General features: G+C 35.8%; 45 protein-coding genes, 2 long non-coding RNA genes, 1 other non-coding gene and 4 pseudogenes across 71 annotated transcripts; 34 read left to right on the forward strand and 18 right to left on the reverse strand.

The window, feature by feature from the left end:
- Positions 1–2,881: 2,881 nt before the first annotated feature.
- Positions 2,882–8,669, forward strand: LOC142538358 (uncharacterized). Its single transcript, XM_075643695.1, has 7 exons — positions 2,882–3,286; positions 5,283–5,904; positions 7,192–7,320; positions 7,567–7,690; positions 7,798–7,912; positions 8,199–8,315; positions 8,389–8,669. The coding sequence occupies exons 1-7, from the start codon at positions 3,047–3,049 to the stop codon at positions 8,536–8,538; spliced, it is 1,497 nt and encodes a 498-aa protein (XP_075499810.1). The 5' UTR covers positions 2,882–3,046; the 3' UTR covers positions 8,539–8,669.
- An 87-nt stretch (positions 8,670–8,756) lies between these two features.
- On the forward strand, positions 8,757–10,168 carry LOC142539852 (RING-H2 finger protein ATL65-like). The gene has a single exon (XM_075645591.1). The coding sequence runs from the start codon at positions 8,935–8,937 to the stop codon at positions 10,141–10,143; it is 1,209 nt and encodes a 402-aa protein (XP_075501706.1). The 5' UTR covers positions 8,757–8,934; the 3' UTR covers positions 10,144–10,168.
- Positions 10,169–11,449: 1,281 nt separating this feature from the next.
- LOC142539853 (allene oxide synthase 3-like) lies at positions 11,450–12,632 on the forward strand. Its single transcript, XM_075645592.1, has one exon. It carries the CDS (start codon positions 11,549–11,551, stop codon positions 12,161–12,163), a length of 615 nt encoding a protein of 204 aa, XP_075501707.1. The 5' UTR covers positions 11,450–11,548; the 3' UTR covers positions 12,164–12,632.
- A 3,695-nt stretch (positions 12,633–16,327) lies between these two features.
- LOC142539854 (diphthamide biosynthesis protein 3) lies at positions 16,328–18,343 on the forward strand. The gene is made up of 2 exons (XM_075645594.1): positions 16,328–16,622; positions 17,803–18,343. The coding sequence occupies exon 2, from the start codon at positions 17,841–17,843 to the stop codon at positions 18,081–18,083; it is 243 nt and encodes an 80-aa protein (XP_075501709.1). The 5' UTR covers positions 16,328–16,622; positions 17,803–17,840; the 3' UTR covers positions 18,084–18,343.
- Positions 18,344–19,398: 1,055 nt separating this feature from the next.
- On the forward strand, positions 19,399–21,595 carry LOC142539855 (uncharacterized). Its single transcript, XM_075645595.1, has one exon. The coding sequence runs from the start codon at positions 19,570–19,572 to the stop codon at positions 21,316–21,318; it is 1,749 nt and encodes a 582-aa protein (XP_075501710.1). The 5' UTR covers positions 19,399–19,569; the 3' UTR covers positions 21,319–21,595.
- A 1,544-nt stretch (positions 21,596–23,139) lies between these two features.
- On the forward strand, positions 23,140–24,604 carry LOC142539856 (CCG-binding protein 1-like). Of its 2 annotated transcripts, XR_012818981.1 has the most exons (4): positions 23,140–23,436; positions 23,748–23,821; positions 23,979–24,379; positions 24,590–24,604. XR_012818981.1 is itself a non-coding variant. In XM_075645596.1 (3 exons), the coding sequence occupies exons 1-3, from the start codon at positions 23,220–23,222 to the stop codon at positions 24,294–24,296; spliced, it is 609 nt and encodes a 202-aa protein (XP_075501711.1). In that variant the 5' UTR covers positions 23,140–23,219; the 3' UTR covers positions 24,297–24,517. The 2 variants fall into 2 exon arrangements, 1 of the variants encoding a protein (XP_075501711.1); XM_075645596.1 differs by lacking the exon at positions 24,590–24,604 and having other exon boundaries at positions 23,979–24,517.
- A 319-nt stretch (positions 24,605–24,923) lies between these two features.
- On the reverse strand, positions 24,924–27,379 carry LOC142538923 (uncharacterized). Its single transcript, XR_012818764.1, has 2 exons — positions 27,244–27,379; positions 24,924–25,110 (listed from the first exon to the last, which is right to left on the reverse strand). It is a non-coding gene; the product is annotated as an uncharacterized LOC142538923 (long non-coding RNA).
- A 1,799-nt stretch (positions 27,380–29,178) lies between these two features.
- Positions 29,179–31,323, forward strand: LOC142539857 (protein LATERAL BRANCHING OXIDOREDUCTASE 1-like). Its single transcript, XM_075645597.1, has 3 exons — positions 29,179–29,704; positions 30,373–30,700; positions 30,882–31,323. Exons 1-3 carry the CDS (start codon positions 29,241–29,243, stop codon positions 31,134–31,136), a joined length of 1,047 nt encoding a protein of 348 aa, XP_075501712.1. The 5' UTR covers positions 29,179–29,240; the 3' UTR covers positions 31,137–31,323.
- A 658-nt stretch (positions 31,324–31,981) lies between these two features.
- LOC142539858 (protein LATERAL BRANCHING OXIDOREDUCTASE 1-like) lies at positions 31,982–33,591 on the forward strand. Its single transcript, XM_075645598.1, has 3 exons — positions 31,982–32,543; positions 32,732–33,059; positions 33,135–33,591. The coding sequence occupies exons 1-3, from the start codon at positions 32,077–32,079 to the stop codon at positions 33,387–33,389; spliced, it is 1,050 nt and encodes a 349-aa protein (XP_075501713.1). The 5' UTR covers positions 31,982–32,076; the 3' UTR covers positions 33,390–33,591.
- Positions 33,592–34,389: 798 nt separating this feature from the next.
- Positions 34,390–37,899, forward strand: LOC142539859 (uncharacterized). Of its 3 annotated transcripts, none has more exons than XM_075645600.1 (4): positions 34,390–34,581; positions 35,671–36,096; positions 36,925–37,178; positions 37,547–37,899. In XM_075645600.1, the coding sequence occupies exons 1-3, from the start codon at positions 34,537–34,539 to the stop codon at positions 37,162–37,164; spliced, it is 711 nt and encodes a 236-aa protein (XP_075501715.1). In that variant the 5' UTR covers positions 34,390–34,536; the 3' UTR covers positions 37,165–37,178; positions 37,547–37,899. The 3 variants fall into 3 exon arrangements, with proteins under 3 accessions (XP_075501715.1, XP_075501714.1, XP_075501716.1); XM_075645599.1 differs by having other exon boundaries at positions 34,391–34,581; positions 37,520–37,899; XM_075645601.1 differs by having other exon boundaries at positions 34,404–34,581; positions 35,642–36,096; positions 37,520–37,899.
- A 387-nt stretch (positions 37,900–38,286) lies between these two features.
- LOC142539861 (pentatricopeptide repeat-containing protein At2g15820, chloroplastic) lies at positions 38,287–41,400 on the forward strand. The gene is made up of 2 exons (XM_075645602.1): positions 38,287–38,949; positions 39,462–41,400. Exons 1-2 carry the CDS (start codon positions 38,422–38,424, stop codon positions 41,373–41,375), a joined length of 2,442 nt encoding a protein of 813 aa, XP_075501717.1. The 5' UTR covers positions 38,287–38,421; the 3' UTR covers positions 41,376–41,400.
- Positions 41,401–45,622: 4,222 nt separating this feature from the next.
- Positions 45,623–48,237, forward strand: LOC142539862 (transcription factor HHO2-like). The gene is made up of 5 exons (XM_075645603.1): positions 45,623–46,027; positions 46,345–46,604; positions 46,706–47,090; positions 47,620–47,696; positions 47,794–48,237. Exons 1-5 carry the CDS (start codon positions 45,814–45,816, stop codon positions 48,049–48,051), a joined length of 1,194 nt encoding a protein of 397 aa, XP_075501718.1. The 5' UTR covers positions 45,623–45,813; the 3' UTR covers positions 48,052–48,237.
- Positions 48,238–50,723: 2,486 nt separating this feature from the next.
- LOC142539864 (la-related protein 6C-like) lies at positions 50,724–53,963 on the forward strand. Its single transcript, XM_075645605.1, has 11 exons — positions 50,724–51,416; positions 51,661–51,742; positions 51,835–51,929; positions 52,011–52,082; positions 52,197–52,276; positions 52,376–52,457; positions 52,647–52,694; positions 52,786–52,854; positions 52,965–53,090; positions 53,557–53,697; positions 53,732–53,963. The coding sequence occupies exons 1-11, from the start codon at positions 51,027–51,029 to the stop codon at positions 53,813–53,815; spliced, it is 1,269 nt and encodes a 422-aa protein (XP_075501720.1). The 5' UTR covers positions 50,724–51,026; the 3' UTR covers positions 53,816–53,963.
- Positions 53,964–54,439: 476 nt separating this feature from the next.
- LOC142539863 (peptidyl-prolyl cis-trans isomerase CYP40-like) lies at positions 54,440–60,018 on the forward strand. Of its 3 annotated transcripts, XR_012818984.1 has the most exons (11): positions 54,440–54,750; positions 55,298–55,798; positions 55,922–56,009; positions 56,119–56,171; positions 57,168–57,272; positions 58,238–58,313; positions 59,123–59,160; positions 59,259–59,319; positions 59,399–59,456; positions 59,552–59,577; positions 59,768–60,018. XR_012818984.1 is itself a non-coding variant. In XM_075645604.1 (9 exons), exons 1-8 carry the CDS (start codon positions 54,577–54,579, stop codon positions 59,310–59,312), a joined length of 1,089 nt encoding a protein of 362 aa, XP_075501719.1. In that variant the 5' UTR covers positions 54,441–54,576; the 3' UTR covers positions 59,313–59,319; positions 59,399–59,731. The 3 variants fall into 3 exon arrangements, 1 of the variants encoding a protein (XP_075501719.1); XR_012818983.1 differs by having other exon boundaries at positions 54,441–54,750; positions 59,399–59,577; XM_075645604.1 differs by lacking the exon at positions 59,768–60,018 and having other exon boundaries at positions 54,441–54,750; positions 59,399–59,731.
- An 891-nt stretch (positions 60,019–60,909) lies between these two features.
- On the forward strand, positions 60,910–64,359 carry LOC142539865 (zinc finger protein ZOP1-like). 2 transcript variants are annotated; one of them, XM_075645606.1, is made up of 4 exons: positions 60,910–61,248; positions 62,199–62,399; positions 62,934–63,523; positions 63,615–64,359. In XM_075645606.1, exons 3-4 carry the CDS (start codon positions 63,422–63,424, stop codon positions 63,975–63,977), a joined length of 465 nt encoding a protein of 154 aa, XP_075501721.1. In that variant the 5' UTR covers positions 60,910–61,248; positions 62,199–62,399; positions 62,934–63,421; the 3' UTR covers positions 63,978–64,359. The 2 variants fall into 2 exon arrangements, with proteins under 2 accessions (XP_075501721.1, XP_075501722.1); XM_075645607.1 differs by lacking the exon at positions 63,615–64,359 and having other exon boundaries at positions 60,915–61,248; positions 62,934–63,521.
- A 6,389-nt stretch (positions 64,360–70,748) lies between these two features.
- Positions 70,749–72,164, reverse strand: LOC142539867 (uncharacterized). The gene has a single exon (XM_075645608.1). It carries the CDS (start codon positions 72,031–72,033, stop codon positions 70,906–70,908), a length of 1,128 nt encoding a protein of 375 aa, XP_075501723.1. The 5' UTR covers positions 72,034–72,164; the 3' UTR covers positions 70,749–70,905.
- Positions 72,165–73,949: 1,785 nt separating this feature from the next.
- Positions 73,950–80,245, forward strand: LOC142539868 (pumilio homolog 23). Its single transcript, XM_075645609.1, has 10 exons — positions 73,950–74,325; positions 74,431–74,794; positions 75,032–75,331; positions 75,682–75,843; positions 76,725–76,868; positions 77,252–77,371; positions 77,632–77,817; positions 78,124–78,272; positions 78,839–79,021; positions 79,610–80,245. Exons 1-10 carry the CDS (start codon positions 74,201–74,203, stop codon positions 79,953–79,955), a joined length of 2,079 nt encoding a protein of 692 aa, XP_075501724.1. The 5' UTR covers positions 73,950–74,200; the 3' UTR covers positions 79,956–80,245.
- A 984-nt stretch (positions 80,246–81,229) lies between these two features.
- On the forward strand, positions 81,230–82,529 carry LOC142539869 (putative carboxylesterase 1). Its single transcript, XM_075645611.1, has one exon. The coding sequence runs from the start codon at positions 81,336–81,338 to the stop codon at positions 82,362–82,364; it is 1,029 nt and encodes a 342-aa protein (XP_075501726.1). The 5' UTR covers positions 81,230–81,335; the 3' UTR covers positions 82,365–82,529.
- A 607-nt stretch (positions 82,530–83,136) lies between these two features.
- On the forward strand, positions 83,137–85,366 carry LOC142539870 (pentatricopeptide repeat-containing protein At2g15690, mitochondrial-like). Its single transcript, XM_075645612.1, has one exon. The coding sequence runs from the start codon at positions 83,268–83,270 to the stop codon at positions 85,125–85,127; it is 1,860 nt and encodes a 619-aa protein (XP_075501727.1). The 5' UTR covers positions 83,137–83,267; the 3' UTR covers positions 85,128–85,366.
- A 308-nt stretch (positions 85,367–85,674) lies between these two features.
- On the reverse strand, positions 85,675–87,705 carry LOC142539871 (protein disulfide-isomerase SCO2). The gene is made up of 3 exons (XM_075645613.1): positions 87,156–87,705; positions 86,584–86,710; positions 85,675–85,841 (listed from the first exon to the last, which is right to left on the reverse strand). The coding sequence occupies exons 1-3, from the start codon at positions 87,558–87,560 to the stop codon at positions 85,768–85,770; spliced, it is 606 nt and encodes a 201-aa protein (XP_075501728.1). The 5' UTR covers positions 87,561–87,705; the 3' UTR covers positions 85,675–85,767.
- Positions 87,706–88,512: 807 nt separating this feature from the next.
- On the forward strand, positions 88,513–91,032 carry LOC142538924 (uncharacterized). Of its 4 annotated transcripts, XM_075644216.1 has the most exons (8): positions 88,519–88,682; positions 89,084–89,271; positions 89,378–89,438; positions 90,078–90,144; positions 90,246–90,356; positions 90,440–90,523; positions 90,612–90,698; positions 90,810–91,032. In XM_075644216.1, the coding sequence occupies exons 2-8, from the start codon at positions 89,220–89,222 to the stop codon at positions 90,990–90,992; spliced, it is 645 nt and encodes a 214-aa protein (XP_075500331.1). In that variant the 5' UTR covers positions 88,519–88,682; positions 89,084–89,219; the 3' UTR covers positions 90,993–91,032. The 4 variants fall into 4 exon arrangements, with proteins under 4 accessions (XP_075500333.1, XP_075500332.1, XP_075500331.1 ...); XM_075644217.1 differs by lacking the exon at positions 89,084–89,271 and having other exon boundaries at positions 88,518–88,682; XM_075644219.1 differs by lacking the exon at positions 89,084–89,271 and having other exon boundaries at positions 89,378–89,506; positions 90,076–90,144.
- Positions 91,033–91,385: 353 nt separating this feature from the next.
- On the reverse strand, positions 91,386–94,298 carry LOC142539872 (protein CYPRO4-like). Its single transcript, XM_075645614.1, is given in 4 exon segments — positions 91,386–91,777; positions 91,779–91,805; positions 91,807–91,902; positions 92,423–94,298. Coding segments are annotated over 4 exon segments (1,926 nt in total). The 5' UTR covers positions 94,067–94,298; the 3' UTR covers positions 91,386–91,618.
- A 2,378-nt stretch (positions 94,299–96,676) lies between these two features.
- LOC142539873 (ethylene-responsive transcription factor ERF109-like) lies at positions 96,677–97,557 on the reverse strand. Its single transcript, XM_075645615.1, has one exon. It carries the CDS (start codon positions 97,349–97,351, stop codon positions 96,740–96,742), a length of 612 nt encoding a protein of 203 aa, XP_075501730.1. The 5' UTR covers positions 97,352–97,557; the 3' UTR covers positions 96,677–96,739.
- A 622-nt stretch (positions 97,558–98,179) lies between these two features.
- On the reverse strand, positions 98,180–101,697 carry LOC142539874 (ceramide synthase LOH2-like; annotated as a pseudogene).
- Positions 101,698–104,745: 3,048 nt separating this feature from the next.
- On the forward strand, positions 104,746–106,605 carry LOC142539875 (U-box domain-containing protein 26-like; annotated as a pseudogene).
- Positions 106,606–108,771: 2,166 nt separating this feature from the next.
- LOC142539877 (E3 ubiquitin-protein ligase MBR2-like) lies at positions 108,772–114,334 on the reverse strand. 5 transcript variants are annotated; one of them, XM_075645618.1, is made up of 6 exons: positions 114,020–114,334; positions 111,111–112,908; positions 110,479–110,532; positions 109,586–109,681; positions 109,349–109,486; positions 108,772–109,238 (listed from the first exon to the last, which is right to left on the reverse strand). In XM_075645618.1, the coding sequence occupies exons 2-6, from the start codon at positions 112,833–112,835 to the stop codon at positions 109,107–109,109; spliced, it is 2,145 nt and encodes a 714-aa protein (XP_075501733.1). In that variant the 5' UTR covers positions 112,836–112,908; positions 114,020–114,334; the 3' UTR covers positions 108,772–109,106. The 5 variants fall into 5 exon arrangements, with proteins under 5 accessions (XP_075501733.1, XP_075501731.1, XP_075501734.1 ...); XM_075645616.1 differs by having other exon boundaries at positions 111,111–112,941; XM_075645619.1 differs by having other exon boundaries at positions 113,990–114,334.
- Positions 114,335–117,762: 3,428 nt separating this feature from the next.
- On the forward strand, positions 117,763–119,737 carry LOC142539878 (caffeoyl-CoA O-methyltransferase). Its single transcript, XM_075645622.1, has 5 exons — positions 117,763–117,920; positions 118,082–118,161; positions 118,269–118,413; positions 118,522–118,653; positions 119,382–119,737. Exons 1-5 carry the CDS (start codon positions 117,828–117,830, stop codon positions 119,673–119,675), a joined length of 744 nt encoding a protein of 247 aa, XP_075501737.1. The 5' UTR covers positions 117,763–117,827; the 3' UTR covers positions 119,676–119,737.
- A 1,087-nt stretch (positions 119,738–120,824) lies between these two features.
- Positions 120,825–125,575, reverse strand: LOC142539879 (polyadenylate-binding protein 2-like). The gene is made up of 9 exons (XM_075645623.1): positions 124,972–125,575; positions 123,755–123,873; positions 122,993–123,649; positions 122,831–122,908; positions 122,660–122,749; positions 122,216–122,353; positions 121,709–121,882; positions 121,441–121,644; positions 120,825–121,234 (listed from the first exon to the last, which is right to left on the reverse strand). Exons 1-9 carry the CDS (start codon positions 125,207–125,209, stop codon positions 121,004–121,006), a joined length of 1,929 nt encoding a protein of 642 aa, XP_075501738.1. The 5' UTR covers positions 125,210–125,575; the 3' UTR covers positions 120,825–121,003.
- Positions 125,576–127,145: 1,570 nt separating this feature from the next.
- On the forward strand, positions 127,146–128,854 carry LOC142539880 (scopoletin glucosyltransferase-like). Its single transcript, XM_075645624.1, has one exon. It carries the CDS (start codon positions 127,319–127,321, stop codon positions 128,753–128,755), a length of 1,437 nt encoding a protein of 478 aa, XP_075501739.1. The 5' UTR covers positions 127,146–127,318; the 3' UTR covers positions 128,756–128,854.
- Positions 128,855–132,634: 3,780 nt separating this feature from the next.
- Positions 132,635–134,222, forward strand: LOC142539881 (scopoletin glucosyltransferase-like). The gene has a single exon (XM_075645625.1). The coding sequence runs from the start codon at positions 132,732–132,734 to the stop codon at positions 134,160–134,162; it is 1,431 nt and encodes a 476-aa protein (XP_075501740.1). The 5' UTR covers positions 132,635–132,731; the 3' UTR covers positions 134,163–134,222.
- Positions 134,223–136,551: 2,329 nt separating this feature from the next.
- LOC142539882 (cysteine proteinase mucunain-like) lies at positions 136,552–139,690 on the forward strand. The gene is made up of 5 exons (XM_075645626.1): positions 136,552–137,209; positions 138,237–138,472; positions 138,567–138,707; positions 138,818–139,270; positions 139,385–139,690. Exons 1-5 carry the CDS (start codon positions 136,735–136,737, stop codon positions 139,481–139,483), a joined length of 1,404 nt encoding a protein of 467 aa, XP_075501741.1. The 5' UTR covers positions 136,552–136,734; the 3' UTR covers positions 139,484–139,690.
- An 859-nt stretch (positions 139,691–140,549) lies between these two features.
- LOC142538925 (elicitor-responsive protein 3-like) lies at positions 140,550–142,316 on the forward strand. Its single transcript, XM_075644220.1, has 7 exons — positions 140,550–140,716; positions 140,803–140,907; positions 140,998–141,124; positions 141,194–141,265; positions 141,594–141,639; positions 141,769–142,036; positions 142,138–142,316. The coding sequence occupies exons 1-7, from the start codon at positions 140,674–140,676 to the stop codon at positions 142,179–142,181; spliced, it is 705 nt and encodes a 234-aa protein (XP_075500335.1). The 5' UTR covers positions 140,550–140,673; the 3' UTR covers positions 142,182–142,316.
- A 3,610-nt stretch (positions 142,317–145,926) lies between these two features.
- Positions 145,927–148,940, reverse strand: LOC142539899 (cyclase-like protein 2). Its single transcript, XM_075645648.1, has 6 exons — positions 148,431–148,940; positions 148,230–148,274; positions 147,664–147,736; positions 146,689–146,786; positions 146,461–146,531; positions 145,927–146,276 (listed from the first exon to the last, which is right to left on the reverse strand). Exons 1-6 carry the CDS (start codon positions 148,828–148,830, stop codon positions 146,151–146,153), a joined length of 813 nt encoding a protein of 270 aa, XP_075501763.1. The 5' UTR covers positions 148,831–148,940; the 3' UTR covers positions 145,927–146,150.
- A 3,152-nt stretch (positions 148,941–152,092) lies between these two features.
- On the reverse strand, positions 152,093–156,750 carry LOC142539897 (QWRF motif-containing protein 2-like). Of its 2 annotated transcripts, XM_075645646.1 has the most exons (7): positions 156,547–156,750; positions 154,931–156,470; positions 153,900–154,019; positions 153,008–153,124; positions 152,831–152,920; positions 152,614–152,721; positions 152,093–152,528 (listed from the first exon to the last, which is right to left on the reverse strand). In XM_075645646.1, the coding sequence occupies exons 2-7, from the start codon at positions 156,368–156,370 to the stop codon at positions 152,466–152,468; spliced, it is 1,938 nt and encodes a 645-aa protein (XP_075501761.1). In that variant the 5' UTR covers positions 156,371–156,470; positions 156,547–156,750; the 3' UTR covers positions 152,093–152,465. The 2 variants fall into 2 exon arrangements, with proteins under 2 accessions (XP_075501761.1, XP_075501759.1); XM_075645644.1 differs by having other exon boundaries at positions 154,931–156,750.
- A 4,292-nt stretch (positions 156,751–161,042) lies between these two features.
- On the reverse strand, positions 161,043–162,772 carry LOC142539883 (small ribosomal subunit protein uS14z/uS14y/uS14x-like; annotated as a pseudogene).
- On the forward strand, positions 161,403–162,374 carry LOC142539884 (uncharacterized). The gene is made up of 2 exons (XR_012818985.1): positions 161,403–161,940; positions 162,267–162,374. It is a non-coding gene; the product is annotated as an uncharacterized LOC142539884 (long non-coding RNA).
- A 2,136-nt stretch (positions 162,773–164,908) lies between the features above and the next one.
- Positions 164,909–167,173, forward strand: LOC142539885 (uncharacterized). Its single transcript, XM_075645628.1, has 2 exons — positions 164,909–165,149; positions 165,758–167,173. The coding sequence occupies exon 2, from the start codon at positions 165,769–165,771 to the stop codon at positions 166,786–166,788; it is 1,020 nt and encodes a 339-aa protein (XP_075501743.1). The 5' UTR covers positions 164,909–165,149; positions 165,758–165,768; the 3' UTR covers positions 166,789–167,173.
- Positions 167,174–168,440: 1,267 nt separating this feature from the next.
- On the forward strand, positions 168,441–172,784 carry LOC142539887 (putative E3 ubiquitin-protein ligase RHY1A). Of its 2 annotated transcripts, XM_075645629.1 has the most exons (5): positions 168,441–168,474; positions 168,638–168,937; positions 169,942–170,132; positions 171,283–171,766; positions 172,372–172,784. In XM_075645629.1, exons 2-4 carry the CDS (start codon positions 168,689–168,691, stop codon positions 171,734–171,736), a joined length of 894 nt encoding a protein of 297 aa, XP_075501744.1. In that variant the 5' UTR covers positions 168,441–168,474; positions 168,638–168,688; the 3' UTR covers positions 171,737–171,766; positions 172,372–172,784. The 2 variants fall into 2 exon arrangements, 1 of the variants encoding a protein (XP_075501744.1); XR_012818986.1 differs by lacking the exon at positions 168,441–168,474 and having other exon boundaries at positions 168,559–168,937; positions 171,283–171,900.
- Positions 172,785–173,133: 349 nt separating this feature from the next.
- On the forward strand, positions 173,134–178,435 carry LOC142539888 (uncharacterized; the record flags this gene model as incomplete). The annotated part of the gene is made up of 7 exons (XM_075645630.1): positions 173,134–173,188; positions 173,313–173,332; positions 173,409–173,513; positions 173,625–173,732; positions 173,819–173,978; positions 177,222–177,371; positions 177,880–178,435. Coding segments are annotated over 5 exons (390 nt in total), but the record flags the coding sequence as incomplete, so codon positions are not given.
- LOC142539886 (uncharacterized) lies at positions 173,933–177,228 on the reverse strand (annotated as a pseudogene).
- Positions 178,436–179,141: 706 nt separating the features above from the next.
- Positions 179,142–184,147, forward strand: LOC142539889 (WD repeat-containing protein 55). The gene is made up of 15 exons (XM_075645631.1): positions 179,142–179,351; positions 179,432–179,464; positions 179,565–179,629; positions 179,732–179,819; positions 179,923–179,995; positions 180,753–180,859; positions 181,447–181,489; positions 181,602–181,658; positions 182,257–182,333; positions 182,496–182,544; positions 182,662–182,708; positions 182,799–182,872; positions 183,036–183,091; positions 183,202–183,322; positions 183,711–184,147. Exons 1-15 carry the CDS (start codon positions 179,257–179,259, stop codon positions 183,779–183,781), a joined length of 1,056 nt encoding a protein of 351 aa, XP_075501746.1. The 5' UTR covers positions 179,142–179,256; the 3' UTR covers positions 183,782–184,147.
- A 1,772-nt stretch (positions 184,148–185,919) lies between these two features.
- Positions 185,920–187,178, reverse strand: LOC142539898 (gallate 1-beta-glucosyltransferase 84A24-like). Its single transcript, XM_075645647.1, has one exon. It carries the CDS (start codon positions 187,130–187,132, stop codon positions 185,999–186,001), a length of 1,134 nt encoding a protein of 377 aa, XP_075501762.1. The 5' UTR covers positions 187,133–187,178; the 3' UTR covers positions 185,920–185,998.
- A 4,287-nt stretch (positions 187,179–191,465) lies between these two features.
- Positions 191,466–193,705, forward strand: LOC142539890 (uncharacterized). 2 transcript variants are annotated; one of them, XM_075645632.1, is made up of 2 exons: positions 191,466–191,535; positions 192,529–193,705. In XM_075645632.1, the coding sequence occupies exon 2, from the start codon at positions 192,554–192,556 to the stop codon at positions 193,574–193,576; it is 1,023 nt and encodes a 340-aa protein (XP_075501747.1). In that variant the 5' UTR covers positions 191,466–191,535; positions 192,529–192,553; the 3' UTR covers positions 193,577–193,705. The 2 variants fall into 2 exon arrangements, with proteins under 2 accessions (XP_075501747.1, XP_075501748.1); XM_075645633.1 differs by having other exon boundaries at positions 191,488–191,539.
- Positions 193,706–195,815: 2,110 nt separating this feature from the next.
- On the forward strand, positions 195,816–199,143 carry LOC142539892 (putative LRR receptor-like serine/threonine-protein kinase At4g37250). Its single transcript, XM_075645634.1, has 2 exons — positions 195,816–197,619; positions 198,144–199,143. The coding sequence occupies exons 1-2, from the start codon at positions 195,954–195,956 to the stop codon at positions 198,815–198,817; spliced, it is 2,340 nt and encodes a 779-aa protein (XP_075501749.1). The 5' UTR covers positions 195,816–195,953; the 3' UTR covers positions 198,818–199,143.
- Positions 199,144–200,089: 946 nt separating this feature from the next.
- Positions 200,090–201,992, forward strand: LOC142538926 (uncharacterized). Of its 2 annotated transcripts, XM_075644222.1 has the most exons (3): positions 200,090–200,373; positions 200,549–200,601; positions 200,690–201,992. In XM_075644222.1, exon 3 carries the CDS (start codon positions 200,794–200,796, stop codon positions 201,757–201,759), a length of 966 nt encoding a protein of 321 aa, XP_075500337.1. In that variant the 5' UTR covers positions 200,090–200,373; positions 200,549–200,601; positions 200,690–200,793; the 3' UTR covers positions 201,760–201,992. The 2 variants fall into 2 exon arrangements, with proteins under 2 accessions (XP_075500337.1, XP_075500336.1); XM_075644221.1 differs by lacking the exon at positions 200,090–200,373 and having other exon boundaries at positions 200,468–200,601.
- Positions 201,993–202,625: 633 nt separating this feature from the next.
- Positions 202,626–205,922, forward strand: LOC142538359 (uncharacterized). Its single transcript, XM_075643696.1, has one exon. It carries the CDS (start codon positions 202,626–202,628, stop codon positions 205,920–205,922), a length of 3,297 nt encoding a protein of 1,098 aa, XP_075499811.1.
- Positions 205,923–210,434: 4,512 nt separating this feature from the next.
- LOC142539893 (uncharacterized) lies at positions 210,435–211,780 on the reverse strand. The gene has a single exon (XM_075645635.1). It carries the CDS (start codon positions 211,777–211,779, stop codon positions 210,613–210,615), a length of 1,167 nt encoding a protein of 388 aa, XP_075501750.1. The 5' UTR covers position 211,780; the 3' UTR covers positions 210,435–210,612.
- Positions 211,781–212,053: 273 nt separating this feature from the next.
- LOC142539894 (uncharacterized) lies at positions 212,054–214,811 on the reverse strand. Of its 3 annotated transcripts, none has more exons than XM_075645636.1 (4): positions 213,916–214,811; positions 213,362–213,610; positions 213,060–213,151; positions 212,054–212,897 (listed from the first exon to the last, which is right to left on the reverse strand). In XM_075645636.1, exons 2-4 carry the CDS (start codon positions 213,374–213,376, stop codon positions 212,543–212,545), a joined length of 462 nt encoding a protein of 153 aa, XP_075501751.1. In that variant the 5' UTR covers positions 213,377–213,610; positions 213,916–214,811; the 3' UTR covers positions 212,054–212,542. The 3 variants fall into 2 exon arrangements, 1 of the variants encoding a protein (XP_075501751.1); XR_012818989.1 differs by having other exon boundaries at positions 213,478–213,610.
- A 2,705-nt stretch (positions 214,812–217,516) lies between these two features.
- Positions 217,517–220,319, reverse strand: LOC142539895 (uncharacterized). Of its 2 annotated transcripts, none has more exons than XM_075645637.1 (4): positions 220,137–220,319; positions 219,445–219,712; positions 218,611–218,686; positions 217,517–218,252 (listed from the first exon to the last, which is right to left on the reverse strand). In XM_075645637.1, exons 1-4 carry the CDS (start codon positions 220,202–220,204, stop codon positions 217,654–217,656), a joined length of 1,011 nt encoding a protein of 336 aa, XP_075501752.1. In that variant the 5' UTR covers positions 220,205–220,319; the 3' UTR covers positions 217,517–217,653. The 2 variants fall into 2 exon arrangements, with proteins under 2 accessions (XP_075501752.1, XP_075501753.1); XM_075645638.1 differs by having other exon boundaries at positions 218,626–218,686; positions 220,137–220,318.
- A 637-nt stretch (positions 220,320–220,956) lies between these two features.
- On the forward strand, positions 220,957–224,258 carry LOC142538360 (endo-1,4-beta-xylanase 5-like). Its single transcript, XM_075643697.1, has 6 exons — positions 220,957–221,014; positions 221,771–221,992; positions 222,070–222,233; positions 222,333–222,431; positions 223,032–223,811; positions 223,905–224,258. The coding sequence occupies exons 1-6, from the start codon at positions 220,957–220,959 to the stop codon at positions 224,256–224,258; spliced, it is 1,677 nt and encodes a 558-aa protein (XP_075499812.1).
- A 1,372-nt stretch (positions 224,259–225,630) lies between these two features.
- TRNAP-CGG (transfer RNA proline (anticodon CGG)) lies at positions 225,631–225,702 on the reverse strand. Its single transcript has one exon. It is a non-coding gene; the product is annotated as a tRNA-Pro (tRNA).
- A 1,335-nt stretch (positions 225,703–227,037) lies between these two features.
- LOC142539896 (telomere repeat-binding factor 1-like) lies at positions 227,038–230,897 on the reverse strand. 4 transcript variants are annotated; one of them, XM_075645643.1, is made up of 7 exons: positions 230,689–230,897; positions 230,060–230,233; positions 229,721–229,938; positions 229,052–229,136; positions 227,967–228,050; positions 227,481–227,825; positions 227,038–227,347 (listed from the first exon to the last, which is right to left on the reverse strand). In XM_075645643.1, the coding sequence occupies exons 2-7, from the start codon at positions 230,207–230,209 to the stop codon at positions 227,324–227,326; spliced, it is 906 nt and encodes a 301-aa protein (XP_075501758.1). In that variant the 5' UTR covers positions 230,210–230,233; positions 230,689–230,897; the 3' UTR covers positions 227,038–227,323. The 4 variants fall into 4 exon arrangements, with proteins under 4 accessions (XP_075501758.1, XP_075501756.1, XP_075501757.1 ...); XM_075645641.1 differs by having other exon boundaries at positions 230,060–230,317; positions 230,689–230,859; XM_075645642.1 differs by having other exon boundaries at positions 230,060–230,322; positions 230,689–230,852.
- Positions 230,898–239,643: the final 8,746 nt, after the last annotated feature.

The following is a 239,643-nucleotide window of genomic DNA, read 5'->3' on the forward strand; positions in this document are numbered from 1 at the left end:
CTCTTCATATGGTGTATCGATAGGAAATTATGCTCCTGAATCATAAAATGAATCTTCAACGCTAAAACAACGACTGATCCCAATTCATCATCAGGTTTGGTTACTGCATGAACCGCCTGAAGAGAATCTGAAAAGATACAAACATTAGCAAAATGTTGAGCCACACAGAAATCCATTCCAACTCTTATAGCTTCTAATTCAGCAACCTTAATCGACCCCCGATTTCGTACCAATTTTGCCATGGCTCCTAAAAGAAGCCCATGAGAATCTCGAACAACAGCCCCAACACTGAATAGGTTTTTTGTCTCATCTCAACCTGCATCCACATCAAGCCTCACCTGACCAATGATCAGTCGCTTCCATAGACTGTCTGCAATAATCTGCGTTTGCATAGGCATCACTTTGCATGATGCACTTGCCACTCGAAAAGCACCCAACAAAGAAAAGGCCCATCCCACATCGATTGCAACTGGTAAGAGCTTAGGAGCATGTAGAAGTTTACATAAATCACTCCAGATAGCCCAAGACACTATGGCAAACACTTCAAACTCTTCCTTACCACAAAATTTTAATAATAGTAAGCCACAATCAATAAAGGAACAATCCTTGAGTTTGCACAAATAACTCCAAAAAATTGTCTTTTTCCAAATTTTTTTTACAAAAGAACAAATAATAGACAATGGCTAGTCGATGCATAATTAAATCTGCATAAAAGACACCTACCATCAGTTGGTACATGGTGTGATTGCAAGTTCGTAAGTAAAATAATAATCATTTATAACAAACAAGTTAATAAAAAAACAGTAGTATTAATAATAATAACTATAATAATTATTAATAATAATAAATTAACAACTATTATAATAGTAGGTAACACATGCACGAATCGAATTAATTTTTATTTTTTTAAAATCAAAAACCAAATAGCTTAAACAGAATTCGAAACAATTATTCCAATTGATAAACAAACCAACGGAGTTGTCAGAAAAATTATATTACAATTTTTGTTTACAAATTGAATTTAATAATGTATTGAAAAATAAATTTATTTGGTTTGAATGACTTCTTTACAAAAAAATAAAATAAAATAATAACTGGCAATAAGTTTGAATAAACTAATCGATTTTTTATAAAATAAAATCAAACCAAATGTTCGAAATGGTTATTTCAGCTTTAATAGAAATCGTACTCACTCCTAATTTCACAAATATTATTTAATTGTTTTTATAATTGTTATTCGTACTATTAATATTATTATTTTTAGTTTATTCAGTATTAATAATTATAATATATAATTGATTAATTTGCTATATATGTAAATTGATAATAGTATTCTAAAAAATTTAAAGTTTCACATTTATTAACAATAAAAAATTTAAAGAAGGAACCGGGATATCTTGAGGATCAAAAGAGAGTTTTTCACACATTATAGTGTTTTCAACAAAAAAATTATTGAACATAATGATAATAAAAAAAAATATAACACAAATACGGTGTAATGTTATTTTTACATTTGTTGTGTCTTCTAGTTAAAACAAGATTACAAGAAGTGACTTTTAAGAGATGTTTGAGTTAGTGAAGTAGATAGATGCTCGATTTCTACAGCTAACATCTTTACGGGCAAGCATGTCGTACGAGACTTGTCTAGTACTATTTACTTTGCTAGCTTGGTTTGCAAATTTTGCGTTAGTCTAAGGATTTACCTAATGCAAACTAATCGGTAGCTACTGTGTGTTCCCGCTCATAAAAAAAGATTACACGAAATTGCATTATCTAGCTACTTTTATGATTAAACAGTTTATTTCTCACTACTTTATCCTTTTATATTGTGATTTTTGTGTTGATTTTACATATATAGAAATAGTTGACACTACAAATTTTATAATGATACGTTAAATATAAATTAAAAGTGTACACATATGTTAATTCTTATAGAACAAAAGTAATTTAATAATGTGTTTTTTCTAACTATCTTAATTCAGACTTGACTATCAAGTTTTTAGATAAAATAAATTATGTATTTATCAATAAAATATGATTCACTAAACTAGTATTAGTTGTTTCTTGAATTGTTGTTTTTGGAATAACTGGTAAAACTATCATTAAGTTGCCTTCAAATACAACAATCTTCTCATCAAATGGTTTTCAAATTTAGCTTACTTTTTGTAAGCTTCTATAAATGGCCTCAACTGCTAAATATTTGGTCAATTGGTGTTTCATCATATTTAATCAATTGTTATTTATGAAATAACTTAACAAAGACCGTTTTGTTTGAAATTGCACGATAAATTTCTTCATGTAAAAAGTCTTCTCAATGTATGTGCAATGTGAAATATACAATTTCATTTAAACATTTAATAGTACTACGATTTGATTCTAATTCATCAATCAACATAAAAAAAAAGTATTAGATCGAGTTTACTTGTCTCAATATATAAGGTTGAAGTTCAAGCTCAAGCTCGAGTCCATCGAATATTAATCTCGAGCTTGAGATTGAATCGAGAACGTATCGAATTATTCGAGCTCTTGCTTCAAATATCGATTTATGTTATATTTTAATCCTAAATATATAATACAAATATCTCATGAACTATTTGAATAGAGATATGTAAAATTCGAATTCAACTCGATAAAAAGTTTGAGAAAATCGAACTCGAATTATAATATAAATAACTTACGACCTATTTAATATATAATAGACATGTGTAAAATTCGAGTTCGACTCGATTTTTAATCTGATAAATTAATTTGGCTGAATTCGAGTTCCGTGAATTTCGAGTTTCGTGAATAATTTGATTCCTTTGCACATATTATATGTGTGTATTTGTATTTTTTTATAAAGAAAATATTTTAAACAAATTTCCAAAACAGATGTAAAAGCCCTAGCACAACTTTTCGCAAGTCCAAATCCACATGAAGGCGGCTCTTCTTTAATTCAACGCCACACCTGTCTACCATTTTCTGGACCGTTGTTTTCCGAAAATTTCAACCTCTCTCTCAAAATCCGAGTGAAATCCACCCTGTGCAATTCGGAGACGGTGTTCAAATGGAAGCAGATAGAGTGGGGCTGATTTTGGATAGAACCCTAGAGTTGAAGTCCAAGATTACCAATTGCATTCACAAAAAGACTACCAGAGCGGTGAAAGAAGACGGAGGAGGTGTAACCAAAGTATCTAAAGCTGACCCGGATACCGAAAATCAAGAAGATGGCGACGAAGAAACAGAGAGTCTGCTCAACATTCGAGATGCTCTCGATTCCCTCGAAGGCCAGCTCTCTGCGCTGCAGGTTTCTTCTTCGATTTTTTTGAGAACCCGGAAGTCTGTCAATTGCTGACACTCTATTGATGCAAAAATTGTGTTTTAGAAAAACTAGACATTACCTTTTCATTTATTTGAAACCCCCCTTATCTTACTTTTTGCCACTTTCGAGCAAATATAGCTCCGTGCCTCATGTCTAACTTGTGATGATTCCCAATAATTTGATTGAATTTTACCTTTTAGTTTAAATGGTGACAATGGTTTAAAGGCTTGTTTCTGTGGTGATGATATTATGTCGACGCAAGTTGGAGACTAACTATTGATTTTTCATTTGCTACCTACTGAGAAATGGTAAACTGGTTATAATTTCATGTTGGCTTTGGATAGATCTAAGGAACCATAGTTTTGGAAGTGCATGGTCGCAGTCTAGCAGATATATGTGTGATTCCCTGAACCTAGGTGTAAGGCGTACGGGAACGTGCACGACTTATCAACATGAAGTGCAGTAAGGACTAAAACACTAGAATTTACATATTTGAAGAAAATTATGTCTTATGTCGACTTCAAAACTATTAGATGACAAAGGAATAATTATGACTTGACTTGTTGAAGAGGTTAATTGATTATTTACTTTGCATTTCATAACCTACGTACCTACTATCCTTACATGCGTGAGCCGTTTGTGACTTCAGAGCAGACCAAGACTCGTACTTCATGGCCAAGATGTGTGCTTCACTGAAGGGTTTGTGCCTTATCTTGCATGAACCTCTTTTTACCTTGAACCTATTCGCTAGGATTGAAACCTTGAAATAAAGGATGTAAGAAGCCTTTCTGGTGTATAAATGGAAGTTTTATTATTCTCTTGCATTTTATAATGTAGAGTTTTTGGCATTATTTGAGGATTGCTTAAGTAAATATTTCCATTATTTTCAAGTTGTAGGCCTCATGGAGGTTGCTTATTAAAATATGACAGAATGGTCAAAAGTAGATTCACGGGCATTCTTCTTCATCCTTCATTCCCCTTTTAAGCATTTGCAAGATCGTTGCTCAATGGGATATACTTTTGGGAAATTATCCCAAACTCTTGAGTCCACGAACCTTATTAAATTTCCCACTTATGGTTTATTTTATTATTGTGCTTTGTTCTCATATCTCCTTGTAGTTCTTCCTTATATGGAAACTGTGGGATAGAGGTAATAAGATTTGAAACATGTTAACAAGTTGCAATTGTTTTTTGTGATTTGGAAGCCGTTGTAATTTTTAGATGATAATAGAACAGACCATGGCCTTTTTGTTTTCAGAAGTATATGAAAGTTCTCTTTACTTCGTATTGGTTTTGGTTTTGCTTTTCTTGAGTGGCCACACAATGTATCAAGCTCTTAAAAAAAATGGATGAAAAAGCTATATTCTATTGGTTTACTTGCTTCTGCATTTGGAACTAAATGGCACTCTGTATAGAACCAATTCAGCGGTTCTTCATATCGGCATGTGAAACCATTTTAAAGTTCAGCCTACATGTTAATAGTTACTGTATGATCCATATGTAGTAAGTTTAGTAACAATGAAGTATCTCCTGGGAAATTTATTTTTGCAATTGTAACTTCAGACTGCTTGCCTTTGATGATTTTACGGCTTAGCTTCTTGCATCAGTGGACAAAATCTTTTACTTCTGTTTTGAAGGACCTTAGTTGAATCAATTGCCACTCTCATGGCTTGGAATTTGTCTAAGAATCGGCCTCCATGCCTCATCGAATAGTTAAACCAGACATTTCCATGGTAGTTGTGTGTACTTGTTATTTCTGCTTGACTTGATTTTCTAGTTATCAGAGTTTGCATTTAGCAAATCTACGTGTGCTTCTATTTTTTATTGGTTTAATTTAATTAATGCTTTCTCAATTGAACTGGTGCCCAATCATCCGGGGACCATTTGGTTCTTAGTATAACAAAATCTCTCTCCCCTCCTCCTCTCCTCTCTCCTTTTCGAGGTCAGACGGCTCCTTACTACTTGTTATTATGTGTGATAGGCACTACAGCAGCAGCAATGGTATGACAAAGAAGCAGCCTTGACTGAGATAGAGTACTGCCAGAAGAAGTTACTCAGAGAGCTGAAGGAATACAAAGGTAAGGATTTAGAAGTCATACACGAAGCTATTGCTTTTGCTAGTGAAACCGAAGATAACAACGATCTCCTCCTTCCCCCGTATCCGAGACATCCCTTTCGTTCCACTGTCTCTGATAAGGAGTATCTTCCATCCTTCCCTTCCACTCGCAAATTTTCTCCAAATGGAGCTGTCAACAACGGCCTTATTGATAGAGAACAGAGACAATCTAGATCAAGAAGACCATTGAAAGGTTTGAAGTTCTTGATTACTGCAACAGCCAAGACAATGCTTACAATTGTTGGAATGGTAACTATCTTGAGTCTGGCTGGTTTTCAGCCCAGACTGAAGAAACGGAATGACCCGCTGAAGCTTGTTGACTTGTTTCAGCTCCTAATCAACAATGAAGTACAAGAAACTATGGAGTGCCCTCCTGGGAAGGTCCCAATGTTTGAAAATGGGGAAACACGGTGTGTGGTGAAAGAGAGAATTGAAATTCCATTCGACTCCGGTGTTACGATCCCTGATGTGAAATACGGGTGTGGTTGATCTCGACTCAAAAACAAAGAAGATAAAATAGAACTGTAGCAGTATTGCCAATTTCATCATTCTGCTCTTTTTGTATATTCTATCTTCTTTTAATGTACATTACTGCATTCCTTGTGAAGATTCGACAGTGTCATAATTTTCTGTGAGCAAATCTAGGGATATAAACGAACCAAACCGTTCGTGAGCTATTCGAAGTTCTATTCGATAAAGCTCGTTTGAGTTCGTTTAATGAGGCTCGTTAAGATAAACAAACAAAACTCAAGCTTTACAGAATTCTGCTCGTTAGCTCGTGAACATGTTCGTTGGTAAGTTCATGAGTAATCTGTTAGATGAAAAAATAATAGTTTTGATATTTGATTTATTGATTTTGTATATTATTTATGAAATATATAGAAAAATCTATTAAATTTATTTATTATAATAAATTTATAAATTTTAATAAGAATAATATATTTTTCTCTAAATATATAATTTATTTTTTAATTAATTTAATAAAAATTTAAATCTATAATTCATATTTATTAAGTTTGTTTAGGTTCGATAAAGGCTTGAATAAGCTCGTGAGCCATGCATATATTCGTTAAATAAAGCTCGAGCTCGGCTCGATTATAAATGAACCAAGCTCAAACATTCAAGAGTTTCGCTCGACTCGATTCGATTACATCTCTAAGCAAATCCAAGCTATTGGCGTCAAATGCAAAGTTTTGTTTTGCTTGCTAATTCTCATGTTACCGTCAACACCCGTCAAAATCCAAAGATTATCCGGATGTATTTTATTTGATTTCGTTCACCTCCAGGACAAATTATAATACTATCATGGAACGTAATCGTGATTCATATATATATGTATAGTGTAATATGTTGAGGTCTTCAATCAAAATAGTAAACATCATTAATTTTTTGGGAATACGGAGCCGCCATCCCCTACGGACCGCTGTCGGACAGCCCACAGGATTATAGCCGGTATTGGGAACATTGGACAAAAAGAACAGGCAAGTTGGCTCTTCTTTAACCCCAAAGGCTGATCAAATCCAACGATTTAGTACTATAAAACCCAAAGTTCCACACACATTTGCACACTTATTTTTAACTATTTGGCGATCCAGCAGGCTTAATTTGTTCAGTCGCAGATCATGGACATCTGCAACATCAACAACATCGGTTGTGATAATCCCATTACTATGCTATACTGCAATAATAGTAAGTGCTTCTGTATTGTTTCTGAAGACGCATACCTTCGTTCTGGTCTTGATTTACTTACAATTTATTGGAATTAATTCTTCAGCAAGCCCAAGTTCCATTTTCTCTGCAAAGAAACATCTGCAACTTCAATCTTCCAACTTATCATGGTTTAAAATGGATGATTCATGGCAGCGTCATCTTTATTGTAGAACTCCCAAGATCTCAAGAAGATGTAAGCCCCTTCTGTTTGCTACCATTCTTCAAGTAACCAGATTCTAAACTATACGTATCTAGTAAAACAATTATATGGTGTTAGAGTGAGCTGAGCTATTACTTGATATGAACCCTTGAAAATACTTTTAATTTGGAAAACTATGTCAATACTTTTTATTTGTACACAGAATCTTAAGCTTAATTCCTATAAAACGCACACACAAAACTTGCTTTTTTGGTAATTTATTAATGCTGGAGAATGAAGGTATGGAAAAGAAACATGGAGTAGAAGTGAGAGCTTTCACAGAAGAACAAGAAGTTTTGGTTACCAAGTCATGGAAAGTTATGAAGAAAAATGCTGGAGAACTGGGTCTTAAATTCTTCTTAAGGTGGGTTCGGTGATTCTTCTTATTGAGATAAGTAAATGAAACTATAATCCATCTGTTTTACCAGTGTTTTAAACATAGAATATTGTATGGAACTACTAAATTTGTAGGATATTTGAGATAGCACCATCCGCGAAGAAGCTTTTCAGATTCTTGAAGAATTCAGATGTGCCTCTGGAGCAGAATCCAAAGCTAAAACCACATGCCATTACTGTTTTTGTGATGGTAATACTATTAATTTATTTACTTTGTTCCTTTTTTTTTTAATTATTCTATTCGACTTTACCTAATGTATAAATATATACGTGACAAACATTTCAATATATATATATAGATATAGCTTAAAAGCTTACTTCAGATATTATGATCAGTTCTTGTACCTCTCCGTGAAATTTTTTAAATTCCTGGTTTTGCTTAAAATAAAGTATCAAGCCATCCATATATACATAAATTACAATTTTCATATATGTTATTGACTACGAAATGTGCTTGGTTGATATGAAATTCGCAGACATGCGAATCAGCAGTTCAGCTTCGGAAAGCTGGGAAACCAGTCGTCAAAGACTCGAGTCTCAAAGATTTGGGCTCTACACACTTCACGTATGGTGTGGTAGACGAACATTTTGAGGTATATTTATTTTATATAAATTTTTTTGTTACCAGAGCTCTACTAATTATGGATACGAATCGATCCATTTCAGGTAACGAAATTTGCATTGCTAGAGACTATAAAAGAAGCAGTGCCGGAGATGTGGTCCCCGGAGATGAAGAACGCCTGGGCGGAAGCCTATGATCAGTTGGTGGACGCTATCAAGGCAGAAATGAAGCCTACTTCTGCTTTTTCTAATTGAACAAGTCAAATTTTGCGCTCCAAAAAATTTAATATAATGTTAGTATATGACAATTTATATAATAAAATTTCTCCAGAGTTACCATGTGCTAAATCATAATCTGAATGAACCGTCTCCATTGTTCATTAGCTTATCTTGCAAATCTTCACCCAAAATGATTGACATGCCTCATATATATACATGTAGCTTTGTTCCAAGTTCTGTTTGTAAAACCAAATATTTGATCCAATAGGTCAAGGGTACAACTTCGCTTATTCCCACGTAGAAGATTCTACCACCAAATCCAACTGGCATGGCTCCACTGAATGTCAAAAGCAGCGGCGAGTCAGCGCCAACCATTTCCAATCTCTACGCTAAAACCTCGTAAAATCAACACGTTACCGTACGCCAACCACCATGCTCCGCCGCAGCTCAGCCCCTGCATCATTGCCGCACCACCAATGGAACCCATACCCACCGGCTCCTTCTCCATACTCCACCTCGCTGCCGACGAAGGAGATTTTGTCTTCTTCCTCCACCTCCGTGGATTCATCAAGTCCGCAGTCCTCTGTAGATGTCAGCCCGCCTTTGATTGCCATGGCTGCTATAGCCGTAATAACTTTCATCGCCATCATCTTCTCCCGCCCAATTACCCGCCAATTCCTCCGATTCTACCGCCGACACAGACAGGGGCAACGACGATACGTCCCGTCATCGTCTGCCGGAGATGGCCTCTCGCTTCCGTATTCATTTGACTCCCCTAGAGACGCTAGTTTCTATATCGTGTCACCTGAAGGGCTGCATGAATCTCTCATCAAGACGATTCCTCTCTCGATGTTCACTCGCAAAAGCGGCTTCCATGATTGCGCAGTGTGTTTGCTCGAATTCGAGGAAAATGATTACGTCCGTACACTCCCCACTTGCTCGCATGCTTTCCACGTCGATTGTATAGACATGTGGCTGCGTTCACACGCAAACTGCCCACTTTGTCGGGCCGGAATATTCCGCCAGGATTCTCCTTTCAGACCGGTAATGGCAGCAAGGATACGGCCAAGTTTGGATGATATTATTTTCCCGAGCACAATTCTCCAGCCTCTGCCTGAAATTCCAACCAATTCAGAGGCGGCGGTGACGGTGATGGTAGATGAAATCACCCAGGAGCCCTCGCCGAGCCAGGAGAGGATAAACAACCAATCAGAAGACAGATTCAACGGCCGAAATTTCTTGTTGACGAGATCGTATTCTTTCGAATTCGAACGAAACTTAGGTTCGGATAACCTAGGGACAGAGCCCTCGACCGCCTCGCCATGTCGGTTCCGGCGAGGTGGCGGAGGTTTCTGGAGCAAACGTCTGTCGCCTTTCAGCTCAATAGCGAAACCTAGAGTTTTCTCATTCCATCACTACAGAGGAATGAAATCTCCATTTTCCCGACGGCGGAGCTTCCTACCACTCTCGGAATCGAGCGTGCGTACTAGCGGAGGCGGCTCGTCGAGACGGCGAAAGTCGTCGGCGAGTCCAATGTTCATTAGGACTTCTGCTGGGGCCAATGGGTTAGCCTTGTCGAGCCGGCTAAGGAGCGGTGATCCGGAGGCCTTGCTTTCACCGGAGAGATTTAATAGACGGTGAGGATGCGTGACACGTGGACCGGCAACAAGAAAACGAACGGTCGATGTCAATGTAGAAGACTACGGGGGGTGGTATTATCTTTGATGTTCGAACAATTTTGATTGGGTAAGTTAATAGTCTTCCGCTGATCAGAGTAGGAACGGCCACTGGCTACCAACTTCTTATCGACTCTCATCAACACGTGTCTATTATAATCATATTTATAATAAAACATTTATACACATATATATAATATAGCACGTTGAACGGGTGCAGTCTTGAATAAAATTCATACATTTTTCTATAAAATAAACCTCCATTTTGATTTCATTTTTAACACAATCTTGAAACATACACGATGTCCAATATTTTTCCGTACACATTTTTTAATATTTCTCGTGTCAAATACGGACATCATCATATGACGATGAATCTGTGTTATATTCTATGATGAACCAAGAGTTTAGCTCGTCAAGAGACGACCACCAAACCAGATATTACTGACACGCGCAACTGTAGTGATTGAAGCAGGGGAGTTCGCTGCCTAACATGTGGATGAACACTTAAATTATTCCACTTTTTAATTATTTCTATTTTAGATTTTTAAATTATATCCTTTAAATAATATTTTAAAAATATGTACAATTATTTTTTTATATGCGATTTTATTATGTTTTTTTAAAAACTATAATAAAGTTATTAAATGAAGCAAATATGTATCTTCGAATGGGCTTTTGCCAAGTAGAATGTTGTTAGGTCAGTCCATTTATATTTTGTACCACGGTATCTCTTATTCGTCACAAAAATTGACGACTTTACGGTCAGCTCATAAATAATATAAAAATTCAATAATTTCTCATAACTACTCCCGTAACTTTTCGTAATTACACATACTTTCCATTCGCATTGGCTTCGAAATAAAAAGTGGGTACCAAATGCTTGTGTGCTAAAAAGTTTATTATTTATGTGGCCACTAAAAAACGTCCAATCTTTCTCGAATGAAAAAAAAAAAAATCGAATCAGGTGGACCATTTTAATTATTGCAAGTATATTTGATTTATTACATCCAAAAAATACAAATTTCTTATCTATTTTTTTAGACTGTCTTTGGTTGAATGATAAAATAAACTAATGATTAGTACGTAAATGATAAAGAAAATGATTGTCGTATAAATATAATATATGGTATAAAATAGTATTATGTTTGGTAAGATTTTAAGTATAGGATAATTTTCTTTCACTCCGGCGGCGATGGTGTTCCAGGGGCAGATCCAGCAGCCGAGGTGGCGGCGACTGCGGTGCGTGGCGGTCCGGCGAAGGTCCGGCGACGACGGTGAGGAGGGTGGAGGTCCGGCGACAACGACGATGGCAATCCGGCGATGGCGACCACAAGTTCATCACCATCTTTCGGCAAGCCCTTTCCACCATGTTTTCTGGCTTGGAAGATGAATTCTCCACCAAGGGCAGCGCGTACTTCAATGACTTAAGCGACCGCATGTCATTTGAGTTCGTCTTCCTTTATTTCTGCGACGAGGATCCATCGGAAACTCCAATCGGGAACGACGGACCGAAACTGGTTGACTTGTGGCTTATCTGTCAGCTCCATCCATTGATGACCTTAGGAATAAAATACTGCCCAAACTTTCTGGAAGATCTACTCCTACACACATTTCCACTACCTTTCTTCCTCGTGAAATCTAAGTACAAGAAACTGTATGATGCATTTTACATTTCCGCAGGTTCCATTCTGGATGAAGCTGAAGAAGTAGGGCTCAAGAGAGACGAAGCCTGCCACAACTTGGTGTTCTTAGCTGGATTCAACGCATACGGCGGAGTGAAAACTCTGTTCCTCGGTCTGATCAAATGGGTGGGATCAGCCGGAGAGGATCTGCATCGTCGACTACGACACGAAATAAGAGACGCCGTCAAATCGGAAGGCGGCGTCACCTTTGCAGCTCTGAACAAAATGACACTGACAAAATCAGCTGTATACGAAGCTCTGAGAATCGAACCACCTGTCCCTTACCAGTATGGTAAATGATGTGATCCGGGTGAAATGAGTGAGCAGGATCGGGTGCTCCACCGGATCTGCTATCAAAATGATGAAGGAAATAAGAGCAATGTAGATATTTGAACCAGAAGCTTCTTTCCCGGGCGGAGAGGATTTCCTGCACTCAAGAAGGTAACCACGTGAATGGACGCCGGAGGGGTGTCCGGCATGACCACTCCGATGCTTAAGTCAGTGAATGATTCAAGCCAAGAATCAATGTAACCAAGTGATGGTTGTGATATTTGTGTGAATGAATGAATGTAAATGTAAAGAATAAACATGGTATTTATAGTAGAAGAAGTAATGATGACCTCGTTCTCCGTGCTACCTACTAATTATAGTAGGACGACTGAGAACACCCTATATTCTGACATGTCAAATATCATATTGGTCACATCCAGCCCATCTGATTTTGTCAACCCATCGGCCTGGTGTCAGAGATGGGACAGTCGCCCACATCCTATTCTGCTAGTATACTCGAGTGCGGTGCTCATATCGAGGTGGCCCGGGTAGAAAGTTCCCGGGAACTTGAACGAGAGCCCGGGCATCCGGTGGCCCGGGGAGGAGACGTCCTGGGCATTCACCCGCCCGGCTCCTAATGAACCCTTCCTGCCGACTTGTCCTAATTCTAGCCATCCATCCACTATCCTGGGTCGTCCATGCCCTGGGCACAAGAATCGTCCATGACTTGTGCACAACCCGGGCTATCCAGAGGGTATCATTACTCCCTCCTTAAATAGTCGGGCTAGAGTCATACTCGCTGTCCCGATTAGTCTTGTGTGCCCGATCATGGAAAATATTTATTTTGTCTGTAAAAGCATCGGGGGCTTCATGTATCCCAGAGATGGGATGAGGTGCCGGGAACTTACGTCTCCCGGGTTTGATGAATGATCGAAGTGCGGAGCCCCGAACCAGGGTACGAATCACTAGGCCAGGGTACGGGTCCCTGGACTTAATAGATAACCAGGGTGCGGAGCCCTGACCTTCATGAATGGTCAAGGTACGGAGCCCCGAGCCAGGGTACGGATCCCTGGACTTAATAGATAACGAGGGTACGGAGCCCTGGCCTTCATGAATGGTCGAGGTACGGAGCCCCGAGCCAGGGTACGGATCCCTGGACTTAATAGATAACCAGGATGCGGAGCCCTGACCTTCATGAATGGTCGAGGTACGAAGCCTCGATCCAGGTACGAATCCCTGGACTTAATAGATAACCAGGGTGCGGAGCCCTGGCCTTCATGAATGATCGAGATACGGAGCCCCGAGCCAGGGTACGGATCCCTGGACTTAATAGATAACCAGCGTGCGGAGCCCTGGCCTTCATGAATGGTCGAGGTACGGAGCCCCGAGCCAGGGTACGGATCCCTGGACTTAATAGATAACCAGGGTGCGGAGCCCTGGCCTTCATGAATGGTCGAGGTACGGAGCCCCGAGCCAGGGTACGGATCCCTGGACTTAATAGATAACCAGGGTGCGGAGTCCTGGCTTTCATGAATGGTCGAGGTACGGAGCCCCGAGCTAGGGTACGGATCACTAGGCCAGGGTACGGGTCCCTGGACTTAATAGATAACCAGGGTGCGGAGCCCTGGCCTTCATGAATTGTCGAGGTGCGAAGCCCCGAGGCAGGTTTGAGAACCCTGGGCTTAGATAATGTGCCGGGGCCTCGTGTCTCCCGGGCTTTAGATAATGTGCCGGGGCCTCATACCTCACGGGCTTAAGAGATTTTGCTTTACCTGCTGTATTAATTTTATTAAAAATCAAATCACTAACCTGAAAATATTGAATCCGAATTCATTTTCGGTAGAATGAAACTTCTCTGGTTGAGCTAAATTAGGTGACTAATATAGATGTATGCTACTGAGTACATAGCAAATGCTCTTCATGCCAATTCGGGATAGCTGCTGAGCTTTAAGCCCATATGAAATCCACATATAAGATCTGAGTGCCGAGCTGGTCGCACTTGTATGTTTGCCAAGCAGAGTTGGGCTTATTTTTGAATGGAAACCATATCTACGTCTTGAGCTCAATTTCTCACAGACGGCGCCAATGATGTGATCCGGGTGAAATGAGTGAGCAGGGTCGGGTGTTCCACCGGATCTGCTATCAAAATGATGAAGGAAATAAGAGCAATGTAGATATCTGAACCAGGAGCTTCTTTCCCGGGCGGAGAGAATTTCCTGCACTCAAAAAGGTAACCACGTGAATGGGCGCCGGAGGGGTGTCCGACGTGGCCACTCCGATGCTTAAATCAGTGAATGATTCAAGCCAAGAACCAATGTAACCAAGTGATGGTTGTGATATTTGTGTGAATGAATGAATGTAAATGTAAAGAATAAACCTGGTATTTATAGTAGGAGAAGTAATGATGACCTCGTTCTCCGTGCTACCTACTAATTATAGTAGGACGACTGAGAACACCCTATATTCTGACATGTCAAATATCATATTGGTCACATCCAGCCCATCTGATTTTGTCAACCCATCGGCCTGGTGTCAGAGATGGGACAGTCGCCCACATCCTATTCTGCTAGTATACTCGAGTGCGGTGCTCATATCGAGGTGGCCCGGGTAGAAAGTTTTCGGGAGCTTGAACGAGAGCTCGGGCGTCCGGTTGCCCTGGGAGGAGATGTCCTGGGTATTCACCCGCCCGGCTTCTAATGAACCCTTCCTGCCGACTTGTCCTGATTCTGGCCATTCATCCAGTATCATGGGTCGTCCATGCCTCGGGCACAAGAATCGTCCATGACTCGGGCACAAGAATCGTCCATGACTCGGGCACAACCCGGGCTATCCCGAGGGTATCATCAATTAATTTAGGCAAGATCTCACTGTACAGAACCATGAATCGTCGTTCTTTATCAAGAAAGGGGAGATGTTGTTCGGTTATCAGCCGATTGCGACGAAAGATCCTCTGATCTTCAAGAACCCAGAAGAATTCATGGCGGATAGATTCTTGGGTGCTGGTGAAAAATTGATCAAGTACGTGTACTGGTCGAATGGGAGAGAAACGGAGGATCCGAAAACGGAGAATAAGCAATGTCCTGGAAAGGACATGGTTGTAATGTTGTCTAGATTGATGCTGGTCGAATTTTTCCTCCGATACGATACTTTTCAGGTGGAGTCTGGAAAATTCTTGGCCGGTTCTTCGGTTACGATCAAATCATTCACAAACGCTACATGAAAAGTTATTACTATTTGTTTGTTATTTCACCAATGGATAATCTTATTTTGATTTGGCGTGATTCGATTACTGTTATTATGGAATAAATTAGTTGGTCAGATTCATTTGTTAATTTCACAAAAAAAAATGTCTCGGTTAATTGATACCACTTAAATGTGATTTCCGGAGCTTAGTTTTTTCCCATAAATTTGGATGTTTAAACGAGAACTAGTCTACTTCTGTGTAGAGAGTTATTACACGTATGTGATTGTGGTCGTGGTTGTGGTCTTGAATTTCAAATTGGCAAACATATATCCAATCAATAATCCGAGTCGTACCCTCCCATTATCTATTTTCTTTTTGGGAGAATTTCTTTCAACTTTACAATAATTTATTTGGTACGATTAATATACAACTCAATCACGTCAAATTATATTTGGATAGATGATTTTGCAGTTAAAAATCTTGAATTTATAATAATAAATTAATTATTAAATTGATTTCAAGTTTTATAATCGCTATTTTATAATTCATGTAATGAATTATCATGTATGAAATAAGTAATAACTTATATCAACAATCATGACATATATGTCGCTTATGTAAAATAATATATTGTTATCACGTGTTGCATATGTATGATTTATTTTTAGTTTTTTGATTTATTTATGGTATGATACAAAATGAATGAGACATAAAATATAGTGATATGATTTTTTTTAAATTATGAAATACATATAATTTATGTATTTTGATAAGGGATAACAGTCGTGTAAGTTTGCTCATTTTGTATTTTGGTAAAATCTATTTTTTTTTAAAAAAAAATTCTGACTATTTGTAAAAGTTTAGACATTTTTTTTTTACAAAATGTATGGACCAAGAAGTTTGAATTTTATTTTATTTAGAAAAACAGCTTGTTAAACCTTTGGGCCAATTGCTCGTAAAAAACAATTGGGCCGCTTCAGTATTTCCGGCCCATCAAATTTGATGAGAAACGTAACGATTAAGGCTGAAGAAGACCTTGCTCGGATCGTAGGCCGCCTGGAAAATCACAGCCACAAACAACCACCTCCACCATTCTCCTCCCCCGTCCCCAGCCACAGATACACCGCCGGACGCTATCGTAACGGCCGGAAAAGCGCAGAAGCAGTCACAATCTGCATCGAAGCAGTCTTCCGAAAAATCTTCATAAAATTCCTTTCGTTTCTGATTTTTCATCCAAACACCGCGCGCGATATCCTTTAAGGATATTTGTAGATCAACTTTGAACCACCCTCAGTCATCGAACCGGTATAATTTTTTGTCTTTATATACTGTTTAGATTTCTTCCGATTTTGACGTTTTGGGGTGTTTGTTTTCTATTTCAATATTTATTTCAGACTTTAAAGTCTTGAATTTCTCAGATAGGAATGCGTATAAGACTTTCATGGTCATGGTATTTCTCGTTTACAAGTTGGGAAAGGGCCGGAATGGCCCGAACTAGGCCCGAACTGTTAAAAGGGCTTAAATTAGGTGTTTGGGATTGTAGATTTTACCTTTCAGTATCAAAGTGTAGTTTGAACCCTGAAAGCTTGTCCAAAGGTTGAATGATAATTTGTTGTTTTTCTGATTAAGAAGTTTCGTCTCTCGACTACGTTTTGTCAAAGCTTGCCTGAAATAAATATTTTTTATAGATTTTTCAGCTTTCAAAAAAATGGTGTTTTATGTATGGTAATATTTCTTTATGGGATAAACCTTGAGTTAATAAGTATTTTCTATTTATAATTATTTGGAATCATCTTACAAAATTTTCAGTCGAAATTCTGAGCTAAGGACACTAGGTGATTTAATATCCGCGTGCCCCACTCATAGGATTGGATGAGTTAGCTTGTAATTATGTGTTTTGCATGATGTTTGTACGACATTTCTTTTATTTGCATGAATATCATGGTATTCAAGCATTGCATATTGAGCTTTGTTGTTTGTTAGACGAATTCTGCAAGTTTGGAGATCAATATGAGTGTCGTAGGGTGCCTGGAATTATTATATGACTATGTGAAGATTGTTGGCTCAAGGTTGTTTGCCTAGGTCTTACATCATTCACGATGCACTGGCTTGGTCCTTGCATTGTCCGTGTATGAATTTTGGTTGTGCCTTACTTTTGAAGTCATCAATTTGTCCCTTGTTTATGACATTTGTGTTGGGTTCTAAACCATTAGTGTGATAATGCAAATTCGATGTATATCCGTTCGTGTTTCTGTTCCTATCTCGGACTCCGTTAGTATTTTTTTAAAATAAATTAATACTTATTTTTTATTGATTAGGTTATCATTATTGTTATTGTTAGACTGTTTTATTGGATTTTAGAAGAGAAGTTACATGGAAATGCTTTAACTTGCAAACTTGACTGTTTAAAAGATATATCATTGCTTGCCAACTTTTTACTTACAAATTCTTCAACCTCGTGTTGACCGAAATACCTTTTGAGTAGGCAAGTGGGGAGAAGAAACACTAGACACAGGCGAAACAATGTCGTATGATGACGTAGAGATTGAGGACATGGAGTGGAACGAAGAGTTGCAGGCCTACACATACCCTTGCCCATGTGGGGACCTCTTCCAGATAACCAAAGAGGATCTCAAGATTGGCGAAGAAATCGCACGATGCCCTAGCTGCTCGTTGTACATCACCGTTATATATAACATGGAAGATTTTCAGGACTCCAGAAAAAAATTCGGTCCAGCAAAGTCGCAGCCAGTTGCTGTGGCTTGAGAATCACCACTTTATGCCTAAGTTTATGTTTCTTATATACAATTTTCTTGTTTCATAGTCGTGATTCATGTGTGGTTTTATGTGGGGTTTGGTTTTGGTAGGTATTTTTTGTAGGTTTTGTTATTTCGGGTTGCGATTGAGTCATATTCTATTGAGTGGTAATATTTTCTGCGAGTTTTTTCGACTGAAACTTATTTTTGAGAATACAAGCATATATGTAAACGTCATCATAATTATATAGGCTCATATGTATTTTTTTTGGTTCGAAATCCTTTTATTGTTAATTTCCTCTCAAATTTTATTTCAGAAGCAACACCATCAACAAGGTCGAAACGACTGGCTAACAGAAAATGCGTATGAAGTGGCATTCTTTTGCATCTGGATGTATACTTTCTTCGCCTAATCATAATTCTGCATTTGTTGTTTATTGTGAATTTATTTATACATATTGCATCAAAAGTCTTTAAAACATTTGTGCAGTTTCTTCATTAAGCCTTTGGACGGCTAGAAAACTCAAGTTGGTTTGGTTTATGCTGGTTTGCATGGAGGTTGTCTGGTATAAATGCCTTGACGAACTTTGTTAGCATTTCTTTGGTACAGGGAAGTCAACTTCTACAAAATTAGCGCTTAACATTTCGATATACTTATAAAACAATGAAAGCGAGAGCACATGGCTGAATGAGGAAAATTAAGAGTAAAATTTTCTGTTGCCCAAGTCATTGTATCCATTACTTTTGGGTTGAAATCGGTATAGCCCACCAGCTGTTTTTACTCATCATTTAGATAATCGTAGTGGTGATTTATGCGCATTGCTGAACATCTACAAATTCCAATGGCTCTCATTATGCATCCCTGTGTGTTCGTGCACATTTAACTTGGAGAAAGTTAAATATTTTTTTTAGATGAAAACTTGTGTGAGACAAATTCACGGGTCGTATTTTATGAGACGGATCTCTTATTTGGATCATCCATGAAAAAATATTACTTTTTATGTTAAGAGTATTACTTTTTATTGTGTAGGGTTGACTCATCTCACAAATAAAGATTCGTCAGACCGTCTCAAAAAAGACATACTATTTTTTTATTATCAAATATCAATTATAATTTAATATTTTTCGATTTTTGATAATTTTAATTATTTTTTTTCGAAAATGTTGGTATAACATTATTTACATCAGCACTACCTCAAAATATATTGGTATGACATCAACTCATGTCGGATAAATGATAAAACGACAAGATTGAAATTGGACCCAAAAAAAAAAACCAAAATTATAAAATGACAAAAAAAAAAAATTACACGGGTGATGTTTCTTCCATCTTTGCTAACTGGATATAGGCTCGCCGCTCCTCCTTGTCTCTGACTGTAAATTATTTCCACGACATTCCACAAACCAATCCATCTTTATAAACCGGCCATATAAAGCTGTTTCCTCACCGCCCTTTGTCTTCGTTCCTCCACCCTCCCTCGTCGCCCCACACCCCCATGACCCCCGAGAAACTACTTTCCTTGATCAAGTCCTTTGAGTGGCCTTTCATCAAACACCTCTCCCCAAACTTCAACCCTCCTCTGATTTCCGCCACCCTCATCCTCCTCCGCCCTTTCCCTGACCTGGTCATCAATTTCATTAGCAATATTCATCACACGGTCATCTCCACTGAATGCTACTGCCTGGCCACCTCAGTTGCTTCCCGCCACACCTCCCCAAAACATGCCTTACAACTCATAAAAAAGCTCATCGGTTCTCAAACCGTGACACCGCAGGATATTTTTTATGGGTTGCTGAGTGCGCGTGAGAGGTTGAGTATATCGAGCTCGATTTCGTTAGATTTGTTGATCAGGGCGTTTTGCGAAATGGGCCAGGGCTATGAGGCTGTGGAATGCTTCCATATGATGAAAAAGAAGGAGATTTTGCCTAATAGTAAGACACTTAATTGTATGCTGAATTTGTTTATAAGATTGAATTGGACACACGGGGCTTTGCTAGCTGAGATGTTTAGGTCAGGCATCATAATGAGTGTTTTCACCTTTAATATAATTATCAATGGGTTGTGCAAGCAAGGGAAGTTGAAAAAGGCGATGAAGTTTGTTGAATACATGGACAGTTTGAAGTTTGAGCCAAATGTAGTGACATTTAACTCCGTAATTCATGGCTATTGCTTGAAACGGGATTTTGTAGGAGTTAACAAGGTTCTTGAAACCATGAAAGAGAAAGGGATCAAACCAGACTCGTACACTTATCGTTCGGTGATTAACTTGATGTGTTACGGTGGGAAGGTCGAGGAGGCATCTGACCTTTTGAGTATGATGGAGGAATCTGGTTTGGTGCCAATGGCCGTGATTTACAACAGTCTGATCGATGGATATTGTAAGGCAGGGGAGTTGGAAAGGGCTTTCAGTTTTCGAGATGAGATGGTAAAGAAAGGGATAGTGCCAAATGTGTGGACTTATAACTCATTGATCCGCACTTTGTTGTTGAAACGTAGAGTTGCAGAGGCTTATGATTTGGTGAGAAAGATGGAAATTGAAGGGGTGTTTCGTGATGGAACTACATACAACATATTGATCAATGGCTCTTGCCAGGCTGAAGACGTTACAAAAGCATTTAGTCTTCATGATGAAATGTTAAGCAGAGGGATTGCACCTACTAGAGTGACTTACACTTCACTTATTTGTATGTTGGGCAAAAGGAAAATGATGGAAGAGGCAGATGATTTAATGAAAGAGATGTTAGAAAAGGGTATATTACCTGATCTTGTTATTTTCAATGCGTTGATTGATGGGCATTGTGCTAATGGTAAAATCAAGAGTGCTCTTTTGCTTTTAAAAGAGATGGAGAGAATGAAGGTTAAGCCGAATGAGGTAACGTACAATATTATCATGCAAGGCTACTGCAAAATGGGTAAGGTCAAGGAAGCTAGTAGCTTTCTTGATGTGATGAAGAGAAGTGGAGTTAGACCTGATTTTGTCAGTTTTAATACCCTTATCAGTGGGTATAGCATGAATGGTGATATAAAAAGTGCTCTGAGAGTTCTTGATGAGATGCCATATATTGGTTTCGAAGCTACTCGTCTCACTTACAACACTCTTATACAAGGCTTGTGCATAAATGGGGGACATTTTGTTGAGGAAGTCCTCAAAGAAATGGTCAGCAGAGGCATCACTCCCAATGGTGGTACCTATATGTCTTTAATGAGAGGGATTATGGATTATGGTGAAGAAGTTCCAGGGTGAAGTATATTGCTACGTAGTTGAAATGTTACTCATTGTGAATAGCGAGGTGGAACAAAAATCTACAATCAGTCGGGAACGAAATAAACGCAAGGCCAATTTCTGGGGATTCGTCGTTCTTGCTCAACCAGTTGTTTCTCATCGAAGGACAACAAATCTAACTTCAACTCCCAACAAAGAAATCAATTTGAAACTTTCAAGAGTTATAAAAATCGAAAATGTCATTTTCGAATCGTATAAATATATATTTTTCCTTCAATAACAATTGAAAGAATTTAAATATATAAAATGAAACATTTTATTGCATTCATGATGAAATGTTCGACTCTTGAACACTAACCCCGGGATAACTTCTCCACCTTCTTCATTTTGTATCTTAAATAAGACTATTACGAATTTCATCGACACTGCTTTGACCCCTTTAAGATTCGATGCTATGATCATTAAAATCGTGAAAATATCACATCTTCTTCATAATCATGGACAGTTTGAAGTTTGTTGAATACATGGACAGTTTGAAGTTTGAGCCAAATGTAGTGACATTTAACTCCGTAATTCATGGCTATTGCTTGAAACGGGATTTTGTAGGAGTTAACAAGGTTCTTGAAACCATGAAAGAGAAAGGGATCAAACCAGACTCGTACACTTATCGTTCGGTGATTAACTTGATGTGTTACAGTGGGAAGGTCTTAAATAAGACAATATTACGAATTTCATCGACACTGCTTTGACCCCTTGAAGATTCGATGCTACGATCATTAAAATCGTGAAAATATCACATCTTCTTCATAATCGTAATCACTGTCGTAAAATCCATCTTCATATTCATATTTCTCCTGCTAACCATAAGCAAAACGGTTTAAAAATTGTCATAAAACTACATGATTACTTCTGCTTTAAACAATATGAATGTGAAATAATAATAGTGATAATAATAAGCATTGTGAATTGTGATTATTTTTGTATTGTCTTTAGTTGTCCATATAAGATTAATGAGTAGTATTTTGTGAGACGGTCTCACGAATCTTTATATATGAGACATGTCAACCATACTGATATTAACAATAAAAAATAATATTCTTAACATAAAAAGTAATATTTTTTCATGGATGACACAAATAAGAGATTCGTCTCATAAAATACGACAAGTAAAACCGTCTCACACGAATTTTTGCCAAGATTAGTAATCTAGTTATAATTCAATCATATCATTGAAATTATTATTGATCAACGTACTGATTATTTATCCCTCATCAACCAAATTACAAATAAAAAATAATATTACTCTTGATATTTTACTTTATCCACATAATTTAATTATAAAAGAGTAAAACTACAATTAATCGGTTAATCTCAAATTTAATAATATCAAACCAAACAATTTTATTTATCAATATATATTTCACATCCCAACTCAAATAATTTAATAATCACAACATTATTTATACTATCAAATCCTATCATTTCAACGAAAGGGAAGTATTTGAATTAGATACTGATCAGAAATCAAGGATCAAATTAGTTCCCCATGATGTTGTAGTTTGTGTGAAGTTAATAGAATTAAGTATTAGTATTATTTTTGGGTAGGGTTGGATTTGGCGTCAGGTTCGGGATCCGAAGCGCCCGCTGTTTCTGTCGTCGCTCCCTACGTTTTTTCCGAATCTAGGACCTACTTTCAGGTCCCCCAAAACCTTTATTATCACCTTTTCAACGGCCAGGATTTTATTGTCGTAATATTCCACATAACCAACCGTCAGATTATCGCTATCGTTTTCAGAACTATTTGAAAACCCATTAAAATATCGAATTCTTATCCAAGACGGGCACAATTTTCTATTAATATTTTTTTCCCACGAGCATTCATTGTCCATGAATTTCATCTTAGCCGAGAGACGACTGAGAAGATGAATCGGACAGTGCCCTTGAAATGTTATTCAAGCACTTTTCTTGTCGCCCAGTGTTCGAAATCGGTGACTTCGAGAAGTGTTTCTGTGCCGATTGTTTACTGTTCTTCAAGAAACAATGGTTACATACCAAAGCTGGAGCCTTTTAGCAGAAGCAAGATCGATAGAGCCGTCAAAGATCCTCCTCTGATTCAGAAATCTGAGAATCAAATCGCAGGTGGGTTTTCTTTCTTTTTATCCCTTTTTTTCCAAAAAAAAAATGAAATTTTCTTTTTTCTTTTCTGTTTCTTTTTTGACAAAAAAAGGAGTTGTAAGTTTTGGGCTATATATACCACAACTCGCGGATACTTTCTTCTGGGTAAAGAACTCGCGGATACTTTCTTCTGGGTAAAGATTGGTCTCACCTTTTGGGTGATTAATGTGTATTGGGATTTTTACAGATAATCATATGCTTAATTCTTGTATGAGAATATTTCATGTCCTGTTTGAGTGAGTCTCTAAGCTTGTTCATGTCCTGTTGATTTTCAGATTATTGCGTGACCGTTGATGGAGATGATTCTTATAGCTGCTGGCAGGCATATTTTGAACTCAAAGATCTTGAAGTAAGCCATTTCAGTTAGATCTTACATAATATTGAGTTCCTCGGGGCGTTTGTTTAATCTAAAATCATGAATCTTGCTGGGCCAACTTGGAAAAAGAAATCAAATTCGTTTTTCATTATTGCATTAACATCTTCTGACAATACTATTTGATATTCAGAAAGAGGTACCCAAGGAAGAGGTGGAAAGGTTGATAATAGAAGCTGGTGGAATAAAATCACTCATCGGATGCATACATGGGGTGGCATCCATTCACAAAACGAAAAAGGAACATGGAGATTCGTCGATACCCTTGAAAATCGAGAACGTACGAGCGAGTAGTACCTGCCCGATCCCGGATGGGTTGCCAAAGACCCGAGAAGAGCTGGAGGAAGAAGAGAGGGATAGAATGCCAGACTCCCCGTTCACCAGACTGCTTCGAGCCAAAGGACGACATCCTGCTTGGTACTCCCCAGCTCCCGAACACGAGACCGATTGACAGCCAGAAGAACATGTTGGCTAAAAGGAATCGAGTGGTGATTTGTGTAAATTGGATACAGTTTAGTAGTTTGATCTGTTGAGGTAATGTACGTTTGGATACTCTGTTGTGGTAAAAACATAGCATCAAGCATGCTGTGTTTTTTTTACACGAGATGATCATGTGATCATCTCGTTTAGTTTGACAACTTTTTAAATTTATCTTATATGATTTGATGTCTACATGATCATCTCGTATAAAAAATGCACAACACCAAATACTGTCTTTTCAACACGATAGAGATCCAAATCCAGATAACGATGGATTGTACAGTGAGATCCTCCTCAAATTCACGAAATTATTAAAATATTTTGTATTGAATTTATAAAAATATAGGATATATTAGATTGAAAAATCAACCAAATCAAATAATCACATTCATGGATTAAATATTAGTTTTTTTATTTTATTTACAGTTTAGTACGATAAAATTAAGAAACGATGGAATAGAAAAATTATTTTTGAAACGTCTTGCTCATTTTTAAAAATGCGGAAATATTTTTTTTTAAAAGCTCACATTTTCGAAATAACATTTAAAATAATTGTAATTATCTTACCGTAAAAATAGTGCAGTTTAAATTAATCAAATTCATCCAAAATCATACGTAAATATAAACGAGTAAAAATCTTAAACTCATCAACGTATGAAAATATTCATTTCCTCTCAATCTCATAAATCGTAATGCGGCAAACATGTGGTCCTCGGGTCGTGTCACCCCACCAAGTCTGCCTACTCAGAGTTCGGCACCTCCAGTCTCCTCAGCATTTAGCTCACCTGCATCACACACGCCTAGTGAGTCTAAAGACTTAACATGCCTGTACCAGGAATAACAAGTACATATACATAGCACACAACAGTGAAAAATATCATACTCAACATATCTTTCATGAACTTAAAAGCATAACTTAAACGTGTTGCGTAAAATCATATCGTATTAAAGCATGTCATGTCATCATATACGTAAACGTGTCGTGTAAAATCATATGCCAACATACATTTCATGAACTTTAAAACATGAACATAAACGTGTCGTGTAAAATCATATGCCAACATACCTTTCATGAACTTTAAAACATGAACATAAACGTGTCATATAAAATCATGACGTGTCAAAACAGCTCATCGTTAATCATCATTCATCATTCATCGTTCATCATTCATCGTTCATCATTCATCTTTCATCATTTATCATTGGTGAATTCAGTTCATTAGAGGTGACTATCGTACATCATTCATCATTTACGATGGATCCATCATACATAGAACCGCGGTACCCGGCGGCTGTCGGACATCAGTGACAGGATTACCCATCCATTATGCCTAGGCCTCATCATCATCATCACCATTTACATATATGTCTTAAACATTTACATATACTTCGATAGCCACAACTAATTCTCGTCATTCAAAACATTATCATTTTCATCACTTATAAAATTCATGTATAAATGCAATTTCCTTTAAATTCAAGCATGCAACGTATATTTTTATAAAATCTTAAAAATCGTGAATCATGATGCATGAACATTTAAAATATCATAAATTTGTGCTCAGGGCGCTGCCAGGACCAACATCTAACCCCAGATGCAAAATGAACATTTTGCCCCCTGGAAACCCAAAAATTTCCATTTTGCCCGTAGACGTAAAATTTCACTTCTTTGACATTTTCTTATTTCCAATGACTCTAACACGTCCCAAATAATTATTTAAACTTACAAGAACTTTCCCATATTTTTATTTGGCTTAAATCTATGACTTTTAAATTAATCTTTAAATATAACATATTAATGCGTTTTAATCCCGAATTAAACCAAACCTTAGCATAAAATTCCCAAATTAAAAACTTTGACTTCTAATAATTATTTGAGTTTAAATATAATTTTTCATAATTTTATTAAGCTTAAATCTATTTGTTTCAATTAATTCTTTAATTAACGTTTCGTGCGGCGATTAAATCCCTGATAAAACCAAAATTCATTATTTTGATCCGAAACACCAAACTCCTTAAAACATCCCAAAACATATTTATAATCATTCCTAGATGTAATATCGAGTTCATTTCATAACTTAATCCATTCGTTTTAAAACTTGCACCGGGGTCCCGATTTAACCCGAATCGACTCGAAATTTAACCGAATTTTACCAAACTTCAAACATGACTTAACAACACCATACCAGACCTGAATCCACCCAATTCGAACCCCTTAGAACCTTAAAAAAAACTTGCTGGTATGCTGCTGGAAATTTCAGAATCTGCACGCCTCTACCTAGTGCACTAACCCTCATTTTATTTCGTTCCTAGCCTACACTCGATGAACCAGCCATGACTCGGATTCCCCTAGACCATCCTAGGACTCCTCTGGACCCAAAGGAACCACGGATACACCCCCAGGCACGAAGAACAGCTCACCCGATCGGTAATCACCTCATGCATCCTACACGACCAACTTCTTTCCCCGAACTCGAACGGCTTTGTGGCTCGTCCCAGCGCTAGCCGAGCCTTTCCAGACCGTGGTTCAGACCCCTCAGGGTCTGGTCCATGGCTTGGTATGGCCCAGGCAACGCTGGTCCTTTCCACTTCACCGATCTACCCACTTTCGATCTAATAATCAAGAACCATGAACCACCCTTACTCGACGCGGTGTGGTCTTGTTTCCAGCCTACACTCCTCTCCTTGTCGGTGATAACATACCTCAAACTCACCCTTTGACAGTCCCCTTGCACAAACAGTAGAAGAAAACGTGAGCAACATAAAGAAAACGTGAGTGGTTAACACAAAGATGCAATACATGGCAAATTCTCGCTTAAAAACGTGATATTGAGTTAGATAGAAATACTTCATGCATTTGTATAAAATTTCATCCTAATATCAGCGTGTGTGAAGAGAGAAGGGTGATACGTGCGTGCCTTGATGATTTATGCTCGAAAACTTGAAGAATTTCGCGTCGGGAGGCGCCGGAGGAGCGGGGAGTGAACCTTTCTTGAAAGAACAATGTAGGAAAAACTTTGCTGATGGTTTACTGAAAACAAAAAGGGAATTGATTGTGGGAGTGATGATGGTAGGTATAATGGGTCCTTGTATATTAATTAAATAAATAATTAATAGATAATGAGCCCTAAATTGCTATTTAAGAGATTAAAAAGAATTTTAAGTCCAATCAACTTAAAAGTAGGCCCGTTAATTTCAAACATACTCCTGAAAAATATTTCGTGTTGGAAAGTTTTTGAAAATATTAACTGAACCCTCAAAAAATCCCCCGATTCGATAAAATTTGCGTACCGATAAAAATTAAAATCTTGCGGTTAAAAATAATAATAAATCTCAATTCTTGAAAAATACATTTAAAACATCTTAAATTAATATTTAAAAACAAATCATGTAATTAAAATAATTTTCCTGAAAATTCTCCGGTCTCCGATCCCCGTTCGAGCGCGAAATGAAACTTAAAAATCTTTAATGCATATACCTTTAAAATTTCGTGAAATAAATTCTATCATGCAATAGTAATGCATAAAATGCATAAAAATAATTAAACACAAATTAGTAAAATAAATATGAATTTTATGCTTTAAAAGAATTTAATAAAATACCAAAGAAATTTAATAACTTCCATGCATGTGGTTTACGTGACCCTTCAAATTTTCGGGACGTTACAATTTTACTATATGAAATAAATATTTTCCACATTACCCATTGTCAAATTATAAATTTTGATGACGCCATCAACTATTATAAAATATTCATTTCTCCCTAATTAATGTAATTTTCAAAAGAACGGGTCCCTCGATGCAAGCATCAATTTTTTTAGTTTGTGGTCATGTAAAAAACTATTAAATATTTAATACCCTTTTATTTTTTTAAATTTTCTTAATTTATATTTTTTGAATAATTAATTAAAATACTATTATAATTTATTCATATAGTGAATAAAACAATTAGATTGTGATTGTTTATAAGGGATAATAATGTGGAATAAATTAATATTATTATTTTTTAAAATATTAAAAATAATAACTTTAAAAAAAACTTACGATAATATAAAAAATATATATGTTTAGCAAAATTAGATTGGGTACGATTTCAGTTAAACCAAAATAATCAGTTTTATTTTATTTTTTTAAAAGAAATTTATTCGTGTATTCAATTTGATTTTGAACAATTTTAGAAAAAAGATCAATCAAATCAAATAAATTGTTTATTCCAATACAATTTAATTGTATTTATTTATTTATTGTTATCATCGTCTATTTATTATTTATTAGAAAAATTAAATGTATTTACTAAAAACTGATATGATGATACATGTCATATGAAGCTCATAAATATTGATAAAAAAATTTATGAAGTATTTAAAAAAATTGTAGTTTCTCATATCTATATAAATTTAGATTTTTTTATTATTTATATGATTTTGGGGATACGATCAGACGTGGAGGTACATGCGGGTTGCCCAATTTTTTTTAAATATATATATATATATATATAAATTTTGTATAGTTTTGAAATAATAAGATTTTAGTCCAGATAAATCAATTTAAAATATTAAAAAATTTTAAAATTTAAAATTTTAGCTCGAATGGATCTATGTTTCTGGTTTAGTAACGTAATAGAATGGTATGTGTACCAACGTATTTAACATGATCCAACGAAACACGTGTCGTCCACTGTGTAGTTTGTGTTGTTTTACTTTCGTATACTTATTTTGATAGTTAGATAGATTGTCCAATGAAAATGATGATGCTACAATTATTACAGCTGGCTGACAGGATACCGAACATGCAACGCAATCCAGCGTCCAGATTCAATGTATATTCATTCTTCCACTAACTGCCAAATCCTTGCACTTCATAACGCAGGCGTACGTACTCCCACCACTCACCTCCGAAGACCAACAAAATCCGCCATGGGAGAAGTTGATCCAGCATTCATCCAGGCCCCGGAACACAGACCCAAACCCCAGACCTCCTTCGCCCAAGGCATCCCGTTGATCGACCTTTCCCCATTAAATTCCTCCGAACCAATCGAAGCTGCACATCAGCTGATTTCCGAAACAGGCCGCGCCTGCCAGGAATGGGGTTTTTTCCAGGTGATCAACCACGGAGTACCTTTAAAAGCACGCGAAAACATCGAGTCAGCGGCTAGGAAATTCTTTGCCTTGCCCAAAGAAGAGAAGAAAAAGGTGGCCAGAGATGAAGTGAACCCTCTTGGGTATTATGACACAGAGCACACAAAGAATGTGAGGGACTGGAAAGAAGTGTTCGACTTTGTAGTACGGGATCGGAGTTTGATTCCAGCTTCGCCCGAGAGCGATGACGAGGAGGTGAAGGAGTTGATTAGTCAGTGGCCTGAGTTTCCTCCGGACATCAGGTAATTCTGCTTGCAAAAGTAATTAATAATTGCATGAATTAATCACGATTCTTTCTTATTTGGAACATGGAATGGATTGGTTTGTTAATATCTTCGATGAAATAATTTGGATTATTTTAGGCCAGGAGTTTGCTTATGTTTTTCCCTCTTATTCTGGCCTCAATATATTTGATCTGTTGGTGGATAATGTTTCTGCATTAGATCAGATTCGTGGAAGGGAATTAATATATATATATATATATATATATATATATATATATATATATATTTTCTTTATTATTTATCAGATCAGATTCTGCATTAAAACAATTTTAAAACAAACCAAAGAAGAACGAGTATGCAAAGCTTGATATAAATTCAACACTTTTAGATTCCCCCATATAGATTTTTTTGGCTCACGAGTCATTAATGGGAGAGAAGAAATCTTCTTTTAACTTTTTTTGTGTAACAATCTTGTACCACATATAAAAATTTACGATATGTATTGATTATGAAAAGCTAAATGAAGTTGCAACTCATTAATTTGGAAACGATACAGAATGATATAAAGAATGTTGCAAAAGGTTTTTCCTCGTGATTAGCATGTAGGACTCACTTGGACTATTGATTCATTGTTACTATTGGGATCTCTTATTTAAATCCGAACTCGAGTCCCCATTATTGTGCAGGGAGGTGTGCGAGGAGTACGCAGCAGAAATGCTAAAACTGGCTGAAAAGTTACTTGGAGTCATCGCGCTAAGTTTAGGCCTGGAACGAACGCGGTTCAATAGTTTTTTCGATGATCATACCACCTTTATCCGGTTGAATCAATACCCTCCATGTCCAGCTCCGGATCTAGCTTTAGGTGTGGGCCGGCATAAGGATGGTGGAGCATTAACAATCCTGGCTCAAGATGATGTTGGAGGGCTTCAGGTTAAGAGAAAGACAGATGGAGAATGGGTCCTTGTCAAGCCTACACCTGATTCTTTTATTGTTAATGTTGGTGACATTATCCAGGTACATTTTGCTCAAAAAATTCCAGTCAGAGATATAGGATAAGCAACATATATAGACGAAAAAGACACTATAATTCATCAAGTTGGTATAAATTTTGAAAACTTCCAAATCAGAATCGCGAGATTTTTGAAATGGTTCGACAAACAGTCATCCTTCTTTTATTATGCGTGTGTGTGTTTAGGTTTGGAGCAATGACAAGTACGAGAGCGTGGAGCACAGGGTGAAGGTGAACTCGGAGAAGGAGAGGTTTTCGATACCGTTCTTCCATAATCCCGCACACTATACTTGGGTTGAGCCCTTGAAAGAGCTGGTAAATGACCAGAATCCCGCAAAGTTCAAGCCTTACAACTGGGGGAAGTTTTTCTCGGCTCGTAAACGTAGTAATTTCATGAAGCTTGACGTCGAAAACATTCAGATCCAGCATTTCAAGAATTAGACAAGTTGGCCTATTACTGAGTGATCCGTTTTCGATTTGGTCTCATATATGTAACATTAGGGAAATAATGAGACTTTTCACTCTGATGCATGGCATTGTTTTAAGTTTATAAAAATTTTATAAACTCTCAAAACATTAATGTACTAAAGTTATAAAATAAATATTATAATATGTGAGGTTTTTGTTATTCTGTTTAACATAAATTATAAAAAACATACGAGAGTTTGTGTGTATCACATTTAAATATTATAATATTTGGCTCTAACACGCAGTGGAATAATATAACACAAATAAATAACTTAAACTAAAATAAGTCAGAACTAATTGTGCACAAGTATTTATATGATTCATGGCAAAATAAACACAAAAAAACATTTTTCGATTTACAAAAATTAATCACTGGTAATTTTAATAAAAATCAATTTTCTAAAATAATAAGAAAACTTGGTTCAAAAATTGTATATTAAAATCAAGAACCCCATGATCTTATTAAAATCTAATTACTCAAGAAATCATAAAATAATAAAACCACCATAATTGATTTAAAAGAATTATATACTATGATAAAAAAAAGGATTAAAAGTCTAACGCCTACATCACATATCAATTCACCACCAAACATTGTTTCATTTAATATATCTCTGATTACTTCTCCCACGCCATCTCCACATTTTTCCATTTTCTTGACAAAATTGAATTAGGTTAGGTGGGTGCTTAATCATTCAGACAAGAAATTACTGCAGCACGAAAACTTCACCAATGTCACCAAAAAAAATATATCGAAACAATGTCTTCTTTTACATGGATAATTTACTACTAATACTTGCACGAAACGATCTCAAATTTTCATCTATAAAAGAATTATTGGCTTTCTATAAATATCAAATTATTAGCACTGATATTACTCAACGTCTTCAGGCTATCTTACAATATTTCATCCATGGGTGAACTTGATCAAGATTACATCCAAGAACTCGAACACCGGCCTAAACTCAACATTATCCACGCCGAAGGCATCCCGTTAATCGATCTTTCCCCATTTAACTCCCCACGACATGACGCCAACGGCATGACACGATTAGTTGCTGAAATCAGCGACGCCTGTAGGAAATGGGGATTCTTCCAGGTGATCAACCACGGGGTGCCTACACGAGTTCGTGAAAAAATTGGTTTGGCTTCGAGGAAATTCTTCGCCTTGTCACAAGACGAGAAGAGGAAGGTGAGTCGGAGTGAAGTGAATATTTTCGGATATTCTGATCACGAGATAACCAAGAATGTAAGAGACTGGAAAGAAGTGTTCGATTGTACGATAGAGAATCCGACGATTGTATATGCTTCGGATGAGCCTGATGATGAAGAGTTGTTGGAGTTGAGCAATCAATGGCCGGATTATCCTCCAGAGTTGAGGTGTGTTTCAAGATTGTCTCAGGGCAGCTATCACTAGTGAAATTTTGGGAATAAAATTAATCCACCCTTTTACGAAAATTATTTTCCCAAGTTATTGAAAACCATTGTACATTTTGGGAAATGGATTGAGATTTATATATTGTGTTATAGATTTATGAAGCAGGATGTTGTTTTTTTTACCTTCACAGGGAGGCGTGTGAAGAGAACGCTGCAGAGATGCAAAAACTAGCCTACAAGATACTGGCACTCATAGGTTTAAGCTTAGGCTTGCCAGAAGATCGGTTCTATGGTTTTTTCGAGCACCAGACGAGCTTTATGCGTCTCAACTACTATCCTCCATGTCCTGCTCCGCAGTTAGCCCTCGGTCTTGGTCGACACAAGGACGCTGGGGCCATGACAATTCTTGCTCAAGATGATGTTGGAGGACTTGAAGTTAAGAGGAAAGCTGATGGTGAATGGGTTTTTGTCAAACCAATTCCGGATGCTTATATTGTCAACGTTGGAGATCTAATCCAGGTACCCTCTATAGAGTTCTTGCATTTACTCGTCTTCTGGATTTGATGAATATCAGATAATATAATGTTTGTGCAGGTATGGAGCAATGATAGATATGAAAGCGTGGAGCACAGGGTGAAGGTGAATTCGGAGAAAGAAAGATTTTCGATTCCATTTTTCTTAAATCCTTCACACAACATATGGGTGGAGGCGCTGGAGGAGTTGATCGATGACCAAAACCCAGCCAAGTACAAGGGATATAGCTGGGGAAAGTTTTACGCCACCAGGAAGCTTAGCAACTTCAAGAAACTTACTGCTGAAAACATTCAAGTTCATCACTTCAAGCTTTAGGGAACACGAATGCTTTGGTTCCTGGCTTGCGTCAACGAGTAGATCTAAGAATCTTAATTCCCCTCATAATTAAAATCTTGTAATAAGTTTGTAAAAAGAGAGCAAAACAACAAAGGAAAGAACGATGGCGATTGTTGTGGCTTGCAGTGATTGCTTCTCTGAGTATTGTATTTTGTATGATTGACTGTTTTTTTTATTACAACACACGCCGGGGAGGGGAGAACGAACCCGAAGAACCGCCTAATCCAGCAAGGGTGAGACCATTGAGTTACAAGCCCGGTCTCCATTGACTGTCTTTTCGAATTCAAAAAACTTTCCAAACCAATATTTCTTCAACAACTCATTTTGAAATATGTATAATTTAACATAGTTAAAAAAAAAACTAATACACTAATAAAACTCAATATGAGACAATTAATTACTAATTTAACAAGGAATTTTATAAAAATAGACAGAGATTATTTTTTTCACATCAACTTAGCCTCTTATTTTAGACTAGCTGATAATTGAATTTTTACCTAGTACATCTCAATTATTATAGTTTTTCACCCTTGTAATAAAAATTTTGCCAGGGAATTTTTTTATGTTTGTCTTTCTTGCAATTTTAATTATATGTATTCTTAATTTCCAGTTTTAGTTCGTTATTTTTATTTTATTTTTTTTTTCAATTTTAGCTTTTTTTTCCAACGTGATATTGATTTGACATCAATGAAATACTAACCTATGTAGTAATATGTCGGCACTTCAGACTGAAAATGACTATAACTGCAAAAAATTGAAAGATACAAGAATAAAATTGAAATTTGATATCATAAAAAAAAAACTATAAAAAAGAGAGCAATATTTTATTTTATATTTGATAAAATTTGACCCGACTGTTCAACAACTGTTTGAAACGATAACCCAGACATGCTACGGAGCAATATCCGGACTGATTTCAAAAGCTATGCTAGAAGCCCAACTCCTATGAGCCCATGCAAAAAACACTCCGCTTCGAACCAAAGTAGCCCAGATTGTTGGGTTTACATCCATCAGGGTTTTCTCAAATGTTATCGGAGAAACGATGGAGCCATTGAAAATGCCGCTTAGTCGTTGATAATTATCTAATCTCAGTGCATTTTGTAATCTCCTGGTGGGAAATTGGGAGATGGCTCTGAGAGTCAATATTGCTTCTTCTGTTTATGGGTTCCAGGTAAATTTTTTTGAACTTTTTTTCCTTGAAAATTTTCATTCATTTCACTGGAAAAAGATGTCTGGTGCTAGTTTTTGAACATTTCATACGATAATTGTTATTACGACGGGGGTAGGTTCTGTCTGTTTGGTTGAAATTTGGAGTTTCGTGTTTGGGAACTCGGACAACCGAAGAGGCGAACAGTTCAACATGGCATGGGCAACTTGTAAGCCCAACTCATTAATTAAGGTTAAATAAAATCGAAGGTTCTGTATCATCGAGGAAAAATGTGAAAGTGTTATTCAACCTTTTGATTTTGGGAATTTGAGTTAAACGCGGTAGCTGCCATTAGCTACTGTAATTTTATGCGTTGCTAATGTGTTGTGTGAAATTCCGGAGTTGTTTTAATTTCAGTAATAGAAGTAACTTGTTTATGCTCTTGATTTGATTCACTGAGTATGCCGGAATCTTCTCACCCGTGTGATTTCTTTGGAAGCAATGCATATGCGTACTCTTGTTATTGGCAGTAGTTTGTGTTTGTAGGGAACTGGCGAGTTTTTATATGCTTTTGGCATAAAATCTTGTAGCTTGTCGGTTCCAAGCTAGTTCTTAAAAGCTTAGAGGACGTGTGTCCGAGCTCAAGGTGTGACTAGGCTTAGTCTTTGCACCTATGTAGTCACAAGCGAATATACAACCCTTCAGTGAAGCTCGTGCATTTGAAGCCCGGGCCTTGGCATGCTGTGCTCTAAACGCTCAAGAGCCCTTTAAACTATCTTGACTGTTGCGCTGGTTATTTGAAAGGAAAATACAGCATGCTTGTGATTCATTTTATCTATAGACTAATGAATAAATGTTTTGTGTCAATAGTTAATAAAGTAAATAGTTAATGATACATGATCATTTTTTGAAAAGATATATAATTTTAGGATGTTATCCTCATGCGGTCTCACTTTAATAACCCTTGTGCCTTGGGTTGCATCTTGTCCCTACACACTAATATACTCATCAGTCAGTACATTTTACACCTAATATAACCATGGTTCAAATTTTTGCTTCTGTATGTGATGTTTATTGCTAGTAGCTATCAGGTGATAAGTTATCTCTTTGTAGAATGGGTCATCACTTCGCAGAACTCAAAGCTGTGTGTGGAGTATCAGACAAATTCGATTATATCAACAGAATCCCAGAATTTTGTGCATCATGAACACGGCGTCCAGCCAATCAGATGATTGTGGTAAACTAAGTCTACGCCATATAATGGATAAGGCAAGAACTATGTGGGATAGTTCTCCTCAGCCAATGAAGAGATTTCCCTGGAGCAAGGCTTTTGATAATTTCATTCAACTCAATCTTGACCTTTTCTTTAATGTTATCAAATACTTGGCTATTCCTCTGTTCGCAATGAGTTCAATTAGTGAGATGTCTTATTGTGCACACGAGAGAAAGCTATTCCTGGTTCCCCTCACTTTGCTCATAAGTTCTGTTGTTGCTGGTGTCTTAAGAGATGCTGCCTTGGAGTCATCTCCATATCTCAAGGTGTTCTTTTATAATTTCATTTTCTTAACATGGAAGTAGTAGGATTGAAATTTTAAAAATTATTCGGCCTATTATTTGTGTTCTTTCTAATCGTATTTAGAGAAATTTGGTGGAAAGGGATTGCATGGAATAATGCATCAAACTAAGTCTCTTTTCCTAAAAGTATGGATTCTTGGGATCATTACCTATACTTCGGACACCTTCTCATTAGTAAGTTGCATATAAGGAAACAAAAGTCCTAACTTAGTTTCCAAGGTGTGCATGTGCTAATCGGTTGGGTATCAAGCTACAAAGACATAAAAACTCTGAGACTTGACCGATTAAGTAAAATATAATGGAAGTTGCGTGTCAAAAGTTTTGAGCTCTTGACCAGACTTGACCTTCATGTTAGAATTTACTTTTTCAGAAGCTTGAGCTTAAAAATTGCTTTTCGGAAGCTCAAACTTATGAGATGTGGCCGAAGAATATTTTTTTACTTTGATAGAAATGTGTCGATGATAACAAAAATTTTATTGGCCGTCCCAATGAAGAAAATATTTTTCATCGCAGAGGATTTCTTGTTGCATTTATGCTATTTGTTATAATTTTTTTCTGTGGTTTTGCAGTTTATGTTTAATAATTAAGACTTTATGGTAATCACTGAGATTTGTTTGCTCCATTTTGGTAACTCCATTACCGCCCAATTAATGAAACTTAAATTTTCATTGATCCTTTATTGTAAACCAACATCGTGTTGGTTTGTGGCAGATCATTCTTTTAATTTAACTATTGACTGGGAAAATTGTTGTTTGGAGATTTGTGTGCTGATACCTGTATTGTTTTTTGTAGACACATCATGCAGCAGTACCCTGGCACTTGATTTCCATGTTGATATTCTTCGTATTGCTAAAGTGTCCTGGCCCTTATTACCCATATTGGGGGCGTATAATTATTCCACATTTGGCTAATGGAGTATTACTAAGGACTTTATGGTTTCTGTTCCTATGGTACCGGAGACCACAAAAATCATCGGAATCCAAGCCACCGGATTCTACAATTGCCAGTCCTGGACCAAACAGTGACCAATAACGATGAATACTCAGGTACCAAATGTGAAGGCATGCTAAAATAATTACTCTGTTTCTGAGGATGCATAGTGGCTATCAATTGTTCTTTTTAATACAATATGAAAATTTGACGGCGATGAAATACAAAATATATTTTAAGTAGAAAAAATGAAGTTATGGTTCTTCAGCCTGTGTTGCATCGTCTGATCATTCATTTTTTGTCAAAATGTTTCACACATCCCTTTTTAATTACCTGTTTTCTTGGGCGTTTGGATAGATCCCGATCATCTATGTCAACCATACTTTTTTCTCATTTCCACCTTTAAGCATTGTATTTGTATCAATAAAATATCGTCCGAGTTTACTTTATGGTGTAGTCATGGGAGAAAAAAAATTAAACGCAGACAGTTCTAACTCTTTGGCATTCCGGTTCGTTTCTTCGACAACATTGCTTTTCGGTCACCACAGTTTCCTTTATTCAAAAGACTGACCATCCCTGAATGACAAAATTTCGTCGACAACCTTTGCTGATCGTGTGGTAGGACCGTCCCATGGCATCAAATCGAATGTGTGTTTGGCTTTATGGCAGATGTAGAAGTTGGAAAAATATACGCTTTTTGTTTCATGTTCCATGCGAAGGATCACGGAGATTTACAAATTGTCTCAAGCTTTGTAGTTGTGTTGCAAGTTGGACTCTTCATTGTAGTGTCATCAATATCTTCCTTTTTATATGAATTTTGACGTTTTTCTTTTTCTATTATTTATATAATTCAATGTTTCTGAATTTTAATTAATTGTTGTATATTCAATTATAAAATATAATTTAAAATAATAATATTTTTTAAGAGGTCTATCAAAATATTGTAATCTTCGCATTTGGTCCATGCCCGATAAAAAAAGTTCTCTACTGTTTCACGTGATTTAAAAATTGAGCATAAAATTGAACAGTGAATATCCTATTTAGAGATACGTACCTTTCAAACATAAAAAATAAATAAAAATTTGTATTAAATATAATAATTTTACCAATAATCTTATATTAAATTAAAATTACTATTTTTACATTTTAAAAACCATATATTTATTATTTCTGTTTCATTTCCGAAGAATTAGAAAAGAATTAGAAATTGGTCATTTCACATTTCAGCTATGGGATTAAATTTCCAGACCCTCTCCAGCAGTCCTGCCATTATAATATCTTTATCACCAAATACAATTGAATAATCGGCGCGACCACTTTCCTGCGGCGGACACGCCGTTGCGTCTGCGCACCTGAACAATGCTTCCGAGCAACCATTTCTGCAACTTCCACATTCCACCCACGCAAATCCAGAGGCCCTATTCTGCTAAACTCTACCTTCTTAATTGCCGCCCCTCTTTCCACCGCCATCATCTCTACTGTGCACCCCTCCCCGCAAAATCTCATCAGAATTCCACCTATCCGCTTGTCTCCTCCCCTGATGCAATCAGCACACTTGCATCCGACTGCTCAGAAGAAGCTAAAGAAAGCGAAATCGATTCTTTAAACCATTTAGAAGCTGAAAGTTTCAACTTTCGTGGGTCTTCAGGGTCGGCTGATTTGAACAAACGGTTTGATTCTCCGGTGGTTGAAGTGAAAGAGCTGGAAGAGTTACCTGAGCAGTGGCGAAGGTCGAAACTGGCGTGGCTTTGCAAAGAGCTACCGGCGCACAGGTCAAGTACGTTCACACGGGTGCTCAATGCGCAGCGAAAGTGGATCAGGCAAGATGATTGCACTTACATTGCGGTTCATTGCATGCGAATTCGCGAAAATGAGGCCTCATTTAGGGTCAGTTTCAATATTTTATTTACTTATCCTGCACATTAGTAGCAGAGTGCCATCATTCCTTGAGATAAGGATTCAGAATGAATAAACCAAGCTCGTATCTTTGGGGTCAATAATATCTTATGCTGATTTAATATTGATGGACTCGAGTGAAAAGGATCTTTTTTAAAGTATTTTTAGCTTAAAGCAGGTTGTTGTCGCAAACTTTCATATATTTTTAAGTCCAAAGCCTTTTTGTGTGTGTGTCCAGTCTCGAGGCTGCTTGATAAAACAAGCTCAAATATAGGCATACGACTGATTGGTTCGACTATTTTTCACCAATATGGCGGAACAACTAAGAGCAGATTGCCAATGGGAGTGTTTATAATTATTTTCGATCAAAACAAATTAAATTACCTCATTCATGATTAGACTAAACTATTGGGTCCGCCTTCTTCTGGGATGTTTTAGAGGATCTGTCGGTCAAATATTCGCTGTTTGCTTGTTAAGAATGAGGCTTGTTTTCTCTTTTTTAGGTGTATAAATGGATGATGCAGCAGCAGCATTGGTTTCGGTTTGATTTTTCTCTGGCCACCAAGTTAGCTAATTACATGGGTAAGGAGGGGAAATATTTGAAATGTCAGGAGATTTTTGATGATATTGTTAATCAAGGGCTCGTTCCTAATGAATCCACGTTTCATGTGCTGATTGTTGCCTATCTTAGTTCCTCTGCCTCAAATGCTTTAGATCAAGCATGCAAAATTTACAATTGTATGATCCATTTAGGAGGTTACAAGCCTCGACTTAGCCTCCATAATTCCCTTTTCCGAGCTCTTCTGACCAAAATGGGAGGTTCATGCAAACCATATCTCAAACAGGCAGAGTTTATATTTCATAATTTGGTGACTTGTGGACTTGAAATACACAATGATATCTATAGTGGACTTATATGGATCCACAGTTATCAAGATGAAATAGATAAAGAAAGAATTGAATCTCTAAGAATGGAAATGAAATTAAACGGGATAGAAGAGAGTGAAGAAATGCTTGTGTCGGTATTACGAGCATGTTCAAAAGCTGGTGATATTGTTGAAGCTGAAAGAACTTGGACTGAGATTATTTCCCTTAACTATAAACCCTCGAATCAAGCTTATGTGTATCTAATGGAGGTCTACTCGAAAATAGGGAAACCCATGAAATCTCTGGAAATTTTTAGGAAAATGCGGAAAGGACATTCCTCTAGCGTAGTGGCTTACTACAAGATTATCGAGGTACTGTGCAAAGCTCATGAGATGGAACTGGCGGAGGCTCTTATGTTAGAGTTCATAGACAGTGGAATGAAACCCCTGGCGCGATCTTTTATCGATTTAATGGTTATGTACAGTGACTTAAATTTGCACGATAAAGTGGAGTCGAGTTTTTTGATGTGCCTAGAGAAATGTCGTCTTAACCAGGCAGTGTATTCTATGTACTTAGATTCGTTAGTGAAAGTGGGCAATCTTGACAGGGCAGAAGAGATACTCAACCAAATGCACAGCGACGAGGCAATTGGTGTCAACGCCAGATCCTGTAACACGATCTTGAGGGGCTATCTTACATGTTGCAATTATACAAAGGCGAAAAATGTTTATAATTTAATCCGTTTGAAGAAATTTCACATTGAAACCTCTTTAATGGAAAAGATTGAAAAGCTCCAGAGTTTAGGGCACCAAGACATGGAAAAATCAGTAAAGCCGAAGCTCAGTAAAGAACAACGAGAGACCCTGGTGGGTTTACTGCTCGGGGGATTGAAGATTGAACTAGACGAGATGGAAAAGAATCAGAATCAAGCAATCCAGTTTGTGTTCAGGGAGAACTTCAGGATCCATTATTTTTTGAAGAGACACATTTACAGCCAGTTTCGTGAATGGTTGTCTCATACTGAAAAGCTGGTGGACGAAGATGGTACTGGTGAAAACGACGATATCCCTTGTTGTTTTACTACAATATCTCACACATGTTTCCGGTTCTATGCAGACCAGTTTTGGCCACAAGGCCGACCCGTGATCCCTAAGTTAATTCATCGGTGGGTGACTCCTCGTGTTCTTGCATACTGGTATATGTATTCAGGTTACAGAACATCATCAGGAGATATCTTGTTGAAGTTCAAAGGAGATAAAGATAATGTCTTGAGGATTGTGAAAACATTGAAGGCGAAGACGTTGGATCCTCGGGTGAAAAGGAAGGGATCTGTTTTGTGGATAGGTCTTTTAGGAAGCAATGCTGTGCAGTTTTGGAAACTAATAGAACCCTTTGTTCTTATGGATTTGAAAGAATACTTAGAAGCAGGAAACGAGCTAGGAGATGGAGCATTAGTTCCTAAAGACGTCTATTATGATAAAGACTTTGATTCCAAGGGGACGACGAATTCAGAACCCGAAGATGAGGATGGCTCGTATAATTTTGTTTAATTCTTGCTTGAATTTGTGTAGTCTATATGATGATATATCTTCTGCTATCTTTTTATTTCAAGCCAAAAATGAACATTCCTTTTTAGATTATTTTTGGGAAGTTTTTTTAAAAAGAATGAGGTAATAATAAATATATTTTGTGTGTGAAGAAAATCTAATCATGACTCGGTATAGCTCGATAATCGTTTGATTTTTCATTTTAAACCTTGTAAAATTTCACTTTGTGATTTATTACAAGGATCGAAACTTACTTATAAAATCGAAACTTTTCACAAAATTATGAACGAACTTTATTGAAGGAAGGAAAAATTATGTGATGCAAACGTCCAATGGTGAATCTTAAATTTTTTTTTTTTGTTGTTGTTGGCTTTATAAAGATCCATCACTACAGTGAATGTTAGGGGTGATCAAAATTTTTTAAAACGTTCGAATCGAATTGCACCGCATCGTATTTTTTAATATTTTATAAAAATCACGATTAAAAATAATAATTATAAACTGCACCATGATGTGAATGTAACAAGAGGTGTGTGCATTGCCGACGAAATGTTAGATGGAAAAGGAAACAAAACAAGCGTTGGAGAGAAAAAGAGAGATGTTGGGATTTTAAAAAAACCAAAGAAAGAAAGAAAGAAAGAAAGAAAAAGAAATTATGGCATTTGATTTGATTTTGTTTGGCTTTATTATATTTGTATTATTTTGTGGCGAACAGCACGTTGGTGGAGACAATGGAAGAAGGATAAAATGATGGTGGCCTCATCCATTGAGAGTGCCCATTACTTTTGTTTATTTGACCCTTTGTTGTTGGTTGGATGATTTATCAGTTTCTTAAATATTTGTTAAAATATGATTTTTGATTACTGATATCAAAGTCTTATGTTTAAGACGATATATCAAGTTTGGAATAAAATTTGATTTGTGACTGTTGATGTCAAAATCTTAAGTTTAAGACAATATTATCAAGTTCAGAATCAAATTATAATAAAATATTATTTTACCAATTCACGAAAAAAAATTATTAGTGTATACATAGAAAAAGTCATCGGACGTTGTTTTTAAAAAAAATAGAAAGTTATCGGACGTGAACACTCTTTTTATAAAACAAAATTTAACTTGATGACACTTTTAACTCACGTATATATATATATATGTATGTATGTACATATAAACTAAAATGATAGAGTGAAGTAACAACCAAGCTTCCTCTTTATTATTATATAAATTCTAATAAATTAGAATTCTGAGAATTTTACAAAGGTTACCAGAAAAAAACGATTAAATCTCATTTTCTCTTTTTTAAGCTCATGGTCAAATGGAGACCGTGGGCCCCACCAATATGGGGGGGATCCTTGGAGGAGAAAACACCGCCATCTCCTCGTGCGGCGAATCGATAGCATGCACCAATAATATCCTAGCGGCACGCGTTTTCTTTTTTGCCCTTTTTTATTTCCTTTCTTCACTTTTTTTTATATATATATATAAGGACACCCACATTGGTTGGTTAATGGGTGTTAATAACACCCATTAATTTTCGCCCACAATTAATAATCTTGGCTGACATGGCAGCCAAGAAATTCATCAGAATGAACGGCGTTATTTCGAAATTTGCGACGGTTTTTCGTAAACCATCGCAAAAAACCGTCGCAAAGTGAAAAGTGTCTGTTTTTTTAAAAAAAGGTCGCTATTTGCGACGGTTTTTTAACACCCGTCGCTATGTGCGACGGTTTTTCAAAAACCGTCGCTAATTATTACCAACGGCTATTTTCAAACGGCAAAATTATGCACCAACGGCTATATTCGATTATCGTAATTCGTTTTCTTTGTATTTTGTGTTTTTTTTTAAAGAGATTGTGTTGAATAATATTTTAAATAAAAGAGTCCAACTTTTTTTCATTTCTTAATAATATTTTAATGAATATTGGAATTAAGTTACTTTTAAAATAATAATACTATTTATTTTTAGTAATATTTGTTGTAAAATTTTAAAAATATTAGAAAGATATTGAAATATTAAAAATAAAAAAAAATGAGTAAGTGGACAGTGGGACCCATAAATAATGAAAGTTGAAATTAAATGAATGTGGGTGTGTGTTAATAATGGAGAAGTGTTAATGTAATGAATATGTGGCTCGTGGACCCCATCATTTTTGATGAAATGGAGAGTTATTAACATGGATTAATTCCGACGGATGCGGATGCCCTGAAAAAAAAGACAATTGACATGTTTCCATATATGATAAATAAAATGAAAATCATATATATTTTTTTTTATCTAGATAAGAATGTATATGTTTTTCACACAAAAATTGCTGAAAATTTGATTTTATATGAGCGGATAGATAGTAGAATTTCTTTAAAAAAAATAAATTTGAAATCCGGCATCGTTACCACAAATAATACGTTAAAACATCTAGCCATAAGCATAACCAACGCAATCAAAGACAAATTTTCATTTTACATATGGTTTTAATTGATAGCCAAGTAATGTTGGATACAATCACAATTGTTTTTATACAAAAACTTCCGTGTAATTATCTCAGAACACAATTTTTTCAGACGGATCTCTTATTTAGTTAACCAAAGAATGTTGACTCGTATCACGTTTCAAGATCTGCAAAAAAAAAAAAAAAATACACTACTATATTTTTTTTTATTATCATTGATATTTTATAGGTAAAATGATAAAAATATTCTTGGTTCTCAAAGAGTTAAATTTGTTCATCCATGTAAGTCAGCGTGTTGTCCTACTCATTATGGATCATTGAATATATCATATACGATGAAAAAAATAAATATTTGGAATTAAAGATGTAAAATGACCAAAAATAATATTGACAAATTTCATGGAAACTGTGAAAAAAAGGGAGATTAGAGAAAATAAATAAAGATTCCACTAGGAAAGGTGGAAAAATAAGGAAACAAAAAGATGTGGTTGGCCAACAAAATTATCATGACGAAGAAAAGGACTCGTCACGTGAAGCATGGTTTCGTGGTGATAAGAATTGTTGGTGTCATCCTCTTCTTATCCCACTATATTTTTGTATAATGGGGATAACTACTTTTTAAAATTTTAATATATATTTCAAAAACTAACAATTAAAAATATATATATATATATATAGTGATTTATGTCTCTTATATAATTCATTGTCTTTGTCACACGAAATAATAATTTTTATTTTAAATATAGATAAGATCAATCCGTCACATGTGAGACCAACTAATGTCTTGGGGGTGGATTTTGAGGCAATGTACTAAAAAGATTCTGTATTAAATCATTAATTTATATTTAGTTTAGTATGTTGTAAATTTTGTGAATGGTGAGACAATTTGAAGGAGATTATACGAAGAATCTACTGTTTTAGATACGATTCGTGGGGTTTCGATTTATATCAGTATTTGATTTCGATTATAATTTATGAAAAGTAGAATTTGGAGACTTTCTCATTAGAATACTTTAATTATGACAAAAAAAAGTGAGGTCAAATATTATTTGATTGACCTGTGAAAATGAACACAAGGAGTTCAAATTTCATAAATATGAATGAATTGTTTCCTGAATATCAGTTTAAAGATATGATGTTGGGGGTGAGGGGGAGGGGGTTACTACCATATCAAACTAACCCCCCCCTCCCCCCCCCCCTTTTTTTTTTAAACTCTTTTGGTCATCTATGATATTTGAATTGACTATACCACTTGATTTTATCAAAACTAATATTTTTCACATCCTACTTTTTAAAAATATTTGAAAATAGTTTTTCTTTTTTTTTTTTTCTTTTCCCTTTTACTTTCCAGTTTTTTCTTTTGCTCTTCAAAAGTAATATCCATGCACAAGTTTCTAACAATTTTGAGAGGAAAGGCAATAAAAAGTTGTTTTTTTTTTTTTTTTTTTTTGCAAGAATTAAAAAACCCAAACAACCAACCTAACTAGGGCGTCAAATCTGATTTCACCAAAATCTCTCAAGTGTCCTTCAACTCCAGGGTATCTATGCATTCAGTCCATCCAAGTTTTTAAACTAACACTTTCTTGATCATATAAGATTGGTGTTTAATTGCTAATATTAAGGGATTCCAATTCCGATTTCACCAACTTTTTCATAAGATTGATGATGAAAATTGAAAACTATGCAGAAAGAGGACTGAAGTGCAATTTCTTAAAGTATAAATGTAGAATTTCCCAAGAGTGAAAAGACCGACTAGTTGGCGTTGAAATGCAGCATAGATATCATTATCCTCTGTCAAAACTCGACGTCGTTTAACAGAATCTTTTTTTTCCATTCTTCCCACATTTTCTCTCTCTACACTGTACGATACGTATATACGAACTCAACCTCATCTTGCCCTCTCTCTCTATATATATATATATATTTATATCTTTTTCCGGGCATAGGATTTTGTACAGAGAACAATCGAATCGTTGATATCGAAGGAAGAGAAAATGGGCTCGTTGATTGCATCGGACCTTAGCTTGGATCGCAGGGTTTTATCGGCAACGTCGCTCGGGGGGTTTATCACGCAGGTTTCGAGGATTCATGACCAATCTGAGAGGATAGCGAAGCTTGATGATTACGTTTATGGGCTTCAAGTCGAGATTAAGAAGATCGAGGTTTTTAAACGGGAGCTGCCTCTTTGCATGCGCATCGTCAACGAGGGTGAGTTGTTTCTTCGATTATTTATTGGATTTTTCGACTATTACAGTAAGCACTATATCGAGATTTTGATCTCAGAGACGAATGTGGTGGTTACGTTCTTTTGTTTTGGTAACCGGGATTTATCTTTCTTTTTTTTAAAAAAAAAATCTCTTTTTCACTTGAGGGTTTATTATTATTTTTATTCATTATATTTCTGTTGCTTTTGGATTCTCGATTAATGGGATTGTTGTGATGTTCATTTGTGATCTTTGTTCCACTTTTTTTTTATGACATGAATATTGATTTCTGATATTTGGGTTTTGTGATTGCTATTGCAGCGATGGTGATGATGAAGGAAGAGTTAGCGCAGTTTAAGAAACCTAAGGCGGTGCCAGTGTTGAAAGAATTCATTCCAATGAAGAGAACCGCTGATGAAAAAGATGATACAAATGAAATCAGTAAAGAAAATGATGTTAGCAGCGGTGATAAAATGAACTGGATGAGCTCCGTGCAGTTATGCAACTCTATGGATCAGAATCATAATCCAAATTCTTGTTCCGGCAACAATAATCAGACCTTAAAACTTGACAAAATTAAGGTACAGCGGAATTTGTGAATCCTGTTTTTAGTGGGACATGGCCTAAAAAGGTTTCTCTGTTGCGCATTTATGGCCTTTTGTGTCATTTTCTTGGTTATTAGGGAGTTGAAGAAGAAATGAATCCACCGAGGATGAATGGTATACTTCGGAGTGGCATGAACATGGCCATAGGAACGGCGTTTGCACCGTTTGAGGGGCGAAATAACTTCCCCATGATGATGGCGGCGAAGGAAGATGGTAATGCATTGATTGGGCTTACGCCTCGTGACCTTGGGATCAAGAGTCCAGGCGAGGAAATTGATTCTGGTGGTTTTAGCTGTAAATCGAATTGTAGCAAAACAGGGTCCTCTTCTGCAACCGATGATCAATCGAATTTACGGGCTCGACAGAACCGTCAGCAGATGACTAGGAAGCAAAGGAGGTGCTGGTCACCTGAGTTGCATCGCCGGTTTATTGATGCCCTGCAGCAGCTTGGAGGTGCCCAAGGTTGTGAATTAATGGCTATTTGTTACTTTGACGTAAATTTATTCTACAAATTCCGGATGAATTACATTTTTAAGATATCATGATCAGTTATTTCATCTGGCGAAGTTATTTTCTTTCTCTTGCTCTTAAGATTTACTTGGAACACTATTGTCTGTCTTAGGCATGGATTCTTGATAAATTCTAAGAATTTGTGATTTTCTTATTTGATTTTGATCAAAGTTATAATTAAACAACCTGTTGTTTGTTAGTCTTGGATATCGTATTTATAATCTGCAACAGCAACGCAAGTAACTGTAGAGTGGTTAGTGAGTGTGAAGACTCTCCCACCTAATAAGTTTAGTATTTTGAGTTTGGGGTCTCCTCATGGTTTACAACTTAACAAATGACGTGGTACAAAATGAAAACATATGATTTGGTGTTCTTCTCCAGATTATATAGCGATGCAGGATGTTTTTCTTGATTGAAAATGAAAATTATGTAATGGTTTATTTTTGAAGCTCATCAAATTCTCTCTCCCTGTGCAAAGCAGCTGCGACTCCTAAACAAATTAGAGAGTTTATGCAAGTTGATGGTCTATCCAATGATGAAGTGAAGAGTCATTTGCAAGTGCGTTTGATCTCCCTTCCGTTCCTTCTTTACATAATTCCACTTTTTGTGTAAAAAACTTGCAATTCTTACATTACTGGATTCTGTGTTGATTCAGAAATATCGGCTTCACACTCGTAAAGTTTCTACAACACACCCCTCCACCGATCCTGTCGTTCTTGGAGGTTCGTGGATGTCCAAAGAACAGTATACTGAATCCTCAAAGCTGGGAAATTCCCAGTCAGGATCTCCTCAGAGCCATATGCAGGTAAACGGAGGCCATAGCATGGACGACGAAGATGACGAAGATGACGAAAAGTCCGAGTCCCAGTGTTGGAAGAATCAGATTCAGTTACGAAGGAGAGTTGGTCATTAAATTTTTCACCTTGAGTTTTCCCAGTAAAGAGGTGCAAATGGAAGAGGCGGCATCGATCATATATAAAAAAATAACTATGTCGAGGCAGAGTTCAGAAATTTTGTAGGCTTAGATTTATTTTCCGGCTTTGTTTTCTTTAGGAGGTAAGGAACTGCCAGTCAATTCCAGCTCTTGATGCTCCCTTTACTGGAGATTTGAACCCTTCTGTTTTTCAACGTGACAGAGAATAATTTTGGCCGAACTTAATTTTTTAAAAAAAATATTTTTCTCCAAATGTATTCGGGTGTTTTCAAATAATATATTTGACTAATTTTATGTTGCTAATTATTTTTTTTAAATTCAGTCTCCTCGGCATTAATATTTATCCAATGGGCAAAATTTATGTTTTCAGTAATATAAAATTCATACATTTTTCTATAGGATAAATTCAAAGACAGTATTTTTTTTTTTTTAAAAAAAAAATACAAACAAGAACCTTATCTATTCGAATGCAATTTTAATCTGCTGCATTCTTAATCAGTATTGGTTCCGCAGAAAGTTGGGTAATAGGATAGTATTATTGTATGGAAAGAAGGCAATTTAAGACAAAGATACGTGAGAATCTCCCTGGGATACTAATAATATCATTGTTTGAATTAATTATTGTGATAAGAAACAATTAGTGGGAATCGGTCAATTTGTAATCTTTTGAAGAGATAAGAATAATTGTCTTGAAATCCAAGGCAGATTTTGGGGAATCAAAAAGGTTTAAAAAGTTTTGACTAAATTGTTGGAATCCACAAGCAAACAAAGTGCATATGGTTGTGAATATAAATAATGGTTTAAATTGGGGAATCTTGATTTGTTCAACCTTGGAATAAGAAAAAATAATTATTATTATTTTAGATTTTTTTGACTTTTTGAAAATAAATTTATTGATAACTAAAAAGAAATTTTCAAGAGCAATAAACTATTTAAATAGATAAGAGAATAAAATAATTTTCTTGAATTTTAATATTGTATTTGGATCGATAGATTTAGAATTAAGCATTTCGAATTTTAATTAATTATTTTTTGAATCATTGTTATTTATTTCAAATGTATTTCAACATGCAGTTATTTCAATTACTTGTAAAATCTAAATAATCTAAATTTTTCAATCCAAACATAATCTAATAGTTAAAAAAAATCGGTAAATTGAAATTTAGTTAGGATAAGTGCTGATTAATTTTAAATAAATACAAGATATTGTAATGTTTATCCAAAATTCTTTGACAAACAATCCTTTCACAGACAAAATAATGGAGCAAGAATCTTTAGGACAAGATATGATGGATGAGGCCCACATCGATAAAGATGGCAAAAAACGTGGGTGAAAAGTTTTCAGAATATAAAAATAGATAGCAATTAAATTTAGCTTTTTCAATCACCTCTATGCTTCTTTAGTTGATTCGGATCATATTTTATGAAATAGATCTTTTATTTGGATCATGCATGAAAAATTATTATTTATTATTGTGAATATCGGTAGGATTGACCCGTCTCACAGATAAAGATTCGTGAGACTGTCTGACAAAAGACCTAATCTTCACTTTTTTGCCATTTTTTGTTCAAAAAAAACTTTTATTGATTTCTTTTAAATATTTTATTTTATTTGTGAAACAGGGAATCTATTCTATATGCAAAATAATTCTTTAATGTAGTGAATAATAATTGTTTACTTGAAAGACTTAGTCCATTGAAGATCACTACCTTATCCTTATTTCACATCAAAGTGTCCTCATACTATTGGTGGAACAAATGATAACACCCGAAAAGCATAATAATATAAATAATTTTTCCCCTTTTTAAAATAATATATTGTGATGATAGAACCACGAATTAGAAGGCATAATACAAAGCTTTCTAATTCACTTGATTTTAGTTTAACCCCACTTTTAATATATTATTCCAACTACTTATATTTTATTTTTATATATGAGATCTATTAATTAGTATATGTGGGGTTTACGCCATGGATGTAAACGAATCAATTGGTTTGTTATCCGGTTTGAAAATTATTTGATTTGTATTCGAACTTATCGAATTCGAGTTGAATTCGAACATATTCGAACTTTTTTTAGTCGAATTGGAACCTAAATTATTTTGTTTGATAGTTCGCGAGCTGCTCTTGAACATTAACATTTTATTAATATAATTATATATTTAATAAATAAAATTTGAGCATTTTCGAGTGCTTATTTTCTAGTAACACCAGATCAATAGATTGTTAACATATTCAAATCTCTCGAGCCGATATCGAACTCGAGCTTTAATTCGAACCGAATTCGAGTCAAAAGTTTTAAAATTTTTGAATTTCCAATCAAACTCGAAATCAAATAGAATAAATTCGATACGAATTCGAATGTTCAGATTTTCGTAATATTCGATTAAATTTCATTTTATTTATACCCTAGTTGAATACCATTTTCTTAAAACAAAAGTTTTAATCATGCAAGACTGAAGCCCATTTCTGACTATCCAACAACAGATATTTGGATGGCCTAGGCCCAAATACTCTATTCTTGACAAAAGCCCGCCTCAAATATTACATCTAGAAGATAACTGCCACGTGTGTGTGTGTGTTTTTTTTTTGGGTGGCATATGTAACCTCGTATTATCCGAACCTTGCGAACATATTTGGGTCAAACCCAAGAAATACCGTCGACATGAAAGAGAAAATTAAACCATCAAACAATCTTCATTCTTCCCGTTGAATTCAATCACTCACTCACTAAAATTCAGGAGAAAACAACAATTCTTCTTCATTTTTTCACTGCCAAACAATGGTGAAATCCATACATGCAAACCACTCGCTCGATGTATTGCTTTAATAATCCCACCACTGCAAACAATTCTTCACATTAAATGATCCTAAAACTCATCCAAGGAATAATTTCACAACCCTTTTGTTTTCTTTAAAATAAAAGAGGGGAAAAAAACAGAGATAAAGAAAAATGGCGCAATTGATCATGAAGAAAGGCGTTGATATTGGGAACGAACTCCAGGTGTTTGATGATGCGTATGGGGACGAGAAGAAGGGGGATGGAATGATCGGTGGCGGCACGTTCAAATTCAACGCGGCAGCTCCGGAGTTCGTGCCGAGGTCCCAAGCAGCGGAGGTGTCCACGATGGGGTATTTCTTCCCTTGTCTGCCATATATTGATGGGAATAGTGGCGGGAGTTGGATTTACGTTGCTGCGGGTCAAGAAGCCTGTAATATTCCTATGGTTTCCGATCAGAAGCCCAAGAACAAGGCGGCTGCCGCCTCCGGCGGTGCTCTGCCCCAACACCGTGAAAAGGGAAACGCCATCTCTGACGAGCTTAAGCAGAAGATTATCAAACAAGTATACTTCGTGTTTTATTTTTCTCCTCTTTCACGTCATTAAAAAATTTTGATATCTCCCGATTGAAATGAATAATTATACCAGATTCAGAATCGCATGTTCTTTTTTAATTTTAAAATACTTTTGCTATGATAGTTGTTAAGAATCCATGCAAAATAATACTTCATTATCCTCAGATAAGAATGCTTCAGAACAAAAAATTTACATCAGAAAAGTGACAATTATATTTGTTGTATTATATCAGGTGGAATATCAATTTAGTGACATGAGCTTGCTAGCCAATGAATCCTTTGTGAAACATGTCAACAAAGATCCCGAAGGCTTCGGTGAGAATCTGTTTTATATTACTGATTTACTACATTTTTTGAGTTTCAAAATGTGTCAACTTCTGATAATAAATCTTTTGCATTTTCAACAGTTCCAATGAACATCATTTCATCGACAAAGAAACTCAAATCCTTGAATGTTAGCCACCAAATCATGGCAGAAGCTCTCCGGTCCTCTTCGAAACTGGTTAGTACTCTTCTAATCATAATATGAATAACACATTGTTTTCATACATATAGTAATGTAATCGAGTTGTTTGGTAATTAGATTGTAAGCTATGATGGGAAGAAGGTGAAACGAAAACTTCCCTTTACTGAGAAAGAGAAAGAGGAGCTGCAGGTATACACATGTAACCACATATATATTTTTAATTATAATATGAATATTGCTTTAAAATTAGTTGAGAATTTTCATACAAATAGGTTTTAGTTTGATCAATATTCTATCACGCAGTTACGCACCGTCATAACGGAAAATCTACCTGATGATCACTCACATCAGAACATTGAGAAAATTTTCAATGTGGTTGGAAGGTACTATAAAGATCAATATCATCTTGCTCATTTATTTTACTTTTCTTGTCAGTTTAGCGGAATGCACGTAATCATGTAATTTTTTGTGATGATTTGCAGCATCAAAGCAATTCGAATATGCCAACCACAGGATCCAAATGCTTCACGTTCTTCCAAAGGCGATATAGTCATTAGCAACAAGGTAAGAAGGGTTGGACTCAAGAATATAGTAGATGGATCATTGAATGTAATATGATTTTTATCACTTAATTTGAAGAGACGAATGACGACTGTCTGTTCTCGAGCCCATGATCGATCATTAACATGAATTTCCATGAATAATATACTTTCTCTCCATTGTGCTCATATGATTTCCTACTTTTCTTTGCAGCTCCATGCATTAGTAGAGTATGAGAACCACCGAACAGCAGAAAAGGCGGTATGTGATCTCTCATCTTTTGATCTTGAAATGACTATATATAATGTTTATGATATTCTGTTTACTAATGATAATCTCCCTCTTTCACTAGGCTGAGAAACTGAATGATGAAAGAAACTGGAGAGAAGGCATGCGCGTGAGGGTGATGCTGAGACGTTCGGTATGTTCATGAAGTTTATTTTTTGAGAAAAAAAGAAAGAAAAAGGAAGTCCATTTTTTTTCATAATTTTGTATTGGAGAAAATGAATTTTGTTAAGTTACATCGTGCAGCCAAAATCCGTGCTAAAGAACAGAAAATCAGAGTTCGAAGGATATCTAGACCACGATGAAGGTCCCTCGATGTCTCACGAGGAAGATTCATCATCCTCTCGGGCAAACGTTTCAGAATCATTCGAGGTCAATATTTAATTCCTTACTAATGACATGAAATTACTACCAAAATCTGACCATTCCTATTTGTTGTGAACAAGTGCTATATCAACTTGATGTTTGTCATATATCACTATAAGAACAGAGCCATTTTAATATACTAGTTACTTTGCACACTCATAAAAGTGTGTGTTGAAATTGAAAAAAACAAAAACAAAAAATAAAAGTATAATATTAGTATCATATAAGGATAAAATGGGAAGATTGTGTGTTGAAATTGAAAAAAAAAAAAACAAAAATGTAATATTAGTATCATATAAGGATAAAATTGGAAGAAAAAGATGGTGTCCTCTCTAGGTAGTTATTATCATGCCTTCACACTTAATAATATAGTATAGATAGTATAGAAGTATAGAAGTGCTAGATATATATATGTATATTACATGATAATGTGACAAGTTACTGGGTGATAATTCTCAAAAACTTGGTGTAGGCCGAGGAAACTTCATCTGGAACAAAAAAGACGTGGGCTAAAAACCGAGCAAACACTAAGTCTCGTAATCAACTTCAAACAGCACGAAGCCTGCCTACAACAAGTTCGAGTTCGAGTTCGAGTTCGAGTTCAAGTTGCTCAGTTTTTGGGCGAAATATCTGCTAAACAGAACAAGAAAGGGCCAAGAATGCCGGATGGAACAAGGGGTTTCACTATGGGGAGGGGGAAGCCACTTAGTGTCCCCGTTCATTCAAGTTAAACGATCGAGTATAGAATATCTATAAATGTATGTTTATGAAAAGAAAGATATATATAGTGTTTTGACATTATTTGTTTGGAATAGAGAATGAAATTAACGATCGAGTAATTACTAAGTATTTTCTTTTAGAGAAATAAAGTCCAATTTTCTTTTATTTTATTTTTTGTTATAAATATACATTTCACCTATTTATAAATGGAGACACCTCTATTCCTCTACAAGTCTCTTAGAGCTTAAGACTCGACATGCAATCATTAGGACTAAATAGGCATACTTAAAAAACCAATAATATGAAGTTCGACTCAACTAAAATTTCTTTGAATCGCCAAGGATTTTTTGGTCTAATGATAAACCGAAGACCCGAGATCTTATATTTGATTCGAGTCTCAATCATATCATAATAATTTGTTGAGTAAGTTCTTTGTGAGACGATATCACGAATCTTTATCTGTTAGACGGGTTAATCATACAATTTTTTTTCCTAATTTGTTGTATTTGACCATTTGTTAAATGAACAGATTATTGTTTCAATCCTTTTCTCTCTCTTTTTTATTGTTTCAGACCTGTTTAATTTTTTGGTCCTCTAGAGTAAGTTTTTAAATACGCGCTGACACTGTACTATACAATAAAGTGAGGGTTCAGGTATCTTCCAGACTCTTCTTTCAGCTATACTATAGATACTGTGAATACATATATATATATATATATATGTATATATATATTTAACGCACATACACTTTTTACTGTGTGAGGAAAAAGCAATGGGTGGGAAACCTCGGTGCTTTCTGGATATTAACATTGGAGAGGAGTTGGAAGGAAGGATTATTGTGGAATTATTCAATGACGTAGTCCCCAAAACCGCTGAGAATTTCAGGGCTCTCTGTGCTGGAGAGAAGGGCATTGGCCCTAACACCGGTGTCCCGCTCCATTTCAAGGTTTTTTTTTTTAACGGATAAAAAACACCTTTCGGTGTATATGCAGAAATGTGCAAGGAAACATGGGTTTACATGTCTGGGAATTTTGTTTCCTTTGTAGCTTTGTTATCTTATTGACTGATAATTTCTGAAGACTTAGATTTATGGGTTGTTATGGATCGGTTATGGTTCGGTTGTCAATTGTTGTTGTATTTGATTAATTTAATGAATTGTTGATTTAGCATATCTTTACCTAGTTCCTCTATTCTTAAGCTGAAAAAAATGGTGGTTGACTTTTATTGCCTCTCTTTAGGAATGGTAAGAGTTCATTGTATTTGCTAAAGAAGAAGAATGTTGTTTTACACGTTTAATGATATTTATGAATTTCAAGTTTAGAATTTAATTTTTAGCAGTTCTCTCAAGTGCGAAGCAGTTGGCTTGTGTTGTAGGTATACTGAGCATGCATGTTTGTATTTTACTTGTTCTTGTTTCGGAAGTTGTTCCTGATTGAATCAGAGAATTGATTCTTTCCTGGATAATATTTGACGATAATTTGTGTTTATTTTAGGGATCTAGATTTCATCGTGTCATTAAAGGTTTTATGATACAAGGTGGTGATATTTCTGCTGGTGATGGGACTGGAGGTGAATCCATTTATGGACTGAAATTTGAAGATGAGAATTTTGAATTGAAACATGAAAGGAAGGGCATGCTGTCAATGGCCAATGCAGGACCAAACACCAACGGTTCCCAGTTTTTCATCACCACCACTCGGACTTCTCATTTGGATGGAAAGCACGTTGTATTTGGGAAAGTCATAAAGGGCATGGGCGTTGTGCGCTCTGTTGAACATGTCACAATTGGCGAAAATGACTGCCCTTCAGTTGATGTTGTTATTTCTGATTGTGGAGAAATCCCAGAAGGTGCTGATGACGGGATAATTGACTTTTTCAAAGATGGCGACTTGTTTCCTGACTGGCCCGCCGATCTCGACGATAATTCCGGTGAGCTCTCTTGGTGGATGAGTGCTGTTGAATCGATTAAGGGATATGGAAATGAGCATTTTAAGGTAACAGTTTAATACCAGTATATACCCAATAAGAATCCTGGCTTGTCTTGGCTGCTTGCTTCCTGCGCTCCCCTTTTCATGCTATTAAATAATTATTCTTTTGCTCATCTATGTTAATTACAGAAACAAGACTATAAGATGGCTCTGCGGAAATACCGTAAGGCTCTGCGGTATTTGGACATCTGCTGGGAAAAAGAAGGGATTGATGAAGGTGGTCTCCATATCTTTATTTTCCATTTAATGCTAGAGTTTGGAACTTGCTGGACAGGAAATTTGGGTTTGACTCGTGATTTTGTCATTTCATTTTATTTTTCGTGCAGATAAGAGCGTATATTTGAGAAAGATGAAAGCACACATATTTACAAACAGTTCTGTAAGATTCGTTATGACTTTGAGTTTCTAAATATATATTTGTTGTATGGATCATAATATTTTTTCTACTTGTTGGTCTTTCCGTCTGATGTCTTATTTTATTTTTTAATTTTTTTACGTAAAATGAAGTTAACTGGATATTGAAATTTATAAGAGACATCACTTCAGGGCTAATGCGATCCGGTAGCTCATATATTGAAATTTTTGTTTCCATGAGTTTATAGAAATGGGTGTTTTTATCTGTTCTTTCCACTTACGTGGTTGTGTGTATATTTTGATCATTGGTTTTCTTCGGCGATGATGAGTTTGTCAGTCATCCATGTTTTTTCTAAAGAATGTACAGGGAATCTTTTTGTTCTATATAAGGTTCTAGAAATTGCGAAGCATGATGAAACGTGGCTGTCAAAGTTCAATTTTTACAAGTTTAAACGAGTTTAGTACGTGTTTAAGCGCAAAAAAGATTTTTTAATTGTTAATCATATCATGTAAATCGATGGATTTTATGCTGGTAGTCCCACAAACTACTCTATAGCCAGTCGAGTGGAGTCTCATTTGCAAAGAACGAACAAGCTAAGGGAAGGGTTTGGACTTTCGGTTTTTTTTTTTGTGGGGAGGGGTAAAGGCTGAAGAAAATTTAGCTTCATTATTACTATTTTTTGTCAAAAAAAATTTACTATAAAATTTTTATTATTTAAATTTAGAATTGTATCTAAAACTATCGCTTTCTTTTCACTTGTGCAGTCAAACTTAGGTTGACTGTTTTTTCCCCATTTTTGGCTAAATAAGAGCTTTGTGTTACGCTTCGGGATTAATTGTCCTTGATCATCTCTTTTTCGTGCTTTTAGAACACTTGTGGTTGTTACATTGTTCTTAAGGTTGCAATTGTTGCCCTCTTGTTTTAGCTGCGTTTAAATTTAGTCTAAATTTGAGACAATCATGCCTCCAGTCTTTAATATTCTTTTGACCCAACAAATGGTTTTGGTTTGGGTTTTGCTAGGCTTGTAAACTGAAACTGGGAGATTTGACGGGAGCACTTCTAGACACAGACTTTGCTATGCGTGACGATGAAAACAATGCAAAGGCATTGTTCCGTCAAGGCCAGGTTGTTTTTCTTCCCTATGTTTTTTAATCTTGTTTTTATACATGTCTATTTAAGAAATAGTTGAAAGTCTTTTATTTTACATTTACTGTTATTTTGACACCTCACCTGATAATTTGAACTAGTACCAAGAGATCTTTTTAAAGCAAGAAATCATATTTGATCTGGACAGGATCGAAATCTGTGGGACTACGTGGTCAGTATTGTACTTCTTCTTTTACCAAAGTTAAAACACATGGGCTCTCTGTGTAGTTCGCCACAGAAAAAATTTATTAAGTTGGTCCTGCCGTTGTAGTTTGTATTTTGTTGCAAACTAGGAACTGACCTATTGTCGCCATGAATAACACAACCAAATATACAGAGATCTGTATTTCCTTTCTTCATTCCTATAGTTGATTGTGTTCTGGGTGAAAACATTTTAGACTAAATTTTTCCGAAATGTCCCCTTGGTTCTTAGTTATTTAAGTGAATCCATAATTTCAGTCTTAAACTTACCTTCTTCAAATGATATTGTTTGACTGATGAATGACATTATTGCTCTCATATTTTCAGAAGTTTGATTTTCTTGCTGTGCACGAATGTACTTATAATTGATAACCTAATTTTTTTTAAACACGGTTGTTGATCCCTCGTTCTGTTTTCTCACTTGATCTTGAGAATCTATCCCGATTTATATGATAGGCTGGTAACCTTCTCTGCCTAGTGGTTGTTTCTGTTGAGTAACTCACTTAGTACGGTGCTTGGTTGATGTTTGAGTGAGTATTACTCTTTTTTTTTCTCTTTTCATCATACTTGATTAATCTGACTTTGTGACCATGAGATTTGAGGAACTCTGTTCATTTCTATATCTGAGCATTTTCTCCCGAGATCCTCTTTGACGCTGCTAATTTTAAAGATTTTCTTTGTGGAATGAGTTGTTAATTTTTTGGCTTATTGGTTCTGATGCTTTAATAATTTTTATTCACCAGGCATATGTGGCTTTAAATGATATAGATGCTGCGGTTGAGAGTTTTAAGAAAGCATTGGAATTGGAGCCAAATGATGGTTAGTATGACTATTTGACTTTCCTTCTTTCTTTCTTTCTTTTTTCTCACCTCTGGATTCTCATGAATTCAGGGAAATATTCTTTTTAGTTGATTAGTTAATTTAATTGATAATGATTGTTATATTATAAAAATATTGAAATAAAAAATATATGTGTAATTTTCTAACAAACATGAAATAAGATCCCAAAGGAGCAAACACAAACAAATAATTGGGAAAAACAACTCTTGATTTGGAAAAATAAGCATGTTGAAATAGACAACCACCAATCACATTCTAACATTTTGTTTCTTGTCCGTGTCGCACTCTGAACTTCTATGTGCAGCCTTTCCAGAAATATGGAAATTCAACATGTTGCTTTCCCATTTGGGACCCTTAAAGATAACATGTGAAATACATGTTTGGTTTCCTTAGTGATGTTCTAAAGTGTTTATGAAATATCTTAATATTGTGTTTGGATTGATGAATTTAATTTGAATATAGAGATTTGATTTGAGAATGAGTTTCAAATGACACCATCTTGGGTGCATTTGAAAACCCAAGTCTGAATTAACAACACGTGGATTTAAAATTCATCTCATATAAAAATTTATACAAATAAATCAAATGGATTTGAAATCTAGGAGTTTTTAATATTTCAATACAGATGTGCTCTAAGAGAGTTTTTGATTTAATTATCGATATTGTTGTATTCATATTCCAAGTTTTTGAAATAAACTTGGTGACTGAATTGAAGAAGCAGCAAAGAATACATCTCTTCTAGGCCTATGAAAATCTTTTAGCTGATATTTGAGCTGGTTTTGCTATAGGTGCAATAAAAAAAGAGTTTGCTTCTGCAAAGAAAAGGGTATGTATTTCTTATTCTTTCATTGATCTACCATACTTTTACGGTCTGTTATGCAGACTATTTAACTCTCGTTCTATGTTGTTGGTTCACTTGAATAGATTTCCGATAGACGTAACCAGGAAAGGAAAGCATTTGCCAAGATGTTCCAATGACGATTGAGTAAGGCCATGAAAATGTCAGTTTCAAGAACCTCGATCAGAATGTTGTTTCTCACATTGATTTGTTTGTTTGTTTTCAGGTTTTGCATCCTGCCATTTGACATTTTCTTTTCATTCAGTGATTTAGTATTTGTCAGGGTACATCTGTTCTCTCCTGTTTTTTTCACCGTTTTGCTCAAATTACTGAAAAGGGTTTTGCGGTATTGATCAAACATAAATCTACCTGTTTGCAGAAGCATCTGGCGTCCTACATTCGATGGTGAACAAATTTTTCTTAGTTCTTATATTCATTGATGAATAAAACACTAAGTTTAAACTCTTCCGGGCTAGAACTTGGGCAAAATCTGTTTCGTGATCTGATTTTATTTATTTATTTTTGGTTTGTGAAATATGCTTTACACCAGATCTTGAAATCAATAATTATCTTATTTTCTTACATTGTTTTATAGCTTAATGAGGATTGTGTCGGGCCCTTGCTTGGTGGTTAGCTATGGCTGTGGACCATTTCAGACATAACCAGGGAGTCTGTTGGATTATTTAAAAGGAGGCAAATCTAATTTGTGTACTCTTTGCTCTGTATTCCTATGAAGTTTTTTTAGTATCGCAACTGTTGTACTTTATCCTAAATCAACAATGTTAGCCCTCACAATGTTGCTTTAGCAGCTAATCTATTTTTATCTGTACTAAATATTATATATCATTTGCGATGTCATGCTTTGGTCACAAAATTATAACATTACCCATCACTTAACTTCCAAATTACATTAGAAAGCATCATCAAGTATGATAATAAAATTTTTTCCTATAGAAAAAATTGCTGCACCGCCCATCCACGCGTCGCCTGCAGCAAGAGCTAAAAGCGTGTAAGAGATTATACAAATGGAGCAGCACACCTGTTGCGTATGTGTTGACAGTAATAACAACGGTGTCTGAATGAAATGGTAATAAGATCACGAGTTTGAACATAAATGTCTGTTGAACCACATGGGTTATAGGTAAATCGAGATGAATGTTAGTAAAAATTTAAGGTTCGAATTAAGTATGTTCGAGTTCGAACTCGATTCGAAACTCAAAAGTTTTTAATTTTTTGGTTCGAATTCGGTTCGACCTATTGTTCGGATAGCAAGGTTCGACAATGAAGGTTCGAAAGCTCGAAGTGTGTATATATACATATATATATATATATATAATTTATAATTATATTATATTAATAAAATATTAAAGTTCGCAAACTATCGAACAAAATAATTTTGGCTTGAGTTCAACTCGAAAAAATTCAAATTTTGGCTCAAGTTCGATAAATTCGAATAGAAATCAAATATTTATTGAACCGACTCGAAAAGTTCATGAACTAGCTCGATTTGTTTACCGTTCTAATCAGAAATGTCATTTAACATCTTTTCTCTACGGTATCTCTCAATTTTTAAAGTTATATTCAATTGAGCTAAAATTAATTGGAAAGTGATCTTTTAAGATCTATTTATAGGAATTAAACCTAAAACATTTACTTAAAATAAGCTTTTAGAGGTAATTGATTTATTAATTTATAATTATTATAATGTAATTGGATGGAAATAATGGAATGCAAACGGATTCCAGCCACACTTTTGGGTGACCGAGGGTTTAGGTTTGAGTCATGTATTACGAAATTCGTATAATAATTCTTGTTACATACAAAATTCAACATAATAAAATCAAAATCTCACTTAATATTGGGATATATTTACCGTTATTCGTTGGGTCTAAAAGTTCAAAAAGTCGTCGGGTGAGAACAGAATTGGGAATCGACAATTTAGGGTTAATAAGTACTAGATAATTTCAAAGTCCAGAATTCCGGAATCGCGAGCCCCGAATTATTGAGTTTCTGCTCTTAATTCTACCGAGTCAGATATATCTCAGTCAGGAAAATTGATTTGGAGCCATGACAGAGGTATGTAAATACCATTCCTCGTTGAACCATTGCCCTTTGTTTTTGAACATTTTAGCTGCAAGCTCAAATATTTGATTTAACGACCGTGTTTGGGGTTTGAATGCTTAATTTTTTGTGTGGTTATATGCATATATATGTTCCTCGTAACATCTTTTGCAAAACTAAATTTATTCTCAGCTCGAGGGGCGGAGTGCATTTCGAGTCTAAAAATAAGAACTTGGGCGAAATTTCATGAAATTGTGCAGTTTAAATGTAGTCTTGTTTAGTTCCAATCCCAAACTTAGAATTTCCAAGTTCCAGTGATAATAGAAGTGCACTGTTCCAAGTTAAGATTTGACAAATTCGAGTGGAAATTCCGACGTGTTTGGATTTAATAACGAAAATAGATTGTGTGTGTGTGTGTTTTGTTGTGATGCATTATTTTTTTCAATGCTGCTTGATATGAACCCTGGCTAAGTTAATTTTCACCTGGATTGTTTCCATTTGTTATAAAAGCTCATGGATAATCACATCATTTGTTTTAAAAGCTCGAGGATTGTCACATCATTAGTAGAGGGGTGGATCTGAGTTTGGTCGTCTAATGCATTCTTGTGATACTAACTCAGTAATGCTGCTTCAGATTTAGAAAAGATTTATCTGGACTGTGAAGTGTGAACTCTTTCATAAGGTTTACAAGGGTCAGATTTGTACAAGTCTATTTTTCCATGCTCTTTATTTGAAAGTATATCTTATTATATCATCTACACTATATATAATAGTTGAGTCTATTAGAGTAACTACTTTTGGTATGAATTTGAGACACCAAATTTTTTTACCCAGTTTTACCCCAATATTATATTTGATATGTAAACTTCATTCCATGTACTTATTAGTAATTTTAGTATATTTCACCAATGATTAAGACATGTAAATATGATTGGCCGTATGTGGTTCTTCTTTTTATTCTGCAGTACTGGGTTAGCCAGGGTAACAAGTGGTGTGACATCTGCAAAATTTGGATATCAAACAATCCAGCAAGCATTAGAAATCATGAGCTTGGCCAGAGGCACAAGGCTAATGTTTCCCTAAAGCTCAGTACCATGCGAGAAGAGAAAGCTGCAAAAGATAAAGAACAAAAGGCTGCAGTTCGCGTCATGGAACAAATAGAATCTGTAAGCATTCACATTGTCTTAAAAAAATCCTTATCCCTTGTTTGGATATTTGTCATTTCGTACTCATGCAAACACTTTTGCTACCTGCAAGATATCTGAAGCTCTGAATGTCCATGGTTGATGCACCATATATTTATTAACCTTGGCCATGCCACATCTGAAGTGGCATATCAACAGGCACTCCTTTTTGAGTTCTTGCACAATGTAGCTACTCAGCTTTCTATCATATCTACATGACCTTTCCCCTTGTCAGGTAGTAGAATACAGCTACTCATTGCTAGTAATAACAGCCCCTATTTGTGGCAATTTCTAATGCTTATTAGTTTACATGTAAATAATACATGGTGGCAACTTAGTACTTATCATTTTGAGCAGAATTGGTGGTTGTATTTTTCCACCATTCAAATGATTTCACATAGTTATCTACATAGCACTTCATGATTTTCTCCTATTGCTTTAATGATCTCCAGAAATATTTTTTGCTGGTTTATTTCTTTTCGTATTCAAGTCTTATTTTTGCTCAATTTTTGTCAGAAAGCCAAGCGCAGCTATCAAAAGGACTTGGCATCTTTTCAGGAGGCAAGGGATTCTAATGCAAATGCACTGCTTGCTGAGGACAATAATAAAGGAACAGGAGGAAGTTCTGAATATCTGAAGGTTGTAAGTTTGGCGTCTTTTCAATTAGGAAATGAATTAATGGTCATCCAATGTTCACTGGCACTAGTAGACTTATCTATCCTTTTGACTATCTAGCATCTAGTTAATAGCCTTAGATATCACTTTTTGAATTTTATAAGTATATGGTTTACGAACCTTCTATTCACGAAGTTCACCGAAGCATTACGTTTTAAGACTGGTGTGACATATGAAATTTGGTCTTAGAATGCAGGTAAATTAAACTCATTAAGTTCTACCATACCGGTGTTAGTTTTTAACTGAGCTTGTCTATATTTTCCCTTTGCTGTGTTACCATTTTACTTAAACATTGTCTTGGTACTAACCTTTTTTTTAATTATGTGTAAATGACAGACTGGGAGTATGAAAGTTCATCAGGCTATTATTACAATCAAAGGACTAGTTGCTACTATGATCCAAATTCTGGCTTTTATTATACAGATTTTATAGGTACAGGCTGATTCAAACCTCCACCTCCCCCCCACCCTAAAAAAAATATCCTTCTTGTTCATGCTTTTCTCATGGTGAACCAATGTTGTCGGTAAGTGGGTGACACGAGAGGAGGCCCTTGCTGCATCCCAAGAATCATCAGAATCTAGCAGAAAGAAGTCTATTGTAGGGAAACCACCATTAGCAACAGCTAATAAACTCGCCACTGAATCTAAGAGTGCTTCCATCTCTCAAACTGCACCTCCACCTGGGCGTGTTGTCTCCACACCACTCTATCCAATGAGATCTTTAAAGGGTGCACCTTCATCTGTCACTGTTAGTAAGAGAAAAAGGGCAGATGAAAAACCACAAGCTGTATCTGAAGAGGAAGCAGTTGCCATTAAGGCTAGAGAAGCTGCAAAGAAGAGAGTCGAAAAGAGAGAGAAACCTTTGCTCGGACTTTATAAGCGCTAGTATGAGTTGTTGCAGTAGATGTGCCAAGTTTGATAAAAGAGGTAAATTTCACTAGAATCCTCAAGTGAACTACAACACGATATAGAGCCAAGACATTATAGTTGGTTGGTATTTATGTTTTTCCTGATAGTACTCAACTCCGTGATCATAATACTATATTTTGTTATTTCACGTGGTGTGATCCTTATTGGTATTTTTTAAAAAAAACTGTAGAAATTCTGAATCAGATATGAACATGACCAACACGTGAAGGTGCAATGATGCATAGATGTTTTCTCGGGCTTTAAAGATGCACCAGATTATTTGCTGGAAAAAGGTGATCACAGCTTTTGATTATCAAGTGTGGTTCTGCATGAACCCATGTTATCTGTGTTACTCTTGAGGTAAATACCAATGTGTCCTAAGCAGATGGAATCGTACTTCAAGATCTTAACCTTAACTTTAATGTATGGCGAACGGTCCAGCGATTGACTGAAACTGCTAGTAGTCTCAGGTAGTAAACCAGAAGTTGGCATTTGGTTTTGTATCGTTTGTAGACAGCCTTCACATTTGTTTTTATAGGTTTTCAACTCTTCTCCTGTTTTGTCCTAGTAGTATGGATGCAGTGTTTTATTCTTGAGATACTTGCTTGACTCAATCATTGTTCTTTAACTTGACTATGCTTGGGAGCTGGAACTCGCTGTTAGTGCAAAGTGTTAGGTGAGAAGGTGCAAAGGGCCACGTTCTTAAATGGTGTAAAGAATACAAATTGATTTTGCCAACATTTGTCAAATTTGGTTGGCGGTGGCTAGAAGCTGATTGGCCATTTCATGCACGGGGAGCTCTATAAATAGAGCTCCCTCCATCTCAGTTTAAGCATCCCAAAACAAACAAAGCAATTACAAAGCTTTGTAAATAAGAGAGAAAAAAAAAGAGTGTGTTTTTTTTGTTCTCTTGTGTGAGTTAGAGAAAATATTTTCTCGGTTATACTCGGGTTGGGAGTGTGAGATATTTAGTGTATTGTTGTATACACTTGTTGTAATATTTTTCCTGTTATAAAAGATTTGCAGTAGCTCCATGGACGTAGCCTATCTTGGGTGAACCACGTAAATCTTTGTGTCCTTGTTGATTATTTTATTTCGCAAATTTTTCGGCACTATATTATCATCGGGTTGGAATCGCTTCGGGGTAATTTTCCAACAACTGGTATCAGAGCCTTGTTGTGAAAATTCTTAAGAATTCTGAGTATGCTCTGTGGTTGCAGCTTTGTCTGATTTTCCACATCATAAAATATTTTTTAGATTTTTTGCTAAGGCTAGAGAAGTGATGGCTGGGGATGATGGATCGGGACCGGAATCAACAAGTTCGACGGAACAGATTTTTCGTTCTGGCGGTTACAGATAAGAGATTATCTGTACAGTAAGAAGCTGCATCAACCTCTATCAAGAAAGAAACCGGAAAAGATGGAGGATGATGATTGGGAGCTCCTTGACCGACAGGTGTGAGGTGTGATACGACTGACCCTAACAAAGAATGTGGCGCATAACATGGCGGAGGCCAAAACCACGGAGGAGATGATGACCATTCTGTCAGACATGTACGAGAAGCCATCAGCAAACAACAAAGTACATCTCATGAAGAAGTTATTCAACTTGAAGATGGGAGAAGGTGCTTCGGTGGCAAAACACATAAATGAATTCAACACGATCGTCTCTCAGCTGACATCGGTGGACATCAAATTTGATGATGAGATTCGGGCACTTATTCTTCTGGCGTCTTTACCAGACAATTGGGAACTGATGCGGGCAGCGGTTAGCTACTCTGTTGGAAAAGGGAAACTACAACTCAATGATGTTAGAGATCAAATCCTTGCTGAAGAAGTTCGCAGGAAAGACTCGGGTGAAGCAACATCATCGAGATCTGCTCTAAATCTTGATAACAGAGGAAGAGGCAGGAGTGGTGAAAGGAGTTCCAACCGATGGTGCGGTAGATCCAAATCAAGAAATGGAAAAGACAAAAACATCATTGAAAAGAATATGAAGTGCTGGAGCTGTGGTGAGACTGGTCACTTGAAAAAGAACTGCAGATCAACGAAGAATAATGCCAATGCTGTCACTGAGGAAGTACATGATGCTCTGCTATTATCCATGGAAAGCCCTGTTGATTCTTGGGTTATGGACTCGGGAGCTTCGTTTCATACAACTGGTGATCGCGATGTATTTGATAATTACATCGTTGGCGATTACGGAAAAGTTTTCCTGGCTGATGGAAAACCCTTGGAAATTGTTGGTATGGGTGATGTACGGATGAAGATGTCAAATGGATCTGTCTGAAAAATCAACAAAGTCAGGCATGTACCAAAATTGACACACAATCTGATCTCGGTGGGACAGCTGGATGATGAAGGCCACAATGTGACCTTCGGTGATGGTTCTTGGAAAGTGAACAAAGGAGCCATGGTTGTTGCTCGAGGAAAGAAAACTGGAACACTGTATATGACTTCCAGTTGCAGAAACACATTAGCAGCTGTGGATGCTGGAGCCAATTCAAGTCTATGACATTATAGACTTGGACATATGAGTGAGAAGGGAATGAAGATTTTGGTGTCAAAAGGAAAGCTACCAGGATTAAAGACTGTTGAACACCAACTATGTGAAAGCTGTATCTTTGGAAAGCAGAAGAAGGTGAGTTTTTCAAAAGGCAGGTAGAGAACCGAAAGTAGCAAAGTTGAAGCTGGTTCATACTGATGTATGGGGACCATCTCCTGTGACATCCCTTGGAGGCTCGAGATACTATGTCACATTCATTGACGATTCGAGTAGAAAAGTTTGGGTTTATTTTCTGAAAAATAAGTACCAAAATTGACACGCAATCTGATCTCGGTGGGACAGCTGGATGATAAAGGCCACAATGTGACCTTCGGTTATGGTTCTTGGAAAGTGAACAAAGGAGCCATGATTGTTGCTCGAGGAAAGAAAACTGGAACACTGTATATGACTTCCAGTTGCAGAGACACATTAGCAGCTGTGGATGCTGGAGCCAATTCAAGTCTATGGCATTATAGACTTGGACATATGAGTGAGAAGGGAATGAAGATGTTGGTGTCAAAAGGAAAGCTACCAGGATTAAAGACTGTTGAACACCAACTATGTGAAAGCTGTATCTTTGGAAAGCAGAAGAAGGTGAGTTTTTCAAAAGGCAGTAGAGAACCGAAAGTAGCAAAGTTGAAGCTGGTTCATACTGATGTATGGGGACCATCTCCTGTGACATCCCTTGGAGGCTCGAGATACTATGTCACATTCATTGACGAGTCGAGTAGAAAAGTTTGGTTTTATTTTCTGAAAAATAAATCTGATGTTTACGAAATTTTTAAAAGGTGGAAAGCCATGGTGGAAAATGAGACCAACTTGAAGGTGAAGTGCTTACGGTCTGACAATGGTGGAGAATATGAAGACGATGAGTTCAAGAAATATTGTGCACAGAACGGGATCAAGATGGAGAAAACCATTCCTGGTACACCTCAACATAATGGTGTAGCTGAAAGGATGAACATGACCTTGAATGAACGCGCAAGGAGCATGAGATTGCATTCTGGATTGCCAAAATCATTATGGGCTGATGCTGTTAACACTGCCGCATATCTGATCAACAGAGGACCTTCGGTACCACTGGACTACAAAATTCCCGAAGAAGTTTGGAGCGGCAAAGAAGTAAACATTTCTTTCTTGAAAGTGTTTGGATGTCTATCCTATGTTCATATTGATTCAGCAAACAGAACAAAACTTGATTCGAAATCAAAGAAGTGCTTCTTTATTGGTTATGGAGATAATGAGTTTGGTTATTGTTTCTGGGATGACCAAAATCGGAAGATCATTCGGAGCAGGGATGTAATCTTTAATGAGTAGCTTCTGTACAAGGACAAGTCAGACATTGGAGCTGGAGATGAATGTCCTGAAGTCAAGAAGACTGATGAAGTGCCATTAACATATATTCCCGTGAATGAATCGAAAACCAGTAACCAGGAAGATGGAGAAGAAACTGCACAAGATGATGACCCACAAACTTCGGTGATTGAACTCGGGAGATCTTTGAGAACCATTAAACCACCTGAGAGATACTCCCCAGCACTTCACTATATTTTGCTGACAGACAAAGGTGAACCGGAGACCTATGAAAAGGCAATGCAAAATGATGATTCAACCAAGTGGGAGTTGGCCATGGAAGATGAAATGGATTCACTGTCATCCAATCAGACGTGAGAGTTGACAGAACTTCCGCAAGGCAAAAAGGCGTTACATAACAAGTGGGTGTACCGATTAAGGCAATACTTGTTGTGAAAGGCTTCCAACAACGGGGAGGAATTGATTACACCGATATTTTCTCTCCGGTGGTTAAATTAACCACTATCAGGACAGTACTTAGACTAGTGGCGAAGGAAGACTTACATTTGGAGCAGTTGGATGTAAAGACTGCGTTTCTTCACGGTGACCTAGATGAAGAAATTTATATGAAGCGGCCACAGGGCTTTGAAGTACGGGGAAAAGAGAGAATGTTGTGCAAACTTCAGAAGAGCTTGTACGGTCTCAAACAAGCTCCAAGACAGTGGTACAAAAAGTGTGATGGATTCATGAGTGAAAATGGTTTCCTAAGGTATCAAGCTGATCACTGCTGTTATGTGAAAAAGTTTGACGGTTCTTATATCATACTACTGCTATATGTAGATGATATGCTGATAGCTGGAGCTTGTCTGGAATAAATTGATAAACTCAAGAAAGATTTATCAAAGGAATTTTCCATGAAGAATTTGGGTGCTGCAAAGCAAATCCTTGGAATGAGGATCTTAAGAGACCGGGTGAATGGATTCTTGAAGTTATCTCAAGAAGAGTACGTGAAAAAGATGGTTAGCAGATTTAATATAGATGAAGCTAAATCTGTGAGTACTCTTTTGGCTAGCCATTTCAAACTAACCAAAGCACAATCACCATCGACGGAGCAGGAGCATGCTTATATGAATAAGGTTCCTTATGCTTCTGCTGTCGGAAGCCTCATGTATGCAATAGTGTGTACAAGACCAGACATAGCACATGCAGTGGAAGTTGTGAGCAGGTTTATGAGTAATCCAGGAAAGCAACACTGGGAAGCAGTTAAATGGATTCTCAGGTATTTGAAAGGTATTGCTAGTTGTTCTTTATGCTTCAGGAGGTCAAAATTGGGCTTACAGGGTTTTGTCGATGCCGATATGGGTGGTGATCTGGATGGCAGGAAAAGTACTACTGGATATGTGTTCACATTATGTGGTACAGTTGTAAGCTGGGTATCTAAGTTGCAAAAGATAGTTGCGCTTTCAACTACTGAAGCTGAATATGTAGCAGTTACAGAAGCTAGCAAGGAGATTGATATGGTTGAGATCCTTTCTGAAAGAATTGGGTCAGAAGCTTGAAGATAGCACATTACACTGTGACAGTCAGAGTGCTATTCATTTAGCAAAAAATCCTGTTTATCATGTTAGGACAAAGCATATACAGGTTAGGTACCATTTCATCAGATCAGTGCTGGAAGATGGAGTCTTGATATTGGAAAAGATTCCTGGAAGTAAAAATCCAGCTGATATGCTCACGCAGACGGTAACCATTGACAAACTGAAGTTGTGTTCAACTTCAGTTGGACTGCAAGTATGAAATCATGTCTTCAAGTGGGAGAAATGTTAGGTGAGAAGGTGCAAAGGGCCACGTTCTTAAATGGTGTAAAGAATACAAATTGATTTTGCCAACATTTGTCAAATTTGGTTGGCGGTGGCTAGAAGTTGATTGGCCATTTCATGCATGGAGAGCTCTATAAATAGAGCTCCCTCCATCTCAGTTTAAGCATCCCAAAACAAACAAAGCAATTACAAAGCTTTGTAAATAAGAGAGAAAAAAAAGAGAGAGTGTTTTTTTTTGTTCTCTTGTGTGAGTTAGAGAAAATAACCAATTCCATATCTTTGGTTGATCTGTTGCTGATCACCGAACATCAATTCTGTCGGTCATATTTCAAACTATGTTAGATATTTTCGTAAAAATATAGTTCGATAAAGTTCACATTTTTTTTGTTTAGATTTAGATTAGACAAGTGAGAAATAATTGCACTGGACACCCTTTACAATGTGGGACTTGAATATAATGTTATCCTATTTCCTTTCGCGATACCGACTTTACCTTAACCGCGAAGCAGGTCGTTGTCATAATTGTTATGGCAGATTAGTTGTATTTGAGGTCTGTGGAAAATCTCTGGAATTTTTTTTCTTTTTTTTTTTAAAGTCACAACCGATAGATGAAAGAGGGGTCAAATTTATATTCTGGACAAGTAAACTCTCAAATTTCGGTTTATTTTCTTATTTGATATTTTTTTATGAACACATAACCTGTCTCTAATCTTTCACCAACTCCGGGAGACGAACTAGTTGAGGTGAGTCAGGTGACATACATTGATTTTTTTTATATATTTTTTAGAGTAAAACGAAGCTTTTTCGATAAAGACAAAATGAGCACTGTTAGTTGGTGGCTTCACTCTTCAACTAAAATTTATCATCTTTCACACTCTCCCATTATATTATGCACATATATTTCTACATTTTTTTTTTCAGAAAATTAAAAATGAAACCAAATAGCACATGATTTCCTTTATTTTCTAGTGTGAAGCTTTCTGTCATGTGTGTCACTATCAATCTAAAACGGAGAAATTGCATCATTCATGAAAGTTTCATACATAATTATCGAAAAAGGAAAGATCATAAGCTTTAGCAAATGGTCGAGATTACTCATATAAACTCTGTATATAGCAAAATCTATAACTTCAAAAACATTCAAAACAAGAAAATGACAGAAAACGTGCAAGAGATCACAAATTAAACCGCATTGCTGCGTGACAATTATTCATATTTTCACCCTTAATTCATGGAAACAGATCGAGATCACGGGCTTTGATGAATTTCAGGAACAGTTTGATGAAATCCCAAGCAACCCAATATCCCTTGTCTGTGTGGTAACAGATTCTTCTTCCTCATTTCCTCGAACACGGTTCTTTTTACACTGTGATGAAATTTATGAGCTGAGATCGGCGGCACTGATCTTCTCCTGCTCGATTCTGATTCACCACTTGCAGTTGAACTAAAACTTGATTCTGTAAATTCATCTTGATCATGGGTTTTCCTCAAGAACGAATTTTTCTTCTTCATCTGATCGTTATCTGTTGCCCAGCTTTCTGATGCACTTCTGAACAGCAAAAAGTCCTTGATCTTCCATTTTTTATGCCAGAGTGAAGAGAAAGACGAAGCAGGAGAGAGTGAAGCCTTGTCAGAACGATGATTCTCAGTGGGTTCTTCGTTGGATAACAGATCAGAAACTCGAAACGGGGATAAAGATCTTGTCCCTTTGTGCGTGGAACCTGTAGGGTGATTGGATGAATCGCTTAATATTTTTTCTCTTCCTCTTTCGTCGCCATTTACGTTTTCTCGAATGTTTGATTTTCGCGTCTCATCCAAGGCTGCAGCAAAGGGGTCGAAATCTTTCTTCTTCCCGTGGCGCGATGTGAATGCTTCGACGATCAGTTTCGTGGGCGAACGAGGTGATTTCGGAAAACCCGAAGCCTTGTTCTGGTTGTAAAGAAACCCAGGCGGCGGCTTTAATGGTCTGATTTTTCCCCCATCAAAAAGCTCGTCAGCCGATAAAGAACACCTCTCGAAATTTCCACTGGAATCGAACTGAAAGTCTGTACCTCTGAAATCACCATCCTCGTTGCTGCTGAAGTATTCATCTTTAGGAATTCCAGGTTTTTCTTCCCAGTAGAAAGGAACTGCCGACGACGGAGAGCACTTGTCGTCCCCCTGGAAATCTTGGCGGCAGAAGGCCGAGCCCCGTACGGGACTGCTGGGGGCGCTGTAGAAGAAGGTAGTGCCGAGGCTCTGAGGGCTAGAAGGGGAGCTGATGTAGGACGAAACGCAGGGAGAGTGGAAGTCGAAGGGTACAGTTGGAGATGGTGAAATCACTTCCATTTTGATGTTCTGCTTCAGAAGTGAAGTGGGTTCAGATTTATAATCCATCCTTGGAGAGGAAAGTGGTCACGAAGGAGAGGCAGTCATGGATATTGAGTTTTATATTCCAAAAATGTCTTTTTTTAAATATTTTAGAGAAATAATTTTTTTATTAAATTAAATAAACTGGTGGAAGAAAATTAAATAATGAATCTTTTTTTTTTCGAAGCAATCATTTTTATTGAATCATAAAGATTTTGTCCATAAATATTTTTTAAAAATTTATTTTAAAATAATATATATTAGATTTCTAATATAACAAGTAAAATAATAATACTGCCTATAAAAAAACGACATTATTTGTTTTTTTTTTCCTTTTCGAAACAAATCTATATTCGTCGTAATTTTACATGAATGTTATATATAATTAATAAATATAATAATAATAAAATAAATTAAAATAACATACAATGCGCATATTAATACAATCCCAAAAAAATAATTTGGAAAAAAATATGATTCTAAAAATATACAAATTCGCACCTAATACTCTAATACTGAATGGTACTTGGCTAACTTTTTTGGCACAATTCACTCACTCGTTTACCTATTTTCTCTAGGAATGTGAAGCAATAATGATAAAGATGCTGTTGCAACTATTTTCTACACTAATTAATTTTTTAAAATATTCATGAGATCGTCTTATGTTATATTGACTGATATTAATTTTACGTGATTATATTCCATTGGTGTAACTCAATCTCCACCATATTTTTTTTTTATTATCATCATTATTTCTTTCCCCTAATTTTTCTAAAAAAAAATTGGGTGTGGTCAGCCATGTACAGCTGCAAAAGTAAATAAAATATTGATTATGAATAATTGAATATACATATATCATATGCTGTGGCTGCGGATATTATTGACCCCATACTCACGTTTTTTATAGCCTTTTTTTTAAGGGAAAATTTTATTTCTTAAACAAAATATTAGAAAATTTTCAAGATTGAATGAATTGCATGGATATCTAGTTTTATTAACCCTTTTTGGGTTTCCATTGACCATTTTTAATTAATAAATTAATAATAATGCAAATCAAAAATGGAAATGATTGATAAATCTAATATTATTAATAAAACAAGAGAGTTAGGAAAGTCTTTTTCTTAATTCCAAAAATATCATTTCATACATTTAACTTTAATAATACATATTTAGTTTTGTAGAATGTGATTAAATTTTCATGTTTTATAACTGTAAAAAAAATCATCTTATTGAATCTCATGTGTGATTTAATTTTGTAAAATATCGTAACTAAGTCAGAAACTTTCGGTTTAAAAATTTTGTTAACTTTGTGTGTGTCAGATTACTAATATATATTTATTGAGTAGGTCTACAGTGAGACGATCTCATGAATCTTTATTTGTGAGACGGATCAATCATATCGATATTCACAATAAAAAGTAACACTCTTAGCACAAAATGTAATACTTTTTCATGGATGATCCAAATAAAAGATCCGTCTCACAAAATATGACATGTGAGATCGTCTCACACAAGTTTTTGTCATATTTATTATGTTACACACAATGTGTGTACCTTGTTGAAAATTATTGTTGGAACAATAATAATAATAATAAGTAAATTAATAATTACAACTCTGATATTCGGATAAGAAAATTATACCTCACCAGTCACCCGAACCGAACCCAATGAAATGCAATTATTTGAGTAGATGAGATAATTAGTCGGGTTTGGATAGTACCCGGCTAATCAATCGTGTCGTATCGGGTAGAAAAAAATTTACCCAAATAATCCGACCAGGTTTATATAATACCCAGCTAACTTTAATCGGAACGGGTAGAAAATGTCTACCCGAATAATCTTATCGGATACCTGACTACCCGATTAATTAAGGAAAAAAAAAACACACCAAATTGGGCTTGATGTCTGGGGTACGGCCCATTAATAAACCTGAAGACCCAAAGTATTATCAAACCCTTCGTTTTCCAGTATTTCATCCACAGCAACGCCCATCGCTGGTCGATTCCTGGACAGTGGACGGATGCTGATTGAGAATTTTTTGCCTCCTTGGTTCGAGTCCCTCGATTTCACCTAACAAAGCGCATCGCTGGTTCGCTCATCCGCAGTGTACTGCGTTGGGTTCACGAAGGCATCTCTCCGGTTGTGTTACTGAGGGCAGCTTATTGGCTGGTGAAGTTACAGTTACTCAAGAAAGATGAGGAAAATGGGAAGACAAGAAAAGAAGAGAAATGTTGCAGGTGGCTCGCGTGCTGCAACCTTCAAAGCTAAAAAATTTACCGAGGAAAAAACAACCAACACACCACAGACATTATTGATCAGGTTTTGAATGCAATTATATTCGATGCTTAAATTTTTATTTTTCTGAAATGGATTGTTGTGCGTGTGTGAACGATTTGTCATCTATTGGAAATGCTTTTATTGTAGAAAGTTGGTTGACCCAGAGACAACAAAATACTTCACCGAGATATCAAATGTGATAGAAGGAACTGAGATTGACCTAGAGCAGCGCTCAGCTATTTGTGGTAATGCTTTGGAAGAAGCTAGAGGAAAAGAGCTAGAACTTGCAACTGATTACATCATTAGCCATACCATGCAAACTCTTCTGGAAGGCTGTTCTTGTGACCAGCTTTGTTCTTTTCTTCAAAGCAGTGCGAAGAAATTTTCACATATTGCCATGGATAGGTCTGGCTCACATGTTGCTGAATCAGCCCTCAAGTCTTTGGCCATGCACCTTCAGGATGACGACACTTATTCTCTTGTTGGGGAGACGCTAACTGCATTATGCCAGGTATATTTACTTAGATCATGATAACAACGAAACTATATTTTGTTGGGAATAATGTGAATTTGGATATGCGTTAAAAGCAAGTAGCAGCTGGCTCTTTTACTTGATTTTTTCGTGTCATCCCATCAAAAAGTTTTAGCTTACAGATGATAGATTATTTTGCAACAATTGGGAGGAATATATGGTTTTGTATGGTGAAATTTTTATTTTTTTTCTCCACTTTTCCTTCATTTGTTCCAGGAAATTGTGGTCAATGTTAGTGATGTAATGTGCAATTCTTATGGATCTCATGTTCTGCGGAGATTGCTTTGTTTTTGTAAAGGAGTTTCTGTGGACACCCCGGAGTTTCACAGCACAAAGCCGTCAGTTGTTCTGGCTGAACGTTTGAATCTGAGACCCTCCAAGTTGGAGGGTAATAATTTACAACAGCGCCAGTCGTTTCCTGATCAACTGACATTTCTCATATCAGAAATGTTGAACCCTTTGAGAGTGGACATTGCAACCATACAATTGAATCCTTACAGTAGTTTGGTTCTTCAGGTATGTTTGAGCTGTAATTATAACATTTGCCACCCAATCATTCTGTAATTTAAGTTTTTTTTAATGCACGCCAATTTATTTCAATCTACTCCATGGTTGGTGAAAAATATGGGGATGAGGGTTGATCTATCCTACAAATTGAGAAAATGTTTTTGTGTATCATGTTCTGTTGGACGCATTAATACATGTGTAAGTCCTACGTAAAATACAAATGACTCATATTTTTGAAGTTCTATGGTGCACAGGAATATCTTTTCTTGTTGTAGCATAGACTAAACTGGGGATGGGTACGAGACCTCGTAGTGTATATCTGTGAACTTGTTTGTGTATTAACTGTACTGTAAATGCAGACCGCTTTGAAATTATTAGCTGGAAACGAACCGGAGTTGTTGCGTATAATTCCCATTCTCCTTGGCTGCAGTGCGGACAAAGACTTGGAAGGAAATTTAATAGAAGCAGGAAAAAAAATTCTACATTTGGTGGAAGAAAATGCTTACAGCCATTTAATGGAGGTGGGGGAGCTTATAAAAATCATTTATGTTTTGCATTCTTGATATGATTTTGAATGCCCATGTTTCATCATAGATACAAGTTCTGATGTTCAGATATTATGTTTTTTTAATACTGCAAATATCTATTTTCATAAAGGTGCAACTCAAAGTAATGCTATCTGTCATTTTTGTCATAAAAAAGTCTCGCCTTTTATTGCATAACTTAATATCATATTGGATAGGGAATTGAATATAAAAAGAATGGGAATTATTTAACCTAATGAGGATTGTTCAACTGAATGACCTTTGTTTGACCATTAATTTGAAATTTAACCTTATCAATTTTTACCCTTTGTTTGGTCTTTGTATTTCATGTATGTTTGAAGGTCATTTTGCAGATTTTTTTTGAAAAAATGGTCATAAATAAAAAAAATGTTCGACCAAGGTCATTTTTCAAACTATCGTGAAAAGAATGTGATGCCTTTTCCCTACAGGAATCCCATAAACAGTGGTGACAGGTTCACCAGTTGTGACTATTGTTGATTGTATGGCTCTTAACTTATTCTCAAAACTTAGCACTCGAAAGTGGTGATTGAATATCGGGATTTCATAGTTATGTTCCCAAATTGTCGTTTTAACAATGTTTACTGTTTAGACCTAAATGGAGTTGGGAATAAAGCACGTGAGATTTAAAATGGAAATGAACTTGTCTCCGCCGGATGAGTAGATCTAAAACAAAGCTTACTTGTATTTGGAACTGAGAATGAAGCACATGCAGAACAGAGTAAACTTTAAAATGCATAAAAGAAAATACAAGATATTGGGGGAACTGAGAACAGTGCACTACTTTTTTCTCTGAAATATTTTATTTGAATTGTTAAGACTTCAAGTCCCTTTTGCAGGTTATATTGGCAGAGTCTCCTGATGGCTTATATAACCAAATATTCACAAAAGTTTTCAAGGCTTCTTTGTTCAAAATGTCATCGCATCCCTATGCTAACTTTGTTGTGCAAGCATTGGTGTCCCACGCCAGAAGTCGTGAGCATGTACGTCCAAACTTCATAAAGCTTATTTATTTATTTGGGCTTTTGTACTTGTCTAATTTTTATATGCAACATTTATCTATAATATGGTTTAAGTAAAGTCTCTTCTACCTTTATTTGAGCTGCGGTGGCATCTTGATTAGATTGGCTTGTGTCATATATTCCCGTGGTCAAAAAGTTAGCCGCTATTTTGGTTTTCAGCTAATTCTTAGTTTGTATGCACTTGCATTTTTCAGTTGAACCTTTTATTCCTTGCAGGAGTAAACTGTTAAGTTTTTAGAAATATTTTATGTACCTGCAAATAATTTTAAATTGTCGCCCCTTGATTACGATTTTTGGCTGATTTGTTTGGCAATTAACAATTCCTTGGTCTTTGTTCTATCCAGGTAAAGGTAATTTGGGAGGAACTAGGCACGAAGTTTAAGGTTCTTTTCGAAATGGGTAAGTCAGGAGTTGTTGCGGCTCTTCTTGCTGCTAGTCAAAGACTTCGGGTTCATGAGCATGAGGTTTCTAATTCCCTCATTTTCCTTTTTTATGTTTACTTGAATTCACATTTCTATATCCTGTAAATGTTAATATCATCTATGAAAACTTTTATTTGATAAAATAATCAGTGAAATGAACCTTTTATTTAGGTTAACTTTTGATCCCACCCTTCTCTGCATCCCTTTTTAGTTTTAAATTAAATTTCCTTTGTTTTTCTGTTTTGTTTTTTCTTTGTCATTATCATTTAATTGTTGACTATTTTTCAACATCATCATGGCAGTTTTGTCAGGCCATTTCTGATGCTGTGCATAATGCGGATGAGCCTTCAGTGTCCATCATTCCGCGGATATTGTTTCTTGACAATTACTTCAGTTCTAATGTTAAAGACAACTGGAATTGGCCAAATGGTGTCAAAATGCAAGTTTTAGGCTCTTTGATTCTGCAGTCAATTTTCAAATTTCCAAGTGTATGTGACCTTTGCTTTCCTTTTTACCCAACAATAGTGTAGCTTTGAAATCCAGTAACTTTTCAAAATGTCCATTCAACCACTTATTCTATGGGAATTAACTTTTCAAGAGAAAAATCCACCAATTGATGCAGTTATTATAAGAAGATTTTTTGGATAACGGCACAAGTGTGCTAGATATCCTTTTATATTCTTTTCGGATTTTGCATGTTTTTTATTTGCAAGTAAGATACTTTATTTGTGGCAAATCTGGTTCATTTTGTTGCATGTGTATTTATTATCAATCGCATTGCTTTCTTTATGTAGGAATACATAAAAGTATATATTGTTGCCATTGTATCCTTGGAGGTTAACCATGTTCTTGAAGTATCAAAGGATCCCACTGGTAACAGGGTGATCGAGGCCTTTCTCAACTCAAATGCTTCGTCTAAGCAGAAGCGGAAGCTAATCATAAAGTAAGATTTAAAACTGTCTGTAGTTACACCTTATTTTCAATTGCTTATCTCATGCATGCCGTTGTGCTATTAAATCCCATGCTGTGCCTGGAATAGCTATGTGAACAGTGTGTTAAGCTTGCATATTAAGACAGAACAGTTTTCTGCTACTGCAGAAATTAATTGGTAGCTGCCTGATAAACTTACATTTAAAAACAAAAAGTATAATGCTATGAGTAAATTGGATTTTGAATCTATCATGTAGCGTTATTTTTTATTGTCTTTCATGTTAGAGGATAGCATGCAACCTTTGATGTTCATTGTATGGATTTGACAGAACACTTGCCATTAATTTATTAGTTCACAAATCACAATATTAGACATTGCCATATCAGTTTCGTTACATGTTGATCTTTTTCATGACCTGTCATTAATTTTAAAGAAGTAAGCGTGCTGTGTATTGACCAAAAAGTAAGACTCTGTATTTTTGTTATAGTGTGTTTAAATTGCATTCATAAAGGGTATCACAGACTTATGTTCAATAGTTTCTACTAATGCTCTTTTATGGATTGCACCAAAACTTGAAGGCTTCAAGGACATTTTGGAGAGCTTTCCGTGCATCCTTCTGGTTCATTTATAATTGATAAATGCTTCACTGCGAGCAATATATCTCTGAGAGAAACAATTGTATCAGAACTACTACTTGTCCAAACAGAGCTATCCAAGACTAAACAGGGCCCTTACCTCTTGAAGAAACTTGACCTTGAGAGGTAAGTATACTTTCCATTTCTCATTGGAAGTGTTGCTCAACTTTAATATTCTCCAAGCTTTAAACGGATATTAATAATTAGGTGGTGCAAGAAATTTGATTAAAAATAGACTTCTTGTTTTTCATCCCTTAAATTAGATTGTGCGAGCCATAAAACTTGTTTATTTGAGCAAAGTAAAAAAACTTCACGGGACTTCAACTAAGGGAGTGAGTATGTTTTGAATGAAATTTGTCATATAAAATTCATTATAAGATCCACTGTCACCGCTTTCAGCATATCAAGTTGCCTACATGGGGAGAAATTGTGTACGATGATTATAGGTTTCTATGATGTACTGAATAATTTTTCCTCTGGCATTTTTTATTATTATTTCCCCTTTTGAATTGTCCAAAGTAACACATCATAACTTACAGATTGTTTGATTTTTTATATATATAACAATATAAATTCCTTGGTAATGTGTTATTGGTGATTGATGAATTGCCCACCAGGAATTTTTCTTGTTTTCCAGAGGAACTCCATAATGAGTTTTGTTCTCTACTTTTATCAGTTAACTGATATATATTACTGTTCATTGCTCACTATTAGATTTGCAAGGCGCCCGGAACAATGGAGATCAAGTCAAGCTTCTAAAGTGTCCACTTACAAGGATTTCCAGGCAGCATTTGGAACAAAGGAGACACAGTCATCCCGAAGCTCTAACTTTCTGGCAGATTCAAGTCACAAGTCACAACCAGAAACATTAAAGGGCATGAGAAACGAGATCAATACTTTTTTCTCTTCAGGTTCCCCATTTTTGGCTCACCAGGGTTCCACTAAAAATAAAAGGTCATTCAATAAGCGGGTGACAGAAAGCAATGGGTTTCCCAAAGATGGCGTTGCCGATGATTCTTTCAGAAGAAAAACCAAAAAGATCAAAATTAGAAATGGTTAGTAGTTTTATTAAGAATGTAGCGTGTGAGAATTTCTTGGCACGTAGAAATCATCTACTGGTAGAATGAGAATTAAAGGTGTAAACTATGATCTAAAAGGATGAAATTGCGAACAATATATCAGTATCTAATGAAAGACTAGTCCAGCAGTTATGCTCCACTGCTGCGTGATGTTTCCTTCAGTAATCCGATGGAGGATCTCATGATTGCATTCACGTGGCACAAGAAACCTAGTGATATTGAGTGAAACTTCTTTGTAGGAAAATGCTCCAAACTTTTGTGAATTCAAAATGACTTGTTCTGTGTTGGATTGATCCGCTTGGAGGTTTGATTCAGTAGCTTGTATTTAGCACATTGTATGGATTATTTTCTTTCGCGTGCAAATCTTCAAGTATGTGAAATTCTATCCACACTTGCCGAAGAGGGTATTTGTGATTTTGCCAATAGGAACATAGTTGCTTGTGCCTGGTGTTCGCATAATCGCATTACCAGCACCAATACCAGAACATAAGTCACCAACAATCATTGGCGGGGCTTCACGATTTGGCAAAAGAACTGAACTTGACACTTTTCCTGATAAGATTTGAATGTGATGAAGGTGTGGTAATGAGATTGATACAATATTTGATTCTTGTATGTTCTTTCCTTGCAATCAACCCGAAGCAAGTGGCGTCATTTGATTCCTTTTTTGAATCGTAATATTATCTTGGTTAAATTAATTGATATTTATGTGAATAATGATTAGGAAAATGTATTTTAAAGTTTCAAAATGCTATATATTAGATGCTAATATAACATAGAGTAGGTCTCTCGTGAGGCGGTCTCACGAATCTTACTCTGTGAGACGGGTCAATCTTACCGATATTCACAACAAAAGTAATATTTTGAGCATAAAAAATAATATTTTTTCATGGATGATCCAAATAAGATATCTGTTTCACAAAATACGACCTGTGAGACCGTTTCACACAAGTTTTTGCGTATAACATATATATATATATATATACTACAGTAATAGTATTTGTATAGATATAATTATGAGCCTAAATTTATTTGTTGTTTTTTGTTTCAAGACAAATCTGCATTCATCAAAATTTTACATATCTATGTAAAAAATGTTTTTCAATCCAATTTTTATCATTCTATAAAAAAAATGAAATAATTAATCCAATATATAGTTCCATTATACATATATATTTATAAATAGTAATAATAAGACAAGGACATGCGAGGTAGAAAGCCAGTAACTTTATATCTCCGGCTTCACATGGTCCATAAAAAAATTCAACTTAATTATTACTTTCCCCACATTATCGCTACAAGATTTCTCAGTTCCTTCTCCAACACACGTTCTAAATCCTTATCAACTCCAATTCCTCACCATGTTTGCTGGTAAGAATTCCCCTCTCCTCTTACTGTTAACCTACAGTCTTCATTTACTACTTACCACATCATTTGCTGCAAACTCCGCTAATGATCAAATCCTATACGATATTTATCCCTTCATAAGAGTATACAGAAATGGTACCATTCAGAGATTCATCGGACAAGGTTTTCTTCCTGCATCAACGGATCCAAGAACTGGGGTTCAATCCAAAGACATAAGCATTGTGAAAGAGCTCAATATTTCTGCCAGAATTTACCTTCCTAAAAACGCTAACCCAGGCTACAAAATTCCACTCCTTGTATACTATCATGGCGGTGGGTTCTTCACCGAATCCGCCTTCTCTCCAAATTACCATCACCATCTGAACTCACTCGTCGCGAAGGCTAAAATTATCGCTGTATCAGTTAATTACAGATTAGCCCCCGAGCACCCTCTTCCCATTGCTTTTCAAGATTCATGGTTAGCACTGAAATGGGTATTTCATCACTCCAGTGGGAATGGTGGTGAGCCGTGGCTGACAAAGTATGCCGATTTTGGGCGTGTTTATTTAGGTGGAGACAGCGCAGGTGGCACCCTTGCACACCATATGGCAATCCGGGTCGGAATGGAGAAATCGGATCCTGGTGTAAAAGTTAACGGGATGTTTCTCAATTGTCCATATTTTATGGGGAAGAGGCTGGTTGGGAATGAATCTGCGGATGCCAATGCAAGAAAATCCTTGGAAGCAATCTGGTTACATGCATACCCGAATACCACAGGGCTGGATGACCCGCTGGTGAATCCGGGTATGGATCCGGGCCTCAAGATGCTTGGGTGCAAAAGGGTTTTGGTCTATGTGGCTGGAAATGATGGCTTAAGGTTTAGGGGTTGGTATTACATGCAAGTACTGAAGAAAAGTGGGTGGAATGGGATTGTCAAGGTTGTGGAGGTCAAAGGGGAAAACCATGTCTTCAGTGTGATCGATCCCACCACCCCCAAAGCCATTGCAATGCTCCAATTTTTGGCTTTTTTCCTCAACCAGTGACGGGATTTGGTGTAAAGATCACCCTAATCAAAGACATTGCCAATGTCCGCAGTCTTCTATTGTATCCAAGTTAATGCAATAAAAAAAATGGTCATGTTTGATGGGTTCGTGTTCATGTTATCCCAAGATTTTCCCTTTTGATTTATATATAAACAGTTTCTAGCACGTATAATGGTTGATTTGTCGTTCTAATTGATGAATCTACAATATTGGTTGCGTTAGCTTAGCTCCAAACAAGTTTAATTTGACAGGACAAACTCGAATATATGAGTAACATCGATCATTATGCTTTTCGACATTGTTGAGTACGACATAGTCGTTCTTACTGTCAAATATTCTTCCACATTTATTTATGAATCTTTTCGCGGATTTTTGGATGTTCCGGAACAATTTTGAAAAAGTTTTTCGATAATTATCTTGCAAATTATAATACATCTTTTTCTTATAGATATGAAAAATGGGATTTTGTTATTTTGTATTTATTATAAATACTAATTACTCTGCACACGTGATGCGTGTGTGTATAATCTTTTTTATCATTATCGATATTCTAAAATGAAATTTGACAAATTATGATTAGACTAAATTGATATTTGAACTATTGAAATAAAAAAAAGTGCTGTGTTGAAATTTAAAAAAAAACAAAATGTAATATTGGTATCGTATAAGAGTAAAGTTGAAAGAAAAAATTGTTATCGTGGTTACTATCCTCTTACTTGATAAAATAGAATAGATAGAATAAATATGAACAAGGAAGCAGTGCAATGACTGCTATTAAAAGTGGAAAGATTAACGGGGCGGTTCCAATCCGGTCCGGGTTGAACCGCTCCATTAAAGCATGCCTAACTGCACTACATCCACAGTGTTGAGGATTAGGGTTTAAGCATTCACTTCACAGCGATAATGGTGTTACCTGTAATGGCGATTCGCAGGGCTCGATTTTCTTCAAACGTTGCCGCTTGTCTCTACAAGATAAGCCCATCTGTCGCCTTCATTTCAAACCCCAAATCACGAACCATAACCTTAACTGTAAACCTTTCACTCCACACAATTAGAAGCCTCTCAACGTCAGCTGCGCCAGAAGATTTCCAGAGGCGGGTTTCTCAGTCTTCTTCTTCTTCTTCTTTGGGTTTCAATCAAAACACTGAAAATCAGTGGGATTCGCGAAACAATGGTACCCACCGAAACAGTGATTTTCAGAATATGAATCAGGGTTATGCAAATCAAAGAAATTTGAATCCAGGTCAGGGATATTATCAGCAGGGAGGTTCAGACCCTAGCGCGAATTCTCAAAGGAAGAACCAGAATTATCCACCTCCCCGTGGAAATGCTAATCAGTGGAACAACCATCAAAATCAAGGATATGCGCAAAATCAGAATCCAAATTTTAATAGGAATTATCCTCCCCAAGGAGGTTATCAGCGGAACCAGGGTTATCCTCAAAACTACAATCAGAGTCCTAATTATCCGCAGCAAGGAGGTGCAAATCCAAGGAGTGGTGATTTTAGTCAGAACTTTAATCAGGGGTTTCCTCAAAGACAAAGCCAGAATCAATGGGGATCAAATGGGCAAACTGCTGCTGGCCAACTACAGAATCAAGTTCCGGTTGTGAACGATCAAGCAACGAGTTCTGGTGAGCCTTCTGACATTGTTGACATTTTGAGTCTATGTCGCGAGGGGAAGCTTAAAGAAGCGATTGAACATATGGACAAGGGTGTTCCTGCTAATGCCGAATGTTTCAGTTTGCTTTTTGCTTTGTGTGGGAGATCGAAGAAACTTGAGGAGGCAAAGAAAGTTCATGACTACTTCTTGAGGTCTACTTTTAGGGGTGATTTGCAACTGAATAATAAAGTTCTTGATATGTATTCAAAGTGTGGAAGTATGACTGATGCACGTAGAGTTTTTGATCACATGCCCGATAGGAACATAGATTCTTGGCACCTGATGATTAGTGGGTATGCAGCAAATGGGCTTGGTGATGACGGGTTGGGAATGTACGAGCAGATGAGGATGTTGGTGGTACGGCCGACTGAGCAAACTTTTATGGCTGTTTTTGAGGCTTGTGCTAGTGCTGAAGCTATTGAAGAGGGTTTTTTACATTTCGAATCAATGAAGGCTGATTATGGGATTACTCCAGGGATTGAACATTATTTGGGACTTATTGGTGTCCTTGGCAAGTCTGGGCATCTGGCAGAGGTTATGGCATATGTTGAAACTCTTCCATTTGAGCCTACGGCTGTTATCTGGGAGGCATTGATGAATTATGCTCGTATACATGGAGACATTGATCTTGAAGATCATGCCGAGGAGTTGATGGTCGGCCTTGACCCTTCGAAGGCTATAGCCAACAAGATCCCCACTCCTCCGCCAAAGAAGCAGTCAGCAATTAACATGCTTGTTGGGAGGAACAGGATAACGGAGTTCCGTAGCCCAACTCTATACAAGGATGATGAGAAGTTGTTGGCTGCGAAAAAAGAACAAGTTTATGTGCCTGACACTAGATATGTTCTCCATGACATCGATCAGGAGGCAAAGGAGCAAGCTCTGCTTTACCATAGCGAACGACTAGCAATTGCCTACGGTCTGATTAGTACTCCTGCAAGGACTCCTCTTCGGATAATTAAGAACCTTCGAATTTGTGGTGATTGTCACAATGCTATTAAGATCATGTCGAGAATTGTTGGCAGGGAGTTGATTGTTAGAGACAACAAAAGATTTCATCATTTCAAGGATGGAAAATGCTCTTGTTATGACTACTGGTAAATGTCACAACGGGTAATGGCTGTTTGTACAAAGGTGGTTTGATGGCGATGTCTCCCCAAAGTCCCTTGTTCTGTGACGACAGGCTCGATGTGGTATACATATATTGTCAAGATTATTGGAAATAATTTGTTGCAAGAGTAGAGATGACAAATTATCAAATTTCTTTCCATCAATTGTATCTTCTTCAATGGCAAAAGTTATTGTACCAGATAATTTCCCTACCATTTGACATTCAAATTCGAGTGTCTAGTTTCCAATTTCGATATATGGTACTTCGATTAAATTGATAGTATTTCTCCTCAAGCAATTAGTGGGTAAAAAGGTTTTGGAAGATATTCCGATATGCCATAAGTAATAAGATATGGCAGAACAATTTTAATTGAACTTCTAACAAGCCGCACAAGAAGGATCTTATCGGTCGACACAAAGAATATAAAATTTTCTTTCCCTCAGCCTTTATCAACAAGTTCCGACATAAATACTTAATTCTGTAATCAAACGTCCCAATGGATGGTGTCATATTTCCTAGCTAACATTTTTTTCAATGATTTTCTCTTCATCAATTGCATCAACAGATGCTGGAATAGTGGGACACTGGTGCATATGCAAGAGACGATCAAGAAATTCAAAGGGTTAGACTTCAAGGTGGTTTTCCATTATCCAAATCCTCCATCAAGTCAATATCGTTTCGTGCTGTTATCTTCTGTACATATCCTGCAAAATCATATAATTATGAATGCAATGTTCGTGCAAGTATAAGTGCACTGATTCAAATGAATTACTTTTCTGACAGGATGAAAATAGCAGCATTCATGGAACGCCTGAATTGGAAAAACTAAAATTCCACATACCGAACGATCATTTACTGAAGAAACATCAATTTTATTGCTAAAATCCAGCTAGGAAAAGTATGCGATCACATGAGTTTCTTGGTCTACACCTCAAGAACAAGAATCTGAAGTTAAAGTTCTTTCGTGCTCTTAACAAGATATTCATTCCGAGAAACAAAAATAAGCATCTTCCAATCCCTCGCTGAACATGATCCTTAGGAATTTAAAAGTTTTTTTATCCATCTACTGAAGAATTAAAAATGTCTTCAGTGCTAATACCACGCATAGAAAGGGGGAACTAAAATACGTGATTATGCTATGTAGGTTAGTAAACATATGAAATACCCAGACTGAAACGCAAGGCTGCTGTCAATTGATTCCTAGTCAAAATAGCAGTTACTGGTAAGCATATTTTAGATACAAAGGCAGTGAGATTCGACCTCAATATCTGAATTTTGGTAAATCAAATTATCCACAACTGACCTAGCTGATTTGTAAACCACCATGCTCAGTTTTTTTCACACATAAAGGGGTTATCCTTTCTCAATCTTCTTCAACCATGAATAAAGAATCGGACAAAGCCTATATAGGGAAAAAAAAAACATTCCATGGAAAAATATCATTACCAACACCAAGGCAAGGGATGCACTTGCAGATTGTCTCCTTCCCTCTTTTGTTATAGTAGCTCACTAATCCTGTTCCTTGGCAGCTACGGCACTTCCCAGTCCATTCGTAAACCATCGGCTTACAATCCTGGAATCACATAATACATTGCAATGGATATATTTATAAGAAAACACGTGGTATAGTTGAAGTATCGGACACAATATGCTTTGACGAATGACAATGCATAAATTTCCTTCTTGTGGATTTTAGACAACCACCAAAACTGTGAAATATACATAAAGTATAACGACACTTAAATGAAATACATCAAACACCTTCTACATGAAATATAGCAAACACCCTCGCCTTAAATTTGAAATCCCCCTTTTTACAGCATCAAAAGATCAAAATTTTCAGTTAAAACAGATTATGCAACACCTAAAAATCAAATATTCTCCCAAAACGAAATAGGAAAGATTAAAGACTACGTTCAAAAACCAAGAAAAATCAAAAGACTGCATACACACCATCACCTGAAATAGCAATATCTTGAAAGACAAATAAGGGGTTCTTTCATAAAATCAAATAATACCTGTATTTCAGGATCGCATTTAAGCCTCTTTTCAATCTCCTCCGGTGATACTGGCGAAGAATTCGGGTAAGTCATGGGAAGAGGTAGAGCATCGCCATTGTCAGTCAAATAGCTCTCGCGGTCACGCGACCACTTCTCCTTCGCATTAATTTTAGTGTTCTTGCTGTTACTATTACCGGCAATGGTGGAGCCAATGTTCTCCGATAAACCCTGGCCGATCCTTCCAAATACCGCAGAGGCGTCAGGTGCAGCGGGGAAGTTGAACCACCACCGCGGGGCTGCGTTCTCTGCGGAGGCGCGGCAGCGGAAGGAGGCTGTCGGCAGAATAGGAGAAGAGAGCGGTGGGAATGTGAGGATTTGAGGCCTTGGGACACGAGAAATTGAGCTGGGGTTTAAGGGCAACATTCGATTGAAAGAAGAGAATCTTTGGGTGAGAAGAGCTGCCGGCAAATGGGTCGTATACGTTGATAAGCATTTATAGCATGCGCCGTATGCGTTGCATTTACTGCTTTTCTCCCTTTGGTTTCCCTACTAACCACCGGCTTAAGGATTTGTGGATGGGTTTTATGTAATCAAGGTCTTGATTCCGAAGAGTTGATCTTCTATTATATGGTACAAGTCTATATCCATAAAATGCCTATGTATCATAAAAATAATATAAAAGATGTTACTCGGTATAATCCGTTCGATAAGATATTCAATCGGACCGACCGATCGGAAAAAATTCGTTCGATTCAATTTTGACCGTTATTTATGTCTCTTGTGAGACGGTCTCACGAATCTTTATCTTTGAGACAGATCAACCCTACCGATATTCACAATAAAAAGAAATACTCTTAGCATAAAAATTAATACATTTTCATAAATGACCCAAATAAAATATCCATATCATAAAATACGATCCGTGAGACCGTCTCACACAAGTTTTTATCTAAAAATAATGTTAACTCGAAGGGCTTTTTAGAATATAAAAAAATATATGTCTCTTGTGAGACAATCTCACATGTCTTTGAGTTAACTCAATTTATATTTACAATAATAAATAACATTTTTTATATAAAAATAATATTTTCATGTGGCTTAAATAAAATATCATTCTTACAAAGTTTACTATTGCGATCGTCTCACAGAAATTTTTGTGAAAGATATATGTTATCAAATAAAAATTTGATTTTAAAACTTTTTTTTATTTAAGAATTTTAAATATTACTTATAAAAATATATAAATAATTCTATATTTGGAGAGGCTATAATTCTTTTTTTTTAAAAAAAAATTATAACAGAAATAATTGAAGTACTGCTATTTTTGTTTATTTTTATTTTTTTAATTATAATTTTTGACTCTTGGCAATGACAGTAGTCGAGGCTGGAAGTGTGATATCCTAAAACCCTAGAGCAAGATTTTCCCACAACCTCCAACCATCCATTGTTCCCAAGCTTGACTTTGTTCTTTCTGAGTATGAAGGTTTTAGAAATTGGTGGCATCACACTCTCTCTTGCTCTCTTCAGCGATGTCACAAACTCCAAGTATGCTGCTTTGTTTCGTTGATTTCATCTATGGGAGTCTTTTTCCCATTTTCATGGATCTGTTTTGGTTGAATAATTTTTTTTACTACTTTTTCTGTTTGGTATATTTTCAAACTGGAATGTCAAGTACCAGAATTATTTATGGGTTATATGTTCATTTGCGTTTGCGTCTGCATGAGCTTATTAGTTTTATTTTTATGTTGGAGGGGCATACGATTGGGAGGGAGAACCAGTAATTTTAGTCATTTCTGTAATTTAGGTTTCAATCGAAAGCTCAATTTACGTAGATTTGAGTTTCATGAACTATAGAAGCATACAACCGAATTTACAAAGGTTTGAGTTTCATGAACTATAGAAACATACAACTGGGCGAAGTAATTTTTTTATGACATGGGAACCAGCCTCCGCTATCCCTGCAAACCATGCTAGTCCTGTGTAAAAGACTCACTCGAGAAAGTGTTTGGAATCAAACTTCTAACCATTGACAAGTCTTCACATACTTCATCAACTCGGATACCCTTTTGGGACAACTTGGCTATGCATTTTTGTTGGCCTTCCTTGCAGCTACTTGAAAGAAGCGATAGTAAATGTAACCAGTCAATAATATATCTTTCTCCCATGTTAACTTTATCCGTCTTTGCTTATTTGATATTTGCTCCGCTAATTCCTGTAATTGGTGTATGCAATGGCCGTAGTTATTAAAAGGCAGCATGTGGTACAGCGTGGCCAAGCTTTTGCAACTAAAAACACTCCAAGGTGGATGCCTGTAGTAAGACTCACGTGTTAGCCATAAAGTACATGTCTTGGTGTGCCTTAAAGGCTTGACTCGAGTTTTAAATTGCCTCAAATTACAAGATTGTGCATTTTAAGTGAAATCCAATGTAATTATATATTTTATCATGCATTAATGAATACTTGTTTTGTTGTTGTTTAATGATTTTTGAAGCATGTATTGTCTGTTATTCTTCAGCACTCCTCATTATGACAAGGCACGTGTCTCGGCCTTCACCTTGAGCCTAGGTTCCGTGGCACATGTGCACCTTGCATCTTTGATGATTATGCCAGTGATCAATATGTTTGTATTTTTTGCGTATCAATGTTTATGCTATTCATTTTTGCATCTTTCTGTTGCTCTTCGTAGTGATATCTTCTGTTTTAAGAGGATTGTAAGAAGTAGGTACTTCAATGGGTTTGAGAAGAAACTGACAGGCTAGTAATATAGGGTGAAAACTGAGGGGGTCTTCATTTTCCGCAAATATAAAAATTATTTGGAAAGTAAAATGTTTAGATTTTTTGAAACTATTCCTCTCGGTTATATAGTTTGGTAGAAACTTGTAAAAAAATATTTTGGTAGAAACTCTTTGATAGATTAAAGCGCATAATGTTCTTTTGTAGGGACCTCCTGGATTTGATGCGAGCGGGAATATTGGACCCAGAAGCAGCATTTATCAATGCTTCATTTGTAAGCCCATCTAATGCGTGAATTCAACGCCTCTTCCCCTTTTTGTTTTTGTTGCAATTGTCCTTGTAAGCTGTTTTTGATGTCTTCTAGAATTGATACAGATACTAGACATTTTCCCTGTTCTTGCCGCTGCCCACAAGACAGTCATAGCCAAATCACTAAAGTCGTTGACGACACTCACCCTCCATTCTGAACTTGTTTACAACTTCTCAGTTTGCTTGTAAGAAAGCTAGTAACTCATCATCATGCTTTGCTGGTTCTATTTAAGTATTAATGATTATTCTCTTTGTTCCAGATATCAGAATCCTTAAAGAGATGCGGCATATCTGATAGCACAAATTACATCCTTGTGGCTCGTTTTGGTGATTCTGCTGATGAGGTGAGACTGTTGCCTTTATGACATGCAGTCGTGCAGTTTTTTTATGTACTTTTTAGATAATTGCAACTGAAAAGTTCTGTTTTGCCAGATGACAACCATAAAAGGACTTGTAAAGGGGAATGAAATTGACTTGGGGGAATTGGAAACACGGGCTAACCAAGCTCATATCCAAAAGGTTTTTTCTCCATCCATCTCTACTGTAGAATTATTTTCAACTTGCCCTAAGTTATCATGACCAATCTCCGATTCTTATTGATATTTGTTTGGTATCTTGAATGCTATATAGCGCTACAAAATCTCGGAGCAAGAGCTTGGAATATCTTCTCTTGCAGATGACATAACATGCAGGATTGTGTGGCACAAGATGCATTGTGAGGTGAAAACTTTGCACTTTAACGTCTGCGTTGTGAACCATCTCATGAAATTTCTTTCTTTAATTGACAAGACTATTTGTATTATTATTTCATAACTGTTCACAATTATATTATCGAATAGAGCTTCTTGCGAAATGTGCGGATATCCCACTCTCATTTCCACATCAAACACCATCTCAATTTTTATCAAACCTGCTAGACTTATGCTAGGTGTTTCAACTTCTCAATTTGAGCTCGATATGTGTAGTTTATATTTTAATTTTTTATAGAACTTTCTTCATCTAAAGTTTAAGCACATAAAACTTATGAAATGCTGACAAATAAACTGCAACTCTCTGGAAACTATCAAAGATCACATCATCATCCGTTCCAATGGAAACATTTTTCAATCTATTTAACCTCCTAAAACTTGGAATACGAACTCATAATATTGATGCTGTTTGTGCCAGACAATAAAATGCAAAACTACTGACAGAGGGTGCGCCATAAATGAACAAACCGGATAACTCTTGAAGAAGATAAAAGTAAATAAATAGAGTTTACATCTGCACTTAAAATTTAAAAGAATAAGCGTAACATGATACAATGTGGTAGAATAGAACCCAACGATTTTTTTTTTCAAAAAATAAATTAAAAAAGGAAACTTCTCTATACATGCACAATATAGCCTAACCGAGCATCCAACTTACAAACACCACCAATGCTAAGTCCAATGTATGATTCATCTCTTCCCAAACATGCTGAAGGATGTAACTTTCATTGCGGTGGCCACAACCAGTGGAGCTTCTGGTGAGTTCGTGCATGTGAATTTGTCGTGCATGAACTGACTTTCAATAATAGATTCATCCTTAGACACTATTTTGTAGCAGTAGCAACTCTTGGGTGCCTTTCTGATTCTGATAGCAACTACTGTGCGCTGTTCCTAATCAGTTGAAAATTCCATATTACACTGAACTTGCCCACGGTTGCGACCAAATGTTTTTCTTGCTTCCCACTTTCAGTGACCTGATAAAAATAAGGAAATATGTAATGTTAGATGACATTGTTGGATTGAAGACCAAGGAGGACATGCTATACCCAAATTCACTACCATAACAGAGTATAAAACCCCTGTTTAGCTAACCAGAATTTCACGTAGGACAAGCTGGCAAAATTGCATATAAATTTGTGTTGTTTTAAAGAGTTAAAAATACATGAGAAAATCAAAAAGCCAAACCACACCCCAAACCCATCTTATTTTCAATTTGATAGCTAAAACCCCCCCAACAACAATTTGCTTGTGATCCAAATGATTCCTTTGCCATGAAATTGTCTGAGCATTGTAAAATATTATTTTGAAGATAATAAAAATTAAAACGTATGAACATTTTATCCCATTAGATCCTATTCTATATTCTATTTAACCCAACAGTTTAGCATTATATGTATCACTTTTTGAGTCATAAAAGTTCTAAAGCATGATGAAATATTTGATCATGTGAAAAAAAGTTTGGAGGCATTACTTGCACCAATGTAGTGGACTTACCCAAGAGAAATGGCCAGCATGGAACTTATTATCGGATCCAGCCAAATGTGCATCCACAGGGTTCAGCTTCAGTAACCTTGGAGCCGGAATTTTATTCCCCATCCGATCACTAAAACCTGTTTTTGTTTTCCCATCCTTATCCGTGAATAAAGTGCATATTAATATCAGATGAGTGTCTGTAGTGCCCAATACCCACTTCCCGTCATATGTAACATCAACCGATGTAATAGGTGAACCAAATCCAGGGAAAACTGTTTTTGCCTGCCTCATAGTAGTTCTTGAGTATAATCTTATTTTACCATCAAGCGAACCAACAGCAATCGACCCGTCTCCAGCGGTTGCAAAACATTGAAAATTTGTTCCTCTTGAGAACTGATGCCCTTGGCTCCATTGCAGCACAGGAGAATTCACGTTTGCTATCTTTTGGACCATCCCCTTCTTATCTCGCATATCCCATTGACATAATCTATTATCATCCAGACCTAAGAAAGTTGACTCAGATGGGTCTAACTGTGACCCCTTTGCATCGCTGGTTATATCTTTCATCGTGATATCGACACCATCCTTCTCAAACTTCCAATCTGTAACAATCTTCCCAGTCTCAATGTCCAATTGGTGAAGCCCTGAAGAGTGGGGTTTGCCTTCCATCGGATTCATCAGCATCATGTTTGTCTCTCCCCTCATCAAAAGGGCCTTTTTGGGAGTAGACTTCCCACCTGACCCCGATTTCCAGTCATCCAACTTTACATAGACTCCCTTTCCATGGATCCCATGGCTAAAGTTCTTCACAACCTGAACACCAGAACCATCAACCAAGAAACTGTTATCTAATGCACCTAGAGCCAAGCTTTGAATCCCACCACCTGTGGATGCCTCCTCAAATTCCTCCGACAAATCCCGACTCTCCCTAGCAGGGAATGGCACCTGCCCTTTCTCTGGAGTCTTCCAGATGCCATCAGCTGCATCCTCCCATATAGAATCATCCGATTCCTCTGGCTTCAACCATCCAATAAAATCTTTTCCATAAATCTTCACTTTATTTTCGTCTGTGGACCTCAACCCATAAACATTTTCAAACAAAAAATCCTGAAAATTAGTAACGAAACTCCTATACTCCTCGTCAGTAAAAAAATTCAGAGCCCAAACTCCCCTATCCACAAAATCAACCCTCCTCTGATCCCCAAAAAACTTCATCTGCATATCAGTAGACACCTTTACTCTAATTTTCTTCCCCACCTTCAAAAACCAAAATCCCACACCACCCCATAATTCATTTCCATCATCTTCGTCTTCCTCATCTCCAATATTCAACGTCTTAACAAATTTATAAGAAATAAGCTTCTCTGAAACTTCCCATTTGGCCTTCGGCGTATTTCCACCAATATGGACATAAAGCTTAACGAAGTTTAAGGGTTTCCCATTGGTTTTCTGAACAGAAGGGGACGGGATTTTTCCATATTTCAGCTTTAAATCCTGAAGCCGAGAATCAACTTCATCCACTGCTCTCGTACTCACTGTCGGACTCCAATCTTCCGCATCAGCATAAATTTCAAAAGTGTTCTCTTCATTCTTGACCTCATCCTCGTCGGAATATTCCGATGAATTCGAAAGCTCAAGTCCTTCGCGGCTGTGAGAACCACCCATAACTGTTTATATTTATTCCTAAGAACAATATGCCCCGAACACTACTAGTACAAATTCAAGGAATTCAAGAAACGAAATCACACAAGAAGAAATGAAATCTCGAATCTGGACGACGCAAACTGCAGAATTCGAAATTCCGATTTGGGAAAGTAGTGAAAGTTTAAAACTAAAGGTGGCGGTTAAGTATTTATATAAACAAACTGGAATTTGCCGGCATCCAGTTGCGTGTGATTGCATTGCTTGGTCTGTAAGGAAACAAGGATGTGTCCCAAACGCGGAAAACGGCGTGTCTTCAACTTAAATTGTCTTCTATCAAATTGGCCCAATGGAATTTCGAAATTGTCATTTTGGTCCAGTCTATTTATTTTATTTGGCTTTGTCAAATCAACCCATTATTTATTTCTAATTGAAAATGAGTTTTATACGATTGAATCTTACGAGTGTATTACGACTGAATCTTGAACTTGAGACATCGTCTCAAATTTGAAATTTTAGGATAGGATGAAACATAAATTCATCTAATACGACATCAAAAGCTCGACCTATGGAAAAAACTTCAACATTGTTTATTTATAAGTTGTTTTCGTTTTTTTTAAAAAATGAAACTGAATTCATTAACTTAAGTCAAGTCAGCTATTACAAAAGGTTTCAAAAACAGAGGAATAGTTTCCTGAAAGATAAATCATATTTTTGACTGAATCTTCATCCCGCAAATTCACGTGTCGCGAGATTGGCCAATCGAGGGCAATGCTGGATTGATGCCCTTGGATCACTAGGGTAGAAATTTTTTTATCTCCTCTGCGAGCTGTGCATCCATGGCGAAAGGAGAAGGTTGTTGTATAGCTTTAACAGCAGCTAGATTGCCATTGTGTCCAGCCAAAATGTGAAGCTAATGATCGATTCCTCTTCCTTAACTGCCTTCATTTCTGCCAAATGGAGTGAGATGCACCTCCCTATAGCCAAAAAACACCACCATCTCTATCCCTATCCACCATAGCATTGGGTGGCTGCTACTTGGGGATGGAATTGTGGCGTCGGTTGGAGGGGTTGTGTTGAATCTGGGATAAAAAGCCAAAGGTCGCTTCCTCATCATTCGATCCTTGAAAGACCACCTTGTTTCTCTTGATCCAACTACTCCAGCAGATCAATACAAAGAGCTCGTGGTCTTCGTTCGTGCAATTCTCAAACACCCAGCTAAAATGATCTTCAAATGAAGAACATAACAGGGGCCATAAAGCTATTCTTTTCCTCAAAAGATTTATCATATTCCAGGTTATAAAGCTGTTCTTTACAGGTTTATGAACTTCTAAAAATAGAACATATGATTTAAGTTACTAGAAATAAATTTAGGCCGAAAACACTGTGTGATTCTATATTTTATTATCTGTTGGTTATAAAGCTATTCACTTTCTAAAATATTACTTTTGGCTTGTAAATTATCAAAAAAGTACTAAAGAAAATTTTAGATATTTTATAAAATAAAAACAAAATATATTAAAAAATATATCGCTCCTGTATGTTATAGCCGTCCGCCGTCATGATATTCTTCATTAAAAAAATAATGATAACGGGGATCTGCCGTTAAATTCAGTGTGATGAGACTTCACTGGAAGTTGTCATTCTCATCACCTTCACATACAAATGATTAAAATTTGTCCGAAGAATCGCATTAAAGATCACAATGGGGTACTACCCACTGATCCATCATATATTTAAAACTACTTTTTTAACACGTTTTTGTATTTGTAGCATGTGACTAAAATTGATTATTTATTTTTTTATGTTAGGTATCATAAGCTAATTTCGGATCTAACCAAATCTGGCACAAGATTACTCAAATCTTTCAAGATTCTGAGGATCTAAACCTACCAAATCAGGATTTTATCGCGCCCCTATAAATACCAGGTTTCGTTCACTGTATATGGATTCATATGTATTCACATTCTCTCAGCACACACATTACTCTCTCAGTTTTCTATTCTCTGACTTGAGCACTCTTGTTTGTGCTTTCAGATTTTGAAGGTCCGATTCGAGCTCTTAAATGAAGATCCGACCTCCCATCATCCTTTCGAAGGTCCGATCCGAGCTCCCCAACTATCATCCTTGATTTCAGCAACATCAACGAGACTTCACTGGAAGTTGTAATTCTAATCAACTTCACATGTAAATGATTAAAATTTGTCCGAAGAATCACATTAAAGATCACAATGGGGTACTACCCACTGATCCATCATATATTTAAAACTATTTTTTTAACACGTTTTTGTATTTGTAGCATGTGATAAAAATTGATTATTTATTTTTTTATGTTAGGTATCATAAGCTAATTTCGAAATTATGGAATTGATCCCAAAAAAATATGCATCGCACTCTGCTCCAAAATTTCGAATTTAATAGATCGCTCGATGTCTTAAATTTTCAGAAAAACCTAAATAGACAGAATGATATATAATTGTAACTAGCGTAGAATTCAAGTCAAATACAAATAAAACTTTTGATGAAATAAGGACATGAACTTCATCAATTTTTTTTTATATTTCAAATCAAATCGTGCCCAATTTTGAATCAAATAATATCAAATGAGCTCCTCTCCAAAAAGTTAAAAAAAAAAAAAAAAAACATTTCTTGATGTTATTATTTCAGAATTTGAAAATTGGCGTTAGCAGAATCTGACTAATCTCCATTAAAATCCATCGTCTTCATCCACTCTTGAGTTTCTTCATCCCCGATCATCGTTTCCCAGAAATACTTTTGATTATTGTTGTTATAATAATTTCTCGTGGGCATTTCATTAATCACATTTTCTTGATGTTGCTGAAGTAAATTTGGCCGCTGAGTCGCCGTCGTGCTCGATTCGGTGTTAGCGCCGGACGTGTAATCGGAAAATGGAAAATTAAGCTTAGCTCTGGGGCCGCGAAACCTAATGGCCGCTTCATCATAAGCTCGCGCTGCTCCTTCAGCCGTTTCGAAAGTCCCCAGCCACACACGCGTCGCCTTGTGTGGGTCCCGTATCTCCGCGGCCCATTTTCCCCATGGCCGCTGCCTCACCCCTCTGTAAATCTTCTTCTTCCTCTTCTTCGGACCTTTATCCTTCTCCTCTTCCACGAAAAAATGGCAACCCAAGCACCCTTTAATTCTGCAGGACCCGCAAGTTTCCAAGTCTTCAGAAAATGAGAAAGAAACACCTCCAGTAGTTAAACTGGCGGAAGAAGAAGAAGAAGCCCCGGCGTTGCTCCGGCTGGTCGATGATTCCCGTGACAACAGCGCCGCCACCTGTGATAACATTCTTTAAAGTTGCCACCATGATGGAAACTTCTTCATCACTGGTTATACTCGCCGCCGCCGCCATGGCCTTTGAGCTGTTGCCATTATTATTACTCCCTTGCTGTTTCATTCTCTTGGCTGATGTCTGCATGTGTTCTTCCGTCTTCGAAGCTCTGATAGAGACCTGACTGTTTAATCAAGAATTGCAGTCTGAAATTTTAATTCTGTATGCCAAATAAGATTATATACTGATGTTTCAAAAAAAGTACTCTCTTCTCACACGGAGTGCTAAAACTACATTTTGGTTGTGGCACGTGGGAAATTTCCTGGATGCCGTGTCAGTTATCTGTTAATCTTGGTTGTTGATGAGTTGGCAGGGTGACATCATATCATCACGCGGCAGTTTTGACGGTCAATTTAGGATAGCGGTTATCTATTAACAGGGCCAGTCGAAACTGAGCCCACTCGTGATAATTGTTTTTATTATAGTGTTAACCAAATGGTTTTTTAGATTATTGTTTTTATTATATCTGTCGGTTTCTATTTCGTTATAATACATATCTTTGTACCATACAGAACACCAATGCTATGTGATTATTTATTAACCTTGAGACGTGTTTCCTTAAATGTCGCCTGCATTTATAATGCTATTATTATGTATTAGATTTTGATATTTCTAAAGCCTTGAAAAGGAAAAAATGCACATTTTTTAAATATCAACCGACCTCACACAATTAATATGTATCTACGGAATTCATTACACTTGCACATATATTAATATATATATATATATATATATTATAGTTTTGTTATGTTGTCTCTTTCGTGCTCACCAATGAGATAACACGGCACGTGAATATATATATATAATAAAGTGGGGATAATGAACCAATTAATTCAAATTTTTTTATTGGTTAGAAAAGGACGTGGGAGGCTAAAATGGGAAGAGGAGATGAGTTTACTCTGTGCTTTCATTGATTTTCATTCTGGCTAGTAGGATTTACATCTACACAAGAAACTCCTGCTATTTTTTACACCCAAAAGATAATACGCACTCAGACGTGAAATATCACACATTGCTGTACTAGCCCAATTACAGCAAGAAGGATAAGATACATAGAATGCCAACCAATCTATGGAAGTAACCGATCAAACCTATTTGAGAGCAACATCAATCATCCCTTGTCAAAAAACAGGGTTCACTAGGAGCAAGAATCCCCAACTAATCATCTTCTGAATCTGTTCAAGGATTGAGAAGAATTAAAACAATATGAATGAAAGACTCTTTCGAGAACTGAAAAAAAGAGCCCAGTTTAGTTACAGTCCCGGGTATAGGATTCAGACCAACCGGGCCCATCACTATACAGTTCCGTAGATAAGGATCACGAGGTTTGCTGGCCCACCAAGCCGGTTTGACTTGTGAACACACAACTAGCAAACAAGTAACTACTACTAGAAGTTTGTTAAATCTCAGTTAGCAGCAGAAGATAAGGTGCCTACCTGATCTTATATCTTCTCCTACTTTTCCTCTATTTTTCAACTGTCTAGTGATCATGGAGAATATGAGGATCCACCAGTAAATGTGAAAAACAAGCAATGTCAATAGCATCGTCTTGAAGATGTAATATGACACCATATTATATGTCTCCGACATGTCTAAGAATTCGATTAAGTGGTAGCTGAGGAATGGAAAAGGAACGGAGTTAGAGCCAAAATAACAACCTAATCACAAATGAAGTTTTAAGTCATGTCTGATGCTTACCTTGATGCCCTTATGACCCAAAATGGAAAGTATATGAGCCTCAGCATAAACCATGTCAGGGCAAACAATCCAAAGAACAAACTAGCTCCAAACTCTCTCTCAGAATATTTAAAAACCTTAGCAGCTTCCATGAATACATCACTGGCATCATGCAATGCGAGAACAACTGTTCCGATACGAAAGAACCTGTATTCATATGCACAATTTCATTTAATCGTCTGAACTATAGTTACCTCACTGATTTTATTTTGATTCTATATCTTAATCACATGAAAAAATAAAGTTTATTTCTGTTAATTGTTTTCATATAAATGGGAAGTGAGGTAAAAATAATTAAAATAATGTTGGTTTTTGAGGAGAAAAAAAACCTGTAATAATGTGGGTTTGTGAAAAGAAAAAAGAAGCCACTAACATCTTAAAATGAATATCTGGCCACGATAAAGAACGGATTGAATACACGATATTATTTGTTATTGTGATTTTTGTCCACGTGAAGCCTGCAAGTTATGTTCATATTCCAGGAGGTTGATTTACCAGGCATATCCTAGTTATGTAAAAGCTGCAATGATCCCAAAATTTTAGTAAATAGACGGAGCAAAATGATACCTCGTGATGTGTGAGTATGAAATCAGGATCACCGTAACAATATGGTGAGACATCATGACAGCGAAATCTTTCCTTCGGGTTTCTCAGTTAAGGAGGGCAGCAATGCTATAAAGGTAAAACCCACATTGGGCCATATAAATGAGTTTTATGGGAAGCCTGAAAAATTCAAAACAATGCTAATTAGATATGATGAACAGCATCTGTCAATAGCCTCTGTGCTGAAAACCATGAAATGAATGTTTATGCAACCTATCGGAAGTGTGAGGAGCAAATATGTAAAAAGATCGAATAAAAAATTCCAACAGTTGCAAATTATTATGGGATACTACCCGTTAGAAAAGGCCATAATGTTACATTAGCAACTTTCTGGATTTTAAGAAGCCAGTTCAAAATTTTCTATGAATGGAAAGTCATTCGTCATTGGACATGTGGGTAAGAACTGTAAAAAATGCACTCGAACAACCCAAAAAAAGTGCTTGAAAATGTTTCTTTGAACAATACATTTTCCACAGTCAAATCAGCAGAATTTAGAAGTTCTGTGCTTAGTAATAACACATTACATTGGGACAGAAGATATTTCTATCTTGGGACACAGGAATCGATATATTTCGCATCACCAACATCTTATAGCATGAGATCAAACTAAATAAAAACTAAAGATGAGCTCACATAATTTTGCTGATTAAAAAATTTACTCGCACATGTCACCAGTTACATCTACATTTGGGTGTATCACTCCATATATCAGATCATCTTATGTCACCAAATGGCAGCGTATTCATATTTACAGAGAAGGCACTAACAGTCATATATAAGATCATCTTTGGGTGTATCACTCCATATATAAGATCATCTTATGTGACCAAATGGCAGCATATTCATATTTACACAGAAGGCACTAACCATCATACATTATTATGAACCACAAATGGAAATATATACATTATAGCACAAGTAAACACTTCCTCTCTCTCAAGAAAATTGACAATAAGTTTCATACAACTATTAATCGAACCAATCTCGTATAATGGAAACCTTACTTGAGCTCTTGATCAGGCCAGCCTCTAAAGTACTCCTTGATGTTTGTGAACCATGGTTCATGGTAGGTACTTATCAAAACACCAAACTCAACAGCAGCATAGTATATTTCCACATGGACTCCGAACATTTTACAATCTTCTTCTTTGTCTCCCTTTTAATTTTCAGAGTAGTTCCTCTGCTCAACAACAAGATAGCCAGTCTCTGGAATAGATAAAAACAATTCAAAGTTACCTAGACTTCTCTACATATCGATGCATATTATACACCCGATAAAAATTATCAGGAGTCCTTTCATCACACTACTTTAATTGAAATGTTCATCCAAAATAGTTTCTATGCATAACAACAATCTACATTAATTCACTTGCGATAAAAAAAATTACGACAACCTAGGTCAATTTTCAAAGAAACAACTCAATGCACGAGCTCTTTCTCACTGCTCAACTAGAATCCAAAACTGTTAAAAGCAACCACCGCCAGTGATCACCGTTAAAAATGCAATTCAATTCACGCACACTTCCTGACAGACAACGAAAATCAAACGATCGAGAAATCTTACGCGAAAAATGAATCTGTCTAGGATGAACCTGGCGGCAACGAACGCAAAACCGAAGCAAACCGCAAGGATGAAATGCGAGAGGCCGGGGACGCCATCGTGATTCCAGATCGAGTCCATCGAATGATCGAAAATTCAATTGAGCTGAAAATCGTCCATCAATCCAATCATTACAACCCAACACTGAATCCTCAATCACCAAACCCCCATGTAAAACAAAGTATGCATGCAGTTAGAGCGAAATCACAGGTTGTGGCAGCAATATCTTCAAAATTGAGCGGAGGAAAGGGGGGAATCGAGGAGCGAGATACATGCCGCAGAGTGGATGGAGGGAACAGAGAGGAACGGTTTTATTCATGTGCTGGAGAAGAATAAAGATCGAACCCCCAGCTTTTAGTTATGGAATTATATTAATTTAATAAATAAGAAAGGAGTGTTTTGTCTTGCAGTTCGAGTCAGCTTGTAAATATTTTGTTTTTTTTTTCTAGTTGACTATTAAATTTCCTAGTACTGATATGTCAAGTATACATACATATATTATACAATAAATTATTGTTTTCAGCTTTGAGAGGGGGATTTTTAATTGTGTAAATCTGTTTTGGAAACATAGCACATACTAGTTACTCAGCACATACATCACGTATGTGTACAATTTTTTTATAATTATCAAAAGATTAAAGTGAAATTTGACAAATTATCGAGGGACCAAAGTGCTATTTGAATTGTTGAAATTTAAAAAAATAAAAACAAAAGTGTAATATTTAGTATCACATAAGGACAAAATTGGAATAAAAATTTGGTGTCCGTTTTTGTTTTTATTAGATCCAACCTCTTTCTGATTGACGAGATTGCGGGCGTTTGAAAGGTCGGGCTAGATGACCTCTCGGATGAACTCCCACTAGTTTCGTGTGAATGAAGTGACCTCCTGACGGACTCTGTCATGAAGATGACCTTTCGGGACTTTCTGAATATCTTTGTGGGCTTAACTTTTTTGGGCTTTCGAGAGTGGGCCGAACCTATCCCTTGGGGTATCACAAGTCCCCTCCCCCCTTTTCAAATCGAGCAAATGTCGGAGACCAGAAGTTCGTGGTGTTCCGAGCTCTCGGTGGCCCATGGGCTGTCCTGATATAGGTCGGTCGGGCTCTTGGAGCTGGGCCAAACACTAAATAATAACATGATGAGGTCATACTGAGAGAGGTCTGCCGGGCTCTGAGAGCTCGGCCTATTATTTAATAAATAATAACCCGACGAAGTCATACTGAGAGACGTCGGTCGGGCTCTAGGAGCTCGGCCCAATACTTGGTAAAGGTTCGGCTGAGCTGAGTTCAGGTGAACCTTATATAAGCCTGGCATAACCGAGATGATGTGAGCTCTGACGTAATCAAAGCTCATGAACTGAGGTCAACTGAGATGACCCTTATAAGCTTGGTATAACCAAGATGATGTGAGCTTTGAACTAATCAAAGCTCCTGAGCCGAGGTCGGGTGAAAACCTTTATAAACTTGGCGTAACCAAGATTATGTGAGCTCTGACGTGATCAAAACTTCTGACCTGAGGTCGGGTGAAAACCTTTATAAACTTGACGTAACCAATATGATGTGAGCTCTGACGTGATCAAAGCTTCTGAGTTGAGGTCGAGTGAAAACCCTTATAAACCTGGCTTAACCAAGGCGATTTGAGGTCTGACGTAATCAGAGCTTCTGAGCTGAGGTCGGGTGAAAACACTTATAAGACTAGCGTGACCAAGGCCATGTGAGCTCTAACGTGATCAGAGCTCCTGAGCTGGGTTCGGGTGAAAATCCTTATAAGCCTGGCGTAACCAAGGCGATGTGAGGTATGACGTAATCAGAGTTCATGAGCTGAGGTCGGGTGAAAACCCCTATAAGCCTGGCGTGACCAAGGCGATGAAAGCTATAACGTGATCAGAGCTCTTGAGCTGAATTCAGGTGAAAACCAATATAAGCCTGGCATAACCGAGGCGATGTGAGCTCTGACGTAATCAGAGCTTAAATTTCGAAGATTTCGAGTCATTCGAACCTTAAATTTTACCAACATTCGGTTCGATTCGAATTCAATCCACTTTAAGATATTATGGCTTTAATTTGATCAATTTTTCAAAATTTCTAACTTAAATCAAAATACTCAAGGTTTGTAAGTCCCATCCAATCAAATCAAATACCACAAGCAGGCTATTTCAAGCCAAAAAATAAAGACCTTACAAGACTATAAAATATAAATAACCGAGTCTCGTCATAGTGTTGGCTTTCATAGATTTATATGCCCTAAATCTCGAAGCAATTCGTTTGCAAGAGAAAAAAATATCCCCAGGGAAAACTAAGGCCCAAAACTAAGATTTTGATCAAGATTCATTTGCACTCAAAATTCCACAAAAATTCTCCTAGATTTTTGGCTACAAGATTTTGTTTCAATGGCCAACTAAAACTAAGGCCCGTAAGCCCATGTTAGCTCGTTGTTTCTTTTTGGACCTAGATTAGAGATGATCGATCATTTGATAATAATTTGGGGAACCCTGTCGAGCATGCAGTTGGTCTTAACTCTTAGGCCAAACGGAAAGACAAATTAGATGCTTCTCTCCATTGAGATTTAGCTAGGGTGGATCATTTGGATAGCCGACCCGGTTCTCAAGTAGACAAGCTATCCAGCTTAAGTTTATCTTTCCCGATCACCAACATGTACATGAAAATAACACTTTTCTGTTCGAGAAATTACTTGCTCGGTTCACCAAATTTTCTCGAACAGCATCAATCATAATTTTCTGAACTCAATGTTAATTGTTAAGTAAACATGAATCTAAAACCAAACTCTCTCATTCAAAAAGGGTGGGAAGTAAAATGTGGCGTGGCTTAGCTGGCACACGTGCGTGCATTGGGGAATCAAAGGCTGTAAGCTGTCACCGCAATCTTTGCCCGGTTGGCCACAGGCATTACATAGTCCCTTTGCCTCCCACACGCCTGATACTTTTCCACACCCCCTTTTCCTTGTCCCTACTCTATCGTAAATTAACTTTTTACTTTCAATTTTTTTTTAAAAAAAAATCATTATTATATAAAAAATTATTCAATTTAGACAGAATTTTAATTTTCAGCAGAAAAAAAAAGATGTTCCTTCGTATAATTTGCATAATATTACAAATTTCTCTATTGAAGAAGCATCTTAGGAGAAATTCTTAGGCTATTATTGATATAGTAGAACAAAATAAGTTAATAATGAAATCAATTTGTAAGAATGAGAATTAAATGATTGTTACTAAAAAATTGAAACATAAATGGAACAAAGAATTTTATTCAAAATAATATCTACTAGATGACCCAAACACGCCGTCAGTGTCAACAATGACCCAGCTCATTTATTTAAATGGGAAGGACTGTCACCACTTCCAAAATTAAGGCATATATGTACATGCCGAAGGCTCACCAAATCCCACCAAGTACAATCCACCTCAAAACATTGATTCCCACTGAAGTAGACATCAAAATGGAATTGGCGCCCTCCATTTCTCCTCGGCTCCCGTCCTCAAAATTCTCTTTGACTACAAACCCCACCAAATGAACCATGGTTAACAACTCAGCCTGAGTCAAGAAACCACACGTGTGGAGCTTGGATGGCAGTACAATTTGGGCAATAAAAACGCAGAAAAATGTCTCTGTGTACCCACTCTGTGCACAACCCCAACCCCAACAAAGTTGAAGAGAATTCGAGGCCTTCTCTGATTTGGGAGATTGTTCTTTCTACACTTGTACCTCTTTATTTCTCCTTTTCTTGAAAATTTCACACAGAGTTCATATATACATATATATATTAGCAGAGAGTTGGGAAAGACAAGAACAGAAAATAATAGAAAAGAAAGACGGTGATAAGAGACATGCCTCGGAGTTTGCTGCCGTTGGACGACGTCGTACAGATCTCGTACCATTTCCGATGCCCGATATCTTTAGAGCTGATGCGTGACCCGGTCACTGTTTGTACCGGTCAAACGTTCGACCGTTCAAGCATAGAATCGTGGGTGGGAACTGGGAATACAACGTGCCCGGTCACGCGGGTTTCATTGACGGACTTTACCTTCATACCCAATCACACTCTCAGGCGGCTGATCCAGGAGTGGTGTGTTGCGAACCGGTCGTTTGGAGTGGAGCGTATTCCTACTCCCAAGCAACCGGCCGACCCCAATTTGGTCCGGACTCTGCTGGACCAGGTTTCGTCTGGTTCAGCTCCGTCGAGTTTGAGAATCTCGGCGTTGAGGAAGGTTAGAGGACTCGCCCGTGACTCGGAGAAGAACCGGGCGGTTATTGTCGCGAGTAATGGACGTGAGATTCTGCTTTCGATCGTGTTCTCGGCTGTTGACTGTGATTCGTCTGTGTGAATCACGAATCGCTCGCGACTTTGGCGATGTTTTCGCTAACCGAAGAGGACTGCATGTACGTGGCAGCTGACCGGAATCGGATTCATTATTTGGTGAATTTACTGTTCCATTCCTCTATCGACGTTCGAGTAAACTCCGCGGCAATGATTGAGAGTGTCGTGGCAGGGATAAGGTTGCCTGAGCTCCGAGCTCAAATCAGCGACGTCGAAGGAGTTTTTGATGGAATTGTTGGGATTTTGAAACATACCCTGGCGTATCCCAGTGCTTTGAAGATAGGAATCAAATCTCTATTCGCATTATGCCTCGCGAAGCAGCACAGGCACAAGGCTATTGCGGCAGGTGCGGTGGAGGCGCTGGTCGACAGGCTGGTGGAGTTCGATAAGTGCGACACCGAGAGAGCACTGGCGACGGTGGAACTTTTATGTCGGATCCAATCAGGTTGCGCAGCATTCGCCTCGCACGCCATGGTAGTCCCCTTACTGGTGAAAATCATCTTGAAGGTCTCAGACCGCGCCACCGAGTATGCAGCCGGAGCTCTGCTCTCGCTGTGCTCGACGTCGGAGAAGGCCCAGAAGAATGCGTTGGCAGCCGGCGTATTGACTCAGCTGCTGCTGCTGGTGCAGAGCGATTGCACGGTGAGAGCTAAGCGAAAGGCGCAAATGCTGCTGAAATTGCTTCGCGACTCGTGGCCCCAGGAGTCCAGTGCAGAATTCATGTGATTTCCATTGCAGCGACGTCGTTTTGTTTTGATTAAAAATTTTATAAATTCGATTTTAGAAGAAAAAAATATTATATAAATTATATAAAAAAATCCCAAAAAATTTGACACCCGGAAATGAGTACATATGTGGGATTTCGATGATGCATATATTTTTGTATGTAACATTTTTTTTGTTTAAGTTTTAATCCATCAAAAAAATTTGTCAATCGATCTGTTTTTGAAAGGAGAACCAAATTATTTAGATACATTGTAAATATATTGATCAGTAGAAAATTTATGCTTCTTGTAAGTCACTTAATTAATGTCATGTTAATTTGTGACAAATTTGATTTACTTTGTACAAAACGTTAGTACTACTCAAACTCAACCATTGGTATATAAAAAGCTTCACTTCATACTCCAATTTACTTAATTTGGATCAATCAAAATTTTCGTGGAGCTTATATTTTCAAAAACTTTCAAGAGCGATGCCAATCTAATATAGTTCCTCGAGGGGCATTTTAATTCTATTTTTTTCTTTTAAATTTATAAAATTTTCACCGTGCTTATATATTTTTGTATGTTCAAAAACGCTAGAGGACGATGTCAATATAATATATAACAAAAACTTGTGTGACACGGTCTCACGAGTCGTATTTTGTGAGACGAATCCCTTATTTGGGTCATCCATGAAAAAGTATTACTTTTTATGCTAAGAGTATTACTTTTTATTGTGAATATCGGTAGGGCTGACATGTCTCACAGATAAAGATTCGTGAGACCGTCTCACAAGAGACCTACTCCTAATATATTTCCTCAAGAGGCATTTTAATTCTATTTTTTTCTTTTAAATTTTAAGTCTTATGAGCTTAAACTTGTTAAGGTGGCAGGCATAAATCTATAATTTTCATGATATTGATGGTGGCCCTGATTGTGGAGAGACAATGAATGAGGCAAGATACATCACATATTTTTTTATTGTTCAACTTCCTTTGACCATAGACTAACAATAATAATGGACTTATGGGTTGGAGGTGGGGTTCCCATGTTTAATGTGTTCTATAGGTTTACTAGGAATAATGTCATGTTTAACAATGATAATGTACAGGGTATCAATGCTCATTCTAACTTTGTCACGTATCTTTCTCCTTTCAATCGTCATAATCATTTTGAGTATTTATTTTTTCATAAAATTTTATGCTAGACGATTTCATATGTCAATTTTGTGAAATGAATGTTCTATTTGAGTCACTCGTGAAAAAATATTATATTTTTCATATGATTTAATTATGGTCACAATTATTGATATATACTAGAAATCGAAGCATGCTCTCATAGATTTACTATAAATACCTGGATTTACAAAATCAAGTTAGTCCAAATGTTCAAGATGATAAAAACATGAAGGCAAAAAATTGTGTGAGATGGTATCACGGGTCGTATTTTGTGAGACGGATCTCTTATTTGGCTCATCCATGAAAAAGTATTACTTTTTATGCTAAGAGTATTACTTTTTATTGTGAATATCGATAAAATTGACTCATCTCACGGATAAAGATTCGTGATACCGTCTCATAAGAGATTTACTCAAACATAAAATTGGATGAGAGGGTATATGCCAGCATAAAAAGTAAATGGAGTGAGTTGATGGATGGAAGACAAAGTAGTTTGTTCATTTATGTGAAAAATTCGAAATCATATGTATGTGGGTAAGTAGTGATTTTATATTATTTCTACTTTTATATTATGGTGAAGATCAATAATTTAAGAGTCACGATAGTGCCACATCTTGTAAATAAAGACAATATAAGTGGATTCTCACATGGGGGCTTTGGCCTTTTCCCTTTAGATATAGGGAATGGTCCTCAAAATGCCAAACTCGTTTTTGCTTCACATAAACATAGCCATAAAAGAACAAGAATAGTGAGCAAAAGAATTCAAGACAAGAAACAGGGGAACTCCTATTGATGGCATTATTTTGATGCCAATGACACATGATTCAAAATGGGAAAAGACCAAAACTTCCATTTTTTAATTTTTTGAATTTGAGATTCCCTAATTATTTTTCCTGATGACATATCAGCCTTAACTTTTTGTGGGTCAATTGTATTTTACTCCGTACTCCATGATAATTTGAAGCAAAATTTGCTAAAAAAAGACAGGGATTTAGTGGCTAATCTCTACATTTATTGAAAGATTTGCGATGGTGAAACGGTGAAAGTAATTTACCAACTTCATTTTACACAATAAAACCTAAAAAATACACACACAATTCACTAGTATTGACATCATGGTATATAGGACTAGAAATTAAGGTTTGCGTTGCATGATTGAAACAAGAGAAGACAACAGTTATCAAATATGTCCTGTAATAAAAGGAAACAAGATGCCAGCCTTAAAAGACCATTCGAACAATTGAATATATAACCAAATGTCTCCTGCTGCCACATTATTACGTCTAATAATTCATAGAATCGAGGATTTTTTTCTCTCTCAATTTAAGTGACCATAATTAACAGTTCAAATTTATACCATCATCGCTCCTCAATCCCAGAAAAGCACAACCATTCTTGCTTCAAACCCACAAGATTCGGGGGGAGGAAAACAAAAGGGTTTTTAGGGTCGAACTAGCATGATTTAAGTCGTGTCCAACCAAAGATTAAATAGCAAAACAATGAGTCCTCAAGAGGGAATAGTTCATGCTCGCCCCCAAAACAAATAGTTTATTTCTCAAACTTCCAAAGCCGTTGTTTTACAAATGGGACACAAGTTCTTTAGTGTCAACCATTGTTTGATGCAGTTGACATGAAACTCATGCCCACAATCTGATATCCCAATATCATCTCCATCAATGTATTCCTCCTGATATAGTCGAGTGGAAGTGAAAAGAAAAAACTCGGAGTCGATCCGTTAAAAAGAATAAGTATGGGATGCAAATTAAACGAAAAATTTAGCAGGTTCATTGATCTAACCTGACATATACAGCATGGCACCAAATTCAGAGCGACGCCAAATACTCTATACTTCCTCTGTTTCATTGAGGCAAAGATTTTATCCTCGCTCAATCCGGTGCTAACATTCCCTATACGTTCCTCCAAAGCTAACAATTCCTATCATAGACAGTGGAAATGTTAAAAGCTGCTGACCCTGAAAATTCTCTTCAAAATTCAAGAGTGTAGAGAGTATTTATTAAAGTAAACTAGAGTTACTTCATAAGACATGTTGTCCACATCCAGCCTCATGTCTCGATGACGGTCATGCATCTCCACAAATCCGTTGATAAAAGGGTCGATCAGCATATAATCCTGGAAAAGGGTTAACATATATTTACATCATCCACCTATAACCTAGAAAAATTATGTGCTACTTATGCAATAGAAAGACGCATAAAATATTTCAAAGGTCTTGATTGCATGCACCAACATCTGCCTAGTCGAGCCATACAATTCACAATTGACGGATACAACTTCTGTGTGCTCCATAGGCATCTCTCTCTACATATTAGGCATGTGTACATCATACCTTTTCATTTTAGGCTCCAACGGTATACTTCCTAAACAAGTAAATTCGAAGAATACTTCTAGAAATTACAAAAATTAAAAATTCCAAAAATATCCATGTATATCAAGATAAATCACCGCATGAAATTTCATTTGGGCTAGCACTCCAAGTGTCTATTTCCAAACATAACATTTACTACAAATTAGAAGAACACGGTAAGGATAATTGGGAAAAGCTCCTTGTATATTTGTCTATTTATTATGACAAAACCACGTTGTGGGAACAAATTTTGAGACTCCAAATACAGATTTAAAAATAATTTTAACCTCGAGAAAAATAAAAAAGTACAAACAGAGATTCCGCATGTAAATTTCCATATATAACCACAAGCTCGATTGAATTTGGGATATGATCAGGTAGCTTTGAAAATCATATAAAAGTTGTCGATTAAAAAAAACAACTATATAATTATTTTTAAATTTAGTAGCAATTAGTCTCAATAGATATATGTTTGGATATTTTCCTTCCATAAAAAAAAGAGTTCAATCAAATTTGACAACATATTAATGAGAGAAATCTAAATTGCTGATCCTGAACAAACCTCAGGTTGTAAGTGGACACCCCTTCGCATGGCACTCAAGACTTGACGGATCTGCTAAATCAAATAGGACAAAGTGTAATTAGCGCAAACCACTGGAACTCACAGGAATAACATTACAAGCACAAAGGAACCAAGTAGGCACAATTAGTTAAAAGAATGAATAATAAAATATATGCAATCACAGGATATGCTAAAAAGACTTCTCAATTGATTAAATGGGATCTTCATCAATGGTCAGAGTTCCCAAGAATTGAACACAAAATACCTCACTCTATGCCTCCACAAATAGGAAGACTCGATAAGGCAGAATGAATGAGAGAAACAAAGAGCAGCCAGTTTGCAATGAAAAAAACTTACATCCGAGTAAGCAAAAATAAGTATGTGTACGTGCATCAATGATATGACCAGAAATAAAGTAATACTTACGGTCGAGATATATAACTTGGAAGGGTTATTATATAAAACTATGAAATGTTACTCTATCAAAAGTTACTTCCATCGGTTTATAAGCCATCGGTGCAGGTCACAGGATTTTTAGATCACAAATATGTTTAAAGAAAACAAAGGAATTTTATGTTTGAAGATTTTAAGTATTCATCACATCAGTTACAACTTCAATAAAGGACACATACCAGTCTATGCCTTCCCTCAACAGCAGCTAAAGCATTCCAACCATGAGCATCATCACTTGTCGTATCAATTGAGAACGCTGCTGGCCACTGATCTGACTGATGCTGTCCAAGACTAGTACTTGGTGCCTCATCTGCTGAAAATGAGGCAGAAGGGAAAGGCACAAAAGGACTTCTCCGAACTCCGGAATCAGATTCAATCCGTGGAGTGGCGTTCCAAGGCAAAAATTCCGAGAATCTCTGATGGGCTTGAGATCTTTGTATCTGATGAGGCAACAAGACTACGGGAGATGCACGCACACCAGAACCTGGGCCAATCCGAGAAGTAAACGAATGATTTCTAGAAGATGCAGAAGTTCCAGGGGCAAAACTCCAGTCAATTTGGTCTTGTGGAACATTTCTTGTCTCAGGAACAGAAACGAGCATGGGAAAATCGGGATTATTTCTGACAGAGATTCTGGCATTAACTTCATCATGCACGGCAGAACCCCTTTCTCCAGAGGGAACAAACAACCTTGAGGAGCTGCCACCTCGTGTGCTGAAAGATCTATTCCAAGGGTAAGGATGTGTACCTAAATCCTCAGATACAGGTATTATATGAGATTGATCAAGGGTGTTGCCTGGATTTATTGGCGGTACAACTGGTGATCTCAACTCTAAAGATCCACTACTTGAGGAAGGTCTTGTAAGCGACTGGGCAGCATAAGCAGTAGGACGCCTCAAAGGAATGCCTCTAGCCGCATCAAATCGAACCAAATCATGGTGTCTTGTATTCGATCTTCCAACAGGATTTCTGCCCGAGCTTTCTGGAATTCCTGGAACACTTGACGAATAAGTAACAGGAGTTGCCCTACTCATTCCAACCCCTCTTGAATTTAGTTGGTCTGAGCAATTAATTAAAGGCAAATTCAGAGGTTCAGATGATATGCTTAAACTTCCAGGGCCAGATTGGCAACCATAGATAGGATTCTGCTTCATATTCTCCACTGGCTGATTTGAGCTCGAACTCCCACCATGGCAAAATTGTCCTGAATTACCTTCAACAGTCTTTCTCTTGCAGGATGAACCCCAAGGACCCGTAGATGAACCTGATGCATTATTTATTTCGAAAAATGTACTAGAACTTCCAGAAGCAGCTGCCACGTTGGAAGAACCATTGAAATTCGAAGTTTTCACTACCTCTGATCGGCCAGACTTATACAGATTATGAGGTAAACTAGCCCCTAGACTTCCATGGCCATTACTTTCCCTCATAGGTCGATGGCTTGAAGTTGCATCCTGTGAACCAAGATTGGAGCTGTAATTTTGCGTTCTCAGAGATATTCCAGTCACCTGATTGCCGACATAACTAGCATTACTGAAATCAGATGGTTCAAAAGACAAATTGTCTGTCCTTGCATCAGTCTCAGAACATGGACCGAAAGAGGATGACCATCCAAGCCTCACTTTTGAATGATCGAAAGTTCGATCCTGTTGATTATTTGCACTGGAGCTGGATTCACCTTGGTCCCAACCACTAAAATTCTGAGCACGACTGCTAACAGCATTAGTAGAACTAATATTACTGCCACTAGAGGCGACCATGTAACTGGACAATCTATTTTCAACTGGATTTAGCAGGTTATCCCAAGAAGAGGAGTGATCCATAGAGCCGTCATTGGGAATAGATCCCTGATTCAAATCAATTGTTTCAGGAAAAGAATCAAGGGAACTTCTTTCCCCTTGCATATCTGTTATTATACTTCAGAATTCTATGGAGCCGAGAACTGGTACCGAATATTGCCGAAAAGTTTGCATAGATCTTCAGAAGAATAAGAAAGACAACGAAGGTAATCTGATGCGAGATACAACAGTAAAGGGGATGGGATTAAAAAAAAAAACAAATACAAGATCAAATATTCAGACATGTCTCAATCATATTGGAAACATAAAAATAGCAGGGGATCTGATAATCTGCCATTTTAATCATTCTTTATTCTCAACATACACAACACAACATTAAAACGATTAACAAACAGGACAAGTCTTGCATAAAAAGGCAAACTTAAAGTTAATTTTACTTTGGAATCAGAAATTGTCGCAAAGAATGCAAATTCAGATGTTATTTGTCAACTTGAAGCAAGTCGAACAATGTGGTATTATGCTCCAGTAACTAAAACTATTGATTTTTGATAAACAATTCTTAAAAAATGTGACGGCGCTAGATTTCAAAACTGGCAATTGGCAAAGATACTTCCAGATTCAGCTCACATACACACAACTAGTTTGAAATTGACTACGCGAGTCGTGAAGAGACAAAGAAGATCAAATAAAAAAGAAGCTTTAAAATTGTCAAACAAACAATCGAAAGCAGAAGTTGTGAATATTTAGGAGCTGTAGTCAAAACATACCAAAAAAATAAGAGAAAATCACAAACTCTTTTATTTTATTAAATGACGAAGGGCGATCATCAGCTGATTCAAAAGTTCATGAACATGTTTCAATCTGAAAAGAAACAGAAAAAAAAAATGACGCTTGGTAGAATCTACAGCAAAACATGGACAACGAAAAGATTGCAATTTTGTGAACATCGCCAAGTTAGAAACTTATACCAATCATTTTACATCAAAACTGAATGACCCAATAGTAGAAACTTCGAATCCATCAAAGATCAAAGACTAAATTCCAACAATAAATACTGTCAATCCAACAATCAATAACTAAAATTTCAAATTTCAAGCTACTGGGCAACAAACCAAATCATACAATTGCAGACCCTACATCGCAGATCCCTTTTTCATAAGAATTTCGATCTCAATAAAACAATCCAACAAATTCAATCAAAGAACCACGCAATTTCCACATATAACACATAAGAAGAACGAAAATTCAAGAAAACGAACAAAATCTCGATGGGTCAAGGAAAAAAAAACCGGTGGAAAGCGGATGATCGAAGGAGCTGGAGCGGGGCAATTTGTCCTCTCTTTTTTTGTCTTTTCTTTACGGTGGAGTTCCTGACAAAGGGCAGTTGGTGGAGAGTGAGAAACGTTTCAAGAAATCTGAAATATTTTTAGTCGGTATTTTCGTCGCAGTAAAAAAGAAAACAAAAACTCCCAAAATTTAATATATTTTTCAGGCGTTTAATTATGAGACAACGGTTTCACGTGAAAGAGAGACCGAAGGATTGAGCCACGAGAAGACAAGCCAAAGGGGTCGCCATGTGTGAGAGAGAGAGAGGCGCGGCGTAGCTAATGGTGAGGCTTTATTGTATTATTTTAATTTAAAGTAGTTGTTTTAGTGGTAATCCACTATTACATAAAATGATTAAGGACAAATGACTTTATGTTTTGAGAACACACGGAAATTTCAGTACAACGATTGGTGTCATGTCTTTCAGATGAAGTTAGGGCAATGAAACCTTTATTCGTGTAAGCCAAAATTTGTGTGACACGGTCTCACGGGTCGTAATTTGTGAGACGCATATCTTATTTGAGTCATCTATGAAAAAATATTACTTTTAATGCTAAGATTATTCTTTTTTATTTTGAATATCGGTAGGATTGACCCGTCTCACAGATAAAGATTTCTGAGACCGTCTCACAAGAGATCTACTCTGCGTATAATACTAAAAAATTTGAGTAGAATCATTAACACTGGTTATAATTTTTAATATAGTTACAATAGCTGGATCTTATCAGATATTAATAGGGTTGGTTGAATTCTAAATTGTTAGGTATTAATCGAGTTAAACTTTTAATTTTTTGGACAATTTATTCATTTTGGTTAGGTGGGTAAATATATATAAAAAAAATAGATTTTAAAAAATATGTGGACCCGAAATCCTCCTAGGAGCTGCAGCATTGCCCAAAAAACAGCACAAAATAATTCGTGATGTTGATTATTATTAATGTTGTTCATGGCATCCGAGGGAGAAATAATTGAAGTAATCAATTAAATATTCTGTCTTTTGCCTTTCACAGCTTTTTTGAACCAAAATGCGTCATGTATGATTTAATAAATAATAAATTTATTATTTTTTATATAAAAAAACAATTCGATAATAATTTACTAATCTTACTATGTTATTATGGTAAAGACCTTTTATTTAATTAACTTTAAATTAATTGGTGAAGTTTGAGATAACATTATCCTAATTTCATTACCAATAAAATCATAATTATTAGACAAAGTTTTCATTTTATACTGCTTCCTTTTTTTTTTCTCATGGGATGTTTTTATTTATTGAGTAGGTTTTTTGTGAGACGATCTCGGGAATATTTAATCCGTGAGACGGGTCAACCCTACCGATATTCACAATAAAAAGTAATACTCTTAGCATAAAAAGTAATATTTTTTCATTGGTGATCCAAATAAGATATCTGTCTCATATCTCCCGTTAGACCGTCTCACACAAGTTTTTGCTATTTTCATTTAAGTGAAACTCATTTTGTGTATTTTTGTCTTTTGTATTTACGAAAATGACATCTACATTTGTAAAATTGATGTATTTATTGTGTGTTGATAATTATTTGTTTGCGAAAATATTATATGTTTGTTTTATAAAAAAAAATTAATTTTTTTGCACGTTGTACTGGTAAAAAATAATGAAAGCCCGTCATTAATGAATCAAAATCGACAAATCTTGGACTTACAAATACTGGGGTGGGCTAAATCACAAATATACTATAAGGCCCAAATATTGTGAGTTTGGTTGAGCTTAGCATTGCCAATCGCCCTTAAGTGGGCCATTTTTGGATTGGCGCAGTCCGGCCCAGAGTTTCTACATCATTATAGATTCCATTTTCAATGCCACACGATTTAGTCCAAATATTCGCTTATTATTGGTCATTTTCGAAGGGACAAAGGGCCAATTTAGTTGAACGAAGGAAATTCCGAGACAACGTTTATTTTTAAGGATAAAAATGTAAAATAATGAGGTGGGGAAAAATAAGTTTATACACAGTGCTTAACTCTGAAAAAATATTAGAAAAATTAAATCATCGTGATTTTTCTTATCTAAATCTAAAACTCGCAATCGTTTCATATTTTATTACTTTAGAAAATTGTTTTTTCCCTAACTATTTAGATTTAAGTTATTATATTGTGTCAATTTAATCATACGTGGTTAGAATTTCACTCACGTTTCAATCTTGTGATGATTTATTTGTGTTCATTTTGTTAAAGGAAGAAAGGGGGAAAAAGTTTGAAGTTGTTGAAAATTGACCAACTCTCGCCCTTAGGGCCCAATGAAGTTGGTGATGAAAATAACCTTTTTCTTATGTTCACCAACCTTACCTAGAAAACAAACAATTGCATGTATCCGGTTCATTTATATGAGTTTGGATTACATATGAATCAGGAGAGGAGATTGTTATAATCGAGTCTTAAATCTGAAATCTCGTCTCGAATTTAAGATTTTGACATCAGATGAGTGATAAATCATGATAGTTTGAACTACCCCGTATGTGGAGTCATAGATAATTATGATATTCTGTAAAATTAAATATGACATGAAATTTAATAAAATGATTTTTTTATAATTATAAAATATGAAAATCTTACAAAACTAAATATATTTTAGAGTTAAATGTGTGAAATGACAATTTTAGAATTAATTAAAATAAAACTTCAAAAAAATTGTTATTATTCAACCTTCTAGTTTAATTAATAATATAGATATGGACAAAAAATTGTGTGAGACGGTCTCACGGGTCGTATTTTATGAGACAGATATCTTATTTGAGTCATCCATAAAAAGTAAAAGTATTACTTTTTATTGTGAATATCGGTAGGGTTGACCCGCCTCACAAATAAAAATTCGTGAGACCGTCTCACAAGAGACATACTCTATAGCTATATAACAAAATAATATCTGTAAAGATCCATTTATTAAATTTTTTGAATTAAAGCAAGTTGAAAGTGCAATCAAACAAAATCTTACTTTGTGAGACATAGTTCTCATCTCATCAGACTCGATTTTATTTATAAAAAAAATATTATTTTTCATCGCAAATATGGAATGAGTCGATCCGTCTCATGTAAAACCTATTTTTTTTGGGATGTCAGAGATTTTTTAGTGGCTAAGCTTTTCATTAACTAGAATACCTTATTAACTAAATTTTAGAAAGATGTGTAATCATTTTTTTTTGAAAGAATTAATCGATGATAAAAAAAAGAAATTTGTTTGTAAAATGTTGATATTATTAAAACAAAAAAGTATGTATATTTAAGACGAAGCAAGCACGAATTTGGTAAAGTATTAGTTCGGAATGGAACTGTTGAACAAAATTTGATGCTCGACATGTTCTTCGAATTGGTGTCCAAACTCGAAATCTTCCACCGAAATTCTTGGATTTCCCCGTTTGCCAATCCCACCAACCGATTAATTACATTTACCCGCACTTTAATATTCATTCGATGGTTAACCACAATATATAGTTAATTAAATTTTCCAAAATAATTTTACAAGCTAAAAATAGTTAATATTATGATTGATTTCGGAAAACAAGAAAATACATTTTCTGTGACCCACTCGACAATTTCAAATAGGTCCGGAAAATAATTTTAAAAAATATTCACCAACCCCGCCGGTTCACCACCCAACAACTCCCGACGTGACACTCGAACCGGGTTTGGGTTTCTATATATCCACCACCATTTCATCTCTCCCAACTCAGCAGCAACAATCAAACCAAGCAGGGGGGAAAAACACTAAATTAAACAGATATTGTCGAAGGAAAAATGGGAGGAAACGGTGAATCCAATGAAAACCAAGGAGGGAGACACCAAGAAGTTGGCCACAAAAGTCTCTTGCAAAGCGATGCTCTCTATCAGGTTTATATTCTGATTAATTCAATCATTTTTTCCAAGAAAAATAGATAAATCTCGTGTTCATTCAGAAGAACTCTTCGTGCATTGGAACGTCCACAAAAAAGTTTCGTCCAGTGCAATATTGATTCTGTTTTTTTGGTTTTCCTTCAAACGTTATGCTGCAGTATATTCTTGAAACCAGCGTTTATCCGAAAGAACCAGAGTCCATGAAAGAGCTCAGAGAAGTCACTGCCAAACACCCATGGTACGTACATTTATTCATTATATACATACATTATATATATATATATACACATTCGATTATTTTACGTTTAGTTGATTCGTATCGAAAATATATATATATATATATAGGAATATCATGACGACATCGGCAGATGAAGGGCAGTTCTTGAACATGCTTCTGAAGCTGATCAATGCTAAAAATACTATGGAGATCGGAGTTTACACCGGTTACTCTCTTCTCGCGACTGCTCTCGCACTTCCTCACGATGGAAAGGTACAGTGACATTAATGAGATTTTCCTTCGTTATAAAGTGATCATCGTTTTGCATTACATATGGTGATTATTATTACAAGGAGAGAGATGAAGTGTAATAATGCGCAGATATTGGCTATGGACATTAACAGAGAGAACTACGAGTTGGGTCTGCCCGTAATTCAAAAGGCTGGCGTCGCCCACAAAATTGATTTCAGAGAAGGTCCTGCCTTGCCTGTTCTTGATCAAATGATTCAAGATGTAAGCCCCCACTTTCAATTTTCTTTCACAAAACTTGTACTATTTTCTTGTTTTGAATACCAACGAACCCACTAGACCAACTTTTTGAAAGCTGACTTCACAAACCATAAAGATAACTTTTTTGGGTTCCATTATTGCCCACAATATTCCAATAAATCAATCAATAATAAATTCAGGTGACGTGAACGCACTCACAAAACATGTTCACCACTAATTTACAGTCTTATTTTTATTATTTTAAAAAGAGTAGCAGTTTAGGCAGGTTCGTCACGAGAATGACACGCATACGTACGTACATACATACATATACATATATATATATATATATATATTATATTGTTAGAACATTTTTTCATAATTTATTTAGTTTGTTGATAACGAATAAAGTTTACCGCTGCGAAAATTACGGAGATCGATCATTATTCGTCATGAAAAAATACATTGTTTCGTGAAGAGTCGCGTTTGTTCTGAATCAAATTTCGTTTCTATATATATGACATCATTAGTTAAAGAAAGGTATTCAGATTCTGATTTGATTTAGCCACCCACGGAATATCTACATTGTATCCTAAGAGAATTTTTTTATATATCCATGTGACTAAAGCGAGGCTGAAAAAATTTTTAAAAAAAAATTGTTGTAAACGTCCCTTAAAATTCATTTATTAAGATTCAAAATATTCTCTCTAACGTGTGTATATATATATATATATATATATATATATAAACAGGGAGAGCATAATGGGGCGTTTGATTTTATATTTGTGGATGCCGACAAAGACAACTATATAAACTACCACAAGAGGCTTATCGAGTTGGTGAAGATAGGTGGTGTGATCGGGTACGACAACACCCTGTGGAACGGGTCCGTGGTGGCCCCACCCGATGCACCGATGAGGAAGTATGTTAGGTATTATCGAGATTTCGTGTTGGAGCTGAACAAGTCGCTTGCGGCTGATCCAAGGATCGAGATTTGTCAGCTTCCCGTGGGTGATGGGATCACCCTGTGCCGCCGTACCAGCTGATCACAATTTCTCATATTTTTTAATCATATCATATATTTGTCTCTCCCATTTGTCTTCCAACTCATTTTTAATTTTTTACCGTAAATTTTTACTTTTAACAGATGTGTCATTTTTATAATCAATTTTTCAAATTCGAACATTTTAAATTATTGAAATAAGAGGTGATGTTATTTATATACTCCATTTCATTAATCAATTATAAATACAAAATGGAGTGTGGATAAATTTAAATCCAAAATAAATTTATTAATCAATTATAAATACAAAATGGAGTGTGGATAAATTTAAATCCAAAATAAATTTATTTAATTAGATTGTATTTCGATGAAACTATATATTTCAAGTTTCTCTCAATTACCCAAAATAAAAACTATGACTCCAAACGTAGTTTATATTTATATATAAAGAAAATGGTCAATAAGTGTCGATACGGATTGCAGAATGAATCATAAATTAAAGCAAGCATCTTCGTCCCAAAAGTTTAGGCATATTTTCGATTGTTGTGTGCCTGGACCAACCTTTGGATTTTATAAACGAGAGCTTGTTTAAACTCAGAAATAAAAGAATATAGGATTGGTAATATATAATATTCTTAAACATCAATTTATGACCACAACACTCAACTAGTCCAACTCGTATCTATTTTTGAAATCGTACAACTATTTAAATAAATATGATTGTTCGTCTCAACATCTTCGCATTCCCAGCATACAAATATCTTCTGATAATCAAATGCTATTTATCTCGAGTATGTTTTTTTAAAATTTTATTTTTGGAATTTCACAGTGGTATTACCCCCGACGAATACCCATGCATCCCCTTGGTTAAACTCACGCCATTATTTAAATCTGCATGTGGAAATATCGAACTGACAAAAATTATTTTCTGGGGGCTTTCAGAATATTTCTAAGATGATAGTAGTTATTGGGCAAAAAAATTCAATTATAGCTTATATGATCCTATATTTGTTATATATATAACGTGCCAACTTAATTTTTAAATCATATGATATATTAATAAAATAAATAAAATAACACCACCTGTTAATATAAATCAACCTCCTACCGCGCTCTCCGATTTTAGTAAATAAATAATATATTGTTTTAGTAGCATAAAATATGAATTTGAAACACAAGATACACACGCAGATGGCTTTCAACTCAAACCCAATTTCTTACCACCACAAAATCCAATCATGATATTCAAATCCATGCGTAAAGATTGGTGAATCAAAATCTCAAGTTAAAAGCATTCGAAAAACAGCTAGTTTCAAAACCAAACTAGTCAGTATTATTATCCAACCCAACATTGTAAAAGAAACTAGAAGCTCATTCATTCAGTGACAGCGAAGCCAACTGCTCAGCAGGGCTGCTCGACTGCTGCTGAGACACATTTCTCAGAACATCCATTGCCTCCGCGACCTTAGCTTTGAGAGCTTCTGGAGACTCCAACAAGTGCAAGACCTCTGTCTGATCCATTTCCAGAAGCATGCCAGTCACCTTAGCTGCCGTATCTGGCTCAAGCTGTTCAACCAGCGGGTACAAATTTTCTCCCAGCATCTGCAGGATAAAAAAAGAGTGAGTTTTTTCACTATATATTATACATATTACAAGTCTTTGCACATCAGAGATGATACTGTCAGCACATCAGAGATGATACTGTCAGCACATCATAAAGACTTTAAAAGTTGAAGGCTGCTCTAGAGATGTTTAAAGCAGCATATTGATCAGACGCCTCAAATGAAACATGTAAAGAAAATGCTCACAGTCCTCTGCTCGATGGGGGAAGCGTTTGCAAGTGCAGATGCCAAAGCTCCAATAGGAATTGGTTGAGATATTCCTGCATTATGCAATGGCAAACCACTCATTTCATATGGGACAGGAAGCATGTTTCCAGGTATACCTTGCATGGAAACATCAGGCATGCCACGCCCAAGAGGATAACGAAAGCCACGTCCCCTAGGAAGCATCTGCAGAGTAGGAATTAATTAACCACGAGATTCTCAGAATTCATAGGTAAAAATTGCCACAAACCTGCTGCTGCATAACTGGTTGTGGGCCTTGCTGCATTGGAACAGCATTGACACGTCTACCACCAGGCCGTGGGCCTTGATGCCCTTGTTGAACCATAGGCACAAACATATTCGGCATTAGAGGCGCACCAGGTCTCATACCAGGAAGCAGTTGCTGCTGATAACCAAATCCATGCTGAGATGAAAAAAGAGGCACAAATAAATTATCACCGATACTTGTTGGCCACAAAAAAACATCCTACATCTAAAATCAGTTAGGCTATTTCTTAGGTAAAATACATTCAAAATTCAGTCGCGATTCAATCTTCAGTGTTATGCTTCCATTGAAAAAGCAAGTTATCAATGATGACACTGCATTTCCTGACTAAGTTCTGACTGAGAACTTTAATCATGCTCGTATCTCAGGATAAAACAAGATCAGATTTTTACTGTTTTGTTTTCAATTAAAATAAGTACCATAAAGCCACAATTATCAAATGGCTTTTAACAGCATGAAGAGCATATTTACTTGAGGAGGAATAATGGCAGGTGGTGGTTGCCCATAAAATATTTGCTGCCCAAGACCAGGACCACCAGGAGGGTACATTGGCATTCGAGGATTGACAGTAGATGCCATCGTCATCGGCCTCATTTGAGCAAATTGAGCCTGGAAACAATAAAATGGGGAGATCAATGCTTATACGCAGTCATTAACAGGGTATATAGAGAGAGGATGTCCACAGAGTTACAATTAACTAACAATAAAGGTAAAAAAACAATCTACTCATGGAAAATAAATTTTTTTTTGGATAAAAAACTAGCATGGAAAATAAAAATGAAACTGAATAAAGATATTATAGAACACAGATAGTTTCAGATGTGCTGACAAACAACATTAGCTTCTCCATTTCATTCTTTCTCACAGGGATAGTGAAAAATATGTAAAAAGTAAAAGGAACACCTACAAGTCTACCTGTAATCGTGCTCTTCTGTCTTCCTTCCTCTGAGCAAGGGCAACATAAAGTGGTTTGCCAGCAATCATCTTACCATTCATTTCAGAAAGCTGAAAGCAATTTTGTTAAATTTCTTTAATTGAAAGGCAACTAGGTGAAAAAGGCAGAGAATAAGGAATTATCAAACTCACAGCTTTGGAAGCCTCCTCTGGTGATGAGAATGCAACAAAGCCTGATCCCCTGCTTGTACCTTTGGGATCTCGCATCACCTGTATAAACATTAGAACAAATTAGAGGAGGCACAGCCAACTATAAGATAAATTATCAACGCAACCAAGTTACAAACCACAAACCTTGAATGATGTTATTGAACCAAATGGAGAGAACAATTCCTTGAGCTTATCATCACCAACACTATCATCTAGGTTTTTGACATACAGGTTCAATCCTTGAAATTTGTCAACTGCTTCTTGTGCACTCTGCTCAAATTGCTGTTTCAATTCAACCTCCCTCTCAGATTTCTTTTGGGCTCTCCCAACATACCATTCCTTGTTATCAAATTTATGGCCATTTAGGGATTCAACCGCTCTAGCAGCATCTTCGGCATTCTCAAAATTAACAAATCCAAAGCACTTGGATTTTCCATCTTCATTTCTCATTACCACAGTACTCGTGAGCGGTCCAAATTCGCCAAATATCTTTCTAAGGTCTTCTTCGGTTGTTGATTCAGAAAGACTTTTCACAAACACATTGGTGAATACTGTCTTGTCAACTGACATCTCTCTTTCTTGCTTCCGAAGGAAGGGTCCAACATAGACTTGCTTTCCATTCAGCAGCATACCATTAAGCTTCTCAATAGCTTTCTGAGCAGATTCATCACTTGCATATTGCACAAAACCATAGCCCATTGATTGACCAGACGCATTTGTTACTATTTTGCACGACAGAATATTCCCAAATGAAGAAAACGTATCATGTAGAGCTTTATGGTCAATTTCCTTGTCCAAATTCTGTAAAAAAAACAACATTATCTCAACCAGCGACAAAATCTAATCAAGTGTTTTATTTCAGGACAACCCACAAGATGAATAACGGAAAAGGAAAGGAAACAATACCTTAATAAATATATTTCCAGCACCACTCCTGCGTGTACTGGGGTCTCGATGAGAATACATAATCCTAATGGGTTTGCCATTGAGAGGAGTAAAGTTCAGCTCCTCCACCGCTCTCTCAGCTATCAAAAAGAAAGGTTTGTTAGGTAGAGAAACATGGTCAAAGATAAAGGAACGTGCCTTCATCGTAAGACAAACAGGTTACATGAGCTGTGGAGATAAAGAAAGAAAAGAACTTTTGAAGGATCTCAAGGAAGAGTATCTCGATCGCCAGAGAACATAAATTATAGGGTTGCACTTTGGATCCATGTAGACAAAGATCTCAAAAGATTCTATTTAGTTCATCCTTAATTGGTTGGTAACCAATATTAGCTTGAGTTAATAATTGTGTGACATAATTGCATAAATATAAGGTACCCATTGGTTTGTCATCTTATATTCTTATTCAACGAAAGATTAGCACGAATGATATTATATTTATCATTTATAAACAAATTTTAATTTTTTAGATAAAAATGTTACCCTGTGATCCAACACGTTCATTCATTGGCAAAAAGTAAAAAATGTTAAAGTTTTACTTAAGACTTTGTGGTTTCCCATCGTCACTGTGGTACCCAAGGATTGTGCAATCAAGACAATTGGAACTAGATGAACAATGAAAGATCCTAAATGCTGATAAAAGCAATACAGACTTGATAATCTATGCAATAGAACTTAATAAGTCGATGGAAAATACAAGATGAAATCTTGACAAAGTAGTCACCAACAACCGCCAACAATTAATACTAGAACCATGTGTCATTGAATTGATATCACACTTCTCTCATGCAGAATACCAATTAATTAAACCTCAAATATGAGGTCATGAATCATGGAAACCAAATCACACGACATAAAAAGGGATAAGGGTAATTGCTTCCATGCATCAATTCACGTTTTGAATCTGACACACTGGCTTGAAATTTCTTAAAGCTATGTTATTTATCCTAAACGTGACACTCAACTCCTATTTTGGGAAATTAACGATTACTGTAGTCATATGTCACTAAAATAAACCAATCCCAGGTTTCGACTCCACTTTATGATTGCATGTTTTGGAAATATCAATATATAGCAAGGAAAATTAGAATGAACATTGAAAAAGGAATTCAAATCAAGAGGCTGATAGAATCAAATTGATTAATAAATGTCAAATGTCACAGACGACCTAGAATACGAACCATCCTGAGGATTGCCGTAGTTGACGTAGCCATAACCTAGCGAATGTCGGCTAGTCAAATCCCTGCAAACCCTAACTGACACCACATCCCCCACCTGGCTGAACAGATCGTACAATTGCGAGTCGGTGACGTTCGCATCAAGATCTCCGACGTAGAGTGAAGTCACAAACGGAGCACCGCTTGCCGGTGTGGCGTTTACCAACTGCACTGGAGGTTGCATCTGAACCTGAGCCGCCATCAATGATTTTTTTACTTGTCAAAGAGTTTTCTAAATTTTTTAAATTTTTCTCTTCAATAGCTTCCCTCTCCTCTTTTTATTAACAAACTCAAAGAGAAGCACGAAGGAAACAAAAGGTCGAACAACTTCTCGACGGAGGACTCAGAATTTCGAATTTTTTTCGCGAGGTATGTTTTTTGTTTTGTTTTGTGATTTTAAAAGAAAATAGAGGAGAGGGAAAGAAGGATACGTCGTAGGTCCGACTGAGGAGAGGAAAAAAACAGAGGCCGGCGGCGACGGAGGCACGACGGAGAATGAAAATGGAGAGAGATGAAGGGCAGTTTTGTACCGCGCACTGCAAAAACTCTGGGGGATATTGCGGCGGCGCATGTTATTATTTGCTTGGGGTTAGGGGATTAAACGTTGATTCGGTGAAACGAAATCCATGCCGTTGGATTAGATTGACCGGGTCCCGTATTGACGTATTCGTGAATATGTTCGCCAATGCGACTTCTCTCATTTGGAAATGCGTTTTAGTTTCCCCGAAAGACGCATTCCAATGCTTGCTTGTACATGTAAAAAACGGTTAGCAGAAAATAAGATTCAATAATAATTTATGTAACAGATTTAATAGAATGAGTTGAACTCTTACACTATGTTTGAAAAAAATAAAAATTGGATTTGAAATTTGCGTTTAGCTAATATTATTTAAATATTAGATTTGATAGTTAAAAATTAATAATATCTGATATTTTTACTTGTTATTTTTTAAACATTTTTCTTATTAATAATATTTAATACTCACATATTATTTATATATAATATACAAAAAATTATAATAGAAAATCATAAGAAAAATAAATAATTTACATAGTTTTTAAAACATATAAATATTTTTTAATGATTTCAAAATAAAATTTTCAATTACACGATAAAATATGTATGAATTAAATGTATAGTTTTTGAGAATAAAATAAATTATTTTGTTCGATTAACCCAAATCTGATGAAATCTTTTTATTTTTATTAAGATTTCATTTACTTATATCAAATATCACAAAATCCAACCAAATATCAATCTCGTTTTAAAATTTTATTATATGAAACACTCAAAATTAGATTTTTAATTTCAAATCCCACAACTTCTATGAAATCCATGGAACCACACTGTTGTTAATTTTCAATTAAATTTGTTTATTTTTTAAATCGAACACGTAATAATTTGTAGGATAACAAATATTCATGTGTATTTCGGTCCCTTTTTTATTACTATTATTTTGATTTGGTTATTTTGAAATTTTAGAAAATTTATTGCATTTTTAAAAGTATAAATCCGTTTGCTTCCTTTTTTGTTTGTTAGTAAGATAAATCAATAATCTTATAGTATGTCTATTATGAGACGGTCTTACGAAACTTTATCCACCGTATTCACATTAAAAAGTAATGCTCTTGACATAAAAAGTAATATTTTTTCATGGATAACCCAAATAAAATATTTATCTCACAAAATACGATCCGTGAGACGTCTCACACAAGTTTTTGCCATGATATTTTTCGATTTCTTGAAGAGAGTATTTTTGTCATTGCATAATTTCCACGACTTCCAACGTGTATGATATATTTATCGTTCCAGCAAATGTTATATATTAATTTAACATGTTCGATTCATTATTTAAGTCGAAGAATTTGTTTTAATTAATTTTCAAATCACTATTTCAAGTCTGGTCATACTGACTCAAAAGTAGAAGCTTCTTGTTTGGCTGGAAAAGTTCAAAATGATTTGAATTCTTCTACGTTAGCAAGTAGGTCAGCATAGCCCAAAGCATATCAGCGAAGCCATGTGCTCCTAGCTGTCTTTCCTCCAATGTTTCCTTTTTCAACTTCTATTCCCATTGCATCGATACAAATGAGCAAAAGGTCAAAGAAGAGGTCCTCCCCTTTCTCCCAATTCATCGTTTTTTCCTACAATTTTATTTACAATTCACAACTATTTAAGCACACCCACGATTAATAACAACTAACAAGCAGCCTCCAATTTGTAGTCAAATTCTGATTTCTCAGAACTTTGCTCAACAGGTCTAAAATCAGTTTTCTTGATCAACTATTTCAGTGTTTATCTGCTATATTGAACATGGGACAGTTGGTTGTAGTTTTTCTTCCATTTATGGCTCATGGCCATATGATTCCAACGCTAGACATGGCCAAGCTTTTTTACTCTCGTGGCGTGAAAACAATCATAATCTCGACGGCTGAATTTGCTGATCCCATCAAGAAAGCTCGAGAATCAGGACTCGATATCGGTCTAAGCATCCTCAAGTTCCCGCCCGAGGGTTCAGATCTGCCGGATGACTGTGTGAGCTTCCATCACGCAATGGCTTACGAGGACTTGTTCCCAAAATTTGTTAAGGCGCTGTCTATGCTCCAAGAACCTGTGGAAAAACTACTTGAAGAGTTCCGACCGAATTGTCTGGTTGCTGACATGTTCTTGCCTTGGACTACTGATTCTGCAGCCAAATTTGGTATCCCGAGATTGGTTTTTCATGGCGTAAGCACTTTCGCGTTGTGCGCCACCGAGCAAATGAAGCGCCACAAGCCTTATGAGAATGTTTCATCAGATTCTGAGCCCTTTTTGTTGCCTGACCTTCCGCATCAGATAAAGTTGGTAAGAACACAAGTCAATCCTTCCGACCTCGAGGAAAACGCGAGTGTATTTTCCCAATTGCGGGTGAAGATGAGGGAAGCAGAGAAGAGAAGCTACGGAGTTGTCGTCAACAGTTTTTATGAGCTCGAACCGGATTACGCCGATCACTACAAGACTGTTTTGGGGAGAAGGGCCTGGCTTATCGGCCCCCTTTTGCTGCATAACAAGGATGATGTAGCTAAAGCACGGAGAGGGAAGGAATCAGCCTTAGATGAACATGAAATCAAGGCGTGGCTCGACTCAAAGAAGGCCAACTCGGTTGTTTACGTGTGTTTCGGAACCATGGCGAGTTTCACCTCTGCTCAATTACGCGAAACCGCAATTGGGCTCGAGGCATCTGGCCAAGATTTCATCTGGGTTGTGAGGAGAGGGAGAAATGACGAAGGCAACAACGATTTCCTGCCGGATGGATACGAGGAAAGGATAAAAGGTAAGGGCCTGATTATAAGAGGATGGGCACCCCAAGTGCTTATCCTAAACCATCCTTCTATCGGGGCGTTTGTGACGCACTGTGGTTGGAATTCGACTCTCGAAGGAGTGTGTGCAGGTGTGCCTTTGGTGACCTGGCCTGTTTTTGCGGAGCAGTTCTTCAACGAGAAATTGGTGACAGAGGTTTTGAGGATCGGGGTTTCCGTCGGGAACATGCAGTGGCGGCGGTCAGGGAGCGAAGGGGTGCCGAGTAAGGCGGTGGCCAAGGCAGTGCAGAGCGTGATAAATGGCGAAGAAGCGCCAGAAATGAGGAGCCGGGCGAAGAAGTTGAAAGAAATGGCGAGCAAAGCTGTGGAAGAAGGCGGATCATCGATGGCAGAATTGAGTTCTTTGATGCAAGAATTGAGCGTGTATCGCTGTCCATCCAACCAAGTTTGATCCACGTTTTTGTCCTGGATTCGTTGTAGTTTTTATGGGGCATTTGTTAGGAAATAGCACACGCAACTCTCTCTCGATAATATTTGAAAATTAAATTTATGATATGTTTTTAATGATCATCAAATTCAAAAACTTAGCAATCCACTCCACTTGTCAAGCGCAAAAATGAAAAAGTACATGGAATTTCTACGATCCAGTACCACGCTTCCTACGATTGTGCGGCTTCGATAAAATTGAACTAAGTTTCGTTTGTTCAGTTTTAGAATAGGTGTCCAACAAATCAAGTTTGAATTTCGTTGGCTCTAATATAAAAACAATCTTTATTTTAATAATATTTTACAGTTTTAAACATTTATGACATTTACTTTATTTGTATATTAATGTAAGCTGCGTAAATAAAGTCCTTAAATATATAATAGGTACCACGAGGTCTACTAAGATCATGAAACTCATTAGAAAGTGTACCACATATTCTAAACAAGTTACTAGTCAAATCATCTGCCAAAAATAAAGATAAAGTTGCTTGAACTTGAGACTAGTGTTGTAAATATCATGTTTCATTGGTAAGGGCATGAAGATGTCTATTCATACAGATGAGTGATCATTTGATAGTTCACTGAACAACCCTTCCTCGAACTGTCTAAGTGATTATAATTTATCGAGTAGAGTACTCCGCGATTATCGTTGCACATTATTAGTCTTTGACACGGGACAACGTAGATGCTTTACGAAATAATATGCACTTTGATATGTTTACCGACTTCAATGAGGGTCATCAGGTGGCAAGCTAGTGTGTAGTTTCAAAATATATAGGAGCAAATGTATTGTAGTCGGGGATTCATCATTTGCTTATGGACGAAGATATCTTATGTGATCTGATTAGTTAGTAGGTCAATTAATCTCTTGACAAAATAAGACATGTGCATTTCGTAAATGTGCTTCCTTAGTTGCACATATCATATCACAATTATTACTCATATATATATCACATTTTTATTAAATTAATATGCAACTCTCGATATACGAATGGTTGCTGACATGATATATGAGTTGAAGTGATCGTACTATAAACTAACCATAACTTAATATTCTTGCAGGAACTATCATTGATATCTAGGGGATCATAGGGCGATGCTATTATATTATATTATCATGATATCACGAGTACAATCATAAATGAGTTATGACATTTTTAATCAAGGTGTTGATGAAAAGAATGTGGCTAATTAGGCTAAGACAGAATAAATATTATTTTGAATCAATGAAAATTTGAATTGACAGCTAGCTGTATTCTTGAACTATTCAAGGTCATACAAACATTGAATTATGTGTTCTCTTTGAGATAGTCAAATTTCAAGAAATTTGAATTTGACAACTGTAGTTTAATGGAAATCAAACAGAATGATTATAAAATAGTTTGTAAGTTGATTCCGTAGTGGAAGAAGTGGAAGTTAGCTTAACTGTTAATTGAATAAAGCGAGTTGAACTACATGTTTCCGTGAAGGAGCCACAAAACTGACAGCTGCAAAAAATGAATAAGTGGAACTACATGTTGATTAATTCATGATATAATTAAATGACAATTTAATTAATGAAAATAAATAGTTCTAACGACATTAAGATTATGAATCCTAGTAAAATATGATTTGTGTATTTTAATAAATATGTTATCAAAGTTTGATAACAACACATATAACACAAAACACAACATATTAAATTTCTCCTCTCCTCGCACATAATTTCGGCCACTTGAATTTTTCACCAAAAGCCGAACAATTCAACGACCGTCGTTCCACCCCACCACTTCCGAATTTGTGAAATTTGGACGTCTCAGTCTCAAAACATAAATTATTTAAGATATCTTGTACGATCCAAACAAGAAACAAAGTATCCGATCATGGACTTAGTTAGATGATCGAAGAAGGGAGATCCGTTCGAAAGGATATAGAAGAATGACTAATTCAACTAATCCCGGACTTGTATGGTGTTCAATGTTAAATACATAAAAGTAAAAGATTATAAACATCTTATGAATGTTTAATGCATACAATGCCCAAAGAACGTTTCGAGCAGTTGAAACAAAAATTTTAAAACTTCTATTGTATCTTGAGCGTAAAAAACCGATATTCTAACATATCAATCGTACTATGCTGCTGGAAATGGAAACTAGCACACGTGTTTCTTTCATACCATATACAAAACAAACAAGTGCATTTGGATTCTTTCATACCATATACAATTGCATCCGCACACGCTTCGAGGCCCAACGGGAAAACCGCCTGTAGGAACTAAGAAATTTTCTGTACTAAAATTCATTCTAACGACCAATTTCATCAATTTTATGTTCGTTGCCCCATTTTGTTAGTGTCACGTTCATCGTTACCCAATCTAAATGACTTTCCCCAACTTCTCTATGGTGGGGTTGATGCACAATAACATTAGCAAAAATGTCGGCAGCTGGCTCCTCATCCAATAAGAAATTAAAAGTCAAGTCCATCTTGACTTGTAATATAAATTAATAATTTTATGTGTGTGAGTTACAATTGAATTAAAATTAATATTTCGTCCTCATATCAAGAGTTTTTAGTTGCTTTAATTTAAATATTTTATCTTAACACATGAGAATATATATTGATATCTTTATGTTTTACACAATTTTTAGAATTTTAGTCTATTCTCGATTTAATTTGCTAATTTCCTGATTTGGGTAATGATAAAATATTATCAAATTCAAATTAAATGACTATGAGAAAGAAGAGGGGAGGTTATTATTTTATTTTAGATATTCATGTCAATAAATAAATTAAATAAATATCACTAACACGTAATCTCTTATGAAACTATCTCACATATTTTTATTCATGAGACAGATATATCCATATTTACAATAAAAAATAATATTTTTATGGATAATCTAAATAAAATATTAAACCATATGTCCTGACAGTTGACATAACCGTATTAATGACCATTCATACACAGTTATTTGAATCGTCAATTGTTCGTTTGTCCGAACGTTTATTTGGTGTACTTGGCGAACAATTTGTCGGCAAAGCCAGAGAATTGACAACTTATTCCATTACTATCATTAATTTTTGAAAGAAAAAGAAAGCAACGCCTTTTTTCCTAAATGCATGGTCCCTGTAAACCTAACTTCGAGATCAATTTATATTAACTAACAAATCATTATATATAAAAAATTATTCTGTTTTATTATTATTGAATTCACACTGAGTATTTATTTATCATTGAGTAGGTTTCTTGTGAGACGGTCTCACAAATTTTAGCTGTGAGACGAGTCAATCATACCGATATTCACAATCAAAAGTAATATTTTTAGCATAAAAAGTAATACTTTTTCATGGATGACCCAAATAAGAGATCCGTATCACAAAATACGACACGTGAGACCGTCTTTATGTTTTACTTCCAACGTTAGTCATTTTTAATAGTTTCCAAACTTCAATATTTTGGATGGATGCTTCGATCCCCCATTAATTGTCACGAATTTCTAGTTAAATTTCTCCCGAATTTTCGTGTCTCAATCACTTGAGAAGGATATGGGAAATTAAAACCATTTTTTTACCGTTCATTGCTTATTTTCAAAAATATGATCAAGTGATTGCACAACATCACATATGGATCGATCAAAGTCGGCAAAACACAACAAACCTACCAAAAGATGCATATATAACTCGACGATCGCTCAGTTCTTTCGTTAAGTTGCGATTTTGGGTTACGAAAGGCGCATCCTCATCCATGAAATATAGAAGAAGAGATTCATGCATATCATATATCGATAAATACAATGTTCATGAACAGAGGTCAGGTATTGGATGGAGCAGATTCATTAATTTATCTGTACTTCTGGACGTACTTGGCCTTCATTCAAACAATAAATTAGTTGCAATTTAATTCCGTTACTATACATGTCATAATATATAGGAAATCCATTTCTTGGATCTACTCAAAATTAATGAGTAAGCTACACTTATTTTTTCTCCCATTCATGGCTCATGGCCACATGATTCCAATGCTTGACATGGCCAAATTATTCACTTCCCGCGGTGTGAGGACAACCATGGTTTCGACTCTTGCATTCTCAGATCCCATAAAAAAGGCCCAAGAATCAGGAATCGAGATCGGTTTAATAATCATCAGGCTCCCAAATCAAGAATCAGGCCTTCCTGAATATGTTCAAAGACTTGATCAAGTCACTGCAGTAGATTTAGTCCAAAAATTTGTTAAGGCGATATCATTACTGCAAGAACCAGTTGAGAAACTGATCCAAGAACTCAACCCCACTTGTCTTGTTTCTGATACGTTCTTTCCATGGACTACAGATTCTGCAGCAAAATTCGGTATCCCGCGATTGGTTTTCCATGGTACGGGCTACCTAGCGCGTTGCGCCTCCGAACAAATGAGGCTACACAAGCCTTTCAAGAATGTGTCGTCTGATTCAGAACAGTTTACTATTCCGTATCTTCCTCATCAGCTGAAGTTTACGAGAACACAGATTTCTCCATTTGATCTAAGGGAAACTGAAGGTGAATTTGCAGAGTTGATTTTTCAGTCCAGAGAGGCAGATAGGAGAAGCTATGGAGTTGTGGTTAACAGCTTTTATGAGCTCGAATCCAGTTACGCTGATCATTACCGGAACATTTTGGGGATCAAGGCATGGAACATAGGCCCTCTTTTGTTGTGCAACAATGGATACGAGGAAAAGGCGCGGAGAGGAAGGAAATCGGCGATTGATGAACACGAATGCCTAGCATGGCTGGACTCCAAGGAACCTGATTCTGTCATTTACGCGTGTTTCGGAAGCATGGCTAGCTGTACTCTAGCTCAGTTACGTGAGATTGCTTTTGGGCTGGAGTCCTCAGGCAAAGATTTTATTTGGGTTGTGAGAGATAGGAGAAACAATGAAAACAGCTACAATTTCTTGCCGCACGGATTCGAGGAGAGGAACAGAAAAAAGGGCCTGATCATAAGAGGGTGGGCACCCCAAATACTGATTCTCGATCATCCTTCAATAGGGGCGTTTGTGACGCATTGCGGGTGGAATTCGGTCCTAGAAGGAGTGTGTGCGGGTGTGCCTATGGTGACCTGGCCAATGTTTGCGGAGCAGTTTTTTAATGAGAAACTGGTGACTGAGGTTTTGAGGGTCGGAGTTTCGGTTGGGAACAAGCAGTGGCGGACGGTGGCTATAGAAGGCGTTCCACGGGAGGCTGTATCAGATGCGGTGAGGCGTGCGATGATGGGCGGAGAGGTGGCGGAGATGAGAAACCGAGCCAAATGTTATAAGGAAATGGCAAGAAAAGCTATCGAAGAAGATGGATCATCTTTCACTGATTTAAGTTCTTTAATTGAAGAATTGAGTGTTGCTCGGAGGAGTCAACAGATGTAAATTGAGAAGATGAATCTATCGAATTACCGACGATTTGAAGCTAAAGAACTCAAATCTATCTATTTTACAAGATATTAATTAGTTATTTTTTGGGTTATTATACAGAATTTTAAATTCATTAAATAATTTCTTCAATACCTCTTAAATCCAAATTTCCGATGCAAATACAACCAAAAATCTTTTATAACAAAAAATAATGAGCATTAAGTCCTCTGTGTTATTTAATGTGCAGCCAAAACCCTACAGCCGACGATTTTTTTATGGTACATGTGCTTTCCAAACAAATATAATAAATGTTGTCAATGATAATGTTATTTTCTAGTAATTCACAAACCCCCAGCATTCAACAAATCCTTGTTCATGTAGGCTGCATTTGATAAAAAAACCTTAATTCACATTAATTATGAATCGTGCCCATAAAATTCAATTCACATGATCAAACTCGAGCTCGAATAAAAAAATTTGTATTAGAGGTCAACTTCAACAAATGAAGAGGCTCGAGCTCAACATCGACTAGCAACTATTTTTTCAGCAATATGTTTGTGAACTAAAATCGTTAATTTGATTTGTTGAATCAAGCTTGTAGAAACAGCTTCACGACCTTGATCATAAGCAGAATTAAGATAGTAACGTTATATAGCATATTCGTGTGTGATTTAGTTAAATTTGTTTATGTCATTAAAACAATCAAAAAAATATTGAAAAGTTCATGTTAAGATGGTCATGACCAAATAAAATTCATGAGTTTGAGCTCGATCAGGAAAAATCAACATACATTAATAGGATAAGTTTTCTCTAGTGCTACGATCAGAGTGTTATTTTTTCATATTGTACGAGCAATTTTTAATATTTGGATTGCTGATAGATAATGTGAATTTTCACTTAAATATGACGAGTCCACTTGATCTAATAACGCTCGAACATATGAAAAATTATTCCGTTGGAGTATAATTTTATATGACAAAAACTTGTGTGAGACGATCTCACGGGTCATATTTTGTGAGACGAGTCTCTTATTTGAGTCATCCATGAAAAAATATTTTTTTTTTTTGAATAAAATATCAGTAGGGTTAGACTCATTTCACAGATAAAAATTCGTGAGATCATCTCACGAAAAAAACCTAATCATCTTATATGGGGGAGTGAGAAGTGGTTGATGCCCGGAAAGTCCCAACAAAAAATATATTCAACGTTTTTGTCAGCAATTAATAAATATCACGTCCATGCCGCGAAGATTTGGGCGAACCCATCGGTGATTTTTGCAACAGCACCTCTCGACTTTTAGGCATATAACATATAGGGCCCAAACAATGTCAATGAATAGATCTATCAAAACAGGTTGGCCAGCCGCGCATCAGCCCGCCACCTAACAAATTGGGTCGGGTCATCGACTGGGAAGACCCGACCCAATGCATTTCGAGTTTAGATTAGATGAGTCAACCCGCTAAAACAAATAATAATAACAATAACTATATCTATATTTAATAATTCACAATTAATCAAATTATATTTAATCGATTGATCCAATAACTAATTTTTCATTTTCTGCAACAATAATTTTCAAAGTTTTTGGGGACTCGCTAAATAAAAGTTGCCTTATAAGCCATTTAGACTATATTTGTTATTTATATATAAAATATATAAAGATAGAATAGGTAAAATTAAAATTTCAATATATCAACTGAATAAATAGATACTTGTAAATTTGCAAATAAAACTATTGAAAGGACTGAACTAGAAGTTCTTGATCCGTATGCTTTATAGCGATGCAAATGGTACCATCAACATCAAGTATTCTTGCTAACCAATTTGATCGAGCAAAGAAGCCGAGATAAGAAGTTGCATCGAGCCTAGTCTCCTTTTTCTCATCTGAAGCATGCGAGGGAGCGAGAGTGTAGCGGGAGTAAGGTAAGGAAAGTGTCCCGAGATGACTTTGATTTTTTATTCAAATAAATATAATAAAAGACTAAAAATATCACATATCAATACATACAAGATTAAAAATCGACATTTTATCTATATTGTAATATTTATATCATTTCATTATCTATAGTATAAATAAAGTTATTATGATTATTGTTATAAAGATTGAAGAGTATAAAATCATATAGTTTGATGATTTTGTGTGCATATTTTTAAAATCCAAAAATACAATTAGTACAAACGTTAGTCTATTTAATTATTATTATAAATATTTCAAAATACACAATAATTTCTTTAACTAATAAAAATAAAGATAAATTAATTTCCAAGAACAAAAGGAGGAAAAGAGAAAGCCCATTAAGTGTTTCAAATATAAGCCCATTAAGTTTTTTTTTAAATAAAAAAGCCCATTCCTTCCTAAAATAAATAAATAAATTTGAATCTCCCACCACCTTTCGTAATTGATATCCAGTTGTCCCAATCGAATCTCCTCTCCTCTCCTCTCCTCTCCCTTCCCTTGCCCCATTGAACGACAATCTTCACGATATTCTCGTCTTCCCCGACTCCTATAAACACCTCCATCCCCATCCCAGATCAACAAACGCGAAGAAATCGCACTTATTTCCTCTGGTTGAAAGCTTCCGCAGAGATGGCTTCTCCCTTCAACCTTTTGTCCTGTCTTCTCTTCCTATCCCTTTTCATCTTTTCATCTGCGGTTGATATGTCCATCATCGCTTACGACAGCGCCCACGGCGTCGGTTTAACCCGATCCGAAAAGGACGCGATGTCCCTTTACGAGTCATGGCTCGTGAAACACGGCAAAGCTTATAACGCCATTGGCGAGAAAGAGAGACGTTTCGAGATTTTCAAGGACAACTTGAGATTCATCCAAGAGCACAATTTCGAGGACCGGCCATATAAACTAGGGCTGAACCGATTCGCAGATCTGACAAACGAGGAGTACAGGTCCAAGTTCGTTGGCGGAAGGATGGACAGTAAGACCCGGATGAGGAACAGGATGGCGAGCGACCGGTACGTGTTCAAGGAGGGTGATGGGATGCCGGAATACGTCGACTGGAGAGAGAAAGGCGCCGTTGCTCCGGTGAAAGATCAGGGTCAATGTGGTATGTTTTCCTTTTGATTTTGATTTGAAAACACGAAGGATATAATGCGGGATTGAATTGAAGTTTGTGTGTTCGCATTTTTGGAGTGAGATTTTCTCGTCGTGCATGTAGGATGGAGACCCGGGTGATGAGTGTCAATGGTGATTTGACAGGAGTCTTGATTATGTTGAGTCGACCGAAAGGGACTTTCCTGTTATTTTTGTTTGCTTCTGTCCTGGGAAAGTCTGTAATTTAACCCGTTTGAAATTTGATGCACAAACTTATAAATTTTTTTCCAGTTTTAATCTATATTTTTATTCAATGCTTGAAAGATAATTTGTTTTATAAACTAATTAGATTAAAATAATATTTGTACCAAAACCGAATCTTTCTCTTGTAATCACTGTGTATTATTTATTTGGACAATAGCTGTGTGACAAGATTGTAGCATTTTCATCGATCAAGTTTTATTTTCTCAAGATATTCGTCCCAAAATGTATTTTTTCCATCATTATTCTCGAATCCATTGAAAATTTTGGGTCTCTCACGATTGTGAGACCAATTTATTTCCACTGGTCTGTGGTTCTTGATGGGTGTTCTCCGTTATAATTGGGCATCCATCAATTTAAAAATTACCACTTTTGATTACTTGTGCAGTATCAGAATCTGGTATATTTTACGACAAACATTAAAAATTGGCTCGAGGGTTAATTTCTTGGCTTCTTTTAGTTAGATACTATATTTCCAGATGGTTTCTTTATCTATTTATTGAAGTTTGATTTACAAATTTATGGCGGAATAAGATTGGCCAAGGCACCATGTAGTAGAATGGATGAAACAATACTTTTCATTCTTGACAAAGATCAATCACTAGTGAAAATTGAGCATTTTGATAACTTTCCGAGGTTGGTTGTCCCAAGTATTTTTGTGTGATTTTTTTGTTATTTTGAGCTACATATTTGCGACTTTAAATTATTGATCCTTCTTAAGCTTTGTCTCATCAAATTTTAACATGTTTTTTTTCTTCCTTTTTTTGTTTGCAATGCAGGTAGTTGCTGGGCTTTCTCGACCGTTGCTGCTGTTGAAGGAGTAAACAAGATTGAAACTGGAGATCTAGTAGTCTTGTCGGAACAAGAACTAGTTGATTGTGATAAAACATACAACCAGGGTTGCAATGGTGGTCTTATGGACTATGCGTTCCAATTTATCATTAAAAATGGTGGCATTGATACAAGTGACGATTACCCTTACAGTGCTCGTGATGGAACATGTGATCAGTATCGGGTATGACTCATGAATCCATATTCTTTGTATAAATACTTCGTACCTTTTCGGTTTATTAGTTTATATTTCTTAGAAAATTAACATCTTCTCGCAGAAAAACGCGAGGGTAGTCTCCATTGATAGCTATGAGGATGTTCCAGAAAACGATGAACAGTCTTTGAGGAAAGCTGTGGCAAATCAACCAGTCAGTGTTGCCATTGAAGCTGGAGGCCGAGATTTCCAACTCTACCAATCGGTATGATATATGTACATTTCAAGAATCAAGAAGACAAGTACAATGGGATTTCTGTTATATTAAATAAGATTATTCTTACAGAATATTACCTATTTTCTTGTACCGTATAGGGAGTGTTCACTGGTCGATGTGGCACCGATCTAGACCATGGTGTTGTTGCGGTTGGATATGGAACCGAAAAGGGTGAAGATTACTGGATTGTGAGAAACTCATGGGGCCCAAGCTGGGGAGAGCAGGGGTACATTAGGCTTCAACGTAATGTGGCTAATATTACCACAGGCAAGTGTGGGATAGCAATAGAAGCATCTTATCCTCTCAAAAGAGGCCAGAACCCTCCAAACCCAGGCCCCTCACCTCCAACCCCGGTGAAACCCCCCACTGTGTGCGATGATTACTACACATGCCCGGATGGTAGTACTTGTTGCTGCGTGTACCAGTATGGAAACTACTGCTTCGGTTGGGGATGCTGCCCATTAGAGTCTGCCACGTGCTGTGATGACCACTCTAGCTGCTGCCCCCATGACTATCCCGTCTGCGATCTCGAAGCCGACACTTGTCTAATGGTAATTCTACTGAGTTTTGTTTTATACATCGCGTAGTTTCTCCATTGTTATCTCGAAAGGTAGTGCATGTCATGCTTGTTGTACTAATAACGTTGTGATGATGTGGTGTTACAGAGCAAGGATAATCCAATGGGAGTGAAAGCTTTGAGACGAGGTGATGCCACTCCCAACTGGGCTAGACTTCGCGGAGGCAGGAAAATTACCGTTTCTTGAAGTTAATCAACATAGTCCTTTGTAAATATCGATTTCTCCATGTTTAGGATTGGTAAATTTGAATCTTAATTGCTAGTGCCATGCAACATTTAGTAAATTTTTTATTTGATATTGGAAGTGAGGAGTATTATCTATATATGTTTGATCGGGATTCTTGGTAATCGACTCACGCGTACATTGTATAGGCTCACAAATGGTCTATGAAAAAATCAACAAAATACACTTGCGATGTCTCTGGATACGTGTATATGTTGATGTTCATGTCATCACACTTGGTGCGAATAAATCAATTTAAAATTTGTCCCGATTTGGTCATCGTGTCTCTGAAGGATATTCGATTGCATATCTATCCTTTGGTGTATTCAAAGGAGCATTTGAAGTTAGTGAAACAATTGAACGTTTGATCATTGATTATGAATACACACTTACCAGCGTTTTTGCCGTCATAAAAAAAAGAAGGAAAATTATAAGTATTAATCAACACACACGTATCGAACACGGTACAATCTTCAATTTCTTAGTATGAGAATTTTGCTTTTTTATTATGCGTTTGGAACTTTACTCGCGTGGACCATCGATCTCCAAGCTTGAGAAAAAGTCGAAGTCGTCAAAAAAAAAAAAAGACATTAAACTCTGCTTAATTGACTGTGATGTTGTTGGAAAGAATTATAAAATCCAAGTTGATTTTTAATATTTATTATGTATGCGTATATCGCACACAAATCGTATAAAAAAAATTCATAAACAACATTCTTTCAGGCTGCTTTTAGTTTCTATAGAATTCTTCATTCAATATGCTAATACGATTGATCAGTCAACCAGATAATTCGATAGCTAGATTTCTTGATATAAATATATAGTTATCAATATATATTATTTTAAAGTAATTATCGCATTAATGAAATTCGATCTCCGAGTTTAGAAATGTTTATTTTCGAGTAAATTGATCTAATTTTTATCTGCTTTAAAAATATAAATAATCTTTAAGTCGTCGATCGATTGGTTTGCATCACCCCAAATAAAAATATCCACTTGTTCAAGAAAAAACCAATCAATAATAATCAATACAAATGGATACTCAAATTCCCGGCAGTTTACCGTCGATGAATGTGGCGAGTGTATTATTATATATTGGCATCTGAAGTGAATCCTTCTTCCACTGGAGAAGAGCCTATTTCAGTCCTAATTCAATGTCTGTATCTGGAATCCAAGGTCAACTCCTAGAGATCACAGGTACATCATGATCTTTTGCCGTGTGTGAATAGTTTTGATGCGTTCTTCTATTTTTCCTCTCCTAAATTGATCCGGGATGGATGCAGTTGTTGGTTGTAATAAGTTGAGAAACACTGAGTGGATTTCGCGGCAAGATCCCTATGTCTGTCTGGAATATGCCAGCTCGAAGCATCGTACGCGTACTTGTTATGGTAAGCCATGCATCTAGTGCATGCGTTGGATCGGAGATTTTTTTGCATGTGATATATATATGTTTTATTGAATGTATTTTCTTGGTGCAGCCGGAGGGAAAAATCCTACCTTTCAAGATAAATTCGATATTACTTTGATAGAAGGGTTACTGGAAATAAATATTACGGTTTGGAACAGCAACAAACTGACTTTTGACGACTTTATTGGAAACGGAAAGTAAATATCTGAATCTGCTTTAGTTTACTTATCATCTTCTTAGTTTTCATGTTGAGCTGGTCTGTCCAGGGTTCCATTGCAGGGAGTTTTATTTCAGGGCTACGTTGACAGTTGCTGGCCCCTTCAGGACAGGAAAGGCAGGTATGGTCAGATAACAACATTAATTGTTAACTATTTTTAAAGCGAATATTCGATTACATTGACAATCCAAGGGTCTCTATATATATGGAGAAAGTCGACGACGTCACTTTCCTTCCGATATTGATGAAGGGGTGCATGGCTTGATGTATTGTTCTGTTTGTTTGTATGTTACATTTGTTCACAATAATCTAAAACAATTGATCAATAAGCAACAGTACTCACGTACGAGCTACGTATCTACCAGTGCCAATTTTCATCGTAATTTGATATTGTGTTGCGTTTTACACAAGTTTGTGATGTTGCTGCATGTTCTTGTTTCCCTTCATAGGAATGCTGGAGAAGTTCGATTGGTAATGCATTACCCTAATGCCAAGGTAAGCCAGGCCAGGCCCCTTTCCATTTTTTGACAGAAGCCATATCCATCATTATATTATCTAGCTGCAGTCTAGATTGATATTTGTCCGATTAACATGCATCATATTTCGTTTTCTTTCTTTTTCCAGAAGCTTACTACCACTACCTATGGTCCATCAGCTCCACCATATGCAGCCACACCATCTCATCCCGCTCTTTACTCGGCCCCTCCACTCTTATCATCACATCCTCTGGTAATGGCTAACTACCCACCACCGGTTCCTCCTCCCTGTCCACAGCCACTGTATCATCATCAGCCTTCTCCTTATCATCCGGCTTACCAAGCATCTTCATCTTATCCTCAGCAACCATCTTATCCGCCAGCACTCCCCAACCCTCAATATTATTATCCTCAAGGTAATATATGCATTCTTTCATTTGTAGCTATATACAGAATTGATCAGTCCATAAAAATTCAAATTTACTCCTATTGTGTGTTTTTTTTTACTTTCTGGCAGATTCATATCCTCCACCTCCTCATCCACGACATCACATGTTTTGATCAAATATTTGGGATAAGAGGGATCAGTGCCAATCACTCGCTGCATGTTATATAGTATTTTGAGTGTTTATTCCTCGACGTTGTTTTGTAAACTCTATCATTCGATGTTTTGAGTGTTTTGTAAACTTTATCAAACGTTGTTTTATAAATTTTTTGAGTGTTTTGTAAACTCTATCAGACGTTGTTTTGTAGACTCTATCATTCGATGAAATATACGCAAGGAAACCATAAAAAGATACAATTCATTAGCCATATATGTGTTGCATGTTTCTATCTACGTACAATTAAGAGTGTGTATTTGTATTTTATCTCTATTCTCTCATTTCTATATATATATATATATATATATCTACACATTGACTAAATTATTTCAGTACTTTTATTCTGTCGATTTGTGAAGATTCTTCGGATCAGCGTAATTTTTTCATACTCAAGCCGATTTTCTGATCAAAGTCATTTTTTTTAATGTTTCAGTTGTCATTCTTATATGTAGCAATCAAAGGCAGAGACTTGTTCTTTCCAAAATTCCAACTTCTGCTAGACTAACCTTTTTGTACTTCTCTTCCAGCCTGTAAAATCAAACATTTTTCCTGAAATTATTAGCTATCTTGTCATTTTTGTTCAAAATGTTGAAATGAGTACTAAAAATTAACACAACATTCTTTTCTATCCAAATATGTTTGATGATCTAAAGTTGAATGGAATAATTTTGCAATATCCCTTTTGAATTATGTAAAAATATGCTCCAACTCAGACATATGTAAAAATATGATAATTAAGGGAAGATGTTTATCTTTGTAGTTTCTAAAAACCCAACTACTCTTAAATTGAAAAGGTTAAAACTTCAAGAAAATGAAGCATTAAATTTGGAATTCGAATAAAATGGAAATGAAATAATGAATTCGTTCAAACGTTATCATCTTGGTTATGGATTTTGTCGCTTTTGAAAGATTATAAAAATTTATGTAAGACAGTCTCGTATATCAATTTTATTATACAAATTTTCAATCCAATTCGATTTATGAAAAAAATATTACTTTTATGTCGAAATTAATATTTTTCACTTAAAATATGAATTAAGTTAACCCGTGTTACGAAAATAATTCGTGATGCTTTTAAGATTGCATTGATTTTTATATGTTATTTTTTTTTTAAAAAAAATGTGATGTTTGAGGGTCCCATATTAGTTATTTATTTTATTTTTTACACTCCCATATGAGTTATTAGTTTTTCGATTTTTCTAATATTTGAGAAACTATAATAATTATGGTTTATTTCAAATACATTTATCATCATTTAAAATAATAACTCATCATTTCACAAATCAAAGTTCTCTCTTCATATCAGATCATATCTATCAATGATATCACTCTATGTTACATCTGGAGTCCTACTCTCATTGTATTTTTATATAAGACATTCGCGCGAACATATGAATTCAAAACAAATAATATGATGTTCATCATTACTTTTTGTTTCGAGTTTAGATGTTCGTGCAAACATCTTATACAAAATGCGTCAGATCCAAGATTGAGTACCTCCGATATAACATAGATCAAACACTATCCAAGCGAAACCTTAAGGATTTTGATGATTTTTCTATCACCATATCTCGACTTGTTTCCATTGTTTGTCATAGAGTTGTAATTTATATCAAGGTAAAAACTTAATAAATGATAAGGATCGAGTTTTTTTCTCAACCATAGAACCTACGGTTCAGTTCTGGTGAAGTTTAAGAGTCTCGAGTTAACAGAGCAAAATAGAAAAGAAATCCAAGCTAATTCTCGAATGAATGAGTTGCAGCAGAAGATCAAGTATTACCATGTTCACGAATAAAGAAAGGACAAGCGTGGGACGTACTCTGATAAAATCTACCCCTCTATCCCTCTTGTTTGGAGAACCGAATCCCCATTCAGATTCAAATATGCAAATGGCTTCTACTTTACTTTCCTCTTCTTTTCCATCATAATGAATGGAGAACAGAGAGCGGTTCTTCTCACGAGAAATGTCTACAACTAGAAATGCACAAAGTTCTTTGTTTGATACCCTTTATTTTGATGAAGAAGAAGGGAGCGAAATTACATTGAACCACAACTGTTTCAATGGAGAAAAATCATTCCCTTTGTTCTACGTTACTGGAGCAAGATTTGTTTTGGATGATCCAAACCCTTTTCTGTAAAGAGAGAGAAACTTGTATCAAATCAAACACTATTATTGAAGCCGGCTTTTCAATTTCTCTGGCTAGAAAAGAGGCAGTGGAGTGGGTTCTGAGAACCAATTCTTTTTTTGGGTTTTCATCCGTGACTGCTGTTCTTGCGGTCAATTATCTGGACAGGCTTCTTTCTGGACCGAGCTTGCAGAAAGAATGCAAACTTTTGATCCTATTTTTATCGACAATTATGACTCTTTCCAATACACATTTCGGCCTAAAGTTTGAATATCGATGAAAAGTTACGCGTGGATTTCAGGATTACAGCCATAATTCATATTGCTAGATAAATGGCAGCCATTGAATTCGAGTTTTTACCTTTTTCTGATGCAGGCCATGGTATATCTAGGTGATAGCATAGTTATGGCAGCTTGATATGGAAACAAGAGAAATCCTAATCAATCATCATCAAAAACCACTTCCTTAAGACAACTAATGAATCCAGGCTAGCTACCAAAAAATTTAAGGATTTATTTAGGTCATATCTAGACTATATTACTAGGTTTTTGTTTGAGTACCAATCAGAGCTAGCATTACCATTGGATCATGAAGAAAAACAGGACTAATTTTCGCTGATAAATTTTTCTTGATCATCATTCAGAGCTTGGACCTAAACAAGAAGCATTCACTCACTCCATTGAATATGGAAAAGGCTGTTACCCCTGCATGCATTTAACTGAGGTGATGCGAACTGAAAATATACCAAAATCCTTTGCTAACTTTTCCATTTTGAATTTCAGTTTTTTTTATATATATAATTAAAGGATTCGGGATATAGCTGCCCAAAATTCAAATTACAACATGTGATGATTTCAGTAAATTTTCTCAAGCAAAGGTTATTTTTGTTATTATGAATCGATTTATGGCCCAATCTATTGTATATAGTCATGTCTGATAATCATCAATAAAATTATTTATTTTCCATTTAAAATATTTTAGAAGTGTGGATATAAAATTAGAGTAATGTTTTGCTGAAAAAAAGAGAGTATATTTGTCGATCGAAGATTTAGGTATGAATTTATGTTACTGATTTGATCTTAATTAAGTTTTATTTCTATTGATAAATCGGGATAAAAATATTTTAACGTGGAGTAGATTTTCCTGTGAAACGGTTTCACAAATATTTATCTGTTAGACGAGTCAACCCTACCGATATTCACAATAAAAAATAATACTTTTAACATAAAAAGTAATATTTTTTCATGAATGACCCAAATAAGATATCTGTATCACAAAATACGATCCGTAAAACCGTCTCACGCAAATTTTTGAATTAACATGACATATATTACTTGAAGATAACTGATTTTTTTTGGAGGGAAATAAAAACAAATTCGGAAATGAAACCTTTATGTATGTTGTTTGTGTTAATAATGCATCCACATTTTTTTCTTTTAAGCTTAATTTTCAAATGCTCCAACAGCCATCGAGTATCCGACGACGACGATGATTTTATGAGAACCCTCCATTATATATGTGTGTGTGTGTGTGTGTTGTGATCAAAGATAATTTATTCAAAGGAAGAAAAACAAAGGATAAAGAAGAAAAATCAAGCATAAAATCCAATAAGAAAACGATAGTATAAAGTAAATATTGCACATCTCAGTTTATTTGGAGCCTTTCAGAACCGACACTTATCCGGCAGTCTACTTAAAAACTAGTAATAAAGCCCTTCAGTAATAAGCAAAACATCACACCACGGGATTGATTCTACTAATATCAAAGGATTCTGGGATTGTAATACCCGAAACAGACAAACATCACTTAATCAGGATGCATCTTATGGGGGAGCCCTCAGCACCAAGCAATCTCAACGGCAAACAATGCACGGAGTATATCCCAGGATGGACACCGTCTAGTTTCAGGCCTTCAACAAGGATGACTTCCTGAAACAATTTCAGCAATTTTGATTCTATTTTATAGTATAAGCATATGCAAGTTAAATTTTTCAATATAATCGCCATACTTAATACACCATGGTGGTCGATTCTGTCACCGGATTTTCTAAAGAAACTGTATAAATGGACAAAAGTGGCGCATATGTTTAGATGATTGGAAAAGAAATCTTACCCTGCCTTCAAGAAACACGAGATGGGAAGGTATTAAATCAGCATACGCAGCAACAGACAAGTAATCAATTCCTAAGGGGAAGATAAGCATATGGATGGAACAAGTGTCAGTAAATAGTGTAAAAAATGATATTTCGACTGGAAATCACACGAAAGCATGGTATAGCTTTGACACTAGAGAATTTCAGCAAACAAACTACTTGTTCTGATAAGACAGACGGCAGCTTACCAACAAGTTTGATGTCAGTGTTATCGACAAGCCACTTTGCCCCGTCTTTCATGAATCCCACGTAACTTGCGTCAAACTCCTTCTTAAACATGAGGCGCCTGAAAAAAGAATTATATTAGTTATATTATCAAAACAAACTCTGTCACACCCATATAAAAAAACACATAGAACTTGATAGATTGAAGAGTCGTGCATTTATAGAATCTGGCTTGTGTCTAGTCTAGCCCCTGCCAAAAACAAAATGGAATATTATAAATCTTACCCTCTTAGACTTACACAAAAACTCTTATCAGATGGTCTCGTGATCAATTTTGTGAGGCAAATCTTCTATTTGAGTCACCTATGAAAAAGTATTTTTTTACGCCAAAATATTATTTTTTATTGTAAATATCGACATGGTTAACCGCCTCGCGAATAAAGATCCGTGAGACCGTCTCACAATAAACCTCTACTCGCAGACTTAATGATGACTAAATCACAGCAGTGTCCGATGTTTTGAGATAGGAAAAGTTAATACTTCAATTTAAAGGCAAAAAATTATACTCTCCTTCGTTAAGAGAAACTTGCATAAACATTTGTAAAATGGCATCTTATGTCAAATACACCTCAATCAATTACAGCAACAAGGCTTGTTGACCATCAATGGTCATTGCATAGAAATAAAAATTTGGAGATTATTTGAATTTTGACTGAGAGAATCAAAGAATAGCAGCATTTCAATATATTTCCAGCATAATCTAGAATGAGAAAATGTCGAAGAAACTTTCCAATTATGGATGATTACGATGTTGCACACAAAATGAAAACTGCAGAGTTTGGTCCATTTTCCCACCGATTACAAAACTAAGAGTGGACAGAGCATTTTTTTTAACATGAATTGGAAAAAGTAACCGAGGGCTTTAAGGTCGATCGGATATATGGTTTATGAACCCCGGGTATCAAGTAGCTCTGCACAAAGATTCTTGATAAAAGTACCTGTCCGTGTTCAGTGTTCTGAAAAGCACTCTTTTTACTCCTTTGGGAATGTGTAAAGTCTTCATAACTTCAGCTAAACAAATGACAAATTGAACGAGAGGGAAGTCAATTTTTTTTTCCCAGATGAACGCCAAAAGCATGGAAGCCATGATTTACATTTGAAAGGAAAGTGAAATCTTTTGATAAAACCTTAGCGACCTCAATGGCGACGACAGTAGTAGGCACAGATCAGTTTAGGTATTTTGATTTTCAACAAAAACAAATGCTGTCACACAGCTTTTCAGTCACTCTCTTGCAGCTATCATACTAAAAACTACGGGGACATGTCATATTCCACGAAGCATACAACAAACTAGGCATAAAATTGTAAAATGTATTCCACTAAAAGATTCTTGAAAACAAGGTAAAAATCCCAACTATAATTCTGTCGGTTAGAGCCTTGATCATCTTCAGAAGACACTAATGCTGACAAAGATTAGATTTTTAATGCCCAATTCCTACGTGCAGAGGTATTCTTTGAGCAATAATAACATTCAGATGAACAGATACAGAGCAATAAAGCGTACCGGTTATGTTTTGATCTCTCGGAACATCTAAAAGTAATGCAGGACCTGTTCAAATACACAAAATTTGAGCATCAATGATAAGTTTACATGGCAGTTTAACACATCAAATGTTCAAACCAGAGTGGCAGGACGGGTCCCGTGAACAAAGTAACATACTGATAAGAAATTCATAAAGTATTTGTAATTAAACATCATTAATACCATTGAGAACGTCGAGGTCGAGCGTGTCAACGTCAAATCCTGCATCAAAGTAGTGATCGAACACATGCCCTGGTGCATCGACGTGCGTCCCAGTGTGCGCCGGGAGCTTGATCTCCGAGTTATTAGCAAGAGACCCATTCTTCATACTCTTCGGAAGCCACAGGAACTGCCCGACGCCATCCGGGGACTCCCACGACGGCATGTCCGGATGGAACCGGTGGCTGATGTCGATGATTCGGCCCCCTCCGTACACTTCACGGCGGACGGGCACGAGATTCTCAGTGGGTTCGATGTCATAGTGTGAAGGATATGCAACGGCTGCGGGTGAGTAGGCGAGGGCGAGGGGGGTAACTGCGCAGGCCAGGGCGCATGCTACCAGGAAGGTTTGGAGCGATTTCATGGCGGAGGAGGATGATCAAGCGCGAGATATCTATGTGGAAATTTTGGGGGATAGTTTGAGCTGCGTCAAAGACTTGTGATTTGCTAGATTCTTCCAACAGTCAACGCGAAAGACTTATCGGCCTTTGGTGGTGTTATTATTATTAAATTAAAATGATAAGATCAAATCTTATTTTTTAAAATAATAATAAAGTTAATGAATATATAAGTATAATTATCAAATAAATTAAAAGTTAGTTTGTTCGAAAATATCAAATTTGCAAATTCTTATATGTAATATATATTGTATTAGCATATATGTTTCTTCATCATAACATGTTCGAATTAAATCAAATTTGCAAATTATTTTTTTTCAAAATACTTTAACCTTATAAAAATTAAGACGTTAAATATATACTAATAATAAGCAAAATAATCCAAAAAATTTAATATCCCAATAATTAATGATGGATGGATCGCTCGGTCAGGCTTTGGGTGGCCGCAAGCGCCGGCACTCGAATGGCTCCCACCGCCAGGGACGGAGCCACGTGCTCCTTTACCCGGGCTAAAAAGTCCCGTGGTCAAATTTTTTTTAAAAAAATGAATATGAAAATTTTGTATAATTTTGAAATAATATGATATTAGTTCGGGTGGATCAATTTAAAATATTAAAATATTATAGAATTTAAAATTTCAGCCCGGCCAGAGTCACATTTTTTGTTCCGCTACTGCCCACCGCTACATTTGGCGGTACATCTTCTTATGGTGGCGGGGTACATGGTGTACCGGACAGACATGTTGATTCGTGGATTTGGATGCATTTTTTACACGATATGATCTTATGATCATCTCGTTTAATTTGACAACTTTTTAAATTTATCTTATATGATCTGATATTCACAAGATGATCATGTCTTATATGATTTGATGTCCACAAGATGATCACATGATCATCTCGTTTAAAACATGCATATCACCAAATGTTGTCTTTTCAACATAGTAGAGGATCCAAATCTGTTGATTCTCACGTAGTCCCAATCAATCTGGATTTTTACTTAATACCACCGGAACTGTACTTATGTTTGAAGTTTGGTTGATTATTTTTATGCTTTTGAACGACTGATTTATATGCGAGTTAGATATAATTAACTATTTAACCTTTTTTTTAAAGAACTATTTACTGTTTTGAAATAAGAAAAAAGAGGTTTCGAATTTAGAATTATTTACCCTGCTGGTTAATAAATGGTAGATAGGCGGGGGTGGAGATACAGCCTCTTGTACCCGGCGGTCCAAATTTTATACAAAAATTTATATTTTTGTATAATTTTAAATAAATTTGATATTAACCCGATAGATCAATTTAAAATATTAAATTCTGGTAGATCTAAAAATTTAGTCATGCTAACGTTGTATTCTTGCTCTGCCACTGTAGATAGGATTTATAATATATAACCACCGCACTTGCAACGTAAATTATCACAAATAGATAAAGTTCAATGGATCACTCACATGCACGCAATGATGAATAAACAATAAATTTTTATGCATAATCAGTACTGCCCACCATGTGCGCCACCGCCTCCACCACTACTCTCTCCACCGGCGTGAGGTGCTTCGGCAGCTGGAGCCATTATAGGCTTCTTCTTTTTCTTTGCCAAGCAAAAGAGGCCAACTGCCAAGAAAGATAGGAAGAACAAACCACCAAGAGACACGCAAACAGCGATAATGGTGGTGTGGTTGTTCCCGCCGCCGCCGCCTGGAGGAGGAAGAACTGTGTCTGATGGTGGAGAAAACGGAGTGTTGAAGCTAGGGCTTGGTGGTAGATATGGTGATGGAGCAATTGGTGGGACATGCTCATACGGGTACGGCGGATGTACTGGAGCACCTGGCTTTGGATACGGCGGAAGAGCTGGTGTTCCTGGCTTCGGTGGCTGAAATGGAACGCCGGGCTTTGGTGATGGAGTGTAATGTGGTGATCCTGGCGTTAAGCCTCCCGGTGGTGTTTTGGGTGGATATGCTGGTGTTTGCGGCGGCACGGTGGGGCCATGGGGTTTAGGTGGGTAGTGAGGAGTCAAAGTAGTCGGTGGTACGGCTGGACCTTCGCCTGGAGGGTAATAGTGACCACAATGTTCTTTGTAGTAGCAAGGTGTCGGAGGTGGTGGTGGAGGAGGAGGAGGAGGAGGAGGATGTGGTGGCGGCGGCGGCGGAGGGTTACATGGAGGTGATGACGGAGGAGGAGGCGGCGTCGGCGGCGGAGGGGGGTTACATGGAGGAGGCGGCGGAGGAGAATGGTATGGATATGCAATCTTGATACTTTTGAAAGAACGCATTTTCCCTTAAACGCAGTGATTAATTAGGTGGAATAATATAAAAAGCATTCACTTTGCATTGGGTAATGAATGATGTGTGATATATACACACACAAAAATGTAAATCTCTACTAATCTATGATTGTATGACCTGTATCTCACATTTAAGGCTTGGTGACTACGCTTTTAAATTAACTAAAGTTAAATTTGCATAGAATCTTGATCCGGACAGCTCTAATCCAGGAATTCGTAGCGTAAATGCAATAATTAAAGGTTGATGATAACACAGAATAATCTCAAACGTGAGTTGTGGCACCACCCCCGTACCATTAGTTAAATGCTATATATATGCAGCTTTTCCGAATAATGAAGCATTTGAAATGACATACAGGTAATTAAAAAAAATTGGAACCATAGAAACAACGTTGACTTATGAAGAGATGAAAATTGGATCCATTTATCCTTCATTCACTTCACCTACTTGAGCATCGGAATGACCGTGCAAGTAAAAAAAAAATTATCTTTCCCGTTCCCCCTCGACAGTTATTTCTTGTTTTCCAGCACGTCATCTGGGAAATCTATAATTTGAAGAATATGTGTGTTATTTTGAGGCCGACACAAATGGACAAGGCATAAATCGTGATAGCTTTGTTTGCATGTTGCAGTACGAGTTAAGAGACGAGCTGGTGTCAGTGTTAACCGTGAAGAATTTATGCGTTTGTGTACTTCAACAGCTCACGTTAATGGTGGGGCAACTCATTTAATAAGGCCAAAAACGAATTTTACCTCTCTTCTTCATGTCTTGTCTATTGTCTATTTTTGCGTCTTCTTTTGGTGTCCCAAATATATGCTTACCATCACCAAATTACCAAGAATAAATTGCATGTGATTCATTTCAAAGGAATTTCATCCTTTTTGGAACAACATAAGGGGATGATATGCAATTTACCCACCACAAGGACAAGAATACTTTTAATTTCATAAAGAGGTTGCAACTATTGTTGATACCAAGAAAGGTATAGAGAACACTAAAATGGCATAAGAAATGCTTAATGAGTTAGGATATTAGATATATACATCAGTTTTCCAGTCCTCCCAGATGTTGGGAAAAGAAAAGGGCTTAGTGTGTGCAGCTAATCAGTAAGGATAAAGACCATCTCCTGTAATATTGGATCACCTAGAGTACAGGACTAGAAGCCAACTTGTGACAAAATTTTGCCAAAATAAAAGCCAAAAACCCGTCATTTTGTCTTCCTTATTCTGCCCCCACTTGGGTTGAGATGTTTCGGTATGGTTAGCGTTTAGGGTGGACAGTCAAGTACAAATATCAGTTCTACGGGTCTTCTTGTTAAGAAGTTGTTGATACACGGTTATGTTGCAGTATGTGCGTTCTCAGACTAGTATTTTTAACCTGTACAATTCAGTTGAACCAGAATTTATCATAAAATAATGGTGCGAAAGAATGTTCCAGTGGCAAGAGCAGAAAGTTGATCTACCTGTATGGAAGCTAACAAGGAAATGAAATATTTGCATTGTTCTAGCAAAGAATATTCTTTTGTCGTCACCTTTGCAAGCTCGGTCACTAAAGAATTGAATTCCTCGACCTGGAAATCAATGTAGCACATATCATGTTAAATTTACTTGCATTTGACAAATGTTCATATCTAAAAAAACAACTCAAGGCTATCCAAGAATAGGAGGTTCAAATATTACAGCTGGCAGAAGTGAATATATAGAGGATGCCATTGTCTGTGTAACTTCAACTGCTGAACCTATTGCATCTTTCAAGCTTTGGACTTCTGCCTGTCAACATTAAAAACCAAATTTGATTAAGTAAAATATTGATACAAGTTTTCTTTTTACACTTCAAGATGCTTGCAAGATACATACAACTGCTCCTCCGCCAACTGGAAGACGGAGGGTACTGGCCTTCAAAGCCTCAATAGCTCCAAGAACAGCAGTTGAGTGATCCTTGTCCAAAGAAGCCCAATTTTCTAAAAAGGAGATCTAAATGGAAAAAAATTGTCCAGCTTCAAATGTTGACCAACAATACAAACAAGAACACATAAGGAGGTCGTGCAGTAGAATCAAAGAAGTTTGGTTTAGAGAAAAAATCGCTACATAAACTCATCTAGTATAAGCAGCAACTTAATAGTCTTGTTGGATTGAGAATCTTGCTGCCATAACAAAATTTATTGGTGGTGGTAAAATGTAGTTAATAAATTTTAATTGATAAAGCAACCCAAAACACCACATCTATACAACTAACCAAGACAGCATAGACAATGTTAAAGAAACCAGTGGCAACATTAAAAAATGGTAAATTTAGATTTATAATCCTCATGTTTCAATGCAACACCAGATTTTGACATAACATTATTATTGGTTTCTTCTTCTGCTAACCAGTGGACTAGAAGTGCTATTCAACATGACTACCTATTAAAGCTATATAGAAACTAATTGAATGTGATTCAAGAAGATAAAAGAAGTTCTCACTGCAATTCAACGTTTCTTTAAGACTTTGAAGTCAAATATGGCAAGCAATTGCTGGACCACATAGAAGTAGATACCAACTGTGGATATAAGAACCCATTTCCTTTTTTTGGATGCGTGCAAGTCAATACTTAAACTAACATCAACTGAATAAATATTTAAATTCTAAAAGTCAGATTTTATAATGTTTCTCTTAAGTAATCATACATCGATTTGTGAAACAAGTTTGATTCCTTGCGTATCAAAAGGCTCTGATGTTATAAACATAGAAGTCAAGGATCAAGCTTACTTGTCCTTTCAGAATGGAAACTAATTTCAGCTTTTGCCTCAGCAGCTGCAATCTGTGTCTTCTTTTGGTAACAGAGTCGCGTAAATCGGAGATTGTTATCCACGCATTCCATAGATTTTTCTGGTACAGAAAGATACAGTTCATAAAAGACATCAGCAGTATATGATACTGAAAAAGAAACTTTGGAAAAATAAAATGTCTAAAAAGAAAGCAATAGATCATTAGTAAAAAAGAATGATCAGAAAGCAAGTGCTTGTGCAAAAACCATGTCATAGATATTTTTCAATTAAAGCCGGAGATAGACAACTCCAGTAGAGAAGTGACATAGGCAAAAAAATCAAGTCACACACCCACACAATAATTCTTTATTCACAAAAAACTCATATTGCACTAGCATCAGTCAACAGATTAATAACTAAGTTGATTAACTTCTCCGTTATTATCAGCTTTCAGAATTTTTTCACCAAAAAACTTCTACATTCATTAAGAACATGGCTCAATTATCTCACGTCTCATACAAGATGTTCCAGCATTTCCATCAAGTTAACAAGATAATCAGATAACATAATGAAACAAGAAGTTAAGATTGTCGATGATTAGTTATCTGAATATTTCTCTACCTACTTAATTATAATGGAGAATTGAACTAAAAAAGGAAAGTTATTCGCATGAGCTACAATGAGAATGATTGATATTAGAAGTATCATAAGACAATATCGTACATTAATCACTTAGCCAAGCCATAATTAAGAAGGTATATTATGGGCCATGTTTAATGAAAAGTCACTCAATATTGCAAAGGAAATGTTCAATGTGAGTGCATAAAAGAGAACATCACTGAGTTCTGAACAAAAACCGAGTATCCAGCAAATTCATCAATCTCTTAGCAATTTTAAGAGTAGGCTACAATGCACTGTTGCATTCTTTTTTTTTAAACGCGGAAAACATGCAAATCTTAATAGTGATTTTCAAAATAACATATCTCATTTGGCACGATCAAGCAATAATAACAAGAACGAAAAAGATCTTACCTCTACACTGTGTTTCTGCACCAGTAATATTGCTTCAGTTCTAGCATTTACAATGCGCCATTGGAGATGCCGATTGTAGAGAAGTCTCAATAAGTGCGCATCGACAATTCGGTTCTCCCCGACCTTTCCTCTCCGAACATCAACAACAAAACTAAGGACTGAAGGTGTTTCAAAAAAATGGTTACTAATAGTGCTAACAACATTCCTGATCCGAGATGGACTACTTCCTCGAAGGGGAGATGAGCCCATGGGTGGCATCAGCTTGCCAGGTGACGCAGGTCTAATACCTCCATGTATAGGAGGTGACATTGTTCGTGGGGATGATAATGGACCATCAGTAGCATACATTTTCAATTTTGGCGGCATAATAAGTTTGGCCGAAGGACTTGTTGATAAAGGTGAACCTGGATCATGAAGCTGCCTCAATCGGCTATTTGTTTCTTGCCAAAACCTTGCTGAAACAGAAATCCCATGAAGACCATTTCGCCTACTGGAAGCCCCACTACATTCTTGAACTTCTGAAGTACTTCCAGAAGAGACGCTGTCTGAATCAGAAGCTGTGAGATCAGATGGCACCGATGAATCATTATTAACCGAATTTCCATCAGAGACTGGTTGAACAGCCTTTAGAAGCTCAGAACTGCCCAAATCAAGACTCAATCTATCATCAATTGAAGGCATCCTCTCATCAATCATCGACTGCTGCAAAGCTCGAATCATATTTCCAGATCCAATTAACTGGCTCCTCCCCACAACACTGCCTCTACTATCAAAACTCCTCGATAATGGGTTCATCATCCGGTTCCTTGCAGGCCATCTATGCTGATCAACATGCTTAGAAATCTCAGCCTGATCTCCCACATCTCCCTTTCCCCTAAAGGGACTGCTAGTCCTCCTCCTCTCAGGGGTTCCCTTCCTCGCACTGCTCAAATTAGGTGACGCAGGGGCCACCTTAGTCTTGCTAATAGGAAGTGAAAAGGCTTCACCCTGAAAGGAAACAGACAAACTCCGGGTCGATGTGACAAGAAGCTTTGTGGCAGCTGAAACATCAGAGGCATTGTCATTCTTGGAGTCAAGATCGGGTATTAGAGGCCTGGCAGCCGCCGGCCGCCGGCGGTCTACAGATACAGACCTCTTGGGAACAACAGAAGGCGAATTGGACACTGCGGTTGAGTTTCTTGAAAGCAAAGGGGAGGGATACCTTCTTGATGAAGAAGAAGACGAGGAAACAGATGATGAATTTGAAGTGGAAGTGGAAGTTGAAGGGGACATGTACCTAGAAGAGACCATCCTGGATTTGGGTTTTCTCTGATTATTTGAAACACCATTATTATTATCTTTCCCGGAAGGTAACAATGGGGGTCTTTTGGGGTTTTCTATGTCAGTTATTGAAGCTGCTCCGGAAACAGCAGCCACCATCTCGCAACCAAGAAAACACATACAAATACACACCGGACGTAAAAATTTGACTCACATTTTGCTCTACGACATAATACACCCAGAAACCCTTTAGGCGTCGACGTTTTACAAAATAATACACCTGCAAGAAAGATCAAGAAATCTCACTGTAGCTCAGAAATCCATAATGGGACTACGAAAGATTCCACATTTTTCACCAAGATTTCTTCGCATGGACGTAACACAGCTACATTGCACCAAATTAAATTTATTGTGAGAAAAGCTGAAGAAATTTTGAGACTCCCAAGATTTTTTCGGCAAGGCTATAACAGAGATAGAATGGGAGAGGAGAGTTGGTGTGGGGGGCTGAGAGACGAAGGGCACAGCATTGTTCGTATGCGGTACGAAACTAGTCGGTTTGCCGATTTTTTTTAGCAGATTTGTAAAATATTTTATTTGTATTCGATTTAAATAATATTATATATAATTAAATTTATATAGTAATTTTTATAAAATTAAAAATTCAATACAAAAATTTTATTTTTATAAAATTTTATGATAAATTTAACATAAAATCACATAAGACAATAGAAAAATCTCACGATATAATAATTGTTATAATTGTTGTAAATATCGATGTACGATATATTGATCGTACATTCGAATTTATCGTGCTAGAGCGGAATTCGAATATATTCAATATTTTTTAGTCGAATTCGAGCTGAAATTTTTAGGGTAAATTTGGTGACAACATGTGAATCATATTAATTTTATCAGTAATTTAAAGGAATTCAACTATCGCTTTTAGTTAGTTTTTCGATGGATTTTTCTCGAATGACATCTATACGATCGATCAATGTCGATATATGTGAAGAATTATTTCTTTGGAAGATGACCTAACTAGTTATTGATTTAGGATTGATCATTAAGGATCAAAACATTCTTCAATCTCAAATTTTAACATTCTTCAATCTCATATTCTAAAATTATATGAACAAAAAAAAACTTTTTTTTTTAAATTTGATTAAATGCATCATTTAATAAACCCATAAACCTGTACTTGACTACTTGTCATGTTTAATTTTCCATCACATCAATTTTATTAAAAACTGATTATATAAAAATATTTAAACTAAACCAAACTAAACTAAGCACATCCCATTTATAAAATCTTGACTCCACCAGAGAAGTCCCCACAAAACACATTTGACTTTGTCCTACTGTGAACATCCCATATGTGTTAGTTAACTCATTCAAAATTGAATAGATCTCTTGTAAAACGATTTTATGGATCTTTATCTGTGAGAATTGACAATTCTATCGATATTAACAATAAAAAATAATATTCTTAGCATTAAAAGTAATATTTTTTCATGGATGACCCAAATAAGCGTTTCGTCTCACAAAATACGACCCGTGAGACCGTTTCACACAAGTTTTTGCCTTCAAAATTTCAAGATAATTTTGGTAACTAATTAAACTAATACATAACTACTTACCCGATTATGATTTCAGGATTTAGTGTGCTTCACTTAATGCCGTATATGTATAGTGTAATAAAAATTCACAAAAACTCTTGTTAGACAATCTCACATGTCAATTTTATGATATGAATCTCGAATCCGACCCAACTCATGAAAAATATTATTTTTAATGCAGAAAATATTGTTTCTTCATAGTAAATATGAGTTGGATCGATTCGTCGCATGAATATAAATTTATGAGATGTTTTCATAAGAAATTTACTTATAAAAATTAAATGCGGCTTTGCATAAAATTCATATAAATTAGGTATAAATCTCTTAATGTGGCATCATAAATTCCTCAACCGCTTGGATATTTATCAAAGCTATAAACCTATGATTTAGCTTAAGATATCGATTTTTAGTTTAATGAAAATCTTGATTTGATGAAGAAGAAATATGATTATCGTATGGAATTATGTGTAGATCAAGCATCTAGCTAGGCTCAAAGCCCCATCGAATTCTATTCATTAAAAATTTTGGGACAATTATTTAATTGAACGTCCAAGACCCAAATAATTATGGAAATAATCAGAGGAAAAAATTGAATGTTGCCTGAAAATAAGGATATTGCCTTTTGTAACAAATTTGCCAGTTTGTTTTTGTTATTACGTATGTCCTATATAGGATGCACCGTCACGTTCAGTCTATGTCTTCATTGTTTCCCTTGCTTTTCACTATTTGTATCTTTATATAATGTTGTAATTATATATATATATATAATACTTCATTTTCTTTAATAAGAGTATATCTCTTGTGAGACGGTCTCACGATCATTTATCTGTGAGATGGGTCAATCTTACCGATATTCACAATAAAAAATAACACTCTTAGCATAAAAAGTAATATTTTTTCATAGGATGATCCAAATAAGATATCCGTATCACAAAATATGACCCGTAAGACCGTCGCACACAAATTTTTGCTTACTAATTATTATTTGTAGTGCTGAAGTACGCCACTCAATTAGTGGGAATTAATAACATTTGCAGGATGAAAGTTGAAACATAAATTTAAATTGGTGGTAAATATAAATTGACTTATTAATGGATTATAAACATAAGAATACGTAGATTGATCTAATCTATATTTATAATGAAAAAAATATTGTTGACAAAAAAATAATACATTTTTCGTAATGAAATCTGTCTCACAAAATTGATTCATAAGACAGTGTCATGAAAGTTTTGTGTAAATATAATTGTTATTATATGTTACTGTTTATTTAAGTAATAAAATTTTAAAAATAAGTTTCATAATTTAAAATTATTTATTTATCTCCTGCAATTTTAGCAAATTAATTAATATTAGTAAAAAATCGGGAGTCCTTGTCTGTCCTTTTATGCAGTTACTAATATTTTAAATTTTGATCTAAACCAGCGACCTAAAGTCTGTTTGGTGGAATACATAAATCGTTGTCTAATCGATGGATATATTTATTCCAGAGATTTAGGTTCCATGTGACATTACTATAATAAATTGACCGGAGAATATAAAATTTAATTGAAAATGAATGTCACGGGAGTAGGTCTCTTATAAGACAGTCTCACGAATCTTTATCTGTGAGACGGGTCAACCATATCGATATTCACAATAAAAAGTAATACTCTTAGAATAAAAAGTAATATTTTTTCGTGAATGACTCAAATAAGAGATATGTCTCACAAAATACGACCCGTGAGACCATCTCACGCAAGTTTTTGTCATGTCACGGAGCCACAATTGATACCTATATCTCTCAGTTTATCCAACTTTTAAAACATTTAAACTAGTTTATGCATTGATTGAGCAAGATTTAATTACATTGGACTTTAGATTTATTTGGTAGAATCCAATCAAACCCAAAAAAAAACAAAAAACAAAAAACAAATCGAAGGTAGCTGGAGAAACAGATTTAGAGGGCATGTGAGTTGTTTAAATGAATTTAGTTAAAATGTTATACATCCGTTAAACCATCATTAAGTCGTGTTTGGTAAACAATAAAAGTAATTAGTTAGGCCATAACCCACATTATGATCCAAGAAAGAATCATAGTGCCTAACCTATTCACTTTCTCTTTTTCTCCACAATAATGGTATTTCAAATTTTATTACATTTAGCTCAAATAAGTTTTGTTTATATGAATTATTAAAAATTAAACGTTAACATTATGTATAAAGACAATACAATATATCACATACAAAAATTCGATTCATTTTTTAAAAAACAATAATAAATTATTTTAATCGTTTATCGTTGTTAGCTAGTCATTTTTTTTAAATTCTTTGTTTTTAAGAAAAAGATATTAATCTAATGCCTTGTTATTTGATTTACTGTATTTTGTTTATACAAAATGTCTAATACGTTTTAATTTTTAATAATTCGTGCAAAAAAAATTTTTTTGTTCGAGTAAAATGTAACATTTTGAGTATAAAGTGGAATAGATGATTTATTTGTACTCCTAGTTCTTTATTTTTTAATAATTTGTACAAACAAGATTTGTTTGAACAAAATATAGCACGATTTGGAGCATCAAGTGGAGCAGAGAATTTCGTTCCCACCCACTACAGACACCTACATGAGAACTGCTGAGATGATGATGTCCATTTATCGGAAGAGAGTGTACTGACATTATTTTTTTCTTAAAGAACCGTTCTTTTTCTTTGGCATTTGGTATCATATATAAGAGCGTAAATGAATTAAGCCGGTTCGTGAGCTTTTCGAGCTGATTTAAAAGTATTTATTTCATTTTCGAGCTAATCAAATTCGAATGAAACTCGAAAATGTTCAATTTTTTTCCCGAGCCGAACTCAAATCCACGTCATTTTGTTTGATAATTCGTGAATCTTAATATTTTATTAATATAAATAATTATTTATTAAATAAGTTTTGAGCCTTCTCAATTCTAAGTTTCAAACATCAATAGTTTGAGTAGTGCACGACCATTTTCAAATCTTTTGAACTGAACTCGAACTTTAATTCGATCCGAATTCGAGCCAAAATTTTTAGACTCGAATAAAACTAATTCGATCTTTTAAATATTTGTCATATTCGACTCGATTCGTTTATTTTATAACCCTAATAACATAAACATATCGCATCATTTCGTAACCATGTCTTGGTTCTGAGTTTCTCGTCAAGATTTGGGGACAATGTTTTCAACCAATTCGCCTGGCGGGTTACTTCGAGACGATGGATTAAAATGCAAATGATAAAAAAAATGAAATACGATAGCAAACCGTTTAGTATGAACACAAAATAGCAGAATGTAAGACTAACAAACTATTTCAAGTTGCATTACAAAATCAAAACAATAATTCCCATAGGATTCTTGAAAAGTTCTGTGCCAAAGCAGTCCTCTCCCAGCAACTTACCATAGATTCAACGGTACTGCAAACAAGATTTCAGGTAAATCACAAGTAGTCATGTCAATTTCAAACAAAACATTGTATACGAGTAAATCTACCTTGATAAATCCAATTTCCTTGGCGTTGCTGCGGAAGCACTGTCTGCAGCACATCAAGCCATACTTTCTGATTATACCATGGGGGTTCCCACACACGCGACTGCCAAAAGCCCAAAACCCAAATAAAATTTAAAACTAACAAAAGGAAGAAGTTAAGCAGTTGAAAACTTGATAACAGAATCATAGGTTGATGTGAAACTGAATGGTGGTGAGCATTTTGTTATTTCAGTGCAAGATGGTAAGAATGAACCTAATACTCGTTAGAGTGGCATTCATTATTGGCTGAATACGACTCAATTAACTAAAAGGGGCTCTGAAGGGATTAACATGCTTGGAAGCTCTTGCGATAACACAATTGCTTTCACCTCAGATCAACTAAGAGGTAAAATTTCACGGCATGAAGAAAACCATTTGATATGGATGGTATTCATAGCATAAAATACTAATGAAGTAATAAGAACATATAAAACAAGAAAAAGGGGCCGGTACACTTCCCGTGATTTATTGCACAGGTAAAGATGTAACAAGGGCGTAACAAAGACTTGCGATATTCAACTGATGCAAAGAACCAAGCCAAAACAAGGCTGCCACCAAAGATCACAGACCACACCTTACCATTTCATGCAACCCAGCATAAATAGGGGGTCAAATTGAGTGAACAATAATCAAATGAAATAACTAACGATCAATATATGAGCTGTGACCACACCTTATTATCTCACATAACTATGTGTAACATAGTTCTAAATTCTAAATTGGAAGCCAAGACAGCATTAATGACATAACAATGAAAAATAAAAGGTAAACCAGCTCAAAACAACAAAAAAAGTACTCAAAATTAGCTAGAGAATTAGTGAACGGCCTTCAAAACACGTAAATAAATTACCTATAACTACGCACCAAAAGGGACATGAAACCACAAAAAAATCAACATGTCATCCCTGTGAAGATCCCAACTTTGCTATAAAAGCCTCAAGATGAAAACAAATGACCAAATCAATAAGAAGTTTTGGACTTTACTCTTATATTTAACACTCAGCATAGTTTTTATTTCATAAAACTTTAAACAAAACAAAACGGATAGCATAAAACCTAATCAGTCCAATTCAACCAATCCAAAATTCGCAGGTCAGATCAGCGCATCACACCAATACTTGTACAGAAAAGCGAATCAAAGACGAAAAATCATGCGCCATTACGCAGTAATCAAAGTAAAATGAATGTAAAGAGGAAAAAAAAGTGAAATTTGGATAAAGATAAAGATACCAAGTGCGGGATCCAGGCCGTATGTCTTGGGGTGAGAATTCCAGACGTTGGAGTGTCCCATTTTTCTCTTTTCGATCGATTTAAACTTTCAGAAGCCGTTGAATACTCTCAGAGATACCGACCGCTAGAAGCTTTTCGCAAGGATCTGAAGGAAGAAAGGTAGTTATACTGGGCGACTCTGGCAGCCCTAAAAGTCAAAACCCTAATTTTGACTTGGAATTAGACCTTCGCCCAAAGGGCTGTGGCCCATTTATCTAAAATTTATTATCCTTTATTTTTTTTATTGGCCCATTTAATTCTTAACGGATTAATGATTAAATTCTAATTTCCAAAATTACTCATGATATATTATTAATGTTAGGGATGTAAACGAATCAAACCATTTGTAAGCTATTCGAAACTCGATTCGATAAAAGCTCGTTTAAGCTCGTTTAATGAGGCTCGTTAAGATAGACAAACCAAACTCAAGCTTTACAGTATTCGGCTCGTTAGCTCGTGAACATGTTCGTTGGTAAGTTCATGAGTAATCTTTTAGATGAAAAAATAATAGTTTTGATATTTGATTTATTGATTTTGCATATTATTTATGAAATATATATAGAAAAATCTATTAAATTTATTTATTATAATAAATTTACAAATTTTAATAAGAATAATATATTTTTGTTTATATATATAATTTACTTTTTAATTAATTTAATGAAAATTTAAATGTATAATTCATATTTATTAAGTTTGTTTAGGCTCGATAAAGGCTTGAATAAGCTCGTGAGCCATGCATATATTCGTTAAATAAAGCTCGAGCTCGGCTCGATTATAAACGAACCAAGCTCAAACATTCAAGAGTTCGGCTCGGCTCGACTCGATTACATCCCTAATTAATGTAACACATTAAGCGCAACATCTGAACTCAATTTCTTATTATCATCGCTTTTTCAAATATGATATTGATTTACATGTTATTCTAAGATAATTACATTCTACAGTTTACACAAAGATTCCACACTATTTATAAAAAAATTATTTATAATAATTAATGCTTCGTATATTAAAAAAATTATATGAGCTTACTCCCATTGAGATGTCCGAGTTGAATAGATTATATGAGTGTTTGACCAATGATCGGGAGTTCGACTCTCTCTAACAACACTTTACTGGGTGAGTTAGTCGCGCATGACGACTTGTCAACTGCAGTTATCTGGCTAGCGTACTTTGCAAGCTATTTGATACCTCACAGATGGGCCCACTAGGGGTTATAGGCCAAACTAGATTTGGAACCTGTAGCCCATCCCCATCCAAGATGGAAGGCTCGTCAAGGGCCGAGGTACCCTCCTGTAAATATCAGGTTTGAGTGTTAAGTTTAGGGGATTCTCATTATTATTTTTCAAGCAGCGCCCTTAGCTGCTCTCCACTTATATCCTCAGTATCTGACTTGAGCGTCGGAGAGGCTGCCACGAGACACCCTCATGGCCCCCTTCTAACGGTCTTATTCGTGATTTCAGGCTGAGGGCAATTTCGAAACCTGCGTTTGGGCTAGTGACAATTGCTGGAATCGGACCCTAAATTTTCCGTGATACCCCATAGATGGCCCTTTAGGATTAGGTCAAACCAGATTTGGAACCCCTGACCAATCCACATCCAAGGTGGAAGGCCCGTCAAGGGCCCATGTACCCTCCTATAAATACCTAGGATTGAGTGTTCAGTTCAGGGGATTCGCATTATTATTTTTCAAGCAGCGCCCTTAGCTGCTCTCCATTTATATACTCAGTATCTGACTTGAGCGTCGGAGGGGCTACGTTGGGACACCCTCCTGGCCCCCTTCTAACGGGCTTAATCTTGATTTCAGGCTCAGGGCAATTTCGAAACATGCTTCTGGACTAATGACATTTGCTGAAATCGAACCCTAAATTTTCCGTGAGTATCAAGAGACTTATCTTTTGTTGCGTGAACATCAATTGAAGCAGCCTCTCGTAGATCACATGCACGATGCTCACACTCTAGCTTCCGCTGTTGTGCATCATTTCCTTTGCATTGAAAACAAGGATACAAACATGATTTGTTTAATGTAGTTTACGTAGTTAAACATGATTTACATGTTATTGCGTTAATTCATGGATCTACTTACAGGGATAACATATTCTCACGTCATAAAAAAACATAATAATAAATTTTCATTCTATCTATCATCGAATGAATTCTACCTCAGTCAGTTGAAATGAAGTTAAATGTTTTGACTAAAAATATTATTATTATTTTTGTAAATTTTTGAAAATTCGAGTCAATGACCTTGTATGAAAACTAGTTCACTCTTGAGTTTATAAGAGGAAAAAAAATAGAACTACTGCAACCGTAGTCAAAAGCATACAACCAAACAGAGCCTTATGTAATCCAGCCCTCTGTACTCATTAGATTCACCTGTGTACGAACCTAAGAGGATGATCAAACGGACCAATAAAGTTGGTGTTTGGCTTTGTTATGTCTCTCAGGTCAGACTTTAGAGACAAATTCAACCCATGATAGTAACTCAGGCCCGGATCAAACAGGAAAGTTGGGAACTTCACGCTCAATTTGAACTTCTGCCATTCAGGTCAATCTCTATCTCGCTGTTTACCCTAGTTTTCTTGGAAAATTCAATTCGATTTCTGGGTTTTACTTTCTCGTCCAAATGTGAACTAGGTTTGTATCACGATTCAAAAAATTTTAATTTTTATTTCTATTTCTGGGTCTTTGTCCCAGTAGGTATTGTTTGTGTTAAATTGGTGTGAATTGATTTCAAGAATTTTGGTTTTAGATCTGATTTCTTTATTTATTTTCTTGCGGTGTTGTTCGAAACTGATGTTTCTGCACTGTTCGATCTAACACTGTCCCTTGCGATTTGATGATGAAAGTTGAGGTTTTTGGTAGTCATGATTGAAAATTTAATTAATTTTTCCCGAACGACAAATTCCCGGTGCTTCAAGTGTTTGGTGTTGATTGCAAGTTGTTGATACAGTGATCCTTCTCTATGATGTGTATAATTTTGTGTTTATAATTGCATTGTAGATGATATTTGTGCATAATTGTGTTTTGCGTTCGATATGGCATCATAATCCTGAATCTTGTGCATTCATTTTTCGAAGTGACTGGAGATTTATATTGATTAGGTGTTATTCTCTTGAGTTTTGACTTTGATTTGGTGTATTTGATATTTAACAGTTCAAGCTAAAATGGTGGCTAGCCACCATTTTAGTCGAGTGGACACACTCAAGCTTAAGGATTTTATCTACAGAAAAATTGGGCCAAAAAGAGCGGATAACTACTTTGATCAGCTGGAGAAGTTTCTCAGCTTTAAGGTTAACAAGGCTGATTTTGATAAAAGCTGCATAGAGACAATTGGAAGAGAGAATTTGTCCCTTCATAATCGGCTCATTAAATCCATACTCCAAAATGCTTGTCATGCTAAAGTTCCTCCTCAAAAACCTAGGAAAGTTGAAGGGCTTGGAGTTAAAGTTTCCAGTGGTTACCAGAAATATTGTGCAAAGTCTCTTTATGGTGATATGTTGCTTCAGTCTCCCCGCAAGTGTCGGTCTCCTGTTAATAGAGATCGTAAGTTTCGGGATCGTTCAAGTCCTCTCGGGCCTTTGGGTAAGAGCCCAAGTCTCACGGTTGAAGAAACAGTAGTGACACAAGAACAGCCAAATGGGAAAGATTTGCAATCTCTCAATAGTAGGCCTTTGGTTGATGATGGGGAAGAGGTGAACCAAGTAGCAGGAAGCACAAGATTTCGAAGATGGGGTGATATCACTGCCCCACTCGGTGTCTTTCAGAATAATGATGCTTCTCCAAATGTCCATCTTGCTCTTAAGCGTATAAATTTCGCAGAGACATGTCAAAGTAGTTTTGAGTTGCCCGATACCAGATCTTTAACGAGTCATCTGCGGGAAAAGTTGGCTTCAGAGGGAGTTGGAATTTCGTTAGATTGTGTTAACTTGATAAACAATAGTTTGGATGTTTTCTTGAAGAGATTGATCGAACCATGTCTGGGAGTTGCTAGATCACACTCGAATGGTCGAATGATCGCTGCTACGAGCGGAACCTTGCAAGGAAGATTCACACCAAGACCGCTACGTCCAACTTCTGCAAGCATGTTGGATTTCCGTGTTGCAATGGAGTCAAATCCTCGTATACTTGGGGACGGCTGGCCTACACACCTTGAAAAGATCCGCACTTACGCCCTAGAGAAGTAAACAGGGCACCAGCGACGCCATACAGACGGCTTATTTAGATTAGTTTCAAAATAGTTCCCGTTGGCTAATCCATTCAGAGATGATCCAACTTCATTGTCTAGTTTTAACTCAGTATCTCCAAGCATTGCCCGAGGGAAAAAAAGTCAAGATTCGGGCAAGGTACCTTATCTCTTCGTACAGATGTTACCTATGTTAGTTGTTAAAAAGGGAAATCATTAAAGTAGGGGATTTCACACATTTGACAGTGTTTAGCGTGTCTTAGTTTCTGGGTTTTGAGCATTGTTTTTTCGAGTTACATGTGATGTACAATAATATTTTAGTGATTTAACATCAGCAGACACGAATTTTTTGCAGAGAAATATTTGAGATATTATGTGTGATGCCATCTTTTGTTTATTAATTATTATATGTGGGAAGATTCCCATGCCCACCAAACTCAGTTCATTCAACGTTAGAAGTCACCATATCCCAAATTTTTAATAAATATGTTAAAAAATGTAATCTATACTGAATGTCTCGATTTATTATTATTGTTTATTAATTAAAAACAGAGATATATTAGCACAGAAGGTTCTGTATAGATCATAGAATGTCGTTGCCTGAAACATGTTAATTAAAATATTAAGAAAAGTGGCTAATCAGCGTAGGCCTAGGCATATAAAATTTTCAGACAATATATTTGTATTCAATTGATCGTGAAATATTCATTACTACGTCGGCTTCCTACCTGTTACTTCTTCTTCATTTGATGCGAATATCTGACCACGATGGATTGCAAGACTACCTCGATGTTCCAAGTTACAACCTTATCCCAACATCATATGTATTGGCACAGGTTCAACAAGATAAGGAGTTAGATTATTTTTGGTCGTTCAAGAAATTTGATAAATTGCCCGGTTGGAAAAGACTTGGTTTTATTTTTGGGAAACCTCCCGAAACAAGAAGATTGAGGTCTTTTGTGAGACGTTCTCACGAATCTTTATATATGAAACGGGTCAACCATACCGATTTTACAATAAAAAGTAATGCTCTTAACATAAAAAGAATGATTTTTCATGGATGACTCAAATAAGAGATTGTCTCACAAAATATAGCTCGTGAGACCGTCTCACACAAGTTTTTGTCAAACAGAAATCAACGCTGACTTAGAACAATTCCAAATTGTGTTTCACATGTAGCTGTGCCGCGTGTTTATTATTATTTTTTAATTTCTTAAATGATTTAATTATTTTATATTTCAATTAAATAATTTATTTTCTATAATTTTTGAACTATTAATTATAAAATTTTAATAATTTGATTTTAAATTAATTAATCATAAAATATAAATTTTTAAAAACAACCAAATTAAGTTACTATTGCGTTAAATGTAAATTATGAACAACAAACATTAAACAATAAAATTACGAAATATAAAAATGAAAATTATGAGAAAAATATATTTTTACTAGAATTTAATTTTCAAAATATAAATAGTTATTAAGAGATAGAAATATTAATATTGAAAAGAATAATATATTGTTTTTATATATCACTAATATAATGCATAAATATGATTATTCAAAATATTGTGCAATAAATTCCGTTTGAATTTATTAATTAATTAAAGAAGGAAAGATAGATACTGTACTTTCCAAATTCCAATCTTCTGCTGCTCCGCGTCATTGCTCTGCTTTTTCCTCGAAGGTATCGCCCTGGTCCATCAGTTATTCAGACTCTCTTTTTTCTATTCCTAGGAGTTTCGAAATTTCCAAGAAATTGTAATGCGATAAATTTTGTGTGTGTACGTTTCTCCAATTTGTCGACGTGCATGTATATTAATTCTCGTCTTGCTGGGATATTAACACAGCGATCCACCGGGTGAAGATCACTTTGCTTTTCCGGCGGTCGTCGAATTTGTATGACGAGCGCTTCGGAGTTATTCTACACTAGGAGGTCGCGTTTCGGTCGGAATTCGGACCCATTTGACGTCAGCTCTCATTCACCCGTTGATCGGGGCAGCCGCCGCAGCCGCTATCCACCCAGCTCCCACCATCACAGCACTAACACGCGTCGTGATAGAACCGACCACGACGTCTGCGGTCCGCCGCGCCTTGTTCCTCATCGTTCCAGGCAACCCCATTTCCATCGCTCTTCCCATTCCCTTCTGGTGAGGTTTAAGTTCGTTTTTGTATGATAAGAGGGACCGACTTTAATTTTATTTATTCAGCATGCATATTTGCATTTGTAAAGAAGTTGCAAGTCTCTTTCATATTTATGTGACGATTTCACCTTTTTTCGTTGATTAAAGTGGGCAAAATCTATCCCAGTTGGCTTTAAGTCAGCTCGTAGCTTCCATATTAGGCATGTCCTTCGGCTTAGTTCTAAATTGAAATTATGCTCTCATCCTATCGTCCGATTTACTTACTATCTTTACCATTTTAGAGAAACCAAATCTCCAGCAGCACCCTTCTCTAGCTCAATTTGAAAGAAAGGTCTGTAGTCAAGCTTCATCGAATAGAAATTGTTGAGCTGAAGTTTGAGTTTCTGAATGTATCTATTGTAATTTAAATATATTATTGAAAGGTTATAAGTGGAGCTCTGTCACTCTGACAAATGCCCGAAGCGGAAACTAAAATACTTTAGTCTGACTGAGGAACGTACTTGGGCGATGTGAACTTTATTCGAGCTTGCTTAAAAATGAGCGTTTTGGTCTAGGGACTCACCAGCAGTTTGATTCCCTTGTATCTCAATTTCTGATATTTTTAGGCTGAAGTACATTATGTACCTTTTTGCCGATTAACCTTGATTACGACGGCTGAAGTTGCTTTTTGTTCCTGCGTGTCTAATGCATTCACGGTTGTAACTCGTCACACGGTTGTAACTCGTCAGATAAAAAATATTTACTATGTACGAGCCAAACCACGAAGATGGATTTGGTAATTGGGCTGCTTAAGTAGCAAGAAAAATTGTACTATAATGTCTCTTGTTATTGATCCTTTCGAACTTTTAAGTTGGAATCATAAACTGTGTCAGGAAAACTGAAATTTTGATGCTCAAGGTCTAGTTTTCTCTGGGGATCAATGACATTTTGCGCTTTCTTTACTAATTATTCAAGTCCGCCCAGATCATTCCTTTCTGCCGTTCTCAGTTTATTCTTCTTGAATTGCTCAGGATCGTGAGTTTATTAGGCCTGAACTTGGTGGCCATCAACTTGCTTCAGGAAATGCTATACATTCTGGAAGTCAAAGCAATGTGTTAGATAGGGTGCAATTCAGTGGGAATGACAGACTTCCTGGAGCTGTGCTTCTTGCTAGAGACCGGCTTGTACAAAGGTTGAGAGGTGTTACTCTTCCCGGTAGCAGGTTAGTACGGGTATATGGGTCCCATCAAACACCGGGCAACCCCAACCCAAGAAATTTCAGATAGTAGTGACCACGTAAATGGCACGACCGAATATTTTTACTATGCACTACATTGGTCATTCTATTGCTGCCTCTGAGAGAATCCATTATTAATTCCAACAAAACCATATCAAATTATGAAGTATAAGAGATCATTATTTTTTCTTTTTCCTGCACTAGGTCCTATTAATCTTCTTCTCTTTCTTGTTATACGAGTAGCCAGGGCCCTGCCCCTTCTATCCTTCGTCTTCATCCTGTTCGACTGTTTTTGACTTCTACCATACTTTTTTACCTTGTTTTTGTCCTTATTGTTGCATAACCATTTAGTTTAATTTCTCACCATCACTGCATTTCTTATTCCTTGGATTTACATTTTGTTCCTCCTGTTTTCCTCCCAGCATCCCAACTACTGGGGTAGCTCTATACTGGTCGACAGATCGACCTCAACCAAGCAAGGATTCCCTAATTCGAGCTCAACTAGAGTAATTATTGAGTAACTCGAGCTTGATAATTTATTTACAAAAATAGTTTGAATTTTATGATCAAACTAAAAGCAAAAAAGTAATTAAAATAACATGTACTTGAGCTTGAATGCCCAAGGGGATTGACCCTAAGATATTACAGCTCATGGTCGACTCAAGGGGGAGCTTGAGGTACTCGATCTTAATTTGAACTCATTTAGAAGCAAATTTAAGCCGAGCTTCGAGTGGGTAGTTAGCGAGCTTCTCAACTTACTTGCCTCCTTAATCCAAATGCTCAGATGCATCTTAATTTCTTTCCACTGCAGCAGCACATGCTACCACATGCAAAAATCTGGTGGCACTCTCATTCATGCTTATGTTCTTGTTAGCTAAAAGCAAGCATACTACTAACTTCTTATAGAAATTGACCAAAATTTCATATAAAAAATAAATTGTGTTATGTATTTTGTGTATGGTTCATATATTTTTTAATATGACCTCCCAAGTCTGAGTAATACAATTATGCACTCTATTTCGTTCGTTTAAATCCTTTGATCAACATCTCTCTGGAGATGAGCCAATTTTATATCCATTTGAAATTCTCTCCAAATTTCTGGCAATAGGATAACTTATCACTCTTTTATTTGTAGGCAGAGAAATCGGAATTCCCAAATTGACCACCGTAGTGAAACGGTAATCGGCGATGTGCTCAGACTCACTGATGCTGAAGATGGGGAAACAGATATATCTAGAGACTGGCTAGCCACACTGACATCTGTAATTGATTCCATCAGCCGACTAACGAGCATTAAACCGCCAGGACTCACACAAGAAGCACTGAACAGTTTGCGCATTGAGGTGTTCCGTGTGCTAGAGGAAGGCGACAAAGAAGACACATCGAGTAAAATAACGGAATGCAGCATATGCCTTGAGAGTTTCTTGGAGGGAGATGAGCTGATTCTCCTGCCTTGTGCTCATAGGTACCATGTTTGCTGCTTGGATCCATGGGTCCGAACCTGTGGAGAGTGCCCATATTGCCGTAGGGGCATTATTGTAAATGCGGATGGAGTTGAATATGTTGAGCGATCGAGCTGTAGTTGTTGACTCCAATGTTCATCCGGGCTTACCTCCTATGTGAGTACTAGCAGAAAGTTTACAATTAGTCTTCAGTTTTCTCTATGTCCCACAATCTACCCTAGTGAACCAAATTACATGGTTCAAATGTTTCAAAAAAATAAATGATTCGTGTGTTTAAATGTCCAAGATCCGTCAGCTCACTTCCTTCCTGAGCGGTTGTAAATTTCTTATAGCTGTCTGCAAGTTAGAATTGAGGTCATCTTGGTTGCATTTTTTGGATACAAATCAAGGGCCTTGTTTTATTGGGTGACCAACATTGAATCAATCTCATTTACGTTCTCCTTTTGATTTGCATTGTTTCGGTCATGAGTTTTCATACATATGCTGAATTCTTACTTTGATTATCATGAGAAATTAGGTTGCGTCTACATTCTTAATCCAATCACAACCAGAACTGTCTTTTTTCTACAACGACAAGCTATCTTTCGTACACAATTTTGAATTATGTCATATTGCATTCTTACTCGTATTCTATACTTCAAAGACTTTGGTTGTCTTGATTTTTTTTATTTTGGTTGAGATTTCACTTATACAATGCCCATGAAGCATTCCATGGATTCTCAAGTGAGCTACGGACTCATCTTCTTATGATTTTTTTGCAGTGAATAGCCAATGCAGCTGCACTTCAAGCTGCTTCTAAAAAGAAAGAAAAGAGGTATAAATACATTCTGAAGATCGAGAAGGGAACCAGACGGCATTTCCGCGACGACATAACTATTATAGTCTTTTATCTCGATCATCACAACCCTTCAAAATATCAATAAAAACAAGGTTCTTCTGGCTGACGTCTCCCATTGACTTGTATTCTTGTAACTCAGATGAAGTAGTTGAGAGTTCAGGTGACAAGGTTGGTTTTTCCCATCGAGGAATGCCTATCAACGGTTGCATATTGACCATGTCTTCTTATAGAGAGCCTGATAGTTGAACATATGATTGAACTCTGTGTACATTTCGGTTTGTATACTGAGCTAGTTTTGGCATCAAATACACGTTCTTTTTGTTATTTGGTTGTCCATTTCGTCTAGTTCTTGCCATCAAGAGAGTATTTCTTGCTGTGATAGTTTTGAAGTTTATGTTCATGTATTTAGTTAATGTTTTTGGGTCATTTTATGCCTCCATCTAAAATCTTTTACTTAATTTTATGTTTTTTTAATGATATTTTATATGATGATGTGTTAAATATCTTGATCGAATTAATCACTTGAGAGTTGTATATATGGATTTAGACCATCCTCCTTCGTTGAGCTAGTTTTTGATATTTAGTTAGTTATATACAAGACTTGGTTGAGCTAGTTTTTGAAATTAAATTATGCTCAACTGTTACGTGTGACTATCCCTGTGGACCACCAAATAACATCTTATAAACTTGTGATTTGGTGGCAGAATCGGTGTGGAAGGATATCGAATACAATCGCATAGGTCTATATTCCATTTTAATTCACAATAATAATGCCAATATCTTCTCCATGCTCATCTTCCTGTGACGAATTTTCGTTGGGATTATCAAAATTTGACGACGCTAGCTGATGGAAAATGGGAGCAGTGACTGATGATCAGCTGGCAGTGTAACTATTACTACTCCTATTTTTGCAACTCCGAGCGTTGGGATTGTCTTTGATTTGTATAATAACGCCCCAAGTTGCATTTCTTGTTCGGGAAGAATTTCGAGAGAGCGACCAATATTGTTGATCAAAAGGGTGTCAAGAGGATCTCCGGCGAGCCCAGTGGTCGCTCCATTTTTCAGGTGTCTGTAGTACTTTATTTATTGATTTTCACTGATTTTGATTGGGCTGGGTACCGTGAAAAAGAGTAATACAAGGCTTTCAGATCTTGAAAAATTCTATATATTCAACAGGTTGTGGGAGAATCTCGGAGAAAGGAGGAATATCTGTGCTATGCAGAACACTATTGTGCTTGTTATTCTTTCTTCTATGATGTGGTGAACCGAGGGGAACAACTTTGTGTAAGAGAGAATTTTTGTTTTTTTGTTAATTTTCTTGTTCTTCCATTTTTTTCCCCGTGGAGTTGATTTCTCACATTCATTTTCAGTGTAAACATCAATTTGCAGCAAGACTTGCCGTCTCAACTGGAGCATGCGTCGACGTTAAAGTTTCTGATGTGGAATTAGCCTTGCTACCGTCCAAGGTTTAACATCCCATGCCATTATCAAAACATTTATATGGCCCCATCGAAGAAAGTCATGAAACAGGTATTTTGTAATGAATCTCGTGACTTCAAGATGGGACGAATTACAATTTGATGAGCTGCGAAATGTGTACAACGATCTTGGACCATCTACTATCTATGATGTGCTACAGTTACATACCTACTTGTTCGGAAAACACTACACACCTCACTATATTTTAGTTTTCAATGATCCCACGTTTGAATCTGTCAAGCATTGGTAACATCTTTTCGAGCTATAAGGAACACATTGTCACTTCATCTTTAATCTTTCTGATAGTCTAAGTTCTTCCTCGGTAGAAACATGGGGATTGAGTGCCCGAAGATTACTGACAAAGGTTATAGCCTCGTCCCTTCGACTAAGCTTACAGTACCAATCTACGATGGAATTATACGTGCTCTCATTTGGTTTGCAATTCTGCTTGATCATGTACCGGATGACATCGATAGCCTCGACAAACATTGCCTCGGCTGCATAACTTGAAACAAATGTATTGTATGTGATAACATCGGGGATGAGATCAGATTTCCTCATTTCAAGAAAAACCCGCGATGCATTTCTCATTCTCCCATTCCTGCAATATGCATATATTACCGTATTATATGAAATGATATCCGGTTTCATTCCTTTTGACAACATATCCCTTAGTATTTCTTCAGATTTCACAAAATTTACGGATCGACTATGCATGTATATCAAGCTGTTGTAAGTTGTCAAACTATATGTGAACCCTCTTGTCTCCATAAAGCTCAAAATTCTGTTGGCCTTATCAATCATTTGTCTTCTGCCATATATGGAAACCATGGAATTTAATGTGGTGATATCTGGAGAAAAACCTCTGTTTCTAAGCTCTAGAAAAGCTTGTTCAGTTTCCTTCAACAGGTCACTCTTGCTATATACTAGAACGAGTGTTTTCAAGAGCACAGCATGAGGTTCAATTGCACCCAAACATATGTCTTTGGCAAGATCATGTACCTTCTCAATTTCTTTCCCATTAGAGTAAGCATGCAGCAAAGAACAATAAGTCAGCTCATTAGGTTTGCACTGCCTATCTTTCATTTCAGCAAAGACCTTTTCAGATTGTTTCCACAGTCCTCCCCGAGCCAGAGCTGCCAAAACGGCATTATAAGTAGAAAGATCAGGAGCTACCCCTGCTTCTAACATTCGCTTGTAGATAGCCATGGACTGGTCGAAGAATCCACACCTACTATAAGCACTGATCAAGGTGTTAAAAGTGTTCCTCTCTGCCACAAAACCCGATCTTTTCATTTCTTTGAACACACCAGACACTTCCGTATCCATCCCATTCTGCCCAAACACGGCCAAAAGGGTGTTCCACGTAACAATATCCGCGGTACAGTCCACATTCCTTTATATCATCAAATATCTTCATCATTTCTGTAAATTTTCCTCGGTTTCCATACATTTTAATCAGTGCATTGAAAGTGCATATATTTGGGTTACAACCTGAACTCCGCATCTCCTCAAACACCATAAATGCCGACTCATCCTTCCCTGCCTTCTCAAATCCTGACAATAAAGTAGTATATGTGAACACATCTGGCATAATCCCTTTCTCGAGCATCTGAGCTTTTAGCTCTATAGCCTCCTCCAACAAACCGTACCTGGAATAAGCAGAAATGAGAGAATTGTACGTCACAATGCTTGGGGAAAACCCATTAAACTCCATCTCCCTCAAAATCTCCACTGCTTCCTTGGGTCTCCTGGACTTGCCATAAACATCAAGTAGTGTATTATATGTAACTTGATCTGGCACAAATCCAGCCAATTTCATCTCTTCAAAAGTCCCTTTTGCTTCCTCGTACAAAGATCCCCGTCTACAACAACTTATGACAGTGTTGTACGTATAAGCATCAGGAACAACACCCGAACTCTTCATTCCTTCAAAAACCGACATGATCTTATTCCAGGCATGCCCATTTTCCCATATACATTTAAAATCACATTATATGTGATTAGAGTAGGTTTGCACCCTTCCTCCTCCATTGTCTTGAAAATCATCACAGCTTCCCTGTACCTACCATTCCTTGCATAAACCGATATCATAGATGTATAAGCATAAATATCGATTCCAAATCCATCTTTCTGCAATTCATAAAGCAAAGAAGCCGCTTCCAAAACCCGACCTTCTTTGCCTAACATACTAATGATCACAGCCACAACAGACCCTTTTATCAAATCTTTCGAATCACAACGTTTCTTAATCCACACAAACACACTTAAAGCCAGGTCACATTTTCTATGGTACCCCAGTGCCTTAATTATACACAAAACATCAGACGAAAAATCTCCCATAAACACTTCCGAAAATCCATTCTGTCGCTTATGGGAATCAAGCAAAGTAACTAACACCTGGTCAAGGTTTTGAATGTTGAATTCATGGTCAGTAAGGGATTGAAGTGTAAGCTCACCTTGAGGGGAGAGGTGGTGGTGGAGGAACCAGGGTTTTCCCTTGTTCGCGTCGCGGTGTTTGCCAATGCGATATCGTGGTCTGGGGACGGAGGAAGGCAGGTTCAGAGAATTAGGTGGTACGGGGGAAGTGGAGGAGGTTGATGGATTCTGGTGGAGCAATTCTGTGAGAAGAGGAGTCAACGTCTGCGGAGGGGGTCCTCGTACGACGGCGGAGGAGTGGGGGTGGGAATCGTGGAAGAAGGGTTTTGGCGGTGGAGGGTTTGGGAAGAGAAGCGGGAGAGCTATGTTTTCTGCCATTGGTGCAGGAGAAAGACACGGGTGGAGCTTTTCTAAATGATTGAAGTAAATTTTTTGTTTTTCGGCTCTTTTTGAAATGATCCAGTTGTCAATCAATCAAAAAAGAGAAATGATTAATACATTTATTATTTTCAAAATTAAAAAAAAAAAGTTTGAAGTAAAACTGATTTTAATTATTCTCTTGATATCGAATGAAAATTTCATTTTGTGTTGAAATTAATTGAAGAATATGTTTTGGTAACACGAACTTAAACTTAATTATTTTTTGGGATTGGAAGTTGGGTGTGGATTTCCGAATTTCGTTGAAATGGACCGATTCTGAAATCCAATAAATGTTCGACACTATAAGCTCCTCAAATCTTGAAGAACTTCAGCTGCATGGATTCTCTCACTTCATTTTCATTTTGAAATATTTCCTCTCAAATTACCTGTCCAGGGACCGTCAAATCGTCCATGGATAATCCAATTCAGCAGGTAAAAAGAAGTTCATGATGAATTTCATATTCACTACATTGGATTTATTGTGTCTTTTGGCAGATTTTGGAGCAGCAAGTGCTGACAGTAGCGAAGGCGGTGCAGGACAAGATAGATGATGAGATCGCGGCATTGGATTAGATTTGGACGATGTGGAGGTGTTGAGGGAGCTGAGGTTGAAGCAGATGAAGAAATTGGCGGAGAAAAGGAGAGGTTGGGTCGCTGTGATATTGAGTGTTTAGTTCAAGTAGAGGACTGTCTACTTTGAAAATTATCAGTGACGAGTAGTTTTTTCCTCGCTGTGATATTGAGTGTTTAGTTCACCCGTTGCTTGTGTATGTTGCTTATGTGTTTGGCGCACTTTCTTGTGGAGCATAATTGTTCTTTCCTTAACAATGTTTCTTTGCACGGACTGATCCTGATGATCTGTTCATGTGTACTCATGCATCTTTTGAGTGTATTTAGCTATTAAGATCTCTTAAATAGTGAAACCATGTCATATTAATTGAGTGAGTTTCACGGTCATGTCCTATGAACAATGTTCACTAGTCTGGTAACTATTTTTCGCTCTTGGTATGATGTTTTGGTATGATAAAACGGAAACTTTCTTAGCATTGTTTTTCTCAATGTAAAGTATCAATCTTGTTTCTGTATATTACCTGCAAAATGTCTTGAGCTAAGAAATTAATTAATTTCTGATAGATACGTACCTTCTTCCCAGGTCATGGACAAGCACTCGGGTATATTGGCAAAGCAACATATTGAGACACGTTTCATAAAACTTAATGCTGAGAAAAGTCAATACTTAGCTGAAAAGCTGAGGATTGTTGTTCTTCCAACTCTCGCTCTTGTGAAAAACGCTAAAGTGGAGGATTACGTGGTGGAGTTTACAACTGATCTGATAAGACTTTGTTGGTATCAAGATCTCACTATGTTAAAATTTGGTTGGATTTGATGAGCTCGGGGGGACGGACGAGTTCGGCACAGAAGAATTGGAAGAGAGATTGCCGAAAAGTCCAAGTTATTTGTTATGAAGGTGAATCTTCATGCAATCCATCCAAGTCCAAAGCCCCAAAAAAGAGCGTTCGACAAAGCTCGACTTCCTATTCATCGGACTCTGAGTAGAAAACATGAATGGGAAGTCTACTGTGGTATTGTTCTTGATGATCTCGAGGAATCTGTTGTAGCATTAGGTTTTGCCTTGTCCAGGAATTATTTTGACAATTTTTTGTTATTGGGATTTTATATATATATACACATACTCAACTTGGATCAAATCCATGGAAGCTAATCCATGTGATACAGACAAAGTTTGTTGGTCACAGGAACTTGGTTACTTCAGGATCAGTGATAATATATATGTGACCAACAAACTTATGCTGTATCAGATGGATTATCTCCTATTTCTAAAAATATATTCATGGAATATATATATATAATTCGAAATGCATGAAAAAGTTTTTGATGCGCGTACTACGTTAAAAAGTAATTATGTTTTTGGGACAACACTTTTAACATATTTTTCTTGATTATATAAATTTCATACATAAAATATCATTTGGAAAAAAAAATCGAAATATAAAAAAATCACTCATTCTAACTGACTGAAAATTATTTAACTATTATTTAAAGTTCTTCTACATTAATGATCAAATTGAATCGATTAATTTAATTATTCTCAATTTCTAAGTTAATATACCAATGTTTACTATTTGTTTATATGCTATTTCTCATATACATTAAGATTAATATGAATTATAAAATAAATCTTACATAACTGTTATATTTTAAAAAACATAAAAATTCGTGTGAGATGTTAATTCGACCGACTTATAAATAAAAATTATTTTTTACATCAAAAATAATTTTTTTATTATAAATATAGAAAACACAGCTCTTTAAAAAAAAATTCAAAAAGCAATTTTTAAAAATTTCCTCTCTTTCTTCATTTTTTTTTGGACAATTTAAAGGAAAACATCTAAACCTTTAGAAAGAAGAACAAACAAATAAAAAACCATTTAAACCTCTTTAGGGTTTAAGACTCCGCAAACGATTTGTGCAATCATACGCACAAATTGTTGTCGTCTTCAACAATTAAATGGAGATCGATCTGGAAAAACTTCCGTTTGACGTGGATTTTCATCCGTCGAATGACATGTTAGCCGCCGGTCTCATCACCGGCCACCTCCTTTTGTGAGTTCAATTCCATTCCTCCGGTGATTTTTAATTATGTTGTGCTGCTGCCAACGAATTTGCTTAAATTTTCATTTCAGGTATCGTTACGCAGCCGAGTCTCCTCCAGTAAGGTAAAAATTAACGTTCTGCAATCTGATTTGTCTAAACATCTTTTTATCCTGATAATTTTCACCAAATTGTAATTTTGAGGCTGGTGTTCTTGCTTATTAGGCTGTTGGAAATCAATGCTCATACTGAATCATGTAGAGCTGTTCGTTTTGTTAATGAAGGGCGTGGTAGTTTATTTTTAGCAATTTTATTCCAGAAATTTGGTGTATTGATTTATCAAGGGACAAAATTGGAGCAACACCGTGACGTTTTTGTTTTTGTTTTTCCAGCTATCGTCACAGGTTCTCCAGATTGTTCCATTCTTGCCAGTGATACTGAAACGGGTTCACCCATTACTCGCCTAGAAAATTCTCATGGGTGGGTTGTATCATGAAAATCCATTGCCAACAACTGAACATTGTTTAAGGGTCATTGCCCACTTTTTATGTTTAAGGCGGTGATGTGTTTAATACTCTTGCAGGGCTGCTGTAAATCGAATAGTTAACTTGACTGAGTCCACCGTTGCCTCTGGAGATGATGAAGGTTGTGTGAAGGTGAGTTCATGTTGTTGAAACTTCAACTTGGTATTCTAAATGACATTTAAAATTGGATCTAACTTAGTAGGACAGTTCTGCCTAATATTTTTGGTTTGAATATATTCACTAAAATCACTTTATGGAAGTACTCTGCAGAGAAAAGCTTTTTACTATTTTCTGTTATCGCCCAGATGTTATTTTTGGGCTTTTTTGGCCTTCTATAGCAAAAGTAATTCTGACAGCCAAGTTAAAAAAATTATCTGTCTCAGTGAATTATCTACCAGTGCTAATGCATTATGGTAGATCTTTAAAAAGACCAGCATAGTCGTGCATTCGGTTAATTAAGGTTCTTATGAAACCCTATGTTTTTATGGTCTTATTTCTGAAGTCACATTCTTGTTAGCATGAACTGGATGATATATTAGCTATGGAATTCATTTCCATCTGTTTCCTTCTTTTGTTTCCAGTTCACCATAACTTTCTGTGTTGTTCTAGCAACTGGGGCATATACCTGTCATCATTTATCGTGTCATGATTGTTCATTATAAATTCTTTTGTGTTTTTATCAATGAGTTATGGATATGAGAAACTGAACTTCGAAGTTAAAGTTTACCTAATTTAAAAAAGAAGTAATATTTACCTTATGTCACCTGTTAATTGGGCTTTATTAATTGCTGTTTCTGTTCCTATGAGGCATTGTCAAGTCTTCGACAGGAATTTGAAGTTCTTGGTCCTTTATTTTATTATGAAGATCCTCACTTTCATCTGTAAACAGGTATGGGACACCAGGCAACGTTCTTGCTGCAACTCTTTCCATGTTCATGAAGAATACATTTCTGATATGACGTATACATCTGATTCAATGAAATTACTAGGAACGAGGTTGTCTTATGTCCCCCACTCTTCTTCTTTTGTCATTATGCGTGTTCATTTTATTTGTGTGACATGTCATGCTTTTTCCTGATTGATTGCCTCAATCTCTAGCATTGCATGATATCTGTTTTGGATGTGACTAATGGACCGATAAATGGATATGGTCATATGGCTACAAATTGGATGGATGCCTGTCGTTTTTTGTGGTCCATCAATTTTCAGTGATCTATAAATCATATTCTTATTTTAATAACAGATAATCTTGTGGGTAGATTTCTTTTGTGCTTTGTGCAGATTAGAGTAGCAAATTTTTCTGTTAGCAGCTGTTGTGAATAAATTGTCTTTGAGACTGTATCACTCACATTTTTATGATTTGGCTATAATTTTACCATGATACAATGATGTGGTGATTTTTCTTTTAATTCAGATCTTTACGTCTAGTAATGTTGCAAAAGTTCAATCACTTGTTAAAGGGGAAATATTAATTCCACACATTTTTTGAGACATATTCAACTCGTCTTAGGCAATATATTCTTTTCACTAATGACAGTGATTTCAATAAAACATGCTCATTAGTTTTGCTTTCTTTGCCTCAGTGGAGATGGCACACTATCAGTTTGCAATTTAAGAAGCAACAAGGTAAACTTATCTGTTGTTTTGTGTTTGATCTTGTAATGAATATTGGCCTAGAACGTTTGCCAACTTATTCCATGTGATAAATAATTTCTTTTTTGGATTTACTATGCCGCAGGTTCAAACAAGATCAGAGTTCTCTGAGGATGAACTGCTTTCTGTTGTGATTATGAAGGTTGGATTCAACTACCGAAAGTGCTCAAATAAATTGTCCAGATTGCATATGAAGAGATCTTCCCATATGCGATAATAATACTTGCTTTGATTTCTTATGTTAGTACGAAGGTTGGGTTCAGGTGTTTTTTATAAAGGTGTCAGTGTAATCTACTATTTTCTGGTTCATTAGGTGATATAATTCTCTGTTGTTTCCTTTCTGATTTTCTTGCTTCCAGTTGTCTTTTTACCTTTGTAGCATGATGAATCTAAAAAATTGGTACATTTGTCCTACCGGTATTTTATTGGTATTTGCACACTTCCCACTCCAACAGGAGAAAAATGCTGTTCAAATACGTCCGCACTTTATTTTTATTTTTATAAAGATTATTGTCTTTTACACAATTTGGGCATCTTCTATAATATTAATCCGTTGTCTATCATGCTTTATTCTTGGTATGTAACTGACAATCTAGATTTTGTGTCTACTCCATGCTCTTGGCCATTTTTTAGATTGAAAAGTGGCATATTATTGATATTAATTGCTGTCTTCAATCAGAGACTTGAAAAATATTTCGCTTGCTATTCTGAGATACGCTTCTGTTACCTTTTATATCTAGAATGGTCGAAAGGTTGTATGTGGGACACAAACCGGAACTCTACTGTTGTACTCGTGGGGATTTTTCAAGGACTGCAGGTGTTTCATCTTATTCTTGAATGAATTTTTTTTGTACTGAAGCTAAAGAAGTCATTAATTTTGTCTTTATATGGAGTCAAGATGAATTTAATTTACCCTTTAGTTAGCATTGCATGCTTGTGGTGGAGTTTGATGCTGATGGTATGTCTTCTAATTTTCCAGTGACCGTTTTGTAGATCTTTCTCCTAACTCTGTAGATGCCCTGCTGAAGGTTAGTGCATTTTTCATGATACTACTGGACTAGATGTACCATTTCGAACAAGCAGTTTAAGTTGGTTATCCGATTGGAATCTACTTAATTCCATTTCTTTATGATTTTTGGGTTAAGCTTGATGAAGATAGAGTAATAACTGGTTCCGAGAATGGAATTATTAGGTGAGATAATTTTCCTCCATATTTGGGATAATTTTCTCAATTAATCATTGGTTGGACATTGTATTCAATTTTATTCATAATTTTGTATAGTTTGATCGGTATATTACCCAACAGAGTGATTCAGCCAATCGCCGAACATTCCGAGTATCCCGTCGAACGGCTTGGTATGACTTTCATATACCCTTTTAATTGGAGAAGACTTGAAAACTCTTAGCTTATTGGATTATTATCATCATCGCACGATGATAGTACATTTACAATAAAAACAAATTGATGACATTTAGCTTCTTGTAGTATCACTCACGTGTCGTTTAATTGACATTGCAGCTATTTCCCATGATAGAAAATATCTTGGTAGCATATCACATGATCACACGTTAAAGGTTCTATATTTCTCAATTTTTTTCTCTAGCTGATGCTTTCTACATTGTTTCTAAAGTAACCTTGGTCTAGATATGTACGTCCTTAATGTACTTTTTCCCGTTAATAATAGCTGTGGGATCTGGATGATTTGATGCAAGGGTCTGGAAATCCTACCCACAATCATTCTGCTAGTGCAGATAGCGATAGTGATGGCATGGATATCGAGGATAGCATTCCGAAATCTTCTAAAGGTAATCCGGTGTCTTTCATATTTTTTTTTAAAAAAATACAATGGCTGTGTGGAGCTTATTCGTTAATGATGATTATCGGAATACACTTGTGATACATAGTTGAATGATCTTAAATGATTGATTGCCTACTATAACCAAGTTTTTACACTCGCTGATCAAAGATTATAATGAGAAATTTGGTATTAAACAGGCAAGTTCACTTTATCCCTGACTACTTAAGATGAACTGTTACAAATGTTTTCGGGTCAACTTGGATTTGTATTCAAATGCAAATGGAAGCTTAGACAATTTTTGTTGGACATTGGCTTTATGCATTCTTGAATCTTGAATACATCATTTTACCATTCATTTACTCGGTTCTTAGAGTCTGTTTCATGCACGTTTGCAGGAACGAAGAGGAAAAATAGCAGCAAAAAGCAGAATCTAAGCACATCAAGCAATTTCTTCGCAGATCTATAGTCATTTGGTGTGATACCAGGAAGTGATGTTTCGAAATCACCTCTTATTCTTCCTTTCCTTCATATGAACTTTATGTTACCCTCTGATTCCTTATTTTGAAGTTTCTACTTTTATTTTCGTTGACTTTGTTTCATGTGCATCGAGCAGTCAAATGTTTAGTGCTTCAATATAATTCTACTCTATTCTTAATTCGATCAATTTTTCTTTTTTGAAGAAATAATTCCATCAATTTTTGTCAGCTCCAATCCGCTGAAACACCTGCATGTATTCTAGGTGCTTAAATATTTTCTTCTGAGTTCCGTCCCTTCATATTTGGTCTTTGGATGGATGGTGGAATTATTGAAATATAGAACATATTTCATGTTAGCCACTTGATTTTAGTAAATCTTCGCAATTTTTTCTTAATTTGTATTATTATCATGTTATTTGATCAGCACATGGAGCTCGAAATTAAAACATGATAATAATAATAATAATAATAATCGAAATTTAGTGATTTAGTACAATAAGTAATTGTTGATCGTGTTCTATTTCTTATTTACATATTATTCTGAAAAATTCATATCGACATTATTTTTTTGTTTCTTATTACATTTATAATTAGTTCATATCAATAAAAACTTTGAACGGGTTATACACATTTTGGTTCCTCTTGTTTGTTGTTTTTCTTGCAATCGTCTTTCTTCATTTTGGACCGCCAAATTAAACCTTAAAGTTTTGTAATGTTACTCGTTTCGATCTCTCCAATTTGTCGTAATCGGTTTGTTAATATATTGGTTAACCGTATTCTGAAACACAGGAAAAAAATCCCTCAAATAGAAGAATCTTAGGTAAAATCACACCAAATAAAAAACACGAAGATCATGGAATTGGGTCGTTGGTAAGTCGGATGATTTTGTCTCCATTTTCTTCATTTGCAAGCTTCTGTTAATGATTTTTAGTCGTGATCCAGATTATATTTTCTTTCGTGAAATTATAATATGGATTTTAACTTAATTGAATGAGGTAGAAAGCAAACTACTACAAATGCGGAGAATGTGAATCTGAAATATTGTATAAGAGGATTTAAGAGGGTTGAATTATATGTCGTTAACTTGTAACAGAAAAATACAACAGAAGTGACCAAAATGAGTAACTTCAGAAATTAATTTGGCTAGGATCTCATGTTCCGTTTTGGGAAAAGGAAAGACAAATAAGCGGAGCCAAACTAATAATGTTATAATAAATGTTATTAATAATAGTTATAATAAATGTTATTATTAATTTATGCCCAAACAAAAACTTACCTATCCGGCTATCCATTGTTTGAATTTGTCCCCTTTTCCAAAATGAAAACCTGAGCACAGGGATGTAAACAAATCAAAATGTTTGTGAGCTATTCAGAGCTCGGTTCGATAAAAAGTTCGTTTGAATTCGTTTGTTAATCTTATCAAGCCAAGCTAGAGCTCGAAAATTTAATCAAACCAAGCTCAAGTTTAAGGATATTCGGCTCGTGAGCTCGCAAGCATGTTCGTTAATAGGCTCGCGAGCTCGAGATCGGCTTGTTTAGGTGGCTCGTAAGCTCGAGATCGACTCATTTATATATTTTTAGTTGTTATGCTTATCGTTTTGATTATTTATGAATGAATTTAAACTTTTATATCAAATTTAAAATTAATTTATAGATATATTTAATTTTTAATAAGCTCAAACTCGAGCTTAATAGTATGGTTTACGAGCTCAAAAAAACGAGCCGAGCTCAAGTCAAGCTTGTTAAATAGATAAATGAGCGATTAATGAACCAAGCTCGAACCTGGCTTGATTAACATGATAAACAACTGTCAACGAGCTTGTCACGAACTTACTAATTTCAAGACAAATCAAGCTCGAGCACGATGATAAAAGCTCGAATCGAGCTCAAACAATTTTAAACGAGCCAAGCTCAATTTTGATATTGTTTGGCTTAGCTTGCCGAACTCGATCATCTATCAATATTAAACGAGTCAATCTAAAGTCTCACACGGTTTCACTTAGCTTGGATGGTTTATATCCAAACGTGAGCCACTCAACGTGCACTCAACGTGTCCGCAAACTAGAGAGACCGAAAGTTGTTATAGGATCAACGCGCATCAACCTCAAAGTTTTCTTTCAAAAATATATATAATAATGTAACATGATTTATTAATTAATATAGTAATGATAGCGATACCAAGAGAATAACACAATAAAGACAATAAGCTAAGCCTTGGTCGATTGGTCCCGCGATGCTCTTGTCCTCACGATCTCGTCCACAAAATCTTTCATATTACGATAAGAATCCGCCACCGCCTCCGCTGCCGCTTTCTTCCACTTGAGGGCGTTCTCCTTCATCTCCGCCGCCTTGGGGCCTCCGTCTGTCGCCTCTCTCAAGCACCTTTCCACCTCCTCCCGGGGAACAATGCTCCCCTCAGCCGCCCCCCGACACAACCTGATCCCAACCTTGAAAACATCGACCAAAAACTTGGCATCCGTCACCTGATCACCCCACTGAGGGAACGCCACTACTGGGACGCCGCTGGCCAACGTCTCCATCGTGGAGTTCCAGCCGCAGTGAGTAACGAAGCAGGCTGTGGAGCGGTGCGCCAACACCTCCTCCTGTGGGCTCCACTGCACTATTTTTCCTTTATCACCCACTTTCTCCATGAACCCTTCTGGCAGAACATGTGGTAGCCGGCCGGTTTCTGGCCCTGGAGGCTTCAGAACCCATAGAAATGAAACCCTGGAACTAAGAAGCCCGTAAGCTATCTCGTCAACTTGTTCTTGTGTCAAGTAAACAACGCTGCCGAATGAAATGTATACCACCGTACCTTCGGCTTTCGAGTCCAAAAACTCTGCACAATTATCTACCGTCAAAAAGTCCACACGAATTGTCTCGTTTGAAGACGTGGCTTGAGTTTCCAATTCTTTGAATAAAGGGCCAACAGTCTTGATCGGACGGCAAATCTTGGACATGTGTTCCACAATTTCGTGTTCCAGCTCTTCAAATGTGTCCATTAATATGCAGAACGGTTTCGTCAAGTTCTTTAACTGACCCAAAATGGCTCTCCTCAGAGAAGGGTACGGAGTACTAGGATGCAAAAAACTGGGGATTTCGTCATACTTCAACAGAGGCATAAACGGCAACTGCACATCGATTTCCGGATCATTTTCGCTTGGAAAAGGCACGAGATTATGGAAAAAATGGTAATAAGCTGAAAACGAAGCACATGATTGGACCCAAAGCATGGCACTCGGAATCCCTAAGCTCTCCGCAACGTCAGAAACCCACGGAATGAAAGGATTATTAATCAAACAAGAAACCGGCCTGCCTTTCTCTTCATGCTCTCTAATCATCCGGGTGAGATTTTCTCGGCCTGAAACCTCGAGTTGACTCAAGTACAAGTCGAGATCACTTCGGTTGGGTTCGTCTAAACTCCACCCGTCGTCGAAGAATTCGAAACGGATGAAGCCCCGACCCAGTGGAGTCGGCTCATCATCAGCCATGATGTTATTGGCTCTCCGGATACTTCGACCCACGTACTCAGGTGCAGAAAGGGTGACGAGCAGACCCGAGTATGCGAGTCTTTTTGCTAACCTTAAAAGCGGGTTTACATGGCCCTGACCTGGAAAACTTACCATGAAAATATGGATATTTTGCAGAAATCCATCGGAGGGGACGACTGCATAGCCCATTTTCTTGATCTTCTTACTCTTCTTTGTTTATATTTTCTTTTGATGAAGGTGATAATAACGTAGGTATCAGCTCATTCAGGCATATATCGGTCAGACAGGAAAGGCCGGATTAATTTATTAATCAGAAGTAAATTCAATGTGAGAGAGAGAGAGAGTGATTATAAACTTAGTTAATATAATAAAAAAATCCTAATTATTTATTCATGTATTCACACTCTAATTATATTACAATAATACTCATTGTATTGATATTTCTCTTTTTTCAAATTAAATACTCATTGTATTGATATTTGTCTTTTTCAAATTAAATATATTAATTAGTGAGATAAAATGATCACTCCAAAATATATTAATTAACTTGATTTTATTATTATTATTTTGAAGAGTTGACTCGCTTTATTATTGGTCATTTAATAAAATGTTAAGTCTATCGTGAGACGGTCTCACGAATATTTATCTATGAGACGAGTTAATTTATCGATAGTTACAATAAAAATTAATTCTCCTAGCATAAAAAGTAATAGTTTTTCATGGATGACACAAATAAGATATCTGTCTCACAAAATACGACCTGTGAGACCGTCTCACACAAATTTTTGCCTTCATAAAATGCATTTATTTAGACAAAAAATGAAAATAACAAAGATATTCAAGATGATCTGACCGTCTCATACAAGTTTTTGTGATTTTTTATATATCTATTTTATTTGATGGCTTATTTAATGTTGGTTTCCCAAATATAGTCCCCAAATCCTTTTCAAAGTCAATTTTATATATTAATTACATTTTCGTTCCTACAGTCTAGTCAATTCATATTATTATAATCTCAACAAATTAAACTGTCTTAATTAATATAAAAGATTATACAGTTTCAATTGAAAGATGGGGAAAAATAAGATTAAAGATAAGTTGACTTCATACTCTTAAATAATATTCATACATATATATTTTTTTGGGAAACGAAAATTTTAAAATGGATTCAATAATAAATATTCACAATAGATCTACTCTTTAAATAAATATTATAAATAAAAAATTAAAGGAATATAACAAAATCTAAACTTTTTAAAGTATATAATATAATAAAGTGGGGTATGAGATCCCATCTTTGATCAAAAAAAATAAATAAAGAGAAAAGATCTTTGATCATATATATTTTTTGTTTTTTGGGTCCATTTTTATATTTTTTAAATAAGTATAAAAATTTATTATTTACTAAAAATCAAGTTGGATTACGATTTTGGCAGCTCGTTTAGAGACGGCTCAAAACAAGTTGGTCAAGGCGTCGGTTGACATGCCAATTTTATTTTATTTTTAAAAAAAACGTTATATTATTTTATAATGGTTTATGAGTTTAAAATATTTATATTATGTATAATAGTTTATATATAATTGATGAATTTTGAAAACAACGAGTACTCGATTCTAAAAAATAATTAATTTTAAGCATATGGTAAAATATCGATAATTTTTATTAAGTTAATTACCAAATGTACAAAAATAGATTTATATTAATTAGAGTTGTCAAAGGATCCGAAATACTTGAACGGATCTCCGTTGGGCGAGACGTTAGATACCGGTGACGAGTGTCCCCGAATTCCATCCCCACTCTCGTTTCCCGCTTTTTCGGGTTCGGAAAACCGCGGGGATCAACTTCCCATCCCCATTTCAAAAATATTAATGAAGCAAAACGAGGACGTGTTCGAGAATTTTGTCAAACAAAAACTTATTATTATCTATTATTATTAGTGATAATATTAATATAAATATCAATATCAATATTATTATTATAAATATTTTTAAAAATAATAATATTATTATATTATTCGTATAATTCAGTTATTTTAATCAATTTTAGTCTTTCCAACTTAAAATCATATAATTAAATGATCAATATTATTGTTTTTTTAAGTATGTGGTTACATTTTTGTTAAATACTCACTTTAACAACATTTTATAAATCTTAACAATTGTATTAGGCATTTAGTTATATAATTTTGACAAGAAAGATTAGAATTGATCAAAACTAAATAGTTACATTATTATTTTATATTCAAAGAAACATACAAAATTAAAAATGTTACACACAAGACACATATGATTAAAATTGACATATTTCCTAATATATAAATATTTCAAAATTATCAATGATATATAAATAATCATAAATAATATAAAATTTTCAAAATTCATAAGTTATACATTATAAATAATATAAATCTTTCCAAACTAATCATCTATGCATAAATCATTTTAAATAATATAAATTTTTCAAAATTCATCGTTCATGCATAAGTCATTATAAACAATATAATATTTTGTTATAGAGAAAACATCTGATTTATTATAATTATAAACTTTTAAAAGTGTAAATTACTTTATATTTATTTAAAAAATAATAATTTTTCGTATATATATATATATATATATATATTGGGCATCGTCGGGCTTTTTTGACATGCTTGCTTACAATGTAAAATTTTCCGTTTCACTTATTAAATGTATTTTTTTAGTGCTTATTACATTTGGTTTTTTTAAAAAAATAATATGCACAAAAATAGAATAATATTCAAAATAAATAGCTATCCCTTTCAACGAGTAAAGTGGCCGGCAACTGTAAGTTCGGATGCGTTCGGGAAACAAATATTTAAAATAAAATGCTTACCTTGAAATTTATAGTCTCTAATTTAATATTATCTAAATAAATTTTATTTTATTTATATATTATTTTAGCTATAAAAATCATAATTTAAAAATAAAAATATTTTATTTATATATAACATATAATATTAAATATATTATATTATATATCAGATTTCTTATGAAAAGATTTCAATAATTTATATCACATGAACAAGTCGATTTGATTCATACTTATGGTGAAAAAAGATATTTTCGAGTCGAAAATTCGTCTCACAAGATTGATATGTGTGACGTCTCATATTTTTATTTATTTAGTAATTTTAAATTATTTGGCTCAATAATCGTTATTTTGTGAATCAAACTCATAGCTTTCAAAATATCGTAATATAGAGTAATTTGTATTCTCAAATGCAAATAACTCTATTCAAACACGTCATAAAAAAATTCATTAGCTTATATCAATCTATAGATATTCAAATATTCAACCGCAATTAATAGTGAAATTAATGATTTTAACTATTTTCTCGAGTTTAAGTAGCTTCATTTACTCGAGTTCGTGAAATTCATTTTTACGAGGTGTTTGTTCAATTGTGTTAATAAAGCGAGTGTTCTGTTTGAAAAAACACGTTGTCATGTTGTCACGCATAAAGTATTATTGTGAAATTATTTTCATATTGTCCGTAGTTTTTACTCTAATAATTTTTAGTAGTTTTTCACTTAAATCTCGGCGTCGATTATATCCGTTATTTTTGTATTTATATCTCAAGATGCCATACCTGAGACCAATAAGTGCTATTAGAAAATTGTTTAAAATTTTAAATGTGATATGTGGTTGTAGGCTCGATCGATATTCAACATCAGAAATATTTTTTTTTTGATATTTTTTATCATGACGAGATTATGTTTTCTATTTTACTAAATTATCGTAAACATAATGACGGGATAGACAAGTTCAAATGGAACAACTTTTTATTAACACTAATTATTTCGTCTATTCTACTATATTTTCTTGATATTGTTTCCGACATTTGTTTTCATCAACTTATTATTTTATTTTTTTACGTTTTATAGAATTCTTTATGGTTTTGTAACATAAATAATGTTTAGGAATTTTCATTTGATTTTTACAACATTCTTCTTTCAATCCTTTGTTTTTGGTGCAAGAGATTATAACAAATCGATAAATTTGAAATTCATAACAATTTAGTTCTTAGAATTTATATATTTTTATTTATTTTATACTTAAAAATTGATATATTTATATCTGACACGTTCGCAAATTAACGGGCCTGAAGCCCAAGATTGCAGCCCAATAAAATCCTTTTCCTCCTCGTTAGTCCCATCCAGTTACAATATTCTTTCTTACAAGTGCCTGCGCCGAGGAAGAAAAAATCAGTAACTTCAGCTTGGGAGCCTATTAAGTTGGTGATCGTACTTTTTATTGATATCTTTTAAGCTTCAGTAACGATTGAATTCGGGGAATTCCCTGAGGGGAAGTTTCTCGTGTTTGATAATTTGTTTGTTGTCGATTTTTTTTGTGCACGAATTGATTATATTCTATTATTAAGCTCTATCTTGGATTTTTTTTTTGAGTTTTAATTGTTTATGATGAACTACGTATCTTTGAATTTATGATGGGTTGGTTTATTGGAAAAAAATATCGTTTCTCTTCGTCCATTATCAAAACATTTTGTGGATTGGGTAATTTAAACAGTTGCAACATTATTATTGTGGTTTGATTAGAGAATGGCATTGAAGGATAGAAGAAATGGTATAGGAGGAAGATGATTGCCAGTTGAGCTCATGAATTCTGGCATTTTGGCTAAATTGTAGGACTGGCAGTTTCGATTTTAGCCAAAGAAAGTCTTTTAGAATAAATTTTTGAAAATTCATGTTCTTCTAAAAAAAAGTATTTCATAAAATTAGAATCCTCCCACAATCCAACCCGAATCCACCAATTAAAAAATATTTCTGCAATTTGAGGTTCTGTTGAGAGGGGTTTATCCTGAGGGCAGACTCTTGGCTATCCAAATTAAATAATTTTTCTGGAAACATTTATGCCATAGATACTCTTTGCATTAGGCTGATACCTAAACACTCCCAGAAGATATCTCCTTACTTGCAATTAGGCATGCGAACTGCTGTATTGAGTGAATGGAAAAATTAAATCATAGATTAAGATATTAGATGATTTGCGTGAGATACAATTCGGTTGCACATGGGTTGCTAGCCTAAAATTCATGTGAATGTTTTTAAAAGATTAATAAACTACAAGTGAAAATGTATTCCCAGTTATCAAGGGTGCAATGCCACGCCTCCAACTCTCCTTTTATTAGTGGATTCTTGCATGCCTAGATATTTCAGCGGCAATCCAATAAATATTTTGAAGTAGTTGTTTTCTTTCTGCTTTACAGTGTAAAGTCTTTTTTTGCTTTAGTGATGAAGGAAGAAGAAATAAACAGATGCCAAATCCAAGAATGGTACCCCAAATTCAAATACGTATCTATAAAATCCATCATCCATGATCTGCCGGAGTCGTTTGTCGATTATCTTCTCAATGACTCTGGTCCGTTCCTGCTTCCTGCTTCCATCTCAAATGATGATGCACTTCCAAATAGAGTACGTAATCGGGAAGATGAAGAAGACTTTGTAGTGTCAGAAGGATCTGATGATGAGGCAGAACAAGCTATTCCTGCCCCTTGTTTCCCCGAATTGGAAATGGAGATCAAAGCATCCATTGTATCACTGGGGGGTGCTGTTTTTCCTAAGCTTAATTGGAGCGCACCTAAAGACTCTTCTTGGATTAGTCCAACCGGGAGCCTAAGGTGTACCACTTTCAATGAAATAGCACTTCTATTGAGGTCGTCTGATTCTCTTGTGAATGACCTCTGCCATGCATATGATTCGTGTAGTGACAAAAGTGCATCAAGGCTGGCACGTTTTTTCCTTGCTCTCCGTAAATGGTATCCATCAATGCAGCCTGAGATGGAATTTCGGTGCTTTGTTTGCAATAAAGTCCTCATTGGAATTTGCCAACGAGAAGTAACTAGCTTTTACCCTGCTCTTCTTGTGAGGAAACTTGATCTTAAAATGATGATCCAGGAATTCTTTATGGAGATAGTGCGTGAAAATTTTGAATCTGAAAGTTACACATTTGACATCTATGTCACGAGGGACGAACGAGTGAAGCTCTTGGATTTCAACCCTTGGGGTGCATTTACCCTCCCGCTCCTATTTACTTGGGAGGAACTGGATGAGAAGTTGAAGGAAGAAGATCATGATTTGGAGTTCAGAATTGTGGAGAGTCATCTTGGTATATGTCCGGGTTTAAAAACTGCAGTTCCATACGATTATTTGGATACGAGTCCTGGAAGTGGATGGGATCAGTTCTTGAGGAATGCTAATGAAGAATTGAGGCGGCAGAGTAACCCTACCGAAGCTGGTGCTGGACATACGCTTTAGTTAGTCCCATGATCCACTTGTCTCAACAAGCTTTGCCTACATTAGATTTGCATAGCCTCGAAGATTGCGATGCTTTTATCCCTTTTATACATTCGAAGTTGTTCAAAATTATTGCTCTTTTAACTTGCAGTCCTTCGATTGGATGCAACATCTTATAATACACTACATAGATATTTACTAAATATTGAGGCTGGCTTAGAGCCAAAGAGGCCAGAGGGTATGGAGTTAAAAAATTGAATTGAGATTATTGAACATTCATGTAGTGAAACTTGGGGTTCTGATACTGTAAGGGTATCCAGTTATGGCTAAGATTGTTGGCATGTAAAGCTTCTTCAATCTCCAGCTATATGCCATCCCTATTCAGAAAAAATTAATGAAGGTTGCAGAAAGCTAAATGTAAAATATTATTAGACCTCAGTTCTAAAGCACAATCGCATCTGAAAAAGTTTATCATCTCGAAAAAGAAATACCAGACCAAGATCAACACAGCTGTAGGTGATGTTCGAAGCATTCAAACAGCTTGCTTGCTTATTAGAAATACCAGATAAATTTTCTGATTTTAAAATGCTACCAACTTCAAAATATGAAAGTGTTTTTGTTGGTTATCCGTATCATAAAATTAATAAAATATTACTGAAAATAAGTTTAATTCAAACCGAAAATTTTATCCTCTCGTTCGACGGTCTTTCTATGCTACATAATAAACAAACCACGGTTAGCTAGATTTCGAAGTTAAGCAGTTCATTTGTCAAAGCTGGAAATATCGAGCGAACTACTCAGATTTATTCATCTCCACAATTGAGCCGACTTTCAACCTAAAAAGTTATATATAAAACTTGAAATTTTTTTGAGTGAAAAAATGTGGACCTTACCAAGAGCATCTAGAAAGTATCTAAAGTTAATATTTTAATATATAATTTGAAAATTTTATGATTTAATCAAATATTTTACGTGTTCCCATGTCTCAGTCATCCCAAAGGCTTATTCCACATTACTCGTCAGTGCTGTACAAATCTATAACTCAAGGAATCTTAATCTAAAGTCAGAGGCAAGTAGCTAAGCAACAAAATGTAGTTCGAAGAAAAAACAAGCAAAACTTAAATTCCCTAACTTCAAAGGTCAAGACAGCAAAACCCAATGAGTTGGATCCTCCAATACTCTCATTTAATCTGCAAGCAAAAAAGCGAGTTGCAAGAAAGTCATGTTTGCAAAATATATATATAAAAGAGATAGTATTGGTGTGGGGAAGAGAAGGATTAAAGTGAAAACAAAGTGGACTTGTATCAATGCCACAAAAGCAGTTGGGGTCCAACTTAAATATTAAGTGTCTTGTAGCATAAAGATTCCACTACCCTTTTTCCTCGTAAATCAATGCATCGCCTATAGTTTCCACAATGGTTTAACAGAGTATAGACACCACCACCAAGTACAAACAAAACTGCCCATTCACTCCACTTCCCCATGCTCATTTCAAACTAGGGGTTGACACAAGAGGATTGATTCATCCCTTCTTTTTTTCCTCCAAAAAATTATAATCTATGAATTGTTTTTTTTTATTAATAAAAAACAGAAAAGAAGATCAAAGTTTAGCCCTTATAAATACATTACATCATCCTCTCACCCAACGTCATTGATCCTCGTCAAATTGATACAAGGTCAACGGTCATCTGGTCGACTGACTCTCATTGTTATGTCGATCGAATAGTAATACTTGTTCATGACATACGCTACATTTTTAAAGTGGCATTTGCAACTAGATATGATCGATTTATTGGTTTAATGATTAACTTAGCATATCATTTATTTCAGTATTCATACAAAAAAATAATTTTTTGAATTGTAGTATAAGATATATATGCATAACTCACATTCCAAAGAAAATAATTTGGGTTTACCTCAATCAGTCTCAAAATACATGATCAAGTATGTGTTACATCGAGAGAAGTACTCAAGTTTTTTTTTTATTGAGTGTTCACTCGAACATCTTATATAAACAACACTTAGGAAATATAACTCACATGGTAACACAGATTCTCCAAAAATATATGTTATTGCAAACATTTTATATAAACAAACACACGAGGATGAGGAGCAGAACTCCTCATATAACATAGATTCTTCCAACTTATATGTTACAGTAATCATTAAAATCCAATTTTCAGATTATTACCCATAAAGCGAAGAATTTAGAATTCTGCCTTTCCATCTAAAGCTGTAATCTCACCAACTTTACTTAAATTGCCCAATCCTTTTTTGGTCAACTAAACAAACATCTCCTTAGTTGGTAACGCTTTCTCTCTACACTCTCTGTCTCTTTCTTGATATAGGAACTTGTTCTGTGAAGAGCTGCTTATTTTCTCAGTTCTTGAAAAAAAAAATGGGCAGCAAAATTCTGCATTTCATCAAGTCATTTTCTTTAGCTTTTCTGCTTCTTCTGGTTCCTGCGTTCGGTCTAAACTTAGATGGAGCCATGTTGCTTTCTTTCAAATACTCAATTGTCAGCGACCCTTTATCTGTTCTTGGTAATTGGGACTATAGTGATGCTACACCGTGTCTGTGGGCTGGTGTAACATGCGCTGATGTTGAAAATTCTGGAGTAATGCTTCGAGTTGTGAGCTTAATGCTCCCAAATTCAAACCTTGTTGGCACGGTCCCGGAAGATTTAGGTCTCATTCAGCACTTGAGAACACTTGATTTGTCGAGTAATTTCTTGAATGGAACCCTGCCATCTTCACTTCTCAACGGTTCAGAGCTTCAAGTTCTTTCGCTGGCAAATAATGCATTCTCCGGTGGGCTTCAAGAGTTTATTTCAGGGCCGAAGAATCTTAAGCTTCTGAATTTGTCCGACAATGGTTTGTCAGGCAAAATTCCTCAGAGTTTAATACAAAATTCAAGCGTTGTTTCTTTGAAAAATAACCATTTTTCAGGCCCTGTCCCGAGTCGGATGCAATCTGTTGAGTTCTTGGACCTGTCTTCAAACTTCTTGAATGGATCATTGCCACTTGAGTTCGGTGGGGTGAATTTGCGCTATTTGAATCTCTCATCAAACAACATTTCTGGCCAAGTACCCCTTGAATTCGCTTCGAGAATCCCACAGAATGCAACGATCGATCTTTCGTTCAACAATCTGACCGGGCAAATCCCAGAATCAACGCCGCTACTGAATCAAGGAACAATCTCTTATGCACGAAATGCAGGCCTCTGTGGCAAACCGATCCAGAAACCATGCACGGTTCCCGCGACACTTTCTACCACACCAGATACTAACTCAAGCACATCAGCTCCGGAGATAACAGTCATTCCATTGATAATAGATCCACAGCATGATTCTCCCGGAGCAGCAGCAAATGAAGCTCGAAATCCACCACAACTCCGTATAAAACCGGTCGCCATCGCCGGAATCGTAGTTGGAAACTTAGCGGGCATTGGAGTTCTCGCACTGGTGTTTCTTTTCATAATCCAAAAAGGCAAGAAAGCAAATCCAGAAGCCAAAGAAAAATCGATCTCTACAACAGCCAATGTGTATATATTCAAGAAAGATTCAGAGCCAATAGTAGTAACAACAGAAACAAGAAACCGTCCCGTTTGGCCTTGTTTAACCATTACAAACGGTGAGGAAACATCAGAGGCCACAAGTTCAGACACAGATGACAACACTGTTAACTACGTATTCGATGATCAACACGGAAATCGACAACACCACAATGAACTATTCAAGAACGAAAGTTCCCTAGTGATGATAGATGGTGAGACGCAGCTAGATCTTGAGACATTGCTGAAGGCTTCAGCATACGCGATCAGTTCAACGACTAGTTCTTCCATAGTGTACAAAGCTGTGATTCGAGATGGGACTGCATTTGCTGTCAGGAGAATCGGCGAAAGTGGAGTTAAAAGATTGAAGGATTTCGAGAACCACATTAAGGCGATTGCCAAGTTACGTCATCGAAATTTAGTTCAAGTTAAAGGGTTCTATTGTGGAGATGACGAAAAACTTGTTGTATATGAGTATGTCTCCGGTGGAAGCTTGGCCAGTGTGCATTACAGTAAGTTCTTTTTCCTCAAAACTGACAGCATTTTTCTTACAAAGAATTATTGCTGAATATTCTCATTGCATTCATGGTCATGTCTCTTTCATGCAAAATTATTGATGATTCCTCAAATTTCCATGACTAATTTTGGGACCAGAAGCATTTGTTTTTGTTGTATTAAATGGAATACTTCAGCAACAATTTGAGACTGTCTTAAAAGTAAAGTATGTTCTTCCTCCCATGGTGCCTCCCAAATGAGGTTGAAAAACTTTATCCATAGAATTCATATAACACGCCAAAGGCATGTGCTACATCACCTTATACCTTCAATATCTGCGCACACTCACAAATAAATGGGAGATATTAACTTATCATTTTTCACGGGAAAAAGTTACACAGAGCTTAATTTTGTAAATCTTGGTACTAAACACGATAAGTTCAGTACTAGTCAATTTTAATTCTTTACACGAAGTTTGCAATTTCATCTTTCAATTAATCAAATGGCCCTATGTGTCCTTAGTTTTCTGGATACTTTTCAGGGAAAACAGGTTCATCTCCTTATAATTTGTCTCTGGAAGCCCGGCTAAAGATAGCAAAAGGTGTGGCCAGAGGACTAACATACGTCCATGGGAAGAAACATGTTCATGGAAACATAAAGCCTAGCAACATCCTGCTGACACCAGATAAAGAGCCCATCATAAGTGATTTCGGACTCCATTGGCTCATATATGGAAAACAGAACCACAAAACGAAACGGCAAGTCTCAGCCAGGCATTTTGGGAGCATGAGATCAACATCATCGCACCACAGCCTACACAATCAGGTGGCTGACATGAGCCCCTACATCACACCCATGGGGTTCGTGGGATGTACATCTCCATATCACGCTCCAGAGTCGCTCCAAAACCTTACACCCAGCCCAAAGTGGGATGTCTACTCTTTCGGGATTTTGTTGCTCGAGCTTCTGACGGGGAAGGTGTTCTTGAACCGGGAGTTGAACCAGTGGACCACTGGCTCGGTGGTCGAAGACCCAACCGGAGTTCTGAGGATGGCTGACGTGTCATTAAGGGGGAACATGGCAGGGCGAGAGGATGCCATTTTGGAATGGTTTAAGCTTGGATTCAGCTGTGCTTCATTAATCCCACATAAGAGACCTTGCATGAAAGAAGCACTTCAAGTATTGGAGAAAGTCCCATGCTCTTTTGCACATTGATCCATTCTTAAGCTGGAAGCATAATCTGCTATTGGATAAAGGCAGCAATGATCCTCCTTTAATCTTTTTGAGCATGGAATCATTTGAGGATTCTTGTCCTCGATGAATGTTTTGTGAGTTCAATTTGATCAAGTAATGATCATGGTACTAGCATAACTTATAATGAATGTTTCGATCCTAAGTTTCTAATGGTGACAAGCGACCCGAATTCGACATATCAATTCAAACCAGAGATAATCTGACCATAGGTTACGGGTACATATAATTTTATAATTTAACATGGCGTGAAAAATATTCTAAAATTTTAAGTGTAATCTCCTTGTGTATCAAATCACCTGCTTAACTCGTTTCCCTGTTGATTTATCTGTAGTATCTGCTTAACTCGTTTCCCTGTTGATTTATCTGTAGTATCTGAAATGGAAAACTTCATTAAAAAGTTTGAGAGTAGATGCAAAGGGGCTAGAGTCTAGACTTGTATTTTTTTTATCGGAGCAAGCTACAAGATTTTCTAAAATTACTTATCTATATCCTTATAAATATAGCAGTTTTAATTGTGTTTTTACCTTATTGTCCTTTTCTTCTTCCAACTTTTTAAGTATTATTATTTATTTATTGTCCTTTTCCTCTTCCAACTTTTTAAGTATTATTATTTATTTATTAACTTATTAATATAGCACCTCATTGCCCTTTTAGTAATTGTGTTTTTACCTCATTTTCCTTTTCTTCCAAAATATTCCAACACTTTAATATCCCAATATTTTAAGTATTTACGTATTATTATTTATTAATGCACTTTTACTTTTTAAGTATTATTATTTAATTATTATCCAATATTTTATTTTAAGTATTTAAATATTATTATTATTATTATTTATTAATTTAATATTCGAATATTTTAAGTATTTACGTATTATTATTTATTAATACAGTTTTACTCTTTTCCTCTTCCAATTTTTTAAGTTAATATTCCAACACTTTAATATCCCAATATTTTAAGTATTTACGTATTATTATTTATTAATGCTAAGTATTATTATTTAATTATTATTAATATTCCAACACTTTAATATTCCAATATTTTAAGTATTTAAATATTATTATTTATTAATTGTGTTTTAATAATAATAGTAATTATTAATTAATTATTATGTAATTATCCGAATTTAATAATAGTAATTATTAATTAATTATTATGTAATTATCCGACTTGTTGGCTTCCCTTCACTGTAAGAGCTTTCTGTTTTCCCTACAGTTTCAGTATTACTAATTAATATTATTAATACCCATATTAATTATTAATCAATAAATAATATTTGTGTGATAATGAGTAATTAATATTTTTGTTTAAGTCCTGACTCTTTATTCTCGTTATGTTGGTTGTACGTGTATTTGCCTCCCGTGTTTCCCCAGCACCTCATACATAAATTCGTTTTGTTCCTTGGCTGCATGTGGCTTCTTCTTCTTTGCCGTCACTCCACCCCGTTTCACGCTTGCCTTTTGTTGCCAGTCATGGCTCGTGGTCGAAAGCCTAGACCGACTTCTGCTTTCGTCTCCAGGTATTGCTCTCGTTTACTTTGTTTCATTCATTTTTATGGCTTCCCGTTGTTTTCGATTTTTAGAACCAGCAGTCGGTGTGTTACTTTCTCCCATTCTCTTGCTCGCATCTTCCTTGGTGTTGTACTGGTTTTTATTCTTTAGTTCTTCCTTACTCATTCCCTCGTGTTTTGGCAGTGAAATGTTGGACAGTTCGTCGAGTTGCGAGAACACACTTTCTACTACGACTGGTTAGCTTCTGTAATTATAGTTCTTAAAATTCGAAATGGATTCATGGGTTTTACAAATGCTTTCATCTCTGTTATCTGCAAATCACAGGTTGTGCAATTGGTAGTTCGTCTATTGGTCGGGGATGCTTAAGCCATTATATGTTTTGTTTTCGTATTCTTGGTATTGGTTGATTTCCTTGTTTTTTCAGATGAATGCTGTTTTTCTGGAATCCCTCATTGTATATTTTATCACTTTTTTGTTTTCCTCAAGTTACCGAGCAGGACATCGATCACTTGCAGAATTTTCCCGTGGTTCCAAAATGTCGCTATTGTGGAGCATGGAGGTTTCCACATGAATCCCCTACATTTTGTTGTGGTTCTGGCAAAATTCAGCTCACTTCCCCTATTATCCCGTCGCGTCTTCGTGATTTATTTACTGATATATCGTGTCCTTCAGCTATTTCGTTTCGCCGAAAAATTCGGTTGTATAATAGTTTGTTTTCATTCACATCATTCGTAATTCGCCTTGATAAAGATCTTGCGTCTCTTAATCGTGGAGTGTATACATTTCGTGTATCGGGACAGGTGTTTCATTCTTTGCCACCTCTTGTGCCCAGCGATGATGGTCCTAAATATTTCCAACTTTATTTTTGGGACAGTGACAATGAGCTGCGTAATAGAATATCTGTTGTTGGTAAAGAAGCCGTCAATGAATCTACCATGGCTTTGTTGATGGATATATTAAAAGTGAATCCCTATGCTCAGCTCCTAAAGAGGATTAAGCAATATCCTTCTGTAAAGAATCTGAGGTTGCATATTTGCAAAGATGTATCTATCGATCATAGGCGTTATAATAGCCCATCCACCGATCAGGTTGCTGCTATATGGGTGGAGGGTAATGACAATGCTAATATTCCTTATGACCGAGATATTGTTGTTCACGCATATGATGGACATATGCATATGATAAAACCTTACTTTGGCTGCTATGATCCACTACAATATCCGTTGTTTTTCCCCTATGGTGATGTTGGTTGGCAACAACACATTTTGAAATCTGGAATTGATCATAGTCCTGCTTTTTTTGGCAATAACTTGGCATCTACTTCTGGATTTCCTTCTCTTCTTCAGTATGTTGGCGGTGAAAGCCGAGGTGAGTTTATGAGAAATTTAATATAAAGTAGAAAATATTTAAAATTACGTCATTATATGGTGTAGTTGATAATTATTATAAATCAAATTTTCAATTGTGCTTTTTAAACAACTGAAATTGAATAATTACTTGAACAAATTACATCTGCATATTAACGTGTAAATTAATTTACTTATGTCATAATGTGAAGAATTACCTCCGCAAATTTTATTCTAATAAAATACTTCAGCATATCAATTTGTTTCCCAATATTTGTTCTTTGAACAATGGAGTTACCCTTAAATTTTTTAGGTATATAGAATGCAACTAAAATTTCAATTTTTTAAAATATGACCAACATTTAAAATTACATAGAAAAACCAATCCTTTAATATATTTAAAAAAACGAGAAGAAATTAGTTGGCCATTAGTTAGACAAACAAGTAGGTGTATTGCGAAACAATTATATTATTAAAATAAAATATAATATGACATATTAATAGAGATATTAGCAAAATAGAAAGATCAGCATGGAGTATTTCTATCATTTTCAAGATTGAAATATATGTGAAGTAATCTAGGATGCAAAATAGGTAGCCCTGTATTTTTATATAATTTCCAAGATTAAAATATATTATCATGACATAAAAGACAATTATAAGTTCCCTATTTCAGCCAACAATTTTTTACAGTATAAATTTAGCCCAAAAGAAATATAAATGAGTTGCCCAACACCGAGGTAAAAAACTGAGCTCGTCCTTGATAAATTAAGTTATTTACATATTTGCTTATACTAATTGAATATGTTGTTCAACGATTGATATCTTCTCTCTTTTTCCAAACATACTTTCATTTTGCAATTTTAATATGTGTTCTTTTGATTGTAGCGATTATTCGTGGCAAAAACGATCGAATGGTGTCATGCAGGGAGTATTATTGCTATCGGATACAAATCAGAGATAATGATTCATCTATTCTGTTATATGGTGGTAGACTGTTGCAACAATATATTGTTGATATGTACATTAAATTGGAGACAACTCGCCTCGACTACTACAGACGAAATCAAACAGAAATCAGATCAGAGATGTATCAAGGGATAGTCGACAGCGTTGTTGGTGGAGAGACCCGCGGTAGCGAGATTGGTCACCGTATTGTTCTCCCTACATCGTTTATTGGAGGCCCAAGAGATATGCGCAAAAGATATCTTGATGCTATTGCCTTGGTCAAAGCGTTTGGGAAACCAGACTTGTTTCTTACGATTACTTGCAATCCCGAATGGAAAGAAATTAAAGAAAATCTATTTGATGGTCAAGTTGCCCATGATCGGCCGGATCTTGTTTCGCGAGTTTTTCGTTCGAAGTTGATTGATCTAAAAGACCAAGTCCTCAAAAAATGTATATTCGGCCGCGTTGCTGCATATGTTTATGTTATTGAATTCCAGAAACGAGGTCTGCCACATTGCCACATGCTTCTTATCTTATCCACTGATTCCAAGATTAGTTCGCCTGAAATGTTTGATTCATATGTTGTTGCTGAGATTCCGGATGAGAATCGTTTCCCAAAGCTCTTTCATTTGGTGACGAGGCATATGATGCATGGCCCGTGTGGCTTGCTGGACAAAAAATGTCCTTGTATGATAAATGGAAAATGCAAAAGCCATTATCCTCGTCCTTTTTCAGATCAATCAATGCAAGGGAGAGATGGGTATCCAATATACCGAAGAAGAAACGATGGAAGAATTGTTGAAGTCCGTCGTCGCACATTGAATTCACAGTGGTTTGTTCCATATAATCCATTTTTGTTGTATAGGTATGACTGTCATATAAACGTTGAGATTTGTTCCGGACTCACAGCTGTTAAATACCTTTACAAGTATATATATAAAGGTCATGACAAGATATATGTTAATATTTCATCGCACGATTCTGGAACATACATTGACGAGATCAAGGCATATCAAGATGCTCGGTGGGTCTCGGCTCTAGAGGCGATTTGGAGAATTTACGAGTTTGATTTGAATGAAATATCTCCGCCGGTCATAAATTTACCCCTTCACTTACCTAACAAACAATGTGTTACTTTCTGGAACAATCAAGATTTACAGACAGCGTTGGAATCTGACAAAATTGGCAAAACTATGTTGACCGAGTATTTTGAAACATGCTGCCGTGATGTGGAGGCAAGAAAATATTTGTATTCAGAATTTCCGCAGCATTGTGTCTGGGATAGAAAAACAAAGGCTTGGAATGAAAGAAGGCAGAGACAAGTTATCGGCCGTGTTAATTCTGCGAATCCAATTGAAGGAGAAAGGTATTATTTGCGTGTATTGTTGCTTAATATTCGTGGGCCAATTTCATATGATGATTTGCTCACAAATGGTGAGCGAAAGTGTTTTTCCTTCAAGGAAGCAGCACAATGTAGACGATTATTGGAATCTGACAATACTAATTTCGAGTGTTTAAATGAGGCTATAAGCTTTCATATGCCATATGCCTTGCGTCGATTGTTTGTGACAATTTTAGTGTATTGTGAGCCATCTGATGTCAGGAGCTTGTGGGATAAATTTTACAATCATTTATCTGAAGACTTCACAAGACATGGTACCGCTGGTGATGTAGAGGTGTTGAGTGAGACACTTGTATCTGTGAATTCTTTTCTTGAGAGTATGGGCAAGGATATTTGTATGTATGATTTGCCTAGAATCACAACCATACCGGAATGCTCCGCACTGAAATGCTCTAGAGAAATTCTAGACGAATTATCAATTAGTGTTTCATCAGACGATTTGGTTGGGCCCCTGCAACTTAATGCTGGTCAGCATATGGCTTATGATTTGATTATGGAGCATCTAGATAACAATAGGAGTGGTGTATTCTTTATCAGTGGTCTCGGTGGTACTGGGAAAACATTTTTATATCGTGCTCTTCTTTCAACAGTTCGCTCACGATCCATGATCGCTCTAGCAACAGCAACGTCAGGTGTTTCCGCATCTATTCTACCAGGTGGCCGGACAGCGCATTCGCGGTTTAAAATTCCCATTGAACTACATGAGAACAGCTTTTGTGCTATTTCAAAGCAGAGTTGCTTAGCAGAGTTGTTACGCCAGGCAAAACTTATTATTTGGGACGAGGCTCCTATGTGTAAAAGATTTGCCATCGAGGCGGTTGATCGTACTTTACAATATCTTGTTGGGAATAACGAAGCTTTTGGTGGAAAAGTAGTTGTTTTAGGAGGTGATTTCATGCAAGTCTTGCTTGTTATTCCAAAAGCAACTGTTCGAGAAACCATCGATGGGAGCTTGATTAAATCGTACTTGTACCAATCGTTGCAGATAATAACATTGACCGAAAACATGCGTGCAAGGAGTGATCCTCAATTCTGCGAGTTTTTGTTGCGCATAGGTAAAGGTGTTGAACCAGTAGACGAAAATGGGAATATTCGTCTTCCAAGCGAGATGCTGATTAATTTTAGTACCGAATCTCCCGAGTTGTCCGAGAAAAGATTGATTGATTACGTTTATTCAGAACTTGCTGTTAGTTATTCCTCGGCTTCATATTTGACAGAGCGAGCCATTCTTGCAACAAAGAATACTCATGTTGACAAGTTAAACGAAAAAATAATTTCATTGTTTCCTGGAGTTGCAAAAACTTTTCTAAGTTTTGATGATGCTACTGACGATACGCAAAATTTTTACCCGGTTGAGTTTTTGAATAGCTTAACACCCAACGGCTTACCTCCTCATACTTTGATGTTGAAAAAAAACTGTCCTATCATGCTCCTTCGAAATCTAGATCCATCTAATGGTATGTGTAATGGCATAAGAATGGTATGTAGAGACTTCAAAGACAATGTGATACAAGCAGAGATAACGATTGGTCATCATGCCGGAAAGATGGTATTAATACCTCGAATACCTTTGTCTCTGGCCGAGAACGAAGGATATCCATTTCAATTTAGACGAAAGCAATTCCCAATCCGGCTGTGTTTTGCCATGACCATTAACAAGTCTCAAGGCCAAACTATTCCAATTGTTGGTGTATATTTGCCCGAACCTGTTTTCTCACATGGTCAGTTATATGTTGCGCTGTCAAGAGGTGTTTCTATGAAATTTACAAAAGTATTGGTTAAACCAGATGTTAACAACGGAGATGATGGCACACTAACAAGAAACGTCGTATACAAAGAAGTACTTGCTGGCCTTGTTTGAACTTGAAATCAACTTTATTTGATGTCGTTAAACTGCAGATTCCAGTAAATTCCGATGGTATAATCTTTTCTCCAAACCTTTTCTTTATAAAAATAAAATAAAATAAAGCACCGTTTGTTTTTGTTTACTCCATTATTTTCTTATGTGGTTGTTTCGCCTCAAACAATGAAGTTTTCCATTATCACCTAATGTTTATTATAGTTTATTAATATATTTTACTTCCCAGTTATCTTGTTTGTTCACTATGAATAATTACATTGAATTCGGTGATATATAATCTATTTATATTTTCAAACAAACTAGAAAATAATCAATCAAACGTTGGCTGATGTTTATTCATACGACTTTGAAAAACACTATTTTTACTCAATTCTCCAAAATAATTAAGAATTCAAATATCAAATGGCTATTAAAACACATTTGTTTAATAAATAATTCGCCCAATAAAAAAATATTAACAAATAATTTCATAGGTGAACAATCAAAGATAAAACTTCTGATCGAAATGACGACAAATCTTTCAGTTTTATTCATCAAAAATGATTTTCCGGACGTTGGTTGAATCAAGATATACATGACTTGTGCTTACAAAATTCTACAATTTCTATTATTCAATATTTTCTCCAAAGTTATTATCAAATTTTACAATTAAGTACTCAACTCTTTCCTTTTGGCTGTGCACTTGTTTTTTTTTTTTAAAAAAAATACAAATTACCAAAATAAACCAAGGCTAAAAAAACAGTTTCTAAATAAATATAATCAAACATTGAACCATAAAATATTTGAGATATGCATTTCAATTTCACCCAAATACGGAAAAAACTTATGAGCTTTGACGAACAAATTTCACATGTTAGATTTTTAATTTGACCTACCATACATAAATATATAATATAATATAATATAATATATATATATATATATATATATATATATATATATTATATTTAATCGCAAAGAGAACAAAACCAATACATGAATACTACGATGAATCGGTTAATTCATTTTGACGAATAACGATATAACTTGACCCATTCGTTATAAAGTGCATAAATCTGTCATGGGGAAAAAATTGCATTACAAGAATCAAGCGTTTGAATAATCATTATCTCGTAAATCATAACATCATTATTATATTTTTTTTTGATAAAATATTATATTTTATATAAACATATTATCAATTAAATTTAAGTGAACAATATCATATTTATATTCAAAAAAAATTCCATATGTGAATGTAATATTGTTATATTCATACGATATTAGATTAAAAATACCAAATACATAAAATAAAAAACTGGCGAAAAAATATAAATGTATATCCTGGTAAGTCTTTTCCTCTACTCTCAACATACATGTATTTGTAAACCTTCTCAATTATCATTTACACCAATATAAATAATTCAATACAATGGAGTCTTTTTTCCCGTACGTTATATGAATATACATAATTTATACATTGTACATTAAATAGAAAGAGTAAATACACATAATGCTTTTAATCACACAATCAATTACGGAGAATGTGAAAAGTGGCAACTTTTGGAGTGGTTCAGGTTAAGTTATAAATTACACATTCCACACTTCAAGAAACCAAAAGTTTTCCATAGCATCTGCACGTGGTTTCACATATCACCTACATATTATTATTTGCGTATCTAAACTACAACAATAAGATGGAAAAAGTTAAGCACACGTCACTCAAAGAACTCAAGCTAAACAACAGTGCAATTGCTGTTAAGGTTCTTATTCTTCGACAAGGATCCGAAATCACAACCAAACAAGGAAAGATGATCCGAAAAATGATTCTCGTCGATGAAGAGGTTCATACTTTGATTTGCTACTGTTGCTTTACAATTTCACATTTTCACTTGTGATTTACATTGGTTTTTCCTCATTGTGTTACGTTATGTCTCATTCTGAATTATCTCATTATACTCTAACAGTAATCTGCATAATATTTATTTACTTCACTCTACGGTATTTTTGTAGGGGACATTTATTCATGGGCTGATATTCTCGAATGTTATAAAGCAATTTCAAGGAATAATGGAGACAGATAAATCTTATATTATCTATAATGCGTTTGTTAAGGTCATCAACTCGAATTACGAAAATGTTCACTCAAGTTTTGAACTCTTATTCCAACGAGGTACCGTCGTTACAGAGCTACCAGAAAAACTAGCAATACAGCAACTGCACTTGGCTTTCAGGCGATTTACTGAAATAACACCTCAACTAAGCGATAAAGAAAATCAACGTAAGCAATTATACGTATATTATTCTTACTTTTCATAGCTTTAAAATAATTTATCCTTGTGAAAATCACCTTTTGCCTACAGATGTAATAGGTGTGCTGAAAAAGGTCAAGCAACTGATTGTTTTTACAAAACCAGAAGGTATCATGGTATACAAAAGAGACATTGTTTTATTGGATACGACGTAAGCACAATTATATTATTTGTGTATGTAAAAACCTTTTGATATCAAGCTAAGTATGTTTTCAATGCTAGGCTAACATCCATTAATATTAATCTATGAGACGACCTTGCTTTGAATGAGGCACAAATGATGAAGCATATGGAATCGAAGAACCCAATAATCATTTTTACCAACCTGAGGATGCAAGAATACAACAGTAAAATTCATTATGTTAATTGTTTATTTGTTTGTTATGAACAAACCCAATCAATTTTCCCATCTAATATCAAACAGGAGTATATCAGTTGAAATCAACGCAAACTACATCTGTTTTTTTCAACCCTCCATGCACCCAGACAGATGCTGCAAACTCATGGTAAATTACAACTTCTCTATATCAACTATCATGGATCTGATAACTCATCAAAAAAAATAAATTTCTTCTCATTTTAACAGTTTCAAATTTGGCGTTTAAATCTCCGCATTAACATTAATATATGTGTCAAAAGATATTAATCATCATTTTTGTCTATCACCAATAATTATGAATTTAATTTTCTCGTATATTCAGACTACTCCATCTCTTTTTCCTAAAAAAATCTATTACTTGTTTTCAAACAAATATTAATCAACAGGTTGGACGCAGAAGAGAGGCGAGAAAAACTATTTACTATTTGGATGAAGAAAATGTTTGTTGACTCTAAGTGTGTAACAATTGACGAAGTGATTAAAAAGGAGGCAACCTTAATAGAGGTTTGAATATTTATTTCTACACGTCTTATTGAATTTAGTCTGCTTATTCCAGTTGTAGAGAACTCATATTTATTAATCGGTGTTAATGATCATCCTTAAATAAAACAAAAAACATTACAATTTCAAATTATCATTAATGATCGAACTTTTTTTCAAATATAGAATGCATATTACTATTTGCAAGGAACTATCAAGGAGATTGAGAATGGTTCTTTACCATACTACGAAGCTTGTGATCATTGTCTCAAAGCGGGTACAAAAATGTCAAGTGGCCTTGCGTGTCTAAATTGCTTAAAATTACAAGTCCAGATAGTTCCTCGGTAATACTATGTATTCAAATTTTTACATCTGCCATATATTTATTTATCTAACATTGATATTGAACACTACAAATTCAATCTTCCAGGTATGGATTATCCATTTTTGTTGGATGATGGAACAAATATTGCTAGGATTACAATCTTTGAAGAAGTTGTTGAGGCATTAATTGGATATCCTGTTGAAGACTACATAAAGATTCATAATCAAGTAAAAACAAAATATTACAATTTATTTCATATAGGTAATAATTCTTATCATCACAATAAATCTAAACATTTTTGTTTCTTATTGCCTTCAGCTTGCCCCTGATACCACAATTACAAATCTCGTTGATGCATTGCTGAATGAAAACTACAAAGTCTTGTTTAAATTAAATCACTTCATCGACAAACGTGGTCCTATATGTTCTATAGAAGCTGAAGGTGTTGACAAAATCGACGACACTTTGAACAGAGAAAGGAAGATCAGCAAACGGAAATTGACGAAGAAAAGTAAGCAAGAATCTCGATCTATTATCATAGAAGACAAGAAGGGAACAAAAGCATCATCAATAAAACTCGCCAAAACCACCAAAGGAAATAAGAAGCAAATAGAGATCAACGACGATAAACCATTGAGAGATTATACAAAAAGGATAAGATCGCAAGCTACGTCAAATTCAAGGGATTTACTAGGAAAATTTCAAATCAAACAAGAAAAATAGGAAAAATAACTTTTGGAGCATTACATATGTATGTATGCAAATTATATGGAGGATACCAATCAAGCCATTTGCAAATTATATTGAGCATATCAATCAAGCCATTTGTAAGAGCCTCTTTCAACTTTTGTTGCTTAAAAAAACATAATTGCTCATAATCCAACGTTCCTAATATATTACATGAAATTTCATTATTATTAAGAAAAAAGTTAATATTACTCAAACTCGGAAAATACACATATTTATGTATACTCATTTCAAATAAATCACCGACAATTATATTTCACATGCAACGCACGTGCACCATCCTAGTAATAATAAATAATCAAAAAGAGGAGTCAATGTGAAACAAACTCTATTATTATGAGGAGCTTCACGAAGTTAGCACATGCATTTAAAGAATATTATTAATTAAATAATAAAATTACGGTAATAAATAACTGTGGGGCCCATCGTTTTATCAGTGACAAAATTTTGAAGGGCTTTGACCGACCCTCAGGATCTTGGTTTCCCACCATAAGCTTGTCGGCAAATCGAAGCGGGTTTCTGCAATTTCAAGCAAAGTTGCGAAGAATGGGGGCAGCTCTTTAGGCAGTTATCCCCTAGGCTGCCGGATATTGGAGAATCTACGGTGAAAAATTCCGCGGGCGGCGACCCATTCAAGAAATTACCGTCAAGATAAATCCTTTGCAGCGATGACCCCTTCTTGCTGTACTGCCATGGAATTGGTCCGCGGAAGCGGTTGTAACTCAAAACCAGTGACCGTAGCATCGGAAAAGCAGAGATATTGGTGGGTAAAAACCCCTCAATTTTGTTGAAACTCAAGTCAACGGCGACGAGCTCGCTATCCGAGGGGTTGGAAATAACGATTCCGGTGAAGCTGTTGTTGGATAAATTGATTTGCTGCAGGGAAGGAAGCGAGAAAACCCAGGAATCGAGGGTTCCGGTGAACGAATTTTCGCTGAGTTCCACAGTCATTAACCGAGTTAGCCCGTTGAATGGAAACTTGATAAGCGAGCCCGATAGATGATTAGCTTTCATAGCTAATTCGTAGAGGTTTCGCGGAAGCTGGGGCAGTGAGCCGGTGATATTATTGTAGCTTAAGTCGAGTCTTGTTAACCCGGCAAAAGAATTCATGCTCGGCAGCGACCCGGAGAGTGAGTTTCTCGAAAGATCGAGGTACTTCAGGGATTTGAGGGTGGCGATAGACGGCGGGATCTCTCCGGAAAATGAATTGAGCCGGAGAATCAAGCTTTTCAAATTGGAAAGAGAAGAAATTGAAGCGGGTATCGGGCCATAGAAACTGTTGTCCGTGAGATCCAGGGTGATGAGCTGGGTGAGATGGGAAATGAGTGGGGTGAGCTTCCCGGCGTAACCCTGCGAATCGAGGGTGAGCTGAATGATTCTTCCGCCGGAGCAGGTGACGCCGCATGTGAAGTGGTTAGTTCGCAGGGTGGTGCAGGGGTCGGTGGAGAAGTTCCAGGTGGCGATGCAGGAGTTTGGGGGGATGGAAGTGGGCTCAATGGCGGATTTGAAAGCGCGTAAGGCGGCGACATCGGCGGAGTAGTGGGCGGAGGGGCGGGCGGCGAGGGTGGTGATGAAGAAGAAGATGATAATGGTGCGTCTGTGTTCAGAGGAGGCATGGCGACAGAAGTTGGCCATTAAAGTTCGGTTCTTTCTTAAATTTTAATAATGTCCTGTGTGTTCTAGCTGGAAGTGTGGCCTTCTTTAATACAATACAATACAATTTTCGAGCATATCGAAGTAGTTACTTTTTTTTCTCTTACATGGAAAAGTTGGTATTAATTGAGATTTATATATATAATAATAACTATATCAAGTATAAAATTGAAAAATTCTAACTTTATGATTCTAATTAGAACCAGTGTCTTAAAAAGTTAATATATCAGTTCAAGCTGCTAACTACTTCTATATACATCAACAAATCTTGCTACACAGTCCATCTTTGATCGATACACAATGTGAAACTTGTACGCTTGCTCATCAGTTCTTGTTAGTTTCAAAAGCCATTGTGGTCCGCTCTATGTGCTTCATCGAGATCGCGTAAATCTTGTTTCTCAATCTCCCAGAAATTTCAATATCAGAATCTTCGAAATCATTAGAACTCAACCTTCCTCCATCTATTCGAAGATTACTATCAAATCCAGCCAGACGCTCACCTTTTTAAATCTGTACATCATCCCACCAATTGAATCTTCACGCTCCGTCGTTGAGCATTTTCGCTCAACTTCATTCAAATATTCCTTCACATCGTTGAGAAACAACTTTTATACTTTCGTCGTGTAACGAGGCAGCCAAGTCATTAGCAGCAGTTAGAGTACTTCCCCTTTCCTTAGTCCATTCACTCCGATCATCTCTTTCTGATGCTAATAAAAGAGGATCAATAGTGTTGCTTGTGGTCTTCTTAACGATGCACGTGACTTTTGGTTTTGTTTTTTGGATTGACTTGCTTGATTTTTGACAGCGGAGGCCGTTGGATTTTCCCAGGAACCACAACAGAGGAGGCAGGAGAGAGATCCATGACTACAGCTGATTTGATCCATGTTGCTGCACTCTTCTTTCTTTCAAGAGCGCCACTCAACACTTCTTTGATTGAATTGATTTTGCGGGACCCAGATTCTTTAGTCCTAAATGGACTTGTGCTTGTAAGAGACTGCAGTATTAACCTCGTACGAGCTAAGTCATCTTGAAATTCGAAGAACTTGTCAACGCCTGGTTGAAGATCTTCTCCTTCTGCCAAAGGGTACTCAGAAAACATGCTGCAAGAAGTAACATTCTGCTCAACTAAAAGTCTTTAAGAAATTAAACAACCGTTCACTTTCTCCTCGTTATAATTCAAGATGGGTCATACACATCAAATTGGGACGCCATTTCACAAGAAATCGAGGAAAAAACTAACAGTGAACGCTTATTTTCCTTACCTTAATGAGCGAAGCAATTTCTCATCAGCACAAACATCTTGCAGAGCATATGCAGCTGCTAGCATAACAATATCTCGTTGCTTCATCACTTCCTGCAGTTCGAAAAATGCAATTCTTCATGTTTTCCTCTTCTCATAATGCCGCTTAACAGTTGACGGCAAATGATGTCTTATGAAGACGAACAAAAATGATTTTTTCTTCATGCCAGCATTTGTCGAAGTTTATAGAAGGCTAAAAAAGAAGGCAAAACTAAACTTGAATCTCCATATACACTGTATATCGATGATTGCTGTAATTTATACCTTGCCAAGTTTCATTACGCTTGATGGCAGATACTTCCATAATATCCACGTTTCTGCTCCTTTTCTATCATATAAACAAAACTACACAATGAATCATGAATCTGTACATTATTGACCTTTGGTACATAAATCTGGTTTTTGTCTGTTCTTTTGATTAATCTCTTTACTGAACCAACGTCTGATCTTCTCCTTGACACCTAACTAAAATTTTCATCAGAGCTATCATATATGATCGACCGAACCGGAAACCTATTGAGATAAATTCAATAAGAACTAGTTAAACCAAGGTCGAAATTATGCAGTAAATAATATTAAAAAAAACAGCTAGTGCGATAGCTGTATAAATTGAGTCATTTTTTGATGTGGTACTGCCGGTGGGACAAATCATTATCTTCCCAGATCGATAATTCCTTTCTAAACAACACCATTTTCAAAATACCAGCAGATCAAGATGCAATTCTAACATTTATCTTTCTAATGAACATGATAAACAGATAAAGTAGTTAACATTCCAAGAAACGGAGCAATTGAATTGAGAAAACTGAGAAACCAACATTTGCACTACGGCTTCTAGCAGGTGAGCTGATTCATGCTTGGCAACTGATGAATCAAAGATATCCTTTACTCCCAAAATCTCCAACTCATTCCAGCTTCTTCTCTTTGAAATACTAGTTGATGAGGCATATGAAAGAATGCTATCCGTATCGCTATCATTATCAACAGAACTTGGCCTTCTTTTTGTTCCTTCCTCTCCAATATTAAAACCACAATCAAGAATCCTCTTTCTACATTTATCCATTCTAGATGCCTCAAGAATCTTCACCAAATTTTGTTGTGAAACAATATCTTCAGGGGTTCCTTTGCATTGGCGCCTCCCGGGAACCGGAGTTACGGCCCTGAGTAACGGAACAGCATGCGCATTTTCCAGGTTTCGGACGTAAATGAACTGCCCAAGTTTCCTTTTATCCCATAAAGTCATCTCATTCTGTTCTTGAGGCAAAGAAACATACAATGCATGGGAAGTTGAATCGCCTTCTTCTAATACAGGTATTATGCTTCTGATTTTTATTAATACAGGCTTTCGATCATCTGCAGATTCATTGTCCCCCATTTTCATGTCTTCAGGAAGCTTCACGCATTTCAAATTTCTTGAAAAGAATGTACAGATTTCTTGAAATATCAGGGTTGATAATGTTTAAAGATTTCGTTTCCTGAAATAAAAGAACGTATCAAACAAAAACGGGAAAACAGAAACCAACAGAAATTCCAAAACAGGGCCACGGAAGTTGAATCGATTATTTTCAGATAAAAAGTGAATAAACGATATAGGATTCTAACTTGGAACATAAGGTCAAATTCAAAGTTTCCATGCAGAGAATCGGAATCCAATGGCACCAGAATCCGAAAACAGAGGGAAATAAGGAGCAGATTATATGGAAATTTTGTTTCATTTCCAAAAATCTTTCTAATTTCTCCACATCACTAGTAATAAGATATATTAAATTTAAACACAAACTAGTCTCCATGTGAACTTTCCCACTCCTCAAGATGTCTTTTTTTTTTTCTTTTTTTAATCACAAATTAACTTAGTAAAATACTTATAAAAATATGATAATTTTAAAGTTGATTTTAAAATTTACAGGTTTAATTTTTTTTAATTTAAAACTTATTAAAAACCAAAAAAATTTAATTTTTTTTACAACAATACATATATATGAAAAAAATAGAATATATAAATATATACAACACATGCAAAGAGACGCTACCATAATTGGAGTAGGTATCTTGTGAGACGATCTCACGAATCTTTATCTGTGAGACGGGTCAAGCGTACTGATATTCATAATAAAAATTAATATTCATAGCATAAAAAGTAATATTTTTCATGGATGACCCAAATAAGAGATCTATCTCACAAAATACGACCTGTGAGACCGTCTCATACAAGTTTTTGCCTCATGATTGATGTCTCATTTTAAAAAAAAATTAAATAAATAACATTACATCATTTTAAAATGTTGGAAGATTCTTAAATACAACCTTACTCATTATTTGTTGAATTTGGAGTTTGAAATTAAAGTAGTTGACAGTACTCAACTGGTGCAATCCAACTCACGACATATAAGCGTGTTGAATTTACTGCCTAATTTTAGGATATTTCAAATAACACGTCCTATTGGATATACATCTCATAATATATATTTGTCAAAAATCATTTTCAATATTTCCTTAAAAAAAACACTTTAGATTACATCATGTGGTATGTCAAAAAATTAAAATAAAAAAAAACATATTCACAGGCCACAATATTCAGTAACTATATGAGATTGTCGATCTCCAACTCAACCCGACTCATAATAAAATATTAATTTTATGTATTATTTGATATAGACCAGATTGATTCGTCTCACGAACATAAACGTGTACATACTCATAGTTTTTATTTCATATAGTTTACCTTTCCGTATTCCAGCAAAAAAAAAACTAATTACTCACCAGCTCTATAACTTATTCTTAATGGATAACTATTAATTATTAATAAACAAAATAAAAACGTGCGATTTTAAGGAGGAATTGAGCCGCCCATTGTAATATTTCTTGGTCTTACTCCGCAACACAATCGTTTCAGAGAAAATCAAAAGTCAAAAACAGCTCATTGAATAAATTAAATCCACCCATGCACGGCTGCGGATTTGCATGTTTTGGTTTTTTTAAATTAAAATTATAACGTCCAAACACTATTTTACCTTTTTAGCCTCATGGGATGAATATAATTGTTAGGGTTTTTTTTTAAAAAAACAATATTTTAATATTTATATATATATTATTTAAAAATTTGTTGTTTATTTATAGATGTATAATATTGTGATAATGGAGTGTGCTATTAAATAATATTGAATAAAAATAATAATATGTCTGATTAAATTGATTAAACTTAAAATAAAATAACAATTTAAAATTTTGTCGTTTTTCAATAATAAATTAATATAAATGATGGGCACGAAGGTCATTCCACATTTGTAATTCAAGTCAGCCTCCAACTTGTTGTCAAAAAAATACAAAAAATGAGCCTATAAATCGGACAAAAGAATCGCCGGACAGAATTATCAATTAATTAGCAGCGAAGAAATTAATATAAACCAAGAAACAATGGAAGGCTTACTCCCGTTCCTCCTCCGTGCCATCAAGAAGCAAAGCCAGCCGGCGAACGTCTACCGTTGCCTCTCCAACAACTCCACGGGGCGGAGCTACCACCTCCTGCTCGCTGAAGGCTCCTCCGACCAGTGGACCCGCTCCGAGTTTCAGCCGCCACCCGCCGTCGATCTTTTTACTGTGGGCTCCAACCAGTTGACGTCACCTGGCCGCGCCGGTAATGGCTTGAAGCATAGGGGATTCGCTTCTGGAAGCAAAGTCAAGAATTGATGCTGTGTTCGTTGTTTTTGGGATTTGTTTGATTCGTGATCTTGATTATGCTTATATTTAATTTCGTGTCCGTGTGTGATTAGTATTTGCTAAACTAGGCCTTAATCAGCCTTCAAATGTAATGAAATTTGCGGAATTGGCGAGTCTTGATGGAACCAAGTGTAAATTACCTTTTAATCTATTGATTTATTCACATTTTAGCAATAATAATATTATTATTGTAATAGTTTTGTATTCAGTACTTTGGGAAATGTCACAAGAATTTCAACCCCCTGTAATCTTCGACCAAGTTAGGGATTGTTTGCTGTGATGTTGAGCGACGTAAAAATAATCATTTTGAAAGAGAGACTGGTTTGAATAAAAACGAAAAAGTCATAAGCCCACCTCAATGTTGTAATTTTAAAAACATTATATCTCATGTTGATGTTTCTCATGACAGACCATTGTCGATTTCAATTTTGAATTGGAAAGAACAGAGCTCCACATTTAATTTGTTTGGGATTTGGGATTTTACGTAGACTCTGTGTCTGATCATTATTCTATTAGGTGGTGGTTGTAATGTGATTTTGACATTTCCTTGCGTTTATATCATGTTTAGCATGTAGTATTACCATATGTTTCCTAGTTTTATCCAATCTGTTTATCGACGGAGTCTGCTTATATTTCTTATCTGTAAATGAAATCTCACTTTTTTTTCAAAAATATGAAATTTAGCACGTTTTTTCATCCCTATAATGTTAAGGTTCCAAATCATATATTCAACAAAAAGAACATCTTACTTGATTCGACAGTGAGCTGATCAATCAAAATCACATAAAAAAAGCGCAATCCCCAGCATAAGAGCCTTTCTCAGTACTACAACAAAATATTTATGATGCCAGAAGAGCTTCGATTTTTGAAATCTGATCTTCGTCATTCTTTGGGGTTGGACTACGGTTTGTCTCATTGTAAAGATCATGCTTCCATTTCTCAACACGGCCACCATCTCCTGGTGGGAGATAGCCTTGCCTTCCCGTAAATTGATCTTTGCCTCTGTATCCACCACTGCTACCGTGCCTATCTCTAGATGTAAAGTTACCTCTCCACACCTCGCCCTTGCTCGATTCCCTCTCCCGTGCAAGTGGTCTTTCGGGTTTGTCAGAATATCGTGAATAGTGCACTCTTTCCTCTCGTTTATCGCTTTTGGCAGCACGGTCTCCAGGGTTTGGCAGCACGGGATTTGCTGCTGTTGCTGATTTGTCCGCTTTCTCAGGATCTGCAGTGGTAATCTTTTGCTCACTGAAGGAAGGCCTCTTGCGCAAAGGTGGCTTTGGATTTGCCTCCATTTCAAAGTATCCATCATGACGCCATGTATTATTTTCTCTGTTATCCATAGCTTTTTCATCCTTCCGTCGTGCATCACTTGATGAAGTTTTATTTTCGGTCCTGCTGTTTAGCTGCGCTTTGTGATCCCTCCACCATCCACGTTCTTCACAAGAAAATAAATGTTTTACAATTAAATCATCCTCATATATTAAATACAAAACAAAATAAGATGTTATCCTATCACAGATTCTAGAAGTGAAACCACCAGTAAAAATTTTACAATTTTATACAGCATAATAGATGAAGTGATGAAGCACAACTCCATAGGAAACCTAACAATTTCACATTCTTAAGAATGCCAACCAACAGTTTATTCGTATTCCAACCGTAGTTTGATAGAAACTCTTCTAGGCAGGAAAATTAAAGAACGAAACAAATCCATGAAATACTAAATCCATATCGAATCCTTAACCCATATCACAAACTTTAGAAATGGAAACCTCATACACGGAAAACTTTACCTTCAAAAACCTTACCATTGTCTGTCCTGCGACCGAAACCTCTCCCATCTTGCCTGGTAATACCACGGTCATCATGCTGTCATAAGACATTGACAGGCAGGCCAAATACTGTTATATAATCGAGGTACTTGAAGCCACCAGGCTGAACAAAATCCAAATGACCGAATAAGATCACTTGAGAATGAGTAAAAATAGAATCTTACACCAGTTCAAGATCAAAGTAACTTTTAACCGTCTTCTCCGAGAAATTGAGAGATGCATCTAAAGATACCCTAAAAATGATGCATAATTCTTGACCCCCAAAACTTTACATGTTTCATATAAAAGATTCATTAAAATTAATCTTCATAAATTGTTCAACTAATTTTGACGGCTTTAACAAGATATGACTCACATTTCACTTGATTCCACTACCCAACAACCCATCCGAGAAAAGATTAAGAGAACAATAATCTTCGAGCCAGCTCATCAAGTTGAAAACTACCATGTTATAAAAGATGTGAAAATAGGACTAAAACATCAATGCAGTAAAGGCCACAAAAACCGAATAAACACAACTGCTTTTTCACTGTCCTATAGCTCGACCTTTATACAATCCATTGACTCCATATCAAAATATTTCCTGAAATCCAGAACTCAAGAATGAAACTGAGTCATATGGGTACAAAAGATTGGTGTAGGCTAATTCGCAATGATCCACAATAGCACAAGACAAGAGCTTTTCAACAGACCTGGCATATAAAAAACATGAAACACACGCATAAGAAGGTGAAAAGCCAATACAAGAAAACTTCCCCGAGTCACTACCATGATATTTGTAAGGAAAAAGCATACCTGAAAGTATGTTCGGGATCGAGGTACTTTAGCTGGATCAATAGGATGATTGCTACCTTCCGGGTTTCTGTTAGCTTTTTCTTCAGATTCTTTGCTCACCATCCCAGTTTCAACTTTTGCATCACGCCCTAATGGGGCCTCAAGCGTCAATGCATCCTGGAGCCTGCGATGGTGCTTATGATCGCTGGACAATTGATCTTTATCCAAGTCGGGGTTGGAATGTGGTCTTTCAGTTGCTGGTCTACCATCCCTCCTAGATCTCTTGGGGCTAACAGAAAGCAATAGGAGGATCGTGCATGCTAGTTAATTCGATAATTAACGGCAAAATGCATTACAAGCAGGTTTTCCTACTCAAGCCACAGGTTAAAGAGGTGGTAGACAAGCACATACGGGTGACAAGACACAGACCATAAATTCTACAAGTTTCAGGATGATTAAAATATCCAAGGCCCAGCATTGAGATGTTGAGCTGGACTCATGTATGTGAAAATCCCTAATAATATACTAACATTTCGAGAAGAAGAAAAAAACAAAAACTGAATCATAGTATGTGTGTGTGTGCGCATAGATTAAAAATCATAATACAAAATAAGAAAAATCAAGACATATTTTTTTCTAATTTCTACATCGAAAAAGGAAAATAAATCATGAATCTAACGAATTATCAGAAAGGCCTCGTGCTTTGACTAAACCTGGGTTCACGGTCGAATCTAGAACGATGGCGTTTCGAGTCGGATCTACGGTCTTCTCGACGAGACATTATCCTTTATTATGAAGCTAAACGGCAAATAACACCGTCACCGACAAGCGCCGCCACTCTTCTCCTAAACAGCGGCGGCAGCCCCCCAAATCCCAGAAAATGATTTCTGTTTGCGAACACAACAGCTCAGATGGTTTATCTAAGTAGCTGTTCTGGACTCTCATTATGGGCCAATTAAAAAAGGCCCAGGATTTCACTGGGCTTGTATTTTAACGCCATCGTTTTGGAGCCCATTCCTTTTGATAATAATTAGATATATTAATTAAATTGAAAATTTTCTGAACCGATGATTCTGAGCGTGCATGTATGCCTACAAGGCAACAGCTTGAGTCCCATGAAGAAAGCAACGACGTTATTCAATGTAACGTTAATTAGAACACTAATATATTTAATGAAACATTAATTAATGCTAAAGAGTGATTAATAGAGACAGTATGTCACATGAAACATCCGAATCTGGCCACCATTTAAAGACAATAATCAAATCCCCCAGGTTAATTTTTTAAACCACTAAACAAGAATCGTAAACATATCTGAAAATCGATCCAATAATCTGAGATATAATTCATTTTTGTTAGCCACGATCCATTTTAGGTATTAAATCAAATCGAACTAATTTATTTATTAGTCTTTATCCGGGATGTTTTAGCAATTTCTATATTTTGGATCGAGTATATAAATATTTGTGTTGAGGCATAATTTCTCCGATCGATCGAAAAAGCACCTTGCCGGAAATTATTCTACGATCCACCATGGAAATTCCTGGAGGTTCGATGCTTCGTTGGGTGTTATTCTTGATTCTTGCTTCAGGTTTAATTAAATTGTTTTTTGGGTATCACTTTTTCTATACTTTATTCAAATTTTCAATTTATTTATATTATCATTATGTTTTCCTTTCTTGTTCATGCTTTTTTTTTTATTAAAATCTTCGAAAATGCAATAATATTGTTGTCTATGCATTAATCAATCAAATTACTTTGTGCAAGTGTATTGAGAAGATAAAATCTTTTTAAAGTAATTAAAAGATGTTAGTTTTGCATGAGTAATTATTCACATTTTCAAAACATCTTGCATGAGTAATTATTCACGTTTTCAAAATACTCTTACGAGACTGTCTCACAGATAAATTTTATGAGATAGATCTCCATCCCGACTCGATCCCTAAAAAAATATTAATTTTTATTTCAAAACTCAAAAGTACTACTTTTCATAGTAAATATGCAGACGCAATCCGTCTCACATATATAGACCTGTAAGATCGTCTAACAAGATAATTATTCTTTGATTTTATAGTCGTCAATTATCTACAAACTCTTTGATCTAAAAAAAAAATGTACTTGTTCATTTTGTGTTTGAAAATTAGGTCTCCAGGTCTTTGCGGTGAAATACGATCACTCATACAGCGGCGAGGTAATTAATTGATATCGATCAAACCTAAACTCTTTTCGTTAACAAATAACATATAAAATTGTTGAAAATTTCAAGTTCAAATACATTATCCGAACCATTACCAAAAAAACGTAATTTTGTGACGAAATTAACAACGTACTCTTAAATTTTTTTTAGTGTTTGCCAAGCCCTTTAAGGCCACAATATGGGGGAGGGATTATAAGAATCCGGAATTTAATGAAGGGTTGGATTCTTGGGGAGCATGTGGACATGCAAATATAAGTAAACAAGAATCCTATGGTAACAACTACGTTATAGCTTCACAAATGAGGAATCACTCACACAGCAGTGTCAAACAGACAGTGCAATTGGATAAGGATAAATACTACGTTATTTCGGGTATGTGTGAATGTTTTCTCTCTTTTTTTAATAAATATTTCTCACACACATAATTATTAAAAATAATTATTTTGTAGCTTGGATACAGGTAAGTGAAGGGCCAACTCTCGTAGCAGCTGTGATAAAGAATGACGATCACGACGATGCCGTCGGATGGGTCATGGCCGAGACGGGCTGCTGGTCCATGCTTAAGGGTGGGGTGAATGTCAAAGATACTGCCTCCTATGAGCTCTATTTTCCGGTCAGGGGATATTAATTTTCTTACATTTTACTTGAAATTTACGCACATAAATTTCTTGATTTTTTTGGATGAATATATATGAAAATCTTAATCCCGCAGAGTAACAGTACACAAGTGGATATATGGGTCGATAGCGTCTCACTACAACCTTTCACCAAAGAAGAGTGGGAAGCTCATCAAGTTCAAAATACTGAAGAGGTACTATTCAAACATTAAATCTAGTCTATCGATTTCGACTATAGGTATGAGGGGAGAAATTGTCAAATTGAAGTTGTCATAATTTTGTTTTATTTATGTTTAACTTGTCGAAGTTGTGTTTTAGTTTTTTTTTAATCCTATTTTGAATATATGGTACTGAAAAATGTTAATGCACCACATTAAGCGTAACCGAACTAGAAACTAACCAAAAAAATATTACTAAAATCCAATTTTAACAATTTTAAAAGTGAAAATAAAAAACATGATAACTGACGGACTAAAATGGTTATTTTACCCGAATATGGCCATGTAATAAATTAACATTTAATGATTTTAAAATAAAAATAAATACAAAGGATAAAGTGATGTATGGGATATCTAAGTAGGTAAAAATTTGTGTGAGATGGTCTCATGGATCGTATTTTGTGTGCCAGATCTCTTATTTGGGTCATCCATGAAAAATTATTATTTTTTATGCTAAGAGTATTATTTTTTATTGTGAATATTGGTAGGATTGACTTATCTCATAGATAAAGATTCGTGAGAACGTGTGACCGACTTACTAATTCGGGTATGATAAATATGTGATTATACATGCAGATACGGAAGATGGTGGTGAGATTCCAAGTAGTCAACAAATCCGGGCGCCCATTATCCAAAGCCAATATCTCCGTCACACAACTCCGCAAAGAATTCCCCTTCGGCAACGCCATCAGCAACCTCATACTCACCAATCAAGCCTACCGCGACTGGTTCTTCCCCAGATTCAAGTACACCGTCTTCGAGAACGAGATGAAATGGTACGAAACCGAGCATTTCCCAGGCCAAGCCAACTACTCAGTCCCTGACGCCATGCTCGACCTCGTCGCCCAGCATGGTGTCAAGGTCCGCGGACACAACGTCTTCTGGGAAGAAAGTGAGCGCCAGCCGTGGTGGGTCAAACGGCTCCCGCTTACGGATCTTCCCATCGCGGCTGACAGGCGGCTGCGATCTGTGATGCGGCATTACAAAGGGAGAGTGATACATTGGGATGTTTTGAATGAGAATCTGCATCACTCATTCTTCGAGAGCCAATTGGGAAAAGATACACCGGCGGTTTTCTACAAAACAGCGCAAGAGATCGATCCAGAGACGCCGCTGTTCTTGAACGAGTTTAATACGCTAGAGCAGCCGGAGGATGCGAGCTCGAGTCCAGCGATGTATTTAGAGAAGATTAAGCAGATTAGACGAGAAGGGTATCATGGACCTCTGTCGATTGGGTTGGAATCTCACTTCAGCACTCCAAGTTTGGCCTATGTGAGAACTTCAATTGATGTTCTCGCGGCGTCGAAGTTGCCCATTTGGATCACTGAGCTGGATGTTTCGAAAAGACCTAACCAAGTAAACATATATATTATATCAAAGTTCTCATTAATCTCTAACTCGATCGAGTAACATATAAAATAACAGACGATGCAACCCTTTATTCTCCAGGAATTGTATCTAAAGCAACTTTTAAAGGAGCTAAAATCCCATCCAGGAGTCCATGGGATTATAATGTGGGGATCATGGAAGCCAAACGGGACATGCTACCAAATGTGTCTCACAGATGACAATTTCAAGAACTTGAAAACCGGAGACGTAGTCGACGAGGTAATCCGGGAATGGAGGCACGACGGCTTGGTTGGATCCACAGATTCCGACGGCTACTTCAATGTTTCGCTCTTTCATGGAGATTACGAGGCGAATGTAGGATACAAGAGAATGGGGAATATCAGCATATCAAAGAGTTTTCAAGTCCTTCCCGTCGATAAAAACGAAGCAATGGAAGTGAGGATATTTATATGAAATGAAGGCAGCATAGCATGGATTTGTAGTGATGAAATTGATATGTCATACTAATGAAAATGATACTTAATATGTGTTTAATTTTGCTAGATTCTATTTATATTTGAGCACTTTTTGGATAAAATTATTGTTACAAACATTAGATATGAATGTCTAAAAATTGATGTAGAGTTAGAAAAGTACTGATATATTTTTAAAATATGACTACGTCTCTTGTGAGACGCACTCACGAATTTTTATCTGTTTGATGGATAATCTTACCGATATTCACAATAAAAAATAATACTTTTAGCATAAAAAGTAATATTTTTTCATGGATGACCCAAATAAGAGATATGTCTCACAAAATACGACCCGTGAGATCGTCTCACACAAGTTTTTGCCTAAAAATAATTATTTTGAAAACTTAAAAGCTGATTTTTTAATGCTATATTTATATTAATAAAATAGTATATGAAACATCATAATATATATCTAATATATCAATGGATTAATGAGAAAACATCAAATTAAATATATGTACATAACATAATAATGAAACAACTTCATATTAAATGTTAAAAAGGAAAAATCACTTTAAATTTACAATTTAATGTCTATAAATCCAAAAAATTGATTTGCAGACAAATTTGACAACTGCTCTGTTTTTGCATGAATTATACCTTAAAATAATAAGTTTAAATATTTAAAAAACATTATATTAAATTTACTCTTTAATCTCGAGGTCACAAATTCATATTATAAATAGATTGTTTTAATATATACTCAGTTTCTCATTGAATAATTTCAAATATTAAAAATTCAACAGCCGCTGAGAAGAACACAACTAACATAAAAAGATAAACAAAAAAGATAACAATAATAGTTATATTTTTTTAATTTTTTGTTGGTGTTATTGTTTTTAAATAAAAAATTTTAGTCAAAATTTATTCATCTAGAATTTATAATTTTTGAAAATATTTATTCTTTAAAATTTTGAGAGAGAATAATATATGATTTTGTAAAAAAAAAATCCATTTTTTTAAAAATAACAAGTTCCACTCAATCAAAATACCGAATACAATGATAAATAAGACAATTTAACGAGAGGGAAGATTATTATATTGATTTGAGTGATATTTCAAATTATATAAACATTTTTTATATATTAACTTTTATTAATAATAATTAAATTTAAATATATTTATTACATAAAACAATAATTTTAAATAATTATACAAATTTACTAATTGTGATAATTATTTATATAAAATCACATTCGATCGCCAGGTATGGTATATACATGCACCGAAGCTAGCACTGATGAATTTTTTTACTTGAACCGAAGCTAGTACTGGATGAAGAAATAAAATAATTCCGTTGGAAAAGAATAGGGGCATTCCGAGAATCGAACTCGGGACCTCTCGCACCCGAAGCGAGAATCATACCACTAGACCAAATGCCCGGTTGAAGTAGATTTGATCATCTTTATTATTTTATTAATGGTTCATGTTGGCTGTTTCCGTACAGTTGCTAGACCAAATTCGCCAACACTGATTCTTTTAGCTTACAATGAAATGCGAAGTGCCAAAATAAGATAAAATTCAGCAATATTTATGTGATAAACGATGAACGGGACATTTATATTTAAAGCTTGCTAGATCCGATCTGATTCGGGTTGGAATCCATATGAATTTTAAACAAGATCCATTATATATTATCTAAATTTCATTTATTGTGAAAAATTTATTCATATGTGAGTGTAAATTACAAAAAATAGTGTGTAAATGACATCATGTTATATCCGAAGATAAATTGAGGTCATAATTATTTTTAAATTGAAAAAATAAATATAGAAGATAGTAGTTATAAGAAAGAATGACTGAATTGAATCTTTCAGTGGAATTTTCTCTGGCTATTAAGATGTTTCAGTTCGTCATGTTGTCTCTTGCCTGTCCATGGATTCAACAGCAGTTCGAAAAGTTGCCATATTCGGAAATCTCCGAATACTTTATTTTCTATGCCTGTTAGGACATATGGTTCCCGAGGAATTCTCCGAGTATTCCAGTATCTCGCTCCCTATTTGTGTTCGTTCGGACTCCAACAATAGTTCGAGCATCAATCAGTCGGCTCCCTGGAGAGAAAGAATAAGGCAAGCTAGGAATGCTCGAGTTCTTGCATTCCCTACCTTGGCCTTGAATTGAAAGAATCCACGTGTCACGGCATGAGGTGAACAAGCTTGTCTTGGAGGAGTGTCCTTTGATTAAGAGGCATTTTATAATTCCGACGGACAATAGGACTTGGAATTCCCATCGCCTCGTATTTAATGGTTAGGTACTGCGAAGCTATAGTTAAGATGCACGAGTCTTACCGTCCCAATTCCACACGACCCCCTTTTGTACCACACGGCCGAACATGAATATTGGTCTAACATCCATTTTGTGTGTGGAGTAAGAAAGCATTACAAGGAAAATATTAAGACAAAATGTTTAGTGTTAACAAATACCAATGCATAATGCATAAAACGTCTCCTAATCACGTCGATTGAGTAATTATATTTTCATTCATTATCCCCCCATTTTGCTTAAATAAAAAATGACTCGATCATTCCCAAAATACTATGAACTTCCCACAAATAAATTTTCGAAGTGAAGCATTTTACATTCATCAATCAAACTACAAATAGTTTTCTAAATATCTTATTGATTTCAAAACACTTTTCCTGCTAAAAAATCTACCAAAAGTTGGTTTCAAAACTTTTGAATTGGAAACAATAACAAAATCCATCCAAAATAATAAATTTGAGTTACTTTTTGTCCTATCACTGCTTTGCTTATGATGCAAGATTTTAAGAATACATGGAAAAACTATACAATAAACTATGCAGAACGTTTAAAAAATTTAGCAATTGGCCCGCGTGGAGCATCAAGCTCGGAAAAGTCCAACAATTGCTCATAGATTCCTGAATTTTACCAGAAACTCTTCGTTGTATTTACAGTCGTAGAGCACCAAGTTTGCAGAAGAAAAAACCCAGGTTTAGTCAGCCAGAATCTTTGGCTGAAAATTGCCGAAACTATCGAACCTCCTTAAGCACGAATCATCTGTACATTCTGCAAACAACAAAATAAGTTTAGGCAGAAATAGAGAGTACGTTATCTGTACTGTGGTTCAATTAAACGAACCGGCAATTCGAACAAATCCAACTACCAAATAACGAACAGAAGAATGCTAAAAAATATTTACCATTTGAGGGGTGTTTCTCTCTTTGAGCATCTTCAGTGCCGCATCTGCAAAAGCCTGAGCTGCTTCAGCATCAGCTTCAGCTGCCTGAGCCTCTTGTGCAGCAATTTCAGCTTCAGCCATTGCAGCTTCTGCTTCAGCAACTGCCTTAGCTGCAGCTGCTGCAGCTTCTTCTGGAGTCATGCGCCTCATCTTGGCTAACTCTAAATCAATCTGAGACTTTTCACTTACATCATCGCAGTCAATTTTTCGAGAAATCTTTTGTCTTCCTTCATGAAGGGAGACAGATGGATTCTTCCTTCTTTCAGAAAATTTGGATGTCACAGCTATTCTGTACTTGCGTTTCATCTGCAAAACACAGACTTCAATAACTCAATTCAAGTAAACACAACTTCAAATTCATCAAACTAGCGTTTAAGTTAAACCTTCTATTCTAATTTTAGTTGTCTTTCAAAATGAAGATGTTTAGAAATTAAAATCCAATAATACCTTAATAAGTTTTCCATTTGTAGCCAAGTGCCTCAGTTTTGCTGACAATATCCTCTTGAAGTTTGGGGGTGCCCAGTATTGATCCTACAGAAGCAGTTAAGATCAGAAGAAGATGGCTGCTACTCAATTTGATTCCTCTAGTTAAATATTATGATTTCTATGGTGTACAGGTGGGTATGAAATACCCAAAAGAAGTGTTCTAGTCTTTGGTTTGCAATAAGAAGACAAAAGATGTTTAACTACCACGGGTCTTTGATTACTCTAATGTAAAAATATAAACCATGAAGCCTAATAAGTGTTCCACTGGTATCAGGAATGTTATATAATATGGATAAATTGTCCGTCCCCAAAGTATCCAATTTTCAAGATGCACCAACTTAGAGTCAACACTTACAAGACTGAATCACCCTTTTTTGATTGATGGTCAAACTTAAAATCACAAGAGAAATATTCTCAAATTAAGTCGTCACTGAAATAATTAGTGTAACCCTATTCAGAAACAAAATATCTACAATCTACCATCAATAAAACTCAAAATATTGTTTGATTTCTTATAAATCGTGAATGGGCATTTCTTGCCTGCAAGCAATTATTAAATCAAACCCGTCAGTGCAAAAAACACATTTTTCTTATGGACAAAATCTGCCAAAGAGTAAGTATACGCCTAAATTATGTTTTGCGCCAAAACTGGCTCTTAAGACCATTTTCGGTTTAAGAATTCGTGAAATTAATTTATGAACCATTATAACATATATAACACCAAAAAAGAAAAATAAATCAAAAGAGGTTCCTTGAAATGGTTTTCATGAATTTGTATGATACTTCAACAATTATCTACTGTACCATCGCATAATTGTTTGGAGGAAGAAAAAGTGTACCAATAGGGCAAAGTTGGAATCGAAAAACATAGTAAGTAACCATAATGCATTTCTTGTGTTGGTGGTGCACATGGCAAAGGGGTTGTGATGTTCTAGACCATATATTATCCAATGTGGAATTGAAGCCAATATTCAGATAGACTACTTCTTTAACCCGATTAATGAATAAATTCAACTTCATTTAATAGACTTAAGTAGATAAGGCACCTCTATGTATGCGGCTATGGTTGTCTTGTTAGAACCCCCGGGCTCCTTCAATTTGTTTATGGCCTCGATAATGAGGTTGTCGAGCCTATGATAACAAAGTAAAGAAAATAAGCATCCTAGTAGTTAATTATTAGCAGTACAGGATGCAGTTAATTATTAGCAGTACAGGATGCAGTTAATTATTAGCAGTACAGGCAAAATCGTCCCAAGATACTAATAAATAATCTCCTTATCCTCTTCTGGTCTTTCATTCAAGTATTGAACTCAAAAATCAGAATACGAATATATTACTCTGAAAGCCTTGAATCAATCTACGAGCATGGGCAGCATATGAAGAAACTTGCACATTAGAAAAACCCAGGCATTACTTCAAAGGCATGTAGAATGAGTAAATAACCTAGAGTACCTACTCCCAAGAAGCAAATAGAAATGCTATATAAGTATATAACTCATCCATGCTTTTGTTCATATACTTCTCTCTGGGTGCATATAATAATTATTTGCTAATTTGTTTTATTTACTTTTCTGGACGAAGGAAGTGCTACATGCCATAGTAAAACTTTACAATGAGTCGCATGCGTGAAAATTGGACAATACAAAACTTGTCAGGTGGATCAATTCTTAAAACACAAGTTCAAAAATTGTGAAGCTTTCACATTAATCAACTACCTCATTATAGCTCTCTTTGGACCATCAGTTGGTGAAGAACCTCCAGAAGAGGTAAGAGGGCTTGGATAAGCCATTTCCTTATCACTTTGACTAGAGGTCAAAAGAGCCATCGAGCTCCCTCCACGTTTATGGGCCGGTTGTGTCCTCTTTAACGCTAACCTAGCCCTCTCCCTGGAACCCCATCCATTCGCCATGACACTAATGTTCCGCCATTTGTCCTAACAAACATTAATCCATTAATATTACTAAAACATAAGCACATGAATTTTTCAGCATCTATACTTCAGGAATACCATTATGATAACATAAAATGCAATAAAACCAAAAGAAAATACCTACCTTGAGATCAACGTTGGATCGCAGACACAAATCTTCACTAAATTGTGGATCCTTGAGGATCGTCCGCCATTTCCCAGGCCCATGCTTAAGGACCCCAGCTTTAAGAGCTGCTTCTTCTTCAGGAGTCCACTTTTGCTTTGGCGCTCCCATCCACAAATTTTAGGAAGATAACAGCTGCTCACGAATTCAGCTCAAAAAGTATGCAAATGGTTGCATATTCTAGCTAAAACTCAAAAGGCCTGGAATCGCTCCAGTGTCCTATCCTTATCAAGATGAAATCAAACCTTACCATTTACAACAAATTAAATATCAATGTTATTAAATATTCAATTAAATTCATTTTTGTTATAAAAAAAACTCCAGATCCTACTTCCTCAACAAAAAAAATCCACAATTTGACAAAAAAATAAAGCGGCAAAGAGAACTAACTAATCAGAGTTCTCGTACGTCTAAATTATGCAAATTTGACAAAATTATCCTAAATTGAATCAAAATTTCAAGAGGATAGCAATTAAGAAAGCGCCGTGTAAACCCAAATCCTAACCCTAATCACAGGATGCAGATAACAAAATTCTCTAAACCGCGATCAGAAAATCAGGAATATAACGAGGAAAGTGAAGTAGCGTCACCTGAAATCTAAAGATTGCTGATTTGATTTAAATATCTGAACTTGGAATTGACTCGCCCTTTATAGTTCATCGCCTTCTCTGCGTATACCGTATACGAATTCCTCGGCACAACCATAATTTGTGCGCAACGGCGGTGTTTGTATTGTATCTCGCCAATCGTCCCACGTGGATTTTCTATGTACATTAAAATGAAATATTAAATAGGTAATTGACTTATTAAAATCCTTTTTTTTTTTTTTTTGGAAATCTGATTAAAATCATTTTGAAAGAATTTATAAAATAAAATTAATAAGACTAATCTAGTAAAACATGAGGTATAATATTAGGAAAAAAATATTGAAAATATATCATTATTTTCATAAGAATCGAAATAAAATGATTTAGAATTTGTGATGTTTTTATGTGTGTATTGAAGTATGATATTTTTAGTTTCTATATGTTGTTGAATCAGATAAAGTTTTTTTATTTTTATTACGACAATTTTAGTTAATTGAATCTGAATCATGTAATTAAATTACTAACATAATTGTTGAATTTTTATATTTATGTGGTTAAAAAATATATAGCGTAGCATGTATATGTGTTTTCAACGTGTTTATAAAAATTAACAATGATTTTTATTAATTTAGTTACATGATTTTGGCAAAAACCACTAAAATTGATTGTCTAAATATTTTTTCGAAATTATATTTGTTCAACAAAATATACTGAAGTAAAAATACCAAACTCGTTGTATACATGAGTAAAATTAAGATTTCGTCTATATTAATATAGAATTTCTTAATCTGCATAAAACCGTGTGTGAACTTAGGCCAACTCCAATGGGGCTGCGCTATTTCACCAAAATAAAATTTTAAAAAATATAATTGTTGATTTTTAAAATATTTATTTATTTATGTTAATTATTAATATTTAAAAACTAATTCGATTTTATTTTTTTTAATTAATATAAAAGACAAAAATGCTCACTATGCACTACGAAATGATTTAATTGATCATTTGTTAGAGGAATATAGTTGTTCAGATATTTGAATTTGGATTCATATTAATTTCTAAAAATAAATTATCTATATTAAATTTATGTCAATTTTAATAATGAAGCATTTGTATTAATTCGTATTATAAACATTAGAGTTAATATATATAAGAATCAAATAAATAAATTTAACATTTAATAAAAATAAAATTATAATTATAATACTAATAGTAACATTAATTATAGTTATATTGTTAAATTTATAAATAAATAATAAACAAAAATAATATTTTAGGAATATACTTTTTAGTATAAGATTTGAAGTAAATGGGTTGGAGATGAATGTTATATTTAGTGCAGAAACTGCATCAACATAGATTTATGGGTTGGAGATGGCCTTACATATGTGATACAAACGGAGTAGATGAATATGTGTACAAGAATCAAACTAAAATGGTTTATAGTTCGTATTATATTTTTATCATTTTATTTCTATAATTTATACATTTTATAATGGAGAAGAAAGGTTGACCCTAATTCCTACAACAAAAACGTAGAGAATATGTTTCTGGTGAGACGGTCTCATGAATCTTTATCTCTGAGATGGATCAACCCTACCGATATTCACAATAGAAAGTAATATTCATAGCATAAAAAGTAATAATTTTTCATGAATGACCCAAATAAGATATCTGTCTCACAAAATAGGATTTGTAAAACCGTTTCACACAAGTTTTTGTCAAACGTAGATGAGGTTTACTCGTTATTATCCAGGAGTGATTCATGTTACGACGGGAGATTTTGGATTAAAATTTTTATACAATATGTTAAATCGATGATATGATAAACTTCGTATATTTTTTTTGAAATTCGAATGATTAATTGAACACAAAACGTTGCTCCAAACGTAACGATCAAGATAGATTTGTCAGTCTGAGATATTTATATATTATACACAATAAAATTTAAGTTGTTCGTTTTAATGTGATCGTTTTAGTGATCACAATGTAAACCAATATATTTTTAATGTAAATGAAGTATTAAGAATTAAATTGATTTATTTTGATACATTATGTTGCTCGAAAATATCCTTTGTTCTCAAGTATACAAATTATGTTCTCTTTAATTATTAAAGAACAATGAAATCGTAGGATACAAAATTGTAAATCAATTCCTCACAGAACACGTCACCCACACTCAATAGTCAATATGCATATACTGTGATTATTAATCTAATAAATTATATATTATTCAAGAGTGGATGAAACATTACTATTTAAGACACTTACATATCAATCACTAATTGATGATTCATTTATTCACATTAAACTTATTTGAAAACAGGTTATTTGCAAAATATATAAAAAAATTTTATAAGCATTCATAGCGCACACATATATATACACACTTACGTGTGTGTCTTTTGTGTTAGAATAGATATCTTGTGAGATGATCTTACGAATTTTTATCTGTGAGATAGATCAACCCTACCGATATTCACAATAAAAAATAATAATCTTAGCATAAAAAATAATATTTTTTTATGGATTACACAAATAAGAGATCCGTCTCATGAAAATTTTTGCCTTGTTAAATACATATTCGTATCCAATTGTAAGCACCACCAACGAGTACTGCAGACATGATACGAAGTTCAACAGTAATGTTTCATTTTTCGGTTGCACTTGATTATTTCTGACATTCAGGCAGTGATGATAAAAAGCTGGGAAAAAAGGTCGAATTTAACTTGGATGTTTGTATCTTTCGACCACAAAAATCAAAACATAATCAAGAAGTGTGAAATAATATTTGAAGGGCTTAAAAAAGTGAATAATTTTTTTACAATTTTCACTGGCAAGCACTCCCTAAATAAAGATCACGCAAGTTTTAAATTTTTACTTTTATGATTCCAGAGATATGTGGGGCAAAAAAAGGTGGTGAATATAATCCATGAAACAAACAACCTCAGACCTACATAAGAAATTCGAGGAGACGACAAGCGATATGTAGAGTCATTTACTATAAAAAGGGAAACAATCTAATCTGAAAACATGTTCAAATATGATTCAATGTCAAGTAGAATATTTATTGAAAATCTCCGAACAAAGGCATCTCCGAACAAAGGCAGTCCATCCGTAATTTCATCTCAGAAGCAAGCATCAAGGAGGCAACAGCAGCATAGAGCAGCCAAACTGCACAACACAGCACCAAGTATTAGTTGCAAATTTCCTCCTACAAGCGCACGGACAATAAATCCTATACAAATAAACTCCTCGACTCTTAGCTCCTTAGCTCTTACACTTGAGTGCTGAGCACCTGATGATGAGCTCAGAATTACGAGAGCTCCTCGACTTAGACATGGTAGGAGCTTACATAATGAACACCTCAACTTAGGCCTCGGTGTGAGAGTTACTCGATCCAGTACTTCTGGATCCAACATTCATATACATATCGTGCCAATAACCAGCGATATTCTACAACAAAGGGGCTTCACCGAGGACTTACCGCGCCCATAACTCTATACCCTGGCCTAACACAAAAGCAGTCCAAGGCACTACATGAAATGAAATGGTGCTTCCAAAGAAATTTTAAAGAACAGATTTTGACCCTCCCAAATAGAATAATAGTAACAACGCATGTCAATTTTTGTCTTCGTGGATCATACGGAAATCAATCGATTTTATAGTTGTCAAGAAATTCAAAACCTAGTGGAGATAAAAATCTACGAAGACAAACTGAAAAAGACAGAACAGAAACTCTGGCTAGCACCATGTGACTTGCCGAAAACGCCCTCAGCAACGCCGTGGGAAGGAGGACATTTACGGGACTCGACAACATTTTCTTTCCTCTTGCGGCTATTGGCGAGTCAACGGGCCTCGCCAAAACCAGCAAACAAACCAAATATATTTCAGATCTGGATCGACCCGACATAAATAAAACAAACATATACACACCCAAAAAAAGTAGTTTGTGACAGAAAAATAACTCGAAACCAGAATTTATGGGACGGGATCATGAGCGTACCATCCTTGCAATAACCCGGTACTACCGCTGGATTGCTGTTGTTGAGGCGGCTGCCCGGCGTACTGCGGCGGATATCCCTGTGGTGGGTATCCTTGTGGAGGGTAACCCTGTGCCGGGTACCCCTGCGGCGGATACGAATCCTTGCCGTAGCCCTCCTGCGGATAACCTACACATGACAGAATCCATCAATCAAAAACAACAACAAAAATCAAAAAAATTCCAAGTCTATAAAAAAATTATACGGATTTATTTGCCTTGAGGGGGAGGAACACCGACTGGAGGTTGATTCTGATTGTAGTAACTCATGTTTTTGGAGTCTTTGTTGCAGAGGCTGGGTAGGTTGGTTATAAGTAAAGTGGGGGTGAAGGTGGAGAAATTGGGTTTTACGCGTGTAAAGCGCGTCTAGATAACTTCCTAACTAAGCAAACACAGCTGCGTGGATTCTCCAATGTCCAGAATTCCGTAGCCATTTTTTTTCTTTTCTTTAATATTTTTGTTTTCGTTATTAATAATATTAAAATAATTAACTTGATCGTTCGAGTTTTTTTATTTAAAAAAAAAGGAGGATGGAGCTAGAAGTTGGTTAGTCACGTTAGTTTTTTTATAAAAATTCATAGTTTCAATTTGCAATTTGCAATTTTAGAAGACACGTAGTGGAGTATTTTATATATATATATATATATATATATATATATATATAATATTAATTTAACCTTATCTTCAAGTGAGAATTTTTTACATATTTATATAAGACCAAAATTTGTGTGAGACAATTTCACGGGTCGTATTTTGTGGACGATATCTTATTTTGGTCATCCATGAAAAAATATTACTTTTTATGCTAAGAGTATTACTTTTTATTGTGAATATTGGTAGGATCAACCCGTCTTACAGATAAAAATTCGTGAGACCGTCTCACAAAAAAACCACGACGGAAACATGTGGCCTATATTTAGTCTATAGAAATTTAGGGCTAGAGATTTATGGAAAAGAATCAATTCAATAAGGAGAAGACGAGAGAGACCAAAAATAAATTTTAAAAAATTTGATTGACTTTAGCCTACATGAGATAATTTCATATATTTATATCGGTCAGACGGATTAACACATTCACAGCTTCAACCATGTCTATTACTGCAGGAGTTAAAGGGCATTTTTGGTGGCGTGGCGTGGGGGTGGGATGAATTGGTGAGGAATTGCTTTCATACAGGCCAGATCCTGAACAACGGGTGCTAACTGCTAAAATGGTATGTTGGAACCGTTTCGTTCAGTGAATTTCGACTCGGAGCTTGTTAGGGTTCTCCATTTTCGTGACACTGGAGAATTTGAGGTTTAGATAGTAGATTCAAATGAGCCAATCATCTTAGTCATATCACTTGTTATATATTATATATGGTTTTTAATTAAATAATTAAATATAAATGATACAATGAATAAATAACCGTTAATTTTATTATAGTATATGATGATTCGAGGAAGAAATTTTGGCACTCAAAAGCACTCGATCAAATTATAACTAAAATATAGATCACATAATGTTTGATCAGACAATGCTGAGAATTAAGGCTAATTCAAACATCCACATTTGCGAGTGACTTAATTGATATTTGATTTTTTTGAGTGCCAATGCTTCTCGTGTACCATACCTTGGTAACATCCGTTTCCTTAAAGTCACAAGTCCTGTCCTCGTCAATCCGGCCCATTCTTCCCACTCCGGCACCGTAATTCCCCCCATCCTCCCCGGAGTTCTTCCACACTAAATTCCCCTTGGAATCGACTTCCACCCTCGTGCCACCACCTTTTTTAGAAGAAAAGGCGGCCAGCCGAATGAGCTCCTGGAGATCTTGATCGTCGCCATGATTATGACCACGTGATTTCGAGTTTTTGGCCGTTTGAGGTAAAATACAATTCACGATTCCTCCATTTTCTAGGCTAGCGCAGTTACACATGGTGCCCATGTAGAAGTTTTTCGCCTTTCTCACAATGCTCGGCGGATTATTTTGCCATTTCTTGTTGATTGTAACCATGTTTTCAAGCCAAAAGTATGGCGTATAGAATTTGTTATGTGACAAGTGTGGTTTAAAGCAAGTGAAAAAATATGACTCGGGTGATTTAAAAGGTGACTTGGCTTTGATAATTGATGTGTATCTTTCTCTGAGAGTTTGATTTACACGGCAAAGAATTGGAAAAAAGGGTCAAGTGGGAGGGCCAACGCTTGCCTAATTGTGGCGTCAAAATTAACATTTATTCTTATTCTATAAGAGATTATCTTCGCAAGAAAATTTCAAAACAATGGTCAAATGACATAAATTCGTTTCTTTCAAAAAATATAATTTACAAATTAAGCAAATATACATAATCTACTAGGTAAAGCTTATAGGCTATTTAGATAGTATTTGTAGATCATAGATTTTTTGTCACGGCCCAGCCCACTTATGATATTGTCCGCTTTGGCCCGAGGGCCTCACGGCTTTAAAACGCGTCACAAGGGGTTGCAAATCGCTCATTTAAATGCCCAGCATCTCTCCCGTTGTTTAGCGATGTGGGATTTCGCAATCGTTATTACAATGCACTTTGATTAAGGTTAACTAATTACAGCGGAAAACGAGTTTAAAATTTCTTTACAATGAGCCCAAAACATTTCTTCTATAATTTAAATACTAAAAATAGTATTTAGTCTCACATCATAAACATGCCCATACGTAATCAAAACCAATCGTATACAAACAACTCATATCCTCGGAACATGCCCCGGTATATAAATACATATACATATATACTGGGAACAAATTATAAACCTCAACTCAAACTGTGACTCCCTCCAAAAATACCCTCTCCGATCTCCTGATATCCTGGAGTACCTGCCATTGTCCACACACAAAGACAACAACAGCCCCCCTTGGGGGTGAGCAAAGCTCCTTATGGAACAACCATCATATATACCACAAGTATCTAAACAATGATATATGGTATGCAATGCATGTATGTCGTGGAGGTATCAGGTCAAATGCCCATCCACTGAACACATGTCAGAATCAAACGAATCGCTATCAAATCAATGCTCGAGCTGGCACACCGGCCTCAATAAGGGATACTCGTATGATAGCGTCGACGAAGCGCCATCAAATCCCAAATCTCATATCAATCGTCGGGGCCACAAATATCTATGTTTTAAGGGTCATGTAATACCAAACATAGCATTGTGTTCACAAACCCCAGAATCCAATCAAATCATATCAGGGTATTCAAGGATCATAGCTCAACGTGCATGTCATGTATCGATGTATGCATCAAACGATGTGTGTTAACAAAATATTTATTTTATACATCGATATTCTAATTACAATGTCATGTATGCCACATAAACTCAACAAATAAGGCATATAGACATGTATTCTAATTCCAATTAATCAAACCAATCAAACATATATCATATAATACAGATACATGTCGTATGTTACCCGGTCGCAACATACCTCAGTTCTTCGTTTCCAGTTGATGTAGCTTGAAGATATCGGTATAATACTTTATCTACATCAATAACATATTCATTCCAATCAATAACATAATCCAAAATCATTAATATGAGTTTCAAATATCATTTGAAACTTCAAAAATTCATATCAAATCCAAATCATAATATAATTCAATTCCGACTTCGAATACGAGTTTCTTGTCGGTTATTCTACCACATAAAGGAATTTCAACTTCAAATACATGCTATTCCAGCACTTTGATATTTAGAGCTGCTGGAACTAGAAGAAATTTACCTCGAAATGAAGCTCTCGACGCAAAGATTTCGGATATATAATTTGTTTCGCGTTTGGACAACGTTTCGAGGTGATTCCGTACGAAAGAAATTGAATTTCTTACGTTTCTTCGAAGTTGCTGAATAAGAATTAAGAAAGAAATGAATCAGAAGACTTATTCTTATCATCACCGCCTTCGCGCTCGGGCGGTAGAATTCTCGCGCCCGAGCGCGAGACATTCTGTCCCCGAGTGTGATTTATGCCGCGCTCGGGCGATCAAACATTACCGCTCGGGCGCGGAGTGTTCTGCCTGAACACAACTTTCATATACCTCGGCGCTCGGGCGGTCATTTTCTACCGCCCGGGCGCCACATGTTCTGTACAAATATTGACTTTTGTACTATATTGGCGTCCGGCTTCTCCACTCGAGCTCTTACAACGTCAATTCATATTCAATACTCATTTTCTCATTTTCATTGTCATGATATACATCAATTACATAATCACATGACAATTTCATAAATTATCGATAATCACATAAGATTTACGATAATACGATACACAGTCCTTACATTTTTCCTTTGTACATTTGTAAAACTTGGAAAAAAAAAATAATAATTATTTTTTAAAAATATGCTAACATTATATAAATAAAAGATAGTCTTAAAAAAACACAACAATTTATGAGATATTTGAAATTATTTTTTTAAATAAAAAATATCATAGTGGAAATATATAAGTTATTGAAATCTTAATTTAACAAGTAAGATCATACTAACTTATTTTCCAAAATCATATAACTTTTATTCCTAATAATTTAGAATAATTTCAACATTTATTCTACATCCCAAATCGTTCTCCAATTCTTTTTTATTTTTTATTTTACTATTTTTTCTCATTCATTTGATTTGTTTGTCAACCTCTTGATTTTTTTTCCTTTCTACGTAATTCTATTTTTTTCAAATACTTTAGGCTCAATTCTAAAATAAATTGTAATAGCTAGCTTATAAGTTTCTAAATCACTTTGTAAACTCTAAATCTTTATAAAGTTTATTTATATTTTTTTTAAAAAAATAATAATTAGGCAACATTGTCATGAATATATTATTAACTTGAAGAATGGGATAAATATAAAATACTTTGAAAACGATACAAACAAATACATGTTTTCTATTTCTTATAAATATGTTTATTTCTTTGCATAAA

The sequence above is a fragment of the Primulina tabacum genome, chromosome 3 (assembly GCF_025594145.1).
Source record: "Primulina tabacum isolate GXHZ01 chromosome 3, ASM2559414v2, whole genome shotgun sequence".
NCBI lineage: Eukaryota > Viridiplantae > Streptophyta > Magnoliopsida > Lamiales > Gesneriaceae > Primulina > Primulina tabacum.

Coding starts and splice junctions, on each gene's coding strand:
- LOC142538358 (XM_075643695.1), top strand. CDS start 3,047: ATGGAAGCAGATAGAGTGGGGCTGATTTTGGATAGAACCCTAGAGTTG. Junction 7,691..7,797: donor GGTCTTAAATTCTTCTTAAG/GTGGGTTCGGTG, acceptor CTAAATTTGTAG/GATATTTGAGATAGCACCAT. Junction 7,913..8,198: donor CCATTACTGTTTTTGTGATG/GTAATACTATTA, acceptor TGAAATTCGCAG/ACATGCGAATCAGCAGTTCA.
- LOC142539852 (XM_075645591.1), top strand. CDS start 8,935: ATGCTCCGCCGCAGCTCAGCCCCTGCATCATTGCCGCACCACCAATGG.
- LOC142539853 (XM_075645592.1), top strand. CDS start 11,549: ATGTTTTCTGGCTTGGAAGATGAATTCTCCACCAAGGGCAGCGCGTAC.
- LOC142539854 (XM_075645594.1), top strand. CDS start 17,841: ATGTCGTATGATGACGTAGAGATTGAGGACATGGAGTGGAACGAAGAG.
- LOC142539855 (XM_075645595.1), top strand. CDS start 19,570: ATGACCCCCGAGAAACTACTTTCCTTGATCAAGTCCTTTGAGTGGCCT.
- LOC142539856 (XM_075645596.1), top strand. CDS start 23,220: ATGAATCGGACAGTGCCCTTGAAATGTTATTCAAGCACTTTTCTTGTC. Junction 23,437..23,747: donor ATCTGAGAATCAAATCGCAG/GTGGGTTTTCTT, acceptor GTTGATTTTCAG/ATTATTGCGTGACCGTTGAT. Junction 23,822..23,978: donor TTGAACTCAAAGATCTTGAA/GTAAGCCATTTC, acceptor TTTGATATTCAG/AAAGAGGTACCCAAGGAAGA.
- LOC142539857 (XM_075645597.1), top strand. CDS start 29,241: ATGGGAGAAGTTGATCCAGCATTCATCCAGGCCCCGGAACACAGACCC. Junction 29,705..30,372: donor GAGTTTCCTCCGGACATCAG/GTAATTCTGCTT, acceptor ATTATTGTGCAG/GGAGGTGTGCGAGGAGTACG. Junction 30,701..30,881: donor ATGTTGGTGACATTATCCAG/GTACATTTTGCT, acceptor GTGTGTGTTTAG/GTTTGGAGCAATGACAAGTA.
- LOC142539858 (XM_075645598.1), top strand. CDS start 32,077: ATGGGTGAACTTGATCAAGATTACATCCAAGAACTCGAACACCGGCCT. Junction 32,544..32,731: donor GATTATCCTCCAGAGTTGAG/GTGTGTTTCAAG, acceptor TTACCTTCACAG/GGAGGCGTGTGAAGAGAACG. Junction 33,060..33,134: donor ACGTTGGAGATCTAATCCAG/GTACCCTCTATA, acceptor ATGTTTGTGCAG/GTATGGAGCAATGATAGATA.
- LOC142539859 (XM_075645600.1), top strand. CDS start 34,537: ATGGCTCTGAGAGTCAATATTGCTTCTTCTGTTTATGGGTTCCAG. Junction 34,582..35,670: donor CTTCTGTTTATGGGTTCCAG/GTAAATTTTTTT, acceptor ATCTCTTTGTAG/AATGGGTCATCACTTCGCAG. Junction 36,097..36,924: donor AGTCATCTCCATATCTCAAG/GTGTTCTTTTAT, acceptor TGTTTTTTGTAG/ACACATCATGCAGCAGTACC.
- LOC142539861 (XM_075645602.1), top strand. CDS start 38,422: ATGCTTCCGAGCAACCATTTCTGCAACTTCCACATTCCACCCACGCAA. Junction 38,950..39,461: donor AAAATGAGGCCTCATTTAGG/GTCAGTTTCAAT, acceptor TCTCTTTTTTAG/GTGTATAAATGGATGATGCA.
- LOC142539862 (XM_075645603.1), top strand. CDS start 45,814: ATGGGCTCGTTGATTGCATCGGACCTTAGCTTGGATCGCAGGGTTTTA. Junction 46,028..46,344: donor CATGCGCATCGTCAACGAGG/GTGAGTTGTTTC, acceptor TTGCTATTGCAG/CGATGGTGATGATGAAGGAA. Junction 47,697..47,793: donor AAGTGAAGAGTCATTTGCAA/GTGCGTTTGATC, acceptor GTGTTGATTCAG/AAATATCGGCTTCACACTCG.
- LOC142539864 (XM_075645605.1), top strand. CDS start 51,027: ATGGCGCAATTGATCATGAAGAAAGGCGTTGATATTGGGAACGAACTC. Junction 51,743..51,834: donor CAAAGATCCCGAAGGCTTCG/GTGAGAATCTGT, acceptor CATTTTCAACAG/TTCCAATGAACATCATTTCA. Junction 52,277..52,375: donor ATTTTCAATGTGGTTGGAAG/GTACTATAAAGA, acceptor GATGATTTGCAG/CATCAAAGCAATTCGAATAT.
- LOC142539863 (XM_075645604.1), top strand. CDS start 54,577: ATGGGTGGGAAACCTCGGTGCTTTCTGGATATTAACATTGGAGAGGAG. Junction 54,751..55,297: donor GTGTCCCGCTCCATTTCAAG/GTTTTTTTTTTT, acceptor TGTTTATTTTAG/GGATCTAGATTTCATCGTGT. Junction 57,273..58,237: donor CATTGTTCCGTCAAGGCCAG/GTTGTTTTTCTT, acceptor TTTATTCACCAG/GCATATGTGGCTTTAAATGA.
- LOC142539865 (XM_075645606.1), top strand. CDS start 63,422: ATGACAGACTGGGAGTATGAAAGTTCATCAGGCTATTATTACAATCAA. Junction 63,524..63,614: donor TTTATTATACAGATTTTATA/GGTACAGGCTGA, acceptor ACCAATGTTGTC/GGTAAGTGGGTGACACGAGA.
- LOC142539867 (XM_075645608.1), bottom strand. CDS start 72,033: ATGGATTATAAATCTGAACCCACTTCACTTCTGAAGCAGAACATCAAA.
- LOC142539868 (XM_075645609.1), top strand. CDS start 74,201: ATGAGGAAAATGGGAAGACAAGAAAAGAAGAGAAATGTTGCAGGTGGC. Junction 74,326..74,430: donor CCACAGACATTATTGATCAG/GTTTTGAATGCA, acceptor CTTTTATTGTAG/AAAGTTGGTTGACCCAGAGA. Junction 77,818..78,123: donor CAATTTTCAAATTTCCAAGT/GTATGTGACCTT, acceptor TTCTTTATGTAG/GAATACATAAAAGTATATAT.
- LOC142539869 (XM_075645611.1), top strand. CDS start 81,336: ATGTTTGCTGGTAAGAATTCCCCTCTCCTCTTACTGTTAACCTACAGT.
- LOC142539870 (XM_075645612.1), top strand. CDS start 83,268: ATGGTGTTACCTGTAATGGCGATTCGCAGGGCTCGATTTTCTTCAAAC.
- LOC142539871 (XM_075645613.1), bottom strand. CDS start 87,560: ATGTTGCCCTTAAACCCCAGCTCAATTTCTCGTGTCCCAAGGCCTCAA. Junction 86,711..87,155: donor AATGCGATCCTGAAATACAG/GTATTATTTGAT, acceptor ATGTGATTCCAG/GATTGTAAGCCGATGGTTTA. Junction 85,842..86,583: donor CATCCCTTGCCTTGGTGTTG/GTAATGATATTT, acceptor ATGATTTTGCAG/GATATGTACAGAAGATAACA.
- LOC142538924 (XM_075644216.1), top strand. CDS start 89,220: ATGCATTTTTGTTGGCCTTCCTTGCAGCTACTTGAAAGAAGCGATAGT. Junction 90,357..90,439: donor AACTTGTTTACAACTTCTCA/GTTTGCTTGTAA, acceptor TCTTTGTTCCAG/ATATCAGAATCCTTAAAGAG. Junction 90,699..90,809: donor ACCAAGCTCATATCCAAAAG/GTTTTTTCTCCA, acceptor AATGCTATATAG/CGCTACAAAATCTCGGAGCA.
- LOC142539873 (XM_075645615.1), bottom strand. CDS start 97,351: ATGTTATCACAGGTGGCGGCGCTGTTGTCACGGGAATCATCGACCAGC.
- LOC142539877 (XM_075645618.1), bottom strand. CDS start 112,835: ATGCAAGGGGAAAGAAGTTCCCTTGATTCTTTTCCTGAAACAATTGAT. Junction 109,487..109,585: donor TGGACAACATGTCTTATGAA/GTAACTCTAGTT, acceptor TGTCTATGATAG/GAATTGTTAGCTTTGGAGGA. Junction 109,239..109,348: donor TGCCATGCTGTATATGTCAG/GTTAGATCAATG, acceptor CGACTATATCAG/GAGGAATACATTGATGGAGA.
- LOC142539878 (XM_075645622.1), top strand. CDS start 117,828: ATGGGAGGAAACGGTGAATCCAATGAAAACCAAGGAGGGAGACACCAA. Junction 117,921..118,081: donor AAAGCGATGCTCTCTATCAG/GTTTATATTCTG, acceptor GTTATGCTGCAG/TATATTCTTGAAACCAGCGT. Junction 118,162..118,268: donor GTCACTGCCAAACACCCATG/GTACGTACATTT, acceptor ATATATATATAG/GAATATCATGACGACATCGG.
- LOC142539879 (XM_075645623.1), bottom strand. CDS start 125,209: ATGGCGGCTCAGGTTCAGATGCAACCTCCAGTGCAGTTGGTAAACGCC. Junction 121,645..121,708: donor AACCAGTTATGCAGCAGCAG/GTTTGTGGCAAT, acceptor CCTACTCTGCAG/ATGCTTCCTAGGGGACGTGG. Junction 121,235..121,440: donor CCCCCATCGAGCAGAGGACT/GTGAGCATTTTC, acceptor TTTATCCTGCAG/ATGCTGGGAGAAAATTTGTA.
- LOC142539880 (XM_075645624.1), top strand. CDS start 127,319: ATGGGACAGTTGGTTGTAGTTTTTCTTCCATTTATGGCTCATGGCCAT.
- LOC142539881 (XM_075645625.1), top strand. CDS start 132,732: ATGAGTAAGCTACACTTATTTTTTCTCCCATTCATGGCTCATGGCCAC.
- LOC142539882 (XM_075645626.1), top strand. CDS start 136,735: ATGGCTTCTCCCTTCAACCTTTTGTCCTGTCTTCTCTTCCTATCCCTT. Junction 137,210..138,236: donor GAAAGATCAGGGTCAATGTG/GTATGTTTTCCT, acceptor TTTGCAATGCAG/GTAGTTGCTGGGCTTTCTCG. Junction 139,271..139,384: donor AAGCCGACACTTGTCTAATG/GTAATTCTACTG, acceptor GTGGTGTTACAG/AGCAAGGATAATCCAATGGG.
- LOC142538925 (XM_075644220.1), top strand. CDS start 140,674: ATGTCTGTATCTGGAATCCAAGGTCAACTCCTAGAGATCACAG. Junction 141,266..141,593: donor CTTCAGGACAGGAAAGGCAG/GTATGGTCAGAT, acceptor TTCCCTTCATAG/GAATGCTGGAGAAGTTCGAT. Junction 141,640..141,768: donor TGCATTACCCTAATGCCAAG/GTAAGCCAGGCC, acceptor TTCTTTTTCCAG/AAGCTTACTACCACTACCTA.
- LOC142539899 (XM_075645648.1), bottom strand. CDS start 148,830: ATGAAATCGCTCCAAACCTTCCTGGTAGCATGCGCCCTGGCCTGCGCA. Junction 148,275..148,430: donor CGACCTCGACGTTCTCAATG/GTATTAATGATG, acceptor GTATTTGAACAG/GTCCTGCATTACTTTTAGAT. Junction 146,532..146,688: donor CACTGACATCAAACTTGTTG/GTAAGCTGCCGT, acceptor TCTTCCCCTTAG/GAATTGATTACTTGTCTGTT.
- LOC142539897 (XM_075645646.1), bottom strand. CDS start 156,370: ATGTGTTTTCTTGGTTGCGAGATGGTGGCTGCTGTTTCCGGAGCAGCT. Junction 153,125..153,899: donor TTTCCATTCTGAAAGGACAA/GTAAGCTTGATC, acceptor TTTTCCATTTAG/ATCTCCTTTTTAGAAAATTG. Junction 152,722..152,830: donor TATATTCACTTCTGCCAGCT/GTAATATTTGAA, acceptor ATTGATTTCCAG/GTCGAGGAATTCAATTCTTT.
- LOC142539885 (XM_075645628.1), top strand. CDS start 165,769: ATGGTGGCTAGCCACCATTTTAGTCGAGTGGACACACTCAAGCTTAAG.
- LOC142539887 (XM_075645629.1), top strand. CDS start 168,689: ATGACGAGCGCTTCGGAGTTATTCTACACTAGGAGGTCGCGTTTCGGT. Junction 168,938..169,941: donor GCTCTTCCCATTCCCTTCTG/GTGAGGTTTAAG, acceptor TGAATTGCTCAG/GATCGTGAGTTTATTAGGCC. Junction 170,133..171,282: donor GTTACTCTTCCCGGTAGCAG/GTTAGTACGGGT, acceptor TTTTATTTGTAG/GCAGAGAAATCGGAATTCCC.
- LOC142539889 (XM_075645631.1), top strand. CDS start 179,257: ATGGAGATCGATCTGGAAAAACTTCCGTTTGACGTGGATTTTCATCCG. Junction 179,820..179,922: donor CGCCTAGAAAATTCTCATGG/GTGGGTTGTATC, acceptor ATACTCTTGCAG/GGCTGCTGTAAATCGAATAG. Junction 182,873..183,035: donor GTATCCCGTCGAACGGCTTG/GTATGACTTTCA, acceptor TTGACATTGCAG/CTATTTCCCATGATAGAAAA.
- LOC142539898 (XM_075645647.1), bottom strand. CDS start 187,132: ATGATTAGAGAGCATGAAGAGAAAGGCAGGCCGGTTTCTTGTTTGATT.
- LOC142539890 (XM_075645632.1), top strand. CDS start 192,554: ATGAAGGAAGAAGAAATAAACAGATGCCAAATCCAAGAATGGTACCCC.
- LOC142539892 (XM_075645634.1), top strand. CDS start 195,954: ATGGGCAGCAAAATTCTGCATTTCATCAAGTCATTTTCTTTAGCTTTT. Junction 197,620..198,143: donor CTTGGCCAGTGTGCATTACA/GTAAGTTCTTTT, acceptor GATACTTTTCAG/GGAAAACAGGTTCATCTCCT.
- LOC142538926 (XM_075644222.1), top strand. CDS start 200,794: ATGCTGTTTTTCTGGAATCCCTCATTGTATATTTTATCACTTTTTTGT.
- LOC142538359 (XM_075643696.1), top strand. CDS start 202,626: ATGGTGTCATGCAGGGAGTATTATTGCTATCGGATACAAATCAGAGAT.
- LOC142539893 (XM_075645635.1), bottom strand. CDS start 211,779: ATGGCCAACTTCTGTCGCCATGCCTCCTCTGAACACAGACGCACCATT.
- LOC142539894 (XM_075645636.1), bottom strand. Junction 212,898..213,059: donor AAATTGCTTCGCTCATTAAG/GTAAGGAAAATA, acceptor TACTTCTTGCAG/CATGTTTTCTGAGTACCCTT.
- LOC142539895 (XM_075645637.1), bottom strand. CDS start 220,204: ATGTCTCGTCGAGAAGACCGTAGATCCGACTCGAAACGCCATCGTTCT. Junction 218,687..219,444: donor GATCCCGAACATACTTTCAG/GTATGCTTTTTC, acceptor GTCTTATGACAG/CATGATGACCGTGGTATTAC. Junction 218,253..218,610: donor CAATGGTAAGGTTTTTGAAG/GTAAAGTTTTCC, acceptor TTTCTTGTGAAG/AACGTGGATGGTGGAGGGAT.
- LOC142538360 (XM_075643697.1), top strand. CDS start 220,957: ATGGAAATTCCTGGAGGTTCGATGCTTCGTTGGGTGTTATTCTTGATT. Junction 221,993..222,069: donor TAAATACTACGTTATTTCGG/GTATGTGTGAAT, acceptor ATTATTTTGTAG/CTTGGATACAGGTAAGTGAA. Junction 222,234..222,332: donor CCTATGAGCTCTATTTTCCG/GTCAGGGGATAT, acceptor TTAATCCCGCAG/AGTAACAGTACACAAGTGGA.
- LOC142539896 (XM_075645643.1), bottom strand. CDS start 230,209: ATGGGAGCGCCAAAGCAAAAGTGGACTCCTGAAGAAGAAGCAGCTCTT. Junction 229,939..230,059: donor GATCCAACGTTGATCTCAAG/GTAGGTATTTTC, acceptor AATGTTTGTTAG/GACAAATGGCGGAACATTAG. Junction 227,348..227,480: donor AGAGAAACACCCCTCAAATG/GTAAATATTTTT, acceptor TGTTGTTTGCAG/AATGTACAGATGATTCGTGC.